This window comes from Anguilla anguilla, chromosome 13 (genome assembly GCF_013347855.1).
Source record: "Anguilla anguilla isolate fAngAng1 chromosome 13, fAngAng1.pri, whole genome shotgun sequence".
Classification (NCBI taxonomy): Eukaryota; Metazoa; Chordata; class Actinopteri; order Anguilliformes; family Anguillidae; genus Anguilla; species Anguilla anguilla.
The window spans coordinates 19,864,236-20,122,141 of record NC_049213.1 but is presented as its reverse complement, the minus strand read 5'-3'; the positions used below and the strand labels follow the sequence as shown (position 1 = coordinate 20,122,141).

The window sequence follows — 257,906 nt, the reverse complement described above, 5'->3', positions numbered from 1 at the left end:
GCAGTCTAACATGTTGGTCCAAAATCTCCCTCTCTAGGTGTTCAATTGGATTGAGATCTGGTGACTGCGAAGGTCATAAGATATGATTCACACCGTTTTCGTACTCACCAAACCATTCAGTGACCCCCTCGTGCCCTGTGGATAGGGGCATTGTCATCCTGGAAAAGACCTCTCCCATCATGATAGAAATGTTATAAATATAAATTAAATAAAGGCGATCATTCAGAATATCTTTGTATTGATTTGCAATGACCCTTCCCTCCAAGGGGACAAGTGGACTCAAACCATGTCAAATGCCCCCCACAGCATAACAGAGCCACCGGACCCCCTCACTGTAGGGGTCAAGCATTCAGGCCTGTACCGTTCTCTTGGTGTACACCACACATGCACTCGCCCACTTGTCAAGAATGTGGTGAATGATGACTCATCTTACCATATCACTCTTTCTCTGTAGACCAGTACCTATGGTTTTTGCACCACTGTACTCTCAAACGTGCATTTGTCTTTGTAATGAGAGGTTTATGCACTGCAACCCTACAATAATATCACTCCGACTCTGTAGTCGTTGACGGACTCTTCTTGCTGACAGTCTGATTGCGTCCTACATTGACATTCTCAGTCATCAGAGTAAGAATTCATTAGCATGAGCATCATGGTCATCAAATGTGCATCACAATTTCTGACCCAAATAGATCTGAATGCACATGTCACTTTAGTCACTGTCCCTATTGAAACACTAGCCAGTTGAGCTGTCTTTGTGACTGAAGCTCCTGGCACCTGTGCCCCAATAATGAACCCTCTTTCAAAGTCACTTAGATCTTTTCCTCTTGCCATCTTCATCCAAAATCAAGGTCGACTGGGCCTGCTCAGCAGTTTTATGCATGCCACAGAGCATGATAGGATGTTAATTGCTTAATTGCATCATGCAGTACACCTGTATGGAAGCATCTGCATTTGTTATGTTTCTCCACTCATTTATTCTGCTTATGTCACCCTTCTGTATGTACCCAAGGAAGCAGTCAACTATCATTTAAATGTAGTAACTTTTACACAGTTACTCAGAAAGCGCCCTGTTATAGGACAGATATAATTTTACATTTGGTACATTGCCCATTCAGGGAGGTTAATTAAGCTTTTACTGAAGAAGTTCTGGGTTGACTCCATGTTCTAGGGTGTGAAAACAGTGCCCAAAGCTGAGATGTGAAATAGTAACCTCCTGACATACGGAAGTTGCTGACATTTTAGACCAACCTGTCACAGAACCCTCTCAAATCAAGAATTAAGTACAAATATACTGCATATTGAAACATCCTTTGTATATTGTGCTCTGGAGAATAACCTAAAATTTGGATTGTTACTGGTCACTATGAGCTGCTTCGCTAATCAAGTTGGTTTGCTAGAGTTAGTTTACGACAGTTAGCAGTTATTTTGCTGGAGTTAGAGCACAAAACAGTTATCTCGACAGTCGCAAATGGAAACACAAATGTCTATATAAGCAAAACAGCCTCTTTTATTCATTCATTTGCCTTGTCAATTAAACAATTTCTGTTCTAGTTATTGCAATAAAAATTATACTTCTAATGCAAAGGAACCAATGTTTAATCTCAGATCCAGAGTTCCTCACCACTTGATTCATCTTGATTAATTTCATTGTTCACTGGCTGTAAAAACTATTTAAAGATAGATGACAATGACTTCTAGCTACTGTGTGACAGTGTGAAAGTCAGAGGTGTTGGAGTGGAAACAGAGATGATCTGTGCCCCGGGATAGGCTCTGCAGAGGCACAGCAGCGGAGGGGATCATCCCTTCCTGTACACACCAAGCTCTCTTTTGGCTCTCATTAAAACAACAGGCTAATAATAAAAAGTGATGTTTGTGAACAGGAGGAAAAGCAGATGAATTTCTCCTTTCTCTCCTCTTCACTGCCCTCTGGCAACCCGCAGTATAAAAAGTACTGTAATTTCTGCAGGGTGAGACCAAAATGTATAAAAATACCCTTTAATAAAAGTGGAAGTTGTGCACTGTTTCCGGTCATGCCAATGAAGCACCTCCATATTTCAAATTGAAGTTGAGAGGAGGGCGAATGAAGCAAATTTATTTGAGAGAGAGAGAGAGAGAGAGAGAGACTGGTGTTCTGGGGTACTTTTCTCATTTCTGTTTTTGAGAGAGAGAGAGAGATGATTTTATTTCTAATGGTAACTGAGTGAGGAAAGGAATAGTCTTTTCCTTGAACTGGTCATGAGTGATTTCAAAGGCAGTGGAATAAAAGCTCAATCAGCCTGTCTGATGATGCAGTAAGATTAAAGGATGGGTTATTAGGACTGATAGGACTCATTAACTGAATATACAACGCACCGTAGGAAACTCAACACACAGAAAAGACATCAGAACTTCAGCACAATTCAGGGCACAAAACAGTGCTTGCAATCATACTTCCCATAACTTTAAGAAAAATGAGCACTAGAGAGGCACGTAGTAGCTTACACATAGTAATTGTTGTATTAGAATGAAACACTAGTTTAGAAATTAATCTCAGGAGTATGTCTTGTTTTCACAAGGTGTAGGGAGTTTAGGGTGATCATAAATGTCTAGCCATTGCACAGCAGATCTGAAGGCAGTTGTGGGTTGTAGCTGTGCTGAGCTCCAGATGTACAATGTTCTGAAAAGTTTGGAGTTTCACCAAGGTAAACACAAATATATAATTCAGTGTAGGTGCTGGACAAAAGAGCATAATTCAAAAAAGGTGTGTGCCAGAACATTGCTGTTTAGGTGACTAAAGTGACCCCCCAAGCAGTGGAAATATTTACGACAATTATGTTTTTAACATGTCATTGATTTTGTGTTCCAGGTATATAATCATCAGTAAGCAGTATTTGTTCATTGGATTAACTTATTCAGCTACGCCACACAATGATTTTTCACCACAGCTGTGAAATACCCAATCACAGTTGTTATTGCAACATCCTCTGTCAAGCCGTGAGTCTGACACTCTAGCACACATCCCCCAAAATGCATTATTTCCTGCTAGGAGGTGCTGCTCATCTGGTGTGGACAGACAACAGGTACCCCACCAGCCAGAGGAGTTGTTAGTGAGCAATAAAACCCCAAATCCCTTCCTTCCTGGGTGAGATTACTGAAGTACAGATTTGAATTGTTGGATAGAAAATGATCTCATGGCTGCTCATTCGATGTGTTGTATAATGCTTTGCTCAGCAATTGGCAACAAGAGTCTATGTTTATGAATCTTAAGTTGAAACCTGTCATCTTCCACCCAGCTTATTATATTCACTAGTATGGTCCTGACAATTTTGGGACTCTAATGTACTCACTCCAGTTTCCATTGTGATGCAGAAGACCAGAGGCTGTATTCACTAAACATCTTAAGGCTAAAAGTAGCTCCAAACTTGCCGATTTAAGAGAAACTCTTAAAAATAATGGGTGCATCATTCCTAACCTAACTTAATGTTTTTGGCGTAAGAGTACTTCACAAAGCATTTCAGCAATAAAATCAGCTCCTAAATCTGTGAAATGTTAATTAGTACCTCCCGCTACAGTATTGTTATAATGCATTCACACATCCCCTATCAACCCATCACTGTCGGCATAGCAAGTAAGCTCATTCATGAAACATGACATCATCCGTAGCAATGAGGTCAGCCCTGCTCTTTCTCTTAGCTTAAGTGTTCTCCCCATTCCTTAGCAAAAGTTGGGATCAGCAGCCTTGTCAATATGTTTTCAGATATAACTCGTTGCTTGTAACTTTTAGTGTCACTTTTAGAAGTGGTAAGATAAAATGTTTTGTGAATACGGCCCCTTTGTATTGGTGGGCAAAGTGTAACACATGACACCTTCTAATTTCATTGGAGAAGTGTGCAGTCCAAGGTCTTCATTGGTTTTTGGTTTGATTTATGCAAAACATGTTTAACAGGCTAAACCCAACCAACCTGGTCTGCACACAGCTCAGATCCCAACACAGAGATTTTTGACCCTCTTGGTTTTTGCAACTATATGCAGACACTAAATGTAGTACCTCACATGCTGCAGGGTGGCTATACTGTAACTTTGCATAATGATATAAAATGAAACCTGTACATTTGTGCTTCCTGGAGGACTAACCAGGCTTGAAATTCTAACTAAAGGGTAAAGGGCCAAGGGAGCACTACATTGTGGGGAGGCAGAATTCTGACACAGAGGTCCTTAGTTTAAAAAACAGGAAGATTTCTTCAGCACAGAACATTGAGCACTAGCAAAGACTCACACAACAGCCCTCTCAGACAACAGCAAGTCACAGCCGATTGTGTTTCAAATAAGAAAATTCACTTGTATTATACCCCCGTGTTGAATTTGAGGAGAGAAAGTGGACGCCGTTGGTTTTGTAACAAGATGTGATTACTGCTCCTGTGGGGTCATGAATATCAATTTGTGGTGTGCACGCTCTGCATTACCAGCCAGCGGACCAGTCAGAGATTTCCCAATTTATCCAGCATTGCAGACACCACTTAAACAACCATTACATGGAAAATGAAAAAAAAGAAAGCCACCACTCAATTGTCTTGGCTCTGTCAAGCAGCCACACGTCCTCTGGGTCTCCTTTTCCTTCATTGTGCTCATATGAATGCCGGGAATTGGAATGAGAACTTTGAATTCTATGCTCTCTCTTCCTCTCTGTCTGTCTCACTGTATGTATGAAAACGTCTATACGTGAATGAATAACAGCACCAGTACTGGTGGATTGATATAAATGAATAGACCTGTTGAGTTTGGGAAAAATGGCTTGAGAGCACATTAGAGCAGTGGTTCTCAAACTCGGTCCTGGGGGACCCCTGTGTATGCTGGTTTTCATTCCAACCTCAACAGCAATCCCAGAATTTTAACAAGCTGTTAATTTTTCTTAATTAGGTGCTTTTTGTGCTTTAGAGCTGGGGTCCCCAGTCTTATCCAGAAAGGGCCAGTGTGGGTGCACACACCTGATCCTGATTCTACTAATCAAGGTTCTTAGCGATGACTCTAGTGATTGTTTAGTAGAATCAGGTGTGTGTACCCACACTGGCCCTTTCTGGAACCCCAGCTCTAAAATATGAAAAGCACCTAATTAAGAAAAATTAACAGCTTGTTAAAATTCTGGGATTGCTGTTGAGATTGGAATGAAAACCAGCATACACAGGGTTTCCCCCAGGACCGAGTTTGAGAACCACTGCATTAGAGAGCTTGTCCTGAGGTAGCTGAAGTAGTTTCGCTCAAACCTGGCTATGGGGACACACTATACTGGCTTTCATTCCTGTAAAACTCTTAATTTGGCCAAATTGAGCTGTAATTAAGCACCAATCCACCAGCACCTGTCAAGCACCTGCACTCAGTCACATGTGAGCTAAGTGTGCTGCTGCAGGCCTGTTTGTGCAAACATACAAGCCAAGCAAGGTATTTTGTTTGTTTGATAGAAAAAGTGAAATGTTCTGGAAAGAGATGCTCTGGCAGGTTTATGCTCGGAGAGAGGGTGATTGTACTAGTATTGCCACTGACCAGCAGCTGTACAGGGCCAAGGTTTCTGCAGTGAGAGAGGGCTCCCGGCAGCGAAATCGTCCAACAGTGTCTCATTTCGTGAAATGCTCTCCTTTGGGGTCTGTAGTTTGGCTGCACCAGTGGAATGGCTGCACAGCTCAGCTGGTGGACTATGGAGTGTGAAGTAAGTGGTTTTCTGTGCTTTCGCAAACTGGCAGGAGGGATTGCAGAGACTAGATGGTCCTAAGGATATGATGGGGTATTCCAAATTAGAAGAAAGAGAAAAAAGTACAAAAAATGATGAAGTTGTTTTATTATGATTATGATTTATTATTAGTAGTAGTAGTAGTATTATTGAAAATACTGAGTGTCTCACCTGTGTCTGCTACACCTCCTCCTGCCTTGGTGTTTTTATCTTTTTGTGATTTTTTTGAGATTTTGTTTTCCCATCAGAGAGCAGTAAGCAGAAGCTGATTCTTCCAGGCAGTTTAATAAACTCTGGAACAATCAGTGCTAAAATGGCTTGTACCGCTGAAGACTGAGGGACTAACACACCTGAAAGAGCAGATGAGGCCGGATTGGAAACTGCTCTCCTTACCTGTGCACACCTGTTTTTTTTTTGTTTTTTTTTTCCATAGTGAACAGAACATTCTGATAGTCTGAAAAAAAAAAAAAAAAAAACACAGGGCAAAGCTGTTGTGATGCTTTAACGGTTGTCAGTAGAGATAAGCCCACGGCTGCAGACATACACATGACTACACATAGGGCCACACTGGGCAATACACAGGCCCACACATAGGGCAACACAGAGGGAAACACAGGAACGGAATGCAGAAAGATCCTCACTAACTGGATTTACAACTGGATTCACACTCTATTAACTGTTGCCGATTCTTTTACAGCTGAAAGTATATTTAATGACTTGTTTGTATATAATTTGACATGGTTCTATTAATCTGACAGCTGAAATCAATTTCTCAGTTGGACAGCTAATTTTTTTATTGAGGGGGCACTGCATGACGTGCACCCTACAATGTTCCATTGTAGTTGTTATGGCAACAGGTTTGCCATTCACAAGTGTATGAAGGGCAGAGGTGGGTAACCCGGCTTCAAAGAGTAAAAATACTGACCATGTATTTGCTCCACCAACATGCACTAAACCAGCTGATTACAGTAATTAGGTCTCCTATCATGCTGAAGAGTTATGCTAGTTAGAGTCAGCTGGTTTAGTGCATGGGGGTGGAGCAAATACATGGTCAGTCTTTTTACTCTTTGAAGCTGAGTTACCCACCTCTGATGAAGGGGAGAGTTAGATCATCTGTATACATTCAGACCACTAGCATATTCTAGAATGTAGCTAGAATCACGTACAGTAACATATACTCCACATAACCAATGTTAAGCACATAAACCCCATATACCTAATGGCACATAGCCTAACTTTAACCAAAAAACAAGTGGCACATATTATCAATTATATGAATTATATGTTGTCACAAACTAACAAAAACCCCACGATTAACATCAGATAAAATTCCCCTCATATAACTAATGCCACCTAGCATGTGCTCTAGATAACTAACATGACATGACCAGTATATACCTCACATATTATTGATTTGGAGAGGTAGGGATGTAAGCAACTATGCAGTATATAAAGTATTAATGAATAAATGAACTTACCAATTCATTTTATATTATTTATTCATGTTTTATCTATCATTTGTTTTTATTTATACATTCTTCTTTAACCCTTCTTCGTGTAGTGAGAGAAAAACAGGCCTGGAGTGAATTCCTCCCTCTCTGGCAAGGCCATGGCAGACACACCACACCATAGAACCTAGCATCTTAGCAGGACAAGCCAGCAGTCCCATCAAAGGGAGAGCTGATGTTTCTCATTTGCAGGCTATACTGCGTCATCAAAGATCGCCCACCGTCAGCCAATTTATTTCCACCTAACTGCATCTAACACAAAAGCATTGCACATATGCAGGCTAATGTTATTAAAACATTACAAATAACAAAGAGTTCGGGTTATATTTCACCTTGATTATTGCAAAGATCTAACTTCCAATGGAAAAAAAAAACCCATTTCCTATTTTCTATGAATAAATAATATGACTTCATTAAAATTAAATATAATGTTAAAAGGACTGTGCTGCAGGTAAGGAATTTATTTAAACCTGAGTGCAATTTAACTATGATGAAATGCAGGTATTCATCAAATTCAAGGTGTGCTTTGACTCCATCCCTCTCCTACAGTCTGAAATGGCCTGAGACGCAAAACACAGCTGTTGAAATGCATCCGCATCTTTGCCATCTGCCAGGGGGCTGGCTTCAGAGAGAAGGTCAAAGAATTTTGTGAAAATTAAATGCCAGCGGTGTGCATGTAACCACAGCAGCCCTTCTATACTGTGTACCATCATCTGAAATGGAAAATGCTGCTTTTATTGTCAATGGTTACCTAGGAGATGAGGTGTTGCCTGGCAACAGATGCATCAGTGAAAGCGATGCTAGACTCATTTGTGATAAAAGCACAGGGAAATACATAGGGTACATATAGGTAAGGGTGTGGGGAAGGGGGCGTGAGTAGTCAAAATGGATCTCCTTTCTCATGTTTCCTGTTTCTGATCATTGTTATATTTTGTCATTACAATGAGCCTTGTACCTCTCTTTTTTCCTCACTTTGGAGAACTGAAAATTTCTGCATAAAACAAGCTAATTCATAATGCAGATGTGTGGTGGTTCATCCAGTTGAGAGGGCAATGAGCAGAAGCAGCAGCTCCCTTTTCCATTGTCAGACCTGTTCCATTGCCATCCACCAGTTCTGCTGTCGATTCAACTCCACTGACACTTCACATCAGACTAGCGTTAGCTGCACCCCTTTTCAGTGTTTCTGACTTTACACATTTTGACCACATGCTGACACTGCCTAGATGCAACGTCAAAACTAAAAACAACCCCAACATTGGCCAAATGCAACCCCAATGAGCCAAAAGCAGCATTACCACCAAGTAAACACAACCACAACATGACCCACAGACAGCTGCAACATTACCTAACACGCCCCTACAGCTAACCAAACATAACCTGATCACTAACAAAAACAACATGACCCAACACAATCCAACTGCATCTTGGGCTTGAAGGCTAAATTAAACACACATTGGTCCACAGTAAAAGAATGATAATCAAAAACAGCAACAGCAGTAAAGACATGTCTGGAAATAAGAGAGGGGAAAAAAGAGCCAAGCCAGGGCTGATGGACTAAAGGTGCAGTTTGAAGAGGTAGATTTTCATCAGCAACTCTGTGGTTATGATTGCTGTATGCACACTGCTAACCTGAAGAATGTACCTCAATCAACAGAGAGACTAATCAACTAATGACAACTTGTTCACCAAACCCCAAAAACATCTGTCATCACTGCAGACGTTCCTGTAAGGCATGGAACCTGCAGAGTTTAATATATTCCATCCATTTTCATGTCAGAACAGAATCCACAACAGATAAAGACTGTGAACAGAGTGGACCATTAACAGTGGAAACTCATGGGAGATATTACAAAGATGATGTTTAGTTTAGCTGCTTTTGTCAGAGATTTCAGTGTAGGTGCATGCAGATGTGGAGGTTGTATTTTGGTGTATGCTTTGCTCTTCCAAAGCAACCCATAAAATCAAGAAAAACTGAGCAACTCACACCACACTCTCAATGCAGGGCCTTTCACAAATCAATCAGGCTTAACATTTTTCAAAACACTGGTCAGATACACAAAGCTCTTTAACACAGAAACACAAACTGCTCACTTCTGAATCCAAAGCCAATGAAATGAATGCCTCTGACTCAATTCTAATAAAACAGTATCATAAAAAAACTATTCATAATTCAGAATGAGGCATTTTGCATGGCAAAATGAATATTCCCAATTGTATGTTTAAAGAAAAACATTTGAACGAACCATGAGGAGAGAGAGATAATTTATGTTCTTTTGGATCATTTCCTGTGTAGAAGCTCTGAATTTAATCAAAAAATCAAACCTTTAAGGACCTGCACCATGTATTTTAATTAATCTCAATATAAAGCACAGCAAATTACGGTATGTCGAGGCTAAAAAGATGTAGATTGCATCTGGTAAATTTATGCTTGAAGTCCCCAACATGTCAGTAAGACTAATCAGTAACAATCAGTTTTAAAAGGAACAGCAGGGTTTTGAAACAAGTAAACAAGGCTATAAATGTATTCAAGATTAGGGTGGTTTTATATCAGGTTAAGCGAAAATAATACTTTTGAGATGGCTTTATGCCTGAAGCAATTTGGAGTTCTATTTACCTTGTTTTGTAATAACCCAGCAGATGACTCAATTTGTTAAACCTTTTTTTTTTTGTAATTTGTGCGTTACAACAACTTGGAGATCAGTTAAAGCAAGAAAAGCTTCCTTGAGTGTATTTTACAGATATTAAAGCCAGTACTTTGTGCTCATTAAGGAATTTGCTGATATATGGAGGAAGTTATAGGGGTGGATGGGTGAATAGGGGCGGAGTCTAAACACATACGGCTCCCAAGGCCCCTTCCCCCTCCACATTACCAATTCCTCCCAGGCTTGCGCTTTTACTTATAAACACCTGAATTCTGGAGACCCTTGGGATATTTAGGACCAGGCTTGATACAGTTGAGGCCAACAGTAGCGGTCCTGTAGAGCCACACAGGTGAGGCTGTGTAATCAGCTAGATGAATCAATCACATCTAGGGAGAAAGAGAATTTTTTTTATAATGGACACTTCTCTCTCTCGGTGTCTCTGTAATTGATTGCAACCTCCCATAATCAGCAGGGTCATGGTGAGTTTTGAAGTTACCTTCTGCATCTCTCTGCTGTCTGAAGACCCCCACCATTCACCCTATTTCTGTTGTTGGCCTCCTGTTTGACTGCTTGTCCATCCTCACACAGCCATTCAGATGCGGACTTGCTTTTGTGTTTTGGATCTTTGTCTTACTGCATAATCCAATGACACTTTAGCTTCAGTTCATGGACAGATGACCTGACATTCTCCTAAAGAAATTTCTGGCACAGAGTGGAATTCATGGTTCCTTCAATACTGGCAAGTTGTCCAGGTCCCGAGGCAGCAAAGCATCCACACACCATCACACTACCACCACCTTGATTGACAGTGTGTATGATGCTCTTACTGTGAAATGCCTTACAGCAGACATAATGAGATCAGTGTCATCAGAAAGTTCCATTTTTGCCTCATTTGTCCATAAAACCTTATTCCAAAAGGCTTGGGGATCATCCAGGTGCTTTTTCTCTTTTGCAAACCTTAGAGCAGCATTGAGGTTTCTCTTGGTTAGCAGCAGATTCCACCTTGCTACTCTCCCCATTAATTCTATTTTAGGATGAATTTCCATTCATGAACACTGACCTCAGCTGAGCCTAGAGAGGCCTGCAGTTCTTTGGAAGTTCTTCTAGGATCTGTTGTGACTTCCCAGGTGTGTTGTTGCTGCACTCTTGAAGAAATTTGGCAGGCGAGCCAATGGTGAATTTGTGAAGATTCACTACTGTTCCAAGTGTTCTCCATTTAGAGATAATGGCTCTCACTGTGGTTTGATTGAGCAACTAACTAACACTTACTTTTTCACATGGGTGTTGGGTAACTTTTTTCATTACATAAAAGAAATAATTTTTTTTAATGTGTTTTGTGTTCACTCAGTTCCCCTTTGTCTAATATTACATCTTTCAACCAGTCTATTCAGTGTGACAAATATGCAGTAGAGGAAATAGTTTTTCACAGCACTGTACACATCATGCGATTTGTTTATTTTTAAAAAAGTAGAAAGTGTATTAGCAGTTTGTTACCGAGTTTAAGAGAGTAAATGCATCCTTCCTTTAGTATCTGGCAAACCAGTGCCCATAGCATATGGCATCCCTTTTCTGTTTTCTAACTGGCACATTTAAGCCTGTGTGGCTCATTAATGACCTCCCTTGTTAAGCCTCTGGCCGTTTGGAGAGTTTTGAGGGGGCGGGCGGGAGCTGCCACAGCTGTCAGGGTGACCATGTTACACGACCAATGAGAAAACACTCAAATTATCCAGCCTGTCACTCAACTAGTCAGTCATCTTAGATGGACCCATTGTGTTCTGTTCCCCTCAGCTCAGGAACCCTACAGTCTGAGCACTCAGCCAGCATACTGCCCCTTCAACCTTACAAAGAATAACAAGAACATACTCATTTTATAGCAAGATTTTACTTATCTTTTTTTTTTTTTTTTTTTTACAGTGTAATTCATAAGATTGTGTAATTCATAAGATTTGACTCACCAACTGGTCCGGAACAGTATGTGACTCAAATGCTTTCCTGCAGCAGAACATCCCACACTCCAGATACATTTACTAATGTATTCCAGTCTCCTCAGCTATATCTGCTTTTATATCATTTGACTGAGGACAGAGGGTTTGAGTCCTCAATTGTGCAGCCCCAGGGCAGGTAAAGAAATCAACCAAGATAGATATGAATATCCAGGAGAGAGAGAGATATATAGAGAGAATATACTTTAGCACAGTAAATATTAAAACCCAAACAGAGATACACCATAAAAATTCATAGACTCAGTGGTCATACTCTGGAAATAGAAAAAGGGCACCATAAGAAAGAGTGGAAGAGCCCAGAGAGGAGAGATTTTGTAAACTATGAATCAGGGGAATTAGAAACTGAATTCTACTTTCTCCTCTCCTGACCTTTATGTTCATTCAACAAGACAAGCTTTCGTAAGTCAAGTCAAAATCAGTGTCACATCATATGACAGCAAATCACATGATGGAAAATTATGCATATGTGTGGGAGAAGTACCAGAAGTCATAGAGTCATCTACACAAAATGTGACAGCTTGCCATGGGCAAGAGAGAGAAAAAATGAACATAGTCCTTAACTGATCAGTTCCAGAGATTTTTTGTTTATTGTAAATTGCATATTGTGTTGCTTTTTTATTCATTTTTTTATGCCATTTATTCTAACAAAGCCATTTTAATGAGAGAGAGAGAGATTAGTTATTTCAAAATGGGCACCTCTCTCTTTGTCAGGGTGTCAGGGACAGAGAACAGAAGGATTGACAGAAAAATTGATTAATTTCATGCATACTTCTTATAAATATAATACTGATTAATTAAAGATAAGCAGCTTTGTTATGGCATTCAAACAGACGGTAAAGCTGAAAAAATGCAAGGTCAATAAAAAAGTACAATATTCAGGCCTGATTTTTGACTGTTCTGGTCATGACTTCCTTTTCAAGCCCACTGATTGAATAGTCAGTCTGTCCTCAAACACAACTCTTGACTTATCCCCAGAGATGAGAATTTCTTGGCTTTAACTTCTAATCATTAAGTAAATAAACATCAGAGACCCGGTTTTATTGTGTGGTTCTGATCAAGTGCCCTCCTTCTCCGAAGCTTCCACTGCCAGCTGCTGCTTCCATTAGCTGTGCAGTCTGCCAGCCAATCGCTGCATCATGAGCAGCCGGTACAGGCAAGCTGCAAAAAGCCAGAGGAGTTGGTCATGGGAGATGAGACAGGGATACCAATACTGACTGGCCTCTTGCATACAGCTGATTACACAGCATGCTGCTGGGCTGTCTGTCATAGCGTTGCTATGGTCAGGATTCAAAACCACCTACACACTAGAACATAAATTAGCAGGATGAGACACCCACTCAACCCTTGTTCTTTGTTTACAAGTTTCGAGCTTTTAATGCATTTTATATCACTTGTTTTTATATACCCGGCAGTTTTGTAAGTTGGTAGTGCTTTTCATAGGTGTTTGTTTCAGTTTGTCCCAATTAAAATGTCATTTGGGCTAGAAACTGCTTTCAGCATCAAGTGTAAACAGACTATTTTTTTTTTTTTTAAAGTAGCTAATTACTTAGACTGAATGCAGCTCAACTGCAGTATAAAGAGATCATGTGTAACTGTATACAGTGCCCAGCAGGAAGAGAGGGTCTGCCAAGCACATTCAAGCAATATCACTGTTATTATCACAAGCTGTTATACTGAATATCACCACTGTGATTCGGTCTTAGATAATCACAACTGGCTGATATACAGTATAGCAGCATGACCTTGAGTGTGATATTGCTTTTGTACAAGTTCTATAAACAAGGCCATTTATCAAGTAATGATGATTTGAGACAATAATTTGACAGAATAGTTAACTGGGCTCCACCAGCAAAAATAATTCCACTGCCACAACTGTCACTGCTGCCATGAACAAATGCAAAGACTGACTAGTTCTAACTAACTCACAAATCTAGCTCCCTTGTTAACGTGACAGCGAGATAGTGTCACTGTTGGTAGATGTGTACATTGAACTGCACGTTTGCATTGATTGTGCAGTTGTTAAAGTAGGAGTCAAGGACAGGGGGGACTGAAACTCCAGATAAGCTTGTTGGGTTTGACTGGTGGTGTCAAAGACTGGCCAGACTCGTTGCAGCTTGTTAGAATGTTGCTGTGTCTCTTCCTAGACCTCAGTGATGGCTCAGAAACAACAGGCATAGGAACAGCAGGCTCAGTAACAATCACTAGACAAATATTCTTCTATTGCCATCCGGTAGAAGAGATCAAATGTGGTGTTATCAAAATGTATCCACCCGCAGTTGACATTTAGCCTGCTAATGAAGTAAGTTTTTCCTCCTTTGGGTGACATGTTAACCCAACGCCAACAATGTGGATTGATCCCAGTCAATGATGTGGTCTGTATATCAGCACTCATGTACTGTAATGTGTCTTGGCCTATCACAATGCACGGTCGGAACCAACTGTGGTATAATTCCAAATGAAAACATACAATGAGTGATAACTCTGCCGGTAAATTTCCAAGCACAAGCACTTTGCCTGTGTTTTGGCTGTGACTGCGGGCGTGCCACATTAAGACATATTGTAGGCTGTCAGCTTAGCAGGTTTTTCTTTTGACAGGGCAAGATTTGTCAATCTCCTGGTGTTTCAGTACTGATTACAGTGCTGTCACATCTGTAGCTGGTGAGAACTTGCAGGCAGGGGGAGGCTAATTGTCACTTCCAATCATGAAGAGTGCGTTTTTTTGGCTGATTGCTGCCTGCAGCTCTATTCTATGCACACAAGAATAAAAAGAGTTTTTTATCTTTTGATCTTTTTTCTTTTTGATGACCCCAGCAGAGCTTCTTAGCAGAGCTTCCTTAATCTATATCAGATTCTACATGAGTACTCAAACTTTCAGACACTTTATGAATATAAGCTGTGATCTGGGATCATTTTTGCACTTTACCTCATGATGGGAAAGGTTAGGATTTGGACAGAGGGAACCTGAACTTAAGCCATTGCTCTGACTCTGTGACACTTTATGAATACAGCCTTGGTATCACTTCCACAGCAGAAGCCAGATATGCTCAGAGTAGGTGGAAACACCAACACATTAGTCCCAGTTTGCATAAAACAGCAAATCACTGCATCAAAGGAGGGAACTTCATTTCCCTTTGAGAATCACGTCATGATAAGGGGGTACACACTGTCAGCTCCTCATCTACAGGAAAACTGAAAATCATCTTTTTTTTTTTATTTTGTGCGATTTCTGTCTTTGTAGTGTTTTAGGGAATAATTTACACTTCCCCATTCCAATTCATATTCGGTTCTGCTGTCCCTGCATCCTTAATAATCACCAGTGGGATCACCTTCCTTCATTTAAATAGTCTCTGATGACACTTTTTTTTTGTCTAATGACAGAAAAAATTGTATCCACATTCATATTCTCTTTCCCCCCTCCTTTTCCATCTTTCTCTCCCTCTCTCCCCATCCCCTCCGCCCATGTAGTAGAGATGTCTGAGATTGCAATAGCTGCTTGTCATTTATTCAGCACCTGCTGTAAAAATCTTGAAAAGAAAAAAAAGAGGAAAGTGTATTTTCCGGGCTGCTTCATGGATGACTGGAAGTGGGGGGTGAAGGACGGGAGAGGGGCATTTTTAGACAGTCATTTGTAGTGGTATGATAAGGAGTCCAGGAGGCTGTTGAAGACCACTTCAGCTCAAATGGCCAAATGGTACAGTGTCAGATTATTTCATATTGCCAAATAATATCTCACTTCCAGGTAATATGCTCATGCCAGCATGTGCAACCAATTCAAAGAATCCTTTCATTTTGAAGGGCGCAGAAGTGGTGATGAAGTGGAGATTTCGTGTTTCGCAGCTTTTTTTCCTCCCTGTCTGTCATCTTATGCAGCCTTGAGCGGGTCCAGTCACATCCTTTATATTTATACAGGTTCTTCTGCTATGGCCTCTTGACTATTGTTCCGCTAATCGCTGTTGTTGATTTGTGAAGCCTGTTGTGAAGAACACGCATCAAGCAAATGAATGGCATGCCGGCACTGGTGCCGACAGACCACTGGCCATTAGCAAGCATTCAGCATGTGCCCCATTTTGTCCTTTAACTTCTGATGAAGCTACCAGAAGAATGGGTCACCTCTGCTTCTTCTGTGACCCATGTCTCAATCATGTGACAGTGATCATCCAATCACATGGCTGTGTTTCTCTGCAGAATTCTGTATCAAGTTACAGCCATAATAAACAGCAAAATTAAAGATACTTGAATATCCTTCTATACCTGCTAATGGAAACACTGAATTGAGTACTCATCTTTAAAAAACTGGGAAAACAATTACAACTCTATAACAATTTTTAAAAATGGGATTTACGTAAAAGAATACTTGAACATTTTAAGTTGCCCTACTCAATAGATTGAAGGGAATAGGCTATTTCAAACCATTTGAGTAAACTGGACTCTTTCATATTACAGTATGTCTGTGTTTTTCAGGTTTGTTTGTATGTTCTTATTTGTGTAATTTTGGTAAGCCAGACTGGTTTAAGGGGCTTGTGGGTGGTAACAACATGATGTAGTTGATGAAGACTCGCTCTCCCACCTCTAATCAGTAAACACTGCCCTATCTTGTTACACACTCTCATATGCATATCCTGTGAACCCTTAGGGCCTCAGGAGAAAAAAATATACATATTAATAATCAAACTAGAAATATCATTTTTGACAGATATAGTGGCAGGCTCGCTCTGTTGATATATCTTTATGTTTTAAGCAGGCCCAGTATGGGCACAAACTCAGACATCTTTGTAAAATGGGAGCAGTAAAGCACAGCTGTCAGAAAGATGTCACCTTGAGAGCCATGTCCTCTTCAGTGGACCCAGAGCTCTTACTGAACGCTGGGGTGAGTGCCCACTGCATTACTGCAGGCCCGCACCCGGTGTTAACCCTGAGCGCTGGGCCTGTCTCCTGGCCTGATTTAATGCTGCTCTCTCACTGTAAATCACCTCCACACTTTCACACATTAACTCCCAAAGTGCTTTCCACAGGCTTTCTGACAGCCTGACCTCTCCTCCCTTTTTGTCCTGCTCAGTCTCCTTGATTCAATGGTACACATTTTTTGCTTTGGTAAAACATGTAAGAAAATGTCTTAAAGTGGAAAGAGACAGCGAAACTACAATTGCATTTTGACTTGTCAAAATGATAATTGATGATATCAATAAATGTATTCCAACTAGTCAGGATGATTCTAGAATATTTTTCCAAAATAGATTGGTCTCCTTTCAAGATATCCATAGCTTTGTAGATATCTTTAAAGGACTTGTGACTAGTAGTAACTAAAATTCGAGATATCTCCACTTTAGTTTTGGCTAGTCATAACTCAAGTTCAAGATATCTGAAATTGTATTTTGACTGGTAACATCTTAGGTTCAGATACCAAAAAAGATCATTTAGATAACTCAAATCACAAGGAATTAAAGATCTTTAATTGAAATTATGACTACTCAGAACCAATGTGGAAGTCTCTAATTTGAGTTACGACTAGTACTCATTTAATTGGAGATATCTGAAATTCACGTTTTGGATAGTCAACCTGAATTGTAGATATCTTTAATTGGAGGTTCCATTCAACTGAATGGCAAAAGTAACTTCAATCTTACTAGCCAAAATGTAATTAAAGATATCTTAGATTAACGTTTTGTCTGGTTAAAATTCTATTAGAGATATCTTAAATTAGCATTTTTACTAGTCATAAATGAATTACAGATGTCTGTAATGTGAATCCGGGCAGCCTATTAATAGTTAAGAGGGCTCACTATATGCGTGCAGCTACTGTCCAGCTATTTTTTCTTATTTTCTTGGTTACACTACCACCCCACAACCCCCTCCTCTCCCCCCTGGTAGATCACATTCTTCTGGCTAGATTGCCAGGCAAAAAAGGTCTGGGCACCCCTGATGTACAGCATAATTGGTTATTAGTTTAATCATTAAGTATTAATCATGTATTAGTATGTTGTAAATGAACTTAACTCAACTTGTTATACAAGAAGTTTTTTTTGGACTTCATTTAGAGCTTCCATAGGTTTTCCAAACTCTTTAATAACCACAAAATGAAATCATCACATCTAAGGTTCACTGCATTCTCCTGCCCCCATAAATGAGAGAATTAATCAGTAAACACTGACTGAAGCTAAGAGTCAGTCTAATCTACTCTCCAGAAGCTTAATTTACATTCTACTTGTAACAAACGTGTTCAACTCAATTATCGTTTAAGATATGGCAAGGTCTATGTATGTTGAGAAATACTGGTGGTTGAAGTGAGCACATTTTGTAATCTATGTCACACACAGGGGGGATCCCTGAATGTCAACCCTGATGATTGCATTTGGTTTATACTGAATAAATGTTCTCAGTTTTCCCATAGGTGAAAATTCCTGCGATGTTGGAACAGGTCAAAGAGACAAATCAGAGGAAGAATGCCAAGAACCTTGCCAAAGATATGAGGGAAACCGGTCTCTGGGGGTGTGGGATGTTGGGGTGGGGGGAGATTATTTTTGTGCTTGAATTCGTGTCCTGAATCCTGAACATCGAATAACTGAGGAGCCCAGCGGAGGACTCCCAGCTCTTCCACACTCTCCCTTACAGGTATATATTTTTATTCTGTCATTTGTCAGTTATCGTTTCATTGTTTTATGTGATTCGTTTAAAATCCTAACCCAAGCATCTCTATACGGAGCAACATGCAAGGCCACAGAACAAAGCTCTGCCTCTCCCTGGACATACTTCTCTTCAGCATTATACGTTTAGGGAAGCCTGTTCTTTCAAAACTGTAGTGTCGTTTCATCATGTCCTAATGGGGACTGATTCAATAAGAGTGGAATTAGTGTGCATTTTAAGAAGACATTTTTTAGGATAATCATTTCAGTGGATAGACTAGAATCAAGATATCAAAAACCAACCCATAGCAAAACACCATAGCCTGTGCTGCACTCATCCCCACAAACATAATGAGCAGAACCAAACCATAAGGATGCCAGGCCTGTGGACACGGTCACATGCATGAGGTGATCTTATAGGACTGATCAGCCTTATGCAACAGCAATCATAATGTGACCTTCACTGCCTCTAAACAATTACAGCTGCAATTGATTGGTCAATACCTGTACCCATGATGTAAGTACTGATGTATTGACTCTATTCCCACTGAATGTACTCGATTAAAATGAGAGAGAGAATAGAGGGGGAGCCACAGCAGTAGAATCCACAGTAGAAAAAGCAATGATGATGCTGAAGTTTATTGAAAACAGGAATCCTAAAACGGCATGCTACTCTTAGGAATATGTAGCGTGAATAATATTCGTGAATAATACTGTAGCGTGAATACCATGAGCCATTCCCTTGTTGTCAGGTACACCAAACAGTCGGTAGAATATAACCTATGGTTCATCTCTCCAAAAGGGAAGAAAATTGGATAAATTGTAGAATAGCTGTGTGGGACTTACCCCGCCCCTCGTGCTCTACTCTGCTGTTCATGGAAATATGAGGTGCTTTCTTATTGCCGTGATTAAATAAACATTTTATCCATTGCTCCAATCCTGCCATTCCCCAGAGCTGCACTTATCAAATTAGTTTGCAGATTATTCACAGATCATTTCGTCATTACATTTTTCTCCAGAAACAGACCAAGAAAATTACACTGTGGGGCTCAAATTTAATCTGAAAGTGAAACTTTCAAAAGCACCTACAACACACAATAATCATGATTATTTCTGTTTGTATCATAGCACAAGGAAAAGTGGGCCAGTATGAATGAAACACTCAAAAAGAAAAAAAACAATTCTTGATTCAATATTATCAACAGTCAGCGATGTAGCCAAAAGGGAGGTGTTTGGATTTTAACCCCCACCCCACCCAGAAATGCTGAAGCTCCAAATAAACAATGTACTTTCAGCTTCAGGGAAACATTAGCCCTGCTGTGGTTTGGATACTGAAGGAGCAGTCTTCATAAACCCTGCCGTGTGTGGTACTCCGAAGCACCAGTCCATAAATTGTGCATTTTGCACAGTGAGGTTACAGTCCATGAGCTGAATGTAATAAAATCTTTCAGTTTTTTCTACTGTATTATGATGAGTTATATCATCTTAAAAACAGATTAGTTATATCATCTTGAAAACAGATAGTGAAATACTGATTTTTTTTTTGTAGTGTGTTACTGCGTTTTTGACCCTATTTTTGTTTGATTCCAATTCTTTCCTTAGCCCTTCTAGTTTGTTCGCCCGCGATTTTGTGTTTCTGACCATTCACTCTCGTATCGATTCCAGTTCTCGTTTTGCCCTCTGCTTGCCTTATAGTGCTCTGGTTAGTTAATGTATTCCCAGCTGGACGACAAATCCTTCCATCGGGACACAAGTTTGTTATTTTGCTTTGTTATTTTTATTTATTCTGGGTGGAGATTTAACACTAAATTGGGGGTACGCTATTCAGACTTTTGGTTTCAGTCTATTGACTAACTGTCCAAAGTTCAGCATTCAAAGCCGCCCTGTGCCCAGTATCCCTCCAAGACTAGCCAGCTTCCAGTTAGATCTGGATAGGCATATAGAGACCAGAGTTACCGGTCTGTTTGCAGCAAGTTTCCCTTACCCATTAATTACCCTTATCATTCACGCAGTTACGGTCTGACTCTAGACCAGATTGTAACAATATGCAGACGGGTGACAAATTAAAGGAAAAACTTGAATAAATGAGCGGAGAAACATGACGAATGCAGATGCTTCCATATAGGTGTACTGCATGATACAATTACGGACTTAACATTCTATAATGCTCTGTGGTATGTATAAAATGCTGAGCAGGCCCTCAATTTTTGATCAAGATGGTAAGAGGAAAAGATCTAAGTGACAACTACATAGACAGGGATATTGTAGTATGGTTTCAGTGCATAAACCCCTCATTACAAAGAAAAAAGCACATTTGAGAGTTCAGTGCAAAAAAACATAGGCATTGGTCTACTCTACAGAGATGTAGAGGAAAAAGTGACAGGGTAAGAGGAGTCATCCTTCACCAGAAAAATCCCCTAACATCTGGCCAGCAGATTAGAAACACTCTTCAGGAGGCAGGTGTGGATCTCTCCATGACTATTGTCCACAGAAGACTTCACAAACAAAAAAACAAAGGCTGCACTGCAAGATTCAATCCACTAGTTTGCCACAAAAACAGGACCTCTAGGTTACAGTTTGCTAAGAAGCACCTAAAAGAGCTCACAGAGTTCTGAAAAAAGGTCTTGTGAATGAATGAGACCAACATTCACTTGTATCAGAGTGATGGCAAGAGAAAAGTATGGAGGCCAAAAGGAACTGCCAAAGATCCAAAAGTACCCCCCTCATCTGTGAAACTTGTTTTTGGTCATCTCAAAAACCGTTTAATGACCTTTTAATGAGACTCATTCTAACTGCCTGGAAACGGTGGACCTGAGACATCAAAAGGAACCCACTGTTACAATCCTTTGACTCTTTATTACCAAGGAGAGTAGGTGGTACCTTTCCCTGCAAAAGTCAATCTCTGGCTGTTTCTATTTCCTCATATTGAGATTCAGGTCATTCTCCAAATACAATTTCACTTGTTCATGGAGATATTTCTCCTGCAATTTGTGAGGGGCTTCGTTTCTACGGGAACTGCATTATAATTGGGTGTTGTGACTCAGCATGTGTCCTTAAGGATTATACAGGTCAATATGTTCGATGCCAGGGCCAAGACTGAGCTGTGTGAATGATAAAACTACACTTATGTACAGGCATCATTGCAGTTTGGAATTACATTCCAACTGAAGGCTGGGGCATTGTGTCAGGGGGAGGATAGGGGGAGGGAGGGGTAGCTTTGAATGAGCGTTGAACAATATCACACCTCATATTGCAGAACCTTTTAAATCAACACCACCACCCCCCCGCCCCATCTGCTTCACTCTCTGATCTATCAGTGTCTTTCCATCTGTGCGTTCAACATATACACACACACACACACACGCACAAGACCGAGATAACCATCTGGAGAAACAAAGAGAGAGAGCGACATACATATTAGTCTGAGATAACTATCTAGAGAGGGAGAGCATCACAGAGAGAAAAAGAGTGTCATATTCCCTTCAGGCTAACCAGGTAATCTGAATAATCACAGCTCCCTAAATGCAGATTGCTGGTGAAGGCATTTGATGTAATTTCCGGTGTATGCTTGAATGTGATTGAAGAGTGCTGATAATTTATTATATTAAGATTTCTCTCTTTGCCAGTGAGGAATAGTGATTTCCTGAAACGCATGGACAGACAGATAAACAACCTGTAATATTGCTTGATTTCCTTCTCAGGTTTGATTGCAGCATTGCAGCAAAAGGAGCATGCCAAAAGAATGTTTCTATTGGTTGATAATTTGGTCAGTTATTCATGCTATCCAATCCAAAGCATTCTCCAGAGAAGTAAGGGGTGCATTTTGTATGCATATTGAAATCACATGTCTTACAACCAGTGCAATCATAGATAACTGCTACATTCATACCAAACAAAAGTGATTTACCGAGTCATTTACCGAGTTGAGTTATCATCCAAAACTGCTGAAAAAACACGTAAAGCACAAAAAAACTGAAGAAATTGCCAAAATGGCAAAAGAAATTGTGAAAAGAATGTGGTACCTGCAACTTCCGTAACAAACACTCTTTACTGATCAGTACTATATCCGAATCACATCATGAAATCCCTGTCTTTGTTGTATGAAATTATTTTTCTCAGTATCATGCTGCAGTATATTATTGGGGGGTTATTTGATAAACCAAGTTACCTTTCTAAAAAGGAATTGGCTGTTTTTGCAGTATGATGAAGTACTGTTAACCAATTTTTAATCAATATTTTAAAAACATTTCTCCCAGTTTGGAATGCCTAATTTTATTCATCCTATCGCATTGCTGCAATGCCAGTTTAGGACAGCATGGGGAAGCACATCTGCTGCTCTTGGCCACCTGAGTTCAATCCACAGTCTATGGCAGTGGTCCTCAAACTCAGTCCCAGGGGCCCCTGTGTATGCTGGTTTTTGTTCCAACCACAATTGCAATCCCAGAATTTTAACAAGATGTTAATATTTTAGAGCAGGGGTCCCCGATCTTATCCAGAAAGGGCCAGTGTGGGCATCTGCTTTTGTTTCAACCAAGCAGTAACACACCCAATTCTACTAATGAAGGTGCTTGGCAAAGAATCTAGTGGTTTATTAGTAGAGACAGGTGTGTTACTGCTTGGTCGAATCAAAAGCCGACATCAGGCGGACTATATATGGATTATGTGCATCTTTTTAAGTGAATCTGAGTCTACAGCTCGAACAGTCTATGTTGTCTGTTGTCTGCAATCTGCTCATCTTGACCACCATCACCATCTTTACTTACAAACTTTTCTGTAACTTGTTAAGTCACTAATAGCAGCCTTCGTGTAATTTTTTGGTTAGTTATTTTAGATAAGAGTGCAAATTGTAAGGATAGTCAGCGATTACCCCAGTTTGTAACTCGTACCATCTGTAAGGAATTGGAGGACGGATTTTAGACAAGAGAACTACTTGCATGGGTTAAATCTACCTGCCTGGTGAGGTCCTGCAACCTGTGCTGAACTGTATGCCATGAACACCTAGACAAATAGATCTAACTCATTGCTCAACTGTATAATAAACGCCTTCTTTAAATATCACTTTGTGCTTAACTGGGTCTTCTTTCAGTTTGTGGTTAATGTTGAAGTGACTTTGTGTTATGTCCGATAGCGTACACCTGGTTATTGTAACGCAGGTGAGTTGTAGGTTGTAACAGGGACATTTATTTAGGCCAAAACTGACTTTTCCATTTGTTGCATTTCTTCACAGACAGCGAGAATTTTTTATTCAACATAAAACTCTCTGTCCTAGATCTGCCCCAACATTCTGTTCCACACCCTCTCAAATCGCTCTGTTCTAGACCCCTCAAATCTTTCTGGCCTGGCCCCCCAAATCTCTACCACACTTAATCCATGAGACATTGAACATGGGTTTAACCTGCATTTGCCCCATTCACACCACACTATGGTCACAGGTAAGTACCGAGGCCTTGCCATTCACACAAGTCCCAGATCAGCAAGTTTACGCCTGTACACATCCCTGCAGTAACCCCTTTTATACCAAAGTGAAGCCTCATCAAACCCACGTAAAACCCTTGTTGCGACCAGGGTCACGGGCCCGGATTGAATAACGCGGGCTGACCCACACACACCCATGGCAATCACGCTTTTCCCTGGATAGTTGCATTGGTGTGAAAAGGGTACTATCAGGCATATCTGCAAGATTTTAAGTTGAAGGGCGAAACAGGGAGAAGGCGGCCATGGGTGGAGGAGGTGTGAAACTCTATCATATGCATATGTTTCAAGGGAGACAGGGAATTCATGTGAACATTTGGGGTGACATATCTCACTGTCTCCCGTCTCCCCAAAATTTGAAATGAAACCTACTCCTATGGTCTCTCCAATGAGAGTAACAGATTAGCATACTTCCAGTGACATTTAACAAAGCCCAGTGGAGGTAAGGGTTCGCCTTGTCACTGGGGCTGTGACAGTACAACAAGCACAAAAGGTACTCTTCAAACCAAGCAAAACCTTTCTCCCCTCATCTCCTCAGAGCAGCCTCATCAGTGCCTGTTCTAGCCTGATATGTATTCTCATTTTTCAAAATGATATTTTTCCATTTTGCAAACAGTGCGTTTACCCATTTGCAACATTGCTATATCTTTTGGACCGTACTTCAGAAGCTGGAATGTATATTATGTGGAATAGCTAAACAGGGCAAATCCATCAGCCAGCATAAATTCCAGTTCAAGTGAATTACTCAATTATTATTTTAGTGAACAACAATGGTCTTACATGTAATGCTAAATACATTTATTAAACTAATGTAATTTTATGGCCATTTAAACATTTGCGTTAAAATGAGTAATATGAAGATAAGGTAATATGACATACCTGATTAAATAAATATAAATGTTAGAACATTTGGTTGCCCATAACTAATGAATAATAAATCCAGTAATGCATCTACCATAAGATATTTTAAATGGACACAGCCACCCTTATGTAGTGTCATTGGTAGTTGCTGATCCAGAGGAACACAGGCTGAATTAAACCTACCCTAGCTGTGGTGGGACAGGACTGGTAATGTCCTAGCACTGTGCACTCCCGATCATAGTCGATTGCCAACAGCACCGACGTCCATGCTGTAGGGCCTAGCCTGTGCTTCTGGCCTTTACCATATCAGCCAAACAGGAACCTTTCCTTTACCATGTCAGTCAGTTGAAAGCCTGGCCTTTACCAAATCAGCCAACTGGGGGCCCTGTGTGCTTATCAGTCACGAACACGGTTGTACGTTCATTGTTAAAGCTTCATGCTGCGAAATGGTTCTGGCAGACATAAATCCCTCGATTTCAACACCAAGACAGCTTGTTCCCCTCTCTATACGGGTCGGTGCTCCCCAGTTGTCACTTTGGCAAGCGGCCAGCACCACTCCTCATTTTATATTACGCTTCATGGTCTATAGCGAAATATTCAGGAGCGTGCTTCGTATTTTTATGCACATCTGCAGCGGGGAGCGGCGGGAGGTGGGACGACTGTTCTGAAAAGGAGACGAGTGTTCCGTGGCCAGGCGGGTCTGGTACTCGCTGCTGAGATACAGAGAGAGCAGGGAGATAAAGCGCCACGCTGCTGTCATTCCACAGTGGGAAAAACACGTGAGAGGCCAAGCAAGCCATACACTCTGTTTAATCTCTGGAGCCAGATGCTGTTTAACATGCAGGAGTCAATACGTTGCGAACAGCAGCCCACCTCGCGCAGGAAGCCCGTCTGAAATCCATTGTGACATGTTTCCCAGGGGGCTTCGGCCTCACTCGCCACATCAATAGATTTGCATATTTTAACAGGGATTTGGAGAATTTCACGTGGTCACTCCCCGGTGTGCTTATGTGTTTTCCTTTTTTAAATTACCTTCTTACAGGTATGCGTCACAGGGATCGGCATGGTTTGAAATTAGATTCAGAATTGTTATATTGTCATTGTTTTACAGTTTGCCTGCTGTGCTTTTTCTGCTGTCGTGGCTGAATATATGAATGGCATAATTATTGGGTTATATGAACCCCATGTTCCAAGTACAGATAAAGGAATTTAGTGCATAGTAAGGGCTGAGACTCTTATACAAATCAGATTCCAGTAAGCTAATCTCACACACTAACTTCTCCTTTTTCCCCCCAAGTACCAGATACCATTAAAGAGCACTAGGATTTAAGACTGGGATAAAATCTTATCTGCTGAGTTTTATAGTACATCTATTATTTTAACAAGGATTGAGTGTGAGCACCAGGTTTCTGCACAGATCCAACGAGGTGAGTCTGAAGGAGAGCAGTACTGCGTGTTGAATGGTGTGCTGGCGATATTACGTTTAATGCCAGTAAATGACTTTTGAAATGGAGAGATTAATGACTGGCTGGCAGAAGCCATGATTGGATAGCAGCTTCTCTTCTCCAGAGATGTGTGTCACTGGTCCTACTTGCACTTCTGCCCACTTTCTGTGTCAACATCATGAAACAAGATCAAATTAATTTCAGATGCAATCATAAATGATTCTTGAGGTAGCAGTATAATATAATGGTTCAGGAACTGTTTTTTTTGTGCTCAGAGTTTGCGGGTTTGATTCCCAGGTGGGGCACTGCCTTTGTACCCTTGAGCACAGTGCTTGACCTGAATTGCTGCAGTAAATATCTAACTGTATAAACACGAATAATGTATGCTGAGCAAGTCACTCTGGATAAACTGCGTCTCCTAAATGTCTTCACGTTTGTAAGTTTGTTTGTTTATGGCCAGAATAATCACATTTCTGTCCAGCCAATACAAAATAAATAAAATGCAATGTTTTTCCTTGCCATGGGTTTATCTGTGAATTGAGAGGAAGAGTCTTTGATGTGATTTCCACGTGTCCCTCTGCACAGGTGACAGATGCTGTAGCCAGCAGTCTCAGATCCTTGTTGTGAGAGGGCAGCTGTGGGGCTCCCTTACAGTACACACCTCTGAGATCTGAGATCCCCTTGGAGACCGCTCCTTTAATGTAATTTCCTCTGATTTTAGACCCTCCTATAATACTTTATCAAAGGCTTTATGAAAATCTTAATGTAAGACATACATCTAGCCTGACTGGAGTACAGCTACAGCACACAACAATCTCTGAGATGTGCAACATGACTTTGATGAAAAAGAATCTACCCGACAATTTACCCGAGTTTAAATTTAAGGACTTAAATGTTCTGTTAAAGGTACGGCCATCGCAAACTTCATTTCAGTGACTGGTGGATAATTGGACCACTCTGCACTGAGTGATCCAGTGAGTGAAACGGAGTGAAAGCTAAGTTCACAAACCATGTAAATCACAAAATCAATATTTTATTTCAATTTACTGAATTATATTTGCATAATTCAGTATTATTTTTTCCCAGGAATTAGATTAACTTCCAACAGAAAACTGGAAATAACAAAGGATTCTGAGCAATTTCACTGCCGAAGTCCGGAATCTTGTCAACAGATTGGATTCTGGATCCTGAAGAGATTCCCACACATGGAAAAGACCAGTGGGTGTATTTTTAAATAGATTAAACTCCTTCCCTGTATCTCCTCCAAGCCTGTAGGGGTGCTGTAGCTCCTCCTTGAGTCTGCCTTTAACTGGTGACATCATCTGGTAGTGGAAATGACTCATTACAACTGGGCTTGCCTTTCCGTGTAACCTGTGAATGTAACTGGCTTATGCATCTGGCTTTGATTTTATGAGGTGCTCTTCGAGCAACATATAACAATTGGTGCAATGTCAAATCAAATTTAATCAGATTATTATTATTATTATTGTTATTATTGTTATTATTATTATTATTATTATTGTTATTATTATTATTTTATACTAGGAAAATTGATTCAGGTTATGAGGAATATGCTTCCTCAGAAAATCCTTTAAGTTTGGGTGTTCAAGGAATGAAATGTGCTGCCTATCACTGCACAGACTGCATTTGAGCCTATCACTGCACAGACTGCATTTGAGGAGATTTTTCAAATGAATGATTAAATCTCCTGTCATGCGATGTTGAAATCATAATCAATATTCACAGCAAGTGCATAGAGCAATAAAACAAGAACATATCCATCAGCTTTTTCCACTTGTTAAACCCACCTGTTGTTGTAAAAACAAATGCATTTTCTTAGGTACAGCCTGCCTCTCTATTGATGGATATATTCCCTGCCTGCTTCTCACCCAATGCACATTGGGATAGGCTCCAGTACCCCCCATGACACTGACCAGAAATAAGCCGGTTAGATAATGGATGGATCGATGGATAGACACATGTACATATATAATGAGTTCCATAGTGTTTGGAACAAAGACATATGGTTCTGTACTCCAAAACTTTTGATTCATAATCAAACAGTCGACATGAAGTTGAAGTGCACACTCCGCTTTTATTTAAAGTGCTGTGATTTCTACACGGTGAACCCAAAATGTATAAAAATACCCTTTAATAAAATCTGAGAACCTGCACATTAAGCACATGTGAATCATTTGATTACAAATATAAAATTGAGGCAAGCAGAGCCAAATCAAGAAGAAAATATTGCTTTGTCCTAAACGTTATGGAGCTCACTATATATTATATAAATTTTTATTTGCTTAAGAATTAGATTTATAATGAACTAATTTTAAAGTAATTGGATGAGTTATGGCTGCATCCTTTTGCAAGGGATTTAGCCAAATTTTGCTTCTTTCCTTCTTTTCTTCATGGAAAGAAAGATGGTAAAAAAAAAAACAGCTTTTGCATTGTTTGTGAATAAACCTGTTTTAACAAATGTTGAATCTAAAAATCTACCTATTGGCTGTAATAGTCATTTCTGCGTCTGATAAGGTAATGCATTTTTTAATCTTCTGCATAATGATGATGGAGTGCTGAAGGCCAGCAGCTAATGTGATCAGTGGCAGGGAAAGCTGCTTCCAAAATGAAGCTAATGAAGGCCATCTCTGCCTCGCCTCACAAACAAATTGGCCTATGAATCTCCCAGCATGCACTTCTGTTTATCTCCTGTTTATATGCAGTCTCTTTTCCAGTGAGATTATCTCCCCTGGAAGGCTGTTGGACATGACAAAGGCTATCAGGTACCACAGATCCATCTCATTCTGTTCCTGAAGTCACATATTTCACCTGAAATAATTTTAACAAGCTCTTCCTTTGGGTTGCATTCAGTGGACAAATGTCTTCCATAAGGGCAGAAAGATGGAGAGAGAAACTATACAGTACTGACATCCCTTAGTGGTGATCCAAAGACTATCCATACGGTCTAACAGAACAGAGTAAATCACTGCCTTAAAACTAACCTTGCAATCACAGTCCAAGAACTCAACAGATCTCAGCATCTATTCACTGTCATGGAATACTAATAGAAATCAGTGTGCAATCAATACTCGAAAGCTCTAACACAATGCAGCACACAATCAGTCCCCAGGAACTCCAACAGACTGCACTACCTACACAGCTTGCACAGTTTAAAACTGCTTTATAGAGAAATGATGCAATGCCTATGAACATGTTGCAATATTATTTCTAGTATTTTTTTTTTTTGTGCAGGAACACTTGAAAGAAAAAATGATAGCATTAAGAGTTAGACTGTCAGACCACCCCATACATTACCATGACAATAAGGACTTGACCAGAGAAAACACCAGACTCTTCAAAGAAATAACAAATATAATAAACAAATATTAATCTGACGCACAATTTTGCAGTAGTCACAGTTAATCTCTACTGCTGTATGTAATGTCTGTCCGTCCAGCAGTGTATTACAAGTCAAATGTCATAACTAAAGGAGAACTAATGCATTCCTGTCTAGACAGACATGGGCAAATAATTTCATCCACCTCTAGCGTTCCACAATAACCACAGCCTTCAACACCCCATTTGCAATTCTCCCTCAGACAGCAAATTCACAGCACCCCAATCCCCAACATAATTTCACAGTCAGCTTGTAATACACAAACTCCAATTGCATTGTGAGAATAACTGAAACTTTCATCATTGCTACAGCAACACTTGGCTTTGTGACGTGCAATTTTTGCAACCCTTCAAAATTACCAGCTTACCATTATGAAAAAAAATCATGCAAAATTTGCCTTTCCACATGTGAAAATCCATATTTCACATGTGAATTAAGATATTCACATGTGAATGAAAATTTCCACATGTGAAAACAAAATACCATAGGTTACCTTTACCCACTGTCATCTTATAAATGAAATTATTTTTATAGTTCACATGTGTGCTCTTCACATGTTGGGTGTTTCTTAACATGTGTGGTTTTTGAATACACAATATTTTTCCACAAGGGTAGCCTGGATGTTTGTCAGTCTACGCATATGCCTTCTTACCCTGGACTACTGAACACCTTTTCTCTGAAGAAAAGTGAAGAGGGGTTTCAATCCATGATAAAAAGCAAAGGAAATCAGTTTCCTTCTCTTAGCAAACAAACAAACAAATAAATAAAAGACCAGGTTCACCCTTGGCTGGGAAAGCATTGATTGCTACTATAGTGTGCAGATTTCTCTACTGTGAGTCTCTGACATTCCCAAAAATGGTGGGATACTTGGACATGGTAAATTGAGATACAGTTTAACCTATGGACTTAAATATTGATTTCGATACATGGAGAAGCATGTGATACAGGTACGCAATTAAATAAAACAAAAAAACTTTGCCAGTCTCCTTCACATGGTCCTGGCTCAATAATAATAGCCATTTTAAGCGCTAAAAGCTAAACTCATGCACTGACAACACCACCTCTATGCACATTAGGTCCAGCACACTGTCTTAGCTCAAGCTGTCTTTATAGCAGACGGGGGGGGGGGGGGTGTAGAACAGTACACTTTGCTGGTGTGAATCAATGAAACACATTAGAAGATAAACCATACATCACCTTTGTCTACATGTATTTTTAAATCAGGGAATGGAGCACATTGCTCTCTTAATTATAGGTATAGTATATCGATTCCCACTGCATAGACATTTACATAACATAAAGGCAAAATATCTTAAGAAACCAAAATATAAATATAAATAGTTATGAAAGAAACAAAGATCAAGAGGGAAAGCAAAGAAAAGAAAAAAGGAAATAAGTGACTAAAATCACCAGGGACTGTTCTGATACAAAAAGTCTCAGCAATGGCAGGTTTGAAGACTGATTAAGTAATCACAATGCTCACCAAGAAAATGAATATTTTTCCACAAAGTGTAATTGAGGAGAATTTACAAAGTAAGCCAGTGTGAATAAGGTGTACAAATGGTGTTAGACAGTAAACATCCTTACATTTATCATATTAGTTTGCATATTTGCAGTCTAAAGTGTTGATTTAAAGATACAGTATGCAGGTCTGGAGAAACAGGCGAGAGAGTAGCACTGTGAACGTGAAACATGACTGACAGGTTGATAGGCAAGCCTCCTTGCAGAGAGCTGTCCTGATAGGTTGTTAAGAATCAGGTGTGATAAAAACTAGAGTGGCGGATTTCAGAGCCAGGAGCAGTCAAAGAGACCAGATTTTTTCTTAGATCTTATTTATCTGTTGGTATTTAAAGGAAATTTGATCAAATATGAACAAAAGTGTTTTAAAAATAAAATACTGCACCTTTAAGTGCTCTACTGTGTACAGTAGCTGTGCCCACTTCCTCAGTATAAATCTGTAACCTCCTTGCACCAGACGGGCCACAGACCTAAAAGTAGAGGACAGAAAAAGATGAGGGAGAGTCAAAGAGGGGACGATGGTAGGAGGAGAGATGGAGGAGGAGAAAAGGAGGCAATAAAGACAAGGAAGAAAGAAAGAAAAAATGATATGGAGACAGATGGAGGAGAGGAGGAGAGAAAATGAAAACTGGAGGGTGGTCATAAACACCTGAGACCAGTAGAGGAGTGGTGGTGTGTGTGTGGGACAGGCAGGTGGATGGATTTGAACAATTATCACACATATTAAATATCATCACTCCTCACGAAAGATACTAGCATGTTCCACTGATACTGCGCAGCTTACCAGCTTTCCTGTGCTTTATTAGTACTATGTCAATAAGAAAACATTCGTACCATTACAGCCATTAAAAAACAGGTATTAAATCAGTAACACCAGTTTACTTAAGCTACACTAACTGCCACCACTCACTTCCTGTGTGTGTTTTTGTGTGTCTTCATTCTTTTGTGTGTGAGTGTGTGTGTGTGTATCCAGCAAAATTTCAGTAAGAACAGAAACATTGAGGATGTTTGTTTCTCATATTTAATATTCAGACGACAAGCCTGTGCAGTGTATGTCGTTCAGTGCCCTCAAATTCAATTTGGCCATTATTGAGGGTTTATTGAACATGGCATTGAACTGTGGCCCTGCACAGGAACAATGAGATGTTGTCTTACATAAAGTGAACGTACAACAGAATTAGTCAAAGAGCGAGAAGGTTTGTCATCTGAAGCGCTGCCACTTGAGTCTAAATGAAGTGTGTGTGTGTCTGAGAGAGAGAGTGGTAGAATATGTATGCGTGTGAGTGAATATATGGGCACGTGTGTGAGTGTGCGCATGTCTTTATAAGTATATGTTTGTAAAAGTGAGAGTGTGTGTATGTATGTGTGTGTGCCTGCATGTTTGTGTGTTCTTGTGTGAGAGTAAGTGTGCATGCATCCATGAGTATTTACAGTATGTGAGAAAGAGAGAGTGTGCGCACACGACTGTGTGTGTGTGGTTATCACGTCTCTCGAGTGTCTCAAAACCTTTCTAACAGAATGACCTCTAGTGCGGTTACTGCTACATTACCTTCCCTACAAACAGTAATACCACACCATCATCTCCCCTACCAACAACACCATCTCCCCTGCTCTTACTACTCATGTCAGTACTGTTACTGCCGTAACACTGAGGGAACATTCTTCCCTGACCTGTGTGGTGCAGAAGAGGGTGGGGCTTCCCCCTAGTGGTGCACAGCCAGGGGCGTGAAAAGGTCATCCTGGCCATGGGGCTCTATTCCTATCATCCAGCAAACAACCCACTAGGGATGTTGCCATGGATACCGCAACAGATAAACCACCCCCACTGTGTAGACTTGGGGATCCTGTTGTTGGGAGGAATCTGCTTAAAATAGGAACAATTTATATCTTTGGACATAGCTAAGTATGTGCATTCATGCGTGTTGTGTGCATGTGCATCAGTACCGTTACTGTAGAGCAGAGACAGCAGCAAGATTGACCAGATCGGGAAGAAGAGGAGAAAGAGGAAGAAGAGTAGGGCTGTGGGAGCAGGCAGGGGCCTGAACACCGCCAGCCCAATACAGGAAGCGCCGTCTGTGTCTGCTGTCTGTTTCTATGGGGATTCCACTCCCACTGTCTCACAGACACGGCCCTTTCGAACAGCACCACCTGAGCTGATTGCACACCCACGCCTCAACCATCCTGACCCCACAGCACACCGAGCCAGTGTCGCACAGACCACAACCCGGTAATATTTTGAAGAGATGCGCAAATGTGCGCACGCATGCACAGCATAGAGATATGCTGCTTCAGTGACACTGCTGAAGACATCAGGGCTCCTGAGGTTAATTAACTGCTGCTGGGAAAACGGGATAAGAAAAACCAGCAGTGGTGGAGCATAGAGTTTTCTGAGTATTGTGACATGCTGGTCTCTCTCCAGTGCTTAAGGCAGCACTAATAGTTCCAATCAACTGAACTGGAGTCAGTTGTAACACAAACACTGGACTGGGATATGATTATTATATTACACGTGCGCATATATTATCATCATATTACACATGTCTGGCTATTATTATTATAATATTACAGATGCACATATATAATTGTTGTTGTTGCATTATCTAGCTTTGTGACGCAAAACAAATCAAATGTAGATATCACTGTTTAACATCAGTCCAAAATCCTCACCAATCAGGTGGCCAGTTGCAAGTGATGAACAGGTCCCTATTGTGGGGCGGGACTCTTTTGACAAGTTCACTGTTTGCCCAATCACTGCCCTTAATACCCAGCCCATGACCTGTAAACAGAGTTTTGAGCGAAGTTCTAAAGTGTTGCATGGAGACCCATGCACCTGCATGTAGGCAGAGGGTGACGTAGCACGCCACAGCACAAATGTCATTCAGACATCAGACATTCACTCTTGTGTCAGGCAGGGGGAGCGGAGGCCCAAATGTCACTCAGCGTGACAGCCTCACAGGCAGAATAAGCACGCTGTGGCTGTTGGTCCCGCCAGCGTCCAGAGCAGCTCTCGTTGTTGGCCGTTGTCAGGGCTGATGGTGAAGATTAGTGCACCGCTAGGCTCTGTCGTGACGGTGGGATGTTTTCAGACCTCGCTCTGAGTCGGCAGCTGGAGGCCCTCGCTTTGTCGTGCAAAACAAAGAGTGAGTGAGCTGGTGAGTCCCAATCGCACTGAATCTGACTCTGTAGCTGAACTGATCTAATCGGAATTATTTTTGCAGTCTGAAGAGTTACGTGTATCAGCAAGTAATTTGGTTAATTGAAACACAAAAACGTCTGAATATGTATGAATATGATCTGGTATGATGTCTGAACCTGTATGAATCAATATGTTATCTGATTCTTAATTAATCTCTTAATCTAAATCTTCATGTATTGAGGAGTTGCGTTCCACTATGACTACGAACCAAGAACTCACCGATTCACCCCCTTTGATTAAACTCAGACAAATTACCAAAAACGAATGGAATTGGTTGTTCACCAGAAATGATTGGAAATGGATTTTCACTCCTTATATTGGAAATGAGCAGTAGCCAGAGCAGTAGCCGAATTGGGAGAGTAACACCAGCACATTAACAATACTGTTCTCGGGTTAGGTGGGAGCTAAGGAATCAAAAGAATCAATTGAGATGGCGTGGTGAACTGAACCTTTCCATATAATTCATTTAAATAATGTTTTAGAAGGGCACACACATACACAGGCACACACACGCACAAAGCTGTCTGGATATGTTACGGCAAGAAGAAACTGTTCTTCAGATTGGTCATTGCATTTATGTCCATGGTGAGTATTGGCATTTTTACTTGCATTATTCATAAGGAATCAATAAAAACTGAGGGGTGCGGTGCACTGCACGGACAGCAAGAATGACACTTATCCAGACGGTTTTTCCTTTTAAGAAAACTCCTACTCATTCGGCAGTGTAACAGCTTCTCCTAGTGGGAAGAAAGAGTAATACTGAAAACGGGAGAAATTATTCAGTAGATACGGTTTCTATGTATAGAGCACTTGGACGATTTCGTTCTGATGGCATGCAATTTCCCTCCTGCGGTTTACATCAGCGCGGAGGTTAATTGTACTATAATGTCATTAGCTAAGTTTCCATTATTATATACCCTGGGGCACCGAAAACAATCTCTTCTAGACTACTTGAGCGCAACAGCAACCAAACAGAGGTTTCCAAATTGCCTCGAGAAAAGCCGTGCCATTTGAACAGACCGTCACACGTTGCTGTCAGTGACAACTTCATTAATTATTCCCGCGTGAAAAACGGGTTATTTATTTCAGTCAAAGTGGGGGGCTACATTTTGAACAATTTCCAGTTTCCATTCGAGCTTCTTGTGAATTTTTAAATATTTTTCCCAGTAGACTTCAGGAAAATGGTAAGGACACCATCCCAACCAAGCCGTCGACCCCGGCATTTAGCTGCCTTGCTGTCGGTCCGTGGATTTCACAGTGAAACTTTGGAGATGAGACTCAAACTTGGGGGCACTTTTGTAAAACACCCCACAACTATTATACAAACATTGATGTACATATACAAAACAAATGAATCAGCACATCAATTATACTCATGCAATTACACCCACCTGCTGCCAGCCCCTACTGACAGCAAATCAAAATGTGTAGGGACATCCTGGCCTAGGACCACTGGATACAGCACCTGAGGTACTATTGTCACTAAGTAAGAAAGTCTGACCATCTACAGTCAGGTAAACATCAGCTGTGGGATACACCTTTTCATCTCCAATAATTCAACACACCTTGACACTGTCCATCACTCCACTCCTCTAGGAACCAAATCCAGCAGCACTAAGGACTGAGTGCTCCCTGTGTCCACAAGTGCTTTTTCCTGCTGGCCATTAATTAAACAGAGACAACCTGACCCTTCTTCTGCAATACTGGTTCTGGACTAATGGGCCTGGGTATAGAACAGTTTTTGCTCACTCTGTCTAGCTGGACAAACAGGCTTAGTGTGCTCCTACTCACCACAGTTGTAACAAATCAGCTCTGGCTTAAAAGGTCAAGCAGGAGTTCTACTAGTATTATGCAGCCAACAGTTAGAGAAGGTTTTACTACTGGCAAGACCATTACCCCCTTCACCCCCATCAGACTCACGCTTGGATGAGTAGCTGTTGTCTCTGTGGAAGACTGTGCTCCCAATTCCCTTCTTGGCCAAGACGAAGACTTGGAAGGTTCCTCTGCTTCACTGGCGTCATCGCTGTCTCCCTGCTGCAGATGCTGCTCTTGCTGTTAGTCTCCAATTTGGGACTGAAGCTGCTGAAACCGGTGCCGCATGCTGCACCACCTCTGGTCCTGACGGGTGGCCTCCTTCTCCACTCGCTTGTCCCTTGCTGCTTTGGACTGAAGAAGAATCTTGACCATCCCCGCCAACTCTGCAATGGTGTCTTTTGGGTCCTCCAGCACAGCCCCTTGGTCTTCTGTTGAGCTAGTGGTCTCAGCTGCCCCATGTGCTCCCTCTGCCTTTCCCTCCTTTCTCTTGGGTGCCATCCTGGTCTCTTTTGCTCATCACTGTGACGTAGACCATCCCACTTCTGACACCACTTGTTACATTGATGGTCGGTCAGTGGATTTTAGTGAAACTTTGGAGATGAGACTCAAATTTGTGTAACTCAAGTGGGGTGTTTTATTTACAAAAGTGCCCCCAAATATTATACAAACATTTGTAGACATATACAAAACAAAAGAATCATAACATCAATTATGCCCATGCAAATACCCCCCACCTACTGACGCCACGCTTCTGCCAGCAAATTACCTGCTTATATACTCTACATATTCAGACTATACCATTTACATACAATATTCAATTATCTCACAGAAGAAATTACGGTATATTTTTAAACATATAAATCATTATAAATATATTATGAGGTGCTACTTTATATCTAATAATCACATATCTAATTGGGTACGCGAAAATATTACCGAATACACTGTATCGTCTCCCCCCCGTCTAAAATAGCCAATTCCTCTTGGCCCCCGCTTCCAATAAAATTGCACAGAATCGTGATTTTCGGATGCGTCATTCCAGTTTGAAAATGGAACAAACAGAGTAAACAACGGTTAGTAACAACTCCTAACATTGCGTTTATTGAACATGGTATGCTTAAATAAATCTATTTAATGTTTGAAGCCAGCTGTGTATGTTTAAGTCTTTTGCAGTAGGCCTACATAATGGTGGTGAACAGATGTAGCGAATGTGTTTGAGTTGACAAACTGGCAAACATAACTGCACACTGCATTTATGAAAGCGGCGTACTCGCGCCAAGGAACCGCTACCATAAGTGGATAGACAGTTAAAACCCGATCGTTAAAAAAAAAAAAAAAAAAAAAAATTGTCCTAGTTCGTTCCATTACATGTCCACTAGGTCTAGAGTAAAGTATTAGTGTTAAAAACAATTCACTGAAATATAGATTGTATTTGAGCAGCAGTTAGGGTGGATTCAGCAAATGTGGGACACTTTTTGGTAAATTCAGTAGGAGACTATCAGACTATTTTTACTTGCACAAGTGATGTTTCTATGAATTGTTTTAAGTCTTAACATCTATGTGGACATTTTTTTGAGATGTGTTTTTGTATAGAAGATAAACACCCTCAAACATAGCATGGCACCCTCTTTTACTCAGTCGGAGTATTCAGGTGAAGTGGGACAGTCATTTCAAGCTTAACCCATTAATGTCCTTAGTGGAAGTTTCAACATTCCTTTGGTACACTTGTCAAACTAGTTGAGTTGATTGCAAATCTGTTAAATTTTTCCACATCTGCCAATGTATAAGGCAGTATTGCTTGTTTTTCTTAACATACAATTTTTAGTATTTAGTCAAAAGGGTTTCAAGTTTTTTGATTATCCATGAAATAATCTCTAGAAACATAAGTTAGGAGTGTCAGATCTTTATCATTTTTGGTACACAGAGAGTTCAGACTCTTACTGTTAAAGTGCAAAAAGAAAAATGATAATATATTACTTATTCATTGTATAGCCAGGAAAATATACAGGCATACACATACTTCAAAACCGTATATAGAATTCCTATGGGATTTGTAACATAAGTGATTTCTTTCCATTTTAAATAAGTTCTTTTTCACTGAAAATTTGTCTCCTCTCTCTCTCTCTCTCTCTCTCTCACACACATACACACACACACACACACACAAACTCCGATGCATGTAATTTTATGTAACCTCAATGTGTTTATTATGATGTTGTCATCATCATATGATACATTTCAAATTAATTTCTGTATAAACTAAAAATAAAGCTTTAAGCACAAAAGTAGTGTATGTAGTGTTAAGTTTCTAAACTACACTGCATTTAGATTGCATTTGAAAAACAAGTTTGAAAAGCTGTACTTGAATTTCAGACAATTTAAGCTGAACTAAAATCACATAAAGGCAAGGAATGCTGAACAGTTAATCATTTGTCTCTTCTCTCCCACTGGCCTTACATGCAACTGTGTTCTATCACTGGGTGGCACAGTTTTCCTGAAATGAGCAAAAAATATCAATAAGATTTATGATTTTATCATACTTTTTGTGTAAAAAAATGTACTTGTTACTATAAAAACAGTAAGATGTCAAGTACTGACAGACACCAAATAATCATCAGTATGGTTTAAACTAGCACGTAAGTGTATAAAACTGTGGTAAATTGTAGGTTTATTACAACAGGACTGATTAAAACGTTGTCCGACTTCACCTGAAAAACACTGTCCCACTTTACCTAACATGTTTAGCAGGTGGACAGTGCAAAACCCCCCCTTAATCATAAAAACTCAATATGACAAAAAAACATTTGTATTTTGACCGGTGTTTTAGCCACTACATTGCAGATAAAAAGAGGACATTTTTGACTATTTTTCTTAACCTAGTAACCTAGTAACTAAGTGTCATTTCACATCCACTTACAGTTCACTCGCAATGATCAGTCTTAGTTTGACGGCTGACCACGCCCACTGTAAAGACGGCAGTCCAATAAAAACAATTGTTGAATGACAGTAACTATTGTAGCAACAATTTAAGAATGTTTTTTTTTGATCGGCTGCTCTTTCATCGCAGAGTAATGCAAAGCTTAAGTGTCCCACTTCTGCTGATGTCCCACATTTGCTGAATCCACCCTATTTGTAAACTGGGACGCAATGACATCTCACAGTAAATCAATACACACGATTAGAGTGATTGCTGCCATTATCAGACTCTGCAGTTTATTATTTTACTTCGTAATTGCTGTACTGAAATAGTAGACACCTTGTGTAGTCAGGGAGTAATACTGTGGCGGGGCGGCGGCGTAGGGCAGACAAGAAACGTGACAAAAGGAGATGAATGTACAGAATTCAATTTGGGGGATGATTAAGTGGCCAGATTAATTAATTTCATTTGATCAGGCAGGATTAAGTTACATACATGTTACATATAGGCATTTAGCAGACACTTATCCCGAGCGACTTTTTTTACATAGCATTTATATTGCATCCATTTCAACACCTGGATATATACTGAAGCAAGGCAGGTTAAGCACCTTGCTCAAGGGTACAATGGCAGTGTTCTACCCAGGAATCGAACCAGTAAGCTTTTGGACCAGTTCCCTAACCATTATGCTAAACTGCCACTAATTTATTTTGAGTGATAACATTATCAAAATGAGATAAGTAGGTGATGGTTAGTTTGAACGATGAAAAAGTCCCTTCTGTCTTTTGTTTTTTTTTTTTTTTGAATACTGTAGTAAGTCTTTTTTTAATGAATTTCTATGTCTATGAATCTTTTTTAAATACCATGGTATAGTGAACTAAAACACTTGCTGATTCGCCTCTGTTCAAAGATGAAAAAGTTACCTGCACTAAACATTTATTCCAGCAGGGAGCAGCTTGGTCATCTATTTTCTTTCCCTGAGTACATACTATTATTCATGACTTCACTGGGTTTCATTGTCGCCTTTCAATGGTATTAACTTTTGATTGGATACTATCACTGTATTTATGGTTATATGAATGCTCAGGAAACATAACAGGTAAGGTCTGGGGTAATAAAATGACATATTTAGTGTTAGCTAAGTATACTGTACTTGTGACTTGTAATTTGCCTATTTACTGACCTTAACACGTGTACACATACTGTATATGTATACTGTAAACGCACTCATACACACAACTGTGTATTTGAGAAAAATGTTTATCCTTATACTGGCTGGATGCTGTTTCAAAAAATAACCAGACCAATGCAAGAGTGTTGAGCTATTTTACATGTTCATCTGAAGAAAAAAAACAATTAGAACATTTGTGCTGTTTTGAGTGAGCCAGTATTTTCCATTTCTTTCATTCAGGTTCAGATATTATGTCATATACAAGGCCCCAATGAGTAGTATAAGTAACCTCTGAGCATTCTGTGTATTCTCTATGTGTGTGCTGGGGTATATTGTGCTTGCAATCTTGGCATAATCTGTTCAAACTGTAGGTGTACTACTACGGCCCCATTATCTATACCCGCTCATCCTGGGCAGGGTCACTCCTGCATTCTACTGCCTGCCCAGAATGTTCTGAAAACACCCACTCGAATCTGATGTGTACACCATACACACATATTTACCGTATTTATACCATATACCACACACATATACCATATTTTTCATGTTGGTAAAGGGGGCATTGCCAGCTTGCAGGCTGTGATACTGAAATATGTTTTTTTAAACCCCAGAAACTGAAACTCTAAATGGTGATAAGTGTTCTCTTTGAGTCATGAATGCCAGGGGCCCCAGCCCAGAGGGGTGCAGGCATTATGCCACATGCACAGGGTCTGCCTCTCACCCCCCCACAGAGCCAAATCGGAAATGGCCCAAAGGAGCACCAAGGGTGCTGGGTCATAGCTGCTGACCTTTGACCTTGTGTTGTGTGATGGAGGATGCACAGAATGCAATGGAACTGAATCGACCTGAGTGAAGTTTGACAACAGAGGACACATTTGCCAGACATACCCACATTTACACTACAGCATATTTTTTGCATTAAACACATGCTCTTATCCAGATTACGTTTTTACATACAATCCATTTGTACGGCCAGATATTTTGTTAAAGCAATTCAGCTAAAGTACAACATCAGTCTCTCAGCTGGGAACTGAACCCATAATCTCCATGTTCCCTCACCATTATGCTGCCACTGTCCTGCTGGCCTTCACCGTTGAGTAATAGGCCCATGACTTATTTTTTTATTTTCATTTCCGCGATGAAAAACTTATTTGGAATAAACCAGTTCATCAAGCCATTGCTAAGTATTGTACTGTTCTGTGGGTAGGAGAAACCCACACAAACGATTACACACCCTTTTCTATACCTTACCTGATTTGCATACAGATGGCGAGCCTGAGTGTGTGGAGGCGTGTGCCTTCTGTAAATCACCACGGAGACCGGAATCCTGAGCCTCACTCCAGGCTTCCACCATCGCCACGGTGATCATGGTGTAAAACTCCAAAAGGACTCCAGGTGGCAGCACAACTGTCACTAATCATCACACGCCCACCCAGCAGTTCATAAGACTGCTGTAGTGTGGGGTTGTACGAGGTACAATACAGGGGTCAGGGGGGTCGGGGGGTCCTATGAACAGAATTGAAGCATTAAATCCATCCTTTATATTGGTTTCCAACAAGTCTGTCTATGTGTGCACATGTAAGAATGTGTGTTTGCATGTGTTTGTATATTTTTGTGTGAGTGTGCCTGTGTGTGTGTGTGCTTTGTTAGTTCATGTGGGATATCAGGTAGTACAGCAGGCCTGTTGTGTTTTATTTTTGTTGGGTTTTATTTGCAACCAGATGTTTTTTAATCACTGTAATGATTTCTTTTATGATGGTGTTCATTTTCATTTTAAACATAATGTCAGCCAAATGTTTATCTCAGTTCAATTTGATTGGTTTAATCCATGACCTGTATTTCCATAAATTTCTGCCAGGTTTACATGGTAATCATAATGTTGTTGTTATCAGAGTGGAAAAAAATTATACCTTCATCATCATCCTCAATATATATTGTATCTTCAGAGAAGAAATAAGAAAACTTTTTCCAGAAAAAAATACTAATCAAATCAATTAAATCTATGAAGTTATCTTCATCTCAGCAGTATATTTAATTGTTGACTGTCTTGTCTTTTACTTTTTCATTTTTTATTACTTTCTACTCACTAGCATGAAGTTCAAGAGAAACTTTGACTGAGTGATATTCTTCCTCTACACTGCCAGCTGGGTCAACAAACAAACAAACAAAGACACACACACACACACACACACACACACAGCCTGAAAAGAATTTCACTGACTCAGTTGACAAATAGGTAAAACTGGCTGGAGCCCCACCCTAAAGTGTGTGGGCCTTTGTGCATGTAATCGGGGCTTGTGTTAGGAGTGCTGTCTACTGTTAGCATAAGCCCCACCCCTCATTCACTCAGACCACAGTCTCAGCAGTAGGGGGAGGGGGAACCAGACTGAGCTGCTGCTAGACGCAACCAATGAGCACACAGGGAGGAAAAGGGATTTAAGGGGGGTGGAGGTGGAGCCAAAGAGTCACACCAGATAGAGGCAGTTGATGTCTGCTTTGAGGTCATGTCTTCATCCTGCCCCTGCTACCACCCTACCCCCCCCTTTCTGTAACAAACAAAGGCAATCTGAGGATCTCTGGGAGGGAGGGATGGAGGGGTAATTTGAGGAGAGTTGGCTCATGCACCTTTATACAGTGATATAACACAATTCACTATAATGTTAGAAGAAAAAACAATAATATTCCTGCTTTTGACACTGCTGAAAATTGTTAATATTATTGTTTCAGCCGTTGTTTATTTATTGATTGCAATATTTCGTGGGGATTGTTGCTTTTAACAAGCAGGGGTCTGCTCATAAGAAAATAATATACATTTTATTCCAGGAAATATTATATATGCATGATATGAAACATTAACATGTAGATAAAACATATTTGAAAAAATAAAGTATGTTTATTTAGTTTTATTGTGAGTATATGTATCTTAAAGTCTTCCTGCCAGACAGGTTTAGAACAGACTGAAGTTCTGTGGACTGGAGGGGGGTGGGTGATGGCTGGTGCAGTTGGGTGCTTGAAGTTAATATGTTAGCGTACATTCATTGCCCACAAAGACTTTAAGAGAAGGAGGCCCAGCTTCTTCTGGGATGAAGCCCATCAGAAGCGACAGAAAAGGCCAGCACTCTCTCGAAGCTGAGACCCCCTTCTTTGTGCACCCGCTCCGCCAACAGCTTTGACAAGCCCTAAACCCATTAGGCATACTGCCCTCCCTCATCACCATGGCAACGACAATATGGGGGGGGTTGGGGGGGGGGGGGGGGCACAGAGGCTCAGCGGTCGCAGCACCCTTTTCCGCCCCAGCCATCTGTCCCTGGGGCTCACAGTCTGCCCATATTTACACAGGAGACCAGCCTGCAGGGCTAAAAGGACATCAGCACACAAAACACAGAGAGCAGGCTGCTACTGCAACGGACTACTGCTGCTCACTGTCTACCTGAAATAAACTGAGAGAGGGGGAAGAGAGAGATGAAGAAAAAGGGTGGAGAGATGCAGAGGCAGAGTGAGAGGATAAAGATAGTAGAGAGGGGATTTACATGCCTGTTTTTGGTGACTGTGTGTGTCAAATTCCCCCAGATGTCCAAGCATTTTATTATGAATTCAGAAACTGAAAAATCTAATCCTCACTCCTTCCCCACTGTAGAGTTCAAACCAGGCTGGGTCATTATACAACTTTCCCACCGTAGAATTCAAACTAAACTGGCTATATATAGATACATCATTAGCATACTTTACACAGAAGGTTGCATGATCAATAATCAATCTCATCAATCACACACACACACAGAGACACATGCGTACACACACACACACACACACACACACAAGAAATGGAAAGCGTAAAAGGATATATCTCATTTATAAGAAGGCCTCTGGTCACTGTCTGTTTGCAGTAATCAATAAGCTGATTGTGATTGATTGGTTGTGTTATTTACTACCTGATTGACTGATGAATGAGGAGGGGGGTCAGGGTGTCACAGGGCAGGGCTGGATCAAAGGCTCCACCTGCCCCTCTTTGCAGGGTACCTTTGTCTGGAGTGTGCCCACACTGAGGCGTGTGCGCATACACAAAGAACCTCAGACTTCCCCGTCTGTGTCCTCAGTGTTGTTTCATATCAACCAATCAAATCATTTCATATTTTTTGACATTTTAGGGAGTAGCAGCATGACTTCCATTTCTGACCCCGGTAATACAAAACTCTCAACTTGATTATCCACAATACATTCAATTCATTTTTCGGAAGCAACATAAACAATATCTTTCATAGGTTACCAATTAAGCTATCGGCTGAGTATTATGCTGTGATAAGTGTGCTGACATCCTCCTATATAAGAAAACAATACGCAGTGTAGTGCCGTTTAATTTGTTCAGGATATTATTTCTGATTCAGAGGACAGTTGTTCAGAAATAGTACGTATCCATTTTTATTATCAGTGGCAATAATTGCATGGGTATATTTCCTGTAAACCTTTTTTAATCTTTCTCCAGTCTATTTCATTTACATGCGGCACACTTTTAGCATTCATTTATCGACCCGAATCGCTTCCGTTAAACCGTCAGCAAAGCTGAGCAAAGCCACAGGAATAAGATTTTCTCAGAAAGCCTCAACTTCTTTGTTTTGTTTTTCAATACCTATTGTTGTCTAACCCTCCGAAAAAGCGAGGCTAAGATTGGATGAGGGTCACCTTCTGGGTTGCTTCTGATTGGTTGACAGCCAGCACCCGGAAATATTGCTCTTTTGATTGATAAAACGAACCCCCTTCGCCTGAAACTTTTTCAGGAATGACAGAAGTTTCGCAGTAGTTGTTTGTGGCGTGCGGGAGGGAAAATAACCCCGCGAAGATGACGCTGTGTGGAACATTTCTAGGTCAGTCTTCAAACTTTTCCACTTCTTCTACTGTTAACTGTTTCAACGGGACACCGCGAAATTGAAATGATGCAACGATTTAAAGATGCCAGGACATCCACACGTTAATAGATATTGTTTTTTTAATTGCAAGGTGTTTAACTTTGAGTAACCGATGCGTTCTCTCTATTCCTTGAATCAGCTGACAATGTTCATGTTTGTTACAGTACGTATCACGAGAAAGGAAAGTGTAGAACACTGATATAAAGAAAATGTCATTTGTTTTACCTCCAGATTTAGTAGACATAAATGTAGTTTACAATTTTATAAATTTGAATTGTAATGTCACAACGTGGTGCAACTCCACTGTCTTTAAATTGCACATAGCGATGAACACAAGTCTTAAAACCACATTTTGCCATTTAACATGTATGTTTGCGGTCAGGTTAATTATAGAACGTAATAAATGCAGATTTCTGTGTTGGTTTATATAATACTTGGAACATACTGTTTCTAAGGTTTGTACAGTAAAAAAAAAGTTGTAAATAGAAACAACAGCTTTTCTCGAAGCATAATCAATTCGTGAAGTGAGTCAGTTCAACAACGTGATCTCTTATATATATATATATATATATATATATATATTTTTTTTTTTTTTTTTTTTTTTTTTTTTTTCTTTAGCGTCAAAAGAAAGTTTTTCCCCTTTGGGATTAGTGGAGTAGACATTGACAGCGCGAATACTAATTCAAACTCTTTTTTTTTTTTTTTTTTTTGGGGTCTTGTTCCATCTGTCAGGAACGTCGCGAGGCGGGGCGGGGCTTCCCGGCCCCGGACTCAGCTGGCGCCTTATGTAATAATTATATACATGAATGCGTGTCACAATATAGCCACGTCGCTAATTGCGGTCTGGAGTGACAAGGCTGCCCATCTGCACCGAAGCTGTAAGAATAGACTGAGTTGAAAAGAAAACCCCAGCTGGCAACCGAAGAAGTTGAGACACATTAAATATGCAGAAATTTCAGAGCTGTTCTTCAAAACTGCTGAGCAGATGTAAAATTTTGAATGGGGCTGCAGAGTTTTTATTAACGTCGAAAAGCATTTAGTATCTGCAGGGACTGCAATTATTTTAACTATTAAAACTTATTATTTGATAAACAGCAGCTATGCGTGATAAGAATAAAGTGGCATAACTTTATGAGGAAAGCACATATGTGCAGTAGGCCTACGTCGATATACACATGTATGCAGCAAAATAAGAAACATCAACTTTGAAAATGTATATTTAACGGCAACTGAGTATATGCGGCCCCTACCAGACTCACATAAACTTTGTTAGAGTTGATTCGAGAGAGAGAGGGTTGTGCCATCAGCACACTGGTTTTAGGCCTACACACTTTATATATCCACACATTTAAAATAAATTAATGCATTATTATGTATTATTATTATTGATACTACTACTACACAGTAAAATTCCCAGTGCAAAATCAACTCTTACAGAGTAGGCCTACATTTATTCTGTTCTGGTCTAGAGTAGGACCAAATGTACTCTGTTAGAGTTGAATTTACACTGGAAATTTTACGGTGTACTACTACTACTACTACTAATAATAATAATAATAATAATAATAATGGTAACAAAACATTATTATTATTTTCATTATTATTACTATTAGTTGTTGTACCAGTAGTAATAGTTGACAAGGAGTATTATCATAATTTTCCTTCTCTGCACTGATTTTTGTGAATGGAATTTGTACAGCACGTTTCAGTTTTTGGGGGGAAATAGCTACACATGTTTACGTCCCCCAGCATAAACGTAAACCTATCCAAAGATTTAAAAATGGAAAAGAAACGATGATTGATCAAACGCGGTTATCTCATGCCGGAAAAAAATAATTGTATATTTCAATTTTATTAAATGCAAGAGGTGTGAATTAAATGACTTCTGCGTGAAATTGAGTGATTCAAGTTTCAGGAAGCGTAGCATTGCTATGAACTTTTTTTTATTGCGTTAGTTCGCGTGTGTCTGCTGTCCATGGTGCTAAAAGCGAACGAGCCAGGCTGGTGTCTCTGTCCTGGGTCCTGAACTTGCAGTGGACTCCAAGCAGCATCTAGTTGTTTGACCAGCGCGAGGCGTCTCTGAGAGTACGGACCTTGCACATCTTGTGCGGTTCTGTTCAGTTATAGCCTTGGTGAGTAGAGCTTCATGTTCAGAGATTAGGTTGTGCACCCAAGTGCAGCCTGACATATCAATACAAGACATTTTAACCAACCAAATACAAGAAAAAACATTCTTCCTTCGCACTTCTGAAGCAATGTTTTTTATGTTTGATTGATTTACTAAAAGAAGAATATCAGTGTGCCGGATCGCTTAAATTCTTCCCCGGGGACGACAATAACTACAACTTCTTATGAAGCTGCATGTTCTGATAATATTTCCTTCCTGGAAGGAAATTTAGATTTGAGGTAGAAATGCTAAGAACTTTCAACTGAATTCTGCCCTCTTTTCGATATATATATATATATATATATATATATATATATATATATATATATATTTATTTATTTATTTATTTATTTATTTATTTATTTTGCACAACTATTTCATCATCTTGCTGGTTAGTAGCAATTTTTTTTTTTAATGAGCGGATTACCACGTGGAGTAGTTTGTATCATTTACTAGAACTGTAAACTAATTGGGGAAGTGTTAATTGTCTGAATTACCGGACATTTGATCATAGTAGTGCGAGTTGAATGATAGTTGCGATTAACACCACCCTTTGTTGCATAGGGTAGCCTATATTAAATATTAATCACCTGGGCGGAAATGAATCACCCTCTGTCGGTCGCTTTGTCAAATGAATGCCATTCCACGCTGCTGTTCAGTGTATTCCTGTATGCAATTCCCCCAAACCTTCTCCAGTTTACAGTAGGCTCCACGCAAATATGAAAGCTAGATGGTTTCTCCGTGTGCAGTTTTGCCTAGAGGAGTTGAGGAGTGTTTCACAGCGAACTTCTCCCATAACCACAGTGTAATCGAGCACTAAGAAGATCCTTCCAGGTAGACCGTGTGTGTGTGTGTGTGTGTGTGTGTGTGTGTTAGCCTATACAGAAATACTCCCGTTATACTACGGCGTGATGTCAGGGCGAGGCGGGGGGTGGTGGGGGGAGTTAGCCTTGATAGCGGCTCGTCAGGGAAAGGTAAGTCAATATTACATGTTCTCGCATTCTCGCTGACAAAAGCAAATGAAGCCGTGTTGTTGCCAGCAAATAAGTCATAGAAACCCCTATCTGGGAGACTAGCAGGTTCTATAAAGCCTAAATATGTCGAAATAGCGACGTCGGCCTTGCACTACAGGCGAGATAATCCTTGTAAATGAAATTGTTTTTGTGAAGCAGCAGCGGACATATTGCCAACGCTCCGCCTGCCTCTCAACAGAAGTTATTTAGCTAAATAAGGTTGAGGAAACGCTGGCATTTTTCATATGATTGGGCTACGATCAGAAATCTTCCTTATAAGGTATGAGTCATTTTCATATTTTTGTTACTTTGCTCATTATAAAGAATTTGCTGCTATTTAAATTTGAATGCCGATCTGCTGGGAACCCCATTTAAGTCATTTAAGCATTTTCTTAAAATTGGCCGGAAATGTATTGATATTCCGAGCGTTTCAAAAATCAGGGCATCATTGTTTATATTGTGGACGCCTGGTCTGTAATATCTTAAAGAAGTACAGTAGTTCACTGCATTTGGCAGCCCTTTAATGTCGGTTTTCCACAGTGGTTATAATTATATTTCTTAAATAATTATGTATTATCCAAAAGACTGGCCTGTGAAACTGGCCTACAAGTATTAAAATAACGGTCCAATATGTCAAATTGCACCAGACTTGCCTCAGCCGTGGAAACATTCAAACCGCAAACATGGCGAGTTTGTTTATTTGGATACGTCGATTCTGTTTCCAGATATTTTGGGTTTTTTCAAATCGAGGTAATCGCGTGTTATTTGTAGGAAAGATTGAAATGCGACTGCGTTTCGCCGCTGAATCTCTGACATTGTCAAAGGAGAAGCAAGTTATGTCCTGTAACTGAATGAATTTACCATTTGCACAATCGTGCCGCAGTGGTTTTACATGGTAGCTGCACTTCTACGAGCGTAGAAAAGTGACAGAGATACAGGAACTATGGCGCCGGAGCGTTGTTGTTTAAAATGCTTGTTCAGGCTCTGAGGTTGTGTGCGCCGCAATAACTCGGTAGACGGAGTAGTTGCCAGTTCACACACCGCACCCAGTGTTTGTGTGTTGTTTGGTCAGGTCTATGTATTCATCAGTTTATTACAAAAGAATATGCTACATTCTATAATGCCATCAGTCGTTTGTTGTGTCCTGTATTCGATATGACACCCTTTGATTTCATCACCAATAAGTAACAAGGCAAGAGACGCGTGAACAAGTTAAAACTGTGATCTGATGCTAATTTAGGCCACGACGTGCACACTGCCCGAAATGAGTTCCATGAAGGTCTTTTATCCATTAATGTTGCAAAACCGGCCTTCAAGCCCGTGGGTAGGAAAACGAAGGGGGTCGGCCATCTGATTTTCTGCATCAGAAAACACGGAGACGCACTCTTTAAATGTCAACCACTCCCAGCGTGATGCACTCAGCTCAGTCATTAAAACGAACTGAAGTGGGTACCATCAAATTGGCACACGGCCGTCACAATTTCTCTAAGTCTCATGCACCCATTCGAGCGTAAATAATAAAGCATTAAAGCTCAGGCAGGCAAATGCAGAGTTCGCAGTTGCTCGAAGTTGAATTGTGAGCGTATTAACGTGTCTGCGTCCTACATTGGGCCTATCGCTACCTACGCCGCATACTGCTATCTCTACTGATATTATGAATTTTACGGAATTTACAGAATCTCAGACATTACTTTTTCAATTGTTTAGTTTAAATTGTTGTTAAGGATGGTATACATTTTAAATTAAATAACATAAACTATATAAAGAGATGGGCGAGGAGGGCCAGTGGAAATATGATTTGAAATCATTTTGATGAGATCCCATCGGCGCATGAAGCTAGAAAGGGTGATAGTTTGTGTTCTGGCCTTTGATTATGGGTACTTATATAAACACATAATAACAAAACCCTCCTCATGTTGTCTACCAGAGTGTAAATATTTGAATTTATTTTGTGACTGTTTCATTTTCACATACATACTATTCTTCTTTTTTTTTTTTTTTTTTTTTCAAATATAGCTTTGTAAATCCATTTTTGAGTCCTGGAACATCACACTGTGTGACATGAATTGTGGACTGTGTGACATCACTCCTCAGTCACTAACTGTGTGACATCATTGCTCAGTCACTGACTGTAATTTATTGACTGTGTGACATCACTCCTCCTAGGCTAATTTCTTATTTTGGAATGTGCAGTAAGAGGAGCAAGGAGTGCATGTCTGAAAGGCTGCTGGGTTGTAATGTAGGACAGGGTGTGTCAGGGCTTGTGTCGTTGTGTCGTGTTCTGGGGAAGATTGTGGGGGTGCAATAAGGTTTGGCAAGGTGTGGTAGGCTGTGGGGGATAATACGTGCTTTCTTTTACAGAGAATGAATTCCGAGGCAAGTTGCTGAATCAGAGGTGGACGAGAGGAGAACGGAACAGCACCTGCCAAACTACGAAGAGGAAACCAGCCAGAGTCAGTGTATGTGTGTGTGTGTGTGTGTGTTTGGCTGTTTGATGTTAATGTGTGTGTGGATTTGTGTGTAGGCATTTTGCAGCTCCTCTTGTATATTTCTCCTGCTTTTAAACCTATTTTAAGGTAAATTATTCTCACAATTTGGAATGCCAGTTGAATTCATCAACCAGTCTCATTGCCATAACATTCTCTGTCAGTTTTGGAGAGTGGAGACGAGTATGTGCTCTCCTCAAAAAGTGTGTTGCTATTGGCTACCATTCATTTTCACTCCAGTCAAACTTGTCCAGTCATTGCAGTACACTCAATGTTCAGCTTGTTATGGCGTATAGCAGGCACTAAACTAACCAGAGGGGGTGCTGTTGTGCAATGAGACCCAGACTTTCTGGGAACTCCCTTCCTCCCTGGGTAAGGGTGTGGCCAATTACATGCTTCCCTGCAGGGCTGCCAGTCACTGCTGGCACCTGCACAACCCAGACTCCAGTCCTGGACCATCAGGTGTATCCACTCACTGGAACCGCAACCTATTAGGATGTACCGCCCAGAAACCTTGTGTTCGAAATGTACTTATTTATGTTGGAGTGTATTTTTGGTTTAGAGTGCACAATGACATTAGGTTTGACAGGGACATTGTTCATCCACTTTTTCTCCTGATCAGCACAAAATTCCCTCTCCTCTTCTTTCTGTTCTCTATGTCTCTTTTCTCTGCACTGGTACTTAGTGATGCTCTATTGTTGTGCTCAGTAGATGGGCTTTGGGGTTGGGGTGTAGACAGAGGAATGAATGGGATGGCTTTCTTTGTATTAAGCCCTTATTTTGCCCTGGGTTTTAGGTTTTTAGAGAGGCCTGCAAATTGCCTGTCGGAGAACAGACAGTCCCGCCTGGCTCTGGGCTCCAGAGAAGTTTGGCGTGTCCCACAGGGCATTCACCGAGGGGAACAGCTTTATTGATCTCATCCCTCTGCCTGTACTGGCTGTGCTGTTTTTAGACAGTTTTAATAGCACTTCTCAGAACACTGTTACTCATTCCAGCCTTCAGAGAAGCACAGACACAGACTGACTTTCAGTTTTACAGTAAAGCGCATCATAAACCATGGCTGAGTTTAAAAAGGCATTGGGCTGTGTGTGCGTATGTGTGTGTGTGTGTGTGTGTGTGTGTGTGTGTGTGTGTGCGTGTGTGTGCGTGTGTGTGCGTGTGTGTGTGCGTGTGTGTGTGTGTGTGTGTGTGTGTGTGTGTGTGTGTGTGTGTGTGTGCGTGTGTGCGTATGTGTATCCTCTCTTTTGTGGCGTATACGTGCATGCTCCTGATGACAGTGCGGTAATTCCGTGTGTATTGTGGTATGTGTGGGTGTTTCAGAGAACAGTGTGGTGATTCTCTCTCTCTCTCTCTCTCTCTCCCTCTCCCTCCCTCTCCCGGTGTGTAGATGAGTCAGGACGCTGATGAGAAGCGAACGCGGACGCGCTCCAGGGGAGGCAGAGGTGAGTGGACTGTCTTTCCCCCTCACTGCACATCAGCGCTCATTCGCATTCTGCCCGTTTTCTGTAAGGGACCTAAACAGCATTAGTCTTCTGAACATCTGCAACTGCCCTCAAACCTCAAAACATACAAATGCACAAACCTTCTTTCGCAATTATGATGATGCTTTTGAGGATGTTGTTGGTCAGACGCAATTGAAATCAGGATGCTGCTAATAGCATTTAGCACTGACAGTATCAGTGGTTTACTGAATCTACATTATACACATTATCTTGATGTGAGAGCTATTGCATCCATTTTAAAATTCTCTCTCTCTCTCTCTCTCTCTCTCTCTTTCTCTATCTTTCGCTTTCTCTCACGCCTGCAGAAACTGTGGGACAAGAATTATGGTGAGACAAGGAATCTTTTGCGTCTATATTGCGCCTGTCTGACTATGATTGGTTATTTTATTGTACATATAAACACAATATATAGAAGGCTGGTGTAATCCTGGGTCTGTCTGTGTGTATTTGTGTGCGCGTGCGTGTCTGTGTGTTTGTGTGTTTGCGTGTTTCCGTGCGTGTCATCCCCAGCTGCCCCACCCCTGGATGCACTGGTGCAGGACACAACACTGGGAGATACCACAGACATCGGAGGTATGGTAGCACCACCCACCCTACGTAGTAATGGCCTTGTTCACAACCGCAGGGACACCCGTACTCAAACCAAACCCCCTGTCATCTGCCTGATTAGGTGTGTTGGCCCTGTATTCATTTCTTATTGTTAATATCTTTTAATCTGAAAATGAAGCCGTGGGTATCCACACATTTATCAGGCCTTCATCAACACCAAGTCAATACCAGTCCATCTTACAGGGATCACATGCCCTACACGTCCAACTGTACTTTCCCTGGATTACAGTTTTTCTAGAACCCCGCTGTGCAATGAATAAATGGGCTATTTCTCACATGTCCTCACAATCCTCCCGGTTCACATCACTCTGCTCCTCCAATCAGCGTGCAGAACTGCCCACTGGCCAAGAAGAGGAAGCAAGAGGAGGCAGAGTCACAACAGGACCACCCCACCCCCAAGAGGAAGCCCCACCCCCTGACTCTCGCCCTGGATGAGGGCTATAGCGTGGACAGCGCCGGTAGTGACGAGGAGGGCAAGGAGGATTCCCCCCTCAAGCAGGAGGCGGGGTCAGAGGAGGAGGAGCACAAAGAGAAGGACGAAGAGGCTGTAGCAAAAGAGGAGGGAGGTGGAGGAAGACTGCCCGCAACTGAGGTCACAGAAGGTAATGCTACTTAGCATCAACATCAACAGCACTGGTAAAGAAATTCATGTGAGCTGAAACTTAAACTGTATTCATTTGTATAGCAGCTCAAAGTGCTTCACAGTAGGTAAATTGTAAAAGCATATATGAATGACATAAGCATAATGAGACATACAAAAATGCCAATATAGTATATTTATATATATATATATGAAAAAAAAGAAGCAACATGGGTGCTCCAAAGGGGGTATATGAAAAACAGTAGCAAGATAATAACATCGATAAGGAAATATGAAATACATAATAAGATAATAGGTCATATAAAAATGATGAGATACTAATCAGATCATAAAGCAGAAATAAAATTAAGTAAAAAATGTTCAATAAAAATAAGAAATAAAAAGATTTACTATAAACAATTTCAACTATTTTTATTCTGAGTGAGTAGAAGTTTGTTGATAGATTTCTTTGGAATGCCAGTATAGTGTGTTACAGTAATCCACGAGACTAGTTAAGAAAGTATGTAAGTAAACTTTTCTGCACCTTGCTGTGTGATAAATAGTCATACTTTGGAAATATCTCCTGAGGTGGAAGAAGGAACTTTTAGTCATGCTCTTAGCTGAGTAAATAATGCTTCCCAGAGATGTCACGTAAGATCGTAGCCGGTCACACAGTGGGAGAAAAAGGCCTAGTTGACCCATCCCAGAGATCAGAGCAGCAGGAGGGTGAAGGCTGACCAGACAACCCTAAACCCGCACGGTCGCGGGCGGCGAACTCAGGGCCCCGCAGGCCTGCGAGGGCGGGACAGGCCCTGCCTGCGCACTGCGGAGTTGGGGGTTGCGCTCTCTAGGTCAGCAGGGGTCCCGACTCAGCCAGGCAGACTGGTAGGCCGTGCTTCCTGCCCTGTCGCTCCAGTATGTCTCATAGCATAGTCCAGCCATCCAGAGGAGGGGGCCGTGAACGGGGTTCTGGTGGAATTTCGCCTGTCAAGGGCTAACTGCACCGGGGTCTCTGTGGGAGTATAATAGTGGGGCGGCAATGATGAGTCTGGGACCTTCGTTTGGTGCAATACTATTTACTATGTTATATGACTTGAGTCCCAGTTTGTACATGACTCTTATACAAGACCCAGTTAACAATGTAGTCTTCTTCCTCTCATTACAGAACAGAGCTTGCTGGTGGAATCCTCAAGTGCTGAAAAGTGTGAAGATGTTGAACCATCACCGGTAGCCACACCCTTGACCACAGCCACATCCTCAACCACGTCCATAATCACACCTTCTATTACACATGAAGTTACACCTACAGTTGTGCCTGAAGCCACGCCCACTGCTAGGACCCATGTTTCCATCTGCCATGAGGTGGTGGCCAGCTCCCTGCTCCATCTCAGCCAGGTGATAGAGGTCACGCCCCTCCAGCAGCAGGTTGCCATAGACACAGAAAGGCCAACGGAAATGGCCAAGGAAGAAGAGGAGGAAGTGGAGGATAAAATAAACGATGAAGACAGTGAGGGTGGAGAGGAGACACAAGGGCATATCCAAACAGTGGAGTCACCAGAGTCACCAGAAGTGGGCAGTGCAGAAGTGCACACACAGGAGGAGGGGGAGGTGGTGAAAGAGCAAGAAGAGGAAGAGGAGGAGGAGAAGAAGGAGGAGGAGGCAAGGCCATGTTCCAGCCAGAGAGACAATCCAGACCACCAGTACTTCAGCGGGGTCTACCCGGAGCTCTGCCCCCAGGGAGCAGGGAAACCTGAGGGGACAGAGGAGCATGAGGAAGATGAAGATTATGACGAAGAGGAAGACGAAGGAGTCCACGCCCCCACCAGTGTTCCAGCTCAGGGATCAGAATCAGCAGCTCAGGACCAGGAGAACTGCCTAGGAAAAGAGGAGGAGGTGGATGATGAGGAAGAAGAGGATGAGGAAGAGGCAGCCTTCACATGTCAGAAAGCCACCCTCCTCACCTTCACCAGGCCGCACACAGAAGAGGCAGAGAGAGGCGATGAGGAGGAGGAGGAGGACGAGGATGAGGAGGAGGGGGAGGATCAGGTGGACCAGGAGGATGAGGCAGAATCGTATGACGCCGCGCGTGGGAACCTTGGCCTTCTGGAGCAGGCCATAGCCCTCAAGGCGGAGCAGGTGCAGGGCCACGCCCCCGAACAGCTCAGGACCTTCACCCTGGAGGAGCAGCCCGGCAGGCTGGGAGACAGCATGCGCACCAAGGCCTACTGCAGCAAAGGTAAGGAGCCTGGTCTGGAGGACTGCTTGGGAGCTCAGAGCCAATCGCACAGAGATGACTGGGGAGAATAAAGCATTTCAAATAAAGACATGAAAGAAATACTGCTAGTCTTTTAGTGACATTGCTAGAGCATACCAGTGTTTTTTTTAGGGCAGTTACTGATCACACGTGGTTCAGAGAGAAAGAAACAATGAGAGAGGTCATGTTGTGAGACTGTCTTGGTCATGCTCTGGTCCTATAGGCTGGCTGTGAGCCCAGACTTCCTCCCACTGTGGGGCAAGGAGAGGTCTTCCTGCCTCATTTCCTGTCCTGTTGTAATTAGAAGGACCGCAGGTCTTGTTAACAGTCAATTAGCAGGGTGTTGGAGCACCACATTCTCTGGGCTTCTCCAGGGAGCAGGCCTCGTCTCACATCGCTAAGCTGTGAATGGATGACTGTGCAGTTCATTTGCCATTCACAGATCAGACCAACATTGCAGAGAAATTATTGTTTGTCATGTAACCTGTTTAATATTTACATTAAAAATATACATTGCAATAGGTTTATTAGAGTTCATTTGAATTGAGTGCATTTCAAAATGTATTATTTGTGTATTAAATTTACTTTACTCATTATTAAATGTAATCTTTTACTTAAAATATTTTTATTTATTAAAATGTCCGTATGTCCATTTGCGCATTTGAAGTAAGACACGTTTTAACATATAAACACACATTATTATTATTCAGAAAGCTCCAGAGCAGACAAAAAAGAAATAAAATGTCCCACCCCTGGATGTGATGGGACGGGTCATGTGACCGGCCTCTACCCTCACCACCGCAGCCTATCTGGCTGCCCACACAAGGACCGGGTCCCACCTGAGAGTGAGTACTGCCCCGCCCACAATCTCATTAAAGAACACTGCCCCGCCCACAATCTCATTAAAGAACACTGCCCCACCCACAATCTAATTAAAGAACACTGCCCCACCCACAATCTCACTAAAGAATACTGCCCCACCCACTCTTACCTGAAAGCACCACCCCATCCACAAAACTGACACTCACTGCCTTGGGTAGTCTCTGTGATGAGAAACAGCGAGTGAAATGTTTTCCCTCCCTCTGCCTAATGCACAGTCCTGGCCATGCACGAGAATGTACTGAAGTGCCCAACACCTGGCTGCACTGGACAGGGCCATGTCAACAGCAACCGAAACACCCACAGGAGGTATGCTCAAATCAACCACCATGCAACTGCAGAACAACCACAACATGACCACAACACGCACAGGAGGTATGCTCAAATCAGCCGCAACGCAAGTGTAGAACAACCACAACATGACCTCAACACTCACAGCGAGGTGTAGACAAATCAGCCAAACCACATCTTCAGCAACCACAGGAAGTAGGCCAACCTAAGTTACAGTCACAGTCAGCACCCTCTCCTACATGCACAGGTTCATATCTATGCAATCATGTGCATAGACTATATCTACACCATGCTCCTAGTTAGCAAAACCCTAATTATAGTTAGAAAAGCACATATGAACACACCTTACTCAGCTTCTCTTTCATTCACAAAACACCATCCATCAACCAATCAGCCGGATGAATCAGTTAATCATTGAAAATGGTTTGATTGGTGCTCGTTAGCCGTAGTCCTCTAGCTAATAAATGAGCCCAGAAAGGGTGACAGAATGATGGCGTCATTTCCTCCTCGGATTGCAGACTCAGAAATCCTGCTTGTCCTTTTTGTGCCACAGTCTGTCAGGATGTCCCATCGCTGCCGCAGAGAAGCAGTCCAGATCCCATGAGAAGCAGCCACAGCCAGCAGCTCAACCAATGAGTGAGCCCACAGCAGGAAGCCCCCACTCCGACAGAGTCCTGAGGTAAGAGTACCCCTTTATTACCATGCACTCTTACTGTTCCCTGATAGCTCCAAACCTGTCAGTGCTCCCCATCTGTTTGCATTCTGTCTGACACCCCAGACTCCCATCAGAATGTATCCCAGACACACCTGCCCTCTCTCTCAGCCATTATAACATTGCTAAATCCTTTTCTTTCTCCTAAATTTCCATCCTCCCCTCCCTCCCTTCCACTCCTGTGCAGGCCCATGTGCTTTGTGAAGCAGCTGGAGATCCCCCAGTACAGCAGCCTTAGACCGGGCGTGGTCCCGGCTACGCCCCGCGCCCACCTGGCCAGGGAGCTGGATAAATACTCCCAGGTGTCGTTTGACTATGGCAACTTTGACGTCCAGGTGTTTGGGAAGCGCATGCTGGCGCCCAAGCTGCAGCCCGGCGACGCCTCACTTAGACCCTTTAAACGTGAGACTGCACCTCACACACGTCCTCTACTCTCTTACACCTCACACACGTCCCGTCCTCAACTCTCTTACACCTCACACACGTCCTCTACTCTCTTACACCTCACACATGTCCTCTACTCTCCTACACCTCACACACATCCTCTACTCTCTTACACCTCACACACATCCTCTACTCTCTTACACCTCACACACATCCTCTACTCTCTTAAACCTCACACACATCCTCTACTCTCTTACACCTCACACACGTCCTCTACTCTCTTACACCTCACACACCTCCTCTACTCTCTTACACCTCACACACGTCCTCTACTCTCTTAAACCTCACACACGTCCTCTACTCTCTTACACCTCACACACTCTGCTCTAGTGTGCTCTTGTGTACTTTGCATGCATTTGTATTTGTGTGTCCTAGAGTCACACTGCACCCACATTAGTCCATGAGTTTCATGTGAATCAAAGTAATGTGCACTCCAAAGACCTAGGATATTTATATCACCATAGTAACAGCAGCAGTGAGATAACTGTTTCTCTGTCCGGCAGCCAAACCATATCCCAAAGCCTCGTCCCCCAAGCACGGCATTCCGGGGGGTTACGTACAGAACGCCACTTCCTCTTCCTGCTCCTCCTCCTCCAGCGGGTACGACTACTCCCAGGATGCTGAGGCAGCACACATGGCTGCTACTGCCATCCTCAACCTGTCCACCCGCTGCTGGGAGAGGCCTGAGAGCCTGAACATCAAGCAGCAGGATGCCGCCAGCAAGGTGAGCCCAGCAGGGCAGCTCTTCCATGGCCTGCTCCCCTACTACTAGTCGCAGGCTTCCCCTTCAGAGTTAGGCCTCAGCGGAGCAGCACATCCCTACCAGAATTAACACCATAACCACAGCTCTATACTGTCCATACATGATACAAGGACATGTAGTATAATGGGTAAGGGAACTGGGTTTGCAACTGAAGAGCTGCTGGTTCAATTCCCAGCTGGGTGCTGTCATTGCCTCCTTGAGCAAGGTGCTTTACACTAAAATATCCAGCTGTATAAGTTGATTGTATTCCAAAGAATGAAATCTGTGCAAGTTGTGACAAGCGTGTCTGATAAATTCAGAAATGTAAAATTTATGTTTATGCTGCCCATTATGACAACCATAACACTGCACTGTTCATGCATGATAACCACAAGACTACACTATCTATATATGGCAATCACAACACTTCACTGTTAATATGTTCTTTAAAAATGACTATACCGTCAATATACACTATTTACAACACTGTACTGTCAGTACATGCTAACCAGAACACTAAACTACCCATATATGTTTGTTACAATAAGTGAATCGACAATGATGTCATAAATGAACACTCTGTACCGCCACACCCCCAGGACACAGATATCGAGGTGGATGAGAATGGAACTCTGGACCTGAGCATGAAGAAGCTGGTCAAACAGGAGAGCTGCAGCCCAGCACAGCGCTCCTCAGATCACTCATCCTCCTCTTCATCACTGGCCCCTGGCGGCAGTGCCAGGAGCAGCGGTGTGACCTCACCCCCCTCTGGCCACGCACACTGCCCTGAGGAGTGGGAGGGGCCTCTGGACTACACCAAACCCAACCGCCAGAGGGAGGAGCTACCGGACGAGGTGAGGACCTCCCTTTTTAAAATGTATTTATGAGTATTGTTATTATTTGTGCATGCTCACAAAAAGCATTGGACAATGGAAAACAAGAAGAGGAGTTAAAAGGAGGATTTAACTCCCCCTGTTCAAACAGGCGGACCAGGTGGAGCAGTTGGAGCAGACATATTCATCCTCTGATAACGAGGAATACGATGGGCCAAATGACAGCCTAGGGGACAGGAAGTACCCCGGTGAAGTCACATCCTCTCCCTTCAAGATGAAATTCCAGCCAAAGGATTGCAAAAAAGAAGTTCTGCTGTGAGTATGCTCTCTGTGCAACCTGATCAGGGACTAAATCATTGGCAATTTAGACTTGAAAATTATAGTGGGGTACACATTCTTTTTTCATTTTAGACATATGCTGGTGCTCTAATCCAGAGTGACTCAAAGTGCCATGAAAACATATTTTCCCCTTCCTGTTTTCCTCTATTATTGCTTATTTGTCACAATGAATGGTTTCAGATCTTTATACAAAATGTAACATTAGACAAAGGGGAACACAAAACACATTTTGAATTCATGAAAAAAGTTATCAAACACCCATATCACCCATGTGAAAAAGTAATTGATTTTGAAAAGTGGATTTTTCCATTAAATCCCTATTTGTTCTCTTTTTGATTAATCTAAGGTTTTTGATTAATGTATCTTGCACTACACCACCATCTGCTGGTGGGGCCCAGTCCTACAGGCCCCTAATGTAAAATCGCCACTGGGCTAAATACACTGCTGAGTGTTCTACATTCTGTTGAGATGTTTCTGGAAAATAATACTTTAAAAAAAATCTATTGTTGGTTTGTATAGATAACTACTCTTCGGCATTTTTAAGCCATCTCTCTCCCTTTCTCTCTAGGTGTCCCACTCCAGGCTGTGATGGGAGTGGTCACATCACCGGAAATTACGCCTCCCATCGCAGGTGTGTTGCAGTTAGACACCCCCTGGTGGTCACAATGTGCTTTACACCTTGGTTTTAACCATGGCACTGCACAGTTGTCACACACAGGCCTTTAAACACACTGACAGTAATTATGAAGCTTACCATAAATAATTAGGCCATTTTATTTGTGCAGAACTATTGTGCTTTTTCTTCAAAAAGTTATATGGACTTCCTTACCTTAATTGGGATTTCTCGTGATGCAGATCAGCTCCTAAAAATGTATTCTTATTTCTGTTCTATTTCTAGCTTTTTCTTCTTTTGCACTAATAAAGAATTATCTCGCTCTGTCTGTCTACTCTGCCCTCTCCTTCTCTGCTTTTGCTCCTCTCTCTTGCTCTTTCTCTCCCTCATTCCCTCCCTCTCTCCCACTCGTTCTTTCTCCTCCAGTCTTTCTGGGTGTCCACTTGCCGATAAAAGCCTGCGGTCCCTCATGGCAGCCCACTCTCCTGAGCTCAAGTATGTGTGTTTCACTGTGCTATTCTCCCCCCTCATCTGCACTGTTACAGTGATCTTTAACACTGTTACTGCTGTCTGTAGTACTGTTACAGTGATCTTTAACGCTGTTACTGCTGTCTGTAGCACTGTTACAGTGATCTTTGACACTGTTACTGCTGTCTGTAGCACTGTTACAGTGATCTTTAACGCTGTTACTCCTGTCTGTAACACTGTTACAGTGATCTTCAACGCTGTTACTCCTGTCTGTAACACTGTTACAGTGATCTTTAGCACTGTTACTGCTGTCTGCAACACTGTTACAATGATCTTTAACTCTGTTACTCCTGTCTGTAGTACTGTTACAGTGATCTTTAACGCTGTTACTCCTGTCTTTAGTACTGTTACAGTGATCTTTAGTACTGTTACAGTGATCTTTAGCACTGTTACTGCTGTCTGTATCACTGTTACAATGACCTTTAACTGTTTCTGCTGTCTGTAGCACTGTTATAGTGATCTTTAACGCTGTTACTCCTGTCTGTAACACTGTTACAGTGATCTTTAACACTGTTACTCCTGTCTGTAACACTGTTACAGTGATCTTCAACACTGTTACTCCTGTCTGTAACACTGTTACAGTAATCTTTAACACTGTTACTGCTGTCTGTAACACTGGTACAGTGATCTATAACACCGTTACTGCTGTCTGTAGCAGTGTTAGAATGACCTTTAACCGTTTCTGCTGTCTGTAACACTGTTACAGCGATCTTTGACACTGTTATTACCGTCTGTAGCACTGTTACAGTGATCTTTAACTATTACTTCTGTCTATAGCACTATTACAGTGATCTTTAACACTGTTACTCCTGTCTGTAACACTGTTATAGCGATCTTTACACTGTTACTGCTGTCTGTAGCACTGTTACAGTGATCTTTAGCACTGTTACTGCTGTCTGTATCACTGTTACAATGACCTTTAACTGTTTCTGCTGTCTGTAGCACTGTTATAGTGATCTTTAACACTGTTACTCCTGTCTGTAGCACTGTTACAGTAATCTTTAACACTGTTACTGCTGTCTGTAGCATTGTTACAATGATCTTTAACACTGTTACTGCTGTCTGTAACACTGGTACAGTGATCTATAACACTGTTACTGCTGTCTGTAGCAGTGTTACAATGATCTTTAACACTGTTACTCCTGTCTGTATCACTGTTTCAATGACCTTTAACCGTTTCTGCTGTCTGTAACACTGTTACAGCGATCTTTGACACTGTTATTACCGTCTGTAGCACTGTTACAGTGATCTTCAACACTGTTATTCCTGTCTGTAACACAGTTACAGTGATCTTTAACTGTTACTGCTGTCTGTAGCACTGTTACAATGATCTTTAACACTGTTACTGCTGTCTGTAACACTGTTACAGCGATCTTTGATACGGTTACTGCTGCCTGTAGCACTGTTACAGTGATCTTCAACACTGTTATTCCTGTCTGTAACACAGTTACAGTGATCTTTAACTGTTACTGCTGTCTGTAGCACTGTTACAATGATCTTTAACACTGTTACTGCTGTCTGTAACACTGTTACAGCGATCTTTGATACGGTTACTGCTGCCTGTAGCACTGTTACAGTGATCTTCAACACTGTTATTCCTGTCTGTAACACAGTTACAGTGATCTTTAACTGTTACTGCTGTCTGTAGCACTGTTACAATGATCTTTAACACTGTTACTGCTGTCTGTAACACTGTTACAGCAATCTTTGACACGGTTACTGCTGCCTGTAGCACTGTTACAGTGATCTTTAACACTGTTACTCCTGTCTGTAACACTGTTACAGTGATCTATAACACTGTTACTCTTGTCTGTCGCACTGGTACAACAAAGCTTTAACACTGTTACTCCCATCTGTAGCACTGTTACAACAATCTTTTACACTGTTACTGCTGTAAAAAAGATCACTATTTTTTACAGACTTCAGTTGTGCACATGAGCAGTTGCACCAACAAGTTTTAATGAAGTGGATGCTAATTAACAAGTAATTATAATAGCATTGGGTGTTAATTATTTTAATTTGATGTGTCCTCAGGTGCCCCACCCCAGGGTGTGATGGTTCAGGGCACATCACAGGAAACTATGTCTCTCATCGCAGGTACACTAGGCCTGGCTTCTCCCTTCTCCTCAACTGTGCTCAGTGCTTCACATGTTGTTAGTGTGTCACTCACATGTCTGTTAATCTACTGTTTTTATTTTATTCTTGTAACATTTGTTTTGGTTTGATTGGTAATGCCTTTTTCTCATGTCGCTGTTTGCTTCATAATAGCACAAAAATTCCTGTATGTGAAGTAATGTAATTTAGTGGAATGTCATTTCATTGCTCCCTGCTTTTGAGATAAGTTTCTGAGGCTCTTCCCTCTTCATCCAGGGGTTAAACAGCAGCACATACACCAAAGTTACATTCAAACTACAGCTGAAATTGGCCCCAATCCGAATTTTTAATTTTTAATTTTTTTAACAGTGTGAACAGCAAAATCGGAAATGTTCAGTCCACACATGCATTTAGTAGACTGGTGTACACCAGCTGGGCATGCTATGCCCTCAGTCACAGGCAGGACTGGTACAGATGTGGTGCACTGGTAAAGTGATCTGTATATTCCAAAAAAACTAAGCAAAAAATCTGAATGTAGCCTCAAGACCAGCCAGATGATGACATTTCCTGATATATTAAGAGCACTTTGCTTTTATCTTTCAGTCTCTCTGGATGCCCACGTGCCAAGAAAGGAGGGATGAAATTGACACCCACCAAGGAGGACAAAGAAGACTCAGAACTCATAAGGTTTGTACCACAGCTAAAAGCACATTTCATCTTTTTTGAGGATAAATGTTCACTTTTAACCCTGGAAGTGCATTCTAGTGTGAATGTGTAGTACAGTGAGACAGTAATGTTGTGGAATAGTGTAAGAGTGTGATATTGTGAAGCAGTGTGATATAGTCGGATAGTGGGACAGTGTGGTACAGGAGTATAGAACATAAGCTGTGCACATTATACTTAAAGTGAAATTTCACTTGAGAGTAGCTCCATCAGCTATGTAATTGCAATAATTATAATGATTACAGTGTGGGATAGTTGCACTATAAAATATTCACTCATAGAACCGCCATATAATGTCCATCCCTAACCTTCAACCACTCAATCCCAAACACCCCGTCCCCCCAGATGTCCGGTGCCAGGGTGCGACAGCCAGGGCCACATCAGCGGGAAGTACGCCACGCACCGCAGTGCGTACGGCTGCCCGCTGGCTGCCCGCAGGCAGAAGGAGGGCGCTCTGAACGGCTCGCCCTTCTCCTGGAAGTCCTTCAAGGCCGAGGGCCCCACCTGCCCCACGCCGGGCTGCGACGGCTCCGGCCACGCCAACGGCAGCTTCCTCACACACCGCAGGTACCGCCTCTCTAAGGGCCCTGCAGGGGGCCCTTACAGAACTGTGAAGGTCTAAGAGGGACGACAGGCCCAACAGTCTATGAGAGAATAGACATCTATAGGTTTCTATATTTGAAATGAATCCTTCCTTTAGGCAATGAACAACATGGTGTGGGTGTGTGTTACTGCTTCTAGGTGAGGTAATGTGTTCAGAATAGGGTTGCACATCTCCAGGGAGTGGTCATTTGATAAGGAAACCACATACTTGGTTGCTAAGGTCCAACATGGCTGCTGGTTGAAAGGAAACCACAACAACTGTGACTGAAGTGCACCCTTCGCTTTACTGATAAATTACAGCATGTACATTTTCATTCATTTACTTTAAGGAGAAAGATCCACTGAGATTGGTATTACTTTTTCAAAGGGGTCAAGTCCAAGGCAGCAGCATACATCATGTTAAGGACACCTAATTCACCATTTGGCCTGTTCTGGGCTTGGCAAGCATGGCCTGGAGATAAGACACTCAGCAGGGGGCGGCGTAGTAAACCCTAATCTGGCATTCGTCATTCTCATAAACTTGCATGCACTCTGCTGGAGATTCTGGGTCATACCAGAATAAAGCGGAAGCCAGAGTGTCATTGGCTGGCTTTGTAACTTTGTTTAATTATTACCTGACTTTGAATACTTTTTGTTTAATCTGGTTCTAAATTGTAGATTTTGATAATGGTTGATCCAACAGGTTGCTCTGCCTATCAATGAATTTTGTGATTTAATTGATAACTGATATCTTTGATTAACAAATTAATCAAATAAATGTATATTATATGTTGGATTAGTGAGGTGATTTAATTGTTGATGCACTTATGTTTGGTATTCAGAGTGCTGAATATTAAGAGAGTGTTAGATGTTAAAACTGCTGGATTCAGAAATTAAGCATATTTTACTTAATCCTCACTTCCCCGACAATCAATACACATCAATTAAAGTACACAAGGTAATATTAAAAATGGCAGTACAGCGAAACAGTGATATTAAAACAAATGACATCATGGGTAGTGCTGTAATGAGGGGTGTAGAGACACTCGGTCCCATTTCAGGATCGGGGAATGTTATCGTTTGTCAGTCCCAGTGCTTTCAGCGTGTCATTGGTACCTTTCTCTCTGTCTGACCTGTGACCCGCCCCCCTGTGTGTCTGCAGTCTGTCTGGCTGTCCCAGAGCATCACTCTCTAAAAAGAAGGCCAGGGTTCCCGGGGAGGAATACCTCAGCACAAAGTTCAGGGCCAGTGATGGTAAGACTCTGCCCCACACAAGTGCCCCAAAATATGAACCTGTGTAACTGTCTTTATGGGTGGTTCTGTAAACCACCCATATGGCGGTCAGTCGGTTATTGGTTAGTTCGTTGTTTCATTGTTTGGTTGCTAACCTGTTCCTGGTGATGATCCTCTCCTTTGTTACAGTCCTGGACAACGATGAGGACATCAGGCAACTGAACAAAGAAATCAGTGAACTGAATGAGTCCAACACTGAGATAGAGGCAGACATGGCCAATCTACACACTCAGGTGCGTCACAAATGCAAACTGTACTCTCACGCATCACACACACACACTAACTAGACACAGTTCTACAGCCACAAATTATATGTCCAGGTGTGTCACACTCAAACTATACACAGGTCTACAGACACAAACTGCACGTTCAGGTGTGTCACAGTCACCAAATTGATGCTAAGGCTGTGTTCCATTATGCATACTTGAACTCTAGTTAGGATGCACAGCAAGTATGGTTGCAATATTCTTTGTCATAAGTGCCTTCCGAACAGCAATACTTATGTAATTCCCAGACATGTGCTTCAGTACTTCACAGGACTCAAGATTTTGAGTGTGCATCGATGCATACTTGTGTTTTCTTCATTCCCAGAGGTGTTGGTGCTGAACATAACATGGATTTTTTTTTACATTTGTAACCCTTTCTGAAGTGAACTTATTGATAGCAAGTTAGTGATCATAATTTTTTTAAATTATATATTCATGATATATATCAAATATTTATATTAAATCATTCCTTCAGTGACAGTGCCTATAACTGCAACAAAATAGCCAAAAATTAGCAAGCCATTATAGCTAACTAGTTTATAGCATTAGCAATTGATATTGATGTGGGTGAAATGTGTCTACTATAATTAGACAAATTAGAAGAAACTAAACTAAACAACTAACCTTACTGGTTAGTGGTAACCTTAATTGCTGGAATGCAATTAAGAACTTATTTATATTGTTAATATTAACAACCAATCAAGAAGTATGCTACTTCTGCTAGTTCTTTTGTGATGACTTTAGCGATGAGGTCACGTGTTCCAGATCGTATTTTGGACAATTAAGGATACTTGTGCCTTCCCATAATAAAGTATGTTCAGGGGTGTCCAAAAAGGGCCAATGCAGATGCTGGTTTTTCTTTTAGTCCAACATTAAGCCATGATGTACATGTACAAGTTGTGTAATTATTAAGTGACGCAGTTGTGTGTGAGTGCTGTATGTGTAGTGTAAAACGGCTGTGTGATGGTTTTGGCCTACCCCAGATCTCCTCCATGGAGAGGAACCTGAAGAGTATGGAGGAGGAGAACAAGCAGATGGAGGAGCAGAATGAGGCTTTGTTCCTTGAGCTATCTGGCCTGAGCCAGGCCCTTATCCGCAGCCTGGCCAACATCCGCCTGCCACACATGGTGCGTCCCGCCACACCCCCATAGTCTACAGGGGGTTAACCCACACAAAACCCACCCACACGACACATACCCACATTACACTATATCCACAAACGGCATATATACCCATACTACACCAAAACCCACCCACACACAACATCTACCCACATTACATTGTATCCACAAACACAACATATACCCACACCACACCAAACCCACCCACACAACACCTACCCACATTACACTATATCCACAAACACCACATATACCCACACTACACCAAAACAGCACCCGGCCACATAAAACCGCCTTTTTTCCCACACCTCACCTACTCCTAACAAATCCACCCAAATCACACCCACCCCAACACATCAACACACATTATACCCCACACCACATCCTCCCTCATCCACCCTCACTACATCCAGCTTAGAACATAGACCACACATAATGTCAGTGGTGCTTATTACCCTTAATGCATTTTTTAAAACTTTTCTTTAAAAAATGTATCAATAACCATAATATTTAACCTCACCACTATTTTATATTAAATGTTCCCATGTACTGCTCCTTTCCTGTTCACCCACCTTATTTTATTGCTTTTTCCCTTGTGAAATGTATGTGAAATCAGATCTTTGAATGTGTCACCATTTTCACTGTTGCAGGAGCCAATCACAGAGCAGAATTTTGACACCTATGTGGACACCCTGACGGACATGTATTCCAACAAAGAGTGTTACCAGAACCCGGAGTGCAAGGCCCTGCTGGAGGTCATTAACCAAGCTGTGAGGGGCATTGAGGTTTGAAGAGAGAGCAGCAGGGAGACTAAAAAACAGATGAATAAATTCAGGGACTTCCCTCTCAGAGAGCAGGCTGCAAATGCCCCCCCTTCCCCCCAACCTTCCCCACCCCATCTGTACCAAAACTCTCACTCGCTGCTGCCTGTACGAGGAACAAAGGGGCCTGATTTGGGGTTTTGACTTCGTTTTTTTTTTTTTTTTTTGGGAGTATGCTTTATTTGTTGTTGTTTTCAGTTTTGAGGAAGTGTTTGGTTCACTCTTAGGAATTTTTCCCAAAATGAAGTTATCAGGATGACAAAGAGAGGCAGCATGAAGCAGGCTAGAGCCTCTCGGTGTGTGCAAATGTAGCCAACACGCTGGCGATCGGCTGAAATTATGTTCACACCTCTTCATTATGGGCCTGATTGACAGTAAGCTTGCAATGCACTGATGTTACACTTGCACCATGTTGTCGTTAGGTTACATGTTGATATTAGAGTCCTCAGGTTTTGTTAATGCAGTGTCTGTGTGCTGATGTCAGACACCTGGTGTGTACATTCCCTGTGTGCTGGCCTGAGATGCCTTGTGAGTCTTTGCTGAAATCAGACCTAAATTCGAGCTAAAGCACATGTGATTAAGTATGTGTACATTGCATGCATATTGGCTTGGTGGCTCTTCCATGTAGGCAACTCAGATCCAGCAGACAATCTTTTGTTCTCCGTCTTGAAAAGCCTTGATTTTCTTTGTTGGACTGATTTCTCCTGGCTACTTTCACATACAGAGTTCTGCCTTAGAACTAAAATATTTAACTTATTGTGTAAAGGTCTAATTCCACCTAAGCATTTGATCACTCTTAGTTTTAATAAATAGGTTGTAGTTAAATTATTGTTACATAATTTATTTATATTGAATGACAAAAAAATTGTACACTGTAAATTATTCATGATATTTATGTATTTGAACATTGCTTATTTATTTATGTTTATTTTATCTCGCCTATTTATTATCTGTATTAATTTGTCTTGCAAAAGGAACTGCTACTCTCAAATGTGCAACTGCAAAATGGTTTGTGTTTCAATGACAATAGGGAAAGGCTGACCCCCTATGTCTATGTTTGGGGGGAACAATCAGGAATTCAACAATTAATTATTTTATAGACGGTATTATTTATTTTAAAGAATGGGATTTTAAAAATCTTTTTTTATGTACAAATATTTTATAGCCGATTAGTTTTGATAATTTTTTAAAGGTTCTCATTTTGTTGATATTTGTGTTATCTGTATTTTCAGATTCCCACGGCACCACTTGAAAAAGATTCATATTATTTATTTAATATCTAAGAAATAATGGTGATATTGTGGACTACTTATTTTGTAATGTGTGTGTGTGTATGTGTGTGTGTGCACACTCACGCACTTGTGTGTGTGCGTGTGTTTGTGACGGCTGCGTACAAACCTATTGATACTTAAATAAATGAAACTCATGATTCAAAAACAAAGCAACAGAATGTTTGATTTGATCGTGCCATTAAATGCCAAAATCCCTTCTTCCAGAGGTAAACCAGTAAACCACACACACATACCAGCAGAGACATTCCGTGGCCCATGAGGGTGATTTCAAAATTCTACCACGAGGCACTCTCCTCTCCTTTCATTGCTGTCCCACCACCACCAAAAGCTTAAAAAGTGAACGCAGAACCTAATTTATGAAAAACTGAAAGCTTTGTGTTTGAATTCACAACTAGAATTTTGAAAAGCTGTGTTTCAAAAAACAAACAACAGCTTTTGGGAAAAGAAGTGACATAAAACCTTTCAAAAACAAGCTTTACGAAATGTAATACACTTCTAGGAGTAAAAACATATACAATGTGGTACAAATGTAATTTAGGAATTAAATTAAAGAATGGCCCATCAAAACATTTTAACCAGGGCTTGACATTAACTTTTTGCCTCACCAGCCACTGTGGCTAGTGGTTTCCTGAAGTTAGTAGTATTTAGTAGTAGTATTTTAAAAAAATTAAATTTAAATCTTACTAGCAACATTTTTTTTTTAAATTCTCATCACATGAAAAAATGTAAATTTAAATCTTACTAGCAACATTTTTTTTCAATTCTCATGGGCGCTTGGGGCCCCTCTGCTCGTCGGGGCCCGTTTCATTTGAAACTTGAAACTGCCACAGCATGCCCCTGCATACCAGTACATCACGCACACACTCAACAATTCATTTTGAACCCATCTTTGATTTAAAAATATGAAAAATGTATTGAATGGCTGACATTTTAGCACTGTGCAACTTTCTCAGTGTCTCAACTGAAACATATTTATGCGTGTAACACATGCCCTGTGATGATTTGTCTTTTCGTATTGATTTCTCAGATTTTATCTACAAAAACCTAACATACAGTTACGGTTGAAATTGAGTGGTCTGGCTGTTAAAAAAGAAATCCCCGGATAGGTTGTCTATTTTATTTTATTTTATTTTTTTAATCAGCGCCTAAACCGACCCCAGGGAAACAGATATTGTCTAAAGTCTCTGCTGACACCTACTGGAAAGACAATGTTTGACAAGTTACAGATTTAAACGTAGGGTGTGGGTAATTTCCAGTCTTCCGAGTAGAATGTTCTAGTAGAATGACTTGTGTGTTCGGTGACTTCTGTCAAATAAATAAAACAAACCGCACAATGAACACTGCGCACTATAAAACAGACAACGTCCGCATGACTGGCATGCTTTAATACTCCGTCTTAAAAGGGAAAAGTTACAGGTTCTGTCCAAGTTCACCCGTCCGTTTTATGCGCCCTCAACAGTTTCACGATGGCAACAGGTACACATAAGCGTGCCGGCATGTGCCCTTTTAAATAGACTCATTCATTCATTGATTTAGATTATTTTTTCCTCGTTCTAAGATTCTTTGTTGGATAGTATAACAGTAGGCCTACTGATTATAGAAGCCTGTGCAGTACATATCTTATTATAGCGTACAATGTTACTGGTTGTTACGTTAGATTTAAAGGGAATTTTAAGGAAATTTGCATTTAATTTTTCCTGGTGATTATGGAGGTATAAGTTAGGCAATTAAATACAGTTTCGCATCGAACATATCGCCACAAAATCCCCCGCTTCCACGAACTGCTTGATTATACTTTTCTTCTACAGTGGGTTACTTTTTCAGTCTTGTTTAATTTACTGGACAAACATTGTAATGTAATGTAGCATTGGACAATCAATCATTTATGAAAGAGCGCGCACCGTGAGGAATGGGAATATCTACCCCGAATCGAGCGTATATCTGGGCATATATCGTGACGACTGTTCGACTGGTTTACGAAGCATCATTACACAATTCCATTGTTCTATAGTGTGATTGATATATTGCAAAAATAGACTGGTAACTATTGGACCATTAATTGTTCACAGATTTATTAAGGTTTTAAAAATTAAATCGTTGTTATAACTACACGTAGAACTGAGCAAAAGTATCAACATTGGAACTAATCTGCATACATTTTGAGAGTATTTATGTTTATATAGTGTTCATCTTTACCATCTCTGGTTGTAGCATTTACAGTTTATAGCCTCGGTCCAGACAGGATTTTTTAAATGGCACTATGTTAACACCAACGACATCAGTTTTCAACAAATGTATTAAACTCTCTTCCAGTCGTCCTAGTCAGGAATTGCATGCTAAAATCAGAAAGACATGCTAAAAGACAAAGATCAGACAGAAATGTTTTTTCCACTTCAAAGGCAAGAGAAAAAAATAAAAATGCATGCTGTGCCATTGATGTCTAAACCCACAGGGGCTGAAAAGCCCATTGAAGCAGCTCTCATTATTAAAATAAGAATTAAAGCATTTATGAAGTCACTGATGTAACATGTAAGCAATCTTCAAAATTTGGGCAAAGCCCCTGTTCCTCAGAAATACTGGGAAAATGTGAACAGCACTGACTACAGCCCTGGTTCCAAAATGAAGGTCCCTTGTATAATTGGTGAAGGGAGTCACTAGTCCACACTGTCACTCAACAATCAGGCTGTGCTGATGCATTATTCTGCACATTCAACAATGCAAATTGAAAACTCTTGTTTCCACAGATGCTGACTGAGTTAAAGGTCAGAAACATCATTGGCCAACACAGAGATGATTGCACAGCAAATTCACCAGGGGCCAATAGTGTCAGCCAGCTCCAGACAGGATGGTATATTAGCCTGAATCAGCATGGCACACAGAAAAAGAGCTTTAGATGCATATTTTGAAGTAGGAGCTTTCACAAGGCATCTGCCAATAAACAGCTGGCTTTCCATTCAGACAATACATTGGGAGCCATGCAACTTCCAGGATGCAACTCATTACAAAAGTAATTCATTTTCAATGATATTTTGAACTTCAGGTTGTTTTTTTGAATACTTTGATGATAGCACACTGTATATTCATGTGGCACCATTTTGCTCCATTCCCAGTGGTAAACCACTTCAGTGTTAAGAGAAATTATTGCAGTTCTCAGTGGGAGACTACTCAGATATCAATTTCATACATACGACACCACAGATGGCATATTCTTGAACTTTGTAAGAAACTTTGCTGGCACATGCAGAGGCCACTGACCTGAAGCTGTACAAGTCTTGATTTTTGATGAGCTTGGCTCAGAGCAATCTTTAACCAGGCGATGAGCCTAAGTAGTTCTGAAGTTGTGCGAGCGACAAAAACAGGGGATCATCCCATCTCAACTCCCGTAAGCGAAGGAAGACACCAGGGCTGCACAGGACTAGGGATCCTCTGGCCTGGCACCAGGTCGCGACTGGAATATGCAGCACATGCAGGATTATATCACCCTGGTGGAGGATGGGTACCTTCTGCAGGGGGTGCACTACAGCCTGGGACATTCAGAGGGCTGGGAATGGGAACTCTCAAACACAGTGTGTGCTAAGAGCTAGGAAAGCAGACCTCACCCGAGTTACTGCTCAGTCTCCTCAACTGCAGCACCCCGCTTTCCCCAGGTCCGGAGGGAGCAAAGCTGGACGAACAGGAGATACGGATGGACTAAGCCCATGAACAGTATCCCCAGGGGAACCTCTTTGGTTACAGCTGCCATGAGGCTAAAAAGGTGACAAACTGGGGGTCGGGTCTCTATGGCCAGTCTGTCCCAATTCTGCCCCTGGGCCAAGGTTTGGTTTGGAGTCAGACGATCTTTCTTTGAGTCCAGGAGTACGGCTAAAAAGCACTCCTTGGGATAGATTAAAGTTGGTCTTAATGTTCCATTGGTGTTTGAGATACTCCAAGACCCTAGTGCCATGCAGGCCAGGCAAGATACTTTCCCAGAGGGACACAGATATCACCCAGACTTCTAGGTAATTTAAGCTGCTTTTCCACCGCATGGTACCGGCTCAACTCGACTCAACTACTCGCTTTTGGTACCAGGTACTTCGTTTTCCACTCCAGACAGTATCCCCCGTCAATGTAGCTGGTCATCCTAGCAACGCCGCATGAAAAGCGCTGCTCTGAGCAATCAGTGGTCTGCAGTGTTTTCACATCACCTTTTGGTATCGCTCCAACTCGCTTGGAACCTCGAAGGAGGTACTGGTATTATCCACAACTTTTGCCCGATGGAAAACCAAAAAAGTAGAGTCGAGTCGAACCGGTACCATGCGGTGGAAAAGCGACTTTAGAAATATCACACCCTGAAGACAGTGGGCCCAAGAACACCCACATGTATATTGTGAATCTGTGAGAGGCGAGAGACAGCTGGAAGAGTAGAAGGCAATTGCCCAAACACCTCACTCTGAAATACAAAGCAGAGAAAGTCTTGGTGTCCTTTTCAAAAGGTGAAATCTTTCAAGTTCAGTGAAGTCAGTACTCTTTGTTGCCAACTTCACCCTGGGAATGCTTTACATTTTGAACCTCAGAGAACGGATAGCCAAACAGCCCCCTGAGGGACATAAGCTGGCATCTCTTTTGGGGACATAGTGGGAATAAAACCTGGTATGCTGGCCAATCGTACCCAGAACCCACACTGTACCCTTTGAAAGGAGGGGAGCAATTTCCTTCCATTACATTTCCAGACGAGTAGAGTTACCGGGCCCCCTGAGTGGGGGCTGCTGCAAAACTGAAGCTAATCCAGTGTCTCCAGACTGTGGACCAAGCTCCGAGGTCCTTCAGGGGCACAAGGACGGACGCTCTTTATGGGAGCTCTTTTCCTTTCTGCCTGTAAGATGACATCACAATGGTTTTATCCACATTGTCCCTGACCAGGACACAGCAATGAGCCCTATTCTAATATACTAGTAGATGCCATTTCATAGAGGTCACGTCATACAAATGAAGATAAACTCTTGCTGTCATTCCATTCCGGGCACTACTCTCTCCAGCCGATGACTCAGATTCCCAATGCGCACTCTTCTCAAAATGGCGGGAAAGAAATAAGAGGGAATAGTAGCAGATGCTGTTTGGTGGACTTGGCAACGCTATACTTCTGGAACCACCTGCAACACAGGCAAGGGAGTCCACAGCCCTTTATTTCCCTGTCCCCACTGAACAAACACTGAAAGAGGTGGCCAAGACACTTCATGGCCTTTTTATGAATAAGCTGCCCTATTGGTCACTGCATGGCAATTACACATGCGCAGTGTCACATTCCTATTGCCAAACCAACAATTACCAAAAATACTGTGATAACCTGTTCTATCAGATCCTGCTACCTTCAAATGGATTAGGGCTGTTTGTGAACCAGGTTCTATTATCTGCTTCAGTAACACTAATGAGGTCTGTGAGATGCATTAAGTGTCAGGATGAATTTACAGACAGATGCGGGGAGAACCGTGCCGAGAAACTGATCTGGAGTCAGCGCAACGTCAGCTTTATTTCAATTGTGTGCTTAACCAGCAAAATACAGACTTGTGGCTTCATAACACTGAAGGAATGAAAGGAAGTGTACTAAACAGAAAAATGTATTTCACTGGTTTAATGATTAAAAAAATATTTCTTTCCAAGACAAAGACACACAGAAACCGGTCTCCTGGCCGTCCGAAGTGCGATGGATCCGACCCGGAGACTAAGACGACTGCAATGGCGACCATAGTGACACTGAACTGCCGATGGTGTCAGAGAACACGAGGTAAATGTTATTTGTGAAAAGAAAAAAACAAAATGAAAAAATAAAATAATACAAGGCACAATTTACAAGCAACCGCGCCCATGTAAATTCACTTAACAATAATACTAATAATAATAATAATAATAATAATAATAATATAACAACAACAACCATAATCATTATAACAGCATTAGAAAAAATATGCAACAAAAATACAGACCAAATTTTTTTTTTCTTCTATACAAGACCACAGCCCCTCCTGCCCTGCCGGACGCCGCGCCCCTGCACCCCCCGTCCTGCCTGCCGTGGCGTCGGGCTCGGGGTTGGGGGGGCGGTACTATCTGACCACCAGACAGGAGACGCAGAGTTTGGAGGGCCCGATGCAGTCGTCGTGGCAGAAGGCGCCGCAACCCTGGCACATGATCATGGCCTTGAGGCGGCAGGAGCACTTGAAGGCCACCTCCTCGGCGGCGCTGTCGGCAAAGGCCTGGATGCTGAGCGCCGCGCTCTGCCTCCCGCCGCCCTGCCGCAGCTGCAGCACGCCGTCCGCAATGTTCCGCGAGAACCCGCTGCTGTCCACCACCGACACGTTAGCCGTGTAGCTGAACCCCGGTGCTCCAGCCCCGCCCCCCGCCCCGGCCACGCCCCCCGCCATGCCCTGCTGCAGCTTGGGAAGCTTCCCGTACAGCTGCTGCTGCACGCTGACCTGGAACGGGAGCGAGGAGGAGTTGGAGGATGAGGACGAGGAGGAAGGGGAGGGGGAGGAGGAAGAGGAGTCTCCCGGCCGTGAGTACGGCTTGCCCTGCTCTTTTTTGGCCATGCGGAGGAGAGACATCTCCATGTTGAGGAGGCCCTCCATGGCCCCGCCCCCTGCTCCGCCCCCTCCTGACAGGAAGCTGTCCCGGGACTCAGTGCAGTTCTGCACCTCCTTTTTGGTGATGGCGCCCAACGGGCCCAGCGGGTTTTTGGTGAGCGCTTGACAGGGGGGGCGGGCAATCTCGCTCTTCACCGCCGGCGGGGCAGGGGACAGCTGGGGGCGGGGCTTGGGCCGCCAGTTTATTTTGACAGTGGGGACAACCTCGGAGGGGCAAAGGTCGCCATGGGGCGGGGAAGGGGCATCAGGTGTGGTCCGGCAGTGCGCCAGAGGCCCCACACCCCCAGTGGCCCGTTCAGGGGCACTGCCCTGGGGGGGCTGGGGTCCGGGGTGCTCTCTGGCGATGGCCGACTGGTAGGCAGCCGTGGCGGCACTGCTGTTCTGGCCGAAGTCGGCCGGGCGGCGGGAGGCGAGGGAGGTTATAACGGGTACCGCGCCCGGGGCCACGCCCCCCTGCTGTGACAGGAAGTGCTGCACGGCCGCCACCCGCGACGAGGCCTCCTCAAACAGACACGCTGGCCGCCCCTCTGAGCCAAAGCCCCGCCCGGCCGTGGGGGAGGACCGCGCCACGGCTGGCGTTTTTGGATGGCCTGGCGCAGAGAAGTCGGCCGGCTCTAGAGGCCCAGAGGCCTCTGAGGGGCTCCTGAAGCGGGGAGGTGGGGCGTGACTGCGGGCAGGGCCCACGGGGTGGGGCCCAGGTTGCTGGGGCGGGAGGCGGTTGATCTCCAGCTTGCTGGCAGAGTGGGGTGGGGGCAGGACCTTCTCCAGCGGCAGGCTGCCCTGCAGCAGCTGGGTGACCAGCGGGTTGTTGGCCTCCACCAAGGACACGGGCCTCGCCATGCTCTGGCTCTTCCTGGGTGGCGTGGAGGATGGCAGCTTCAGCGGCGCACGGCAGTCGTCCACGGCGACCGGCTTGCCGGGGGTTCTGTGCTGTTCCGGCTCGGTTTTGGCCGACGTGTCGCTCTCCTTCGCCACCCTGGGGGCCGCCATGCAGGTCTTCTCCCTCTCCATCTGGAGTGGAGGCAGGGCCACAGGGCCCGGCTGGGCTTGTAACTGGACGGAGGGCTGAGGAGCGCTGGAGTGAGGAGGCTGTATGATTGGTTGGCTCTGGAGGGGCCTTGAGGAAGGCGCCTGTATGATTGGCTGGTTCTGGGGTGCGCTTGAGGGAGGAGGCTGTATGGTTGGATGGTTGTGGGGAGTGCCTGAGGAAGGCGCCTGTATGATTGGCTTGTTCTGGGGAATGCTTGAGGGAGGAGGCTGTATGATTGCCTGGTTCTGGGGAACGCCTGAGGGAGGAGGCTGTATGATTGGCTGGTTGTGAGGAACATTTGAGGAAGGCGCCTGTATGATTGGCTGGTTCTGGGGTGTGCTCGAGGGAGGAGGCTGTATGATTGGATGGTTGTGGGGAGCGCTTGAGGGAGGAGGCTGTATGACTGGCTGGTTGTGAGGAGCACTGGAGGGAGATGCTTGTATGATTGGCTGATTTTGGAGAGCTTGGATGACCGGCTGGCCGTGTACGGCGTTGGTGACGTGGGTGTGGATGACGGACTGGCTCTGGGAGGCGTGGGCGAGCGGCCGGTGGCAGGCCCTGTCAGGCGGGCACACCTGGATGACGCTGGGGGTGCAGAGGCCGACGCTCGCGGAGTCAGACTCCGGCCCCCAGCCACAGGGGCTCTCCCCTGCAGCCTCGTTCTCAAAGTCCGAGGCCGTCTCCGTGGAGTCGCTGTGAGCGCCTGTGTCCTCCTCAGCTCCACCCACTGACCCCGCCCCTGCGCTGGGTTTGCCACACTCCCCCTCGTCGTCGCTCGTCCCATTGCTTGATGGCGTGGGGGTGACTGGAGCCTTGACCACACCGGTCCTGTGGATGTCCATGCCCTGCGCCACGTCCTGACCCCCCTTAGGCGGTTGAGTGGGTGTGGTCGGGGCCCTGATGGTGTCCACATCGCGGGCACCGAACCGAGGAAGGGCGTCAGGAATTGAGGTGAGGGCCAGGCCACCCCCCTCTGCCACACTGCCCCTGTTCGTTGCCGGGGTAACATCCTCGGGTGTGGCTGTCCGATCCTGGGCCGCCGCAGTGTTACGCCAGTCCTCTGAACGCACGGCGGGCTCCGCTTCCCTGGCGCACGGCGGCGGATCTGCAAGGGCGGGGCCAGCCTCAGCCTCCGCTGGGACCTCCTCTGACTGGCCGCCTGCCGGAGGCGGAGGGGAGGGCGGGGACTGCTGCGCACGGTTCTGCGGCTCCTCGCGAGACTGGGGGCGGAGCTGCGAGGGGGGCGGGGTCCGGGTCGCCGGCGATTTTTCAGGCGCCCCCTCGGGCTCTATATGGGGCAGCAGTAGTTGTGCTCCTGGCTGATGAGGCTCCGCAGGAAGTCCCGGCCCCGCCCGGTCTCCGCCCGCTCCTCCCGGCTCGACGGGGCCCGGGTGCTCCCTGGAGCGCCGCCCGCCCCCGCGATCCGGTACTGCAGCACCGCCCCCACCCCCTGGCCCCGCCCCGCCCCCGCCTGGCCCGGCCCCGTCGCCAGTGGCTGCAACAGCAGCAGCGGCCTCACGCTGCGCCCGGGCCTGCTGAGCGCGGGCCTTGATGTCTGCCAGGGTGCGTGCCCCGGTCCCCCCCCTCCGGGAGCCCTCCCCCGGGGGCACGATGCGGGGGCAGATCTGGTAGGTTGGCGGACCCTTAACCCAGGGCGGCTTGATTCTGGAGAGCTGGATCTGGGGAATCAGAGGAAGAGAGAGACTGTTCAACAAAAATATGCAATTACACGACCAACAGCTTGCCTTCAGTTGCTTTTCTGGCTGAATAATTTCAGCTGGATAATTGCAATTGTGTTGGACAAAGGTTTTACAGCTGAGGGGCTATAGAATTACTTAATACTGCAGAAAGCTTTGTTTATAGAGACATTGGGAAACCAAAAGCAGAAGGAACCACACCTACAGACAGGTAACAGTGGGTTCTGCTCAGGCCAGCCCCATTCAGAGGTGTTTATAGTGTCTTCAGAGGGACATTGTGGGTTTAAAAGGGGAGGTGCTACTGCCTTCTGGTGTTTTGCTTTAGCCAGTGTGCACAGACACTGAATCTATGAATATTTTGCATCTAAACAGTTGGAGTTTGAACAGTTTGAGCAATCCGTATGTGCCATGCTCTGAAATGAATTGATTAACACTGGATTATATTTGTACTGCAGTAGCCTACAGACTACATTATCTCAATTATCCCAGTTTAGGCTCCACTTCGCAGAGCTAAAGATTAGGTGTCTAACATTTTAAATCAGGGATGCAATTATCCTTTGGCTATTATGAATGCCTCACTTGAGCTGGTGTGCTGAACAGCTGCTTTTCCACATTGAAGACCCCCCCCTAGCCCCAAACGAAGGGGTCCATACCCGGATAGGTGGGACCTTAAGCTCCTCCGTGGTGGGTTGTGGCTTTTCGGAGTGAACACAGTCAACTGTGTTACGAAAGGACTGACAATCATCCACCCGCGGCCTCTTCTCGGGGAAGCAGGTGAAGGTGTGTGGCTCCTCCCCCTTCCTCTTCTGCTCCTTGGCCTGGGCGGGGCTGGGGGCGGGGCTGGGGCTGGGGGCGGGGCTGAGCGCGGGGCTGGGGGCCAGGCTGCCCTCGCGGCTGCCTGCCGCCGTGGAGACGGACGCCTCCTGGTCGAGCGGGTCGGCAAGGGAGGCAACGGCAGAGGGCGGGTCGGAGCTGGCGACAAAGGCGCCCTGCCTGTCGGAGGAGGAGGAGGGAGAGGAGGAGGGGGAGGAAGAGGAAGAGGAGGAGGAAGCCGCAGGAATGGGCGTCTCGGGGAGCAGCCGGGCAGTCTCCTCCGGCTCGGGGTTGGACGCCGCAGCGATGGGGGAGGGGGCGGGGCTGGAAGCGGGGCCAGGGAGGGTCTCAGAGGCGGAGTCTGGGTGCGGGACGGCCTCTCCCTGGGGCGTGGGCTCGGAGGCGGGGGAAGGGGTGGAGGAGGGCGTGGCCTGGGCGTGGAGGGGCGGCGGCTGCTTCTCGGCGGGCTCGGCCAGCGGGGTCAGCGGCGGCTTGCACAGCGTGCGCCTGGCCCTGCGCCGCAGGTCCGCCTGCGACCGCCGCCGCATGCGCCCATCCCTGCGCCTGCGCCCCACGCTGCGCCGCTTGGGGGCCGCGCCCGGCCCGGCCACACCGGGCACCGCCACGCCCGCCTCCCCGTGCAGGATGCCCTCTCCGGCCTCCGCCACCGTCAGCTTCAGGGACTCCTCGCGAGTCAGACCCGACCTGCAGACGGACGGACAGACAGACAGACAGGACAGACGGGACACGCACACAGAGGTCAGAACACAGCAGTGAGTCCAACACTGTCCTGCAGCCCAGAGGGAAAACAGAACTACAGTCATCTGTCCTTTAATCTGTGAAAATGAATGGATGGAAAACAATATAATTTCGCAAACTTGATGAGGAACACACAAGCTTAATAAAAGTCAAATACTGGCATATGTTTTGGTTAGGATCAACCTTCTTCCTAAAGCACAAGATCCACAGGGATTTCAACTTGCATTACAAGTGATTTCCTTGTGGGGACCAATTAGACACAATCACCTGACTAATTATACAATTAGTAGCTAAGTGTCACCGTCATGAAAGCAATTTGTGTTCCTAACATGGTGAGGAAGGAAAGCAAACATGGACAGAATGTTAAGCAGAAATCCCTCCATACATCAAAACTACTCCTTCAGTTCAGCAACAGCGCTGAATGAGTACAAGGGATGTCGCATTGCGGTGTGTGTGTTGTTCACTTCCCACCACAATACCATACCATCAGGGGACTACTTCTACATAAGCAAGAAGGCTACATACCTTGCCATCACTCTTTTCCATAACTTCATTAACAGCATGAAATATGTCCATAGCATGTGGTTGTGATGCAGCTAGCTAGCTAGCCTGGCACAGAGACATGCCTAACAATATGTAGCTAAGCTAGTGCTCGTGTACATATGAATGAATAACTGAACAAAAAGAGCATGATACACAGAGCAGGGTTGTTATAGAGATGCTCCACTTCGGGGCAAGACAATGGAAGGAAAGCAACATGCGACGGCTATTGGCTCATATGTGAATGACTGGGTTTTTACCTTTGGCCATGGTATTCTTCAAAGAACTTCTCCTTCCACGCCTCCACTTTCTTCTCCTTCTCCATCTCCTGGCGAAAGCGGGCCTGCATCTCGTGAGTGAACTCACCTGCGCGGGAAAAATGCATCACGGTACTGGTACCACAAGACAGGGTGTCCTGTAATACTTCATCATTTTTATTTTAATCAGAAACATACCATTCATCTGTCCATGTGAATGATCATGAACTGTCTCAACATTTGTAAGCCGAAGTAAGGGGACTAAGGGGACTCACTCCCTCAGTAAGGGGACTAAGGGGACTCACTGCCTGAGTAAGGGGACTAAGGGTAGGACGCTTTCCCTCACCTTCTGCCAGTCTCTCCTTCCAGCTCTGAGAGGCGTGTGTAAAGAACTCGTTGTTGAGCGCTGAGCTGCTGAGACGAGCCATACCGTCAGCGCCCACCTGGACAGAGGGACAGAGGGGTTAGAAACGCGCCTGCACCTGCAGACAAGCCCAATGGCAGGGTCATCCGTACTGCAGTATGAATACCTCTGCCATATTATTTTGGAGACATGCAGACAGCCCACTGTGTTAACTAAAAATCTATGTCATCATTACAAGGTTTATGTCCATGACAACTGCACACATCATGATACCCAGCACTGCGCACTCACTCATGTAGAATACGTAAAAGCAGAACTTATCTGATACACCAGGAAGGTTTGTATGATTCATATTTTTTCTAGTTAAAGAAATACTATGCAGGATTTTTTATTTGAAAATATCATAAAATAACTATGCTAAGGCATATCTGTGACACACTGGCAATCTCAGTCATTACACACTTCTGCCGAATTCGTGCAGATTTTACCAGTATTTCTTAATCGTCAAATGTGTTTGGGACGTTTCTGGGCGTGGTGCTCTTTTCTGGGTGGGGAGGGGTGGGGGGGCTTGTGGTTTGGGTCACAAAATCCTACATAGTATACCTTTAATAAACAAGCAAGCTGACTGCCCAAAGCTAGTCAACCAAGGCTAGAAAAGGAACTCTTGTTGCTTAGCAACCAAAGAACTCAAAGCCTGGATAGCCACGATGTCTGCGGGTTTTCGGCGTTTCAGAGCGTAAGTGCTAGTCAAGTGGCGGGAGTCCACATAACTTGTTTCAAAGGAACGAACTGGCTGCTGATTAAAAGAAAACCCACAAAAACCTGCAGACAACTTTGGCCCTCCAGGACGGGCATTCGAGATGCCTGCACTCAAACTAAAGAAAGACAGAGAAGAGAGAGAGAGAAAAAGACAAAGAGAGAGCGAGAGAGTGTGTGAGACAAACAGAGAGAGGCTGACCTGGCGGTCCACCTCAGGGAGCAGGTGGAGGAGTTGTTGCTGGGAGTGAGGGGGGAAGGCGGCGAAGGTGCGCATGTTGATCAGGGCGCGGATGTTGGTGTTGACAAGGATGGAGCCCGGCGTCTCGAAATCCACCTCCACTCCTCGGCTGCGTTTCATGGGTCCTGCGCAGAGGTCAGAGAAACACATAAGGGGAATTCAGGACACTATTATTATTTCTACAGAAACTGAGTTGAGTCGATTTCAATGTAAAGATCAGGAAAAATGACACTAAAAATGCCACAGGGAGTGGACGATATGGCCACAAAATCACATCACAAGGTTTTCAGATGTCTGCATTGTACACAATATGTATCACACTGCACTGTGCGCATATAATTAATAAACACTGACAATTCCTACAACCAGTGTAAGAAGGCATGAGTGACCAAAATTGTACTTGATACAAAATCAACATATTGTCCAAATCCATGCGGCACACACAAACGCAGGGAAGAGGGGCTTACCCGATGGCACGTGCTCGCCATTCACCTTGAGGGGGGTGAGAACCACTCGCGGCATCATTACGGCCTTTTTCCTCTGCCTCCCAGACTGCCACACACAGTGAGAGACCGTTACACACCTGGCAACCCGTGACTGCTACTCAGAGAAGGTTAGATAGCAGACCAGACTGTCACAGAGAGATATAAACATCTGCATCCCCACACTACCACACAGATATAAACACCTGCATCCCCACACTACCACACACATATATAAACATACATCCCCACACTACCACAGATATATACACCTGCATCCCCACACTACCACACAAATATATACGCCTGCATCCCCACACTACCACACAGATATATATGCCTGCATCCCCACACTACCACACGAATATATACGCCTGCATCCCCACACTACCACAGATATATATGCCTGCATCCCCACACTACCACACAGATATATATGCCTGCATCCCCACACTACCACACGAATATATATGCCTGCATCTGCATATTTGCAAATATTTCAATATCAAAAAAAATTTTTTCCCCAATATCATGCAAATTACCAAAATTTATGAACTACTACTACCACTCAGTGTGATTTCATGCCATGGAACCTACCCATACAATGTGCACCGAGCAGCCTATAGGTACAACTTGCAATAAAACGGCAGGAACATTAATAAACATGTTTCGGCAGGACAGCACAAATTTAGTACAAAAGCAAGAGGTCACCAATTTGCCTACCACTGCACCACTGTGTGGATCAATATCCATTCAATTAACCTCTTAGCGCACTGCCCCTAGTGGTGGGCACGCAGGCGTGCCGAGATTACTGAACTCAAACATTCGGTGCTACTGCAACCAAAGTGTGAGATGAAAACTGAAACGCGTTGTTTTAGTTTCATTAGTAGACGATACATGACAACTATGCCGAAAACGGAGTTTCGCAGTCCCACCATTGTCGCTCTGGTCGTTCATTTAACACGCACCCCCTCCCTGCAGTTTCATCTGCAAAACACCCCCCACCCGTGACATAATGGACAATACTGTCTATCTTGGCATTCATAAAAATATTCTTTCACCACTAAAAAAAATCATATTCCGTCATAGCAACAAGATAAACCCGACAATAGCTGTAAGAAATGCCTATACAGCAGTGAAAACGCTGCTCACTGAATAACGAAATAAACGAGAAAAAGTTTTTAAAAATGATACCATCTCATTCTACAGTCAATATCGTGGACTAAATATTGAATAAATATACAATCTTACCGTTGGTTTTACGTGTAGAGATGTCCCTTTTGAGACTGCGTGGTCATATATTGTCTTGGACAATCCGTTTGGGAAATATAAGCGCATTCGTGACGCCTGGGTATCTTCCAAAATAGCTGCGCGTAATACCACACCTGTTGTTTACGTCGTCGTCGCCCTTTCTAGTACAGACTGGCCTGATTAACAATTCATTTATTCAGTAGGTGAGAGTATAAGCTTTCTAACGATGTATAACATGTTTAATTCTGCTTTTGGAATAGCGTTTTATAGGTCAGCGTAACAGAAAATATTCTTAGCATCGCATTCACTTACGCATTCACTCTATGTTAGCAGAAAATATGCTGCACCTAACGAAACGTGGTCAACGATATCTCGTAATTTCTTGGAAAATACTATTATTACTGAAGACTTCTGGACATAGCTAAGCCATATGTTTGCTGATAGACCTAGCTGACATCTGGAGTAAAACAGAAGCGAATAGAACAGTATCATTGATACTGTCTCTGTCTCCATCTACTGAACATAGAGGAGCTTTCATCATTGCTATGCAAGTATTACTGCTCAAAATATTTCGGTTATATACGTTATTTTTTAAATTGAGTATCTTTAAATAGGTTAGTGGTGTTATATAATGTGAATATTTCACACTAATGTAAGCGGTATATGGTAGTGTAATAGTTTTTGTGAAGCATGCAACAGTGATGACGTCAGAGTTGGAACATTGCCAAAACGTGGTGGACGGTTGAAAATTGTTTTCATGTTGTCCCATCCCCATACAAGAAAACATACGAGAGTACAGAGTATAGAAATACAGTATGAGTTAATTATTACACATTTAGGTACTGTACCGCATTGTGTGACAATATTTTTGCATTATTTTTTTAAATCTGATAGCAATGTTTCATCTTAAACCTTCATAAGGGGCTCATTTATATGCTTCATAATGGTCAAAAAGCATTTTATTCAATTTTGGAGAGATTTTGGATATGTTTCTGGACACCTAGCTATTTTAGACCACTGTACTGACAGAAAGCTTGTAATTCCCATTTGAAAATTATGCAACAGTGATCTTCTTGAGTCAAAACAGAAAACTAAACTAAGCCACGCGTGGTAAATCAAACTTTGCTCAAACCCAGTTAGCAAGCCATCGAATCAAATCAGGCTACGTCCCGATTTGACAGCAGCATTGGAAGCAGTGGAATCAAACTCCTCGGAGATGTCCATTTTTGTCTTCTGTATGGAGACACCAGCCAAGTCTCAAAAAAGCAAACAAATTTTCAGAAAGTATGAAATGGGAGCCAGTGCTTACTGAAAGCAGGCTAAAAACAGCACGCAGAATATGTAGTATATAGTATTTATCCCATGTTTCTGAAGAAATTTGATGGCCTGACAAGAAGACTGCACACCTGGCAATTTCATTCAGTGCTCGCTCGCTCACTCGTACACACGTACACACACACACTCCCTCTCATTGTAGGCTGACCTGCGTGGATCGGCTGAGGCGAGTTTGAGGCTCAGTGGAGCAGGAAGCGCTGGAGGACGTCTCATCTACAGATGCTTGAAACAGAGAGACACCCGTCAATCATCGCTATGGAAACACTTCCACACACGTGAGGACAGCAGTGCAGAGCTGGTGTCCAGGTTAACAAAGAGGTGACTGACACAGTTAAATGGAAAAGCTGACTGCTATAACCTAAAAATAACAGCAATTTTTAAGAGTCTCAGGTATCAGAGGATAGAAGCTACAGTGACATGCAGTTTCATTTCCCAAGCCTGCTTTGCTCTGCCTCCGATGCAAAAGCAAAATTCATTCAGAAAATGAGTACATTTATAAACTGAGTACATCTATAACGGGCATTCAGCACACGACTCTAAACGCTTCCGCTGGGGCACAAAACACACACGCACGACTTTCAGGACATTTCTATGCACTGCCGCTTCCAGATGTATCATGCACTGGTGACCATGGCAACAGCCGCTTCCTGGATACGGCATACATTTTTTTCAGGAACATTCCACTGTAGAATATTGCCTGCGCAAATCGATGGGATGTATCCACATTGGCTAAGATGAAGCGAATAGTATAATTCACACATAACAGCAGTACTCAATAGCAAATTATTAATTCTAAAAATTATAATAATTTGGAGGCATCTGAATTTAAAATGTAATACAGCATAAGTGACTGTAAAACCGAAAATGTGCATGACACTGCAATTTTTCAAAAGCCCTGTTCAGAATCAGTAATAATTTGAGTGAGTAAATTTGTGTCCAAGCCTTCAGCTCTGCTCCTCCCTCTGCACCCGCCTACAAATCAGGGGGCAGGAGATTCACTTACCATCATTCTCTCCGCCCGCAGCCACCGTCTCCATGGAGTCACAGCTCTCCTGCTCAGCCCCCTCTCCTGGTCCCGCCCCCGGACCTGTTCCCGCCACAGCATCTACAGGTTCTGGAGTGGCTGCACTCTTTGTCCACTGGAGGGCGTTCTTCTGCAGGTGCAAAAAAGAGTGGCTTTTCAGTCTCCCCCCTAGCTAATGTTATTTGCTGGCAGCACTGCTTAGCTGATGAGAGCCCAACACTGTTCAGATGCTTTTGATTGGTTTAACACAGGGGTCTGCAAACCTGGTCCTGGAGAGCGTCAGGGTCTGCTGATTTCATTCATGCGCAGCATTTAATTGGCCAATTGATTACAAAAGCAGTTGCTTACAAAGTCACCGCATCTAGTTTCTGGGGATCTGAACTGATTGCTGATTTTTATGGTGAAAACAAACCAGCAGCAGATTCTGTAGCGCTCCAGACCCCAGGGCTGCAGACCCACAGGGTGCCACACCCACTGCTGGGGGGATGTCCCATCACCATCTGGTGCTGCTGTGAGGTAAACAGCAGGACTCGGGTGCATTCAGCTGCAAATGGTGGGCGTAATGGAAAAAAGCACCCTCACGTTAAACTGTTAAAGGGCTTATGGCACAAGACACTAATGTAAATGAGGCCAGATTCAAACATCATTGTGCACAGCCTTTGTCCATGAAAAGGTGTTCTACATAAACGGTTGAGCACTTGGGGACGGATCGGCATTATACAGATATGAATAAACAGTTGTGAGTTGGGCATCCACACACCAACTGTCTGTGCAAGCCCAACTACTGAAAATAGATAACAGAGGTTGCATCCACGAGTGCTGATGAATATGACTGGGAACTCCAAACTTGACAGAAAAACGCAAACCACACACACACAGTGGAGTAATGGGAAACACCACAAATTACAGCTCTGCTGATGGCAGGAAAAAACACCATAGATACTGATGTACCTCACAGAAACGCCAGATATCAGTACCTTCAGTGTGAAGAGACTCATTCGGCCAGGCAGCTTGAAGAAGATGCTGTTCTTCACCCGGTCCCCTCGGACCTGTGAGTGGAGCATGGTCACCAGGCAGGCCAAAGGGGCTGTGCCACTGAGGGGAGGGAGGGAAGGCAGAGAGAGGGAGCAATTAGTGAGGGTATTTACAACTACTACTACCACCACTACCACTACCACTAATAATAATAACAACAATAACAACAACAATAATAATAATAATATTTCCTTGCCAAAATCTTCTTATTTTAAGTTGTAAGTTTGGGGTTATTTATCTGTTAAATGCAGACAGGCTGGATAAATTCACTGTCCTCAGGCCTGTACTAACAGACACCGAACACTCCGTGCCCTTCCAGACAAAAGCACTTAAGACTACAAATTGATAAGCGGGTAAAAAGGTTTGACAAAGGCGAGCAGTACTCAGTCTGGCAGTTCTGGAAGCACTAATAAGAGGCGGAGAAAGCCCCGTGGAGGGGACGGAACAGCAGCATCGCTCAGTATGGGACAGTAACACCGTGCGGCATGGTGCCGTTGGCATGGCGATAGCTCAATCTGAATATGTGTCCGAGCCAATCCTGCTGGGATGCACCACAGTGTGGTCCTCACGGGCCCCATCAGGAGGTCTTTATTCAGTTAATCCATTCATTCAATTAAAGTCCCTTACACTGATAAAATGGCACAGAAGGACACAGGGAAAAGGCACATGACACCACCCAAATCGGGACTTGGGTGTCAAGTCTGCTGTATCATCTATATTTCCATTTTTAAATAAACTTGGAACTTTACTTTCAGGTTCATACCACTATTTTACTAACTGTACTTTCCCTGTACCATTTTAAGCTATAAAAAGGAGCCTGTGGCAAGGAACTTTTTTCTACTTTTAGTGTCTAATGGATGGTACAAAAAGTATATAACCAAGGCTAATGTCCACAGATGGCTGATACTGTGATATCTATGAATCAGTGACACTTTATAGTGCCAATTCAAAACAGGTCATGATAGCACTTCCCAATAGACATTTTCCGGAGTAAATAAAGAAGGACAACAAGGCTGGGGAAAACAAAATCCAAGAAACATGGAGTTTACCTTCTAGAGACCAGAAGAGACATCGCAGGAATGCCACGGATGGAGGGAGGGGAGAAATGAAAGAGAGGAAAGTAATTAGAGGCATTCTCCTCTCTGTATAGTCGCACGTGCCGTATGAAATAGGCGGAGTCACAGAGGGACGGGCACACGGTACCTCATCTCCTTCAGCCCCTTGGTCTGTATGACGTGCAGGATCTGCTTGGGCGTCATCGGGGCATCCGAGAAGTTCTCCAGGACCTGGCGCGGGTTCAGAGGGAAAACAACCACAGATTCAGAATATGCACGAGGGCCACAAGGCCAGCATCAAGCCACTCGTTAAGGAAGAGGGGGAAGAAAAAAAAACACTAGGAAAAACAACCTCCAACTATTAACGGCTAACCGCGCTTGCCCCTCTGAAGTATTGCCAGCTTCAAACATATGGCTTCAATTCCCACACACACGCGCGCGCACTCACGCGCACAGACGCACACATGGAAACATGCATGCGTGCAAACAAACAAAAATAAACAGAAACAGTCAGAGAAGTGTACCAGAGCTCAGCATAAGCCACATAATAATAGACATTTATACTGATACACTATACGACCAAAAGTATCTGGACACCCCTTGATCTGTGGCTGTTTTTCATGGTTTGGGCTAGGCCCCTTAGTTCCAGTGAAGGCAAATCTGAATGGTACAGCATACAATCACATTCTAGACGATTCTGTGCTTCCCTAACAGTTTGGGGAAGGCCTTTTCCTGTTTCTGCATGACAATGCCCCCGGGCACACAGTGAGGTCCATACAGAAATGGTTTTGTAGAGAATGGTGTGAAAGTACTTGACTGGCCTGCACAGAGCCCTGACCTCAACCCCATCCAATACCTGTGGGATCAAGTGGAAAACCAACAGTGAGTCAGGCCTAAACGCCCAATCAGTGCCCAACTTCTTCTGGCTAAATGGAAGCAAAACCCTGCAGCGATGCTCCAATATCTAGTATAAAGCCTTCCCAGAAGAGTGGAGGCTTTATAGCAGCAAAGGGAGGACCAACTCCATATTAATGCCCTTAATTTTGAATGAGATGTAGGATGTTAGGTGTCCACATACTTTTGACCATGCAGTATACATGTAGTGCTATATGAAACACAAATATAATACTTAGTGGAAAATACACTGAGTGAAGTCTTTTCCGGAATCAACAAACTTGCAGGTATATACTTCCCAAGAGGGATACAAATAATCCCAACAGGTACCGATCATATGATTTGAGCAGGTGGAATAGAGCACAAAAAGCTAGGGTGTAGCAGGTACCCGAGGTAACAGCACACTTAACTCTGGAGGGTTGCACCAGCAGACACATAGTAATACACATTAAGCAGGGTTCAAATGGCTCGGCCTTGCCCTTAAACAACCAGGCCAGCAGTGGACATACAAACCCCTGTGCAGACAGAAAGCAGGCTTATGTGCAAATATTTCCAACACAATGTAAATGAAGTATTTGTAGGGGGGGGAACAAAGGATAAAACACTCATTTCACAGAGGCAGAGCAATGATAACCATTGCTGATTGGGAAACTGAAATAACACATAAGGAACAGACTACGCTGCCCTTTATCAGCACAGTGGAGTGCGTGCGCAAGTTCCCACAACGGTCGTCCCTCTCTACAGCACAAACTCTCTATTTCCGCATGCAATCACGTGCATAAGGATATACGCTGCATGTGCAGAGAAACCACACATCTCGATGTATAACAGGAAAATCCAAACACATCTAGAGCAACACAGAGAAACCATACACAAGTGCAAGAAAATACCGAAACCAAAGATCCAGAGAAAACACAGGCCACCAAACTCTACCTGTGCTCTTCTCACCTAGCGGGGAGACGCAAGAGCCCCACACTGACAGCACAACGAACACGGCTGAACCGTATAAAATAAACTCAGCAGGAGGATTCGGGTAGCTACAGTGAGCTTCAGTTCCCAACAGAATCCTTGTTGTTTCTTCCATGCAAACTCAGTTACATGTCACTGAGTTTGCGTGACATTGCACGTGTGTTTATAATGATCACATTGGAGTATGCAACACGCGACCCAATTCAAGCAGAGCAGAGTGTAAAAGTGGATTGGGGGGTGAGGGAAGGTCATTAATGACATTTCTGTTCCTTAGAGACTGATGCCTCACCATTGCACGGCACAGGAAAATTTACTGTTGTTAGAGACAACATCCAAAAAAGGGAAGTTACTTTGTACTGCACCAACCACAAGTTGGACAAACTCAGAACAACGACAGAAAGCCTGCCTAGCCACAAACTATCCAGAGAGTGAGGGACTCTCATGTAAACAGATACTTTCAGGTTCAAATGTCAAAAGGCCGTGGAGTCCATGAGCAAAACCCTAAACCTGAACAGTAATGGTGGAATAGCATGATGTGTGACAGCATGGGGACTCAAATAGCCCAGTTAAACATTAATACGCCAATCAGTTTAAACACTGTGTAGTTATAACATCTCCATGACAGCATGACACCAAATAGTAAACCATTCACTGTTACTAATTATTTTCTTATTTTTAGGCTATTAATAACAACAACAAATAAATAAATAAATAAATAAATAATCTCAGAAGCCATTTAAAAAGGACACTGGCAGCAAGGCATTTTTGCTCATAAAATGGGTCCAGCCACCACCCTTTACTTCCTGAAGCACTTCAGTGCACCCAATAATGAAGGTGACTGATTTTGAAAGGAGCTGAACATTTGTAATGAAAGACTTTCAGCAAAGAGCGTCAGTTCCGAATCAGTATTTAAAACTGAAGCCCTGCCTGCCAGAGCTGCACTTCCCTTCAGCCCAAGAACACTGAAACAGGAAATGGAATTAAGAGGAAGAAGGGCACGCCCAGTCACAGCCAACTGTGACATGACATTGGCTTCAACAGAGAGCAAAGGAAATAAGGAAGCTATGTTCCAAACACACACGCGCACACACACACAGGCTCACAGGCATGCACATAATGCAAACACCTCGGCACACACACTCCAAAGGCAGGTACGCACGCGCACGCGCACACACACACACACACACACACACACACACAACAACAAAACAGACTAACGACCGTGTCCCACACGTGCTGCCTCTGCAATAAGACTCAATTCGAAGCCCAGAGGCACAGAAACATACAGATAAGGACACAGAATTGCAGAAGACGTGAAAACAGAAACCATTACAGAAACGTTTGCACACAGGAACATGAACTTGAACACCATGCTACAGAATTTTTTTTTGTAACCGTACAGACAACCATTCCATCTCCACCTCACTCGGTGTCTAGAGATTTTCTCATTTCTGTACCAACACTGCTAAAATCTCTCAAGTTCAAGCTCACAAAATAGTAGGGACTTTTCCTTTCTGAGGTAGGGAGGGGTGCACTAAGTGCTCAGAAAGTCTGACAGTAGTGAAAGTATAAAAATCTTTCCACCAACCTCCCACCCCATATATCAACATCACAGGGCAAAAATATATCAGAGAAATAAAGCACAAGCTGCTCTCACAGCACATCCCTCTCAATAGCCTGAGATCCACAGAGGAAGCAAAGAATAACCATGATAAAAATGCACTTTCACTTAAGACTCAAGCAAGTTGTAGTCATCTGACACAGACATGACTCAGTTACTATGGTTTCATAGTGCTGCGCGCTCAGGAACTCATTTGCATGTGCAAAAACTGGGTGGTGGTTTGACTGATGAGGTCAAAGTGACTGGAAGTATCCTCAGTCCAGACCGGGGAGCAGGACTATTCCACACTGCTACCCTCAGCTCCAGAAACCAGCATTCTGACCCCTACTCCACACTGCTGCCCTCAGGCCCAGAAACCAGCATTCTGACCCCTACTCCACACTACTGCCCTCAGGCCCAGAATCCAGCATTCTGACCCCTACTCCACACTGCTGGAGTAGTGGTCAGATCCAGAGTCCTATGCGCCAACCCCTACTCCACACTGCTGCCCTCAAGTCCAGAGTCCTGTGCTCTGCCCCCTACTCCACACTGCTGCCCTCAGATCCAGAGTCCTGTGCTGTACTCCATACAGTATGTGGAAGACTCCGTACAGCAGGAATAGGAGCTGCAGAGTCTCAGTTAAAGTAAACACGCGGATAAATTTCTAGTTAATGTGCATGCAAAAATGGGGGAAGAGATTATGGGAAAAAGAACCAAAACAAAGAGGGGAGAAAAAATGACATGCCTGTGAAACAAAGAGAGGAAGGTGCATGTCTGTTTTCTGGGAGAAAACAGCTCTGGCTGACTCCATCAAAATGGATCATATTTATACAATTCTAGCGCTCATTTCCAACATCCCACAGAAAATCCACCATTCAAATCCCTCCTGAGACAGAAAAGCCCTGATCAAACCAGCTAAATGCTCTGCCCTGTCATTTCTCAGCACATAGTTCGGGACACTGTGCCGCAGGAGGTGCTGGCTTTCAGCTGTGACATTAAACCAAAAGTCATCATAACCCACTGTGGTCATTTCAGATCCTGCAGTGCTTATGAACAGCATAAAGCCCTTAACCCCAGTGACCACTTGCCACAGTTAGTGCCAACATTAGCCCCACTAGGGAAAAGCCATTATCCACCCAAGCTGAGGGTTCAACTTGTGAGCAACGCAGTAGCAGATGGGACTGAGTTAATTTACACAGCAAATCAGCACCAAAAATTCCCATCTGCAATGCCAACTTCCTTCCCATACTATAGGCTACCAATTACAATTTGATAAACATCCTTATAGGCTATGCATAGTGATTCTCCAATTCATTCCAGTAAACAAGTAATTAATAAACCCATACATGCCATTTCTCCTGCCCAGATATGAAGCTCCTTCTGAACCTGGTTGTCAAGATTGCCTAATCAACTCTGTAATCCAGGAAGACTTGTGGTCAGCATCCTCACCGTGTCTAAGGAGTGCTGTGGCAACAAATCTCTTTTCAAACCAGTGCTGCTTGAACATTGCACGCACTACCATTTCCACTCTATTGTCCTCATACAGCTCATCTCTTTCTTACCACCAAAAGTTACATCCACCATCAGCGATTACCTGATCCAGCTTACTCCGCTGCAGCACAGTACAACGGTTAGGGAACAGGGCCTTTATCTCAGCCGTGACAGGCTTGACTCCCAGGTGGTGTAAAACCTTTGTACCCTTCAGCAAGATACTTAACATGAATTCTGCCTCAAATATCCAGAATGCATGCAAAAAGCATGCTTGTAAGTGACTATGGACTCCTAAATCACCTTAATGTAAATTGAAGATAGAGCGATCAAAACGTGGGTCACTCAGACAACATTAATAAAAAACCAGTCTCCACACACATAGGCATAAACACAAGCCTAACAATTCACACACAGCCAGGAGCAGAACACATGCCTTATACGCATTCATATACAACCATGAGAAAACACAAGCCTTAAGTTGGGGGGCGGGGGGGGGGGGGGGGTATAGCCACATGCTCAGAACATGGTGTGTTTGAAAACATTTGGTTTTCCTCCAGTACAGCTAATTACAGATATTCAGTCTCATTTTGCCTTGGAAAAAGCTTTAATTTAGAGACTAAAAAATGCCAGCCCGGGAAGTTTAAAAACTTCTGTACAATTAATAATCACCCATGCAAAAGGAGAGAGGAAAAAATAAGGTCTTCAATCAACAATCCACCTGACTGAAACAAAGGCAGAAGTGGTGGACTCAAAGCCAGAAAGAGAGGGTTGCAGGTTTGAGCCCAGGTTTTACATGCTAATACTCTTCAGAATAGCGCTTAAATATGACTTTACAGATGCATACAGAAATTCTGGGACCAATATCAATAACTGATATTCGATTGCCCATCTGTTCAATGAAAATTCCACCCCTTTTTATATGATATCACAAATGCAAACTGCATTTCCACATCGATGGGAGTAATAGATGAGTACGTATGTCAACTAATGACAGAAAAATGCAACAAATTATATTACAAAATATTTCAACCTGAATATTAGTAAGCAGAGAGCTTGAGTCTAGAGTGCTATAGAGTCTGTGTATGGCTAATGTAGCTACAATTAATTATAAATAAGGGGTTCAGATGACCATGATTAGGGTACATCTTGAATATGAGAATTTCACTTAATTTACAGCATCAGCATTACATCAAATGCATGTTGTATCATTATAACAGCCCATCAATATTGGCCATAATCCGACTGGCCGATAGCAAGAAGACCATTTTAAGCAATAGGGTGATACCAATACAGCTGCCATATTATCATGGATCCCAATGAGTGCTTTGCTCTGCATGAGTTTGGGCTATACATGCTGCATCAGATAATGATGAAAGACAGGAGTCACGGTCCTGGAAGGGTCCCCTCATTTTTCATTCTACTTAAAAATGAACAAACTGAGCGAGGTGGTTCACTTTAATCAACCGCTATCAATCAGTTAAGAGCAGAATAACAACAAAGCACACACAGGCTTCCCAAAGGACCAGGGTTGTGGGATCTCGAAGCAAGCCAAACTTTTAAAACAACCAGTCTGTTTTTCAACAATTAATTCACAAGAGCAATGGCTGAACTAAGACCTGACCATGTCTTTAATGCTAAAAAAGCAGAGTGGTAACCAATCAGACTGGCCCTTCTAAACCCTGACCAATCAGCCTGCAATACTGCATTTCCATTTTACTGAGCTGAGGTCAGAAGTCAAGAGCCTGAAACTGTACTTCAACAATAGCTGACTGGTTGCTTAATTCTGTGAACAAAATACATGGAGACTGCTAGTTAAAGAAAGAAACATTGAAGGGCCAGTGGCTTCAACAAAGTCTTTAGTATTCATACCTTGCTGACACTTTCAGAGAGAAACCATTGTTAATGTTAAATGCGATGACATTTATTCTTTAAAAACAAAGCCGATGCATGTAAACAGTATTATGTGAACATACACAGGACAGATGATAACACAGTGAGGCCATTTTCACATCATTTTTTGCATAAAATTACTGGACTTTCAGTGACCAACCAGCACTCCTAATCCGCTGCACACAGCCCACAACTGCACTTCCTGTTAGGCTGCAAGTATTACGGAAACCTGTGTTTAAGGTGGGGGTGCATGTAGGGTCCTCGATAATTTCTGTTCCAGTGACATTAAGGAGGCATACAACCCAAGACATGCCAGTCAGGCTACAAAATTACCCCTACCAACAATTCACTTATATTTAATGTAAAGCACACATTTTGGAAAGAGGGATCTGCAAATTTTAAAATCCATAGCCATCTGACATCGGCCTGGACACCAAAGTGGCAGCTCTGCTGGTTACTGACCAGAACCTCTACCTTATAGGTGGGGGCTGGCTCTCATCCAGCTGTCAATCACACTGACAGTGTGACTAGGCATGGTGCACACGAAGCTGTGGCCATTGTGTGCGCCTATTTCCCAATGTTTTATTCAGAGCTAAGTACTCTGGGCTCAGGGCTTGCGGGTTTGAATCCAGAAAAGAACATTGGCTAATGTTCTGATCTCAGTAGGTCGTCTTTTCCTTCAGTTGTGCCCTTTTATATACAAACGAGAAACAGATCACAAGCAGGGAAAGATCCAAGTTTGCACAGCATTGTAGAAGGCCCTCTCAACAAAATGAAGAGTTTAAATGTCACGTTCAAATCCGACCACTTCGCCTATGTGGCTTTAGCTGAACTGCTTAAATATGCGACCCTCTGTCGATATTAAACAGTGAATGGATACTACCAGGCTACTATAAAACAGACGTATCTTAGAGCACTAGCGACCTGGAAACGCTGTGGATAGCAACAACGAAAGCATGAGAGAATCTGAAACCCCGTAGCCCCGTACGCCACACCATGTATGACGACTTTTCCTCAGTTGAGCAAGCCATGTCGCACCTAGTTATCTGAAATAACAGCCAAAATAAGCAGCGAGTCCAACAGCTAAGCTTCTCATTCATTGACTGTATAGCTAGCCAGCTAGCTACTAACGTTGGCTATCTCTGCCCAGTTGGATAAGGTTCGAAAGCTCGGCTAGTTGAATATTGTACGTACAGTACACAGCAAGTCCGGTGATACAGTGAATAGGATAGCTTGTGTGCCATAAGCATTCGTACAATGTAGAGGTAAATGCATTGCATTTTCTAGCAAATATATCACACTAGCTAGCAACATCAATTAGGCCCAGCTCCGAAGATGGGTCATTTGTTGTTCAGTGTTGCTAGCTTGTTAAGCAACATTAGCTACGTTAGGCGAGCAACAAAAAAAGCAAAAATCATTAATATATTACGGAACATATCTCCGGATATCTTTGTCTACGCGCTGTTTAACAAGCAAATGTTTTAGCTAGGTACCTAAAAGCAATACACAGCCAAGTACCGTAGGCAAGCTAGCTAGCTAACAAAGGGTCAAATGGATAGCGGTGGGTAGGGGTGTTTCATGCAACGTATGCCAAATCCGAGTTGGCTATCCATTCATATCATTTCAGTAACAGTGTGGGCATTACGAACTGTTAAAATGGTAGCTTCAATACCATCGCATAGCCGTTTATTTGAAATCGCGCTGCTGCAGTTTCCATCTTTTAAAAGCCCGCCCGAGTAATAGATAAGGAATTGGGCTATGAGCACTCCCTCTAGCTATACTACATTGCTGCTGCTGCGGGTGTACGGCCAGCCGTGGACAAAACAGACAGGGCTATGCCATAGCTTTGTTCAATAGCTCACCTACACGGTCCACGTCGCCCTTAATTTCTGAACTGTTTGCTCTGTAATTGCAATTAATAACATATTACCATGCGTGCTGCCTCTGCCCACGTGCGCTCCTTCTTTCTCTTCTGTTTGTCCTTCATTTCCTCTCCGTCTCTGCCTTTCTCTTGCGGTTATCTTCTGCTTTGTAGCAGTGGATGGAAAACCCGTGTGTGATAGCTAGCTATTATTTCCCGTTTTCGTTTGCTTTCCTTCCCGTTTTACAAAACACACGCGTTTTCTTGTTTGTCGTGACGTGCCCAAATACAAGCGCTTCCGTAGCGCAGATTTTTAATTAAACTATAGATAGCTGTACTGGTTGTTCGGTTCTGGCGCCGTTCTTTGTAACGTTAGCTAGTAAACACACACACAGGGCACAGAGACCAGCCCCAAGCAGCGACCAACGCTTCTGGCATACTGCAGGAAATCCTCACTTTGGAATGCAAGCAGGAGAGAACATAACAACGAGGTCAAAGGTCACACACACACTGCAGGAATGCAACACAAAACAACTCTCTCCCATCCCCCTCTTCGAGCCAACGCTACACTGGAGCTTTCCGTAGCGAGAACACGCCATTGTGGCTCATCGTGACGATGGTGGAGGAAAACTCTCAGAGCCAGAATGGCGTCGGTTTCGTTACCCATCCCCTCTTTTCTTGCAAATGCAACATGGCGCTTCCCATTGTGGCGTTATTCTGATAGGTTTGAAATGACTACTGCAAAGCGCTGTATTGCGTACAGTCGTTCATTGTGCATAGTGAGGACGTATACGGGATACACGAGGCTTTAATTCACGTTTATATTGAGGACAGGACAATAGGGCATACGTGGCAGAAATGGGGTTTTCTCCGTTTAGTTATATTTAGCATCAAGGAAGCCAATACCGAGTATGCGGACAGACATATTACATTTGATCCGAATGACTTCCAAATGACACGCAAATAATTTCCATAAAACTGCTATCGATACAACAAATGTGTCCATCAGGCGGTTGTTTCCAATACCGTTTTCAGTAATATTGCATGTGTAGCTCTTGCTCTATGCAAACCACATTTAAGAAATCCGAGCAGCCCCACCCAGCGGACGACATTCGAACGGACGCTAGTTTAGTGGGTGGGGGAGGTAACGGGTAGGTAGGTTGATCTTCTCTGAAATCGTGTCTTCCCTATACCTTTGACAACCAAAATTTAATTAGTTGTTACATTTTATTTCCCCCAAATCTCACCACCAAAAGACCGCAACATTAATTAGGAAAATCACAAAACTAAGGGCTTATGGGTGGAAATACGATAGCAGACTGCCTGTATCAGTGGGGGTGTGATTCACGTTGAGCATGATGACTGAATGTTACTTTTCCGACACACAGATATCCAAATACACTGTACTGTGTGGAAGTGGGTTGTGGGCAGGGCTTAAACCAGAAGCGGGGCCACCTAATAATGCTGGGCCACTCTACAGTAAAGCACTCACTCCAAATGGCAGTACTTCCTGTCATGTAGAGAAATTAGAATATTAAGAACAATACCAAGTTGGATATAATATAGTAAAATAATGTAACATTTCCCAGCTCCATGACGGACAAAAGGCCCATGTCCTAATCAATACTGTGTCTGCTATGATGGCATAAAACAAAACACACAAACAAATCATAAAACACTTTAGGCCTGATTTACTAAGACCTTTAGCATGTGCAATAATGTGCACACACAAAACCAACATGTCCAATTGGTCATGGTATTTGTTTCTCACTAATCATTGTGCTACAAATTTTTTGAATCAGGCCCTTGTGGTTTTAAGAAAGGAACCAAGGCAAATGGGAATATATAAAAATATAATAATGAAAAATGAAAACAGTGAAGACCAAACTAGTAAGCAAACATACAAAATCAATGAAATAATCAAAAAATGATGTTGCATACTTAATTTTGTTTTTCCAAGTCTGTTCTTAATGTGCTTGTTTAATCTGTTTTGCGTGAATGCTTTGTATGTTATTGCATGTGGCATATGGGGGCCACATAATCTGCACATCTTTGAGAGAATCCATATGATAAAAAACACCAGGTGCTGAAGCGTGGCATAAAAGTGAACTAAAAATGTTTCTAATATAACTGTCGATGACTTGATATCTGCACAGTTCAGACCAATTGAACTTAATGAAAAACACTTTAAATGAGGAGCCCATCATTGACTACACTTCCATTAATGGCAGTAGAGTCAACTGTCCATTGTCAATGTGGAGAAATAATGAGGTAAAAGAACAGTGAGGCTAGCTGAACAGCACCAGATGTAGTTTCACAGCTAGTTGAACAAAGCAAAGAATCAAAGCAATGAATCATAAGCCACATATTGGGTGAAACCACCATTTGCTGTTGATCACTCACTTGATTGATTTGAACAAATTCATTGCACTGCACCAAAACACTATCAAGTTAAGATCAGAGGTTCACAGATGCATGAGTTCCACCTATTTTTGGAGTTGAAGCCCCATTCTCTAACCATGGCAAAACCATACTCACCATGGGTCAGTAAATATCTGCATTTAACAGCTGCTTGCAGTTAACCCAGACCCTAACATAACCAATGGTTCAATGCAAGCACTGCAACAACATTTCAGTATTCTTTAAAAAAACCAACAAAATTAGTGTATGAGTTCCATGTTTTAGAAGAGCACCTGAACAGTGAAGCTTCTCCTGTATAAAACATCCATCCATTATTTAACCCGCTTATGCCTTGTCAGAGTCGTTGTGGGGCTGGAGCCTTACATAAAACATGTTAGCCTCTTCCTCTGTTCTCCTATTCTCATCTGTTTAATCTCAGTAAGAAAAACAATCAAGTTTATTACTGATTGATATTCTTTAATAATCAAAAAATCATAGTAAAAAATAACATGGAAAAGAAATACTGTGGGCATCTTTTGAATTTGACAATATTAAATATATTTTTAAAAATAACTAACTTTACATTTTCACTACATCAGATCATGCTGTGCAAGGTGCAACTCTTAACAAGGGTTTTGGCAAGTCCTGTGGGGTAACCATATAATTTACATCTATTTTAGCCATCCTTATGTTTTCCCCAAAGCCTTATCTGTGTGTAAGGGTAATAAGTATATTTTACTTTTACTCACGTTAGGGTCCCACATAGAAAAAAAAAGAAACATGCCACAAGATGGTCAGTTACCAAGTATAACCACATTTGATTCCTGTCATATAATGTCAAGAATATTTTTCAATCCTGTATTTTGAAAAAAAAATTAGTTCATATATAAAATTTTATCCCAAATAATAAAAAACAATACTGTCAGTTCAGTGAAGAAGTCATAAAGCTGTATCTACAACAGTGTTTATAGAGAAATGGTGAACAAGGAAAAATTAAATAAGCAAACAAATGCAAATAAATAAATAAATTAATAATTTAGTTAGAACCTATTGAATTTACTTATAAGATAATTGCCAGTGTTATTTTTTCTTAAATTTACACAGTAGTAACGGCAGCAGCAGTAAGTCTGTGGAAGTGCGTGTGATGTAGAAAAAAATATAGGTTGCATTGCAAGGTTGGCTGAGTTTGTGCTTCTCTGTCGAGAGACAGTGCAGCCAGTGGAGGTTTGGGGGGTGTTACTTGGGAACAAGTCCACGGCATTGTGGGTAGTGGGGGGGTCCTGAGCTAGACGGACGTTGCAAAGAAGTGGAGCCACTTCCTGTCTTCCCTGTCCGGGGCCTGCTGGGGAATAAACAGAAAGGAAACAGGAAGTAATTATAAGAAGGGGGGTGTCCTGGACATGCCAGCCCAGCATCCCTGAGGGGGAGGAGTCTTACCTGGGCTTGGGGATCCTGCTGCCTCCAGAAATGCTAGGGGTGGGGCTACAGGGGACAGAGGCGGAACCATGTGGGGTGGGGCCACTTGGGGTGGGGCTACCACAGTGGAAATCAGAGGCGTCAACAACAATGTCATCATCTTCCCGCAGGGCACCCTCCAGCACAGCAGCCACACTGGCTGCAATGGCCGGCCCCTGGTACTCATGGGTATTCCTGCAGGGCAGGTCCTGTTGCAGCTGGAGGATATTATCAGCCTGGAGACAGAGACAGGAGAGCCAGAGAGAGAGAGATGCAAAATAAAAACATTTAGAAAAATGACAGAAAGAGAAGGGCGGCAGTCCCAGAGAGACAAATGCAAGAATGGTGAGATATGTTGAAGGCATTTTGAGAATAGTGTATAATAAGAGATGTTGGGGGGAACAGCTGTATACTGTACCCTGTATCTGGCATCTGGCCGCAGCCTCATGGCTGTACGGGCATGCTGAGACAGAGGTCTCTTGTAGCCAACTGCAGAAACTGGACGTGCCATCATCTGCTGGGTCCTGAGACAGAGAGAGACAAAGAGATAAAGAGAGAGAGAGGGAGACAGAGGGAACTACATCAGCACAGAAGTCGCACACAGGTCACGCACACAGGTCACGTACAAACCCCACAGGGTTGGAGTCCTGATCTGTGGTCACTTCTGGCACTACGATCTTTACTTCACTCTAGTGTGTTTCTCTGCACCTCTGCACCTTGAACTAATGCACTTGTTGTACGTCGCTCTGGATAAAAGCGTCTGCTAAATGCCTGTAATGTAAAAAATGTAACAAAGACAGAGTAACGAGAGTGTGGTGAATTTGAGCAGGTACTGCATAATACTCAGGCCAAGGGGCTCTCTGGGTAGCAGTGCTTGGCTATATCACAGACATTCAATTCACCTAGAATACACACATTCATTTATAGCAATACCACAATCACCTCTCTCACCATGTAGATAAAATACCTGAAATAATCAAACTATCACTACCCACGCTTTGAGTCAATGCACAAGCAGACCTAGACCAAGAGTGTAGAACACTAGTACTGGGACAGACCACCACTCAGGCCTCCAATATAAACTAACAGGACTGACAGATTCAGACATTTTATAACAAATCATTTGTCCTCTGACCTACAATAATATCTGTACATTCAGACCTTACACCTTCTAATACACAAGCACATCTGAAAAATTGAAATCATATGTTTTATTTAATTTTAAAAGGCTTAATTAAATTTACAGGGACTCTTTTGTCAAGTAAGGTAATTACAAAACAGACTTATACAGAGAATAAGTACCGTCTACGCAAGTGCCTTTTTTCTACTTGATCAGCCGAATACAGGCTACACATTAATTTATTTTATATTACATTACAATCATTTAGCAGATGTCTTCATCCAGCAACCAGCAGCTCCTGCTGGTCAATCAGGCACCTGCAATTTGAGCTGCACATGAAGTGTCTTCCTCTGTCTTACGTCTGTGTGTGCCAAAGAGGTGGGTAATACCACATGCTGTCTATAGCTCATGGCCCCAGCCATAACCTCCACCCCAGCTGTACACCTGACAACCCTAGCCTCAACACCACACACCCCCAGCACACCACAAAACATCCTCGCACCTACATCCCCCCAACCCCCCTGCTTCCATCCCCCCCCACAGTTGCACCCAGACAGAGACAGAGGAGGTGGCCGGTAGGATACGGCCCAGTCTTACTCTTTGATCCGGGCAATGGGCCTCAGTTTCCATCTATCATCCTCATCATCGAAGAACGCCCTGTTGGCAATTTTATTCTTTACTTCCATGGGCATGAAGTTCTCAATGATCAGCTGCCTGAAAGAGGAAAGGCAGTGACATCAACTACCCATTCACACCCACACGTACCCAGGCACCCACCTACACAGGCACGTACAGAGATCATAGCAGGCATAACCATAGCAGGCAGAGAAAAGAGCATATTCAAAATTATGATGTCAGGATCAGAGCGCAGAGAAAAAAAACACCATGTTCTACTAAGTTCTAAACAATGTGGTCAGAGGGAGGGAGGTTATACACTAAATGATGGTTATATTAGAGGTCAGATACTATATTATGAGTATATTATTAAATCTCTGTGGAGCACTGTTGGTATCTGAGCCTGTACTGAAAAAGGGGATAGAGCAAGGGGAAGAGAGGACAGGTTAAGGGCTCTGAGTTCATACTTGAGCTTCAATTCCCGGGTCACCTCGTTCTGCGTCTGCTCCAGGTCCTGCCTCTGTTTGATATGCTCCTCCTGGACATCACAGATATCGCCCTTAACAGCCTGCAGTTTTGCAAACAGCTGAGGGGCAGAGACCGAGAGGGGGGTGGGGCATGAGCAGAGGGGGAGGTACAGGGACAGGGGGGTGGGGAAAGAGACAGGGGGGTGGGGACAGGCAGGGGTGGGGGCAGGGACATAGACACATTATACATTAAGCATACTTATGCCTCCTCTCTACATCAGGAGAGAGACTTTCATCTGTTTCTGAGTTTGCAAAGTCCATTAGACTATTATCCAGCTGGGCTGCAGCAAACAAGGGTGTCCTCAACCACACACTGATGTACGCACCTTTTTCAGCTTCTTGGTCTTGATGTCCACCTCCTGCTGCAAAGAACTGTATGTCTCCTTTAGCTCCAGTGTCTCCTCGTCCCAGCTCTCCACCTGCTGCTGCATCTCCCTCTCCCTGCGTTTCTGTGCAGATATGTGCACACACGCACAGATGCCACACACCACCGGCAGCACAGAGAGCGCATGAGGTCAGCAAAGGGACCTCTACAGCAGAAAGATCATCAGCTGAACTGAGGACTGCATGATAAGATGTCCACACTTGGTAACTTGACCCTACCTGCTCAGCGATTTCCTGTCGCTTCTGTTCCAATATCTTCTGCTGCTCGTTGGTGTGGTCTACAATATTCTTACCCCCAACAAGCAGCTTGCTCTCCATAGCCTGAGAGAAGAAGAGGGCAGAATCATAAAACAGTATGGACATACTACTACTAATACTCCTGTAAATACTACAATTTTTCTGTCAACAGTAAAATTGTTACATTTACAAAGAGAAATAAACCAAAAAAGGTATGCAAAGACAGAAAACAAAGTACTATGTGATAAAAGGAGACTCAAATCTGGTAGAGATTTGCAGAGGTCCTGTTTGGAGCATGAGAGGCACTGGCTCACCCTGACTTTGGCTGCCAGCATCTCCCCAGCCTCCTGCTCCATCTGCAGCTCTTCCATCCTCCTCTCCTTCTCTCCCAGCAGCCTCAGCCTCTCCTCCACCACCAGGCTGCGGTCCTCCATGATGGCCTTACGTTCCCTCTCCAGCTGCTCCTGCTGCTCCTGCCAGTAGTGCGCATCTCTTCCTGCGACGCTGTCTTCCACAACCTCTTCGTTGTCCTCCTCATCATCCGGCTCCTCATGTTCCTCAAACTCTTCCCCTCCATCCCCCAGGCTCTGCCAATCACTCTTCCACCTCCTACTCCTTCTCCCCCTGCCCCCAGACCTCCTCTCCAGCTGCTCCTTCAGCCGGGCAATCTCCTCCTGGAACTCGCGCAGAAGCGCATCCTTGGGGTCCTCGTTGATGTGAGGCCTGTTCCGGATGTTCTTGGCCCGGTTGGAGTAGCGGAGCGTGGTGAGGGTCTCCTCCACATTGTAAGAGGCGGGGCCAATGTTGGCCACCATCACTGTCCTGGCATTGCCGCCCAGCGAGTCCTGCAGAAGGCGGGTGAGTTTGGAGTCACGGTACGGCACGTGTGAGCTCCTGCCGTCCACCAAGGCAGAGATGACATTGCCCAAGGCAGAGAGGGACAGGTTGATCTTAGTGGCCTCCTTCAGGCGTTCTCCCTGGACGCCCGTCTTGCTCTGCCGCTCGCTGCCCGCCAGGTCCACCAGGTTGAGCTTGCCAACCCGGATGTGGTTCTGCCTGTCGGGGCCTAGCTCGCTACACTCCACTGTGATGACAAAGATGGCGTGCGATCGCGAGCTATGTTCATTCATGTTGGTAGCGCCGACTGAGCGGTTCTGATTTCCCACATTCATGACATGCTCAATCTCAGCCACACTCTTGGTGACAAAGGAGGACAGGTCCTTGACATACACACCGGTGTCTGGCCGTTCCCTCAGCTCCAGGCGGCGGGACTGGTCTTTGAACAGCAGGTCCCTGATCTCCTCCTGATAGATCTCCAGGTAGGAGGCCCTGACCAGATACTGTTGGTTCTGCGAGCGCGATATGTGGGTGAAGATGTGTTCGAAGGAGTTGGGAATAACGCCCCTCCTCTCCGGGTCATGGCGCACTCCCTCCATGGTGTAGGTCTTCCCTGTTCCCGTCTGGCCGTAGGCAAAGATGGTGCCGTTGAAACCCAGCAGCACCGAGTCCACCAGGGGCCGGAAGGTCTCGTCATACAGGTCCAGCTGCTTGGAGTCCCAGTCGTAGACTGAGTCGAAGGTGAACACCTTGGGGTGGTCATGAGCGGAGCCCACCCTGGGGTTCCTCACTGTCACCTGCCCCAGCTTCACATCCACGGACACCACCCTCTGGAAATTTGCCGCCTTCTCCTTTTCGTTCATGGGCCGACAGCGGACCACCACCTTCACCGCCTCCAAGGACCTGCCCTTAGACATGATGAGGCGGCCACAGCGCTGCCTACTTACTTATTCACTTTTCAATTTTACCTTTAAGTTTTTTTCTATTTTATTTTATTAGGTTAGTTGCTTTTCCAACATCAGGACCTACACATAGGAGAAAAACAAAAACAAATGTTTGTCAACATTATCATCAACGGACAGAGTACGAGAGCAAAGACCTCTGTGCGCTCCAATGCATTGTAAAGCTACATTATATTACATAAAGAGTTGGACACCATCTGATTTTAAATTCAGAAGACAACAATGTGACTGGTCGTGTATTTAAATTAGCAGCAACAACAGATATTAAGTCTCCCCCCCCCCCCCCCCCCTAATTTGGCTTGATGTATGCAACGTGTAGCCTACTGATAAAGAGAACCGGCTTGGTATGCAGGCGTGCATGTGAACGGGGATGTACGCTAGGTGTGTGAATTATTAAACAGAATGAAAATATTAGACGAGATACAATGCATCATCGATGTAATACGAAATAAACCAGAAAAATAAACAAAATCTCAGCAGTTAATGGACAATTGACAGTGTCCCTTAGGCTTATTCAGCACAAATCACTGCATATTGCTCAAAATCGCCGCTACTATTTGCGAGTCTTTTCACTGCAGTCAGATGAAATCGAATCGCACATAAAATACTCGGCTTTCAAGGTCATATCATATGGTTTGCCCCTAATAAAAAGTCAGTCATACGTTTTCTAATTAACTTTGGGTGTCACTGGCATGCAAACCTTATGGCTAGCTAACATGACGTAGATGGTCGGAAGATTATAACCTTGCCTTTTAACACTGAACTGGAGAAATGTCAGTCATCTGGCAAGCAAAACTACCCATAGCCTGTCTAATGCCTGGTTAAAATCTCTAAAATTCTGTCAATCTAAAAACTGAGCCACGAACCCTGTCGGCTAATGCAGAGTCAGGTTCTCGAGCCATTGTGATTTCGGATTTTCGGTTAATTTTGACTGTTAGTTGGCTAACGTTAATGCTAGCCTTAGCGAGTGATTTTTATTCATTGTAACGTAAATGCAGCTGGGCTAACATTAGCGGTTGTGGGTATGTTGGCTGACCGAGGAGACAACGGACACCAGGGTACTCTGGAAAGACACTGCAGTTTTATGTCAATAACTAACGCTGGAAGTGAGTGAGATTTTCTGCAGGAAGAATAGCTAGAATAAGCAAACTGTGTAACGTTAGCCAGCTAGCTAAATAAAAGCAACAGACGGATACATTTCACGGTAAACAGATTGTTCTAATCGGAACATTGCGGACAAACCAAAGACGACATAAAATGTTTTATTTGAATATAATTAGGCCAACGTTGAAATAAAGAAAACGCAACAAAAGCATAGACTAATGTAAACTGACCAGCAAACAGTGATGCCTACCTAACGTTGCAATTAACGTTACTTGGGTACTAACGTCACTTCGATAAAATCAATCGGGACGGTCCCAAACCGCAACCAAGCATAATGACAGCCTAGCAACAGCAAAATAAATTTCAACCGAAAAACATCAGGCAAAATCTTCAATCAGCGAAAAATCACACTCTGCGAAAAAAATAATCGCCAATCATTTCACATAAGTGTGATCTTACCTCATGTTTTGCTCCCCGGCTTCGTCAGCCATTATAGCTGGCTAGCTTCAGTCTTGCATTCAGCATCCCGCGTTGTCCCGGATGCAGCGGCTGCTGGACCACTGGGAGATACTAACCGAAAGGTTAGTGATGGGAACCGATCCTACCCTCCCCGGAAGATTATTCAAGCACAGAGAGCGCAATGGGAGGCACTCCGTCTGTTAAACGCTATATTAAGCATTGTCCTTTCTGTTATAAATATATAGCCATAGCGAGGTAGTCTAATGATGTCTTGCGGTTTTTCGAAGTGTAGCAAACCGTTACCTTACTCGAGTAACGAATTTAACTGGACGTCTTCGGAAGGCAGAGTTAAACTACACAAGTGGAACGCGTAGAATTGCGGTTAGTAGCCTAGGGATGATTGAATAGGGACTAGGGCATTTGCACGCCTCCGCCCAAACTAGGCCTATATCTAAAAATCATACATGCCTTTAGCCGGCTGCTCAGTGGTTAGAGATAGGCTATTAAACATTTCCAACGTTGAGTCTGAATTTACGGTTGGGTGGGGGGGTTAACCCTCTCTAGACAGGGTAAACGCTCTGCTGGTTTTTTCATTTTAGCTCTCCAGGACCAGGGCTGCAGACCCTTGCTTAAAGCAGGTCAAATCTAGTTTAAAAAAAAAAAGAATTCCCAGGAGTAGGCTACCATACCTTTTATTCCTGGTATGAGAAAAGCTTTTCCACAGTTTAATAAATTAGGATTTTCTCTTGTTAATTTTGTCAAAATAAAGATGTAATAATCCTTGATTTCTGCTTTGTTCCTGAAAGCAGTTAATCCAAGAAAACCAAAGAGGTTGGTTTGATTCCCTACTACTATAGGTAGGTACTACCCCTCAATAAGGTCCCTAAACCTGTACAGCCTCAGTACATGTCAGCTGTATACATGTGTAATGTGAGATGAGAAAAGACTGAAGAGGGATTACATTAGTCTACGACTGCCCCCTAGCACTGAAATAAACTTAATGCAAGAGCTGCTCCAATCAGCAATGAGCATCGAATGAGTGAGGGTGAGGCGGAACAGAGGGAGTGAATGAGTAGGCTAAGGGTAGGAAGGAGTAGTATTTCTGTGGCAATTGACGGGTTTAATATGTAAGCTTTGTCAGTCCCCAGTAGGCTATAGGCTATTCGCATCTGCTAAGACCGTAATAAACACAATAACTCAGGAAAAACGCTGATCAAATACAGAAGGACTGAATGGATACTGCTTTGAGTTTAATTTACAGTTGGTGTGTGAATAATATAGGCTATGTACCTACAAGGATTGTAAGATTTAAGATAATGAGAAACATGCTCACAAAAACACGCACACGCACATATGCATGCAAACGCAGATTTAAAAATATATCGTAATATTATCGTGATTTTTTTCATATTCTAATCCTAGAATACATACGTAGGCTACTTTACATATATTGTAAAGTAAAACACACCGAGGTTGTTATTGGTGAACACGGGAAACAAAAATGTCAGCTGCGAGACTGGACCGTGTGCGTAAGAGGTAATGGGGCGGGGCGGACAAGTTCGCTTTCATCTGATCATTGGTCTCAAATTTCAATAATTTCCCCTGATTATGAAGTGTGTCAACGATTTGAATAGTCCATTGGCTAAACATACTGTTCATTTCTCCACATTATGTTAGGGAGATTGAACGAAAAATACAACGAAGTTTTAATCATGTACACTTAACGAAAGAAGAGAGGCTACATCAGCTATATCGCATTAGCCTTCAGAAAAACTGACAATAAAGGCTAACATAATTTGCGCTTCAAGATTGTTTACATCACAGAATCTGTGCGTTGCTTTTTTTGCCTTGAATATTCCTAGAGTGTGGTTGCGGAGGACGAAGAGTAGCTTTATTTACATAGCCTATAGCCTATCCACAATTTTAAATGCAATAAAATGTGCAAAACAATTTTGTGATGCCAGTTAGACTATTTAGGCGAGTAAAATATTTATTTTACAATCAAAATAGATGGGTAAAAACACATAGCGTGCCATTATTTTACACACCTCAATATAGCTAAAAAAAACAGCCCGTGTTTCCGACTGTAAAAAGTATCCGACTGTAACTGTAATTGTGTAAGCCTATTTGGAACACAAAAGTAACATTGTAGGATTGTATCCTAACACAAACAAGTGTGTTGGGTATTAATACATCATTTTTTGAGAGTGTAAACGATTACCATAAACGATTAGAACTGGCTACATGTGATGCTATTGAGTAGGCCCTATTTGGTTAATTAATAACTGTATTGCCAATCAAGGAAAATGAACGAGAACCGTTCGGGTGGGGACCAATGATAAATTTAAAGGCAAGTTTCCGCCCCGTCTATTTTCAGCTCTACAACCACCGTTTGAGGGAGAGGGGGAGATAGAGAGTGTGTTTGTTAAATTAATTTGCATAGCCATGGTAACAAGAAACTGTTACGTTGCTTTGGGTTTTGATGGGGACCAAGCTATGAAATGAGTCACTGGCAGGCAGACACATAAACCACGATAAATTGCCTTCCACCAGACCCTGGGAAGAACCATGTCAAGATCAGAGTTTCAGAGGCTCTTCAGCTGCTCCCTGTGATCAGTCATCTCAGAAATAAGAGATAGGCCTATCTGAGTGTCATTCCCTGCACTGAGGAGGTTCTTAATACAGGACAATGAGAAGGAAGCAATCCCCTCTCTACACATTGCTCATGTGTAAGCATAGAAAGAAGATACATTTTGGTGTTTTAGTCAGGTGAAAGAAGCATGTTTTTGCTTGCTTCCATTTTTGTACATTTTTCGGAACATGGCAGAACAAATACATGGTCACAATGAACAGGAGGTTAGAGAAAAGCTTCCAGCGAGCCAAAATGTCAGATACAGACATGTTCGTTTTGAGAAAAGTATGAAACTATATAACCATTCTTTTGTATTATAAAGCTGCTTTGCTCCCTGTGTTTTTCATCATTGGTTGCAGGGCTAAATACTGCCACCTACTGGGAGCTATGGGTCAGTATCCTAGCTGGGGTACACTATTGGTGGCCCTGAGCATGGCTGTTCAACAGAACTCCTGAACTCTAACTGCTGCACTATACTGTCAATGAACTAGTCCTGGACATGGTTATCTAGTCACTTAATGACATGATCAGTCCCTCACCTTATGCCCTGCAGGACAAAGCAGCTGCATATGAACTGAACAGCACATTCACACAATTCTTTGCAAAATAAATCATGTTATTTATGGATGTATTTTAGCACAGACCTTTAAAACAAAGTTTCCATTCTCGTTCACCTCCTTCATTAATTTTACATGCCTCCTCCAACCCCCAAAGTTAATCAGACATAATGGCAGAACCACAGTCTTTGAAGGGGTGGTTGTGCTTGTTAGTGTGCTGTATAAGCAGGTTAATGATGAAGGTGAGTAAGAGCACTTTAAAACCAATCTGAAACAGGCCCCAGTGAAATCAGCCCCCACCTGAAATCAGACCCCAGGAGCCTTTTAATATTAGAGCATAAAAAATAAACAATCGCATCAGAAGAGGGCTAAGATAAAATTTCTTTCTCTCCCACTCTTACTTTTCTGCCGCATTTCTTGTAGTTTGACAGTCTTGCTCAAAAGAAGATTCCTTTGGATTGGAGGCACCAATTAATGTTGCATTAGGATCAAGAGAGAGAGAGTGGGGGGGGGGGGGGGGTCAAGTCAAGGGAAATTAGTTTTACGATATAGCAATAATGCTTCATTGGTGCTGACAAAATATACCTGTAACAGCATCTCCCTTCAGTTCCTTTCATTTCAGCATGTCATGTGACTGCCAAGCTAAAGATACAAACTCCTTTCTCTAAGCTCTGATACACAAACTCATAAACATTTTTATGCTGTGGAGAAGGTTGGAGTCAAGTAGAAGGAAGAAAGGGGAAGAGAAGGAAAGCTAATCAGTGTGAAGGAGTACATGTGTCCACGTATATGACACCTCATGTGACCTGCTCAAAGCAGGAAGAGGAAAGACAAATGTAGACTCAGTCCTTCTGCGAGGGTACTTCCAAAGCACACAGTGAGACTGCAGTAAGAAAGCAGGTAATTACAGACCATGTCTGCAGCACATCAGGGCATTCAGTAGGGCAGCATTAGTAAACAATGCATTTCCATAGCATTTAGAAAAACAGCTGTTAAATTTTAATCCAGAATAATTCAGAAGTCCTTTTCTTCCGTTGACACAGCAAGAAACTGTCTGCTAGCACAACTTCTAGGCGGATTCATTTTAGAATTATAATTTTTCAGTTACTGAGTTATGCTTTGGCTCTTGGGTGATAAAGTAGGACATTAACACATCAAAAAATAAAATAGAATTCTATTTAAATCTGTTTCCAGTTGTAAAAAAATAAAAAATGAAGAAAGCTGATAAAATCCCTGATATTAAATGCATGTGTTTAAAAGGACAATTTGCAATAAATATAATTTATTAGTTACAAGAGAGTAATCTTTTACTCAGAAAGATATGTACATTTCTTACTTTCTGAATATCAATAGTTTTCACCTTTACAGTTTAAAAATTATCAAAATCGTTTTAGAAATGTGAACAGTGCTATACCTGAAATACCAGCCATTGTTATATTGATATTTGGTCTTTGTTTTTTTCTGAACAATTACGAATAGGCCTACATTTTGGTGTGCATATTTTTTATTTTAACCTATTTGAATTCAAATGAATAGTAGTTGGTGTGCTAGCAATAACTTTCGTTCATTTTCGTTCTGTTGGTTGGTTTTATTTGCACTTTCCGGTTTATACAAGCTGCTGAAGCAAATCTAAAATATTAAAACTGTTTCTCTTCAATAATTATGCATGTTCAGAATACGTTTATGTAGTACTAATACAACATATACTAATAATCATATTCTTAATTCAAAACGATAAACCAAGTAATTGTTTTGAACAACAAACTTTAAATAGAGGATCACATTTTCTTACTTCATTTGGAGTTCTACCCTTTATTTCCAACAAAAGTAAACGGGGTCCAAACTAAGGCTTCACTCCTGGTATCTACCTATCATCACGCATTCCACAACCACAGTCAAAGTCTGCACATTTAAACAAACAAACAAACGAACACACACGCACACACACACATACACACACAACCTAAAGGGAGAAAAACGAAATATTAAACATAAATAATTTTGATACAGTGGGTGAGAAACGTGTTCATGCCTTACTTAAGCAGATAATTTCCAGCGGAAAACAAACAGAATTATTGCTTTCCTTTCACCTCCACAGGCCAAGCGGAGATGCCAATGGAAGACCCTATCTGTTCCTATCCACCCCCCACTCATTGCTTCACACCAGCGACGAGAGTGACTGTGGAGAGTGGGTGAGGAAATGAGTTGATGTGACCTGGAAGTAATTCTTTCTCCCCAAAACATAAGATGAAACTATCCCAGCAGGGCGCACCGCACGCGGGACCCTTTGCTGACATCCCTCAGAAACAACGCACTCTCCCATCTCATGCAGGGCTTAATGTTTTAGAACATTTGTGGTGAAACAGAATACTTCATTTCCAGCGTTCTTGAATTTCAATATTTAAAAGAAAAAAGGAGGTTTAAATGTCAACAAATTGTATTAGTTATCGTTTAGTTTATTTTTGTCAGCTTTTAAATTTATGGATAGAATGTCAATTTTATTTAAACAAATTATGTCAATAAATAGTGAACAAAAATATAACGAATAGCGCATGGGCTTCTTATTACCATTTTATTTCTAATACAATATTTGGAAATTGTTTTTTTAATGTTAGCTTAAACACACGTGTACTTAGGTAATAGAGATGGTAAAATGTTCTAACAACATATACTATTAAAAATAAAAATTTTAAAACAGCTGCATATGATCGTAGAATATATTGTATTAAAGTTTAAAATGTATGAATCAGATGATATGTATTATGAAAATTATTATCAACAAACAAACATAAAACAATTGGAAAGTATTTTTAAAGACCGCCCAAACGAATGAAAAATAGCCTAATTAATTTCTTTAAACGAATTAAGACATGGTATGTTGTTTACTAAACAGACAGCCTTCCATTTGGACGATATATTGTATATAGCCTAGCCTAAAACATTTATTCAAACAAACAAAAAGCAGAAGAAAGAACGAAGTATAGGCTATATATCGCCAATAAACTATTGGATCAGTTAGGCCTATGTAAATGTAAAGACAACCCTAGCCAATATCCATCATATTTCTTTATCAAACATATTATTAAAATGTATATATAATATTAAATAACTGTTTTTTTTTTCAAACATTTTTCTTAACACGAACACCATTTTTGTTTAGAGAACTAAGCATGGGTATTAGGCGAAACAGTTGAAAATAGGTCCTATAAAATATATTGATCAATGGTTAGGTTTTAGGATTATAATATAAAAAATAATTCTTTATGCATATTATCTCCCTTCTCATATTTATTTACATTTCTGTATGACCATTACTTTCCTTCTTTTCACCGCAACCAGAGAGTGACTTTACTTTATTCAAACATAATATATTTTCATTAAAAATATGCGAATTGGCAGGCATTTAAAAAAATTGCAACCCCTGTAGCTTAAAAAGTTTGTGAAAGTGGTCTGACGTCACACTCCCACAATGCACGCGCACCATAACTCTAGCGCTGCTGTCTGAGGAGAGAGAAACACTCAGGCCCCAAAATTATAAATATTATTTTAAAAATTAATAAAAAATATAATACAACAACAGAATCGCGCAAGAAATACCGGAAAAGGTGCAGTGGGGACTGCTACGGTAGGTTTGCATGGGATCGATCATGGAATGTTACCCGGTTCTTCGGAAATTGACCAGTGCGGTGCTGGAAAGTTTTTTTGGTGGGCTCAGTTCCTTTTTTCGCCAGTTCCTTCAACGTAGCAGAGCTTTCTGGTGTGTGCATGTTTTTAAACTGTGAGATATCAACTATCTAGTTGATATATCCGCGTATAATCCGTAGCCTTATCTGTTGTTGATATCTCTGAACATGCGATGAGCATTTATTTTATTGTGGTCGGATGTTTAGTTTTACGTAAGCAGTCGAGGTATTTAAAAACATTGAAGCATTTAATTTTATTTACGTGGTCGTCTAGCCTATTCGATCAGAGCTTTTTGATACTCTTCTTGAGGTTTTAAATTAGGCTATATTCGAGACCATTTTTTGTTTAATTTCTTAATGTGTAAAGATTTAGAATTTAATCTGGCTGAATTTAGTTAGAAGTTAATGTGTAGTTAATGTGTTAACCTGTGTTGGTTGCGTGAAAACATTTATCACATTTAGTCATTTACCAGAAAAAACTGAATTTTTCTTGCACAGGTTTTGTACATGGTCGGCAAGATTGAGAAAAATAAACTGTCGCTTATTGCGGTGTAACCATTATGCCCCGGAATGCTTTGCTCCAAAGCTGCCTTTCGATGGTTTATCAATTCTTCAGTGATTAGATTTCCACGTGTTGTTTGTACCACAGTTTCTACTTCTCGTTTGGTTTGTCTTTGATCTGGAAAGACCAAAATGCCTCCCTGGATATTATGTGCTTTTTCGATTGCTAATAAAGCTTTAAAATAATGTAAAATTACACACTAATCTGAATTAAAACCGTACTTACTGTTTTGTTTTGAAACTTTGATAAACTTTCTGTTAATTTGCGCTCAATTCCCGTAGTTGGAATACAGGCAGTGTATTATTTTGATGGCTTGAGTTGGTTCAGTTATTCAGCTAAAATGCACTCGATTCAGTTCCTATATTCATTAGCATGCATCGAATAAAATATAGTATACATCCCACATATTGAACTGGTAGGCTAATCTGAAGACAAAAAACAGCGATTCACCACTTAGACGCAGATGTTAAAATAACCGTACCAATGAACTTTTAGAATGCATCCCTTATCGTTATTACCTATCTTGTAGTAATGTAATGTTGTCAGGAAACAAATCTGACTGCAACACCTGCAGTTTATCTGAGTGCGTAAACTCACAGAAAAATGCACAACGAATGCAATTAGTAATGGTTTATTTTGATTATCAGGTGAGGGTTTGATTAGTAAGGTCTATTGTGGAAATATGCACACGTATTCTTCACCTTTGCACAACAGATGGGATCGTCATGTTAATTAAACTACTCGGTCTTAGTCGTAAAGGATAAATAGGACGTATTGAAAAGATTTTAACTGAGATGGGCAGGGCGTAGAACAATAACTATTCGTTGGAGCAAACTTACAAATACTACTAAGTGTTCTAAAATGTCTCCCCCTCAGTAGCGCGCAGCCCACTTCCACAGCCTCGAGGTGTTGAAGAAGGAAATGGAAGTCGCATCTTTGCGAGACCGCGTGTTTCTGCTATTAATAGTAGTTGCTGTACACGTTTAAGACAATTATTGCATTTTTTGTCATGGCATCACTGTCGTTAACCTTAAATGTAAAGAACTGCTTTGGCGTATCACTGCAACATTTAACACCCGGTTGTACTCTTCACTTTCCCATTGGTGTGGTCTGTTCATTAAGTGAAGATATATTTCTGGGATTGAATCTGTAGCGAGGTTTTGGATTCTGTTCATTAGTAACGGACAACGATACTATTGTTTACTCAAGAAAGTACACGTTTTACAGAAAGTACAGAGTTCACTGTGCACTAAACATGCTAGTTTATTTCTGCTGCTTGGAGGTGGGCAATTTGTATAAATTAGACTACACTAAAGGCACACCTCAGTGTGTTGTGACATATTTTCTAAAATGTTTTGGTGAAGTTGCTCTCAATTTGTTATATTTTTATTTTGAATATGCTAACAACATTCTGATGTAACTAACAAACATATCGGCAAATTTCAAATTCAACTGACAATATGCAACCTCGAGAAAACATTTTTCAGATGTTATAGTGTTGCAGAAAGAGAACAGGTCTTAAAATTTGGTTGTTTGAGAATATAGATGTGTTTTTGTTACTATTGCCATGTTGGACATGACGTGATACTTTTATATGAGGAACTTTACATGAGATTGGATCTGTCAGCCTGACCAAATTTGATCATATGGAGCAATCAATCTATAAAACAGGGTGTTTTGTATTTTGGATCTCTATCAGATGTATATTTTGCCCAGTTGCAATGATAAGGGTATTATGCGGGTAATGTCACCTTGGCATGGTTTGTTTTTGTGTAAGGGCTGTAAAATATATTCTTTAAAAACTGAAAAATAAAAACGTATTCATGCAAGATAAGTTGTATTATTGCGGACCCCCTGTGACTCAGGGAAACCTTGACCAAAAAATCTCCTAATTTCAGCCTCGCTGAGCACCTCAGGGTTATTCTCATCAGAGTGATGCAGATTGGATAAACAAAGCTCTCCACACCAGCCCATAATTACTGTGCTTTTGGTTTTTGGGAATGTGAAATCATCCCATCACTGTGATGTCCTCCTTCAGTTTAGGAGAGCGCAGGCTATCGGCATGCCCTGTGGAGCATGTGCTTCCAGCAGTCACCTCCCGCTCTGCAGTCTCCCAGCTCAGCCGTGCGTAGCATTGCATCAGAGACCGCGCTTTGGGTCCAGCTTAGGGTTGGCCTGTCTGCTCATAATAAGCCACTTAGGGTTTGTTTGTTCACAAATCACTAGAAGCAAATCGTGTCACAGTTTGCAGTATTTGGGGCTTGCTCTAAAAATGTACTTGTCAGGGGCGGAAGTGTCAGCCACTTCACTCTCTGAGCCCTGTACTTGTATGAGATTGAGGCAAATGGATAGCAGCATTTGATTTTTTTTGATTAAATATACATTTATAATTATATTTTGTCCTTACAAAGATTGCGATAATGGCAAAAATATGCTGTGTTGTGGGCTGTATCTGTCAACAATTGGTAAAAAAAAAAAACTGGTGTTCACCTTTAAGCTCCCAGAATGCATCACAGAGCATGACAGAAGGACTTCATGGCTTCATGGGCAGAATTCTGATGGCAATCTGTACTGGGTGTGGTGTGGTGTGGTGCAATAGATTTCCATGTTTTAGTAATATCCTGTTAAAAGTGTCCATGTGTACATTTAGACTGTGTGTGCCTGTTTGTGTAGCATGTATACACGAGTAGTCCTGCCAAAACTCAAACACTCTCCATATCTCAGCATGCTGTCACCATGGCAATGCTTTAATCAGTCAGCTCTCTCCCCTCACTTCTTGTTTTAGTTTCACTCAGCAAATTAGGGACACCCCGTCATGATTGAAGGCAACTCTCTTCATCTCGAGTGTCCTTTGCTTATTTGGGAGACTGCCGTGTAGCACACGTCTCCAAAACACGGTTAGCCAGCATGGGCAGTAGCTACTTCTTTCACTCTGCAGATGCCAGACTGACCAGAGGGGACACTGTTTCTCATAGTACCCTGCTGACCGGAGCCCTTCCTTCGCCCTGTGGCACTACAGCCAGGAATATGCTCCATTGTTGGACTCCTGGTCCCAGTCAGCACCACGACACGGTCTGAACTGTGTGGTGTGTCGCTACCGATACACTACCCAGCAGCTCACTGAAAGGCCTCTGGGCCACAAGGCTGGGTTTGGGTTGACTGTAAGAGCTCCAGCCTGTCCCAGAGGCCAGAAAGACGTGACAGCTCATGCTCATATTCTCCTCCCTGACCTGTGGCCTTCGTTTCCAGAGTGCAATGTGAGGGCCTTCCAGAGAAAATACAGGCCTTTCATTTTTCGACCAGAATAACAGGAAGCTGTGCATACACTGGATGTGTAAGGGTTTAATTGTATCACACAGTGCACAGGTTCCATTTAAACAAATGCCTGTCACAATCTAGAAAAATCCGAATAAAAATAAACTTTTACGAGGGGTTCAAAAGAGATGCCGCAAGTTGGTGATTTAGTTTTTGATTAACCGGATACTCTCTGAAAGACTTCAGAGTAATGTGGGACAGGGAAGCTATTTTTGAAAGAGCTTGCAGGTGAAAAAAACCAATTAATTCTATCTGCAATGGGGCTGTGGCCTTTAAGTGACCACCTATAATAAATATCAAATTCATTGGAAATCCAACACAATGTTTATATTTTGCCTTGGTGACAGTCTGATTAGTGACATTTTAGTACCAAAAAGTGAAACGGTCAGTTAAAACTGTCTGAGAAATTGAAACACAAGACACCCTTCTTTCACCCTTTTTTGTAAGAGAGATGTGTTTTTTATGATTCAGATAGTCACTACAGGAAATAAGGAGGTGAACAGGAAACTGAAGTGTGTTAAAAATATAAAACAATCACAGGGGATGGTGGAGGTGAGGGAGTCATAAGATTCAGATCTCAAATGTGAGAGAGAGGCTCTCATCTCCAGCACTAAGGGGAAGCCAGACGCATGAAACCCTACCCACAGTGGCTCTTGCATTTTCTGAGCTAAGTGTACCCAGTGCACTTTACATTTTAATGTTTTGGTATTTAGGATATCCTCTTATCCAAAGAGACTTGCACATATTTTATTCACAAGCCATTCATACAGTTGGCTATATACTGAAGCGCAATTCAGGTTAGGCACTTTGCTCAGGGGTGGTAGTGCCCCACCAGAGAATTGAACATACAACCTCAGAGTTCGAAGCCCAGTTCCCTAATACATTGTGGGAAGGAGAATGTGACTGGGCTGCTCTGGGATCTGTGAAAAGGGAGAATGTGACTGGGCTGCTCTGGGATCTGTGAAAAGGGAGAATGTGACTGAGTCTCCCTGTGCTTCTCCACAGAGCAGTCAAGATGGACTGTAGGCCTCCGACCCCACTCTCAACTGTCACTGTGGGGGTGACAAACATCTCCCTTCAGCACTGCAGACACACAGAAGGTAGGACCCCCCTGCCCTGCCCTGCTGTACCCTCATCTGTGGAGATTTAGCATTCTTCACCCATTCTGCCATCTGTCAATTCTGGCCCTAAAAAAGAGTATTCCCTCCTAACGCTCTGATTGGATGGATCCCCCGATGTAACAACAGTACCATCATTTAACCACTAGATGACAAATATGCCCTAATAAGTATGTTTTGCGGTCTCAATGGCACTGGAGGCAGACTACTCAAACACTTGTTTGTGCAAAGCCTGTGTTCTACCTCATACTGCTCTCATGGTTTTGTTTTGACTTTGCAGATTTGGACACTGGCAACTGTAACTGAACCCCTCCATCCCCTATCCCTCCCATACTCTCAGGCCTGTCCCCACCAGATTTGAGCCTCAAAGGCAGGGGAGTCACACCGACACCCTCATGGCCCTGGCACCCTAGGGTTGTCATGACAGCTGTTGTCAACAGTGTCCCATGCCAGTGTACCACAGTGATACCAGAGAGCAACCAACAGGGAGCTGTAGCCAGGCAGTGCCAATTGGTTGGAGCAGTAGAGAGGGGTTTGGAAAGAGAGAGAGAGGGAGATTGGGAGAGAGAGATAGAGAGGAATTGGGACGGGGAGAAAGGGATAGACAGGGATTTAGAGCGGGAGAGGATCAGCAGTGAGTGTGAGGGCTGTGGTAGTCTGTGCAGTCTCAGTTCTGGGCAGGATAAGCTCCGCCTCCCTGCCTGCAGACCCCTGCTTTGCTCTCACCCATTCTGCGAGAAGGCCTTCACCTCCAAGTACAAACTGCTGAGGTAAACAACACAAACTGCTCAGGTAAACAACATACACTGCTCAGGCAAACAACAAACACACTGCTGAGGTAAACAACATACACTGCACAGGTAAACAACAAACACACTGCTCACGTAAACAACACACGCTGCTCAGGTAAACAGCACACACACTGCTGAGGTAAACACAGACACAGTTCAGGCATACACACAGCTTATACCTATATGGGTGTTGAGCGTTGGAGCATGACCCCACCATGCTTTCTCTCCAGGCACATGGCCACACATTCCCTGCAGAAGACACACCAGTGCTCCGTCTGTGCGAAGATGTTCCACCGTAAAGACCACCTGAAGAACCACCTGCAGACACACGACCCCAACAAGGAGGCCTTCAGGTGTGGAGAGTGCGGCAAGAGCTACAGCACCAAGCTGGGCTACAAGCGCCACGCGGCCATGCATGCCGCGGCTAACGGGGACCTTACCTGTAAGGTGTGCCTGCTGCGCCTGGAGACCACACCCGCCCTGCTGGAGCACCTGAGGGGCCACTCAGGTGGGGTGGCGGGCGGGGTCAAGGAGAAGAAGCACCCGTGCGCCCACTGCGAACGCCGTTTCTACACCCGCAAGGACGTGCGCCGCCACATGGTGGTGCACACGGGGCGCAAGGACTTCCTGTGCCAGTTCTGTACTCAGCGCTTTGGCCGCAAGGACCATCTCACCCGCCACGCCAAGAAGAGCCACTCCCAAGAGCTGCTGAAGGGTGGGGCCGAGTCGCAGGGCGTGGATCCGGGCGGGGCCCTGGGCCTGGCCATAAAGGAGGAGCTGAGCCCAGTGATGTGCAGCTACAGCCCCATGGGCCTCTACGGCCCCCATCTGCAGGCCACGCCCACTTCAGGCGGGGCTTACCACCCCCTGATGGCTGGCTCTTTGGGGATGGGCTGCCACATGGAGCCCTCGAACCCACTCCACCACTCCCACCCGCACCTGCACCCCCGACACCCCCATCACCTGCACCCTACACACTCTCCTCCACCCCGCCCGCCCCCCCAGACCCTACCGGGATCTACCTCATACCTGAAACTAGAAATGGAGAGCTTCCTGATGGACCTGCAGAGTGGGCTTCCAGCCCCGCCATTGGCTGAGGCTCCGGGCTCTGCCCCCACCTCAGACCTCCCCCACAGCCTGCAGGCAGAGAGCCCTGCCCCCATCGCAGAGTCGCTGTGCATGGCCAACATGGACGTGACCCACCTTCTGAGCTTCCTTCCCCTCAGCCTACCTCCCTACAGTGCCCCCCTGAGCGCAGGAGGCCCTACTGCAGGCTACAGCACCTCCTCAAATTCTTCCTCTGCCTCCTCTTCCTCCTCCTCAACCTCACATGGCACAGAGCCCCTCTCAACACCTCTTACCTCTCTGCGAACCAGACCTCAGGAGCCTTCGGGCCACGCCTTTAGCAGCCACACTCTTCCACGCTTCCACCAGGCCTTCCAGTGAGAGCCAGGCCCCTCCCCTAGGGAGAGCCAGGCCCCTCCCCTAGGGGATTCAAGCTTCAAAAAGGCTCAGATTCTTAAAAACTTGTAATGTAGTTGCAAAAGAGAAGAAAAACAGACTCATGTTCTGTTTTCTTTGATTTTGTTATTCCTCTCCCCCACACCAGGAGTCAGTATCAGAGTTCACTGGGAAATTAGGCTGCCCTTGTTTATTATTGATGATGATAATAATAATAATAATAATAATAATAATAATAAAATAGTATCATGGTGGACAGTGTAGATCAGCACAGAGATTATTCCCTTCACATAGTCTAGTTTGGGGTAGATTATGTGGGAGCTGCTTTTCCCCTCCTGACATGTTATTGTCTGTTTTGTGCCCCAGAGGATCGCAGACAAGAGAGAGAGAACGTGTGTGTGTGTGTGAATAGAGTAATGAAAGGCAGAGATGGAACCTGCTTTGCCACTCCCTTTTTTCACACGTCATTCTCTCGTACACTCAAGTGTTCTGACCCAGTTCCAGAGGCTTTGGTCTGACTGCCGCTGGCAGTTGGTCCGCAACTTTGAGAATGTGCTTTAGCAGATGTGCCATTCTTTTTTTATTTTTCACGTACATTGTTTTTCATTCATTCTAGCTAGGCCAGAATGAGTGATGAATTAGTTTTGAAAATCTGGCCATGAGTTTGTAGTTTGAAGAATGAGCCACGAGATTGGAAAAAAAAAAAAGATTTTAACTGTGCTTCATCCAGCTAATAAAACTGGACAAAACGGGTTTTTCAGTCAGGACAGTCCAAGATGAACAAAGCAACACTGCAAAAAAAAAGTGTTTTAACAAGTCTTTTAGTCTTGTAATGAGACTTAAAATCGCATTTCTTTCTCTCAAATATTAGCTTGTTTTAAGTTAAGTGAAAGACAAGTGAAATTTTCTCACCCTATTGGCAAATCCTGAAGTGAATCAAACTATTTCACCCCATTGGCAATCTTTTTGTCTTATTCAGCCAAAAAGTAATAGAAATAAGACTAAATTGCTTGTTAAGATTGATTTTTTTTAGTTTTGCTGTGAGGATCCTTACCCAGATTAGTTGACAGGGACTAACCTGCAATAAGGAGAGCTGGAGCACTCAAAGCTTAGAAAAAACACCTTCAAAACAGGGTCACTGACATTGAGAGACATCGTTTTGAGCCATTCGATGGATTCATCCTTAGTCACACCTCTAGAGAGGGTGTAAATGTGTATGGGATTCAGTTATAGGATAGTGTCTGTTGTGTGTGTGTGTGTGTGTGCGTGTGCTTTTGAGTTTTTAAACCAAATTATAAAAAGTGATTGCTGCATTTTATGTATCTGATGCACCACAATATCCAGCATTTAACAAAAAAAAGAATGCAAGGGCAATAGACATGTGCCACTGCATTGACAGCAGTGAGGCTCGGTTTAGCTATAGGGACCGATGGAGGCACCGGGCTCATGCTGGTTAAAGCTAAGATCAGCATTCTTATGGCCACAGTGATGGCAGAGCAGTGCTTCATGATCCCAGTAATGGGCGGTACCACCGCACTGCTAGTCACAGACATGCTTGAACAACGACCAAGTGAGTCCCTGTGATGGTGTACAATGGCTCTGTGAATTTAAAGATTCAGGAAGCCTTACTTTCCCATCACCCCAGATTTACCAGTGGCACATCATAAGTTAACTAAGCCAAGAAAAAAAAACTTAATTGAAACAAAAGTGCTACCCACCCCTTGATGTTTATAATGTAGATTTTGTTTGACAAGTAGAAGTAAATCTATATTTTAGGCTATTTTTGTATTTAAAAAACTAAGCCGATAACACAGACATGCATGAGTAGAGACCAAGGGGAAAAATAAATATATAAAAAATTATATATTGAATTTGAGAATAATTTTGCAGTGTAAAAAAAATGCCAAAACAAAATATTTTCTCCTTTTAAAAATATTGTGTAGATAGTTTAATTAAAATAGATTTTATCATTTCCCATCTCTGCAGGGGAACAGTTGTAAGGACCAAGCAGAGATGATGTATCTATTTTTTGTTAAGTCAGCTACCCTAAGGCGAAGCCTGCAGTCTGAAGCCACAGATGCACACGTCATAGACTGAAGGAACATCCCAAGCTTCACACAAAACAAAATATGGCATATATTGGCCCGGAACTCTCTTCCTGGGTCAGTGCATGCCATGAGACACACATGCCATTATGCGTCCTTTATTATATTTCTAACAAGACTACAATTTTAGGGCAGTTTCCCTTTAAGGTGAAGGCTGACCCCCCTGGTGAGGTGGCCCATTCTGACAGAAACCCACTCAGTATCATCAGTTGATCTGACCTACCATGGCCCAGGCTGCTGTGACCAAGTTTGAGCTTATTTCGGTCAGGCCAAGACAGTGACCAAAGGTCTGTTTAGACTATGTATTAGTAAGTAGCAGTGTGTGTGTGTGGGTGTTGTGGTAACATTAGACACAAAACTGATTGGGCAGATTGTATCCAATCACACAAACCCCAGTCCATCAGTGTATATGTTATTTTCCTGCTGCTGCCCCATCCCCCCATTTTAAGGGCTTATTTATGCTGGTAGATTATCATAAATAGCTTTACTACTAAATGAAACTAAGATTAGGGTGCCCTGTGAAATAACTTATTACTTTTAATGGTACAATAAAGGTGTGGATTATTTAAACCTAGACACCACAGGAGGCTGAGACTGAACTGTGAGGTGACTTAGGGTTTTCACCTCTTCCACACCCTCTCCCCAGAGTGAAGGAGCAGTTTTTACTTTCAGATGATGAAGGCACAAGGAACAGCGAGTCAAAACATACAAAAAGTATAATTTCACAACATCTCAGAATAATACTGAAACCTGCTTTTCTGAATCACCAGTCCTGTCGTGATTGCAGCGGGAAAACCTGGAACACGGGGTTGAAAGGAGCGCAGTTTGTGATGTATTTGGTCTACTCTGTGTACAGTTGTTGGCTACAGCCAAGCTGGCGTAGAGTTGAAAGGCCTTTCATATGCGGCTTTGCCATGCCGTCCATGGGCACCTGATTGGCCAGCGAGGGGTCGCTGGAGAGCGATGAAAGGCGGACCGCTAACCGACTGAACTTTCCCGTACCCTGGGCAATCACCAATGCAATCACCAATTGCGTATCACCGTATGGAGCCACTGGCCACAGCTGGCACTGGCACGGTGGGGCTCATCCGTGTACCAGAGTGCAGTGACTGAACTGAACCATTCGCCTGCTCGCTTGTGTGCACAGGGCTCTGGAGTGAAACCCGGTTATAAGACCTGGGACAGGGAGCACAGAAGTCTGCTCTTTGACATTCAAAGCACATGAAACCTGGCAGGGATCACGGTTCATTCTCTCGTCGTATGATTTATGAATTGCATATCTGTTTGTTTTAAACAGGACCTTGAAACGACACATCACCTCATTTATTTTATTAATGAAAACCTGGGGGGAAACAAGTAGAGAGATTAGTAGCATAGTGGCTATGTTACATAGCCCCACAAAAATTAGATTATTTATAGCGTTACTGTACAAAGATGTATTAATTTGACATGGCTGCTTCTACCTTGTGTTTGCTAAGACAGGAAAGTTTATTAAAACATTAACAAGAATAGACCTGTCTGACCTAGGTAATGAAACTCATATGTCATTGTTGTGACTGCGTTTTTTCTACTGAGAAGGAAAACATTTTAAAGAAAATAACAGGTTTTTTTTTTTTTTAAAGAAAAAATATAAAGGAAATTATTTTTAAAAGAAGACTGGAAATGAATAGTTATAAAAGAAATTAAGAAAAAAAATATTTGAAAGGAATGGAAAATGCTTTAAAGAAAGGAAGGATATTAGGCCATCATTGGCTTTCTTGTTCTCCTCCCTGGGTCTCATTCAGCACTTTGAGCTCTAGCTCAGTCCATTTTCTGTGAAACATGGAGTCCTGCTTCTAAGTGCGGAGTATTCTGCACTATTGTGTTGGTACCAGCAGGACATACTGTGTTGCACTTGGTCTGTTTGAGTTTCAGAACTTGTGAACCTCAGTGGCATTTTCTGTCATTTTGTTTCAGTTTCATTTGTCTTTGTGAATTTTTATTATTTATTTTTTTTTTTTTAGCCAGGACAATTTTCTTTATCTTGCTTCCTGGAGAAAAACGCTGCATTTCTTTGCGTTTCCTGCAGTGTTTAAAAAAAAAAAAAGTTTTTCAAGCTCTTATTTTCCCAAATGAAAGCACTTGTTGGTTTTGCTTTGAGACGGAAATTATGAAAAGCCTTACCTGTTAGTGGGGTCTTGCAAGGAACAAAGGACTTGTTCTGGGGGGCATTCACTCACATCTCCATTTAATGTTTGACCTGTGGGAAAGGTTCCCCTGTTCTAGGCTCAGTTCTCATTGCAGGGCCTGTATGCATAAAGCATCTGTGAGCAGCAGGGTTCCAGGATGAGTTTAAGCTAAAAGGCTTCACTGGTCCTGGATCAGCACTCCTACTCAGAGGTGTTTTATAACTACTGGCCAAGACCTGTTTTGACGTGGCTGCTTTGTGGTTATCCTGTGTGACTGGCACTTATTTTTTCTCTCTGTCTCTCTCAAACACACAGGTACGCACACGCACACGCATGCACGCACACAAGGTTGAAGGGACTCTGAATATGTTCTTTAACCTGTACACGTATGACACAGGTATGATATTGATGGGAGCCATGCTGCAAAAACTCGGGCCGATGCCCATGCTTCCTCCCCCATGCCACTCACTGAATCTAAAACAGTTGTGTGGTTGATGTGTGTCAGCGGGGCATTGGTGTACATTTTCTAAAAGTATCAGATGTTCACTGTGCGTCCCAACTATACGCTCAGACATATTGGTTTTAAGTTTTAAGTTTTTAAAGTTCTCGCAAAAGACAACAGCTCTCTCCCTTTGCTTTGCAATTGCACCTGTCTCATACTGATGTGAGAGCGAGACTTCCATCACTGTCTCAAACAAACAATACAATGTGACTGCTTAATATAAATGCTAGATTTGGATCTCAGTGCCTCTTTAATGGACTAATTTAGAAATGAATGAAGGAAATGCCATAGTGACGAAAAGGAGGAGCAACCATTTGGAAGGCCTGAGGGCATTTCATTTTTTTTACAGGACAGACACATTTTGACCCACAACAGAAACCTGCATGCTGTCATGCCAGGAGAAGGTTTTTGTGTTCCGTTGGTTTGTTTCGTTGCATATTGTGAGTCTTGCATTCCAGATTCTTGTTTTATGTTTAGTTGTTTTGTTCTCTCAAGTATTGTCAAATTGTGGCCACTCTTGTGAGGGAAAAATGAATAAAAATAGCTTATTTTAATTCATGCTACAGTTGAATACTGTACAGATTTGAAGTTTGTTGTTACTGTACAGATACAGATTTGGAGTTTTTATATCAGTGAAAACTACTATAATACCTCTGGGACATTGTCTGCTTTCCTGCAACATGCCAGCTGAGCTTCTGCAATGTAAGGGGATTTATATATTGATCAAAACAGACATATTTCTCACATTGTATAGTACATTGTACATTTGATATGTAATGTGTTTAAATGATTAAAATGAAAGCTACCGTTAAGAGTTTTTGTTGCTGCCTTTATAAAAGCTCATTCCTAAAACTCCAGCCCAAAACTCCTCATCTAGGAAAACACCAATAACCAGGTAATTACAACACACAAACCTGCTATAAAACTCTAAATCGGAAGCATTGTTAGTTAATTGAAACTGGCCTTCTCTCTGATTTTTCCAAGGATGATAACTCATCCAGTTATGTTTAAAAAACTAAAACAGCATCCTGTCTCTGATGGATAGTGGTATGACAATTGCGATATACTGTACATTCAGATGTGAAACACCAATGACAAAATAATTTTAAAAAACGTTTAATTTGATTTTAGTACAACATTGATGACCAAAGGCTGCAGACTCACATGCAAACTTGAATTTGGCACTTTAAAATGACGTACAGTCTCTACACTGTCACGTGGCTCTAATTTTAAGGATAAGTGCAGTTTTTAAAGAAGTAATTTTTTATAAATAAAACGCAAGGTGCATTGGCTTATTTATGGCTTATGACAGATAGAGACAGACCCTCAAGTTACAAACTAGTCACAGTATCTAGAGGAGGTAATCAAAAAGACAGTAGCAGTGAATTTTGTGTCATTTTTACATTTTAAATTCTGATGAATACTGGCTGTTTTCCATGTGGCAGCACAGCTAAGGCGACACTTAGAATGAATTAAATAAAAACAAATGCCAAGAAAGTATTGCAGACTTCATCTCAACTGCCCAATTACAGACAGGATGTAAAAGACAAATAGAAAAATTAAATAGAAAATGTCAAAATAAAAGTAAACTATCTAATGTCTAACAAGGCACTGTTCGTTAGCTAAAGCTTTGCTAAATGTGTTGGTGGTACAGCAGTGTACCCAGCAAATAAATTAACCTTTACCATTAAAAACCTTTTTCCATCATGATAAATACTATTTACTAAGTGAATAATGAGGTTGATCCCATCAGATAAATAGCAATCGAAACCCCTCACACCTCCTTTCTGTCAGATGAATGGATTCATTTATATTTTAAAGGAGAGAGGTGGAAATGAAAGCCATTTTCCTTCATATGCAAATTGCAAACTGTACATTCACAACAGCACCCTCCTCTGTAAGACCGTGTACCCTACAGCTGAATCCAAAGATGCACCCACTGTAAACAGCATCCACCCAGAGTAAAAAGACTGCATGTAATGTCCATCATATCATGACATGACAGGGCTAGAAGATTAGTTTGCACAGCTGTGAGGCCTCATATTAAATGAAGGAGATAGTCATTTTATAAAACATATACCTGAGTTATTAGAGTGTGAAAGACAGTGTGCCTCTGCAGCAGACAGACAGACAGACAGGGGGCAAGGAGATGGAACTACAGGTGCTTCACCTGAGAGGAAGTATCAGTGCATCAGAGAGAGAACAAGGCTGTGTCAAGGTAAGCTCACCTTTCAACACCAGGAACTACAGTATGTGTGTGTGTGTGTGAGAGAGAGAGAGAGAGTGTGTGTGTGTTATCAGGGCTGCTGTTGGAACTGGCTCTCAGTAGCAGTGTGTGTGTGTGAGAGAGAGAGAGTGTATGTGAGTGTGTGTGTGTGTGTGTTATCAGGGCTGCTGTTGGTACTGGCTCTCAGTGGCAGTGTAGAAGTCCTCCAGCACACTCTGCAGGTACTCGAAAGTGGGCCGGTCCTCAGGCCTGTTCTTCCAGCAGGTCAGCATGATGTCATACAGCTCTGCTGGACAGCTGTCTGGCCGTTGCATGCGGTAGCCCTTCTCCAGGCTGCGGATCACCTCCGGGTTCGTCATACCTGAGGGGAGCAAGAAAGACATACACATGTACACACACATATGCACACGTATGCAAACCGCACCCACAGGTGCACACAGACATGCAGACTCAATGAGGGCTGCAGGTGAAGGGAAAAAGCAGGATGGCGCCTAGCGATGTGCATGCAGTTACTGAGGTAACCAAGAACACCACGGCGACCCCAGTCGCTGACCTGGATACGGAGTGCGGCCGTAGGTGATGATCTCCATCAGTAGGATGCCGAAGGACCAGACGTCAGACTTGATGGTGAAGGAGCCGTAGTTTATGGCCTCGGGAGCAGTCCACTTGATGGGGAACTTGGCACCTATTGGAGGGGGAGAGGGGCGGGTCAGTAGCCAGGCCTGATCCAAGTGGACTCATTAGGGCCGAGGGTGGCAGAGGTTAATCTACCTCAAACACCTTTAGCCAGGATCTTAATTCAGTTTTCAGAACCCTCTCAGTGAGGCGGGATCCCCTTATCCAGAGTGACAAGCTTACTTTTTGTATGAATTCAGCGCATTTATACCGCTGTACATGTCACAGAAGTAATTCAGTTTAAGTACATTCCTCAGGGGAATAACAGCAGAAGTGCCCTCCCTCCTGGGAATCAAACCTGCAACCTCTACGTTACAACCCCAGTTCCCAACCAACTGGACCACACTGCCACTTGCAATCAGACGTTCCACACAGAGGGTAATGAGGTGCACCTTCTGTAGCGGCCTGGCTCTTGCACTCACCTTCCCTGGCGGTGTACTCGTTGTCCTCGATGACACGGGCCAGGCCAAAGTCAGCGATCTTGCACACCAGAGCCTTGTTGACCAGGATGTTGGCGGTGCGCAGATCCCTGTGGATGTAGTTCTTGCGCTCGATGAAGGCCATGCCCTCTGCAATCTGACACACAGAGCCAAAGCGCTGATTTCAGATCAGTTTCCCCCGTCCGTATCCTAACCTCATCCATTATGAGCTAAAAGGGCAAGACTAATCCTAGATCAGTACTTCAATGAGCCAGCCACAGAAAGATGGGCTCCCCCTACTGAGTCTGGTTTCTCCAAATGTTTCTGTCTGTATGCCATTCAGGGAGTTTTCCCTTGCCACTGTAGTCTCTGGCTTTGCTTCTGTGGGGGTTCAGGCCAGGGTGTGCCATGAAGCATGTTTGCTGATCTAGAATCAGCGCTCTCCTGTCCATATCCTAACCTAAACTAGTATGAGCTGAAAGGCCAAGTTCATCTCAGATCAGGAAACTTATAATAATGGGTTGTTCACATTTCCTCTGCCCAACTGTCCCTATGTTCTCATTTGCTCCTCTGCTCTAGTGAAGCGTTCAGATGGAGGAATAATGCATGTGACTCATTTTGCAGCTGAATAAAAAGTGACAACACTAGTGTGTTTCCCTTTTGAAGCTCACACACACTCATGCAGATAAATATAAACACTCTCACACACTCGCCGCTCCCCCGAGCAATGTGTGATGACAGAAAAGGCTCATTTGAATATTGAGCTTCGGTTACTAAAGGAACAAAGCTGCACGTTGTTAAAAACACAAGCTCGAGTGTGCACATGCAGGAGAGCTCTGATAATTTACACAGCCATTTTACCACAGGCCACAGCTCCAGCCCCCTGCCTCACACGCGACTGATAGCATCTCTGAGCATGCTCAGTGCTTCTGTTTCTGTGAGCATAGTTAGTGCGGTTTTATGTGTGTTACAGTCCGCTGACGTGTGTGGGGCAGAAGCACAAATGCATACTCATATTCACATTTCAAACAGATGAAAACCAGCTGAACACTGTGTCCACAACCCAGATATCTGCAAATTTCTCTATCAACAATAATTAACTGCGTCATAAACTCACAAATCATAAACTGTCTGTAAAGAACGTTTTAATTATTTACACATTCCCCTCAGTAAAACTGCAACAAAACTATGTTTTTTTTTAAAAGTCATTAACTGCATGAATAACTAGTAAGGTTAAAACAACACTGAGGATTGCTGTGACTAAAGTGGGCTGAAATCACAAAAGCAAATAAGTCTGATGACAGTTGGATTTAAGTCTGATGACAGTTGAGATTAAGTATAATGACAGTTGAGATTCTCCTGTGATACTAAGTTGATTCATGTGGTGAATTCTGAAACTCACCTGTGCGGAAAAGTCTATAAGTTTTGGCAGTTGGAGACGGTTTCCTTCATCGGTCTTCAGGAAGTCCAGTAAACTCCCTGCAGACCCACACAACACACACCATCAGCAGGAAATACACACACACACACACACATACACGCGCGCACACACACACACACACTGCCAGCTTCAGATGCAGGGAAATGCAAATGCACACAAACACAGACCAATAAAAACACACCTTCTTTACACAGCATTGCATTGAATTAAAATTACACAATGAGAAAATTATTTAAATTGAATTACGCCAAATTTTATATGACATATCATTCTCATACACGTAGAAATGTAAGTACTTTCAAGTGAGAGCAGAGGGAGGTAGAGAATACTGAAAGGAGTGTGAGAGAGGAAAAGTAATAGAGAGAAGAGAGAAGCTGAAGCAATGAGGCAAGCAAGTTTGCTCTATGCTTGCCTTTCTCCATGAACTCCGTGATGATGTAAATGGGCTCCTCTTTGGTTACCACGGCGTTGAGGCGCACCAGCTTGTCGTGCTGGAGGCTCTTCATCAGGTTGGCTTCCTCCAGAAAGGCCTCCACCGACATGGTGCCCGGCTTCATCGTCTTCACCGCCACCTTGGTGTGCTTGTTGTACGTGGCTGACAGGGGGAGAGCTATGTTACCCACATATCACTGCAGGAGGCCAGGGCTAGCTCTCAGCCTAGCCTCGCTCAGCCAATGGGATGGAAAGGTTGAGTGACGCGTGGCTCACCCATCCAGACCTCGCCGAACTGGCCCGCCCCCAGTTTCTTATCCAGCTTCAGGGACTCCCTGGGGATCTCCCAGGCATCCTTCTCCCAGGGCTTCTGTGGCTTTGGACTCAAACACGGTGCCTTCAGGCACTGACACAGACCATCACTCTGCTCTGTACACACATTGTATACACCAAAGTATGTGCACCACACACACACACACACACACACACACACACACACACATACATCACACACACACACACACACACACACGCAAACACACACAGAAATAGGTTACTGTCAGAAGCGCTGTAGGAAGAGTAGTTCAGGGCACTTGCACATGCTAACAGGGGACACTCCCTCTTATAGTGCTAGCTAACAGGGGACACTCCCTCTTATAGTGATAGCTAACAGAGGACACTCCCTCTTATAGTGCTAGCTAACAGAGGACACTCCCTCTTATAGTGCTAGCTAACAGAGGACACTCACTCTTGTAGTGCCTGCTAACAGAGGACACTCACTCTTGTAGTGCTAGTTAACAGAGGACACTCACTCTTGTAGAGCTAGCTAACAGGGGACACTCACTCTTGTAGTCATAGCTAACAGAGGAAACTCACTCTTATAGTGGCTGATCAGCTCCAGCAGAGTGCTGAAGGTGATACGGGGGGAGATGTAGAAACCTCCGTTGTCCAGAGTGCGGATCTTGTAATGCTTGACAGTATCAGTGCTGCAGCCGTCACTGTCTCTCACCGAAAGGGAGTAACTGCCTGCGGGGACATCACAGAAGAGTCAACAACTGTGCGGAACAGAAGCATAGAGTAGCAGCAGCAGTGTGGAGCAGCAGCAGTGTAAAGTAGCCATAGTGTGGAGCAGCATCAGTGTGGAGCAGCAGTCAGACCTTTGCTGGTCTCGCTGTCGCGGATCATGTAGGCTCCCACTCGATTCCCTGGTGCCAGAAGCTGCCGCTCTGCATCTTTACGGCTCACGCCTTTGAAGAACCACCTGAAAAACAGAGCAGTATAATGTCATATGTACCAACATGCTAATGGGATGTACCGCCATGCCAACGACATACATACTGCCATATTAATGACATATTAATACGGCCTGTTAATGACATATATAGCGCAGTGTTAATAAATTATGCATACCACTATGTTGACGGCTTGCATACTGCTGTGCACATTTCCATTGTTTTATTTATGAAGCAGGTTTGACAGCTGGTTGAGAAGGTACCTGGTCTGACTGAATAACTTAATGAGCTTGTTCTTGCTGTCACATTCTCGTACAATACAGACAAATAGCCAGGGTAGTAGCTAGTCAGCTTTGTTTAAAAGCAAGATCTTAAGAACATTGTTTCACATAATAACCACAATCTGCTTGAATATTCATGTAAATGTCCATACATGAAGATTGTCCATTGTCTCTCATTCGAACAGATGCATTGTGTTAGGTCATCTACCATTTTTGTCTATACATGCAAGTGAATTATTGATTTGTACATACAGGTGAGTTTTGTGCACATAGGTGAATGATTCATCTGCGCAAGCTGATTTGGTTTTATTATCATACACTGTGTATGAATGATTAACCCCCAATGATTTCCCCATCTATGCTCATACACACCCAGAAGTATGCACATGCATAGACACACACACACACAAATACATACTCTATCACACATATATAGACACACAGTGTCTGCCAGTCACATGCACACACACTCTGTCGCAGTCATATATGCACAGAAGCACTCTTTTACACATGCACACACGCACACACACACACACACACAGTTTCTCAGTCACGCGCATACACATACATACACACATGCACGAGTACACAAACACACATACTCACTCTTCTGTTTCCAGGCTATCTTTTGCAACATAGTTACTGGGAATGAATCCTTCCTGGCCTGTGCTAATGGACATGGCCTTCCACCACTCTCCTGACCTGCAGGGAGGAAGGGAGGGAGGGAGAGAACGATGGAAGAAGGAAAGGGGGAGAGAGAAAGAGGGAGGGAGAGAATGACAGACAGACAGAGCAATATGGGGGAGAGAAAGAGGGTGGGAAGGGAATGAAAGCAAAAAGGGGAGAGATGGGAGGAAAAAACAGAAAGATGGAAGAGTACAAAGAGAGGGAGGGGATGATGAAAGGCAGAAGGAGAGGAAAACAGGATGGGAGAAAGGATAGAGGGGGATGTGGAATTAGAAAGAGCAAGCTTTGGAAGTCCCATCTTACTACAGAGCGCTCAGAGAAAATATCAGTTACAAATCCACACAACAAAAAGATTACATACAAATCTAGACCGTGACCCCCTATTCCCCATAAAGCAAAACCAGTACATGTGAAGCACTCAAAATCTATGTTTATATTTCTCTTGGACATGGGTTCCCATCCCTGTTCCGGGGGAACCCCTGTGTATGTGGTTTTCTTCTTTTGAAATAGAAAGACCTGTTGGGACTTGTTGGTAATGAGAAATTAATGTCAAACAAGGGATGGTTTACTCTCTAAATATTCTACCTGATATCAGAAACAGATATAGAATTAATATTCCAATTAACTTATGGACGTTTAATCAGTCAAATCAGTTCTCAGACAATGAGTGATTTTCTGTGGCAAATGGCTTTTTGAAAGATGTCACATTTGTAACATTATGTATTGGTTAAATAGTGGATCTACAGTTGAAATCAGTGAACATCTAAATGCTGTAAACCGGCCATTGAAGCCAAACCATTAAGGGATTGGCTGAAATGAAAACCAGCATACACAGGGGCTCTCCAGTACCTGGTTGGGGAACCCCAGCTCGAGGAAGCAGTGCTGCCATTAACGTTCTCTGACACTAGGGGGCGGCGCAGGCTCTGACTCACTCCTGTAATATCTTCAGGCGATCGCCCTTCTTGAAGCCCAGGTCTCCTTCGTGTAAGCCCTCATAATCAAACAGCGCGATGGCTACGCTTTCCGGACCTGCAGCAGAGAGCCGGGTGAGAGGGACACCGCTCACAGGACCATCTCAGACACGTGTGCTTTTGCGCTACCCCGCTGACCGACTAAACCGCTAAAACACTTACATAGCATCCTTGCATAACACTGGCTCTCAGCCACATACACAAATAGACCTGTTCGCCAGGATGGGGGGCTCCTCATTCTGAGGTCCCAACTCACACAGCTGTATCCCGCAGAGCCCATGCTGATTCTCTCGTGTGTCTATGCCTGCAAAGGGAGGTGATTCGAGCCCAGCGTAGCTCTAAAATGGCTGAGGCTAACCAAAGGGCTGCTGGGTATTTCCTCAGAGTGCCACTCCCCAGTCAGGCTGAGAGCACTTCCTCTCTACAGAACAGAATTATGCTTCCAGTTCTGTAGTCAGGGCCTCTGCCGATTTTAAAATAACCTTTCAGTGACCGACTCATTTACACCTGGAACATCAGGTGAGATTCTGTAAAATACTTCTGTAAATACTGGCTTTAATTAAGCTAATAACTAACAGACAATCGAAGGAGTGTGGAGATGTTAGCAGAAATTATAGTGGAGGTTGTGGGGTGGGTGTTTGGGTTGAATTCGTAGGGGGATGAGTGCCATATAGGATGGCTCTATTAGCACTGCTCTGGGTCAGTCCAGGAGAGGAGCGGACGCGTGGTTGGACTAGCCATTGCACTCACATCACTACAGAGAAACATGACAGCAATGTAGTGAAAACGCTATGGTGCAGGTTAACTGTGTGGAGATCTGGAGAGATCCTACCCCTGTCCCCCTGTGCCCCCGTCCCTCCCCCCCCCCCTCCCCCCCTCCCTCCCTCCCCCCCTCCCCCCCCGGAAAATAACACAGCTGACACCAGAGCACTGGGCAGGCAGGAAGCCGATGGGAGTACATCAGGACTGAGATGTGGGAGTGGTCCTCAGACTGATGCAAAGTCAAGAACAGCACTGTGAGAATAACAGACAGTGACTGTGGGAAGGGGAGGAATTATACACACACTGTACACACACTCACCAGCAGCTGCAGGAAGACTGGGTTTGGTCTGAAGAGGGAGAGATAGAACGAGAAAAAGGAAATGGGTTAAAACGGTTTCATTTCCACAGGCTTTTCTAACTAAAAGACTTCATTACATACGACAGCAATGGATTAAGTCTTGACAACTGGCCCACACATCAATAGGAGTGTTCAGTACTTATTGAGGTTTGGACTGATCTCACCGAATTAGCACTATAACTACTCCTCAGTGATGCAATGCGCCCATTTTTCACAACTGCCCCACACTTCTGACACAGTGACCCTGCACCACACATAGAAACACACACTCGCACACACAAAAACACACATGCACACAAACACGCACACACACAAACATTCACACTGCATTCTTCCTGTAAGGGGTGTAGTCCACTGTTTGCTTCATTTCATTTTTAAAACATTTTGGGAGATGTTTAGAAAAAATGAAACGCTCATTACTTTCTTGGTGACCATCATAGCTTCTCGTCGCCCCCCCACCCTTTGGCCGTAACTTACTGCAGTATTCTTGGATGTGGATGTGGGGTCCTGAACATAGTGCCCAGGTGGGGTTTTGCTGGAGGAGTTCTGGTCGTCCAGAGCCTTGTTTGTAGAGTCCTCATCAGGCTTGGACTTGGCACAGCCCATCCTGGGATCAGACAGAGTCATGTTCTCAAGCAGCTGAACAACACGGCAAGAAACCAGCATCGTACACAAAGCCACAGTGCACACATTACAGTAGATGGGCAGTCTGAGAGGTTTTGATTGCAGACCAGGGGCAAATTACTGCGCTAAAGTAATGAATGAGCTCACTCAGGCAATCTACAGATGACACACAGTTGGAATGCTTGAAATTGCAGCACAATATCACTTCAGACAGGATTGGGGAAACACAGTTTAATGTTCACTGTTTAGTTCATTTTTGTGGAAATTTTAGAACCTCCCTAACCTTAGCAGCCCTACCATAATTGTATTTTACTGGCACTGCATTCGGATTAGCCAAGGAAGCAGCTAGAATTCCCCCAGCAGTTACCGTAGTACAGTATTTTGCTGTAAGCTGAGGGTTTCCCCAATGCTAAGTCAGTGGCGATCATTTTTAAAAGCGATATATTTTTAAAAGTATAAATTGTATCTCTTAAAAAAGAGGAAGCAACTTAATAAGTGTGCAGAAGTTTGATTGCCATGTTTGGTACATTATGCTTAAAAACTGAATGTAAGTAAATAATACATTCAATGAATAAAAAATTAATTCATATATTGTTAATTAAAGATGAATATATATTGTTTTTACAATAAAAGTGAGTTTTACAATAAAAGACATTTCATGATGACCCTTTAAAAAAATAGCAGGGGGCCGATTTGAATCCTGGGTCAAACACTGTGGGTGTCACCCACAGGCAGTTTAACGCATTACCTCCTCCCCCAACCCTTCTCCATTTCTGACGGTCTGTGCCTGTCTTTTGCCAAGAAACGTCACTTTTGGTAAGTGTTAAAAAGTTTAAGCAGTGGAAAAAAGTTTTAAATAGACACTTCCTCTCAACTACCTTGTTTCCCCTTTTCAATGCAGTCTAAATAGAACTGAACTGGACCCACATGTGAACTGGACACTGAATATAAGGACATTTGCTTCATAGCAAGGAGAAGGGGAGCTTAGAGGACTTGGTAAAAAGGAGCCTGCAGGTTTGAATCCTGTGCATGCAAGAAGGTGCATGCAATGAGAGATCCATGAGAATATACAGCCAATCAGACCAATGGTTTCAGTCACTCTAAAATACAAATGATTTCCCGTTTCTATCGTTCCCACGCAGGCCTGCCGTAGTTGTCTTAGGCCCGTAGTAGTACTCGTACCCTATTACAGTTCTCTACAGATGAAAAGTGCAATATGGGAAGAGTGCAGTTATGTTATGTATGTCTGTATGTGAATATGTAGAGTATGTAAGATTAAAGTAAATATATGAGTGACCACCACTTTTAGGTGGACAAAATTTTACTCTATCTAGGATTGATTAAATGACGTGGTCGTGGCTAAGTTTGATTCTTTAAAAGTTTAAAAAACAACAGCCAAGTGTCCAAGATTATGGCACAGACACCAGCCGCCAAACATAACAGACCTAAAACAGAACAAGGCGGATCCCCATTGTTAGCAGATTTGGGCAAAGTTTTGAATGAACCAAAAGCCCTTTGGTAGGTTTGGAGCCCTGACATACTGAAAATATGGCAAGTGCCTGAAACCTATCAGTGCTGCTATAAGCCTCTTCTACATTTTAAGTCTCTGATGCTAACAGTTTCCTCTAGGCCCCAGTCTGTTCTGGTTTCAGTGTTGAGGTTCCGCTACTTTTTTTCTGGCTCAACAAACTAGTTGCGATGCTGTTACAAAACAGGGATGTCTAAAATCCAAAAACTAAAATTTCAGATTTAACCACCCAGTCAGTAACAATCCCGATATTATTATTAACATTGCAGTAATTCCTAACATCGTCTTGTTTTTCTATGAGGTCATCAGACAGAATTTAATACATGTCAGTAATAAAACCTAAAGGGCCCACTGTTTGTTCAAACAGAAAGCCCTCTGAGGAAGGCTGGCCTGGCTCATTTACATAAGCCACATATGACACCATTCGATGGGTTCTAAATCAATCATGTGCCCAATAATAAAGCAGACAGTGCTAAAGAATTACTTGTTACTAAGTTTTACTTTTTGTGGTGTCTGCAAAAGCAAGTCACTTGACATGCAGAACACACTTGCTGACTAAAGTACAAAATGGCAGTACCTGTACTATAGATTGTGGTGATTTATGAGATGCCTGTAGCATTAACGTTAGCAGCATAATGTTAGCTAGCTAACAGCCAAGGCTGCTGTAGGCCATGGCCAATAAAAGAACAGTACGGACCTGCAGAGTTTTTTGAGGTCATCATTAAAAAGAGATCATCACAGGAAAGAACAATGGTCCAATTTGTTTGGTTATTGGGAATATGCTGCATTGCACAATGCCAAAGCTTACTAACTAGTGTTCCAGTCTCAAATTCAATGATCTAACTTGTATATTTCATGTTGAAACATTCAGCGATCAGCAAATGCAGTGATTAAACTGAGCCTGTTATTTTCATAAAAGAGTACTGTCATTTCTGAATTTTTAATTCTTGCATCCAGCAAACTGTTATGTACTGATCGTTACACACACTCTGCCTGGACCTGGCTTCACCCAGGCTGTGGAAAATGTAAAGGAGGTTCGGCCATGAAGTATAAAATGAGAGACATGCCTGATTCAATCATGTGATTATACGTAAATATCATCAAGTGATGGAAGCAAGATAGTTGCTTCTGATCCAATCACGTGTGCAATTCTTAACAGTGCAAGAGGATCGAGACCATCTTTGCTGCGGCCTGGATCTTGAGAGATCTGACAAAGACACGCACACACAAATTATTTAGGAAGCAAATTGCAAGTTACTTTTAGGCAAAAGTGATTGATGTTTTTATGTACAGGTTATTATGTAACTATTTTCATTTCTCAGCAATGCTGTCACAAGTGCTCATTTTATTTACAAATTTATGGTTGAGAAATCATTTCTTGCAACATTTGCCACTTATTAAAAAGATGTTTTGTGGTTCATTAAAATGTAGGCCTATATTTTGTTCTCTGGTAAGCTATTCCTCAAAACGTTTTGTATAAAAAGTATAAGAACACGGAGCCTAAATCATAACATGAATGACTGCAGGTTTGTTTTTGCACCGTACTATGGCGTGGTACATTCACCCAGGTCGTTGTCATCGAGGCAGCAGGTAACGTGCTCTCATTGTGTTTTAGGTGTCACTGCTAAAATCAGTGCGCATCATACTAAATATTTTATTTCTGGTCCAGATTAATATAGCCAATGCTTACTCTGGCAGACGGGTTGCACAATATACTAGGCTTCACCATAAGATCAAAAAGAAAAGGCTACTTAGAAATTACACTTTTTATGAGAATATACCCCCCTCCCCCCCCCAAATAAAATTGGGCTAGAACGGGGCCGCATCACATTGTCACATCACTTTTTTTTCATCTCACATAAAAATTTGTTATTACCAAGCAGTGAAAGTTCACAACCCACCTCAGTGATATGAGAGTGATTAAAATGGGGTTCAATCCCACAACATTCCAGTGTTTGATCCACCAACCCACACCAACACCTATCAGCATTTTTCAAAGTTTTGGGACAGGCTGACACCCTGAAGGTAGACTGCAGTTAAACCTACATCAGCTGACGTCCAAAAAGAGCGCCAGTTTGAATCGGACATTTAGGCCCAAAACAGACAGCCAATCTTGAAAGAGTTATGTGGTTTAGAAGGGGTTAAATCTGCCACCTTTAATGACATGTTGTTGACAGTTAATTTTTCTGCTCTTTTTTCAACCAACTCACACGGGCACTAGAGGACTACACAACCGCACAACGACTGGCTTCCTCCAGCTGAAACCCAAATACCAGAAGTGATCACGTGTCTGACACCATACTTTCGGTCATTTTTCAGCAACTTCTCATGCATTTAACATAGAAGACAGAGCCATAGTCTTTGGACTTGGGGATCACGGTCTTTGAAAAAGGGATCAGAACAGAGAGAGTGAATGAAAACACAGTCAAACTGGAAATCTTTTTTAAAAAAGCATTCCAATAACTCCACCTATTGTACATACAGGACATCCAGTTTATAATTTATTTATCAAAGTCTAAACCGACTCACAAGGAACCAGATAAAACATTTTTTTAAATTGGCTGCCCTCATGATTTAGGCTACTGGGGCCAGATACCATGGACACTCACAGTATGATGCCTAAGTAGGCTAGGTAAAGCTTTTCCCAGCGATTCAATACTTCCTTTCTTGTGTAAGTGAACACTTTTGCCAATAATTGAGTGAGAAAGATCTGTTATGTGTTTTGCGAGGTTATGAATGTTTAAGCATTACCGGAATAACGGCACGTAGTGTGACAGTGCGTTCAGTTATCCAAGCTCACCTGAGCGGTTGATTCAGTGTCCATACTGTTAAGTTTAGTTTAAAAGACCATAACATTTTATTTGTACGATATACATGTTTCATCAATTGCGGAAGCTATTTTGCATGGAAACAAACGCAAGAATCGAGATTATCGGCTATTTGACTACAAAAAGCAATAAATTATAAATAACATACACTGACTTAAATAGTTGAATTCGGAGAGGACAATCACTGAAAACAGTGAAAACAATCACTTGCACAGCACAGTTTCATTTAAAACGAGACAGATCATCTTTCGTTTTTCAGCATCAGTATAGTGTAGTCTCTAAAAGTTCACAGACGCTCGTGTGATAGTCTACACTGTAACATGAATGATTCCGCAGGACAACATTTAGACCAACCTTTTATCGCGGTGATAAATCCAGTTATTTTCTTCAGAGGAATATTCCAGTGAAAGTCTTGCTGGAAACCGCTTTATTCATTTGAAGTGCGGCCCTCCATTCCGCAGCAGTATTAGCGGCACTGAGAGAGACTATGAACACAAGGAAGTTAACTTTCTCGCTTTTGCACGTTTGACCATGAACTGGGCAGTCCCAGTACGCACAGTGATACTTCCGGATAATAAACTGTTCACAGAAGAATATGTACACGTACTGTAGCTAAGAATGTCAATTTGAACTTTTTATGTAGATTATTTGTTTGATTAGCCGACACTTGTGTCTAGGTTAACTTCCAAAGCTGTAACTTTAACGAAGTTCCACAAAAATTACAGCTAAACATTATATATGAAAAAGTTAGGTACATTTCCAAGCACACTGTAGGCCAACAGTAACTACTGACTCAGCACCCAAACTTAAAACTCTCCCATAGTGGTCTTGTTCCTAAGTTAAATGACTGTTACGGATACAGTTGCAGTATGTCTCAGCATTTTTCCTAAAAATATTTCTCCCCACCAAGGAAGTAAATTATCAGTATACCAAATTTCCAGTTTAATTCAGTTTTATTTGTATAGCACTTTTGACAGAGACACTGGCAGACACAGACACACTCTCTCATTTACATTTTAGGCATTTAGTAGTCTTTACATGTACATTTCACTCATTTATGAACTATAATATATAGTTCATAAACGCTGGATATTTACTCAAGCAATTTAGGTTACGTAACTTGCTCAAAGATACAGCAGTGCTCCACCTGGGAATCAAACCTATGACCATATTGTTCCAAGCCCAGTTCCCTAACTGCTGTGGTGCACTACCATGCAGTTAAAATCTCATCTTTTTCATGCTATGTCTCTCTTTTGCTCTGAATACGGATACAAATGCAATCAAGCAGCTTTGTTTCAGACGTCATGTTCTTTTCTGTGTTGAGTATGAGTGCAACAGCTTATACTGCTGGAAACTTTACTCTTACTGAAATGTTTCCTTCCTCTAACAAAAAAAGGAACAAGGCTACTGTAATTTTAATCTTGTCATTTCTTTCCGTTCAAGGGTGGGGGCGGGGTGGTGGGGGGCGGTTGCAGATAATTATTTTCTGATTACATAAATAGATTACTGGAAATCATTACTTTAACAGAGAAGAGAGAAAATAAGTTTTAACACTGCAATGGGGGGTGGGTGTGGGGTGGTGGCTTGAGGTCGGGGTTGAGGACAAACTTAAGCATAAAGGGTCAGAGAGACCAGTGTGAGTAATTCACAAATTGACAGGCAGGGGGCATCAAAGATGATATACTGAACAACAGACTAACAGATTGTGTTCGATTAACACTACTGATCAGGACTAACTCAGTTCTAACTTAGTTTTATCTATGATAGAACTATATGTATGATTATATAACTATTATATAAAGATGTACTATACATATAATCAAGTAGGGCAATTACTTTTTAAAAATAGCAAATCGATAGTGGGTAGGATAAGCAAGATTAGTTAAACTAGAGGTTTGGGGGCAGGGAGGTTCGAGAGAGGGGTGTTAGAGAGAGGTTATATCTTTTGATAGATGTAAAAACATAGTTTGCTCAATATGCTCCACAGGACACAGCACCCTTCTGTGGCACAAAACCCATAAATATCTATGCATTTTAACTTGATAAATACTGAAAAGCCTAGAATTGTAAAATACTATTGTTGCCATTACTGTTGTGTACTTTACCATACTCAACTGTATTTTTCCCACACTACACCATACGGAACTGCAGTGTACACCACAAGTGTACTGGCAGACACTCAAGGATAAACCATCTATAGCTGGGGTTCCATGGAAATAAATCAGAGTCTCTGTAGACAGTGTTCTCTGCGGTCCACTAAATTTGCGGCAATTTGACAATGAATGAATCCACATTCATTTTATCTGCAGTCTTGTTACTGTAGCCCAACCACAAAAACATGTGAGTACAATATGTGTAGCTGTGGGGCCTCTAGTGGTCCAGCCCGTAGAGCGCTAACTACATGCTCAATGCGAGCCGCGACGTCGGCGGTCCGAATCCGACCGCCGACCTTTGTTGCACGTCTCTCCCTTTCTCTCCTCCTAATCCTTCTTGTCTCTCTACACTGTCCTATCAAATAAAGGAAAAAAAACCCCAAAAAACATTTTTTAAAAATAAAAAAATATGTGTAGCTGTGTAGTAAGTGAACACAGCCATACAGAATGAGTAGAATATGAGTAGCTGTGTAGTACATGAACACAGACTTACAGAATGAGTAGTATATGTAGCTGTGCAGTAAGAAAACACAGACCGACAGAAGCTGTAGAAGTGCAGCAAGTTGTACTCACAGCAAGGGCTGGGCGATGTCTATCAAAGTAATATCACGATACTTAATGTGAAAAGTTGTGATATATAAAATACCCACATCACCCATGTGAAAAAGTCATTAGTTTCTCAATCAAACAATTAACCTAATTTAATTGATAACTAGATTTATCTGATTAAACACAGCCAGGCTTGCTTGGAGCCAGCCCCGTTGAATCTAAACCCCACTCATATTGAACCTTACCATCAAGAATGAAGTAGTCACCACAAAGTTTATGCAAGCACATTATGCCACAATCAAAGGAAATTCCAGAAAAGGAGAGAAAAAAAGTTGTTGAAATATATGTCTGGAAAGGGTTACAAAGCCATTTATAAGGTTGTGGGACTCCACTGATCCACAGTGAGACCCATTATCTTCAAACGGTGAACACTTGGAACAGTGGAAACTCTTCCCAGGAATGGCCAGGCTGCCAAATTGTCTCCAAGGGTACAGCGATAACTCATCCAGGAAGTCACAAAAGATCCCAGCAGAACATCCAAAGAAGTGCAAGCCTCTCTAGCCTCAGCTCAGTGTCCATGACGCCACAATAAGAAAGAGAATATTATGTTTTGTTGAAAGATTTGAAACCATTCAGTGTGATACATATGCAATAATAGAGGAATCAGGTACTTTTCATGACACTGTAAGCCAACAACGTTGTAAATAAAAATTCACATGCAACACTACAACACTGTTACCATCATTCGTTCATTTTTATAAATATTCTGTTTTATAAATTTTGTTTTTATATTTTTATTGATGGAACCATGTTATGATATAACATTATAATATTTAGTTTATAGCTTATTACGCCTATGCAGGACTGTGCCCTTTCAAGGTGCAGTGCTTGCAAGTGGAAGCAAACTTAGCGAAGCAGACGTCGTCTTCTAAATTATGTTATCCTGCTCCCATCATGATAACTGTCAATCACTGTGAATGTGTGAATATGTATATTTCGTCCTGGTGCTGCTAAAACAAAACAAAACCTTGCTCCCAAAGCAAGCGAGCAAGTGAGTGAGAGAGAGAGACATAAAGAGAGAGAGAGAGAGAGTGAGAAAGAGAGAGAATGCCCCCTTTGCCATTGCAAGGTCCAAGTCCACTACAGTGTTTAATGGATGGACCTAATTAAACTGCTACCAGTCCATTTACAAATCGGCTACACGGCACAAGGTGAATGTGTGTGTGTGTGTGTGCTATAGAGAAAACTGAAGTGTTATAGATATATTTAGAACACTAAACAGTTTCGCAACAGGCTTGCAACATAGTCTCGGCAATTAAACACCCATAATCACTTGCATGCACCTATGCTGTGAGAGACCTAGAGAGCAGATGTGTGGTTGTCATTCTCACTCTCCAGAATCATCACTGCTGTAGACATATCTACACACCCAGACCTGCGTGTTGCTTCCTATGCTAAAGTTCCAAAAGCCCAGCTGGGCTCCTGTAGACGTGGATCAAACTGGGCCCTTGGAGCCCGATTAAAGCTGGAACAGCATCTTGTGTTTCCAGACATGGGACCCCGTGGACCTGGGGATTCCTGTGGTCTCAGGCCTGGATGCACCCCCAGATTGTAGAGCTGCAGAGTGTTCCCTGATTTGGTGGCCTCATGGGTGCATTGTGTGTAAACATGCGGGTGCCTGATCACCCGGATATCACCGCTGTTGTACCCTGTTCACCGCAGACCTTAGACTAGGATTTCCAGGGCTGCAGGAAGGCTCATCTTTTTATTGCACTGTTTTAGTGCGTGGATGGGCCACACACTTCATTTAATAAAGAACAGTGAAGGCTCTACAATTACAAGGAGACTATTGGGATCATTTGTGAGCAGGTTACATCACTATAGTTATCAATTTACCATATATATGCAATACTCTCGTTTCAGTATCAATGTTGAGGGAGAAAAATACATTTCTCACTCTGAGCTCAATCAATAAGCTAACACATTTTCTTTGACCAGTCCCTCATTAAAACCCAGTCTGACATATGTTGAATATGAAAGCTTGTTTAAAAAACATGTCAAAACGGCTGTATGTACCCTTATTGCTGCAGTGAATCAAGCAAGTGTGATGTTAAACTAGAATAGTAGGAATGTAAACAGAAAGTGCATTATATACAGAAAGCTATCTTTGCCATGCATGTCTCCTATATTATGAGTCACTCTGGATAAGAGCATCTGCTAAATAAATGTAATGAAAGGTAATGTATCTTATGACACAGCTCCTCAGATGACACAGAACCCCTGCCTTAGATGATCTTTAGTGTCCTATGGATGAGTGATGGCTGATTTAAATCCATTTCAGTGTTTGGTTGTACTAGCAGTGAGTGACTTGCTACAGCCAATTAATTAAATTAAATTAAAAATTAAACACCTGTTTGCAAGTGACACTACAATCAATAAGCTCACACATTCTTTCTACACAGTCTCTCATAAGTCTCAACACCACAGAAGTGTATATACATATGCATAAACCATGTAGACACACAAACATACAGATAAATGGGCATAAATGTGGCGAAAAGGTGCGGTGGTTATGAACTAATTGGATAGGCTTAAACCAAAGCATGGATTGAGCAAACTTGCCAAGCAGTCAATATCACTGACCATGGGTCAGGCTTGAAACGCAGGTACATCTCATCAATACAAATATTATGCTCAAAACAGGTATACACACAAAAGTATTTTTTCCATTCAATGAAATTTAAATAACTAACACTAAAAATAAATCGTGTTTACGGAACCACTTCAATATATACACCGCAGCAGATTGTTTTGAGAGCAAAAGGTGCTGGTTGTACAAGCCGGCAAATGAAAACGCGCACAATGTGATTCTTTGATTGAGCCTGCGTCAGTGCGCAAGGACACGCGCCTCCCCTGGAAGGTATAAAGGCAGACTGATTTCTTCTCAAAGATAAAGTGGACGCGTGAGTGCACTTTGACTCGTTCTTTCTGGGCTCTCCATAAACCGCTTTTTTGCGCCCAGAATGTTCTCCTCCGTAGGTCTAAAAAATGTAGGCAATAAGCGACACGCATTATGATGCGTTCTAGTGATTCCACTAGAAAACTGATGTAGAGTATTCCACGAGAAAACTTCAAAAGACATGGATGTGAATGAAACGCTGTCTCCTGCGCTCAATAACTTATTTGACTTAACAGTTTTATCGCATAAACTCCTGGCTCCGTTGAATCGCTCTCAACTTCCTGCGGACAATGACACGCTCCCTGAGTTAGAGGACAGTTTAGACGTCAACACGGATATCTACTCCAAAGTCCTGGTCACGGCGATCTACATTGCGTTGTTTGTGGTCGGCTGCTTGGGGAACTCAGTCACGCTGTACACTTTGTTCAGAAAGAAATCTCTCCAGAACCTGCAGAGCACCGTGCACTACCACCTAGCTAGCCTCGCGGTGTCCGACCTCCTCATCCTCGTGCTCTGTATGCCCATCGAGCTCTACAACTTTATCTGGATCCACCATCCGTGGGCGTTCGGTGGCGCCGTCTGCAAAGGCTACTACTTTTTGCGGGATGGCTGCTCCTACGCCACGGCGCTCAACATCGCCAGCCTAAGCGCCGAACGCTACATGGCTATCTGCCACCCGTTCAAGGCGAAGAGCATCATGTCCCGCAGTCGGACCAAGAAGCTGATCAGCGCTATCTGGGCGGCGTCCTTCCTCCTCGCCACGCCGATGCTGTTTACGATGGGGCTACATCACGTGGGAAAGGAGATGATCTGCACCACGACCGCAAGCACCATGACCGCCAAGACCGTAATTCAGGTGAGAGGCACCGTCCTCGGCTCGCAAAACAAGACATCCACTTGTTCTTTTTAATGTTACGCTTCGTGTAATTCATACGCGCAAACACAATCACTGCGCGGCAAGCAAACGGACATTGGAAAGTGTCTTTCGTTTAAAAAATGACAGCAAATCAGGCTGGGGAGGTACTTGTGGCGGATGCGCAAAATGGTGCTGAAGTAAATGGCGCTGAAGTAAATGTTCGGCTTCCATGGTTCTGTATTTGTTTCAGCCTAGTTCTACTGGACTTGTTTGAGTGGGAAATCTCATTCTTACGTCAGCACTTTAATACACCTAAAACATGTGTTGGTTCTTTGCAACATGGAAATACACGTACAGGTTGCAAATAAAAAAGGAAACAAAATAGGTTTCCCAAAGCGAAGGGTTCTGGTGTTTCCATAGTGGTGTGGGGCAGATTTGGCTGGCATAGTTTACCTGGGTTCATACCTTTAGAAGGCAAGGCCAATCATTACTTAGTGGTACCGAGTGGTTATCTTCACCACATGTTAAACCAGCTCCATTCTGCAGGGATGTCTTTCAAATTCACACTTCCCGTGTCCAAAGAGCACAAGTAGTCACCCAATAGTTTGACAATAATGGCACGGACATTAAACATGTCACATCATGTAAGCCATCTCCATCACCGGATCATGTGCAAATTCTGTCTGAGACAGTGTTTTCCATACATGAAACATGAATTCAGACTCCCATGGAAAAGTGTTGTCATATTATTCCTGCACCTCTGCGGTTCGACTTACTAGCCTTCATCAGGGTAGCTGACAATACCCTGACGAAGGTGAGTAAGGCTAAATGTGTAGGTAGGTACAACATGCTTTTTACATAACTTCCTTTGTGAACATGCCGTAACAATAAAGTCCCTTTTAATATGTATACTGAAGAAGAGTGCCTTGATTTTTTCTGTCAGCAACTAACTGAATAGACCATTTTCAATGAGCACCTCCTTTACCAAAATATTACATTTTAGCATGCTGGCAGCGCTTTATTTCATCCATTTAGTGACTTTACATTGGAGTTTCCATTTATATGTTAGCTACATGCATATTGTAAGTGGTATAATATGGTAAACTGAGTAAACTGGTGAGTAAAGCATCATAAAATTATGAAGCATCAACATCCATTATCACACAAGCCTGGCATCTGTATTCATTTTCTACCTCCACCCCCTCAGTCCTCCCCAAAGTGCATGCACCTACAAACACTGTACACTTGCATGTATTTAATCACAGATACACAGAGGCATACGCAGATGGCCACACGTACACAGACATGCATCTGTGTGAGTGCACGCAATCACAATCACAAAAACACACGTACGCGCACGCGCATGCACGCACCAATTAAGCTTCAATTGACAATAAAATCATAATGGAAAAGACGCAGGAGCTGTGTCTGTAAGTACAGCTGTCACCATGTTCATCATCATCATTATCAACATCAATATTACAAGTACAGAATATAACAGAATATTACAAGATCATACCTCATGCAGTACCTCAACCCTCAATTCCCCACACTAAAACCAAGAACAACCTAAACTTATGAACCTCTACAAAAATGCACTCTTATACCAAGACCCACAACCTAAACTTCTGAACCTCTACAAAAATACACACTTCAACCAATGTCCACAATCAACCCCCCCCCCCCCACACACACACACACACACACATACACACATACGCACTATTCAGTCAAAATCCACATCAAAATCCCTGTATGTTGCCGATCATGTTAATACCAGCACTAAGAGCTCCATGATAAGTCCACTGGCCGACGGTCACGTCTCCATTCCTTTCGATCATAGTTAGTGCTTCAGTGTCAGACTCCTTAAGCTGTCATTTCCTCTCCCCGCATGAAAACACACTGAGCACGAAGCTGTTGAAGCACTTCAAAGCGAGCGTAAACGTGATGCATGGAGGACAGGAAAGAACAACAGCAGCAGAGCTGCGCAGGGGAAAAGAAAGAGATTCTGAAAACAAGAGTGTTGGAGGAGAGCAGGATGAGGGCTTTTTATTGGGCCATCGAGGCTCTCAGGAAGGAGAAACAAAAGGTCACCGTGTTGAGTGCCATTGAGGAGTGACAGAAGCATCACACCCAGCCTCCTTTCCCAGGTTAAGGGTCATTAACGTGCAGGCACGACGAGCGTCGAAAAACAATACCACAGCTGCCCGTGCCCAGAACAAAACCCTCTCCACAATCCCTTCAGTCTCCTCGAGCGCATTATCGACTTCACTGGCAGGCTCACTCACACGGTCATCAGAATCTAAATGAGGAACAGTTCAGGTGCAAACAACGCTGAGAGCGTAACAGCCAGGAGGAGGTGACTACACTCCCTCTGCACACGCACCTGCAGTGTTTCTCTACATCACGACGGAGGCTCTCGCCGGCACATTCTCCTTTATTTAATAAATTAGCACGACCGGGTTATGTTAAACTTGACCATCTTTATCGTCTTGCATGAGACAGCAACACACGTGTGAATTTTCATATTCATATTCTCACGTTTGGGAGCCCATCTGGATGGACGGATTGAAAGCTGAAGAATTAACAACGGTAAATAAGAGAAGAAAAAAGCCACTTATGATGAGAACAACTAACGTTATTCAAAATATTCCGGTACATTCTAAGGAAGAGACAGACAGCAGAAACCAGGTACCACTGTGCAGGGGAACAGGCCATACAGAAAGGCTGTGCAGAGCCCATGGTCCCAGGACCAACTTGTGTACAGAGATGCTGAAGCTGCTTCAGTCTTTAACTTTTCATCATATCTGACTCCAAGCGACAAGGAAAGAACCAGCTGTCACTCACCTGTGAGGTCTGGGTCTCAGGAGACCTACCTGTCTCAAATTAATGTCCCTGCCTCTCATTTACATTATAAAAGTTGCCAAGCAACCTTATCTCTAATCTTTAGTCACACTTTAGTCACTGAAACCTTCATTTGGAAGTAAGGGGGTGCACCTCAAACTTTATGGTTATGTGCTACTCACCGTACCAAATTTAATCAACCAGCTACAGTCCCATTACAAATTAAATTTTCCATCTACACAAAACAGCCCAGCCCACCACTTCACAACATAGGATAGTTACAGAAGGAACAGCACAGCATAGCTGTTACAGCACAGTATAGTTACAGCATAGCTACGACGCAGCAAAGCTACAGCATAGCTACCAGACAGCATAGCTACAGCACAGCAACCACATGGCATAGCTAGAGTAGGCTACAGTATAACAGGCCTAACAGCATAGCAACCACACGGCATAGATTAACTCAGAGAGGATTAATTCAGTGTGTGTGTGTCTTTACAGGTGGGTGTGTTCACGTAGCCGATAGGAGGAAAGAGTAGTCTGTAGCGCAGCGACAGGATTTGATTAATAATTAAACCCTAAAATGTCGCATGGCCGGAGACCTCTGGATATTCCTCCCTACCGCTGCCGGTGGAATACCCTCCTCCTTTAGATCTAAAAGCAAAGCTTTCTGTAATTTATGTTTGAACATAAATAATTAAGCACAGAGATCACAGCGGTCAGTGGGGGGGCAGAGGCTGCGGGCCTCGTTAGTTCAGCTTTTCCCTCATTAGGAAAGCACTCGAAAGAATCCTCTGTCAGGGTGATAACAATTTCAGTTACCTCTGCCAAGTTCACTGTCCTTCACATTTTATTTTATATTAAGAGAAAGGCACAGCAGTTCTGAGATGTTCACACTGAGTAGCTTGATCCACTGATAGCTGTTCTGTATTGACATTCACGTCACATTATAGTACATTCACTGATGAGGCACTCTTACCCAGAGCGACTTGCAGTGCCAGATAACCAAAGTCCATCCACATGAGATATCAGAGCAACAGTGTTATAGACCAGATGCTGCAAAATCATTAAAGCACTAATGTACCATGACAACCTTGAACTAAGCCAAAATCAGGGCTTGGCATTAACCTTTTGCCTCACCATCCACTGTGGCTAGTGGTTTCCCAAAGTCCTAGTGACTTTCAACTCAGCATTTTCACCCTATGAAAACCCCCCTTCCCCCCCTGGTAATTGGAGAATTTAACAGCATTTTGTGGACATAGCATATTTGAACAGAAACCCTTACAGCCATCCAACCTGATAAAAATCTATCAAAAAAAATCTAAAAACCTATCTTTAACAAAACATGCACTTCAAGATAGTTTAAATTACAAAATCTGTGCATTGCAGATTTTTGCCATGGATATTCTCGAACTGTCAATCCGGATCTCTCCTTCTCTGACTGTGCTACAGATGTGACCCTTTAACCTGACTGTATTATAACAAGGAAACTAATAGGTGGGCGGGGCTGACATTGTGGGTTGGGCTAGCTATCACCAACTGCACAGTCAAGACCGGTTGCATGTTTCAGTGAGCTCTCTACAGCAATACACTATGATTTTTTCATATTCACTCACTTGCTAGCAGCACGCAATAGCTCCCCCCTGTGTGATTATCATCTATGGCAGTGATCTTTATTCCTGGTCCTGTCAGACCACAGGGTCTGCTGCTTTTTGTCTTTGCCTTAATATCAATATCCACGTCAGACCCAAGACACCAGGTGAGGTGAATTGTGTAATTGACTGCTTTAATCGATCAATTAAGTGCCAATCAATTAAGAGTAACAACAAAAACCAGAGAATTAGTATGCAGTCATAACTTTCCTGGAGTTTTTAATTTTCCAAATATTGAATAGCTGTGCTGGGGCAAGGTGGAGGGGTTTGAAATGATGTTTCATACTGTTTCATTTCTCTTTTAAACACGGCTCCCAAAGTGACCTGAAAAAAATCTTCTTCTACTGATTATTGTTCTGCTCTCTCGCTTTGTGTTTGTGGGCATTTGAGTATAACTGAGGCTTCTCTGCCTGTTTCCATGACTGCAGGTAAACGCCCTCCTGTCGTTCGTGGTGCCCATGGCGATAATCACCGCACTCAACAGCATCATCAGCCGCCAGCTGCTGCGCATGTTCCACCAGGCTGCGCAGGACTGCCGCCTCGGTGTCGTCGGGGGCAATGTCGCCACACTCAGTATCGCCGTGGAGACCAACCGGGTGCGATCGCTGCGCCACGGGGTCAACGTCCTGCGTGAGTACGGCAGCGCCCCCTAGGGGAGACGCCACAGATATGAACACAAACACAGTCGGAGGCTGGAGACCAAGCGACCGGTGTGAGAAATCAGCGAGTCTGAGTAAATACAAACGTTCAGAGTTATTCTGCGAGTGGAACTGCGACTCTGCAGCACACTACAGGGCTGACAGACCCCTGCTGCTGAAATCACAGCCCTTGAGGTCCAGGAATAGCTGGTTCTCCACTCTCCCTTTACCTGAGAGTCAGGGGTGAATACAGACTGGCCAATCAGTAGCGCTAACTGTTCAGTTAATTACCGAGGAGAAAAGAAAACAAGAGCCAGATTTGGATTTGAAGTCCACATTTGAGTATCCATGTGACAGACAGTACCAGGACAGGGATGCACAGGTGGAGTTACATGGGAGGGGTGGAGGCAGGAGAAATTTGAACATTGGAAAGACTATAACGTAGTCTTCAGATGTCAGAAATCAGAAATGTAGACAGAAAGTCTCAATACCATAGTGTGAACCCCACAGCCAAGATTTGCAGGGGTTTTGAACCCATTAGCCGATTGTGAGTAGGAGCCCCCATTGGCAGGACCAAGTTGGCTTTGTTTCTTCAGAGGTTTGTAAAATTCATTAGTATCGAACTATGGCTCCCATTACTCAGATGCACCGCCAGAGTGACACAGTGCAACTCCTGTAGTCAATTAACTCAATGAAACCAGATGATTTTAGTCTGGTTGGAAAAGCCCTCCCGCTTCACTTCAACTGATGTATGGGTGAGTGTCCTCACAAAAAAAGCCATGCATCACTCAGGTGGGTGCGACACAGTGAGGTGAGGTGAGTTTCCAGCTGTTAATGAAAGACACTGCACATATGCCATCCATTATTAGACTGACACCTTCTGTATCGATGAAGTATGTCACTGATGAACAAGCCTATGGTTGTGATTTAGCCTTCTAAAAAGTAATAAAAAGATAATGACAGATTTGTGTTCTACCCGGCCAATAAAAGACCTGAAATCAGAGACCAAATCGACATCTCTCTGCAGTACCTAAAAATGCACCCTCATTCCTCAAAGCCCCCCAGACATGTCTCCCTCCTGCACTTATTTTTGTCGGAGGAGATGTGTTTGTTTTCCCCCTGCAGTTTATCACCTTCACAGCGTGGAACTAATCTGCCCCAGCAGCTCTTGCGTGAGGATTCAAACGGGGGAGATAATGGCCGTGGCACGGAGGACCGTGTCGTAGCAATATTTTCCATTAAAATTTTGCTCGGGTCATTTGCCACGAATGCTCCCCAAAGTGTTGCAGGTTGAAAGCGGAGCAGATTTAAATCACCCCTTTGAGTGGCGGAGAGCTTTCTGCCACAGCAGCTCCATCCAGCAAGCCTGCCGGCCTGAGGGAGAGACAGACAGGCCCCTGGGGGCAGGGCGAGGGAGTAATGAGGAGCCTGTTTCTCGCTTATTGTAGAGCAGGACACTGGCAGGCTGTTGAGGCTTTGCCTCCTACCGTTTCCCCTCTGCCGCGCTCCATTAATTAATTTGTTACGTTTTTAATGAAGACAAACGTCCCCTCGGTGCCGGCGGTGAAGACTCGTTTCTCCCGTGGTCTCGCGCCGGCACTGTGGAGACGCAGGCGCTTTGTGACAATTTGGATGATAGTCCAGAAAACTCCGCCTCTCAGATGCTGGAAAATAATGATGACTGAGGTTCAAGCCAAATGCCTTCCTCTGGGGACAAAAATGCAAGTGGCTGCATGAATTTTGTTCAGATCATAAACCTGGGGGGTATTACAAAAAGCAAGCTTGCCATGTTAGCTAGATAACTGCAGAACTGCACTGAGTAGAACCTGGACGGGCTCTCTTGACTTGTCAGATTTGGGAGGGTTCCGGATTTTAGTCAGTGCAGTTATCAGCTAACCTGGCAATCCTGCTTCGTTAGACAGTCCCACAGTACCCCCATTCCTGGGCACCATAATGTTTGGGATAAGGATCAAGTCCAAGATTAAGGTCCAAAAACCAAAAGACAGCTGAATACTCCAAAAATCCAGGGATGAATATTTTAAAATGGCAGGTGAGCTGTAAGACAGAACCGTCAGATCCTGCACGCACCGGACCCCACACTACACCAGGCCCCGATACAAAGTTCAGATTCCTCAGATGGCAACAGTACATATCTACCTAAGAATGTCCATCATAACAGATGTTACTGGCTGATGTCAAGCACCCAAGATGGCAAAAGCACATAGCAACCTAAGAATGTCCATCATAACAGATGTTACTGGCTGATGTCAAGCACCCAAGAACTGTTTTTCCCACGGCACGCAGGAACTGCCGCCGTGGGCTATGCATGGCAAATTGTGGTCACTCACTCACTCACTCACGGATGACCTGTGAGGGATGTTTAGTGGGACGCGTGCGCAGGTGCATCTCCCAAAATCACCACTTCGAACGGCACAAGATTTTTAAGCACAGCTTTATCGCCTAACGTTACTTTAGCTAACCCTAACATGTTAGCGCTTCGCCTACTTTAGTTAACCTAGATAGCGCATACCACCGATACAGATGTATGGACACACGGAAGACAACAAATAACGTTACAGAGGTGAGGACATACCATAGCTAGCTAGCTATATATTTAGCTAAGTTTTACTCATGAGACTTTGTACAGGTGTGCCGTGGGTCTGGACAGTTTCGAGCTTGTCTGATTAACTCTGATTAACTAGCTAAAGAAAAGTCTACAATTTTTAAGTGGTTCTACGAGGGAGGGGAATGGGTGAGGGAAAGGGGGGCCACATGGCTGCGCTGATTTGGCGAGATGTAAAGTGTGGAGGTTAGACTGGGACTGTCCCATCTGAAAACAAGCATATTTACATATTAAAGTGGCCTTATGTTGTTGGAAGCAAGGCTAAGCATTATGATATTATTATCAAAAGATTCCTGGTTTTAAGCCCTTTAAGAGTGGGGAGAGGGGACAGAGAAGGAAAACAGATACATTCCTATGGCCATACAAATGATATTGTCTGTTTCTCAAAGATGATAATCTAAAGACTAAATATCCAACGGGTAGTTAAGGTATTATGGTAATATACGCAATGCAAACCATGTGACTGAATGCAGAGTATAGGCTCTATTTTCTGGATGGATATGTAGCATTGACCTGATCTGTAATGAATGACACTCAAAACTAATCCATTTAAAACTGAAATTGGATGTGGAGCTGGACGGCAGTAAGAATCGACCGGTTTGTGGCATCAGCCGTAGAATCAGCCCCCTGGGAGGGTGGGAGGATGCAATCACAGCACGCCTGTTTCCTCCCCACCCTCTCGCTCTCTCTTCCACTCACTCTTGGGAAGCTTGTTCTGCACAGCTGTCATTGGACATGTTATTTCACTTGACAAACAGAAATAAAATATTTATTTTTATTTGCATTAGTCATCTGCTTTATCTGTGTAGTTAGTCTTGTTCTCCTGTCATGACTGAACACACACACACACACACACACACTTCCATTTCCAGAGAAATAGGATTCCAGCTGGCATATGAAACCAGCTCATATCCTCAGACCAGGGAGGATATTAAGGCCCAGAAGCAACTGAGCCTTTCAGTCCATGGGAAGTGACATCACAGTTTCAAATAATGCAATGCAGGAACAAGCATCAAATCCTCTAATAGATCTTATTTGGAATGATATCATACAGAAAGCCCAGCCAAGAATCAGAGTCTTACCAAAATGCGCCTGTAGTACCAGGCAGAGCAAAGCAGAAGCCTGGATCTCATTGTTTCCTTGGGGCCAAAGTGCATGCACCATAGGGCTTCAGGATTGAATCTCAATGGTGCTGGACCACATGCTGGACTGGTACCTAGATTATAGAAGAGGCTGTAGTGACTAGACCAGAAAAATAACTATCTGAAACACTTCTTTTAGTCACATCAAGTAAAATTCCTGCAGATTACTGACTATTTTTAAATAAACATGCATTTCTACCAATATTCAGAACACAATTCATCAGTTCAGGAATGCACATTCTGGTTGGGAATGCCTTTATTTAAAAATGCTCAGGGATATTGCTTTTAAATTTTACCAGCATTTAAAGAATTAAAGTATTTGAAATATGTATTCGATGTAGGTGTGGCAGGGGCCTGTTAAAGCTCAGTGCCCAATTTCTAGATTGAAGTCATTAACAACCAATCTCGATTTTTATTATAAATAAATGTGTCATTTTCTTATTTGTGCTTTCCTTTTTTCAATGTAATTTGCCTTGTCCTTTTGATGGTTCCTTTCACTGATTGTATAGTGCATTGAGCTCATTGGAAAGCAAAACAACACCGAGGATGATTATCACTACACTGTATTTTCCCTTCTGTACCATTTCTGGCCAGAGAGAGAGAGAGTGGAGGCAAATATACCACTAGCTATTCCACAGCAACATCAGTGAACCACAACATGACAAACTCAACAGTGTCTAAAGGAAGCAGTGATAGCATGATGCCACTGATTGTTTTCTTTGTTTCCCCCTTTAAATGATCCATCCGTGTTCCTGTTTGGACAGACGCCGATGTGACATGTCTGAAATGAAGCATGATTTGGTGTTCGCTCCCAATCAGGCAGGTGACAATCTAACCAGGAAGAGGGAGGGGGTTCATTTGAAGAAAAACTAAATTCACATTGAAAAAAAAGAAACAGAGAAGAAGGCCGTCACGGTTTCTGAGCACTCAGAAATTGGATCCATTACGCATCTGTGAAACGTAAGATACGCTGGCACGGAGTTTCCAAGGAGATGCCAGCGGTGATGATTTAAATGAAAATAAAGACTAATATGGAAAAATCGTCACCGGAAAATCCATTAGCAGAATGAGTTTCTGCACTTCCTTCTATAGGTAACGACAGACTGATGCCAACAACAGCAGAACCAATGGCTGCTTCCTCCAGCCAGATAGCCTGAGTGACAGGTCACATGCTCATTGCCCCTCACTGACCAGAATTACAACTAAGGCACCGGATTACCTGCCATCACTTCTATGGCTGGATATTTACTGGAGCACTTAAAGGGACGTATATCGCTGCAGGATATCATCCTGGGAATAAAACCTTCAGCCAGCAGCTTACGGTCCCTGCACCTTAACAGCCCAAAGCAGCCTGACTGCATAGCATGATGCATGTTTTAATAAAGTGAGGCGGTGATTGTTCCATATTTTATTGCATGAGAGGGACGGTTGCCTTTTGTGCCAGTGCTGGGTAATTCCCACGGTGGAAATCAAGGTAGTTTGAGAATTCTGGGCGTGAGCTTTCACTGCAGAAGGCTCCGTGATTCTGTCTGTGAACTTGTCGTCAATTCTTCTGTTCTTCTGCCTGTATTTCGCTCGGTGTTTTAGAAGCCTCTCACTGCCACCTCCCCCCCCCCTTCTTGATATCTCCCCCCTTCTCTTTTCCTATATCTCTCCCTGTCCCCTTGCTCCCCCCTCCCTCCTCCCTGCAGGTGCTGTGGTCCTGGCTTTTGTGGTGTGCTGGTTGCCATACCACGCACGTCGGCTAATGTACTGCTTTGTGACAGAGTGGACAGAGTGAGTAACAGAGCGTCTCCTCTCTTGCACAAAGTCCCTGCCCCAATGCCTACCCTTATGTTCCTCTCTAACCTCCCTCTTCGACCTGTTACTCTTCTCTCCAATTCCTCTCTTTTCCCTAATCCCACTCTTCTTCTCCTTACTCTATTTCTTAATCCCTTACTTCCTCCCCTCACTCTGTCCTGGTTTCATAGGAACAAAATGCCAGAGAGAGTGATTGGGTGGACCGTGCATTTATCTCTGTGCTTTAAGAGAACCACCTGCAATCTTGTTTAGTGTGTCCAATGGTCATGTACACATGATTAGCCCTTCCTACTAAATGCATGCATTGTATTTTTAAACCACTAAAGACCTCGGATTTGCTGCAATATGGTCATTAGGCACATGGGTCACCAATTTGGACAAAGTTGTCATTCTTGAAAACATTCAAAATGGCAACCAACATTTTAGAAAGTTGATTAAAAAAAATCAATTTTGGGGCCCAGTAGATTTTATTATTTATTTATTTATTTATTATTATGCATTAAATTCATGCAAGCATTTTTCATTTCATGATCATGAAGTTGATGGGGAATTCATCTCTGCCAGTGTGTAGCACCCACTGATTCAGGACAGGCTCACCCGCACATCAGCTGAAATAGAGAGGGAGGGAATTATTGAGCCAATTAAACTGGAAAATGATTAATGGCGTTTTTTAAATGTCAGCAGATTAGGTCATTAAATGAACACCATTTTTTGTGAGATCTCCTTGGTAACCCTGAATTGAGTTGTTCCGTGAGATCCCTGGTGGGGTGTTCTACGGGAACGGTCTCCTCATGGACTAATTTCTTTAGAGTAGGGAAATGGATGAATACCCGGTTCTATATGGGACCCCGTTCGAAAGAGCTCAAAACCCGAGAATCGACAGGCGCAGACATTATCGATTCTCTTATCGATCCTATATGGGTGGCTCGTTCAAATATTCGTTTCTGCTAAATAGCCTACATACAACTCAATCAACCAAACAGCAATAGCCTACGGCACGTGTTGCTAGGCAAGTGTAGAAGAGTACCATTTTACAGCCCACAGGTGCAATCGGCTACTGCTTTTTATAAAACGGCTACAACATACAGAAACAATTCGTTGATGACACAATATTATTTTCTTGTCTAAATCGTTATTTTTATTCAGCAAATTCATTTAAATTAGCTGGAAAATATCTGGTCTCGGTTAACAGTCTGTAAACAATCACTGTAGAATGCGGTCTCAGCCTATCAGCATCCATGTTTTATATATTTAAAAAAATTTTTAAAAAACCTCTCTCGAATAGAACTAATAAGTACTGTGCATGTGATCATCATGACTGAATCGCCTGCATAGTTGTCCTATGCAAACGAAGACGTGCAGATCACATCACGCAACATGCTCTATGTTCGCTCATCTCAGTCATAATCGACATGGCCAAGCGGGTTAAGCGCTCGAAAGCTTGCCTTCATTTTACGAAAGTACAAGATAAGGAATAGGCCAAATCTAATTTATGTTCTACGGTGTTCGCCTGCAATGGGCTGCACACTTCAACTCAGTGAAAAAACACATCCCGATCGCACGCAATTTCAAGCAGAAATGTGCTGTGTTCGATCGTCTTTGCGTTAACCAAACTCCCGCTGCAGATGGATCATCATCTTCCTCCACCACAGCTATTGTGTTGTGTACCTTGTTCCATTTCGTCTAATTTCATTAATTTTAGACACTCAGGCTACGGCCAACCTGCTGTCTACCCCTTACCCTTTTCAATCCTCCGCTGGCGCACGCCGTAACTCATTCACCCTGGCCAAAAGAAGGATGACCCAAGAAAGAATTGACCAGTGTCACAGGATTGTGACCCAGTTTATTGACCATTGCTATTGTTTACATTTTATTCGACAAGAGAGAGCTATTATAGTGATGAAATAGAAAGTATTATTTAAACATTGCTTCTGTAAAAATAATATTTTTGTTGAGAAATAAAATGCAAGTTCTGTAAAATTATTCTTTCCTCCAAATAATCAAAAAGAATCAATAAGGAATCAAATCATTAAGCAGAATCAATAATGACATCAGTAAACATTGGGTTAAGAATTTAAACCAAAAGGCAGGGAGTCTTTCGAGATGAATGATTTATGAAAAATACTGTAATTTTATATGTGAATTGCTGATTATAGCCTATTTTGGGGTTAATTGTGCCCACTTAAAGGGGCCTTGTATTCTGTTCATTTAAACTGGTAGTCAGCTCTGCCTTTTAAGGACCAAGGTGAAACTCAGGTCATAGGTTTCACAGAACTGAAATGAGTTTATGAGAATGAGGACATCATCCTGGCTGTAGAATCTGGTCTGAAGTGTGCGTGCAGAGTAGCAGAAAATGGGATGGGAAGGAAAGGGTTAATGAACCTCAAAATAGGTGGAGTTATCCCACCTCATCAGTGACTCACTGACTTGCACCAGTCATATTCTTGAGCCCACTGTGAGTTTGTGGCAATCACCCTGCTCCAAACCAAATTTCACTCCTTGCGGAAAGGAGCACTACAATTTACGAGGGACACAAAATGGTGGAGGGGGCAATGCACGTTCACAAGCCTTCACCAGCTCAATTTACCACTGGTTTAAGTGTGTTCAGTCAATAATGGAACAATGAATGTGATACACTGTGTCTGACTTCCCCACAGCGGCCTCTATGACTTCTACCACTACTTCTACATGGTGACCAATGTGCTGTTCTATGTCAGTTCTGCCATAAACCCTGTCCTCTACAATCTGGTCTCTGCCAACTACCGACAGATCTTTTTCTCTACATTCCACTACTGCTGCCTCCCATGTTGCTGGGGGACCCATCACCAGGAGCATCTGCAGCAGCAGCAGCAGCTCCACCCACTGGCCAGGCAGTGTAACAGTACCTCCAGTAGCCACACCCTCTCCACCAACAATGTCAAGGAGACAATGTACTGACATGCTTGCTCCCTCTTTCTTTCTTTCTGTCCCTCAGCAATCCATCCCCACTTGCTTGCTCATCTGCCCAAGCTTGGCCCAGCATCACGCATCTGGCACTCAGGCCCAAAATGTTTCAGTAAACAATGTAAACAAGTCAACGGATCCAGAATGCAAAGCAGCTAACAGAATCCATTTATTTTCCATTCTGGACCAGAATTCAAACCAGCTAATGGAATCCATTCATTTTCCAGTCTGGACCAGAATGCAAACCAGCTAATGGAATCCATTCATTTTCCATTCTGGACCAGAATGCAAAGCAGCCAACAGAATCCATCTCAATCAGAAGCAGGCCAAGCCCTGAACTTTCACAGCTACAGGTCAAACAGTTCATATATACTCATTTGTAAACCTAGAGAAACGGCTGCAAGTGAGCAAACGCAATTCGCAGGCAGCTCATGCATCACACTCTGCACCTGTTACGCTCAACACATCTGTCTCAATAAAGCAGATGGTCTCACAAATACGAAGTTTTCCAAGCATGTGTAAATACTGTAACATTTATTTGTGCGTATGTAGGGATAATGACGCTGTTGGTGTGTGGACGAACAAGTTGAACGCAGACTGTGTGAGATTGGGAGAGCTCGTTTTCAAAGGGCAGCTCTCCGTGGGAGATCAGCGGCTCTGCTCAGTCAGCTGCAGTAATGATGCGAGTCAGAGCGTCGCTCCACGGTGCCCTTACAAACCCAACAGGGACCCTGGGACTGAATGGAAGCACTCCAGCTAATGTGCGTCATCCTGAGCTCCAACTCATGAAGGAACACTGGCATTACAATGACAGCGTCTCTGAGGAAGCAACGATAAAAAGATGACCAGGCAGAAGGGACAATTTGGATGGGAATGGGGGAGAGAGAGGGGGGAGGGGAGAAGAAATTGTATTATTTTTTCATGAAAGCTTATGCTATTGTGTTTGATTACTACTTTTTAAATGCTAGCAATGGCTCTTGGTCTTGTGATGCAAAAAATGGCTAAACGAAAGCGCTACTCATACCTGGTCCTGGAAGAAGAGGAAACAGCATCATATGCTGGCCGGTGAGCTTCAGGCCTCCACCTGAAGCAATTAAACCACACCTGTCCCAATCAGTCCCTCTGAGCCCTCAGTCAAAGCGCTGTCAATATTTATTATGTTTATTTATTGACTTATTAATCTGGCAAACACCCTTACTGGGGAGGCCCAGCGGTGCAGACACAGGAGTGCAGATCATAACTGGCCTGTGTTCTCAGTCCAGTTACCCATCTCAGGTCCCACTGACTAGCGAGTGCTCTTCCCTCCCAAACATGGCTGCCACTGCCTCAACCTCTGCAGCCCACCAGCGCAGCTGCACAGCCGCCGTGCATCTCAGGCAGCTGGAGCGGGCACAGCGCAGAGGAGTCGTCATTGACAACTGGGGCGACATAGCTCAGGAGGTAAGAGCGGTTGTCTGGCAGTTGGAGGGTTGCCGGTTCGATCCCCACACCTGGGCATGTTGAAGTGTCCCTGAGCAAGACACCTAACCCCCCTAACTGCTCTGGTGAATGAGAGGCATCAATTGTAAAGCGCTTTGGATAAAAGCGCTATATAAATGCAGTCCATTTACCATTTACAACTGTGGGGGCAGGTACCTGCTCCTCCCGCGGCCATGTTAAGGCACCACAGGGCTGACACAGTGACAGCTGGGTTCCAGACTGTAGGGACCCCCTGTTTGTAAACCCCTGATGTGGAGTCTGTGTACTGCATCTGGTTTAGCTGGTAGATCAGGTGCAGTCTCACTGTTTTGGTATGATAGTAACTGCTGCTGTCTTGTTTTGTGTCTGTGTGTGTGTGTGTGTATGTGAGTGTGCATGTAAACTTTCTATTCAAAATAATTATTTCATTACTGATGCATGTATGTTTTTAGACAAATAAATTGCTAGGATTTAGACAGCGATTCTGGTGTCTAATATGTTGAACTGATGATTCATGCTTGACTAATGAAATGACACACAATGAAATTGATTCCATAGCACTAGTGTGCATACATTGGTCAGAGAGATGGCTGGGACAGGTGGTGAGGCTTGTTTGTTTTTTTTTAAAGAAGAACAATAATGTACCATCACAGAAATCGATTCTTTTGCACCAGTTAAACCTTTGCGAGTACCAGGGTAAATTGTGTATGATCCACAAAACATCAGTGTGCCATGGGCAGAAACGACCACAAAAACACGACCAGGGAGAGAGTAAGACGGACCTGCGGCACGCATATTTAACTTGTGCTGCCTACATAATTGTCAACACCAGAAGTGCAGTACAAGACATGTCCTGTTTACTAAGAACACCGCAAATTACCCCTTGCAACAGGCATGGATTTATTGAGACAACAGAACCTGGAAGCCATGTCCATTAAGAAACCATCCAATGTGTAAACTTGTGTCAATGATCATGGTAGGTGTCAGGTGTGAACAGAAGACACCATAAGCATGTTAGGCGTGCAGTGTTAGAACTGCTTGATGACAAAGATGCCAATGAACCCGCCCCCAGCAATTTACTATAATTTAACTTCAATAATGGCCATTATTATTCCTGCATCATTATTTGTGAACAAAACCAGCCTTTATTTGTGCATTCAATAAGTTCACAAAAATATCTGTTCTGAGTTGTGCTCCGACAACTGAGGAAAGCCTCAAGCTGAAACTTGGAGACCCCTGCCCAAAAATATCTCATGAAAGCTGATGTTATAGCTGAAACTTCATGTTTTTTTTTTTCATTTTACTGTGCTTGTGAATTGCATTCACTAACTATGTTGCCATGGTTGCGCAGACACTTCCTTTTCCACCATTAGTGAGTCAGTCTTTAGCATGACCTGGACAGTGTTTGCAGCTGTTGCACAATAAGCAACCGCAACTTACAAATTTTTCTTTGTGCATTACCCTGTACCTTAGGGGTAGATACTTCTTAATGGGTGTAGAAAACAGAGCGGGCCAGATCCATGTAATCTTACACCAGTTCTGTTCACCACAAGTAGGCCACAGTGGAATTCTGGTAAGTGAGCCCTTTGACCCATTTATTGTCATCACCAACAGCATTACTTTGTCTGCTTTTAGTAATGTGTGCGAGAACGCCTGCACGACAGGCAAAGGCGCTAATCCAGCTAATCAGTCAACACGCATGGCGGTTAGGTTGATTGCCGTGGTGATGGGCAGGACGGGACTGGCAGCGTTGAAATTGCTTTCATTAGGACAGGGGGAACATCCCTTTCCAACGGCAGAGGAATCTAGGGTGAGGGAGCTGCATAATTAGGCCGAATGACCCATCCACACACGGCAGGTTTCTCCACACTGCACACCCATCTGCACTGACACTATTTCTGGAGATGCCTGGCATCCAATTACATTATGCAAATGCTTGTATTGTGATTGCCAGTTCCCTGATGCAACTGCTAAAGACCTGAAGCACGAGTTAAAAGTTAACCTTTTTGAAACAGATGCCTGTTCTTGCTTGGGTAAGCCATCAAAATGTATCAGTAACCTTTAACAGTACATTTTCATGTTTGGTAGTTTTTTAAATTTTTTTAAAAAAAGGGTTCACTATATATAACCTATATAGAATATGAGTACAGTCAAATAAGTGTTAGACATTGATAAAATGATAGTGGAACAAACAGCATTTTATATCTATCCTTTTTATGGAAGAAGGATCTGCTAATCGCTGCTATTTAATAGTGCTGGCTACTATGTCATTACTTCAGAACTCACCATATCAACCATTATTTTCTGCTTTCAGCAAAAAAACTCAACAGTTCAGAGGACTTCTTTGTTAGCAAACCATGGACTGTGCTATGGCCAATACCTGACACACCTCATCACCCTCCAATAAAGAGTGTGATTATACTGGGAGAGCACGTCAGTCACTTATCACATTTCAACTGAAGGCATTTCAAAGGGTTTTATATCTTTATGGATATAGGTCATAGTGCACATACTGCACAGCATCCAATTGGCCATTATCCCTATTAACTGCATTTGTATTTGGAATTTTCAATATTTTACAAATTTATGTAATTTTGTAGCACAGTCTCCATTGGCTTGCATTCATTTCAGGCTGAAAATTAGGTGTTGGCATGAGCTATCACTTCAATGGTCTGGGATCCAGGCCCCTGAGAGCTGTCAACAGCAGTCCCTACAGCTCAGACATTATAAATGAAGACACCCATGTTACAAACTTGCAAGTAGCGCTTTGCCAGTAACCTTTTCCTTTATGTGCATATATCACACTGTAATCCATCTTGTTTAATACAAGTGGGACAGACCATCCGACGAGGGCCATCTGGATGCTGTTCCTTCACTGCTGCTATGGCATGATGTTTCACCTTTCATTCATACTTACAGACAGCTGGGAAGCAACTGGGGAGAGCTATCTAATATACATACAGACAGCTTCCCATTTACGATGCGTTTCCACTCTTAAAGGACCATACCAGTGTTACTACATGACAGTGTCCATTGTCACCATCGGCCACATAGTTTACATAAACCTCGCCCATTTTTCCCAAAATTGCTTTATTTTTGAGATATCGTGTTTGTTTACGTTTTGTCCATACAGACATCATTCACTGCCATTCATGTTGAAACGGTGTGGAAAAACACTCTACGAGACTTGAAGGTTGCTAGGTATAGGTAATTCACCTTTTTGATAATCAATACGCCGTTTATTTTATCTAAAATAACTGTATTACTCTAATACAAGCCATTCAAATTTGCGCATAATTTCAAGTTCAAGGGTGTCTCATTTAGGCGTGCGCTGGCCTCAATAACAAGCACCCCATGTTTCCTTGGCTGCATCCCATTGGCCAAAACGTCTCTGGCTGGCTCTGATTGGACTTTGTAACCAGGAAGCGGTAAAGACACAAGTCTGAGGTGTAACTTTCAGTCAATCGTTGACCTCGATGCTTGTTATTGATACATGTCCTGAAACCGAAGCAATTGTGTTGGGTCCCACGTGATCCTGGTGCTGCTGCAGAACTCCATACTAGTCCTCATGAGCCATACTTCATCCAATAAAGGCTTGGCTAATTAGCTTTTGTAAGAGACAATCAGTAATTCTCCAGAAGTTTGGAATTTACTCTGAGGTCAATCGCTTTATCAGATAATATTTGCACAGTATTGTGAATTGTATTGAAAGCATATAGCTACACATTTCCAGACTAAAAAGTAACTAAAGATGCAACATCACTCAAGCCATTAGCACAAGTTAACTATGCTAACCAAATGACAAATTCTAAAATATTTACAGACCATGTCCATAATAAGGCATAAGAAGAGAAGAATAGCGCATGAGATGAGAGTGTGATTTAAAGACCCCAAGTACTCTGTCCCAATTTTTGCATAAAGAATGCATCTCTGGACAGAATGTTTGATCATTGAAAGAGGAATGGGTGGCAAGAGCTGGGGGAGTTCCTTAATGACTTGAAACAGGGTGGTGGGGGGTGATCGGGTATGAAAGCCATTGATAGAGATGAATAAATCTGTGCAGACTGACTTCAAAGACAGGAGGAAAAATTATGGAGATGAAGTGTCATTAACATGACTTTCCTAAGTGTCCGTGTGTGTTTACAGGGTGCAGTACTGAAGTTAAATTACACACGGTCTGGACTGCTTTATTCATATTCCATTCAGCGCAAGCCAAAGTTGCACTCCTTAAAGGAAAAGTAATGTATAGAGTTATTATACGAAAACAGTCCTCATCCTGTTGCTTCCTCTGTCAATTCAGGAGAGCACTGTGTCCTCCTCCAGAGCAGCTGCTATTTCCAGGGGGTAGCTCAGCAATGAGACACAGTCATCCCAGCAGACTGCAGACAGAACCCCTCCCTCCCCGGGTGATACTACAGGTAATTATGCTTCACCCTGTGGGGCTGCTGGCTGCAGTCACCACTGGCATAGTCCAAACTGAATTCCAGACCATTGAGCCCATCGGGAGAGCATGCAACCTAATAGAATTTATAAACAAGGTAGCCTATGATTTACCGTTGGAATTGTAATGAACTGCCCAAGCTGTAGACTGAATTAGATTCATTTAGCAGACACTCTCATCCAGAAGGACTTGCAATGAAATGGAACATAAATGTCTTCATTCATCAGAGTTATGCCAGCAGCAGTGCCAGACAAATAAGTGTAAGAGCAACATCCAAAAAGCACTAAGTTAACTAATGCCAACTTACACTCAAAATGCAAATCATGGATTAATACAGCTACCATTCATTGAAAATGTAGAAGCAGTCATTTTTAACAGTTTTATAAGCTGTTTAAAAAGTGCTTCCTTGGCCCTTTATAAATTTTTATTCAAGGACTAATTTGGTACTTTTTATACATTTTGACAGATTTTACTCCCTAAAATGCCATTCAGTGACACAATGTTTTTGTTGAAACTTATTTTAAATACTTTTATTGTAAATATAGGCTACAACTCAACACAAATCCATCATCAAACAAACAAGAAATTATTATAATAGACAGATTTCCACATAAGGAATTAATACCAAATATTTATAGTTTTATAGGAAACGTCTCTACGTTTGTAAAGTCAATTCCCCATCTTTGTAGTAGAAAAGTGAAAAAAAGAAGTATAAATTCATTTAAAATCGATGTTGTTCACTTGTGATTATATGTCCATGATACCTCATAGGCATGATTATAAGTGTCTACTGTGCGTCAAACCCAAACAGAAGTCTAGATAAAGTGGTGAGAAATATCCACAGTTAGGTGCCTATATCCTTGAATACACTTGAACCACAAAACTGGACATTAAACCGTCCGGTAGGCTAACTTTTATCAAGGAACTCCACATGGCGGCGGCTTTACCTGGCTGAGGCCGGTTGGGGAAGTGTGCCTTGTTGAAACGGCGGGTAGCGCGAGCTCAAGGGTGTCCGCGCTCATCCTCTCCACTCGAGCGCCAAACCAACTAGCTACACTGCTAAATAAGAAAGTGACCCATTAAGAGGGTAAAGTGAATGATTGTTTTTCCAGTATTTGTGGATTTTTACTATTAATATATTCTTCAAAACATATTGATTCACTCTGTTTTAAAATATACATAAAGTGGGCCTGTATGAAAACTACTGAATATATAGTCTAGCTAGTTCAAAAAAGGCAAATAAAACTATTTGTTGCTAAGCTAGCTAATTTACTTGCGAATTAGCCGGAAAGTTAACTTCTTAAACCGATACTCTCACCTGAGTCCCAATGCTGTTGACACTGTCGGGAATGTGTTTTTATTGTTGTTGTCTTTCCGTTTTTTTTTTTTTTTTTAAGGTACAAACAACAACAGATAGTTGCGTGTTTCCAGCAAAGTGCATTTCATGTAAGACATGTCTAGTTAGGTGCTTAGTAAGCAACAGCTGAGTGTGAATGATTCGTTTCCTGTGTAGCTAGCTAGCAAGTAGCAACTATATCCAGGACGACGCAATTTGACAGCTTGCTAACTGCTAGTTTTCTACAGGCAGTTTTACTGCCAGGCTAGTGTGCTTGGTCAGGGCTGTCATATATTATCCGAAAGGAGCTGGTGTGGGTGCATGCTTTTGTTTAGCTCAACACTGAGACGCCTGAGTCTACTTATCAATGTCTTGACAAGCCCGTGAGTCGTTGATTAGTTGAGTGAGGTGTCAATGATGCGCCAAAACAAAAACAATCAAAGCAATGTATGTAAGCAAGGAGGTTTGGCTAACGTAATAACTACCCTTAGCTACCTAAATCAATGGCTATTTGTAAATTTTGGAAATGAGTTAGTATTTACTGCTGTTTAATCCAATGTATTTATGTTTTCGTCTTTGTTGTTGCTGTGGACCACAGGTATAAGTGGAGAAGTTTGTCAAGAAATTAAAAGAGAAAATCATTTCCAAGGTCAGCATGTTTTACACCAAGCTTTTCACGTCAAAGCGTGGGCCGCTCGCTAAGATTTGGCTTGCGGCTCACTGGGAGAAAAAGATAACGAAAGCGCATGTATTCGAGTGCAACCTGGAGAACACTATCAAAGAACTAATATCGCCACAGGTAAGCGCACCACACAGCGTTTTTTATGCAACATGGTATACGTTATTATATGTTTTATACTGTAGAGTTAATGGGAAGAATTGACACGGTTATATCATATGTTAAGCTCCCATCCAGTAATATGGGGTCTGTAGCCATTTTCCAGACTCAAGAAATAGGGTGAGGTAAATTAACTGTGTAATGATCTGATGTAATTGCACAAACAGGTGGACTTTGCAACATTCCAGGGCAAGGGTTGGGGACATTTAGAGTGGTTGTTCTGAACCTTTTTTCTAAGGGACTCTAATTTTACCATTGAATACATTTACTTGTAATTTGTTTCAATCACAGAAATAATGACGTGGTTCTTGTCGTGACAAAATGCACGGCCGATTTCTGATGGATTCCAATTTCATTCTAAATTTCAGGTCACGTCTTAATTTTTTCTTATGGATTTTTATCAAGAATAATAATCCATGCTTCGTTAAATTATGAGCTCTTGTGAATTTGAGGAGTATGTAGTGTCCATAAAACATGTCATTTTGGCGTTGTCTGTGATTTGCAGATTAAAATTGGACTGCGGACCTCTGGTCACCTGTTGCTGGGCGTGGTGCGGATCTACTCCCGAAAAGCCAAATACCTCTTGGCCGACTGCAACGATGCAGTCATCAAAATCAAAGTGGCCTTTCGTCCAGGTTATATTTATAATTATTTATGATTGTTGTTATTTAAATTGGAGGCATGTTTCATTGTGGTAGCACAGCGGTTCCTGTGGCAACAAATGGTCTATGAAAAGCATTTAATGTGTGATTCGTACCGCATAATATGATCACCATATTATTGGTACATATTGTGTTATATGGCCTTCTGCCCTCAACTCTGATACTTTCTGTATGCAGTGAACATGACTCTAGAATGAGTTGAATTAATGACTAGTTCATAATTTAAAAAAACGACCTTGTTTGCAGGTCTGGTCTGTTCTGGTATCTTTTATTCTCAGTACAGGCTTTGTTCTGATGATCTGAATCCTATTCAGTACTTTATGAATAGTGTTTATTGCTGGATGAGACATTCTGTGGCAGGAGTCCTGTACCTGGGTGGCCTCTTTGTGCAACTGCCTTAGATTCACCCTGCCGTCCTGCATGGTGTGCTTTGAATGCCTTCTCCAGCCCCTGCACTGGCTCTGGCTGCCCTGCAGGTGGAGCCCTGCTCCTCTTACGCTCCTTATGTTCCTTCCAGGCCAGACGGATCTTCCCAGTGAGAATCTGGAGGCCACCTTCAAGGTTATCACCCTGCCCGAGGACTTCGCTGATTTCAGCTCCCAACTCCCGGACATCAAGTACAGTGCTAGCCTATCCCTTGGCACACTTCTCTTTCAGTGGCTGTGCACGAATGCACCTGTAGCACTGATGATCGGGGTTTCCTATTGCTCCACATTCAGTTTACACCAGCAGTCCTGCTGTGCAGGGAGAGGTAGCCTTCATCATGGAGTGTGACATCAGCTTATAACTTAAGGATACCACACCAATGGGCAAGAAATGGGAACCATAATGGGAATGTGTGTGTGACCGTGTCCGTATGCGGTTTTGGGTGTGTTATGAAGATCTCGGGATCTCCTTCTCATCTGTCATTTATTCACCTTATATTTGTTTGAAGCAGGGCTATTTATAAACCTAGTCAAAGTTCTGCCCTGTTCCACATACCACACGCCACCCACCCACTAACCAAAATTGTGATGCCAGGTTTTGGCTTTGATTTTTAATATTTCCGTATTTATTATTTTATAACCTGGACCCCTTCTATATATCAATTGCTTAATCATGCTCAAATCAGCCATCAGAGGCAATGAGCGTTGCCGTTAAAAAACTCAGGCCATTTTTAATAGCCAATTAAATCTGTAATGTTCAGGAGAAACACTTTCTGCTTCACAGCTGTAAATAAGACCCACACTGTAACCTTGGCTGCGTTTTTCATTAGATTAAAGGAAGACTGCAGCCCCCACAGAATTACACCAACCTGCACATTTTTTATGGTTACATTCTTCATATGGTTGAAAAGTGACAAAGAAGCCATGAAAACTCACAAAATACAAAATCCTTTAATGCATAAATGCATTCAACAAGATTAATTATAAAATGAATCAGAAATGAAGAGTGCTTAATTTATCTTTTTTGAACAGTAGAATCTGTTGAACCACACCATACAGTAGGGAGAGAAGAGCAGATGGATTGACTCTTTGATAAAACATCTGTATTATAGTCCTTCTTATGTGAGACTCATTGAGGAGTCCTAGAAGGGTGACTAATTTAGCTGATCGGGCACAAGAACATAACTGACCTTGCCAAAAGGGATGAAGTTAACTGCAGTGATTTCTTTCAGAAGTATGTAATGTTAATTTAATTTAATTAATGAAAGCTAGTCTTCACATTTTCAGTCTGGTAACTTTTCTACTCACTTGCTATAGAAAAAGATTTTATTATGTTATCCGTATAGAGGAACACCAAATGTATTTTCCTATTTTTAAACACTGCATTTCGCTGTTATTTATTTATCCAAATTCTAGCTATTTCCTGGATTAGCCATATCCCTCCCAAAATATTGGGGGCTATCTTCAGTTTAAAGTATGTTGGTCCAGCAGACTGATAGTGAAGAGCTAGAAAGGAGAGTTTACTGTCAGCTTCCTGCAGGCAGGGATGATACGTGAGCGTGTGACTGATGGATTGCTGCATTGGCTGCATCGCTGTCCTGCTTTCAGTGCCATCGAAGTGGCCGACCACTTCTCCCTGAACCAGTGCAGGACGGAGGACATCACTCTCAAAGAGGACTTGGGAAACAGCTTCCTCCTGCTGCAGTCAGACTTCGGTACCTGTCAGTTCACCCGCTGGAGAATTAGTGTTGAGTGCTGTAATTACAGCTCCTGCGCTGCCCTCTTGTTGTAAATGTGCACTGTGAAACTGGTGCTTTAAACCTACTTCTATTAAGCCGCTTAAATAAAAACTTGATTGAGAGAAAAATAAAACATTGGTGACTACTGACCTGACAAACCGTGTTTTTTAAACACACACAGCCTCTTTATCCCCCTCCCTCTCTCTGGCCCTTCCAGTGCCTCCATCTCTTCACTTTCTTCCTCCCTCTCTCTCATTATCTCAGTCTGAAATTCAAACTGCTTCATTAGCATGACAAGACTAATCTTGTATTTCCACAGCAGAGATACATTTACGGACATTTCACACAATCTAATATGGAGAATAAAAGTAATGATCTTTGATTCAGTAAAATAACAGTGCATAAGTAAACTCCATCTCTCCCTGTAGGGGAGGAGTCTCACCAGCAGGGTGGGTTGTTTGATGTGAGTTTCCCCAGTCTGGCTGCTCCCGGCGATGGCTTTGGGGACGAGGAGCTCGGTGTGGACTTCTTGGGTAGGAATCCTTCCCGTACCCTCGCATCCATACATACACAAACTCATGTGCCCTCGTGCACACAGGTACACACTCACTCACATGCACTCGTGCACACACACACACTCGCACAAAATCACAAGCTCATTCACATGCACTCGTGCACACACACACACTCGCACAAAATCACAAACTCATTCACATGCACTCGCACAAACACTCAAACAATTCCAGTGGCCCTTTCTATCCTGACACATTAGGACCCTGTTAAACTCTTTTCTGATAAAGCTGGCAAATCAAATTTACATATATCCAATATATGCAATGATTCATTTACTCTTCCCATCTGATTCTGTGCAATTAGACTAAGATGGCTGTTGTCCTGGTGTTGCATTCACTGCTCCATCTGACCCAATGACCAGCTCTACAACAGGATGTTTTGCAACTTCCTACAAGCTTTGTGTAGGATGTTACGCGTCAGTAGAATATTGGTGACCGGAGAATGCAGAACTGTAGCGTGTAAACTGGGATCTGACGCCAGTGGAATCTGAGCCACACTACCACCAGATGCGATTCTGATCAGAGGTGGACAAATTTGACCCATATCTGATTTCTTGTTTTTAACCGACCTTTATCTAATGTGACATGTATTGGATTTTTCTAGAAACATAATGTACTGAGTCGCTGAGAGCTGAGTATAACAGTTTAACCCTCTCTGTCCACATCAGCACAAACTCAGTGTCACACTTTGACAGCACATAAAGCTGCTCTTTTGCAGCACAGAGGGTGAGGAATACTTTATTTAAATAGATCTTTGCACCTTGGTCCACCAGATTTTATGGCGCATTCTACTGAAGATGTGATGCCAATCAACTTTTCTTCTGACGATGCGGAGAGGGAGATGCCAGAAACTCCGCCTCCGACAGCCGCAGCCTGGGTAATCTTCTGTGTGTGTGCGTGCGTGCGTGCCTGCATGTGTGTGTGTGCAAGTGCATATATTATATACAAACAATGGCTGATAAATAAATATAGCAGTGTATTAAATGTATATTTACAGATATACGTTCAAACTGGTAACTACCATCATTCAACCAGGCAACAATGAAAGTATTCCAGACTTTTGTGTTGGGACTAGGCTGCCATCTGCTGGCAGTAAAATGCAGGTGCACAAGTATCGTGCATTTGTACATGTACTGTGAGCTCCATGATGTCTGGGATCAAAGACTTTTTTTTGACTTGGTCCTGTACGGCACAATTTTAGATTTGTAATAAAACAAGTGCACATTCTCCACTTTTATTTAAAGGTATTTTTTATACATTTGGGTTTCACCATGTAGAAATTACAGCACTTTTTACACATAGCCCCCCCATTTCATAGCCCCCCATTTTTTAATTTGGAGTCATTGGTGTTTCTGATTAGTCAGGTGTGTTCTATTGCTTCCTTAGTGCAGGTATGAGAGTGCTTTCAGTATCTAGTTTTGAATCTAGCCTTTTGATTGCCTTTGGAGTGTGTTATTGACATTTGTCAACATGAGAACCAGAGTTGTTGCCATGAAAGTCGATGAAGCCATTATGAGGCTGAGAAATAAGAAACACGTTTGAAGTTGTCTGTTCTGGACTACCCATTATGTTATGGTTTTCTATGAATTCGCTCTTGTATGTACAACAGTATTTACTTTTGAAGTCTGCTCTGTGGCTACTTTTGCAACTTTGATGTTAGAACTAGCTCATCTTGGGTATAGTTTAGGTAGTGTGTCAGTTTAAATTGAAATGCACCAAATTTAGAACCCCCAACCTTGTTGTTTAAACTTGTAAATGTATTTTTTGCATGGTGTAACCATTTTGCGATTTCTCAAGTTTTGCCCATCCCCACTGCAGACAGGGGCGTAGTCACAATTTTGACACTCCTAAAGAACGCATATTAAAGATCCCTGAATGATCAGAGGGCCAAGAGTGTGTTTGTGGCAAGCCGTGCCTAGCCCCCCAGGCCACCCATTTATTAGCCCTGGTTTAAAGTCGTGGATGAAGTCATTTGTTCTGCCTGTTGGGTTTTGATGTGTCCCTGGTTGAACCCCGTAACTGGGTGTGTTGAACCCATCCCCTGCAGCTCATCCCGACACCCCCAGCCCCACCCTTCGGCCCCAGTCCAAGGCCTCCTCGCCGGACCAGACCACCCTGCTGGCGAACGAGGAGGAAGGCTTCGCCCTAGAGCCCGTCTCTGAAACGCGTAAGCCCCGCCCCCCCTCGCGCCTCTCCAGATGTGTGCACACCTGAGCATCATGCAGGCAAGAGCACGCTCACAAACACCTACAGCACACCTTTCCTCAGTCTCCTCAGACAGGAAGAGGGTGAAGAGGAAGAGGACGCTGCTGGTGGACAGAGTGAAGGAGCTGTCAAACGAGGAGATCCGAGACCAGCTCACGGACACATCCGACCTGCTGTGTCCCATGGATATGGCTCCGCCCACTCGCAAGCTCATGGAGTGGAAGGAGATGGGGAGCGTGCACAAGCTCTTCCACAGCTACTGTGTGCCAGCCATGCACCCGCACCTGAAACAGGTAATACACCTGCACCTGGTAATATACACCCAGACCTCCATCAGGTACCGTACACCCACACCTGCAACAGGTTCTACACACCCACGTCTGCAACGGGTACTACACACCCACGTCTGAAACAGGTACTACACACCCACACCTGCAACATGTACTATACATCTACACCTGCAACATGTACTATACATCTACACCTGCAACAGGTACTACACACCTACACCTGCAACAGGTACTACACACCCACACCTGCAACAAGTACTATACATCTACACCTGCAACAGGTACTACACACCCACATCTGCAACAGGTGATTCACTCAAACACACCTGCATCAGCTAATCTATACTGCATTATGATTATTTGGGTTGAGCAGTTTGGGAACAATTTTGAATGTACAGGCTAAGCAGCCCTTTTTGTTTCCACAGCTGTTCCCCAGGGACTTGTTGCCAGAGCGATTGGAGGCGGACCAGGATGCAGATGGGGGTGGCCCAGAGCAGATGAGAAGCCGACAAAGACAGAGTGTGTTTACGTTGTCATCACCATGACAGATCCCTTCACACGAGCCATCTGAAATGCCAGTAACGTATACATGAACATAAATGTAAAGCAGTAATAATTGGACAGTAGATTACTTGCCGTACAGTACATTAAGCAGATGCAGAACAAAGTGCGTCGCGCTCCCTCCACTGTCCTCAGCAGGCCACACTGCCACCTGCTGGCCTGCTCCACATGTGTGCCCTGTGTCTTCCTGTCTCTGGCCCATACAGCTGCAGAGGGGAGCAGTCTGGGGTTTGAGTTTGGGGGGGACTCGAGCCTCCTGCAGGAATCTCAGGACCGGAGCTCCACAGGGCACAGCCTCCACGGGACCCCGCTCCGAACCACGGCCAGCAGCCGGCACTCCGCCCCCGCCCCCGCCAGGGAACATGTAAATAACAGAAAATAACTGAAAAAAATGAATATGGTTTTTCTTTTTTGTCTGCCACCACCCACCACGTAGGAGGTCAGCTTTAATATGGTAGTCATTTTGCCTTTGAGCATTTATGTTGGTGACCCCTCCTGACCTAGGTTGCAGTCTTGCTTCCCCCCTACCACACAACCCCCCCCCCCACCCCCACCCCGCAATGAGCTCACCTCACAATTAACATTGAAAAGCAGAATAGTGATAATAGCAAAAATGATTATGATGTGGCACTTTCTGGTTTCAGTGTAAGGTTACTGTGCTTCCATATTCTCTGCATGCGAAAAGTGCAGCCTGACAGAAACACTGAACAGAAGCTGTACAGCCCAGGCACATGCATTTATACGCAGAGTCGAGCACTGCTCTCTGGTTCTCACCACCTTCTCCACGTCTTCCCTCTCCTTTCCTCCTTCCCCCTACCCCCTTACCTTACTGTCTCCCCCTCTCTCCCTGTTTCCCTCTCCATCCTCCATGTCTCCCCCTCTCCCAGCAAGCTGAACTGAAGGAGGTCTCCCTCCCAGACCTGTCCTTTGAGGACTCCATGCGTGTTCATCCTCCTGAGCTGGAGAGGGAACCTCCACAGACCCAAACCCAGACTCAGGTACACACACACCTGCCCTTATGAGCCTGTGTAGCACTGTCCCACACACATTTTGTCACAAGTACACAGGTATACTTCAGCATACCATTTTTTATACTGTATGCAATATTACTAATAGAATCATGCTGGGATGTTGTGTAAGAATGATGAGTTAATGCTGGATTTTTGCTGTGTGCTATAAATGTGGAAGCAGTCTGCGCTGGCCAGTCAGGATTTTGAAGAGAAGAGGATGAGCAGCCGGGCACAGGGCCTCCTGCACTTCCTTAGAGTAAGAGTAACACTAACACTCCCAGAGTAAGAGTCACACTAACACTCCCAGAGTAAGAGTCACACTAACACTACCAGAGTAAGAGCAACACTAACACTCTAACACTAACATACAGAGTAAGACTGTGTTGTAGATATTGTGTATGTGTGTTTGAGAGAGAGAGAGAGAGAGATAAAGACTCAGAGCACCGGTTGTGTGTTGTAATGTATGTATTGTATACTGTATGTGTGTTGTAGAGCCAGAGCTGCAGTGGGGGCGCTGCAGTGTTCAGCCTGCTAGAGCTGAACAGGGAGTGTAGCCGCATGCAGGCCTCTGCCACCTTCTTCAGCTTCCTGCTGCTGAAGAAGCAGAAAGCCCTGGAGCTGCACCAGGACCTGCCCTATGACGACATTGTTGCCTCTCCTGGGCCCACATTCCACCAGCTTTAGACTTTAGAGCGCCTTTATTAAAAACAATATGATGTATATATATGTTTATTTATTTATTATGTCTGCTTTCACCTGGGAGCAGTGTTCTGTTTTTGAACATTTTTAACATGTTGAGGTTTCAGTCGGTGTTGAGGGCTTGCAGGTTTGCTTCCTGTACGGGCTTTGGTGCCCCTCCCCCTTTCCTTGTTTTGCATTGCGTGGAAAGGCATGTGGCCTCCAGGCAAACGCCGAAGCGTTCATGTGACGTTGCTGTGACCTGGAAGAAACGTTAGATTGGCTGCTTTCACCTGGATCAATAAGCCTAAAACCTGTTCTGTCAGTCTGAAACATGGGCACTAACACGTTACACGTAAAAAGCACTTTCTGTCCCACTTTCCAATATCCAGTGTGTTGAGCTTGAGGGAACTTTTTTGCTAAATTATAGTAATTCTGTGAATAACTGGGGGGGGGGGGGGGGGGGGGGGGGGGATCTTGTTTGAAAAACATTTTTGTACCCAATTAACTTTTATGTAAAACATGTACATTTATTGTTGGGATGGTTAATGTTCAGTTGAGGTTTGAAGTTTGAATTTACCATTCTTTGTACAGGGTATTTTTGCCCTTTATTTCTTGTATTTCATGCCCCAGTTTTTGTGTCTGTGTGTGATGTCATCCAGCAGCCATACCACCATGTCCCCTGGTCCTGCCAAATGACTGACACTAAGCAGGTTTAGGGCTTGGTTAGTATACTTGCTTTTTAAAAAGGAAGATTTGGGAGAGAAATTTTCTCATAATCCCTCAGGTTGTTTCCTTAAACCTGCTAAACTGGTCTTCCCTACATGTGTAAAATGCCAACCACCTTTACGCCTTCTGTGTTAACTGTTTCCAGCATCCCTCTACGTCCAGCTCATGTTTTATTTAGTTTTTTATTTGGCTCCTTTCCTCGTGTCATTAATGTTCAGGGAGGTCAATAACCTCATCTTATGGCCAGGTGCGACTCCAAGCCCCGGATCACATGTTCCTATTCACAATGTACAGCATACCTCAATAAATCTCCTTACCTTGCATATGATTTGTGTGAAAAATGTATTTGAATAATTTTCCTCATTTAGTAAAGATCTGTGGGAAATTGGTCCTATTTTTTAGTCCAATCAGTCATTCCCTCTCAGTACAGGTACCGTGGCAATCAACCCACGCCTTGTGTTTCGCAACGATAAATCTTTTTGATTTGACTGTTCTCCTTGGTCGAATAAGTGATATTCTGGTATAGGCTGCCTTAATATTACCGCTTTTGCTGACCCTGTTTTTACATTTCAGCATTGGCTTAACTGCAAGTCAAGTGAAATTGTTGTTGGAGTCCAAGTCTAGTATCTGGTCAAAAATGGTGATTGGAGTCCAATGCTAATTTATTACCAATTAGTACTGAGTAGGACCCTCTTTTTCCTCCAGAACTATATGAATTCTTCACAGCATGGATTCAGCAAAGTGCTGGAAACATTAACAAATTATTATATTATTAACATATTTACCCCAAAATCTGTGAATCAGTGAAACTTTGCGTGTGCTCAGGCAGCACTGACCCATTTGACCCACCAGGGAAGCGCTACAGGTCCATCAAAGCACGCACCACAAGATTAACGAACAGTTTCTACCCCAAAGCCATCACCACACTGAACTCTGCACTGAAAGATCGCCCCCCATAGACAATATTTATACTGTACAATACCTCTGTGCAATACTGATATTTATTTATCCATGCAATACTAATATTCTGTGCAACACTGATATTTATTCTGTGCATTCAGGTATTCTGTGCTTATCCGATGCATACGTAGGCATAATGGGTATGCGTGTGTGAATTTGTGTGTCAGAGTGTGTGCACTTGATTGCACGCATGTGAGCTGTATGTAGAGTTTTTATTATTCCTTTTTTTTTTAAATCTTTATATTTTTATTACCTTGTTTTGTCTTGTATATTTGAGCTCCGCTCAGGCAGTGCACCGTTGTATGCACCAGTACAATGACAATAAAGAAATTCTAATTCTAATTTTGGCATATAACCTTGATTGTCAAGATTTTCCAAGATTGGCAAGAATCTGTAAAACTTAAACTATTACTGTGTGCATGATTTATTATGTAAATTATGTTATTGGGTTTTGAAAATGTATTTGATAGCATTCTTTTAAATATCAGTGGGAAAAAAAATGTACAAATGAACATCATAATAGCGGGAAATGGAATCAAAATCATTAGGTTTGTATTTCCAAATAAGGAGAAGGCGTCTTTACATTCTGATCCTGGTCCATTGACCTACTGCAGGGGCTCAAGGACCTGCACTCTGGGAATGTTCTGGGCGTAAAATCGGGTGCTGTTTTTTGGGTCTGATCACAACATCAATCAGTAGAACCATTCTGATGAGATCAGCTGTCAAAAAACGAGACGAAAACACTGACACACCAATTTCTATGGTGCCCCGCTCGCGGCGCAAAAACACTGCCCCCTTGCGAATTTATTGACACGGATGCAATCTGCAAGCGCTTTGCCTTCATCGACACAAGCTCATCTTTTGCAGCCTGTGCACGAACGAGCCTATCGGTCCTGTGACCGCACTGCGGAGCATCGGCGGACTCACTCCACAAAACGGGAGTCTGCTAAACCATGGAACAGTGGGGGGTGCCGGTAAAATCTGGCTTTAATTTTATATTGTCTCTCTAGGCAGCTACTCCATCTTGTTGTTTCATCCCACCTCTACAAATATTGAGGAAATTCCGATATGACAAGGAACGTATGTTCCTTTTTCTCCTGCTATGGCTATTTAGGGTACCTATACGGAGCTTCTGCTCAATCTCCAAGAGATTCGGGTACTAATGGAAATTTTTTTTGCAAAGGCGGAAAGATAGAGTACGCCGCTCAACAGTAGCACACGGGCACAACAGTATAAATACATATGGTTACTTGTGCATTTGCTTTCCAATTAGAATGTAGCCTACGTTTACTGCTTGCTGTGTTGCATCCCGTCCCTTCCGTTGTGGTTTCTGCAGCGATGACTGAGGATGCTGCGCTGTCGCCACTAGCAAACGCACCCTGTTTGGTGATATCTCGCGGTTGAGGTGAGCCTGACATACGACCACTCATATACGTGCACAAACGTTTTTTAGTGTTACGGAAAGGTCACAGGAACACATTATTTTCAGTATGATGTAGATAAGTCGTTTACAAAATCAGGGCACTGTCTATCGGTTGCCAGCGCCGTATGGCTTGTAGTTAACCCGTTATGAACATTGAGTATGATCGGCGCACAGAATTTACCGCAGATGAAGTGTAGCTACGTGTTGATATTAAGCTACGTTCGGCTACTTCTTGTAAGGTGCGATAGGATAATTGTTTGCGAACTCTTAAATGTGGTCAACATGCCACAACAGCGTAATCAAATCGACTGCACAATGTCAGACAAACCAATGCATGAAAATGTTCGAATTCTGAATATCTGTTTAGAAATTTGCCTTGGATTTCCAGCTACTGTAGCAAAGATTTCCCCCCGCTATGTGCGCTACCGATCTAATCACATCAAGGGACATGTGGTCTTGTGTTTCATCGTTTTCAATCACATGCCGTTTGCACATACGTTCTACAGTGCTAATCATGATTTAAAGAAAAAATACACCTGTGGCTCAGCTATTCTGGTGATAGACTGCCCGTGTTTCCATGGAGACTTAACCATCACCCTCACAGCATGTTGTCTTTCTCTGTCAGTCTCCTTCATCATCCTTCAGTTTCTCCTCCTGGGATTCTTCTACATTAGTCTTTTCACATTTGTCTGTATTATTGCAAATCATGATCATGTTAGGAATACACAGATATAATAATAATAATAATAATAATAATAATAATAATATTTTTTTTGTTGTTGCTGCTTATTTTATTATTATTATTATTATTAGTAGTAGTAGTAGTAGTAGTAGTAACCGTAGTTTTTGATGTCATGTTGTTGTGTAGTTCTTGGTGATAATTGTATGGTACAAGAGATGATGTATTCTACTCTCTGGGGAGTGGGTTAGGTTTGGGTGAAGGTAAGGTGAAGTGATGGATGATTCTTTGGACAAGAGGTGGGGGTTTTCACTGGGATTGCACCAGTACACTCTGAGCTCTGTGAACATTCTGTATGAGTAGGGTGGCTTGGGTGTGCTTGCATTTTGAGGAGGAGAGTGGTTTGTAGACTGCTGGTTTCAGTGCTTAAGAGTGTGAGTTGGGCTTGTGTCTCACCTGTTGAGACACACACCATCACATTCTACCCACATATTACATTACAGTGCATTACATTTATCCAAGTGCACCTCTCCATTTATTTGGCAGATGCTTTTATCCAAAGCAAAGTACAATAACTGCATATCGAAGGTCATTGGAACAACTACGAAACACAAGTTTGATAAGGTACAATACTCATTATGTAACATAGCCATGAACATCAAGTCCAGTTCACGCAGTAAGCATAGGCTGGGTCAGAAAGTTATGGTAAGTCAAACTAGGAGGCATGACGATGAACTACAACATCAAGATAACAATACAAGTGCAGTATAAGTGCTGGATGGAGATGTGTAACATGAAAGTGCAAGAGGAACACGATTGGAGGACACAAGTATCCTTCTATCTTGAACAAAGATACACCTCCGGCCTTCTAACCCACCAGCACCTTCACACCCATGCCTGAGTGGCAGTGTGGTGTAGTGGTTAATGAACATTACTCATAGCCATACAACTGGATTTGATTCCCTGGTGGGATGTTGCTTTATTCCCATGAATGAGTATTAAATTTAACCATGCCAGGTGGACTCAGTAGAGGGAGTGCCACACCTCTAACCGCCTGCAGGAGCTCAGGTGGTTAGTTTCCCTGTTCTTCTGCCTTTGTTTGTCCCTCTGCTTTATGCCCCGTTCCCCTGGGATTGAATCCCCCTGCAGGCATTATCTGCAGTTCTTTGTTTGAGTCCCCCTGCAGGCATTATCTGCAGTTCTTGGTTTGAGTCCCTTCTGCAGTTATTTGTTCTGGAAGGCATCTGGCTCTTGATCCATTCTTGCTGTCAGAAGTTGTTGGTGTAAGAAATCTGTGATTTAATCCTGACCATGCCAGAGCCATTGCAGCCAGTGGCCCCGCAAGATGATGCATAATTGGCGGCAGCACCTCCCTGGGTTCAGTTGGTACGGATCCACATCTCATTGTTGTGCATGTCTCATGTCCACGTCTCATAGTCTGGTCAATTGGATGTCTCCAAGTCCTCCTGTTGAGCTGCACATGAAGTGTCTTCCTTTGACTCATACTCACACTTTGGGTAAGGTGATTATTCTGTTGAATTCTTTCTGTCTGTTTGTCTGTGGCCATCCTGCTCATTGCTGTAAGTGTGAGATCTCTTTCACACACCCATAGACTACCTTCATTAACTATCCATTAATCATCTTCTGTGACATATTGCTGTAAGCAAAACAATTTGTATTGCTATACTTTATCAATCCTGCTCACATATCAGACAATCAGTCAAGTAAATAGTTTGTGTGTGTGTGTGTGTGTGAGAGAGAGAGAGAGAGAGACTGTGCAGTTGTACTTTTCCTACACTGTGTTTGGCTGTAACCGGGCTATACTCTAGCTTTGCTGTGCTTTTCTGTGGTGTTGTCCTGGGTTGAACTCACAAAGATATTTCCCCTGACTGTGCAGCATACTGTAAACGAGTCCTCTGTCATCAGGGACAGGGTGGTGCATGATGGAAAATCTCTTATTCAGCTCCATGTAATTACAGTTGTTGGCCATGAGTCAGTTGGGGGGGTGGTACACAGTCCAATGTTAAAGCGTGCATCTTGGGTTCAATGGCAGGTCTTTCTGTGCATCTGCCTATTGTCAGATCTCTGCAGCTAACATGCGGGGCTTTTACCTGTTCTTGTGTATGCTTTCATAGAGGTTTCTATAGCTATCTCAGCCTATATGAAGTCAATTTTATCAAGGTTATGACGTATATCTGGTCAATTTTATGAAGGTTGCTACTGTATGTTTCTGACATATGTTTATATTTTGTAAATTTACATATTCATGAGTCTGTGTTTGTGAGAGAGATTGCATGTGTGTTTTCCTTGTTCTGTGTTTGCTGATTGTTCTCTGTGCGGGCCTGTTTTTTGTACTTACAGTACAGGCCTTTTTCTCACAGTACTGAGTGATGGGCTGACGTTGGCATGTGCTGCTTGCACAAAAACCTCTCTTTCGGGGCTTTCATTGTTTTTGTTTTGTCGTGTTCTGCTTCTTATACAGTTTGGTGAGTTGCGGTCTTTACTTTTTTCTCTTAAGAAATGGAACAGGGAGCAAGGATGCCTAGTGAAAGGAAATGAGCTGATGGAGTCTGGACTGGAATCACATGTGCAAGCACATGCACTCTGTTATCTGTCATGATGATGAGGATGACATTGGTAATAGTGCTGCTGAGCACTGGACTACAGACCTGAGGGCAGCAGTGTGGAGTAGGGGTCAGAGCACAGGACTCTGGATCTGAGGGCAGCAGTGTGGAATAGGGGTCAGAGCACAGGACTCTGGACCTGAGGGCAGCAGTGTGGAGTAGGGGTTAGAGCACAGGACTCTGGGCCTGAGGGCAGCAGTGTGGAGTAGGGGTCAGAGCACAGGACTCTGGATCTGAGGGCAGCAGTGTGGAGTAGGGGTCAGAGCACAGGACTCTGGGCCTGAGGGCAGCAGTGTGGAGTAGGGGTCAGAGCACAGGACTCTGGATCTGAGGGCAGCAGTGTGGAGTAGGGGTTAGAGCACAGGACTCTGGACCTGAGGGCAGCAGTGTGGAGTAGGGGTCAGAGCACAGGACTCTGGATCTGAGGGCAGCAGTGTGGAGTAGGGGTCAGAGCACAGGACTCTGTACCTGAGGGCAGCAGTGTGGAGTAGGGGTTAGAGCACAGGACTCTGGAGCTGAGGGCCATGGGTAGGAGTATATTGAGGGAGGAAAGGAGATGCAAAATCGATTGTGGCTTTTTACAAACAAACATTAGATTTAGCTTAAAAACAGTTGTGAATCACTGTATTAACTTTTCAATGTGTAAGATTACAAATATCTGATTAGAATGTTTGTAACTGGACATTGTAATGCTGATGTAACAATCACTACTGGTAATTGAAAGCAATGGAGTTCTAGATCACTGATTAATTTTGAAAAACATTCCAAAAACCTACTCTTCAAAGGGGTAATAAGCATGTTACATGCTGGGAAGTAGAGCCACATTATTGAACCTGGGGAAGGCTCAGTGTGTAGGAACATGGGGGGACGGGGCTGTTCTAGTCTGGTGATGTTGGGGGGGGGGGGGTTATGAACTGTCTGATGCTGGTGCTAAACAGACCTTTGTCATACTCAGAGAGAGAGAGAGAGAGAGAGTGTGTGTGAGAGAGAGAGAGCAAGAGCTTGAGAGAGAGAGAGAGTGTGTGTGTGTGAGAAAGAGAGAGCGAGAGCGTGAGTGTGTGTGTGTGAGAGAGAGAGAGCGATAGAGAGCGTGAGAGAGAGAGTGAGTGTGTGTGTGTGTGAGAGAGAGCGAGAGCGTGAGAGAGTGTGTGTGAGAGAGAGAGAGAGAGAGCGAGAGCGTGAGTGTGTGTGTGTGAGAGAGAGAGCGAGAGAGAGCGTGAGTGAGAGTGTGAGAGAGAGTGTGTGTGAGAGAGGGAGAGCGTGAGAGAGAGAGTGAGAGTGTGAGAGAGAGTGTGTGTGTGTGAGAGAGAGCGAGAGCGTGAGAGAGTGTGTGTGAGAGAGAGATAGCGAAGCACATTGACTGATTACAGCTTGGCCTGGTTGCTGTTGCATAAGAGTTCATGTGGGAATGATGACTCATAACTGCAGCAATGTCTTTAGGATGTCCTCCTGTTATTCCTTTACCTCCATTGCTCACACAGCTCTGTCACACACCTCCATCACTCACACCTCTACCACTCACACATTTGGATATTTCACACACCTCTATCGCACACCTCTACCACTCACAGACCTCTATCACTCACTAGAGATGTGAACAATTTGTCGATTTTCAGTCATCAGAACCCATGTGGGCTGTTAAATCAAAAATCTTTTTTTAAAATTTTTATCTTCAAAATATTTTGAACAGGTTGAGAATTTTAAAAAGAAAAGCAATCCTTAAAGAAATAAAAATGAACACACAGTAACTGAATGTGGACTAGTGTAGAGATGCCTAGGCTGATGTAGACTACTGGTTCTGTGTTCTTTCAGGGTTCTAGGGAGCACATTTGTTTTCTATTATTCCACTATAGTGCAGAAAATGGTATTGGTTATATGTCTTTGCAACTTTAGCCATGAAAAATGGTGTGTGTGTGTTTGTTTGTGTGTGTGTGTGTGTGATGTTTAGGCTGGCTCCTGTTGAACTCCTCACAGTGAAGAGAAAAGGAGAGCGACAGTCTGCCCTCATGTCTGCTCCTGTTACCCAGAAGGCCTCTTCAGGATCCCACAGGTGTGCCTTCATACCCCACTCTTCTTTCTCTCTCTCATTATTTCTGTTCTCTCTCATTAATCACTTCACCCTCTCACTTCTATTTCTCTTTTACTTTTTTTTGGTAATGTCTTTTCAGGGGTTTTTCTTTCAGAACTCACTCAGTCTGTCTGATCTACTAGCAGTACTCTGTGAGTTCTACTTCCTGTCAGTTCATATTTCCGACTCCCACTTCCTGTGAATTCTTGTGAATCTCCCACATCCTGTGAGCTAAATTTCCTATGAGCCCTTCTTTTTCCGGCCTGTCCCTGAAGAACGGATGCTGGAGATTACCCCATTCTTTGCAATCCTCAGCTCAAGTACAAGTTTAATCACAAGTTAACCATGAGTTTAATCACTGTTTCCACTGTCCTAAGGAGGCTTAAATTATCATCCCAATTAATGATGGCTGGTTTGGTGCAGACCAAAGTACAGTGGGAGGGGGAGATTTGCACTGATTCTGTAGTAAGTACTTGAGTACTTTACTGATGATTGAAGTACAGTTGTGACATGGCGTACAGTAATTCCTGCAGCACACACAGCTTTTGAGCTTTTAACACATTCAATGAACAGAATATTCAGAATGATGAAACACCAGTCTGGTCCTGTTCATATAAGATGAGCTAAAAGATCAAAAGCGCTCCTCAGTCTTGGGTTTTGGGTCATTCTGTGAGTTACCAGGATAAGTCTCCATCGCTAAGCCTTACTCTTGTGTTCACTGTGTTTCATGGTTTCCTGTGTCTGGTCAGTTTTGACTACTGCAGGTTTATAGAGCTAGACTGCGTTCCCATGGAGACAGGCTACATGGTCTCGATGCGCCCAAGTCATGGACACATGCCTCACCAATCGCCGGAGAGACATAGGAGGTTAGCATCACTCCGTCTCTCTTTCTGTCTCCCCCTTCCCCTTATATCACTCTGTCTCTCAAACTACTATCTATATATCTGTCTCTCCCCCTTTCTTTCCCTCCCTTCATTGTCCTGTCTCTTATATGTATCTCACTTTCTCTCCCTGCTTCCCTCATTCCACTCTAAATCCACCTAATTCCACAAACATTGTTGCCCTCTTATAGTGGCCATGTTGTCTTGCAATTTATAATTACAATTTAGTCATTTGGCAGATTGTTTTAGTCAAAGCAACTTGGTGGGTGGGCATTCAGCTGCCCATGTTAGCAAGCAATGCTGACATACGTGCCTGATCTTAGGTTTCGGATGGAGAAAATGAGAAAAAATAGCAGTGTCATCAGCCTAGCAATGATATGACATGCCATGAGCAGAGATAACTAGACAAAGTGATTAAGTGCAAAGAGAGAAGAGGAGAGGACCAAACACAGAACCCTGTGGGACACCAGTCAAGAGGGGTAGGGAAGGAGACAGGAGAATATGGAAAACAGGTTGCATGGGTTAGAAGTAGCAGACTGGATTCTTGGGAGAAGGGCAGGCATACTAGAGGCCCTGTTAGTGACACTGATACCCGGTCGTAGTAACAGCACTGCCCTGTTGAAGTGGCAGTGTTGCCCTGTAACAGTGACAGCATTGCCCTGTGATCATGAGAGTGTTCCCCTGCTGTCTCTGCTCTAGACGGACAGCTCCCCCATGCAGCAGCAGGGATCCCTATGGCAGTGCGTCTATCTGCAGCAGCACCTCTGGCTCCTGCAAAGGCAGCGATGGCAGCCCTACAGCCAGGTCATACCCAACCACACCCAGGTTAGACATGTCTCTTTAACCAGACCACATTCACAGGGAGCCTCCCACTTCACACACAGGTAAGACAAACATCCAGACATACAGAAACATACAGAAATGACTCATTGAGCGCAGATACATAATACCATATATCTGAATATAGCAGAGACCAACACCACCCACTCAGAAATAGCTGATCTGGTGTGCTTTCTCTGGTTTGCTGCTCTGGCTTGGCTCCTCTGGTGTGCACTGATGAAGGTGTATCCACCTCCCCCCCAGGCGTAACGTGAAGTACACCTCCTGCGGTGATAACCACGGGATCCGGCCGCCCCCCCCGGAGCAGTACCTGACCCCCCTGCAGCAGAAGGAGGTGTGTATCCGCCACCTGCGCGCCCGGCTCAAGGAGAACATGGAGAGGCTGCAGGACAGGTGAGGTGCTGACCACGCCCATCCTTTGCTTAGGCTTGCACTGTGATCTCTGTGTGCTATGGCAACCATTATATTTTAATGCTACTATAAATACTGCAAAAATTACCTTTACAATACATGCAGACTTTTGGTGGCATATTGAAAAATTTAAACTTACTGTTGATTGTTAAGAATTTTAATAGACCAATATTAATAGTAATAGTAATTTTTTAATATATATTTTCTAAAGTAGCAGTTCATGCATTATACGGTTAATGCACTGAATGTAATACAGTACATTCAGAAGTGAATATAATAGTGAACACAGTGATTTAACTGAGCTCTGGCTGTGGGAGGCAGTAGCTCCATGACGGGAAAATGAGGTGCGTAACCCCACCCCCTACCCCGCCCCTGGCAGGGACTCTGAGATTGAGGAGCTGCGCACACAGCTGTCCCGCATGCAGGAGGACTGGATCGAGGAGGAGTGCCACCGCGTGGAGGCGCAGCTCGCCCTGAAGGATGCCCGGAGGGAGATCCAGCAGCTGAAGCAGGTGGTGGACGTGGTGCGGACCAACCTGGGCGGTAGGGAGGCGGGACTGGGCCTGGCCCAGCAGCACCTGCAGGACGCTGACGCCCAGAGCTGCAGGCTGGACTGCCTGCTGCGCGGGCTGGAGGACCAGCAGGGGGGCGGAGCCCCGCCGGGGCCCGGGGGGTCCCGGTCCTGGGGGGGCTCCCCGGCCCGCTCGCTCACCCGCAGCTCCACCTACACCAAGCTGAGCCACGAGGCGCTGCTGGACCCGGCCGGCACCGGGCTGGAGCCGGGCCTGAGCGGGGAGGAGACCCAGGACAGCGGCTTTGCCTGCGGGGACAGCCGGGCCGACCTGCTGCTGGAGGCGCTGCTGTACGAGGGCCCGCCGTCGCCCTCATCCCTGGACCCCTACGCGCCCCTGCCCCGCTCCTTCACCTACGAGAAGCTGTGCACCTGCGAGCAGGCGGCGCTGCGGGCGGAGCAGGTGGGCCAGGCCAGCAGCAGCAGCCAGCCCTGCCTCTCCCGCCAGCAGCTGTACCTGCACCACCTGTGCGAGCGCGCCATCCAGACGGACCACGCCCTGCCGCCGCCCTGCCACGCCCACACCAAATCCCAGTCCTGCAGCCCGTCCTCCACCTGGATCTCTGAGGAGGGCGAAGACCTGGACACCGTCACCACAGCGACCGCCGCTATCGAAGGGGTTGCCCCACCGACCACACCTCCAGACTCCTGCACAGTGGACCTACCCCCTGTGGCTCAGGACCCGCCCCAAACCTGCCAGCCCAAAGGAGGGGGACCCCCCGAGGAGCACTGCAGGGTGACGGTGGCGGAGGCAGCGGAGGAGGAGGAAGGGGTGCAGGAAGGGGCAGGGGCGGGGGCAGAGTCAGGGGCGGAGGGTGGACTGGAGGCTTCGCCCCCGCAGAAGAGCTACTGGAGCCGCCACTTCCTGATGGACCTGCTGGCGGTGGCAGTGCCGGTGGTGCCGGCCGTGGCCTGGCTGTGCCGTGGGCCAAGGAGGCAGGGCCAGCCCGTGTACAACATTGGCTCCCTCTTGCGCGGCTGCTGCGCCCTCGCCCTGCACTCCCTGCGCCGTGTGGGCGCGGCCGGGTGTGGCCCCGTCAGTGGGAGGGGCGGGACTGAGATCTGAGACACCTTCCACCCTAAGGCCAAAACTCTCCTCCCTCCACATTACACATGCACATTTGCAGACATATACTGAGCACATGCACAGACACATGTACATAATCACACCGTGACACACACATATGTATAAATACACGCACATACACACACACACACACACAGAGGGATAACTCCCATATGAACTGGCCCCTCTCTCCCATTCTCTGAACCCTGACCCTTCAGCTTCAGCCCTCAGTGGGACTGACGGACACCTCTATGGTTGTTGTTTTTCTCACACTGATTGTAACTCCCTCCGATCACATACACGGGAGGAGTCTGTCTGTAACTACCTTCGTTCTGTCAGAGATAGCTGCCAAAGCGAGCAAAGTGAGAGGGCATGGCGCCAGATGAACATTTTCCTCCACAATCTCACTGCTGTACAGAGCACACGAATAGAGAAAGCCAACAGTTCAGTGTCAGGTTTGTGCAATGGCACAGCTGCCTGTTGTCTGTGACTGAAAGCCAGGGTCATGTGCTGCCGTAGCTTCTCCCTCACAACACCTCACGTTTACGCGTATCCCCATCACAAAGCCCTCCGTGAGCTTAGTAACTCCAGCGTGTGTTTGTTGACTCAGCTTTGGGGGCAAGATGCATGTTTCTGGTGCCTAATGTTAATGATCTTTGTGTTTCATTGATCAGAAAACTAAAGGGATGCTCCAAAAGGAGGATTATAGGTATAATTATGATTATGAGAATGGTGACGTTTTGAAAGTTTATGAGTGTTTATGACAAAGCTTTTGCTGTTGTAGTTTTTTGTAATAATTATTTGATTGTAGTTATGGGAACATTCATTGTCTGATTTGTTTTTTAAGTTAATCAGTTCAACAGCCCTGTTGTTTCTTGAAACATAATATTAAGTTTCTCATTTCAAAAACTGATGTCATTGCAGGATGTTGAAACAATCCCAGGAAGTTGTCAGATGCACAATGACCCAGTGTTCCTGTTTGCTTGCTTTTTTTGTTTTTGCCAAAAAGGTCCAATTGGATTGGACGTTTATGTGACAACTAAGATGGTCATATAAAATATTATGAACCTAAATTAAGAAAAGGCTTCTTGATTTTGTGTATATGTTGGTCTTTGATTGCACTAGAATTCACTTTACAAAGCAGGGCTACTACTTGAAGTTCAGATTGATTTTCATGTCTGTAGATTCACACAGAGGCATATATTTTTACTTGTAATGGTATTTCAGAAAAATATCTATTTCAGTTCATATTTGTGTAAAACCGTATAAACAGCAATGCTAATAGAATTAGATTTCTTGTGGCTGTAATGGTGCAAATTTAGTCTGTAGTCGGCTATACAGTACTATCTGGGTGAATTGTGGGTAAATAGCTTAAAATGTTGTTCACATTTAACTCTAAAATGGCTGTTTTTCTGTCACATTAACCGTTTCCTTGAATGTCTGCAGGTTGACTTCAGTTTAGATTTTATTGTGCTTGGACAATCTGTTCAGTGAGCCATGTGTTGTGGAAGTATGACTATCAGTGGTGTGCCCTTCCTTGTTTTTGTAAAAGAAAAAAGACATGGGTGAATGATTAACAATGTAAAAAAGACAAAGGTGGATTGAGTGGAGTAAAGAAGACAATAAATTACTGAATAAAGAATACAAATAAATACCATGTATGGACGAATTAATCTTGTTTAGCGTTTTTTTTTTTTTTTTTTTACATCAACTTTTTCTAATTGCAAATATTCCTCAAAACTGCCATGTGACATTAAAATTGATTTTAACACTGATTTTCAGACATGGCTGTAATCACCAGTTAAAGGAAGCAAAATGGTTGCAAAGCTGTCTTCTGGTTATAGCCAGCCCTACTGTTTGCTTCACATGCCGATGCAAAGCAAGTGTGAGCTTGTTAGTACTTGATTGAGAGACCATCTGTGAAAATAAAGTAGGTGCTGGAAGAGGTGTTGGTGAGCCAGTAGGGGACACTCTTCCCTCTGGACCAACTAAAATTCAATGCCCCATTGAAGTGATGGGGGCACTATGCTGTAGAGCATGCTGTCCTTTCCAATGACTGTTCAAAATCAAGGTCCTGACTTACTGTGGTCATTAAAGGTCCAACAAACCTGGTTTTCAGAGCCTGTGGTTGTCATTATTCATTTAATGCTTTATGTTTTTGCACAACTTACTCAAATGTTCAACATGGTAGCTGACGTGTCAATTTAGCACTCGCAGTACCTCCTGTGAATGTAATTTCCCCTTCTAGGGAATTACTACACTTTGATCCCTGGTCTGTGCACTTGTGTTTGGCTTGTAATTCGTTCTGAACAGTGCATGCTAAAAGCCAACAAAGGAAAAAATACAGTATATTCAGTGCCACGTTTATAAGGACACAAAAAAATGTAACGTGGACGTTTTAAAACAGGACCGGCCTGAATGACAGGCTGCATAATGTTGCACGTATGGCAAATAAGATGGCAGTAAAATCACGAGCTCCACCCTTTATACTGCAGCCCGTAATACCTCAAACTAGTTGAATGTCACCTCACCAACAACACAATGGAGTCAACATTCCTGGGCCGTCAACACACCCCGGAAACGTCTAATGTAATGTGTAATAAAGACATCAACAGCCACTCGGCTGCAAAAGTACTAATGTGTACAATCTACATCTCAGCTCAGTGAACAGGCCAGGCCATCTGGGAGATTTTAAAGTGAGTGAATCTGCACATATTAGACCTGGCAGCACACGACCACTTAGTCCTATAGCACTGAGCTGCAATGATGCATGCTAGTATGAGGTTCTCCCATTGAGCGGTGCTCTGGTAATATTCCATTGTGCTCATCTCACCCACGGGCTCTCGTACACTGGCAATGCAGCCAGACCCACGTTTCCAGTGGCAGCAAGCAAGATCACAACAGTCGAGTGCAGTTTGTAAAAATTTACTGAAGTTACAAAGTTGGCATCTGAAAAATATACATCACAGCAAATTCAGGTGATATATAGAGGGGGTGGGAAATTCATCAGGCCCTTGGGTAACAGGATTCCTATTCTGCAGAAACACCAATTTATTACGTGTGCATGTACACACTTAATGTGTGCTGGGAAAATGATGCAACAGGACAGAAAATATGATGCCAGTGAGGTGCATTTAGGCAGTAATGTATTCGGCTGAATAGGGTGAGAGACCAGGCAGAGGAGGGGGGTTGTAGCCTCACTTGAAATGGACGGCATTAGGTTGCCTAATTACACGAGTGGACATACAGATTCTAATCAACTTAAAGTAGTCAAGTGCCATTTAAATGATATTTAGATACAAAAAGAAGAGTTTAGCATGTCTGTGGTATTTCATGGGATTAAGGCAAAGAAAAACAAAGAAAGTAGGAATAAGAAAAAAAACGTTCCAATTAAAATAATCGTAAGGTTGTGGCCCACACTTTTAGGAAATATGTTGGGCGTCACTGACAGTTTTCTATTTTTTTTTTATCCAGCAGGTAAGTGATGAAAATGCAGAAAAAGACTCGAGCCCCACTCAGCATCAGTTGCATCTCTCCCCCAGAATCAACCCAGTGTCTTCACATGGTAGGAGCCAACCTATGAGAGGAGAGGGGGAGAAATATGGATTCGGTGGCAATTCAGACCTGAAATAAGCAGACTGAGCTGAATGTAGCAGCCCCGGCTCACACCGGAGACAACCTGTGCGGCCTCATCGTCATATTAATAAGGTGGGCTGGTCCACATCATTCATGACACTTCTTCTGGCCATTTCCTTTTTGTTCTACCCATATTTATATATGTCCGAGTGATAATACTGTGCATGACATAGGAAATCTACAGAGACTGATTGAGGGGGGATCTAATCTGATCTGATCTGGACCAGAATACAAAAGGTAATAGGTTTGAATCCCCAGCAGGATACAAATAAATACAGTTAACAGTTTAACATTGGGAGGACTGAATTATCCTAAAACCTATCAACATCCAGTTGTACCAATTAATATTATTACCATACAGCATTTGGATTCTGTAAGGTAATACAAGACTGCTAGGAACCTACCAAAAAAGCAATACGTGGTGGTGGGACGGGGTGGCAGGACGGGATTCACTCAATCCTCAGGAGCTCCACGTCGAAGACGAGGGTGGCGTTGCCCGGGATGATGGGAGCGTACCCCTCACTCCCGTAGGCGTAATCGGGAGAGCAGGTCAGCTTGGCCCTCTGCCCCACGCTCATCTGTAGAAGGGATGGCCGAGCCGTGGAGGGGGAGCACAGTGTTTAATGCGCAGGTCTGTTAGAGGTGACGCTATTCAAAGCCTGCTGAACCTGCACTGCAAACCCAAACCCCGGTCCTCAACCCCGTTCCCCTCAGGTTTAAAGCCCAAACCCAAAACACCAGCGTGTCTGCATTCCAGTTTCATATTCTCATGGCTCACTGGGGAAACTAGCTCAGCACATGGGAGGAACATTCATTCCACCATTATGTTCTGTTTATTTTTGAGGAGTGGCTGTGTATTAGCAACCCTAGCAGCTCTTTCATGCAGCGCTAGAGCACCAAACTCCAACTGTGGAAAGACCACGCCCAGTTTTAATAGTGCGTGATATTCCACTGTGGAACTGGCTTAATGCATGGAACCCAATACGGTTTCCTTATTTATGAATGAGAGGATCGTTTATCTGAGCATCCTTGTTCGCATCATCCTATGCAAACAAAGACCGAGGCACATATAAAACAAATCTTTTCCCAAAACACACCCAAGTGGGATTTCTGAGCCATCCCATAAGCCCTCAGTCAGCAATCACTATGACTACACACACCACAGCCGGTCTCCTGGAGGAGGGAAAAGCCGCTGCTCTGAGAGGTGCCCGCAGAGCCTCGTCCGTTAGTCATTAATGCGCACCTGAAGTGTCTAATGCTTTCTGCCACACGCTGGACTGCTCTAGCTTCGCTAATGGCGATCCATGGTTATGTCCACATTGATCGTCAGAGCACCGAAGTGATTCGCAGAACCACCTCGGCCCCTCCACCATACCTGCTGAACGCCTTCATCCCAGCCCCGGATCACATCCCCTTTCCCAATCTTAAACGAGAACGGCTTGTTTCGTTCCCGGGAGGAGTCGAACGTTTTTCCGTTTGTCAGGCATCCTGGGTGGGGAGAACAGAATAGACATTCATCATACCACTGACAAGGGTTTAATCTCAGTTTCTTTTTCACTTTAAGGTCAGGAAGCAGACACTCAAATTTGGAAGGAGGGAGGCTGGGAAGCGTGTTTAAAAATGCTTATCAAAATGTACCAAACCACTTCCAATTCTCTGGTTGCGTTTATATTGGGAAATAATATGATGAGATTCCATGAAGTGCTGGGATAGCTGGGCCCAACTGTCTTTCATGCAGGGACATTTATCAAACAACCCATGGGCAGAAGCTGGCCTAGGGAACTGGCTTCAGCCTCAGGAAAAATGATGTAATCTTCCGATCATGTGCTCAAAAAAGGGATATGCAATTACTGCACTTTATTCAGGTGGTGGGGCAGTATACTTGAGCCTATGCACACCAAAAAAAAAAAAAAAAAAGGTTACCTAGGAAGTCATTTTGTGCATTTCTACACCCCTAACAACACTCCAATCTAAATACTTCGAAAGGCCAGTTTACTTGTGAGGATATAACCATATCTAGCACCATGCCACGCAGGCATTTGCAGATCCAAGTTAAGCTGCAGCAACGCTTGGACGAAACAGGAAATGGCACAGGAGAGGGACTTTCTGGCACTGTTGTCAACTCGGCAACTTTGTTGCTAGATTTAGCAACATCTCAGACCCTTTTAGCGACTTTATTTTTAAAAACCTAGCGACAAATCTAGCTATTTTTTTTGGAGCAGACATTAGCTACTTTCCAACACCGTTTGGTGGGTCTGCAGTCTTTCCTGCGCTCGCCATCGCTCTACAGCTAACATGACAGCAGCTGATCAGTGAGTGCAGAGAGAAGAGTTGGCCATCTATCAGTGAGACAGTAAGGATGAGGGCGTTCACACTTATTGTCCAGGGCTTCCAGCCGCATACCTACAGACCACAGACAGAATGAACCTGCGTCAGTTTGATTCCATTTCATAGGAGGAGTCACTCAAAAGGAACTACACGGTGCCAGACTTGTCATGTTTGTTTGACGGGCATGCCTTGTCCATGTACATTAAACATAATAATATGCAGGTAAGACAATATCCTGGGCTTACTTTGTTTCAATAGTGAGAGAAAAATGGCTTGTGACACCAGGTTCTAAAAGTTATGTCTCTTAATTTATAAGTGTACTAAATTAAACATGGAGCATAAAATGTGAGAATCAGCGACTGATACGACCAAATGTTTTGCAAAACAAGCTAAACAACTGGTTACTGAAAATGATATTTTGGCTATTATTTGGAAAAGTGAAATGAGAAATGCTCCATTGAGCTCTTGCTTTCCCCTTTTGATTATTGGTTCAATACAGACTTTATTTTAACACCACTACACCACTTCCCAAGTTGCCAGTATTTCAGTTTCAAATAACCGACATTTCCAAACTGTTCATATATCTCAGAGGTTCTATATATAAAGAAATCAGACAGATGTATGCGTTTCCATGAGGTTTGTAGATGAACCAGTCATCTTGCAATAAGTGATATTCACCATGACTAAATCACGCTGAACCATCAGCGTTATGAAAAACCGCACACTTAAGTGTATATATCATTACACCGTGCCTCATCCTGCATTTTCCCAATTAGCCTATTCATTTCCAGACACCACGCTCTTCTAAACACATCCTCTCATCTCCCTGAAGCAGTTTCCTCTAAATAAAAGTAATTACTTATTAATGAGCCATCTGCTGATAACACCATGCTGTGATAACACCATATCATTGTGTGGACGTAGTTTAAAGGCCATCTTATAAATGTGTAAACAGGATGGATAAAATAAGCGATCGGGATGGATCAATTATTTAAAGCAGATGGTTTCTTTTTGATACAGTATAATATCCCAGTAACACCTGGAGATTATACAAAGGTCTTTGGTGCAATACCTTCTGGAATCTGTATGTTATTTAGAAATTTACCAAGGATCTTTAGCAAACAGCTGCCCTCAAATATGTTCTCCCATAGATGAAAGCTGTTGTTCTTTCCAATCCCGTAACAACGTTAGCACTATTATAGTTCTGCACCAGAAAGATATTGTTACATTACCATATGTATTTTTTTAAGGGAATCAGTTTGTGGATGGTGTGATATGGAAAAGGGTCTGGCCTATTCCTAATCTACATTTGATTACAAACAAGATTAAGGAAGTTTCATTTAAACGTATTCATAGAATATACCAAACTAAAACTTCTTAAAAATTATTATTAAGAAAGACATTGACCTGAATTGTACCTTTTGTTATAGTTTCCCAGAGTTTGGGAAACTTGTTTGGGCTTTTGCAAAATCATAGAGATATTTTCAGTCGTGCATATATGATAAATCTTGTAATATTAATAGATAAATATCATATTCATAAATGATCTTTTTCTGCCAAGAAACGTTGCTTTATTTTTTCATAAACGAGATGGAGCATTGATTCAATACCGCCCTCTTTAAAACAAAAAGTGATTGAAACACTCCCATTTTGTTAGAAAATCTTATATAGAATTGTATTTCCCCCTAGTGTTGATGTGTGTATTTCTTTGTACGTATCCCCTCTGTTTTGTATTTGTTTTTGTTTAATAAAAATACAAAATAAACAAGCGATCGGAATGAGACCTAGGAATATCATTGAAAATGGCGGACTTCGATCGATTTCCGGGTCAGACAAGTACCGAAGATACCAGGACAGAATTTTTTTTTTTTTTTTTTTTTTTAAGCCAATGGAATGATCCCCGTGAGATGGCTCCATCATTATGCAACCGTCTTATAAATTAGATATAGTTTACCAAAATATTTTAATTAAGAAAACCCGATACGCCAAAACAGAGTTGCTAAGATCAGACAAAACGAATCTTTCTAGAATTGTGCGTAAGTAACATTATGCGATCGTGGATATCTCAAGTTTGCCATTCAGCCCGTCTAACGTTACCAAATAATTCGAATTTACGGGGTAGAATCCTACAACTCCTATACGATAAAAATTAAAAATAAAAAAAAACTTAAGTCAGGAATGCTGTTTGCGATCCCCAGGTTTACAAATAAAATTAATTTGCTAAAAGGTCCATTCAAATAATTGCTACAAAAGGTAGATAGACGAATAAAAACTCCCCTTTTGTTTTACCAAACAAACACGGTAATGCTCAGGAGGTTCAGACTTCAAACGGCTGATCCAGCAAAGGGAGGAGACCAGGCGAACGTGCAAGATCGACGTTTAGCCAAGTTCATTCAATTCCGCAGGAACACCAACGCTGTCTGGTGTCGGTTTGTGTGCACACGCGTAAACGGCCGCGAATCAATCATTTGCATTGCAGTTTAGCACGCAAACCAGAGAGCTAGTTAGCCAACTATCGGTTAGCTAGATCGTTAACATGCTTACTCACCAACATAATGCACCACGCACTTCTGTCCTGGTTTGGGAAAAGTTTTTCCTGTAAAAGGCACAAAGAAACTAGAGGTAGCCACTTGTCAAGGTTAGAAAAAAGCCTGGTGTTAAAGGGATACAATATATCGTGTAAACGACCGGGAATGTATACATAAAATGATGCCTACCGTCTCCCGGATGAATCGTCTCAACCTCGACTCCCATTTTGTTCTTTGATATTTTTCTCCAATTCGGTTCCTCTAACAAGCTACCAGCGGAAGCTGCGCCTTCGATGCCGGAAAATAAAGACTTGAATGGGAGCGATGGATGGGTGGGGTGGGATCATGCGGTTCTGTGAGTGGTCTATGGTGGGTGCCATAGAGCGAGGAACTGAAGAGGGTGGGCGGAGCTAGACAGTAATGTATCCCCTTTTCCTCCACTACCACCTCATCTCCTCCGTGCCCCGGAAACCGACCTTTGTGACCTCCCTCCCTCGAGTGTCCCAATCGGGTCCCAATCATTTTATATACCACTGAACTTCTTTAAATGGTTCATTGTTATATACCAATAAAGAACTAGAAGGGAAATGTGGTTTTATTCTATTTTATTCAATACGATACTTCCGCATGTGGCACCATCGCAAGATGGCTGCCACGGCCCGGAAATAGTGATGTAGTATGCCATGTTTGTCCTATGAGTGTTGTAGAAATCCATCGAACTCGCTCCAGCGCGAAGTAGGAGCCAAAAGCTCACATTGTGGTAATCAACAGAAGCAGGAAATTACATTTGACATTTTTCCGGGATCAGATAATTTTATAGGCAGAACAGAATAGAGAAAATTATGACCAAAAATCACAATTATGAATGCGATGCCTAGGCGAACTGATCTCTGATTGGTTAAGAACAAAACCGATGAAATTTGTAACAGGCTCTTGAGACAACCATAGTAGCTTCACAGCTTCATCACATGACGGGACCTAGTCCATTGCTACTTCAATTTCTCTCAGAACTTCAGAGATACAGCCATGGGGAAGACACCATTAATACAGTGTTCTCATTAGAAGAGATGAGAAGAGCAATTAAGAAATCTGGGTTAACATCTCCTGTTAGAGAAGTTTGTTACATAATGTTAAATAATCTAAGTAATATAGCTTTAGAAGTGTTTATAGAACTTTTAAATAGAATATGGCAGGAGGGTAGATTGCCCAGAAGAACATGATGTCTTATTTCATCAGGGAACGGATAGCTACATCAGAGTGCACAATACATGCAATGTTAATTTAATGCTGTATTAAAATAATTTACCTGGACTTGGTTAACTGTAGCAATAATTTGGAATCTAAGACAATCTAGGGTGGTTCTCCACAGGTGAGTTGCATACCTTGTTGCGAGTTGTTATATTTTAGGATTTGGCTATAGCCAGCAGGTTCATTTATTAAGAGTAATTGCAGTACAGCGTCATCCCCCGCTCGTCTGATTGACTGGAAGAACAGGCATTGACCCTCCTCTGCAGAGCATTAGCTTTAGCACAGTTACTAATCCCATTTTACAATTTTTGCTAATTGGTATACTGAAAAATTTGGTGCAAAAATCAAGAGGTTGTACAAAGCTGATTTCAGAGGTTGTAAGTTGCCCTAGTTGATTTGAGAGGTTGTAGTTGTCTTTTGCAATTCTGAAACTGTAATTGCATGTATTCTCACATAATTTACAGATTTGTGAACCCATTCTACAGATTTGGGAAACCATGTACTGATTTGTGAATGTATTCTCCAGATTTGGGAAACCACTTACAGATTTGTTAATCCCTTCTACAGCCTTGTGACTTTTGCCTGAAAAAATACATCCTTATGTGTCCATGCACTGGGCTGCCAATCAGAACTGAACTTGCCGTGCCAGAACTGGCAAGCTGTGTAAAACTACCAGCTCTCTTGTTTCCAAATGGAATACTTTACACAAGCTTTACACAAGCTAAATTAGATTCTTTTTTTGGGAGAAGTATACATCTTTTTCACGTGTCTTAATGGACATTTTAAATGCAAGAAAAAACGAACAGGGTTTTCAGTTGGCTATACAAAGTAGATAATAATATACATAAATTTATGTGATTGATTATGCAGTAGCAGAATCTCTTACTACATAATGAATCACAGAACCTTTAATATGAGTATAGGACAAGAGTGGAGGACATTTGATTTCTTCATTAAGGCCTTTGTGTCTTCATTTTACAAGTAATGTTAGTTTGAGTCCATGCAGGACAAAGTCAAAAGGAAAGACAAGACAAAATTATGCCTGTTAAATATTCACATTCAGAAACCAAACTCAATAGACAAAAAACTCAAATATGAAGTACAATACAAAGTAGTATTGTAAATGTAATCATTTTGAACATTTTCCCTTAGCTTAGACAAAAAGTTGCATATACTATGCCCACCATAATTATATTTTCCTACAAATTTTCATAAATGGTTCAGCTGACATGGTACCTTCTTCCTGACATACAGTAACACCCACACAACGTCTGCATGGCTGTTGACCTGAGCACTAGATTTCTGTAAAATTTAAAACAGGTAAATTTATTTTGTTTGTGTGCATGTGCGTGTGAATGCATTCAGTGTAGACCTGCTTCACAGTTTGTTGTGCTGTGTTCCTGAGCTGTGATACAGAGCTGTGTTGACCCAGCACTGCAGGACTCACTCCAGCATTAAAATCTCATCACTGGGGCCTGGCTGTGATTTGGAATCTGATTTCAGACTACACCCAGGTGAGCTGAGAGCCATGGTCTGTCCTGAGGCTGGACCCGAGTGACTGATGACTGGGCTCCAGTGGTGTTCTGAGGCATGCAGAGCTGGTGGCCTCCTTCCTATCCAGACAGAAGGATATGAAAAAAGTAGCTACAGACACACTGCCGCTGAGAGACTATGGTGTTAAAAACGCAACAGCTACTGTTTATGGATGTGATTTTCCCTGTGGTGAAAGTTTAAATTTGTACACAACGTGTGATTGTGTTTTCTGATACAAATAAGCAATTATTTCTATACAATGTGTTGATATGCATGTGCACTCACTTAACCTGTATAACTAATACATGGAGTGTTGTGTAACCAACATACAGTATATGAGCCATTCGTTGTGTTGCAGACAATTAATGTATCATTTATCTGTGTCTCATGGAACAGTGTATCCCAGAGGCAATAGCGCTCTGCTTTTAGTCTGTGTCTTGCTGCACATCCTTGGGCCTGAGCCATAGGCCCTTGAAGAGATAGTAGTACTAGGGAAAATAGTCAGAACATTCCTTCACCAATGCACATAGAGAGAGAGCCATGAGCTTAAAAACCACAAAAATTTAGTTCTGATGTGTTGATATGGTATTTTTATGTTTTATACTGTATATTTTTATATTTTGTATTGCAATTGTTTTCTTAGGCATGGAAATGGAAAAGAAATTAATTTCCATAAAATGGTAAAATGAAGTATTGCTTGACTGTTGTTAATGGTGAAGCAGTATACATAATGTGTCAGAGAGAGGTGGGAGCTGAGGGGGAAGCCAACTCACACTGCTGTCTCCAGCTGTGTGGCCACCTGCTGGCGCCGAGCCTCATTGATGGGGTACCGGTAGAAGAACAGCAGACTCACAAGCAGTAGAGACAGGGGCACTGGGCCCAGCAGGATCCGCAGGGTGGTGACCACATCAGGACTGGGGCTGCACAGGCCAGGTTTATACCCTGCAAAGCTGGGGCAAAGGGCAGATAGTGTCACACTGGGGCAAAAGCAACAGCACACTGGTTCAAAAGAAATATCACACTGGAGCATTAGACATGTGTTGGCAGTGGGTATGGGTAGTATGGATGGGGCATATGGAGGTGGGATGGTTTAGAATTTGGGGGAAGGAGCCTTTTAACCAAAAGGTTTTAGGTTTGAAGCTCAGGAGGAAGAATTGCGTTGCCCAACCAGGGCCAATCAGCAGTGCCAGGTCAGGAGGGACAGACAGAAAAGCAGAAGGACTCACTGCAGGGTCAGTGTGGAGATGCCCACAGACAGACCCGCTCCAAATTTGTTGCAGAGGGCATAACAGGAGAAGAACATGGGCTCCAGGTCTGTGCAGCTTGGGTTCTTCACTTTGAAGTCATCCACCACGTCTGGCAGCATGGACCTGCTCGGGGCACACGGTTAGGTCACCAGTAAGAGCACTTCAGGATGACCTGGTGACTACTCGGGGCCAATAAAATGACTGAAGTGAACCATAGGGCTGAATGCTGTTGCAGAAATGCAATAGTGGGTGGGGCTTGTTGGCCCTGCACTCACTGGGGATATGTCTCACCAGGGCAGCAGGAAGAGTGTGGCCAGACTGGAGCCACTCAGAACTGACATGGCCATGTAGACTGGCAAGTTACTGGGCACAGAGGGAATGAGAACCAGAGGCGGAATATAGACCTACAGCAACACAGAATCATATTTGCAGATAAAATCAATATGTAGACCTACGGAATCATAATCAAAATAACATTAATACACTGAACTACAGAATCACAGTCACACCTAATATTAATATGTAGACATCATATGCACAGATAACTAACATTATTATGCAGGCTTACAGGAACACACATAATCACACAGAGCATTAATATGTAGACAGCAACTTAGAGTCGTAAGGCACCATGGCGCATGGATAAGCCTCACGGCCTTCGATGGAATCCAGACCATGCTAGCACCGATTGTGGTTGGTAGCTCTCTTGGGCGACGCACAATTGGCGCCTGCATCACCCAGGGTACAGGAGGGTTCAGTTAGATAGGATCTGTGATTCTTTGCTCTTGAGTGACCCCCCCCAATCGAAAAGGGCACTCATAAGACCGCAAGTCAAAGCTGCGTATGAGAGGTCTTCCTCCGACCCCTGTCTGTGCGTGCATAGCTGTGGTCTGCCATGTGAAAAAAGAAGCAGATGTTGGACAAGACATGTTTCGAAGTGGAACCTGTGATCTGAATTGGTTTGCAAATGGGACGCAGCTGCATTTGGAAAAAGTTGCACATTCCAGATTGGGATGGCAATTGGATATTTCCAGCCCCGGGTTGGCTGGCAAGTAAAAAAACAAACATTGCACTAATATTGCAACATAATCTCATAGTACTCATCCCTCTTCCTGTGTGAACACTCATTTATTCCACCGGGTTGTACACTCACCATCATGCCAATGAACATGGTGGTCTTCTTGCCGATCCGCACCAGAAGCATTTGCCACACTGGAACAGAGATGGTGGCTGTCACCTGTGCAAAGCAATATAGAGGGGGGTTTGAGGTCAGAGGTTAGAGAGTCCTACTCATCTGTCTCACAGCCATAGACTGTAGAAAAAGGACAAAGTGACTGACGTCATCCATTGACTTTCAATGGGCTTGCAGAAAGCGCTGCGAAACTGAGGAAGTGCAGTTTTTGTCCCGCCGCCTAGACTGCACAGTAGGGAAAAGGGGGCAGCCTTATATGGTCATGAAGTTTGAGCCAGGTCCGGGCCATCCACTAAGCCCTATACTGAATATATTGAAAGCCCTATACAGAAGAAAACCGCACTGGCACTCAACAAGACCAGAAAGTGAGCTTCAAAAATGAAGCCTGTTTTTGGATGCCTGGGCACAGCACAGACTCATTTAGCACATTCAGAAAAATGCTGATGAGAAAAATTCCAGTGCATAGCCTGGTGAACAGCTGTGGAAAGAGGTGTGGCTTACCAGCAGGATGAGTATGTAGTACTGGAAATAGCCACCCAGCTCCGCATCAAGGGTAAAGAAGAGGGCCAGATTCCCCAGGGACATCTGTCGCAGGGGAGAAGTCAAAGTGAGACTGGCCTCAGTATTTTTAATCAAAGGACACGTAGTCACCGAAGCACAACCTGCTTCAGGCAATGCAGAAAAATCATTTTTTTCAGACAAATATACATGTGTGTCTAATAGTTTTACCTGTCCTCTGAATTCATATCATGCATATTAAGCTTGCCTTTATGTTGTTTGAGCACAAATAGCTTAACATATAGCTTAACATTGAAAAAAGTTTTAATGAGCACATTTTCAAATGCAATGTTCCTCATTTAGTTTGGTCCACCCACCCCCTGAACACATGCAGGTGTATGCAAATGAACCAAGACTAAAACTCTCACTGAATTAAGCATTAAGGGCAATGTCTAGTTGCTGTTAACAGAATGAGCCCCCTTAGTAGCAGGTGCCTGCTGCCTGTTCACCTGGAGGCGGTGAGTGTGTTAGCAGATCACCTGGAGGAGCTGAGTTTACCTGGAAGGCCAGAGAGGCGAAGAGGAAGCCAAGGACGAGGCGCAGGTAAGGGGTGTGTCTTAGCAGCATCTTTGCGCCAGACGGGTTGTGTTCCGGTGCCTCGGAGGAGGTGGGAGCTGTGCGGAACATGTTTAAAGCAAAAACTCACCTATAACCATGCGCATCACAAGAGAATGTTATTATATAATTAATATCATATAATAATAGACTCATATCACTACAAACGAAAGCTGTGCCTTTACCTTGCTAAGCACCTCCCCCCAAGACTCACCCATCTGCTCCCTCACCCCCAGGAACAGCAGCATGCAGCACAAGAAGTGCAGACCCCCCAGCACCACAGCAGAGATCACAAAGGCCTTTCTCTGTACACACACGCATACATACACACACATGCACACACACACACACACAGACATACACACACACGCGCGCGCACACACATACACACGCACACACACAACACACACGTGTGTACACACACACAGAAACACAAGAACATTTAAAAAAATTCCTGTTGACTGAATAAAGAGCAGCAATTACAGGGAAACTGGAGATGCCTGAGACAGAGAAATGCTACTCTGACTCCCACAATGAAGGTTTTGCAAGTATGTTCATAACCTGCTGGACTGAAAACAGGTTAGGTGCCATGCAGGGGTAAGAAGAGTGTGCCCTCTTATGTAGGGAGTTTCGGTGTGGGGGGTGTTTTTATTGTTGGAATGTGTGTGGGGGGTGGGGGGTGGGGGGTGGTGTTTTGGGGGAATCAGAGTGAGGGGTGTTTTTAGGGGATATACCGTCTCCCGCAGCGTGTCAGTGGCTTGGGTATTTTGGGGCAGGTGGTTGTATTGTCTGCACGCCTGGTCCTTCTCAGCATTATAAACCCTTACAACCTGACCCTGAATCACTGCCCCCACCAGCATGGCAAACACCTCTGCTCCCATTCCTGAAAGCCAGAGATGAAGAGAGAGAGGAGGCAGAAGGAGAAAGGTTGAGACAGAGGGAGAGCAAAAACAGGTGAGGAAACATCACAAGCCAACCATGCAAAGACATGAACCTGAGATCTTAACAGTTCTGTCCATGCCTGACCTATGACATCTGACCTCTGACTCCAGATTCTGGCCCAGTCATAACAGTCCAACAGAGTTGGAATTTCCCAGGAAAGGTTATGAGGAGGTATATTGATTAATTCTGTCTGCATGGCTAAGCAATTGACTTCTAACCTTCATATTACATCATAGCACACACTCCTGACCTTCATATTATACGAAACCGCACACTGCCAACCATTAGACTGCTTTATAGCACAGCTGTCTCATTGTCTGATAATGTGTAAATCTGAGATACATTAATAATATTTTAATGAAAGACAGCCTGAAAGGAAGGTAGAGGGAAGGCGTCTCACTGTAGGCTGTAGCAGAGTCTCTCTCCCTCTGGCTGCCTCCTAAGAACATGTTGAGGGAAGTGTAGGGGACATGGTAACACTGCAAAGCACAGAGACTCAAGAATCAGAAACAGGACTCAGCAAGCACAGCAATTCTGAATGGAATGAAGCGCAGTTCACATAGTTTACACTGCTGAGCAAGGAATAGGCAGATACATTCGGCATGGTGACACCACTGAGTGAATAGTAGAGGACACGGCAACCACGGCAACACTGTCTACTGAAGGTAGCAGACACAGTATCCAAGGTAACCGAGGATGGTGAGAATTGCATGGGATATGGTAACCATGGTGACAAAGGATGCACAGGGCAACTGGGTAACCACAACAGAGGAAAGGGTCAGGAGCATGCAGAACATTTTGAGAAATTATTGTGAACCAATGGCAAAGGGGTGAAGAGGGGCTCTTACACTCATGAAGACCTCGAACAGACAGCTCATGCTGAGTTGCCAGAAGAAACTCAACACTGGATATTTGGAGCCCTGCAGTGTGAACCACATCATGATGTAGAAGAACACACTCAAAGGCATGGAGAACAGGATCCTGAGGACAGCGACCACAGCAATTAAAACAGTACTATAACAACCACAGTGACTGTAACAGCCCTTATAACAACCACAGAAATTTCAACAGCACAATAATTACAACAGTCCAATAACAACCACAGTGACTGTAACAGCCCTTATAACAACAGCAATATTACAAAAGCAAAACAACAGCAATAGTATTAAAAGATCCACAGTGATTATAACAGCCTTTATAAAAACCACAGTAACCACAACAAAGCACAAAACAAGTAGATTATTTATAAAAGACCAAATAACAGCCCAAGCAATTACAACAACAAAAAAAGATTAGCAAATGAGCTCCACAGCTGAACACCATATGTGTTCCCAAAGTCACCCATAGTACTTTGGCCACATCCACTACCGAGGCCCCTCCTTTCTCGCCACCTACCAGGGAAGGAGCTTTCCAATGCTCGTCCTGGTGCTCCTGCTGACCAGATACCCCACCAGGGGGTCAGTGACAGCGTCCCAGACCCGCACCAGGAAGAGGACCAGGGAAGCATAGAGGGCATCCAGCTGTAAGGCACGAGCAACACAACACAAGTGCATTCAGCACTGAGAGCTAACAAACGTGATGACTTAACAAAGCTTGGTTAGACCAACAGAAGTCTGTTTGAGGATATGAACGAGGCTGAATTTCAAATGCATGATCTCGATGAGAGGGGAGAATGGGAGGGGTAAAACACAGAGTCGTGCTCAAAATTCTGATGGTTGAGAGTTCAAAGTCCAGGTGTAGCTATTCTGAGGAACATGGTGAAGTGTGCATGTTCACATTAACTAGGACGCAAACAGTAATTATACAGATAAAAGCATATTTGAAAGCAAACCTGTAAATAAATAGAAATCAGCCTCTGCTCCATGCTCAGTCTCCAGCACTGTGCAGAGACAGGTGTGCTGACTGACAGACAGGTGAGCAGGGACAGGTAAGGCGGCTCAGGTGAGCGCTCACCTGTACCACATCCAGGAGAAAGATCTGTAAGCTGAGGCCCAGGGCAATGCCGGTCATCTGACAGGGCATTCCCCCGACCGCATAGCACAGCTTCGTGACCAAGGGGATGTGCGCTGGTTTCTACACACAGAGAATGGCTGCCGTCATCCCGACAAACTACTACAAACGCATCAGCAAAAACCGAGCAATTGACAATACAAGAAAATTTTAATACAGTATAAATAATATTGCTAATTTAGCAGAATATGATGAAAGTGTCTACTGTAATACATAGTAACGCGGAGTCCAGAAAGAATCCGATAAACTTCAGTGGCTCACGGGCATTATGGCCACATGGCTGTCCTCTGTACTGCCTGCATCCTGGCGGCTGGGAGCCCGCTCTTCCGAAAGGCTCCCCAGGGTGGCACTCCCACCTCCTCCCTCGGCCCCCTGTGCCCTTGCACCCGTCCTGTCCAGGTACGACCGTGGCCACTGTCTCATTCCGGAGGATTCCGCAGTTGCAGTCACAACCTCCGTCTCTCTTCACTGGGGCCGAAATGATCAGAAGCAGGGGGTCATGTGAAACTCCATATTCATCCCTGGTAATCCGGGCCCTCCAGAGACCGGTTCTACTGAAATGCAGAGAGGCGGGGCAAGCGTGCGGGACACACCCACAGCGCGATTCTGGTGCTATCGCCTGAGCAGTGGTGTGGCCTCCAGTACGAGAGAACAGAACGCAGTGTACAGGTGTAATGCAGGGCTGTAATTACCCCCAGCACTAACAAAGGGAGGAGCGCACACACCTGCAGCAGCCACAGAGACACGCCTTCGGTCCTGCTCAAGTGCTCCTGCACCAGCAGGGTCATACGCTTTGTGAAAAAAGTAATGGTGTGATAAATTTGAACTGTCATATTTCATATTTTTGCTAATCACTAATAACAGTCTTGTTGTGGCTAAGTGTTCTCTATGATAGACAGTGAAAATGAGTGCAGTCAAAACCCCGGACTTGAGAGGAGAGAGACAGGGAAGCTTCATCTACTTCTGAAGTAAACCTTTAAACATTACTAAGAGTATTACTGTGTTACAGTGATGGGACAAAAACAAACAATTTACCAGAGGTAAAAAAAAGCTTTATTATTTCTATTCACAATCAGCCAAGTCAACCAAGTATTCACTCAACTTCTCCTCGGCAACAAGATGAAACCCAAATTCACCCCCTCCTCTTGGAAGACAACTATGCTGTTTCACAAACCTATGAGGGGGGACACACAGTACTGTACAGGAAGTTACAAAACAGGAATGTATATCCTGTGGTGCTTGTGTCTTCAGTGGCAACCGGGTGCTGTGGGTCAGCCGAGCCAGCAGGGGGCTGACATCCTGCAGGAATCAGGTGCACCTGGTCAGCAGAGCCAGCGGGGGCCAATATTCCTGCGGGGATCAGCCCCGTGATTCAGTCCCGCCAGCGGGGGGCTGGGGCAACCTCACTTCAACCGCTGCACGATGACGGCGTTCAGGAGGCCGGCGTCCTTCAGCGTCTGGCTCTCGTCTGTCAGTTCCTTGTTGGGAAACGTAGTCATCAGCACAAACTCCACAGCGGCCATGGCAGGTCGAGCACTTGCCACAAACTCCCTCACGTCTGACACTCTGGTGGGCAGGACACGGGACATAAAGAAAGGAAGAGAAAAATAAAGAAACAAAACATGAGGCGGATGATATTCCAGGTTCTCTCTTGAAAGTATTACAGCTTAAATGCTGAATGCTGGTGGATTGTGTGTGTGTGTGTGTATGCGTGTACATGCACACGCATGTGCGTATGTTAGTTTATTCATGTGGGAGGGACATGCAGAGACAGGCAAGGCTCACCTGTGGCTGTGGTTAAATTTTTGCACCAGTCGGCCTCCATCAGCCAGCCGTATCTGGATGCTGGTCACTGGTTGAGTGTTGTCAAGGGCAACAGAGGCGCTGGCCTGCGATTCGATGGCTGCCTGGTCCTGCTGGCCACCCAATAATCCAGCAGGTGGAATCAGAGGAGGGGCTGAACTGTGTGTATATGAGGGGGGAAGAGCATGTTCACTTACAATAAGACGTGTTCAAGGGCTAAAGCTAATACTGACAGCTACCACAGCTGTTTCTCTACTGCTACACCAAATTATCCACGAAACAATAACAATACATGTTATTGGTTATCAATTAGTGTGTACAGAAATTTTAGAAAACCTTAACCTTACATTAAAAAAAATAATTATCCTTTTTTTTTTTTTAAAGCACTTCTCTGAAAAGTAACTGTAAAGAAGTGGCTGTTTGTTCCCTAGGGCCACCACCTACACTTACAAATTACTGCCCTCGTGTGGCCATACAGCACTACTACAGTGTTTTACAGAGACCGCAAACGCTGACTTCACCGAGGGACAAGCCGTATGATTGAGTTTCTTGTGTCAGACTGAAGAGATTCTACTGGGGAGAAGACACTTCGTCTTCACCTCAAAGCACTCCTCCCCCTGGTCCCACCCAGTCAGGTCCCTGGCCCCACCCTCACCTGCCCAGTTTCTGCCCCTCCCCACCAAACGCCCTGAAGGCAGATTTGGGCTTGGAGAACTCCACGTCACGGTGATCCTCCATGTCCAGATTCACCTTCCCTCCATGAGATAGCTGCCTCAACTCCTGAGGAATCTCTCTGGGAGATGGGGGAGACACAGAGGGAGGAAGGGAGAGAGAGGGTAAAAGTGAGAGAGGGACAGGAGCATAGGAAGAGAGAAGGATGTTTCTTTTAAACCACAGTGAATCAACTTCCCTGTCACATTATATTTAAACCAAAAGAGAATCACCTTCTCCATCACTTTACATTGAAACCACAGTGGAACAGGCCCTGTCCTCTCCTTCCAGCTCACACTTACCCCCGGCGCACAGACTCCAGGAAGTGGGCGTTGCCGGGGTCAGAGTAGTTCCTGAGTTCGCCGTCATCAAGGCTGAACCCCGTCTTCCACAGCTTCAGGACCACATGCACCTGCCGAAACGAATAAGCAATTTGAAACGAGAAGAGTGATGGGTAAATCGGAGGGAAGCGAGAGCGGGGGAGTAAAGGAGAAGATGGACAGATGGAGGGGAAGTGGGAGGCACTCACGTCCTGAGCAGGGTCACCACGTCGTCTGTCTCCCGCCACGTAGGCAGACTCCTCCTCAGGGGCGGCACCCAAACGATAGCCTCCGCCCACAAACGGCTGCAAACACAGAACGAGAGATCAGGACTGCGCACAAAAACGGCTACACACACTGCTGTCAGTAAAGAGGTGTGTGTGTGTGTACATGGCGCCTGTAAGGGGAGGTGAGGGTGTACATGGTGCCTGTAAGTGGAGATGTGTGTGTACATGGTGCCTGTAAGTGGAGATGTGTGTGTACATGGTGCCTGTAAGGGAAGGTGAGGGTGTACATGGTGCCTGTAAGTGGAGGTGAGGGTGTACATGGTGCCTGTAAGGGAATGTGAGGGTGTACATGGTGCCTGTAAGTGGAGGTGAGGGTGTACATGGTGCCTGTAAGTGGAGGTGAGGGTGTACATGGTGCCTGTAAGTGGAGGTGAGGGTGTACATGGTGCCTGTAAGGGAAGGTGAGGGTGTACATGGTGCCTGTAAGTGGAGGTGTGTGTGCACATGGTGCCTGTAAGGGGAGGTGTGTGTGTACATGCTGCCTGTAAGTGGAGGTGTGTGTGCACATGGTGCCTGTAAGTGGAGGTGAGGGTGTACATGGTGCCTGTAAGTGGAGGTGAGGGTGTACATGGTGCCTGTAAGGGAATGTGAGGGTGTACATGGTGCCTGTAAGTGGAGGTGAGGGTGTACATGGTGCCTGTAAGCGGAGGTGAGGGTGTACATGGTGCCTGTAAGTGGAGGTGAGGGTGTACATGGTGCCTGTAAGTGGAGGTGAGGGTGTACATGGTGCCTGTAAGGGAAGATGTGTGTGTACATGGTGCCTGTAAGTGGAGATGTGTGTGTACATGGTGCCTGTAAGTGGAGATGTGTGTGTACATGGTGCCTGTAAGGGAAGATGTGTGTGTACATGGTGCCTGTAAGTGGAGATGTGTGTGTACATGGTGCCTGTAAGGGAAGGTGAGGGTGTACATGGTGCCTGTAAGTGGAGGTGAGGGTGTACATGGTGCCTGTAAGTGGAGGTGAGGGTGTACATGGTGCCCGTAAGGGAAGGTGAGGGTGTACATGGTGCCTGTAAGTGGAGGTGAGGGTGTACATGGTGCCTGTAAGGGAAGGTGAGGGTGTACATGGTGCCTGTAAGTGGAGGTGTGGGTGTACATGGTGCCTGTAAGGGAAGGTGTGGGTGTACATGGTGCCTGTAAGGGAAGGTGTGGGTGTGTGTACATAGTGCCTGTACGTGGAGGTGTGTGTGTACATGGTGCCTGTAAGGGGAGGTGTGGCTGTAAATGAATACTCCCTCCCACGTACCCGTGACCCACTGGGCTCTCCAGGGCCCCGCCCTGCCCTCTCCACAGGTGTGGCCCCGTGCTCCTTGGCTCCCTTAAACAGTTCCTCCACCACCTCGTTGGGGCTCTTCTTCTTGGGAGGGCCAACAATTTCCTGGCCGCTGCGCTCCGACCCCCCAGCGTAAAACCTGCACGACGGGTATCATCAGGTCAAATCCAACAGAGAACAATTCAGCCAATACCGCACAGTTTAAAACCAGAGATCTTGCATAAATGAAACAGTTACTGAGCCTCAGAAGGGAGTGCGTTTTCCTGGTCATACTCACCAGCACATACACTTGCAGAGATATAGCAGGGGCACCAGACCCTGATAAAAGGACCCCGCACATTCAAAGAGAGTGAAAAGAATGCATTGTGGGAGAGAATATTCCAGAGCTGCGGAATAATCTATTGACTCAAACTACAGTCCAACAACACAGCCACCAAGGGGCAGCAGAGTGTACACTGAGCACTGCACACAGAAGAAGAGGGAATGGGGCAGTTTAGGCAAGAGAGGTGAGGGAAAGAGAGAGAAAATACTGGCAGGAGAGATGGCCCATTCCAACCTTTATAAAATGAATAGGAATGATCCTGACCTTTGCCCTTCCTCATCACCACCCTCCTGATCTTGGACCAGATCCCTGAAGGAAGTCACTCTGGGCTGGCTCCTGTACAAAATAGGAAGAGCAGCACAATTATATTAACACTTAAGGGGACAAACAGTACAGTGGACCAACTTTTCTGATGCATGGTGTTTTTTATGTAGGAGCTGCTTATGTGTTTAAAATACAAGCACAGATAGTGACATCATGATCTTCCTGAGACTTCGACAAACATTTTCTGTGAGAATACTGTATGTCATCTATAATGTAAATCTAAATTAAATCCAAACGCACGGTTCCTTTGTAGAAATACTCATCAGGGCAGTATGGTGAGGTACTGTGTATGATGTTGGCATTAGTGATTCTAAAACACACATACAGGAACAGTACCAGACATACAAGAACAGCACCGCTAGCACTATGACTAATATTAGGCCCGGGGGATAATGATAACAGTATTATATTTTCAGGTGAATACCATGAAAGGTTTATAGGATAAGAACTGAGTAAAAGTTGAAAATGTTCTCGGAAGGATTAAACTGGAATTTTCCACATATATTCATTTTAATTTTTACGGTAGAAGGAATTATGAAAATGCATGCACAGAGTACCTTGGACCAACAGGGTGCAACAGTGAAGATCCTTCTGGTTGAGGAAGGGTCACAATGTCATCATCGGCACCGTCTTCAAAGAAACTAGCCAAGGCGAGCTAAACACAAGCAGAGTTCTGTGAATTTCCCAAATGCTAAGCAAGAAGAGATAGGCCTACGGTGACACTAGCATTCTACAAAGAAACTAGTGACGAGTGTTTTATTTATCCAAGACAGTAGCCGTATCGGTAAAAATCCACTTTCTTCAACTGCCTTTCCATGAAACTGCATGACCGTATAAACCATATTTTCAACCAAGTGTTTGTGTGTCTTCTATTAGTCTATCACGTTTCATTTTTTGCAATGTAATGTTAGGGATGGCCAATTTAAACGCTTCCCCTACATTTGCCCTGGTTTTCTCACTGGATTCATGTACAGCTAGTTATCTGCTTTTAAACTACTGTGTGCCAAGAACGCCACAATAACAATTGTGAATCTCAAACAAAGTAGAACTAAGAAATAATATTTAATCAGATAAACAAGCTAACACAACCCAATAACCTTATCAACACTTCGCTGTTATTTAGGCAACTAGCCAACTGTAACCGGTGCAGCACTTCCATTGTACTATATTTGCTATGATAAAAAGAATGTATCGCATTACATCAGATAAGCTGATCCTAACGTAAAAATATTCGAGTAATATCAAATAGGCAGTGTGATGATGTGACGAAGGCCAGGCGTGTCAGCCAATTATAAAGCTAACACAGCTACTAGTTAGCTAGCTAGCTAGCTAGCTAACGTAGCGTACCAACCTAGCCGCTACATGGGACCACTGACACGCTTGTGTAGAACCGTCTAACGTCCCTCTGTTTACAATATGAAGCCTTTATCACCTACCTGTAAATCCCATCCAGCTGACTCAAGGAAAAAGCGCGCTCTCTCCTCATCAACATCAGTTACAGCTACAAACTCCCTCACGGCCTCCTCCTGGTCCGCCATTGTGAAATGACACAGCAAGTGTATTCCTTCTTTTCTGAGGGAAACCAACTAATTCAGCTACTTGACTACCTTAGTTCCGCTCAAATCTCAAATTATTTAATGCAAAGAAAACACTAACGTAGCCAATAAAATACAAATTAAATAGCGTTTAAAAATCAGTATTCGTGTCAACTTTACGATTTTATGATCCCTCAACCTTGCAGTAGTGGTAAGAAGTGCGAATATACTGAACTCGCACCACTCAGCTGACATAAAAGAGAACTGCACCAACTACAGTGATGCTTATCGGGAATTGTAGTTTAATATTCACAGGATAACTGATACTTCTGATTTAAGCTTTTTTACGAAGTTGCTTTAGGCATATTCTGCACCAGGGTTAGGGAACCATGGTCATGGAGAGCCAGAGATGTTCCTGGTTTTTACTACATCCAAACATATAACGACATACTGTTATTTTGTTAATTATCTGGCTTAATTATTACAGATAACCATGTGCTGGAGGTACATGGTGGTTCACCATTCTGGCTCAGGCTCTTAAAAATCAGCCCAGTTGCTGCAATTCAGCTTGGATGGAACAAAAACCAGAAACATCACTGGCACACCAGAACCAGGGTTGCCGACTCTGTACAGATATTCTGTTTTTAAAACAAGGCACAGATAAGGCAGGATGGCCACCATTCTTCAGCAAACATACTTTAGCAGCTTTAAATTTATCCTCAGGAATTCTGCTTCTGGTGTCCAATTTCTATTTTATTACATCACATATCTAGTCTAGTAAAGAATGCCTTCATTGCTTAATTTTGCAACATGAAACTCCTCAGATGTTCAAACAAGGAATTTAGAGACGTAATCTGCTGCCGCTGGGTGACAGCAGCTTAATGTAGAGGTGTGGACTGAAGCAGTACAACATGGTGTCACCACACAACAGTCACAGGTGAACCCACTGCTGTAGAGCATATTTCACACAGCATTCTTGATACAGTCACATTAATCGTCTGAAAAGCACACACCTGGAATTGTTCCGAAACTCATAAAAGGGGACATTCCTTAGTCTGTGTTAAGTGAAGCATCATACTGATAAGCAATTCAAAATGTTTGGAGACAAATCCCCAGGAAAAGTAATGTTTGGGTATTCTCTTCGCCTTGCAACCCTAAATCATGACAGCAGTTCATGATTTCTCAAAAAATTTGGCAGAAAAAATCTTTTAAACTCTTGCAACTATTGTATTGTCCATCTTGTGTATGGTGAATGCACAATGTGTTTGTCACTACTTCCCTTCCGTTACTCACACTAACCTCTAAATCTTGTATGAATTCTCAATATACAACTAATCACTAATATGTGAATCATACCTCAAAATAATAAAATAAATATTTAACTGACCAAAATATTACTGTTTTCCAATGGCCATTGCAGTTTCCAGAACTGAACAGGTTTCAAATCTGTGATTTGAATTGAAGAGGGCAGTTCACTAGTGCAGACCAAAGAAACAGCAAGAGCTTGACATTTTCTGTATGGGGGAATATTCAAAGATCCCTTCAAAATGTTTACCAAACCTAAAGAAAAACTATTGGAGATGGCTCAGTATTTTTATCCTTTGTGAAGAAAGCGTGTACAAAACAAGTGTGCCAGTAATTATGAAATCTTTTTGTTTTATACAGCCTTTTTTGCACTCCCAAGGGCGGCAGTAATTTTTGAGGGCTCTATATGTACACAAATTGGTTCAGCCACACATGCTGCCTCCCACCTCCCCAAGAAAAGTCAGAAAGGAAAATATCAGTCTTGGATAGCTCCTCTTTATTAAGTTTTAAATTATTTCAAACATTAAAGCAGGCTTCTAAGACATCAAATCTGCTTATTCAATGGTGTTCTTTCTAATACTTAAATGTACAGTTTATTCTATAAAGGAAAAAAAAACTTTAAAAAAATATTTTATTTTCTGTTTCATATGGGCTAAAACAAACACAAGGAACATTTACAGTTCAAAGCAGTGACTGTCTAATGGAGTATAAGGCAACAGGAAAGAACACGAAACGCTTTACCCTCAATATTTTACTTGTTTTTTGTTGAGTTTCAAATGTTGCTAAATAAAGCTATTCTAACTGTCATTTAAGTCAACTAGTATACATGATGTGGTGACAATTATGGTTTGGTTAGTTCTCAAGCAACAACCATGTTTTTCACAAGTTTAACACACGTGAACACATACAAAAGCATGCACATATGCACATGTGCACACACACATACACACACACACACACACACAGACACACATAAATGGATAAGTATTGGGGCGGTATGGATTTCTGTGGTCAGAGCAATACAAGCATCTGAGTTCGACAAGAAGGTCTGTTTGCTACATATCAAAAGTGACAGAAAAATGAATGGTATAGCCTGAGGCAGCTGCGTGTTCTGTATTGCAGTGGTTGACGGTCAGATGGAATCCATTTTAACCAACAGAACAAGACCATTGTTACATGAAGCTTCTGTAGTTCTCTGTCTGCAAAATGATTCAAAAAGCGCGAGAATATCACACAGACCAAGGAAAGAGGAGAGGCTGCAACAGGAATGTCATCCAAGAGCAGCAGACAATAATATGTTCAGTTGGGGTTGGGTTCAAAGGTCAAGGGTAAAAGATTTCACCGCTAACTCTGGCAGGAGGCCAGAGTTCTTATCTGGAGGTCAGCGGATTTGTGCACCTGTGCAGCAGTAGTGACCGAAACCAAGGGGCGTGATCAAAGCCACAGCCTGGCACCTGCAGCCCCGCCCCCCCAGAATGGCACAGCCACACCTGCAGCTGTGTTGATCAATCCATTCTTGAAAAAGGCTTTACTTTATGCAAGGCCTGGTTTCAGTAAATCTTTTTTAAAAATTACTTTTATTACAAAGAAAATTATACGCAATAGTATTATCAAACGCAATGATAAACCAAACAAAAACAAAGATGAAAAACCAAACAGACGGAAAAACACTGATATACTGCAATGAGGCGGCAAATAAGAGGGTAAAAAGCGCGTACAGCACCCATGCATGAAAAACAAACAAACAAAAATGGAAAAGAAAAATTTATGTCACCTTATAGTCCAGACAACACAGAGCAATGGAGGAAAATTGACACTGAACATCAAACATATTCACAATGCAATAAGAGTGCTGGGCAAACACTCAATACACAGATCGCAGGCCTGGGGTCCTGCGTGCGGTTAACAGCCCAGGGCAGCTTTTGCGTGCAAACAGCCGATCTCCAATCAGCTTCCTCTCCCCTGCACCGCACCCCACCAACTCTACATGAGGGACAGAAACTGACCTGGGATCTGTCCCAGGGGCTAGAATCCACGCTCTCACACTCAGTTTCCAAAGCTGTGCTTAATGGTGGGAAAGGACTGCTGAGCCAGGAGCTGAAAGGCAGAGAGGTGGTTTGTGGCTACAGCACGCACTAAATGCAGGGCCGTGCTTTTAATCTACCCTGGAAACCGGACATGGAAATGAGCAAAAAAAAAAGAACCGCTGATGCTAGCTTGACAGGGTTTAACCCCCCAACAAGGGGGGGGGGAGAAAAAAAAAAGAAGAAGCTGGGTGACCTCAAAATTATACATGAAATGGCAGCATTTTGGCAGAAATTGGGTCTGGACTGGGCAGAACCTCCCAGTTCTGCAGCATGATCCAAGGTTGGCGCTGCTTGCTCCCACTGAGCCTCATGCCCCCTTTCACAGGAAATCCCACTGCCAGGGAGGAGGGGGTCAGTACCCATGAAACAAAGACAGCCTGCTCACAGCAAACAAGAAAACACTTGTCTGGAAACTAAAACATTTTTAAAAGTTACTAATTTTGTCTTTTTCCCCAGCCAAAGTGAGGCATTGCTAAGATCTTCTAGAACCACGGCAGTAAGTCAAGGCAAGAAAAGTAGAGAAAAACAAAACAAATGGGAAAACAACTCCAGGAATAAGACTTTAAAAGTTTAGTGCATGTAGGGACCTTAAGCAAGTCACATACAAACAAACGCCCGCGGACCTGGGAAACAGGGCAAAGTGTCACAGATAACTGGACGGAAAACAATCCAACGCATAAAAACAGAAGATAAAACATGACAGCTGGAATATACTCTGATGCAAGCAGTGTTCGTGTGTCAACTAAAACTGGGACAACCTGGGAACTGTCCTAGGGAACAAAAGGTTTTTGGTTTCCCTGGACAAGGATAACTCTTTCAAACTGCAAAATTTTGCACATTAAGTTTCTTCATGAACAACAGTCTTTGATTGGTCCCTGCTCATCAGCAATGCCTTTGATTGGTCCTTGAAGGAAATCTCAGTGGATGAGGCATGTGGCCCATTATCATAAAGATTTTGAATTCTTGGGTACTCTTTTAGTGTGTCAACATACCTACACACCAACTTCTTCTTAAATAGGACTACAATACTCAACTCTCTGCTAGAAAAAAAACCAAACAAACTGAAATTCCTGTGACTCCAGTGACTCTGTGCTTCCCCTACTGATTCAGAGGGCCCTCTACAGCCTGGTTGTTCTCAAGGAAAGTCCAGTAAGCTCCTGTTCATGTGTCACCCCTCCCTTTTCTCCATCCATCCATCCATCAACCTCTCTCTCATTCAGCCTGAAAGAGCGTTACTCATTTACATAGCCTCCCCACCCCATCGCGCCACCCCCCCTAATAAATAAAATGTATGCAATTTATATACAGTCAGCAATAATAATCATCACAGCATGTGAGGGCAGAGAGGGGAAAGGAAAAGTGACACATGTGATCCCCGCCCCCTGCCCCCTCCCTCAAAAAAAGTCGCTCTTGGTGTTCGGTTTTCTGTGGGGGGTAGTGTGTTGTGTGACATTGGCCTCTTGTTGCATTCTGGGATTGGGAGCAGGAGGACTGGTGATGCAGATGGCGGGAACAGCAGCTGGGTCTGTCAGTCGGCCATTTTTCTCTTTCTCAGTGCTTTAGGATGCAGGATGCAAGTAAACATGAAAACACTTGGCAATATTTGTTTTTTTTTTTGTTTTTTTCCTTCTTTCTCTCTCATCTTCCTTCATGTTTTGCTGGAGGGCGGCCAGAAGGTAGCGCTGTTTGTGGCACTCTACCTCAGTGGCGTTTGCTGGTGATGAGCGAGACAAGCAGCACGCCCGTGGCAAGCGTGATGCCGGCAATCAGCCATCTTTTAAAGTTCTCCTGAGAGCGCCGTGATTCCGCTGCTGCGTCATGCCCAAAGATCTCAGCGAAGCGGTCCTGCAGAGAGAGAGAGAGAGAGAGAGATACAGAAACAGAGAGAGACAGAGAGAGAGATACAGCCAGAAAGAGAGAGACATAGAGAGAGATACAGAAACAGAGTCATGCATCAGTTCACAAACACATACAGTACACATGTAGCTATAAATACTTTAGACAGGATAATACAAACAAGTCCAGCAGACTTATTTTCATTGTGGTCCTCCTCCGTTACCTCCCCACCACTGTCCCGCCTTGCCTCCACTCTCCCACCTCCCCTAGCTGGTACAGGGACAGAGAACCCAGGAATCTGCTTATAAAAGGCCTCATTCAGATTCCACTGCCCAGGAAACACATGGACCCTTGTGCCTGTGGGAAGTGAGCTCATAATAATCTGGCACTGGCTGAACCCTCTGCTAGAATCAGAATAACACCGTCTTTCTGCCAGCTGCAAACATCCCAGAAATGCTGGCTACCTCTTCAGCCGGGTCACTTCCGCATTAGGCAGAATGTCTGGGTGAAATAAAAGGCCGAACAGGAAGCATACCTGCACGCAAGTGAGCACCGACAGTGTAAGAAATGCAGTTAGACACGTTTGTAAAAACAGACTTGTTGGGACATGTTTCCTGGAGAATGAGTGAACGTTTTGGGGATTTAGCTTTACTAAACCAGCACTGAATCAGCGAGCTGGTCACTGGGGTGCAAACTTCACTTTGTAATCTCTCTCCAAGAGCGACCATGTGGAAGCGTGCTAAATAGTGAGCAGGTGGGGCCGACGGGGAAGATATTTATCACAGAAGGTCCAAAACAATCCAACACCAGAGATAAAACAGGCAAACAAACAACTTTACAAACTGTGTCACTAGAACCCAAGAACCTCAAAACATGCTGTGACAACACTACTGCTATGTCCCAGAGAATGGCCATACAGTGCATCTCAGCTGAGCAAGCGCACAGTCTCTACCACCGTGATGATGTCACAATAAGGACAGTAGCTGGTAGAACCATGAATGGCTTTAACCCAGGTTTTCTTGAAATTTTTTTTTTTTTTTTTTTCAAAACTCTAAGTCAAGTGTTCTAGAATTCCACTGCTTACAATTACCCGGAGTGATTGTTACATCAGCATTAGAATGTTCAATGAAGAACACCCTTAACACATATTTGTAATCTTACACTTTAAAGGGTTAAATGACCAATCAGAGCACTCCCATTTCTAACAGGGCAGAGGCACAGAGACTCTGGCAAACCTGGTTTCAGAGAACACCATGGTTGCCCATCTGTAACACTGAGCACATACTCTTCAGTAGAAATCATTTGTGGACTGCAGTGCTGATTCACTGCAAAATGATAGTGCATGTTTTTAAGAGGTAAATTGTGGTCCTGTCAGCCATGCAGATGCAGTTTTCCAGTCTCTTCTGTGGCTGGCATGTGGCTACAAAGTGCAGTTCTTTCCCTGTTGCCATCTGAAACAACGGATGGTTATTGTTTTCAATGGGCCTTTCTGAGCTCATTAAAAGTGATTTATAGCAGCCTGGGCAGGGCTTCTCCCTGCTCCAGTCTCAAGGGACTCATGGGACCAAGCTATCTGATGTTAGTACACTTGATTTTAAAGGAAGCCGATTGGCTAAATTCTGCCTTCCCTCTTCACACTTCTGTTCAGGGACAGCCCACATGCCCAGGCACGCCTGTTGTGCACACGTACGCACTCATGCACGCACGCACGCACGCACGCACAGCCCAGAGAGACAAAGAGTGAAAAAATGGTGTAGCTTACAGAACAAAGACCAAGACGGAGGGAGGAGTACACGCGCCCATACTTCTCAGATTGTATCCAAATACAGAACACTGGGACAGTCAGCACATTAACAAACAAACCTCAGTAAATGATTCTCTTACAAAAGTGACCTAATTTAGAAAGGCAGTCAATACCCTATCTCCCTTCCCAAAAAGACTGCCGGTCAGAACAGGTTATATATTACACAGGAACCAGGGACACAGAGAGAGCACTGCTAGCACCACCCACCAGCAACCGCTTGGGTCGCATATGTCACTTCCTGTTTCCCACAGAAACAGCTGCAGCAGGAACACAGATATCCAAATACCGATCGCGAGAGGGAGATACGATCTCTGATATCAGACCTCCGGGATGCTAATGACTGGAGGCGGCTGTGAGGGGTGGGGCAGGTTCAGATTCAAATTCCCAGGTGAGTGGAGGCTGCTGTGGCCCCTGGGCAGGCTGCTTTACCTGCAGCATGCCGGTAGCCTGGCACCCAGCAGCACAAATTAATAACATGGAAAATATGTAATCTATGCAAGCACCCTGGACGGGGGGTGGAGGGCTGGGAGTGTCTGTGACTCATGGTAAGCGGTGTCTGTGCACTTCTACACTGAGCCACACCAAAGAGTTCATTAACTCGTTCAGCAGCATTGCTGCATTTAACACTATATCCTCAAACTTGTCTGTCCTTAAAAGCACTACGTTCTCAAGCTCCCTGCTGCACCTACAATGGGCACCGTGATGTTATGAACATTACACAGAAGCTAACCACAGCTATCCTGCAACTATAAGATGTACCGGCCACTAGAAAGCAATCAACCCGACAAACAAAATGACCTTCTCAGCCAGTATAATATTTTTATGTAATCTGATAAAAAATTCAGTCAAAAGTATTTTATTTGAAAAGGCCACCAGCTGGTACTGAAAATGTCACAACTGTCAGTTAGGAAGCTAAGTGGTCAATTAAGGCTAAAGATGCTGCGATGTGACCCCCCCATACATTTATTTTGGGGGCACCACTGCTGGTTTTGGGGGTGCCACTGCTGGTTTCCTTCAGGGCAGTTGGATTTCTCTCATCTCTAGGGGTCCTCTTCCCTTTAGTGTCAAATAACATACGTCAGCATTTTAGATGAATTCATGATCCCTGTACACAGATCACATGGTTTTTAATAAATATTTTTTCATCAAAGCTATGCTTGTTCTGTGCAGTTTCCCCCAAACTTTATACTTCTCATCATCAGGATAGATCATACTGGGTCCATGGTACACGCTGATCCATATAGTGTAGAGATCAATGAAACTACGTAGCATTTAACCAGATAAAAAAAGGTCATCACAGTCATCCTGCTATGATGACCTCAGATACCAGAGTTCAGGTCCAGCACAGCAAACAAACAAACAATCCAGATGAGGTCAGGGTAGGTTGGGGGGAGGGGGGGGGAGTCACATGTCACTGAAATGCTTTCAGTAAGATGGTGAAATATAGTGGCAGTGGAGAGCCTCACCGTTGGGTGACAAAGAAGTGTGTAAATGGACTGCTTCAGAATGACCTTACTCCAATGAGCACTGAGATTTGGGTCTCAATTGAAGAGAGAAGAGGACCACCCCTCAATGAGGCCAGAACGCCCATTCAGTGAGAGAAGGCCGCCCAATCAACTAGACAGGACCGCCCCCTCACCCAGCGCTCTCATTCATTCATTCACACACACACACACACACGCATTTATTAGGCACTCTCACGGCAGCGGGCTAACACACTCACCCATCCTCCCTGCAGCTGGATCCAGGGCTGAATGTGGTTGTCCAGGTAGACGGTCATCCAGTCTGCGATGCGGACCACCAGGGGATTCATCTCCTTCTCCACGCACTCCACGCACAGCGCGCCGCCAAAGGCGAACAGCCCCACCACGCGGCCCCAGTTGACGCCGTCGCGGAACACCTCGTTCATGACGCTCTCGAAGCTCTGGTAGGCGGTGGCGGGCGTGATGTGCAGCTGGGAGGACAGGTCACTGAAGGCACGGCTGTAGCGCAGCTCGAACTCGTTGGCGGAGTCCCGCAGCGCCTCCTTCACCGCCTCAAGCCTGCGGGGCGACGGGGGGCGTGGCACCTCGGGGCTGCGCCCGTTCACCGAGCCGTTGGCGTGCCCCGCTCCGGACGCCGCGCCCTCCGCCTGCTCCTCCCCCTCCCCCTCCACCTCTGCAGGTCCCTCCGTCCCCCCGCTGGGCTCCGTCAGTCCGCTGGGATAGTTCCTCTGGGAGAGCTTGTAGTTTATATAGAACACCACCAGATCCCTGTTACTGTAAGACATGTTTCTTTCCCTCAATTTCTTCCCTGCGGATTCGCCCGAGTTTCCAGACCACAGCCTCTGTCTGTCCAGTCTGTCTCTATCTAGTGCTCTCTGTCTTCATGCACTAGGTTCCATTACCTCCCCCCTCCTTTCCGGATGTTTCCGTGGCTCCGGCTCGTGCCCCTCAGCACCACGGCGACCTCCTGGGGTAAAAGAGAATGGACAGGGGAAACAAAGACCAAGATGTGCATTAATCTGCCTCTGAGAGGGACCCTGTGCACACCTCCAGCCATTCAGAACTGCACATTTGGAACACGAAGACTTTAAATTAGACAGGCAAATTGTAATAGCCGATTCTGAATGCGTAACTGATGACACAGTGACTGAAGCATGCTTCTGCTTTTAACCCTGCTCTTACACAACTGTCTCCTCCCTGTACATTAGTGTCATTCGGACTGATTGTCTTTACCTTTGGAACGTTGTGCATTACATCAGGTCCCCCTTGCCAAAAAGATTTAGATCACAACTGGATCTTTCCAGTTAAAGAAAGAATAAATAAATAAACACATAAATAAAAAAAATGGGGAGGGCAGAGTTAAGAGCTTCGGGAAAAAGATAAACCAAGTTAATCATGTCACATTGCAGCAAGCACCATCTGGAATGATGCTGAGCAAAAGACAAGGCTTAAGGGGGGAATAACTTAGAAATGTTTAGCTTCAGCAACTTCAGTATGTAGAGAAAAATATGTGAGCCTTGAATTTACTTAAACTTTATTTTATGTTACAGGGCCAATTAACAGCTACTTGCCTGCCTCAGAATTAGCTCTAAAGTGTAATTTCATCTGTTGTCCTAGGGCAGATAACAATAAAAAACAAAATACATGAAAAATAATGTTACACATTCCATTAAGAGCTTCACTGCCCCATTGTAACACCCACAGGAGGACACCAGATTATAACACTGTGCTGGCAGACATGTTAATCCTGGACTGGCAGTTAAAGTTTAACACATTGTCACTCCCACACAAAAACTCAAATCCATAATCGCAGATACACTTTCATACTCATAAATATGCTATAACTCACCAGAATACAATGTGCACAGATACAACACTCACTATAATCCAAACTGCAGATACAACTCACTATAATCCCATATGAACAATTTGCTATTACTCACAATATTCCACGAGCAGCAAAATCTATGCTAAACCTCTCATATGCAGATACACTATAACTCACTAAAATCCCATATGCAGATACACTTTTAATGTTTTTAATTAAATATTGTAAAATGCGTTCTTTTAAAGGCATGAAATTGTTCATGCAATCCCTACATATCTCTCTCTTCACCCCACTGCACGAGCCCAGGTTCAGAAAATGTTCTTTGCATGTGAATTTAAATGAGGACATATATTAATCAATTAACACATAAAGGTGCGAAAATAAATTAGGAAACAGTCACGGTTCCTCGGAATTCATCCCAGGCAGCTGTTTTTTTATTAGACACAGCTGATATTGCGTAGAAGACATGACAAATGATAATATAAATAGCAATAGTCATCATCGTCATTATCATCATCTAGAAAGTGTAAGTGTCGTATCATGAGAATTGTCTCAAAACTGACAAACTGAACTAGCTAACTTTAAACATAATGAAGTTTCGATTTCAAAGAACAGGAAAATGCTGACGAGAAACATGCAACTATTCTTCTGCAACTGCTACTGTGACATACAATTGATCTCCACCAAAAAACGGTCAAAACATTAAGGACATGCTGGACATCAATGATCTTAATTGTAATTCCTTCTGGTGACTAAGACCGTTTTCCACAGCATGATCGAGGAAGGGGGATTTAACGTTAGTTACCTGCATGGAGAACCGGAGAGGGGGCGGTTGCACTTTCGTTTTGTTTTGTTTTTCGGCCATCGTGCCTGTGATTCATGACTCGGTTCATAATACCAAGGTAACCTTTAGTATGGTGATCGTGGCATTTGGTGTGGCATTTGGGATTGGAGTTAAAATGAATTATCACGTATTAGGTACCGATAATAGAGACTTCCTGAAGCGATAATAAACAACGTCTAGAGAAAGGCAAAGCAGCTATTATATGATGCTAGCATTAGCTAACAAGGGAAACTTAAAGGGACAAAATTCAAGGAGCTAACGTTAGTCTACTGTTTATGTCCATATGCCTACTGTGTACGAATTTTGTATGTTAGATTATCAATTCCTGCTACTAGGACTATATAGCTAACCAATATAAAATGCTAACTCGCGTCATGTGTTTGCTGGCTACAAGATAGCTGTGGTACTAAGTAAGAATGGCACGCTGTTAACTGGATAAATTACCAGCTGGTTACACGTATCATAAAATAAGAAAAAATAAATAAAGGGCAGAGTCAACAAACTCCATGTCATGCTTCATTTAACAAACGAGCACATCACCAAAACCATGAAACAGCGAAGCTAGCAAAAGCTAAGTAGCATACTCTTTGCTTGCCAATTACCTACGTTAGCCAACGTAGCCATTGTTCAATCGCCAAGTGAGATATCTACAAAAATAAATCCAACAAATAATAGCAAGAATGTGCTACCATTAGCCATCCATCTTTCACAATCGAACTTGATACTTAAGGTAAACAAGATCACTTACCTTGACCTGCGAACACTTTCAAACGTGGTGTCTTCACACTCTTGGTTGATATAGTTAGCTAGAGAGCTAGCTAGCTACTTGGTGAATGCAAGTTGTTAGATTACCAGTGACAGAGACCAAAAGCTGTCAAAACCTGGGGAAAGAGAGCAGAAAGGACCTTCGCTCACATCGCGCAGTGCAGTGTTTTCGCCCTGCCTTCCCCACTTATGATAGGATGGACCCCCACTTTCTACCGTACATTACGTAACAGTTGCGCACCAACTGGGCTCATTATGTAGGTTAGCATCCCGAGGTATCAAGCTGGCACTCAGCAAACAGTTACCACTGCTACAGTAGCTATCCGTCATAACAAACACATAATAGACATAGATGCCAATCGACAGCTAGCTAATTTAGCTAACATTAATATACAGAGCTTTAGGTATACTATCGAACAAATGCTGAACATTAATACCAGAGTTAACATACACACCAACCAACGTTGGCTAGTGGTCAGAATTTCAGTCTTGCACTTAACATTATTTTAGCAAGCCATCTTCTAAGGATAAGCATGATGCATCTTATCTACCGTAGTTAATGTTTTACTGTAACTGGTGCATACTGTGAATTTAATGACAGTCAAACATAGGAGCAAATGGAAAATCAAACCCGTTCGACCAACAAGGTATTCAAATGGACTTGACGGTGGTCTTGTATTGATTACATTGTTGTAACGTAAATTCTAAGTAGACGACATCGAGCGAGAATTAAAGACACGGTATTTCCCGAAGGGAATGTCGCTCTTAGTCTTAGCTAGTTCTTGTGTCATCCAGCTGCATGAACAATTGCCCACGTAAGCTAGCTAGTTAGCTATCAAGGATAGCTAGCAAGGCACCTCCAGAAAAGAAGGCAGCCACGAAATTGCGATAGCGAACTATGCAATTAATATTATTCTCAGCCTGCGTCTGACATCAGTAACGCACAGTAACGTTATAAACTTACATCTGCGATTCTATACACATCCTTAATCACCAACATGCCCGTGTTTACCAACGCGCAGCGCGAGTAGCTAAGTAGCTGGCCAGCTACATATCCGACATTCCTGCTGCTGGAACAAGCTGGCTCTGTAGCTCCCGTATTGGCCAGTTTCGATGTCATTAAATTCTGATGTTCCGCCTATAGTGTCACTGAAGGTGACCAATACTAGAATGGTCTTAAAACGGAAATATTGTAGCTTCCGTTTGCATCAAACTAAACATCCCATTGTTGATTGCAAGAAGAAAAGGAATTGAGTCATATATTACTAGCGGTTTTCGAAATAGATGAATAATGTAGGCTACCATTTCGATTTCTACAGTGCCTAATACTCAGATTATTTATGCCTAGTCTATTGACTTCACGTTATACTCCGATAGATCATCTGTAAACAAAATATGAGAAATAAAGGTTGATCACTATGGTAACAACAAGATTCTAAAATACAGAAGTACACCATTAACATTTTAATGTTTAAATTAATCAACCTACTCGCCGTCTTAGTGTTTTCTTTTATCCACCACAGTATTCTGTCGATGTCGTCGTCACGTGGATCAAATCACCGATAAACACACAGTATCCGCTGTGTAAACGTCCATTACCACTGGCTGGTATTTTGAAAATGAGCGTTGGTGTGCTGTTTTTAAGTATCGTAGACGAAGCTGGCGAAACGTTGCAGTGAATTGCAAGAACAATTTGGAGGCGACTACTCGTGCTGCTTCCGCAAAGTCGCACAAGGTCCTCTGGACACGAAGATTTTGACATGAGTCACAATCAACTAACATGGAATGAAATGGAACTACATATGTCTTTGCTCAGAAAACGATGGCACCTAGAGCTTGTAATCGATAGTAAAATAATGGAGCCAGAAAACAAATGTGGCTATAATAATATTTCTTAGGCATGTGCTTTTATTCATTTTAATTTAAAGAAACATACTATCCTATAACATAATTAGCTTTATATTCATGACAGGAATCATGTGAAAATACGCACAAAGACAGCGGCGATTTTGAAGTTAACCTTACGATAGCAGCGTCAACAATCAGGCCGAGGATATCAGCCTGTTAGTTATGTAGCCTATTATTTTTAATAGGTAGGCCTACGTGTATTCATTTAACATAAACTGGGACGAAATTTTTATCTATGCTAATTAGGCATATGCAGAACCAGTTTAATACCCGATACAATTCCCATCTTGATTTGGCTTATGCAACTCTCTATGCAAAATGGTTTAAACTTAAGATTTCAGGACTGGGGTGTATTAGACAGGAAGCAGGGCAATCCGGTTTCTGAATAAGATTTAAATATCCAATTAAATGAGATCATTTTAGCATTATAGTTATTGACACAGAAGGCAGGTTTTTGTGTCGTATTGACACAGAAGCCAGCCACAGTGCAGCACCCAGCGACCAACTCCAGTTCCGAGGCCAGTGCTTTGGCCAAGGCAGGAGTAGACCTAATCTGACATCGTTTGGTGTAGGAGGAAACTGAAGTACCCAGAGGAAACCCACGTGAACATGGGGAGAACATGCAAACTGCACACAGAGAGGATCCGACTAGCTAGGGCTCAAACCCAGTAACTTGCAAGACAGCAGTGCTAACCACTGCACATCTGCCTCTGTAATTCTGGTTTTGATTTTTTTTTTTTTTACCAAAAACTTCCATGTCCAGCATCAAATGAGCTGCTATCTGAGTAGTAGTGCATAAAGGGGACTACATTCGACACATCTGATTGTTTGTCAGGCATGTTATGTTTTCCATGATGAATAAATATTGTGCATTCAGCAAATGAGTGAAACATGCATTAAGTTGAATATGTGAAAGTACAAAAATAGTTTTCAACAACGTTTAATGATTAAGATATTGGCTGTGAGAAAAAACAGCATAGTAATTCCAAGTCAAATCACACCCCGTGACACCCACCATCTCAGATTGTTCTGAAATACTTTGTATTGTTAGAAATGGATACAGTTAGCAGACCTGTAACATTTTGTCAAAATATAATCTCAGATAAAGTTAATTGGCTGCAACCAAATTGTACATTTTGACTGGGTAGTATTCATATAATATTCATTAACAGGAATGACTTTGGTCCAAATCGGATGTTGGGTACAATATTTAAAGAATACTCCGCAAACATTACCCAATTAAAATGTCCAGTTTAAGTGCAGTCAATTCGCTTGTTTACTCTTAAATAAAATTACGAGATAATTTTATAGACCGTTACGCTAACCATATCTTTTTCTAACAATAGAAAGCATTTCAGAACAATCTGAGACAGTGTGTGTTGAATTCCACCTTTCTGTATGTTTTGACATGGAATGAGCCTATACACAGTTGGACAGTTTGTGAACTGTTGCATATTTCCAATTTATAAGGGTCGTTTTATATCATGGCCACATGGTGGTGTATAAGGCACAATACCACATTAGCCTGTTCTTATTTTTTGAGACTATAAAAGGCCAGTATTGACTGATAAGTGCTGTTGTGAATGTTTGTCTGGGCGTGTGTGTGAGTGTGATTGCATCTGAGAGAAAGGAACATTACCTGTGTGAGTTTTAGTGTGTCTGAGTGTGAGTGTGTGAGCTCTTATTCTTTTCAGTGAGATATAAAGTAACGATGTCAGATAAGGTACATGCAGATGTAAAGTGGTGTAATGTGAGATTTGAGAAAGTAAATTAACTTTCTGCTGTTTTCAGTGTTTCCAAGAAGCACTACTTTGTGGAATAAAATCTTCAGGGACTATATGGATGACAATCTTGTGTTTTCCGAGCTGACATTAAAACTGATGGAGAAAAACTGGTGAACAGTCAAAGCTAGGAATGTAGAGAAAATGTTTGCTGTCAGACTGAGAGTTTGAGCGCTGATCAGCTCCAGACTACTGCTCAGATCTCTCCAGGCTGCAGAAAATACATTCCAATGGCCGTGTACACTGCAAGCACGGGAATTGATTGGGACAGAGGAGGAGGACTTCAACACATAATTTTGGATTGGCTGTCTGTCAGGACGAGACCATGCCGTTTCCTCTGAATAGGAACCTGATGTTCTGGTTCTGCATGGTCCTTATGCTTGAGGAACATTTCCCATAATGCTCCAGAAAAGAACATGCAAACCTGTCTGGGGGTGAAATGCCTCTGCAGTTTCTAGCAGCACCTTAATAATGCAGGAACAGATCCACCCCACCCCAGAGCACTCAGAACACAAGACAGTGTGTGTGTAGGTGTACGTGTGTGTATGTGTGTGTGTATGTGTGCGTGTGTATATGTGTGTGCATGCGTGCATGAGCATGTAAAGCCACATCTACACTACATGTGTAGCTGCCACAGTGCATAAGTGGTATGAGGCAGTGCAGCCTGTAGATTGTGTCAACTAGAGCTGTCAAATAATGGTTTGATATTCAAATGCTATTCAAATTGTTTTTAAAAAATGACATTCGAGCGTGAAAATAAACACTTGAACGTGAACGAAAAAAATGCAGCATGTGTTGCAGCTCGGGTTGTGTTAAGCCAAAAATAAGTCTTGCATTTTAACGCCTGCTCTGCTGAAAATGGAAGTGGCTGGGTCATGTGGGTCCTTGCTGTGCTGTTATGTGACAGACATCGCGTTTTCATTTTATCCCTGGTTCCTTGATCTTATAAACCATCTCCAATGTTCTTGTTAACATCTTGTTTTTCAACTTGACTGCGTTCATGATTATGTTCAAATAAAATGTACCTACGCTAGTTATGTCTCTCGCTGTATTGGTTCACCGTCTTGTGGACATAACATGCAAGTAACAGTCCGAAAGATGGTCAATTACTGGCATGTAATTCAACATTTAAAACTGTAATGTATATTCAAATATATTCTAACTTGTTTTCCAGAAGGAATAGTCAAACGTCATTTTGACCAATGTCGACAGCCCTAGTGTCAACAGCCATTCATGCCTTTGGTGCTCTTTCTCTCGTGGGTTTTCCAGTAGGCCACATTTGTTATGCAGCTGTATTTTGCTTCAATCATGAGTAAGACATCATTTCTGTACATAAATGATGAAATAAGGAGCAATTTTGTTATTGATATTGCTTATATTTTATAACAAAACGACTTACAAGATGCAAGGCTACCATAAAAAAATGTTTTTATCACATAGCTTTGTTCATGTTCTAGCTTCTCCCATCCCCCATAAAATTTGATAGAGTTGGCACAATGAACATAAGCCGCGTTTCCACCAGAATTACCCGGAACTTTCAGTCCCAGGAACTACTTTACCAGGAACTAAAAGGTTCCTTCAGCCAATGGTTGTCTGCGTTTCCACCGGGGTCTAAAGTCCCGCGAAGATTAGGCAAATTAGCCCACTGACGTATGAAAAAGCGACGTTGTCGTCGGTCCATCTGTCATATGATTTCTTCTGTAACCCCATACTACCACCGAAGTAGCCTACATTATTTTCTAATAACCGGGACAGCCCGGAGGGGTTTATTCCACTTATATACAACGGGTTACCAACAATGACTATATATGGTTACTTTTGTATTTATTGATTTTTATCGATTTAATCACATGGAATTTAAATATTCTTCTGCAGCCGTTTGGGCATATTTTACCGTTGTCAAGCAAAACTGTCGTTGGTAGTTGAACTTGGACCGTTATGCAACAAATAGGATATAACAGACCAATAGTCAGATTGTAACTGTTTTATATATCCTCTCAAACACATTCATTATGTTTTTATGCGAACATTCGCTTTCATGTCTTGACACCCGAAGCGACAGAATGCATTCACATTTCCAATATAACTGGCAACAACAGCAGAAAACATGCACACGTTGTAAACAATTTGCTGTTTGATTACTTTCTCATCGTCAATTCTATATAGGCTAATCGCAAAATGACAAGAATAGAACGAAAACTCGGACTTGCGTGAAAATTTAAATTAGTAGTGGTACAGCCACCGTTTGTTTTCCTTCGAAGTTACTGCTAGCCGAGCAGCGAAGTGTGCCCTCCAGATGCGAACCATGCACCATAAATTAGTCCATAGTCTTCCTGGTCTTTTTGTGGAATTGAAGAATGGAAGAGTAAAATTACGGCAGTCTGAAAAAGCTAAAGGTACGATTACTAGAATTAACCTGTTATTTTACCCTGACAAAAAGTGCGGAAGGTGATTTCCAGTTTGCTTTTACTGTATCACCAATGTGAATTACGCAGAACTACCGCATACCTCACATAACTGTATCAAACGTTTTGAGTCAATTACAACGGGCTAACAAAGAAAATCCGGAAGAAAATATTCAGCAACCGAATTAATCCGTTTGAATGTTTTAGTACGTAATATGCTGTCCCAGCACGAATGCTTAGCATTTTATAAAACGAATACTAAAGCAAGAAAAGAACAGAAGAGCACACGTTATTATTCCAAGACGTTGGCAGGCTATAACCAAAAGTAGGCTACTGCGCCGCATAACATACAAGTTTGATTTGTTGTTATTATGAAAATAAATTGGTTTGCGCCTGCATATTTTCAAACATGGCGCCTGAAAATAGACACAAAAAAATGCTGCGAGTACTCGACCAATCAGAAATGTTCAGCGCTGCAAGCTCCACCCAAAAGGTTCCTGTACTTTCGGAAAGTACTACCCCCCGAGCAGGAACCTTTTGGGGGGTAAAACAAAGCCCCCGGAACTAAATTTAGTTCCTGCGGTGGAAACGCACTGAGTTCCTCAAAAGGTTCCTAGTTCCGGGGTATAGTTCCTGCGGTGGAAACGCAGCTATAGATGGACACAGCCATACTGGATATAATGGACGCAGTGCATGCGGCTTTGCACCGCAGCAACTACGCATGGAGCGTAGATGAGCCTTGAGTCTGTCTGCATGTGTGAGACTACAGCTTTGTGACAAACCCCTCTTCACTTTCAAGAGTACTCAGTGAGTCTGTGTTGCTGTTAGACCTCAGGTCCAGGTGTGAGCTGTAGCTGGGCAATGTGGGAGTAACCTCGGCTCCCAGCTCCTTCACTAGGTCATCCTCATCCTCCCACTCCTCCGCTGAGTCTGAGCCCAGCTCCTCCAACAGGAAGTTCTGGATGGCGTAGGCGGTGGGTGTGGCCTGAGTGGCCGTGGCCCGCGCAGACGCAGGGCAGCTGGGTTGCTGAACTGCGCTGACCCAGCCCTGACACGGCGTGCCGGCGAGCTTCACCGTGAGGACCAGGCTGTGGCTGTTGGCCACCATCATGTCCGTCACCTGATCCAGGGTCTTCCCCGACACCTGGATTCCGTTCACCTCCAGCACCTCGTCATCCACGGCCAGTAGCCCCGTGCCCTGGGCCAGCCCGCCGGGCACCATGCGCGAGATGAAGATGCCCGGGACCTTGCGCGGGCCACGCGGCGTGAAGCGCACGCTGGAGCCGTCGCGGATGTAGAAGCCCAGCGGGCGGTCGCGGCCCTGCTGATACAGCCGAACCCGGCGCAGGCCGTGCGGCAGCACGTCCGCGTCGATGATGGAGGACACCGGCCGGAAGTCCCGCGGCAGGCTGATGGCCACCGCTGGCTGCTTGCGCTGCCCGTCGGGCCGAAGCAGGGCCGCTTTCTTCTTCAAGCGCCCTGGAGAGCCAAAGGAGGACTCATCTGCTTCCTCTGCCGGGGGAAATAACACCAACAGTAACTGCACCCAATGCGGGATTAATACACACACACACACACACACACACACCCAGCTCTCTCGCACACGCTGCTGACCCTCTGAACTACGGCAACCAGACCCCTAACAGTCTTCCTGCCCAACTCGCTGTGAAAAGAGTGTGTAATCACCAACAAACATGCACTAACAATCTAAATGTTCATGATTATTTATGTATCCGAGGCAACAGCACCTCATGGAAATGGAATATACTAGGAATATACTGAAATAAAATATAACATCAAAATATAACATCATACTACACTTTGCAGTATAGAGGAAAACATACAGTTATAATTATACTTTCAAAAAAGTATAAATTTATGGAACATTCCATTGTGGTGTGGGTGAGTAAGGAATGGGCAGGGCAGTGGAGTTGCACTGACACTGACAGGGTGAGTAAGGGGACAGCAGGTAATCACAGCAGGTGCTTTCTGGGTGGAGGCTACCCTCTGCCAACTGAGAGCTGCTCTATGCTCGCTCTCTTTTCTTTATTTCAGGTGTGTTCACATTCACAGCTAAAACTCAAAGGGAACTCCCATTGCTCTCCAATGAACATCAAACCCCGGCTCACACCAAAGGGAAATGAAGAAAGCTCCTAAACAGGAAGAGCCCTTCCCCGAGCACTTCTCCTCCAATCAGGTAGAGTGAAACTTACTATGATGTCAAATAAGGACATCCTGCAGTAAACCGACAATTAACAGGATACATTCACTCCTGTCTGGATGGCCTTTAAAAGACATTAAACTTGAGCTCCAGAGATGCTTCCTCCATTACTTTGACCTGGGATCAATCAACATTTATACTTGAATCTGACCCAACAGCAAACGCATCTTTTTCCTGACATGTATAGGATATGGTGAAATTTGATTTGTCACAACCATATCACATCTGAGTAAACAAGATGAACAACTGAAACTCTAATGGACAGCTCTCTTCCCTTTCCTTCCCTGTCCTTGTCATCTCTTTTTTCTCTCCCAGCCGTTGTTTTCATCGTAGAAACTCCCCTGTTCCGCCAACACCTTGCCCCTCCCACCCTCTCCATTCATCTGTTCCTCCTAGCTCTGCCCCCCATCAGCCTCAGAGCAGTCCTGCCCACCCCAGATGCACCCTCACCTCTTCTCTGCAGGAAAACCCTCAGCAGTGGGCCGGCGGTGGAGAGGGCCTTGTGGTAGTTGTCGTCGTTGTTGATGGGCAGCAGGTCTCCGTGGATGTCGGCGTAGCCCACCAGCAGCTCCACATTGGGAATGCGGTGCACGTGCTGGAGGAGACCATAGAACTCTTCAAATCGACCCGGCTTTGACCACTCCAGCGAGAACCGCCGGTATTCTGCTCCAAACTGGAGGGGCGAGACAAGAGAACATGCTTTGTGCTTATCAATACAGTTCCCAATTCAAGCATGTCATTTTGCTAAAAACATATTTTTCAGGTATTGCTTCAACCAATACGTTTCCCCATTTAATTTGTCAAAATGCATATGCTAAAATGTTCATTGAATCTGGCCATAGCTGCTGAAGTCAGCAGAGATTTGTCATGGGATTCCCCAGAGTGCTTTTCAGAGGCACTCCATGTATTTACAAATGAAATGTAAAATGCAAGTTATGCAAGTCACCATAAATAAGGGCACCTGCAAAGGGAAATTAACTAAGGAAATAGTTCAGGCCAACGCTGGAAATTGACATATTTTCTGAATATAGTTCTCCCAACATGCAGTATGCTCTTTATTGACTCGTTATAAGATATTTCTGGCATGCATGTTGTGAATCAGTGCGGACGTATGAATATCAACATCACTTTAATAAGGCTAGTTTAAAATTTTTAGTAAACATGGCATTACTTTAACTGGTTTTTAAAAATCGTGCGTCTACGCACAACATAAGATCCGGTAACGATAAACACACCCAATTGTCAAACGACATAAGCCGGACCGGGGCCAAGGAGCAAACATGAAGCTGTAGGACAGGCTACTGCACACACAAACACCATAAGGAATGAACGTGTCATTCACCGTTTTCCAAAGCATACCACGCATGTCAGGACACGTACTTATAACTATATGCATGATTATGTAAGAACACAACAATAACGTATTGATTGCTCTGCATCAACGAATTTAAGCCTATCCTTATATTCATCGCTATCACGACATTTTTTCCTTTTCACAGAATGGTAGTTTTGACGACTTGTTTAAGCTTTTGCATAAAGTGCTAAAATCAGTTACTAAACGTTATTTTGATTCTTAAAACAATATTTTTCTTAAAAGTCTTAGAGAATAAAAGATGCACTTTGACATTCTCACTCTAGTTAGTGTTACCTGCTTACAAGAGTTAAGCTCCATGTTAATTGCCACTTTTTTTTGTTTCAGCGCCGAGGGTCAAATGTTGAAAAATATTGATTTAAGCACCCTGGGATGTAGGCCCTATAATAATAATTATTATTATTATAGCCAACATATTCGATCTTGAGGTTTCTTCCATTTAAACAAAAATAATGATATGATACAAGCGTAGGCCAACATAATTTTTAATTTAACTTATTGACATTTCAGCAGAAACCGATCAGTTTCCGCCATACAGAAAAAATACAAGCCAACGTAACGCTCGAATGTACATGCAGCAATGTCTTTAATGTAATCACGCACGACATTAAAAATGAGATGACTTGACCGTCGTTTATCAAAGGGGTGATAAATAGACCAAAGTGACGAATAATTCAGTTTTACAGTCACGCGGGATGAGCCTTCACTCCTCGCTTCACTTTATTGCTGACCGGCGCCTGTTAACAATTTCAGTCGGAGCAGGATAAATGATTTCAATTTGAAAATGACCAATTTGAAAACACAATACCATTAGCATCTATTATTCACAGAACGAATAACGTCTTCAATTTCCAAATATATATATTTTAAAAATCCGTTAGGCTGAGTATCATGTTCAGTGTTTGATGTTGTACTTGTCCGCACCTTGCTCTTCACCTCCATGGCGCTCGGAGTTTCGGTGTTTAGCCCTCGGTGGTTTTTGTTCATCTTTCACTTGCAGGACCACAATATTTCCCAGAACTTGTCCTCGCTGATCCGCCCCCACACAGCGACTGTATTAAATCTCAGAAACAGTCCGGTTTTTATGTCTTCAGCCCCTTGCTTTGCGCTCGTTGCGCGTCTTCGAGGATGCCTTCGCTCGACAGTTACCTGCTTTCAAATTATCATACATAAAAATCTAATTAGCTCAGAGCTCATGATGCCAGTGACCGCACCTGGTAACCTGATCATAACCGTAGACTTGTTTCCAAGAAGCGCGCACCCGACAGGTTAGAACGCGACAGTAGCCAGAGCGCCACTTTATACCCTCACCATACACTGCAGTGCTTGCTTTTCCCACAGTATAAACGGAGACATTTGTGCAATGATGCTAAGTTTTGTGAAAAAGGTCCTTCTACATTTCCATGTTTACTTTGAGACAAATTTACGCACAGTAAGCAATGTCTGCACACACAGCTCAGACTGCTGTCTGGATTGCATCCCGCTGCCTACAACCTATCGTACACGGTCCCCCGGAATAACAGCAGAAATCCTGTCTGTAGCGCTTTTGTTTCATTTGTTGAAGAAGTGCAATACCTTTGGCCTACATCTGTATATTTTGTATGCACTTTTCCATGCTTGCAAACCTTCTAACAATTGATTAATTTATTTTATTAATTTCTTAACATGTATGAAAACAGATTTAGCATTTATAACAGCACTACATTCTAATATATTTCATTTTATAAGAGCAAATAGGTCAAATTTAAGGAAATTCAGGATATACATCCTAAATAAAAATTTTGCATTAAGTATTTTTATGAACGCCAATAACTTTCACGCCATCTTGTGGTGGGTAGTGTAGTCGGCATGTTAAGAGGATCGTCATAAACTTTGCTAAATGAACTACATGGCCATGCCCATGCTTGATAAAATCCAGCATACAGCCATGCAATCCCCATAAGCAAACATTGGCAATAGAATGGGTCGTACTGAAGAGCTCAGTGACTTCCGATATGGCACTGTCATAGAAAGCCACCTTTCCAACAAGTCAGTTCATCATATTTCTGTCCTGCTAGAGCTGCCATGGCCAACAAAGTGCTGTCATTGTGAAGTGAAAACATCTAGGAGGTACAACAGCTTAGCCGCAGAGCGGTGGGCCACACAAGCTCACAGAGCAGGGCCGCCAGTGCGTAAAAGTAATCTGTACTCGCTTGCAATATTCACTACCATGTTCCAGACTGCCTCTGGAAGAAACGTTAGCAAGAACTGTTTGTCGGGAACTTGAAGTGGGTTTCCATGGCTGAACAGCCACACACAAGCCTAAGATCACCACACACAATTCCAAGCATAGGCTGGAGGGGTGCAAAGCACACTGCCATTGGACTCTGGAGCAGTGGAAGCTCATTGTCTGTAGTGATGAATCATGCTTCACTATCTGGCAGTGTGACGGACAAATCTGGGTTTGGCGAATGCCAAGAGAACACTACCTACCCAAAATCTGGGGCTGTTTTTCATGGTTTGGGCAAGGCACCTTAGTTCCAGTGAAGGAAAATCTTAATGCTAAAGCATACAATGACATTCTAGAGAATTGTGTGCTTCCAACTTTGTGGCAGAAGTTTGGGGAAGGCCCTTTCCTGTTTCAGCATGACAACGTCCCTGTGCACAAAGTGAGGTCCATAAAGAAATGGTTTGTCGAGTTTGGTGAGGAAGAACTTGACTGGCCTGCACAGAGCCCTGACCCCAAACACATCGAACACCTCTGGGATGAACTGGAATGCCGACTACAAGCCAGGCCTTATCGCCTAACATCAGTCCCCTTTCTCACTAATGCTCTTGCGGCTGAATGTCAGCGAATCCCCAAGTCATGTTCCAAAATCTAGTGGAAAGCACTGAAGAGTGGAAGCTGTTATTGCACCAAAGGAAGGTCCATGGTTTTGGAAAGAGATGTTCAACAAGAACATGTGTGTGTGATGTTCGGGTGTCCACATACTTTTGACCATGTAGTGTACAATACCTTTTATGACACGAAAACTGTCTGGGCAAAAAAAAAAAATTTCAGTTGTGTATGTTTTAAGTAAAAAGTGAACCGTCCCTTAAAACCTTGGCTTGAGAGTTACGGGTAAATTGTGAAGAACGATCAGGACTTCAACCCAAAGACAAAAAAATTTTTAAAAGAACACAAATTCAAAATATTTTTTTTTGTAAATGTACATTTCTTCAAACAACTTTCAATTAAGGGCTAAAAATTCTGCCTATACGAATATTTTTTACATATAAACAATTCTCTACACTTGAAGCCTTTGATTATGGAGTCACGTGGATAGAGCTTTCCCACCATGCACAGCAGTTAAATTGATGTGAAACACACATCACTGCATGGTGCTGGAGGTATTCTCTATCTGCTGGTCTCTTTTCCAGACACGGGTTAAAAACACGTTAGAACTATTTTAAACTCTAGAGACTAAAAGAAGCTTAAAACACTCCTGCAGTTTCGTTCCTAAAAAAAACAAAACAAGAAGTTTGTTTTGACTACAGGCGAAAAAGATCCATCCATCCATCCCTTTTCAAACCACTTGGTCCATTTCAGGGTCGCAGAGGCAACAGGGCAAGCAGAGCAGCCCAGACGTGCCTCTCCACAACGACTTCCTACAGATCATCCCCGGGGGATCCCTAGGCGATCCCAGTCCATCTATATTCAGGAAGTTGACTGTGATTCAGTGTAAATGGTGTGCTTTTGTTTCTGTTCAACACTAAATATATCTGATGGGAGGAACTAGGCAGTGCATAACACCTTTTATTGTTCAGAAGTGCTTAGATGGAGAAAGGAAAATTAGGATAAAAATATCGCAAATTAACACGTACATACATATTACGGTGCCACATTATTGATCGATGTTTAAAACGTTAAGCACAGGTCTTAAATATATATATATTTTTAAGTTTCAATATTTGGTAAGTTGCAGCACTCTGATAGGATCATGTCAAACCTGGTTTTGACTCTTAAGTACTACAGACCTCTGGAATAACCGTCTTAGACCCACATGGTCAAAACAGTCCTGAATCAAGCACATCACACATGCTGTAGAAAAGTGGTTCTCAATCTTAGTCCAGGGGACCCACTGTGTACGCTGGTAATGGAACATGAGCAAATGATTGTCCTGGAAAGAGATGCCATTTTTAATTGATTCCGTTAGACTGATTTGAAATCAACTGGATCCAAACTGCTTAAAAAGTAGACATGTGGTCACAGAAATTAAATAGAGTCAAAAGAGTTCCATTTACTATAATTTGCTCTTCAAACAAATTGAAGGGAAACAAATTTTTAAACAAATTTAAAGGGAAAAGCATAGTGTAATTTAAACACATCTAACAGCCTTAATCAGTCAATTTCAGCCAAAGCCAGCATACGCAGTGGGTTGGGAACAAATTCGGGAACCACTGCTACAGAAAACGTCCAGACAACCATTTTCCAAGAACAGCAAAAATAACAAACCAAAACGAAAATAAAGGCCTTATGGTTGTTTAAACTGCACTTTATGCAAGTTAACCAATCATTTTGTAACATACTGTAGTTGTTTTTTTAAAAAAAAGAATCAAATAAAATAAGACAAGACACTACAGCACTGTTTACTCATAAGAACCAATGAGTGCACAGAAGCCCAAACATGGAGAACACAGCCATGTCTCCTCAAATTTCTGAAAGACTACAAATATATATATATACATCATTATGTAAGACTATATGAAAAATGTAGAGGCTTAAATCTTTCTTTTTTTCAAAAACATAACCTTTAAGCCAGTACCCTTGCAACAATCTGGTGGTAGAATAAACACTTTAATCAAGTAAAACAAAACTGAAGGCACAGCTTTCTGTACCATTGTTGCATCTTCAGCATAGTTTCAGAAATATTTTGATTTCCTTTACCATGTTAGCTCCAGTACGACCACTGGAAGGCAGTATAACACAGCCACAGCTGCCACTTCCAGGATCACCCCATGGGCCAGCCAATCAGGGAATGCCATCATCTCCCTCCTCCTCCTCCTCCTGCCCGCCATGTCGGCCATCAGCCCTGGTGATGCGGGCTGGTTCTGGGTTCGAGGTCTGTCGCACGCCAACGCGTGTCTCACGTGTGTTGGCCACTCAAGCCCACTGGTGCACTGAGCGGGGTGGTTTCTGGCTCTGCAGCCCCATCCACGGACTTCCGCACTCCTAAATCCAGCCCGTCTGGCAGGGCCGGCAACCCGGCACAGCCCTCGGGCCCCTCCGGTCCGTACCCGTTCTCAGCTCCCCGCCAGGGGGTCTCCTCCGAACCCAGGCCGGCAGCCTCTCCTCCCTCACTAGCTCCACCCACAGTCCTGGAGGCCTTCGTCTGCTCTGCCTCCTGCCCGCCTGCCTCTGTCAGGTCCCCTACAGGAGTCCTGCTGTCTGTGGAGCAACCCACTGCACTCCTCCCCCTCTCCTCCCCCTCCCTCTCCCCCTCCCCCTCTGACTCACTCTCTGTGTCCAGGGAAATGGGCTCAGGGCAGTTCCCAGAATTCACTGCGGGGCCGCCTCTGACGGGGTCTCTGGGCCTGGGCTCCCCCTGCTGGCTGGGGCCGGGCGCGCGGGGCCGGGGCTCGCCCTCGTCGCGGTCGCGGTCGCGGTAGAGGTAGACGGGGTTGAAGCTCATGCTGTGGCGCAGGCGGCTGAGCTGGCGCATGTTGAAGCCCAGCAGCACGGCGGGCTTCCGGGCGCGGCAGTCCTGCGTGCAGGCGCGCTGGCGGTTGGCGAAGTGGCTCGCCACGTCCGACTTCCACAGCCAGAGCGTGGAGGCCAGCCTCTCCACCTCCCGCAGCGACGGGTACGGCTGCCGGTGGAAGTAGCTGGAGAGGAAGGCCTTGCCCTGCTCGTACGATTCCCCCTCCCGCGCGCGGGGGTCCAGCGGCAGGGAGGCGGGGTCCTCCGCTTCGCCGGCTCCGTGCTCCTCGGTCCTGCGCCTCTTGGCGGGGGCCGGGTCGGGGGGCTCGGCGGCAGACGCGAGCGGGGCGTCGGGGCCGTTGGAAGCCCGGCCCACCCCCCGGCAGTGCACCAGGTGCAGGGTGATGGTGGAGGCCGTCATGTTGCTGGTGTACACGCCCAGGCAGTGGATGCACTTGTAGGTCAGCTTCTTCTCCACGGGGTGCACGGTCTGGATCACCTGGTGCCGCACCCGCAGGTGCTGGGCCAGCGAGTCCGAGATGGGCCCCTTGAGGATGGAGAAGCAGAGCGGGCACAGCGTCTTGCCCGCGTCCTTTTTGTGGGGCGCGGCGGCCCGCTTGGCCGCGCCCCCGCCGTCCTGGCCCTCCGCCCCTTTAGGGGGCGCCCTCCTGTCCAGCGTGGCGCTGTTCTGGGCGTGGAAGGCGGCCAGGTCCTGGGGGGCGTCGCGCACGCTGTTGCAGTACGTGGTGACCACCAGCTGCACGTTCTTGGGCTCGCCGTGCTGCAGCGTGAGGTCGAAGGTCAGCGGGGAGTCGGTGCGGTTGCCCACGGCCTCGCCTGGGTGGAGCTGGCGGACGTGCGCCACCAGCCGCTCCACGTCGTTGAAGGTGGCGAGGCAGTGCGGGCAGGCCAGGCCGTGGATCAGCATGTGGTTGAGCAGCGTGTCGCTGGGCAGGTAGCGGTTGCAGTACAGACACTTGCTGGTGAAGTTGTGGATCTTCATGATGTAGCTGGCCACCGCGCGCACCTTCTGGGCCTTGTGCTCCTTCTCGAAGTGGGCGCTGTACACGTTCTCCGGGAACAGCTCGTTGCAGATGGTGCAGATCTTCCACTTCTGCGTGTACGAGGTGTTGACCGACGGGCTCCCCGCCTTTTTGGGCTGCAGCCGGGACGTGAGCGAGAGCAAGGAGGAAGAGGAGGAGGACGAAGAGGAGGCCCCCAGGCCGAGCCGCGCGCCGATGCCCCCGTCGGTCTGAAAGAGCTGCTTGGCGGCGAGGGACTGGAGCGGGGCGGACACCTGCGCGGCGCCGGGCAACGTGATGCGTACCTGCGGGGGGGCGGAGGAGAGGGGCTGCAGCCCCCCACCCTTCAGAGCAAAAAGGCCGGGCTTGAGCCCCGCCCCTACCGGCACCAAGCGGCTCAGCTGCTGCGGTGTCAGAGTGCGTATGGCCGCCGCCACGCCCTTCTGCCCCGCCCCTCCCGCCACCACGCCCTTCAGCCCAGCCCCGCCTACCACCACGCCCTTCTGCCCCGCCCCTCCTGCCATCACACCCTTCTGCCCCACCCCCCCTGCCGCTAAAACCGAGGTTTTGGGCGAGACGAGCGATAAGGGCGCGGCGCGGGCCACGTTGACATGTCCGATCATGGCGGTGACCTGGTAGCCGATGCGCTCGTGGTCCTCGATCACGTGCTGCACCAGCGCCTCCAGCGTTCGCGGGACGAAGAGACAGCGCTTGCAGTGCAGGGCGTCGGCCCGCCCCGAGCCCCCCGTTGGCCCCGCCCCTCCGTTGACGGACCTGTCGGCGGGGCCCCTGGCGACGTAGGGCGTGGCCACGTGCTGGAAGTGCTCGCGGTAGATGTGCTTGCGCACGACGTTGTACAGCGGGTCGCGGTACGTGCACTTCTTGCAGTAGTACACGGCTTGCTCCGTCCCTTCCAGAGGACGGGGCTTGCGACTGACACCCATGTCCTTCAGGGCGCCGGCCACGCCCTGCCTGGCCAGGCCCTGCCTCACCACGTTGTTGGCCGCGTGGAACAGCTTCATGTGCATCTCCAGGGCCTGCTTGTTGCCGTTGTAGGTGCAGTACGAGCAGTTGAGCAGGATGTGGCTCTCATAGTCACTGCTGTGCACATTGCGGAAGTGACTGTGATAGGCCGAGAAGAACCTGGAGGAGAAGGAGCAGCCGGAGCAGCAGAAGGGCTTGGAGCGATAGTCCTGAAACACACAGGAACAAAAATAAGCACAGAGTCCTGAAAGTCAGCAGAACACAGAGTCCTAAAACGGAGAACCGGGCGATAAGACACAGTTTCTGTCTCACCTGCGGCTTCGTGGACGACGGTTCCCACATGCACACATCTTCCCAACTGGTGTTCTTCACATAGAATTCATTGGGGCCAAACTCTTTGAAATCCTGCAAGAGTACGAGTATCAAACAGATTCTAATCAGACACAGAAACCAGGACAGATAACAGACACAGGAATTCATAGCACATTAAAACAGTCCACATCCACATTTATTGACCTGCTATAACAACTTTTTAAATTATTCACTAAGCTAGGCTAGTGAATAGCCAAATAGGCTAGCCAAGAAGCTAACAACTTCGCACCTCTGTGAACCCTACAGGTTATATGGACTACAGCTTGATGAACATGGTCCAGTTATGTTTCCCCCAGGATTGGAACCTATGACCAGCTGCACAGGCTCAGTGAGGCAGACTCTTACCTGGATGTGATCCTTGCAGTACTCCAAACCAATATCCCCCAGCACTTTCTTCACATTCTTCCTGGCTTTGCGCAAGCTGGTCAGGTTATTCACCGGGAGCTGAAACATGCTCTCTGCCCCCAAACAGGAAGAGAAATAGAGAAACATTAAACCACCACACCACACACCAACAACCAAACCCCAATATACACCTAAACAATCCTATTTCACCCCACAGACAAACCAAATACCCCATCACACCCAAACAGCCATAAACAACCCTACACCCACACCTCACAACCAAACAAATACAACCACCTCAGACACAACATCACATAACTACCCCACACCAAAGAACCGAACACCAATCCCACCGCCAAACAACTCAACACCACTACCTCATAACCGAATCTTACCTGCACACCAAAAGATCACACCCTGACCCCACACAAAAACCCCCTTCTTCTCTCCATCTGCCCCAGTATCTATGCCTGCATCAGAGGTTGCCCCCTGACACAGTCACATCTTTATTAAGAGCTGGGAGAAATAAATCACACTCCTACTCTGCACACATCCACTGGGATTCACAGTGAGTGAAGCCTTACACTATACACCAGCAGCATCACATTATTCAAAGTGAACGCAGCCCTACATCCTATACCATCCACAGCTGCACTTACAAGCAACAGCAAGCGTAGATCCTATACAATCGGCAACACTCTGAGTGAGTGCAGACTTACACCCTCTGCAATTAACAGCACAGATACACAGCTGGATTATTCATTGACACACTGAGGGCAGGAAATGTATAATGGGGATGGGGGGGTGCCCCCAAGTATAGAACACAACCTCCCTGCTTTGAGGGCCAAACCCCAACACTGTGATCCATAGCTGTGGACTCGCAACACTTTCATTGGCTGACAAGGATTCTCTTTGGAGCACCATTGTGCATGTGGTAGAGTACAGCATGGTACAGGCACTCACTGCACGGCTGGCTTGCTCCTATAATTGGTAGATGGCGCTACAGAGGGCTATACAAGACTTAGTTTCACATCCCCATGTGGTCACGGAATGGCGCCTCCTACTGAATCAGCGAAGCCAGATAATGTCCGCAGCCAGCGGGGATGCTTTAGCTGCTTCTGCGCCAAGCAACGCGCAGACTCGCAGGTGGAGTCGTGTAGGAAATGGCTGTTGGTCGTGACATTTTAATGGTTCAGTTGCTTTCTGCTGTACGATGAGAAAAACAGTCGTCCTGGTTTACAAACTGGGAAGCACGTCAAATTACGTTGTCTGATGGATGACACAGATTTGGCGTTACCAAGCTATTTAAACCCAATCCAGGCAAAGTCAATGAGCCTGTCTGAAGTGCCCAGTCTACTGATATGCGTCCCTAAATAATTATTGCTCAGTATTTGCTGATTGTATAGATTTGGTTGGACGGGTTAGACTGTCCGACAATGTTTTGCCTCATGTTTCTCTCGCTAAGGACGGTTAGTTTTATCAAAGGCAGTGATGTGAGAACTTAAGTTACTGTTTATAACGAAACTAATGGCTGACATCCATCTGCGGTCTGTATGCTAGCCAGCTAGCTTGCAGTTACTAGGGAACAGTTCGATTGTCCCTAGCTCGCGAGCTAGCTCGCTAACAGTTACTTCAGGGTTCTAGCTATAGTTAGCTATAGGCTATTCTAGCTATCTGTGTTCCAGTGTGATAGGCTATTCTAGCAAATCTAACGTTTGCTAGTGTTACAGTGACAACTGAAGAACCCGTAGTTAACTACCAAGGTAATTAGAGCGCAAAACAACGATACAAATAAATCATAGTCTAACGTTAACGATTACAGAAGCAATACGTGTTTTGTGCTAACGTTAGCCAGATAACGTGAAGCTTAGAAACTGCAGAGTGCAGATTTACGGGCAGAGTCTAAGCTGCAGCGGCGACCCCAGTTTACCCATAATGTACTGCCCGAACGGAATAAATGCAAGTGTGATCATATGCTACTGATCGCAACGCTGGGCATATTTACCTGGCAGAGGGAGCTTGGGCGTTTAGACACTCCGTAAGAAGCCAACCGTAGCAGATGGCTGTTTTCAGTCCCCTTGCTCAGTGGACTACCAGGATGACAAGATGACACACCGGCCCGAAGGAGCAACTCAGTCTCCGCTCACTGTTTGCTCTCTTTTTGGCTGCCGGCGATGAAGTAAAGCAGCAGCAACTCATTCGCTCACTATCTTTCATATAATTAGCTAATGGGGGAAATCATATTCCTTGTTGCTGGCAGGCCATTGCAAATGATCTCTAACGGGGTCAGAAACAACGAGCTGAATAATATACCCACAATGTAATTATTTCAAAATGACCAATATTTTATCTTTTTCCACGGACAATACACCCTGTCCCAGCATCAGATCTGTCCAAAATGGCGCAGGAAAAAGAGCGGAAGTGACATATGCAATTTGCATAAAACAACTTATTGTGCAGACAGAGAGCAGTTGAGCCATCAAATCGTTTAGGCGAGAATGTAAGCGATTCACACACTCTCGGCTGAATATACGACCCGTAATGGCTTCGAACTCAGACTTCTTCAGTTTGTCTAATTCCTGTGCAGTTTATTTTTTTGAGATGCGAAACGGTGTAACACGCCTAAAACTGTTCGTGTCAAAAAGGCCAGTAGGGGGCGCCTTGACTGAGCTCGAACTTGTCTATGTAACAGAAAATAGTGGTGAAACGCAGCTGGCGCCTGCCTGTGACAGAATCTCGGATGTGTACCGTGCCTCATAACATCCCCTGCATGCAGTACTTATCATGGTGCCATACTCTCCTGGACTTCTTTCCTTAGAAGGGGGATCACGTGTCATTCTTACCCCGGGCCACAACTTGGGTCACCATTGATCTGTGTGGTTCAGACCAAGACAGCTGCTATCAGTGAGGTTGTTTCAACAGTCAGAAGACAGATATTTTTGACCCATACAGTTTGGTTAAAGTTACACCCCAGCAGATATCATCTTTTGTCATCTTTTTGTCCAAGATATATGTGGGCTGTCTTTAAGGAAATAACACCTTTTTTTTATTTATTAACACCTTTATTATTGTGGGGAAGTATATGGCTTGTTGAACTGTATTTTCCACATTTAGGATGTGAGGCTCAGTTTCCATCTTTTGTGAGCACAGTGAGCACAACCTGCTATGTCTGTGGTGACAGGTGTGCTGGTGTCTGTCAGTCTCCACAGCCAGCCTATGCTCCCGAAGTCTGTACTCTCTCACCGTTCTTCTGTGTTTACAATTTTGCAAGATGGCTATCCTTCAGTGGATTTTCCAGGCTAGAGAGAGTGCCCTTTTGATTTGGGTTTTTGTAAGGTCCAATAAGTGATGTAATCATATTTGTGCTGTTTTATAATCTGTTGAATCTCTCTCTGTAACATGGAAATATGCATGCAAGCTTACAGATTTATACTTCCCTATTGAAGCGGTGGGGAGGGCCACATCCCTGAGCCACAGCCAGGTGCAGTGCATGTCCCTCTCCTTGCCCCTCCCCCTCACTGCTGATGAGAGATGTGGGTACCCGCAGAAGACAACACAGGGCCGGGGACTTTTATTTTCACCCCAAACAACAAACACATACCACGCCTCATTATGCCCCTAGCTCAACTAAGAATGGCAACTACCCTACAGCAGCCTCTGTTCTGTCTGCCTATCTAGTTAGGCTGTATTCAAGATGAGAAATCCCTTGAAAACTATTATGATCTGAGATAATGCTGCATTAAATATCCAGTTGCAGAGCATTATGGCTGCTGATAGGGCAATTCTGTGTGGCGTGTGACACTGTTCCACTAATACGTCATTTACTGCTTTAGGTTAAACCAGTGGTCACATCATACATCCCCAGCATGCCTGCCAAAATGGAGCCAAACATTTGTCAAAGATCGCTGCCAAGCGTTGCAAACCATTTAGAGTGAATGTAAGGTTCAGGTGAACCATGGAAAAATGTAGCAATGCATTTTGCATCTTGAACACACTCCTATTTTCTCTGTTACTTACCAGTATTAGGTAATCAATCAGCTAATTGATTACTCAACATGTCTGGGTGGTTGTGTGGTGAAGTAGGTGTGACACTCAGCTCATTATTACAGTGTTGTAGGTTTGAGTCTCAGATGGGACAGTGCTGCAGGTGAATGAGGCACAGGTGAAATAACACACAGTATAACTATGAATTATTTAAATTTAAAAAGATATAAATGGTAAGGGAGAGTGCTATCTGCTTAAAGAATGACATTAGTCGGTCCAGTCAATTGATCTTTACTGAAATGAGAGCAGTCCAGTTTGGACCAGTGGTACACAGCAACAGAGGACATAGAGATTCTACAGTGCTTTTGCCTTTTGAAAGAAAGCATATAAACATCAAGGGATATCAGTTAATAACCTTTTATGGACTATAAAAAATATTCATATTTGTATTTATATTATATTTGTACAGCAGTTGTTGGTGAGCTGACAACAGGTGCAACCGAAATCTTCCCCTTAAACTGATTATTGGTCTCAACATGTTGGCAGTCATTTTCCTTGATTATCAATGCAGAGATTAATTCACAAAATACTCAATTTGATCAGATCAGTTCTCTTCAATGACTGTACTTTGTGATCAAACCGGATTTTTCTAAATTTTATTTATCATTTAATCTGCCTAACGCAATGTGAAAAAGCTATGTATTACAAATTAAGGAAAAGCAAGGAAAATGAATGAAAATAGTTTGAGACTAATCAGTTTAAAGGAAAGTTTTCGGCCCCATAAATTTTCAGCTCACCAACTGCCCTTTTATTTATATTATATTTATATTTAATAGCTGTTAATGAATCAGAAACCCATTATAAGTGACAATATGAACATTGTGAATTACTGCAGTACATAAATATGTGGATGCTTTATAAAAAATAATGATGAATATATTTCAAACCACTGTTTTTTATACTTTAAGTTCTGAAAGCTGCAAGTCTTTGTATATTTGCCCACATATTCTGAAGAGTTCATATATTCTACAAGATGAGAAAAAATATTGTAAGAATATATGAACAAATACAGAAACTATTGCTGCTGTGAAATTGTATTCAATACAGATATAGGCAGTATATTCCATTTCTGTGAGGGTGATCACAGACAGGTGTTAGATCTCCATAGGAAAATGTACTGGTGCAACTGTGAGGTCATAGTCCATGGCCTGGATGTAAAACAAAAAATTGTTAAATACAGTTAAATGTATTTTCTCATAAAAAAGAAGTGACTCATAAGCAGAGATATAGTTAAAAGTAGGAAGTGCAAAACTGAAAAAGTGTGTCTGTCACACCTGAGGCAGGTTGGGTATCATCACCTCAGTCAAGTGGCTCCATCATCTCCAGCACAACCGTACGCGGTCCAGTCATGACCAGTTTGGTGACCGCGCGATAATCCAGGTGAAGGACACATAGCCCGTTCACCTGGTAAACAAACTGACGCACCTGAGGGAGGAGAGCTCTGTTTCTAAATGTCTTTCACTGCCATGCCTTTTACTTTGTGTGTGTGTGTATTTGAGTGAGTCAGTGTGTGCATGTGTTTGTTTATATTTTACCTTTACTCCTGCTGCAGCAGCAGGTCCCCCTGGATCCACAGCTTGGATATAACAAGGTGAAGACCCACGAACAACGAACCCCCAGCCCACAGCATCCCCCACTACCTGCAGAGGAACACAGAGACACTAATGGTCTGTTCTTCTGACACACTGACCCTCTGTTGCTCCGTCACACTGACACACCAATACTCACACACCACACAGAGACTCTTAACAGTGAGCTTGCTTACCGTCAGAACCCTTTTGATGAAAGGCCCCCCAGGAGACAGTAGCTCTCGGCAGGTCACTCTCCTCCTCAGCACTGTCAATCAGAGCCAGATAATCAGAATCAGCCAATCAGTCAGCAAGCGGTACTCTGTGTTAGGGTACCTCAGACAGTGGGTGCTGTACCAGGGTAAGTGGCCCCTGACCTGATTTAGGGTTGCACTTTGCCAGAGAGGCGGAGCAGAGAGGCACAGGGGGAAGGTATCCGCCGGGGCTGTTCTGCTGAGAGGGCCAACTCCCCCTGCGCACTGCCGACATCACCCTAATCTCCTTAGTGGGCTGTACTGCACACATACACACACACACATACACACACATGCATATGCACACATGCATATGCACACACAAACATGCACGTGCAGACATTCACAAACACGGAAGTATGCATGTGCATACACATACGCACAAATATACACACAAATATGCATACATTCACATATAAATATGCTCATGCACATACACACACACACACACACAAATATGCACACATACACGTACACACATATATGCACAGATGCGCACACACAAACACATACAGAAACAGGAAAAACATGGAAGTGTCATTAGAGCATTGTGTATTTAGTCGGTGTATTGTGTATTCTATGTGTCAATGTGTAAATGTGTGTGTGTATGAGAGAGAGGGTGTGCATGTAGTATTTGTGCATGTGAGAGAGGAAATGAATGAGAAAGTTTGTTTGTGAGCGTCCATATATAACGCGTGCCTAATGTGTGAGCCGTGTGTGTGTCTCTCTGTGTGAATGAGAGAGAGAGAGAGAATCGTTGTCTTTGTGTGTATGTACCAGACAGGAAGTTGCTGTTTCCCTGAGGGAGGTTTTTCCTCAGGGTGAAAGGGCTGTCAGTGAAATTCTCCTGTGTGTGAGCTCCCGCCCCCTCAGCTCCTCCAGCCCCGCCCACTGCATCTCCATCGCTCTCGGTCAGCAGCTCAGCCAGGCGGCGCCGTCGGCGGAAGTTAATGCAGAACTGATATAGCAGCGCGCCGTCAAAGAAGTGATGCTTCAGGGACACTGTGGAGAGAGGAAACCCAACTAAGAACTCATCCCCTTTAAGTATAGACACAACCTGGGCACACACACTTATACACACAAGTACACAAGTACACTAGGGATGTGAACCTCAGGCTTCACCATGATAGGATACAATTTAAATTCATGGGGCTACGGTTCAATATTTTGGCACACAGATTATGCTACAATATGATCCATATTGTATATGATCCAGTGAACACAATCCAGTTACAACGTACACATACAACCAAAATAAGGGTGAGAGTACCAAAACATATTGAAGTCATGTCTACCAGAAGGAAAAACCGTACTAACACAAGTGTTGATAAGGTCAAGTCAGAAATGTAAACATTGGTGTTGGCAGTGTTACTAGAGAGCAAACCACCATAAGATTATGGACATTTAAATAAATATTTTGATATTATTCATAATGATACAAATACGTTTTTGCACGTTATATCAAATGAATCAGATCGATGCCCTTCGGACCTCTGCTGATTTTATTCATACACATTTATAAACACATTTATGTACACAGGGCTAACATACGCACATACTCGTCATACGCACATTTAAAACCTGTGTACACACAAATACATTTTACATGTACACGCACATAAACCTATGTACACATATACACTGGCACAGATTCACAAATATAATCACACACGCTCATCTTTATTTTATAATCTTTGTATGTGCTTATACATACTAATAAAAAAACTCCCACAGACATACACTTATATATGCTGATACAGACCCATAAACAATAGACCTGAAACCTGTTTTCCTCAAACTTGTTCTCAGAGGAGAAGCTTATTGTAGCAGTGCCACTGGATTCTGTCACTGCAAAGTCAGGAGCCAGATGGTATTTACAGTCAGCAGTCAGTGTTTGAGTCAGTAAATGTCTTAAAATCCCATCAAACACATAGTTAAACAGACTGTTTGACAATGCCCTGACATTAGCCGCATACAGTAAGTGCATAATTATTGTTTGTTTGATAATGCTCATTATTTTAGGTTTGCTTGTTTGCAAACCACCATGGAAAATGGACATAACGTTTTTTTATTTTGACGTAACGAACTATACATCATCGAAAGCTAACTCATCGTTGATAATGATTCTCTTAGCTAACATATGTTTAACTAATTAACATTTTACCGAAGCTACCATAGCCAAACACAGCAGGCGCTATAATAGTATATTTTACTATGAGGTTCATATTTGGCAGTTCAGGTATAACTCATATTTGATGGAACCCTGCATATACATTCTTTTGTGTAGTGTGTGCATGTGCTGGGGGTGTGAGGGTACAGGTAGCCTGTTGGACAGTGTCTAAATGTGTCCCCGCCTTATTAAAATCAGAGCTACGCCGTTGGGTGGTGGCAGTGATGAAAGATGATAGGGACTGAGGGGCGGAGGGGGCGGTCCCTCACCATGCTGGATGATTCCATGCTCCAGCAGAGCGCGACACAGCTCCAGCCCCTGCCGCCTGCTCTCTGCCTCGCCATTCTGCAGCAGCCAATCAATCATCTGACAGCCGGGGAACGAGCGCTGATAAGCCACGCCCAGCTCCTCCCTCACCTGCAGGACAGAGCTCCTCCCCGAAATCAACCTGAGGTTACAAGCACACACACCGGTCCCTGCCCATATAAATACAAGTGCGAGTTTTCCTTTCGCGGCTTAAAACGGATACATTCACCCGACATGGTTGTGTGAGGCATTAACAACAGTACTGGAAGCTGGAAAAGTTTATTAACTCTTGATGCCATGCAAATGAACACAGGTTTACGGGCATATTCAAGAGCACCAAACATAAACCATGAACATTTTTGAATGTCAAGAGGCCTGGGAGGTAAAATTAAAGTAACAACAGCCTTTATATTGCAGCCAATGGCATACTTGAATTCACTGCAGTACATTACCCCACCAGCAATCAAGGAAAGCCAACATTCCAGCTCCCAAGAGGGGCCCATTACACATCTACTGAGTGTTGCAAAATATAGCAAACCATTCAGAGTGAACTTTGTGTTCAGTAGGCAGAACATTCAGAAACATAACAATGTTCTGGAGGAATTTTGTCCTTTGTAAATTCATACTTGTAGTTCCAAAGTTTGGATCAATAACAATTTATTAACAAAGTAAAAATAGTATAAGCCAATTACAATGCATTGTTGTTAAAGCAACAGCTTTATAACTCTTTCCCAGAACAAAATGTACCAATAAGGTTACAGGTAAGAAAATGGCCATTGTTACCTCTGTATGCATGTGTGCTCCCTTTCTGACTGACTATCAAAACACTCCCTTTGTACATCCATGCCTGCAGCAGGTCTATCCCAGTTGAATTCAACATGCTGAGACATTCAACAGACATGCTGAGGCACCCAAATTTCCTTACAGTTGTACCCTATGAATAAGCCCTAGGTGTGCAGCCACTTAAAATGCAAGATCTCCTTGTGGATATAACCTTATTTCAAATACACAGTATGCCGGAGGTTGTGTTGCAGGCCCAGCGTTGTCTTACTGTTCGTAGAGCCTCTGGCCACGAATGAACACCTTCACCTCCGAATTGAAGGGGAAAGTTCCGTCATCCTTACGGAAGCGGTACAGCAGTTTGGCATCTTTGAACACCGAGCACTTGTCACACACTGAAAGACACAGTGCACACAGTTACACACACACACACACACTCACACGCACACACACATACATACAATGCCCATATGTGTACACGCAGTACCTTGGTGTACGATGTCGTGCTCCATCAGATGCTGCATGAGACGAACGGCAGTGGCTCGGTCTGGCGCCTCCTTGTGGCTGATCAGCCAGTCTATCAGCTCCTGTGCCACAAAGCAGTTGGGGTAGGTGCGCAGGTGATACCTCCTGTCCTTGATCAGCTTGCTGTCGTGCAGTCGCAGCCTTCAGAAGGAGATGTGTGACTTTCACATTTATTTCCCTATGGGCCACAGTGTGGCCTGATGGGAAATCTACTGCACCTACGGGCTTAAATCGTTTTGATGAAATACGGTTGTAATGTTACAGAGGGAAGGTATTAACCTGAATTAAATACAAATTTAATACAAATTTAAACAGAATTTAAACTGAACTGAAACTGAGTGGCATTCGATTTGAATCAGTTTGTCTATATATTTCATGGAAGGTAGTCAGTGACACCTTCTGCAAAAAAAAACAAACACTTTCAGCAATGTAAACATTATATCATTCCTAACACCATTCCTCCAGTGTCACAAGCAGATTTGATTATGCTGATCATCTCTATGACAGAAAGCAGCTTTGTAATCATGCTGCTCCACACAAGAACATTCACAGGCAGGTACCATAGAGCTGATATGGCTCTCTCTCCCCTTCTTTACCTGAGCTGCTCACCCGCGATCATCACCTCCGCCTTGTGCTGCCTTGCAGTGGCTTTCCTCTTCATGCTGCTACCGATTTTCTCCATCTGTTTCTGAAAAACTCACGCTGACACACCAACACACTGACGCTGATACACTGACACATTCACACTGATACCCTGACACACTCACGCTGATACACTGGCACACTCAAACTGACACACTCACTGGGAAACTGATATCTCATATAGGAGTGAACCGACCAGCCTGAAGACCTCTATAACACCCTTAGTATTTACCAAACACCAAACACACAGCACGCACCCCCACCCATACACCCTTAGGGGACAATGTTGTGTACACACTCACACACACACAGACACACATACACACTTTCTCTCACTCACACACAAATACACTCACACACATTAGCGCACACAGAAGTAGGTTATAAGCATTTGTTTTTGATAATACGTAGACTGTTATCTAGACTGTTTTTGTGTGAATTTACAGTTGCAATAATATACTTTATAGTTTCAATGCACATTATAAAACCCCGCAATTGCATCTGTAGATACTTATTTTACTGTTCACTTTTAAAATATTGTTTCCTTTTTTGTAGGAAATTCTTTCAATGTCATTTCTCCACCAAAATTAATGTGAAAATATGATGAGATGTATTTATCTTTACATACACACACACACACACTCACACACACACACACACAGAGTGTGTAAAAATAAAAATTGTTGCAACACAACAGGTATTTAGGCTTTTTAATTGTCTAAAATACTGCATCTATACGTCTCTCTCTCTCTCCCTCTATATATATATATATATATATATATACGCACACACACACACACACAGACAGGTGGCAAAGTCCTGAGTCCAACTGTACATGCATTCCACTTGCTGAAGAGAAGATTGTTGGCAACAAAAAGCCCCCAAAACAGGAAGATGACAACAACTGAAGATTGTGTTAATTTGTCTGATTACTTTTGGTCCCCTAAAATGCAGGGGCTATGTATTAAAAGGGCTTTAATTCAATTCAATGTTTCATTTCAAATGTAATATGACTGAGTACCAACCCAAAACAACAAAAATTTTGTTACTGTCCATACATACAAAATATTTGATTAAATTCAAGCCATTACATACATACTGAAACTGTCTTGTTTGTCTCCCAAACAGCATGACCCACCAGACCATATTTGAGGAGAACTTCCTGGAACCGTTCATGATATCACAGTCATTTCTTGGTTCACAGACTGACACTGCAGAACATTTCACCAAGAAATCCTCCCTGCACTGCATACCTACAGCCCATTTCCACTGTCCATTTCTAACCAATAAAGAAATTCACTCCATGGCTTGGTGACAATACAACTAAAAAACTAAAAGATTGCCTTAGACCTGTCCTGGCATGAAATTAGGATCAAAATTTCCCTTAGGCCTTTTCTCACCATGTAAAATACTTCAATCTCTGAAAGATTTCTTGTAGGTGTCAGATCATCATGATTGTTCTTTTGACTGGTGTAAGTGCACCTTCCACTTATGTCCATCCTGTACTGTTATGTAATGTGCGTAGCATTTAAATTGTGTACAAGTTCATTTTCTTGGTCCAGTGCATTTTTTTTCAAGTTTTTATTTCATTGTATGCCCCTTGTGCCATAAATAATATTATACTGTAATATATGCACATTTCCAACCCTCTGTAATATTATACTGTAATATATACTGTAATATATATAGGGGTGACATAGCTCAGGAGGTAAGACCGATTGGCTGGCAGTCGGAGGGTTGCCGGTTCAAACCCCGCCCTGGGCATGTCGAAGTGTCCTTGAGCAAGACACCTAACCCCTAACCCCCAACTGCTCTGGCGAATGAGAGGCATAAATTGTAAAGCGCTTTGGATAAAAGCGCTATATAAATGCAGTCCATTTACCATTTACCATTTACCATATGCACATTCCCAACCCTCTGTAATATTATACTGTAATATATGCACATTCCCAACCCTCTGGAACAGAGAGGTGGCTTTGAACCAAAAAACAATTAGGTGGCTTTGAACCAAGAAAAAAAAAGTGTAGAAAAGGGAAAAAAGTTATTTCATTAATATTCCTTTATCAATATACAGACTAATGAAATTCTAGACCCACCAAACAGAAGCCAGATGTTTTTTTTAGCCATTTGTTTATTACACCTTTACAAGTGTTCATGTGCAGTTTCCATGGCGACTTGGTGTTAACTAGGAAGTATAAAAGTCTAACTGCTGATCTAGATGACATACTGCTAGGGGGAGTGGAGGGAGCCACTGGCTGTTGTTGTTGTGTCTTGGGATCGTAAGGTGTGCTCCCCTACAGCAGAGAGTGGAACTGCATTCCTTCCCAGCATAAGGATTTAGACCATGATGACAATGCAGTGGTCAGTCCTGGATGTGGCTTCATGCTGGTGAGAGAGAAGCAGGCAAAAAGCCACTTGACAGGAGTCAGAGTCTGTGGGCTCATTCTAATCACTTATTTTATCCATTCTTGTCTCCTTGGTCCTCGCCTGACCCAGAAATCGATTGAGGTCCGCCATGTTTAAAGACAGTCCAACGTATTCAATGCTCCTTGAAGGAGCTATGAGTGAGGAGCTAGGACGCTCCCAAAGGATGCTTGAGCAAGGAAACATGGGAGCATCCTTCACAGAGGTTTTCTTCCAGAACGTGTGATGTACTCATGATCGGCCTGTGGATCCACCTCTCTTAATCTTTCACATCTGTGATTGACATGGCTTAAAACTGATGTGTGACTGAACAAGGATTTTCCATTTGCCTAATACACGTTTCCTATATAGGATGCAAGGAGGTAAAAATAAGCGATTGGAATGAGCCCTGTCTGTCAAAAAAGGCTGAGGTCTGTAAAGACAGGGGGGAGGTGGAGCTTGTAGAGGGTGAAAGGAGGAGGGGCCAGAAGGGGTCGGAGGTCATGGGGAGGAGGAATGTCCTTGAGTCCCTGCTTTACTGCACATTTTCCATCATCTTAAGGAATTCTATAAAACAGCAACAAAAAAATGTAATTAACTTAGGCAAACAAAGATCACAACACAGCCACTCAAATCCAGTGACCCTAAACAGCCCCAAACATAAACTGGCAATTTCAAATGCCTTAAACTGCAATCCCTGTGGAATCATCAAAGCCCAGCAACACCAATCAAAGCAAACCAGTAACCAGAAACAGCAAACTCAAATACCCAAAATCGCAAACTGGTAGCCCCAAACACCCCCAAATGTGAACCAGAAACCTAAAACGCCCCAAATCACAGACCAGTGACTCCAAACACCCACCGTCAAAGTCCAGCATGCCATCTGCATTCTTGTCGCCGTCCTTCAGGAGCTCGTCGATCTCGTCCTCTGTGATGCTCTCTCCGGTGCTGCGGATGATCAGAGCAAACTCCTCTCTGTCGATGTAGCCATCGGCGTTCCTGCAGGACACAGACACGCACGCACGCGCGTGAGGCACAGTCCAGACACACGGCTCCCCAACACAGAACCGAGGATGAGACTGGCTTGTCCAGGTTCTTTTTGCAGTGTGACATAGTGAGGACTACACAGGGTTTCCCACACCTAGGCTTTACTTGGGCAGGCCACCCAAATAAATTAATGCCTGCCCAAATACACTTGGAGAACCATTTTCACAATTTTTTTTTATCCGTACGAGAAAACACCGCTATCCTTGATCAATTAACTAGCAATCTCCCTTTGTTTTACCCCTCACATTCCAGTTTGTTCTGCTTGCGCAAGAAGTGGGATATAGGCAACAGAATCTCACATGCTCTGTAGAGATGTCCATTTGTAATAAACAAATCTCTGCTTGTTTTTTTCTAAAGTCACTTGAACTGCTATAATATAATGCAATGTTGAACT

At 43.6% G+C, this 257,906-nt stretch overlaps 16 protein-coding genes and 2 long non-coding RNA genes across 31 annotated transcripts in view; 5 read left to right on the top strand and 13 right to left on the bottom strand.

The window, feature by feature from the left end:
* The first annotated feature begins 47,993 nt into the window (after positions 1-47,993).
* On the top strand, positions 47,994-69,506 carry LOC118210520 (myelin transcription factor 1-like). Of its 4 annotated transcripts, none has more exons than XM_035386752.1 (23): positions 47,994-48,174; positions 50,715-50,806; positions 52,227-52,281; positions 52,647-52,668; positions 52,852-52,914; positions 53,275-53,552; positions 54,696-55,766; positions 56,495-56,629; positions 56,882-57,038; positions 57,508-57,633; positions 57,854-58,068; positions 58,614-58,834; positions 59,452-59,706; positions 59,837-60,000; positions 60,593-60,655; positions 61,064-61,132; positions 63,200-63,262; positions 63,863-63,946; positions 64,328-64,549; positions 65,727-65,818; positions 65,987-66,090; positions 67,107-67,250; positions 67,895-69,506. In XM_035386752.1, exons 3-23 carry the CDS (start codon positions 52,227-52,229, stop codon positions 68,033-68,035), a joined length of 3,744 nt encoding a protein of 1,247 aa, XP_035242643.1. In that variant the 5' UTR covers positions 47,994-48,174; positions 50,715-50,806; the 3' UTR covers positions 68,036-69,506. The 4 variants fall into 4 exon arrangements, with proteins under 4 accessions (XP_035242643.1, XP_035242644.1, XP_035242641.1 ...); XM_035386753.1 differs by lacking the exon at positions 47,994-48,174 and adding an exon at positions 48,214-48,314 and having other exon boundaries at positions 56,882-56,972; XM_035386750.1 differs by lacking the exon at positions 47,994-48,174 and adding an exon at positions 48,214-48,314.
* Positions 69,507-74,839: 5,333 nt separating this feature from the next.
* On the bottom strand, positions 74,840-97,958 carry asxl1 (ASXL transcriptional regulator 1). Of its 2 annotated transcripts, XM_035387620.1 has the most exons (12): positions 97,385-97,957; positions 88,759-88,841; positions 88,605-88,607; positions 87,498-87,615; positions 86,500-86,650; positions 85,645-85,718; positions 82,896-82,980; positions 82,390-82,553; positions 81,414-81,510; positions 81,071-81,176; positions 79,352-80,216; positions 74,840-78,680 (listed from the first exon to the last, which is right to left on the bottom strand). In XM_035387620.1, the coding sequence occupies exons 1-12, from the start codon at positions 97,439-97,441 to the stop codon at positions 75,435-75,437; spliced, it is 5,049 nt and encodes a 1,682-aa protein (XP_035243511.1). In that variant the 5' UTR covers positions 97,442-97,957; the 3' UTR covers positions 74,840-75,434. The 2 variants fall into 2 exon arrangements, with proteins under 2 accessions (XP_035243511.1, XP_035243513.1); XM_035387622.1 differs by lacking the exons at positions 74,840-78,680; positions 79,352-80,216; positions 81,071-81,176; ... (1 more) ...; positions 82,390-82,553; positions 82,896-82,980 and adding an exon at positions 85,134-85,549 and having other exon boundaries at positions 85,589-85,718; positions 97,385-97,958.
* Positions 97,959-100,181: 2,223 nt separating this feature from the next.
* Positions 100,182-108,028, bottom strand: LOC118210635 (kinesin-like protein KIF3B). 3 transcript variants are annotated; one of them, XM_035386967.1, is made up of 9 exons: positions 107,416-108,027; positions 104,368-105,915; positions 104,036-104,137; positions 103,759-103,881; positions 103,373-103,491; positions 102,888-103,004; positions 101,589-101,694; positions 101,153-101,406; positions 100,182-101,057 (listed from the first exon to the last, which is right to left on the bottom strand). In XM_035386967.1, exons 2-9 carry the CDS (start codon positions 105,805-105,807, stop codon positions 100,952-100,954), a joined length of 2,367 nt encoding a protein of 788 aa, XP_035242858.1. In that variant the 5' UTR covers positions 105,808-105,915; positions 107,416-108,027; the 3' UTR covers positions 100,182-100,951. The 3 variants fall into 3 exon arrangements, 2 of the variants coding, with proteins under 2 accessions (XP_035242858.1, XP_035242859.1); XM_035386968.1 differs by having other exon boundaries at positions 100,182-101,054; positions 107,416-108,026; XR_004761889.1 differs by lacking the exons at positions 100,182-101,057; positions 101,153-101,406 and having other exon boundaries at positions 103,396-103,491; positions 107,416-108,028.
* Positions 108,029-112,709: 4,681 nt separating this feature from the next.
* On the top strand, positions 112,710-121,807 carry LOC118210636 (zinc finger protein PLAGL2-like). 3 transcript variants are annotated; one of them, XM_035386970.1, is made up of 4 exons: positions 112,710-112,796; positions 119,170-119,264; positions 119,563-120,052; positions 120,304-121,807. In XM_035386970.1, exons 3-4 carry the CDS (start codon positions 119,703-119,705, stop codon positions 121,517-121,519), a joined length of 1,566 nt encoding a protein of 521 aa, XP_035242861.1. In that variant the 5' UTR covers positions 112,710-112,796; positions 119,170-119,264; positions 119,563-119,702; the 3' UTR covers positions 121,520-121,807. The 3 variants fall into 3 exon arrangements, with proteins under 3 accessions (XP_035242861.1, XP_035242860.1, XP_035242862.1); XM_035386969.1 differs by lacking the exon at positions 112,710-112,796 and adding an exon at positions 114,092-114,229; XM_035386971.1 differs by lacking the exons at positions 112,710-112,796; positions 119,170-119,264 and having other exon boundaries at positions 119,959-120,074.
* Positions 121,808-127,409: 5,602 nt separating this feature from the next.
* On the bottom strand, positions 127,410-141,279 carry LOC118211520 (tyrosine-protein kinase HCK-like). Its single transcript, XM_035388790.1, has 13 exons — positions 141,129-141,279; positions 136,272-136,401; positions 135,756-135,783; positions 134,636-134,732; positions 133,623-133,718; positions 132,661-132,764; positions 132,380-132,529; positions 131,780-131,932; positions 131,484-131,666; positions 131,033-131,109; positions 129,634-129,787; positions 129,090-129,221; positions 127,410-128,897 (listed from the first exon to the last, which is right to left on the bottom strand). The coding sequence occupies exons 2-13, from the start codon at positions 136,398-136,400 to the stop codon at positions 128,695-128,697; spliced, it is 1,506 nt and encodes a 501-aa protein (XP_035244681.1). The 5' UTR covers position 136,401; positions 141,129-141,279; the 3' UTR covers positions 127,410-128,694.
* A 5,337-nt stretch (positions 141,280-146,616) lies between these two features.
* On the top strand, positions 146,617-162,873 carry LOC118211910 (neurotensin receptor type 1-like). The gene is made up of 4 exons (XM_035389491.1): positions 146,617-147,291; positions 152,216-152,417; positions 157,882-157,966; positions 160,648-162,873. Exons 1-4 carry the CDS (start codon positions 146,617-146,619, stop codon positions 160,925-160,927), a joined length of 1,242 nt encoding a protein of 413 aa, XP_035245382.1. The 3' UTR covers positions 160,928-162,873.
* LOC118211912 lies at positions 158,455-168,351 on the bottom strand. Its single transcript, XR_004762120.1, has 3 exons — positions 168,151-168,351; positions 167,780-167,891; positions 158,455-158,598 (listed from the first exon to the last, which is right to left on the bottom strand). It is a non-coding gene; the product is annotated as an uncharacterized LOC118211912 (long non-coding RNA).
* A 63-nt stretch (positions 168,352-168,414) lies between these two features.
* Positions 168,415-177,604, top strand: rad21l1 (RAD21 cohesin complex component like 1). Its single transcript, XM_035389492.1, has 14 exons — positions 168,415-168,615; positions 168,767-168,967; positions 169,512-169,641; positions 170,186-170,285; positions 171,702-171,808; positions 172,261-172,365; positions 173,178-173,291; positions 174,452-174,571; positions 174,673-174,902; positions 175,325-175,418; positions 175,667-175,824; positions 176,348-176,458; positions 176,652-176,726; positions 176,963-177,604. Exons 2-14 carry the CDS (start codon positions 168,824-168,826, stop codon positions 177,152-177,154), a joined length of 1,680 nt encoding a protein of 559 aa, XP_035245383.1. The 5' UTR covers positions 168,415-168,615; positions 168,767-168,823; the 3' UTR covers positions 177,155-177,604.
* Positions 171,725-172,361, bottom strand: LOC118211913. The gene is made up of 3 exons (XR_004762121.1): positions 172,275-172,361; positions 171,983-172,097; positions 171,725-171,812 (listed from the first exon to the last, which is right to left on the bottom strand). It is a non-coding gene; the product is annotated as an uncharacterized LOC118211913 (long non-coding RNA).
* Positions 177,605-179,638: 2,034 nt separating the features above from the next.
* On the top strand, positions 179,639-191,073 carry LOC118211258 (syntaphilin-like). 4 transcript variants are annotated; one of them, XM_035388334.1, is made up of 7 exons: positions 179,670-179,811; positions 180,174-180,242; positions 185,512-185,613; positions 186,381-186,497; positions 187,212-187,337; positions 187,596-187,745; positions 188,143-191,073. In XM_035388334.1, exons 3-7 carry the CDS (start codon positions 185,570-185,572, stop codon positions 189,398-189,400), a joined length of 1,695 nt encoding a protein of 564 aa, XP_035244225.1. In that variant the 5' UTR covers positions 179,670-179,811; positions 180,174-180,242; positions 185,512-185,569; the 3' UTR covers positions 189,401-191,073. The 4 variants fall into 4 exon arrangements, with proteins under 4 accessions (XP_035244224.1, XP_035244225.1, XP_035244226.1 ...); XM_035388335.1 differs by having other exon boundaries at positions 179,679-179,811; positions 180,111-180,242; XM_035388337.1 differs by lacking the exon at positions 180,174-180,242 and adding an exon at positions 185,732-185,783 and having other exon boundaries at positions 179,789-179,811.
* A 1,236-nt stretch (positions 191,074-192,309) lies between these two features.
* On the bottom strand, positions 192,310-198,266 carry LOC118211260 (peptidyl-prolyl cis-trans isomerase FKBP1A-like). Its single transcript, XM_035388340.1, has 5 exons — positions 198,082-198,266; positions 197,913-197,960; positions 194,412-194,524; positions 193,441-193,614; positions 192,310-192,977 (listed from the first exon to the last, which is right to left on the bottom strand). The coding sequence occupies exons 1-4, from the start codon at positions 198,116-198,118 to the stop codon at positions 193,486-193,488; spliced, it is 327 nt and encodes a 108-aa protein (XP_035244231.1). The 5' UTR covers positions 198,119-198,266; the 3' UTR covers positions 192,310-192,977; positions 193,441-193,485.
* On the bottom strand, positions 198,081-207,920 carry LOC118211259 (sodium-dependent lysophosphatidylcholine symporter 1-like). 2 transcript variants are annotated; one of them, XM_035388338.1, is made up of 14 exons: positions 207,439-207,920; positions 207,121-207,240; positions 206,563-206,687; positions 206,016-206,148; positions 205,568-205,646; positions 204,960-205,108; positions 204,440-204,530; positions 204,169-204,284; positions 203,614-203,697; positions 203,074-203,157; positions 202,212-202,324; positions 201,900-202,043; positions 201,447-201,623; positions 198,081-200,753 (listed from the first exon to the last, which is right to left on the bottom strand). In XM_035388338.1, the coding sequence occupies exons 1-14, from the start codon at positions 207,598-207,600 to the stop codon at positions 200,645-200,647; spliced, it is 1,686 nt and encodes a 561-aa protein (XP_035244229.1). In that variant the 5' UTR covers positions 207,601-207,920; the 3' UTR covers positions 198,081-200,644. The 2 variants fall into 2 exon arrangements, with proteins under 2 accessions (XP_035244229.1, XP_035244230.1); XM_035388339.1 differs by having other exon boundaries at positions 207,391-207,472.
* A 287-nt stretch (positions 207,921-208,207) lies between these two features.
* On the bottom strand, positions 208,208-213,997 carry LOC118210505 (NSFL1 cofactor p47-like). Its single transcript, XM_035386721.1, has 9 exons — positions 213,653-213,997; positions 212,774-212,871; positions 212,157-212,228; positions 211,544-211,709; positions 210,221-210,316; positions 209,994-210,103; positions 209,636-209,773; positions 208,963-209,139; positions 208,208-208,743 (listed from the first exon to the last, which is right to left on the bottom strand). Exons 1-9 carry the CDS (start codon positions 213,752-213,754, stop codon positions 208,581-208,583), a joined length of 1,122 nt encoding a protein of 373 aa, XP_035242612.1. The 5' UTR covers positions 213,755-213,997; the 3' UTR covers positions 208,208-208,580.
* A 1,532-nt stretch (positions 213,998-215,529) lies between these two features.
* bcl2l1 (BCL2 like 1) lies at positions 215,530-227,494 on the bottom strand. Of its 2 annotated transcripts, none has more exons than XM_035388381.1 (4): positions 227,194-227,494; positions 225,688-225,820; positions 222,507-223,234; positions 215,530-218,988 (listed from the first exon to the last, which is right to left on the bottom strand). In XM_035388381.1, the coding sequence occupies exons 3-4, from the start codon at positions 223,050-223,052 to the stop codon at positions 218,845-218,847; spliced, it is 690 nt and encodes a 229-aa protein (XP_035244272.1). In that variant the 5' UTR covers positions 223,053-223,234; positions 225,688-225,820; positions 227,194-227,494; the 3' UTR covers positions 215,530-218,844. The 2 variants fall into 2 exon arrangements, with proteins under 2 accessions (XP_035244272.1, XP_035244271.1); XM_035388380.1 differs by lacking the exon at positions 227,194-227,494 and adding an exon at positions 226,669-226,821.
* A 4,913-nt stretch (positions 227,495-232,407) lies between these two features.
* LOC118210886 (partitioning defective 6 homolog beta-like) lies at positions 232,408-237,957 on the bottom strand. Its single transcript, XM_035387375.1, has 3 exons — positions 236,316-237,957; positions 234,470-234,692; positions 232,408-233,310 (listed from the first exon to the last, which is right to left on the bottom strand). The coding sequence occupies exons 1-3, from the start codon at positions 236,376-236,378 to the stop codon at positions 232,562-232,564; spliced, it is 1,035 nt and encodes a 344-aa protein (XP_035243266.1). The 5' UTR covers positions 236,379-237,957; the 3' UTR covers positions 232,408-232,561.
* A 1,189-nt stretch (positions 237,958-239,146) lies between these two features.
* On the bottom strand, positions 239,147-246,341 carry LOC118211901 (activity-dependent neuroprotector homeobox protein-like). The gene is made up of 4 exons (XM_035389477.1): positions 245,779-246,341; positions 243,774-243,886; positions 243,369-243,461; positions 239,147-243,265 (listed from the first exon to the last, which is right to left on the bottom strand). The coding sequence occupies exons 2-4, from the start codon at positions 243,879-243,881 to the stop codon at positions 240,497-240,499; spliced, it is 2,970 nt and encodes a 989-aa protein (XP_035245368.1). The 5' UTR covers positions 243,882-243,886; positions 245,779-246,341; the 3' UTR covers positions 239,147-240,496.
* A 2,509-nt stretch (positions 246,342-248,850) lies between these two features.
* Positions 248,851-254,176, bottom strand: si:dkeyp-97e7.9 (DEP domain-containing mTOR-interacting protein). The gene is made up of 10 exons (XM_035389359.1): positions 254,017-254,176; positions 253,383-253,561; positions 253,167-253,290; positions 252,079-252,257; positions 250,532-250,641; positions 250,417-250,486; positions 249,763-249,900; positions 249,583-249,653; positions 249,353-249,457; positions 248,851-249,242 (listed from the first exon to the last, which is right to left on the bottom strand). Exons 1-10 carry the CDS (start codon positions 254,100-254,102, stop codon positions 249,117-249,119), a joined length of 1,188 nt encoding a protein of 395 aa, XP_035245250.1. The 5' UTR covers positions 254,103-254,176; the 3' UTR covers positions 248,851-249,116.
* Positions 254,177-256,173: 1,997 nt separating this feature from the next.
* The window catches only part of LOC118210832 (troponin C, skeletal muscle-like), a 5,897-nt gene continuing 4,164 nt past the window's right edge, over positions 256,174-257,906 (bottom strand). The window contains exons 5-6 of the mRNA XM_035387289.1: positions 257,328-257,464; positions 256,174-257,032 (exon numbers count right to left, since the gene is read on the bottom strand). Of these exons, the coding sequence (XP_035243180.1) occupies positions 257,001-257,032; positions 257,328-257,464 (169 nt within the window). The 3' untranslated portion in view covers positions 256,174-257,000. The remainder of the gene's footprint in view (positions 257,033-257,327; positions 257,465-257,906) is intronic.

Coding starts and splice junctions, on each gene's coding strand:
- rad21l1 (XM_035389492.1), top strand. CDS start 168,824: ATGTTTTACACCAAGCTTTTCACGTCAAAGCGTGGGCCGCTCGCTAAG. Junction 169,642..170,185: donor CAAAGTGGCCTTTCGTCCAG/GTTATATTTATA, acceptor TGTTCCTTCCAG/GCCAGACGGATCTTCCCAGT. Junction 170,286..171,701: donor TCCCAACTCCCGGACATCAA/GTACAGTGCTAG, acceptor TCCTGCTTTCAG/TGCCATCGAAGTGGCCGACC.
- LOC118211260 (XM_035388340.1), bottom strand. CDS start 198,118: ATGGGAGTCGAGGTTGAGACGATTCATCCGGGAGACG. Junction 197,961..198,081: donor GACGATTCATCCGGGAGACG/GTAGGCATCATT, acceptor TGCCTTTTACAG/GAAAAACTTTTCCCAAACCA. Junction 193,615..194,411: donor GGGATGAAGGCGTTCAGCAG/GTATGGTGGAGG, acceptor TCCCTTCTACAG/ATGAGCGTGGGGCAGAGGGC.
- LOC118210635 (XM_035386967.1), bottom strand. CDS start 105,807: ATGTCTAAGGGCAGGTCCTTGGAGGCGGTGAAGGTGGTGGTCCGCTGT. Junction 104,138..104,367: donor TGCTGGCAGCCAAAGTCAGG/GTGAGCCAGTGC, acceptor TTCTTCTCTCAG/GCTATGGAGAGCAAGCTGCT. Junction 103,492..103,758: donor AGACCAAGAAGCTGAAAAAG/GTGCGTACATCA, acceptor TCTGCCCCTCAG/CTGTTTGCAAAACTGCAGGC.
- LOC118210505 (XM_035386721.1), bottom strand. CDS start 213,754: ATGGCGGACCAGGAGGAGGCCGTGAGGGAGTTTGTAGCTGTAACTGAT. Junction 211,710..212,156: donor GGTGATGAGGAAGGGCAAAG/GTCAGGATCATT, acceptor CCCGTCGTGCAG/GTTTTACGCTGGGGGGTCGG. Junction 210,317..211,543: donor GAGAGCCCAGTGGGTCACGG/GTACGTGGGAGG, acceptor CTGTGTTTGCAG/CCGTTTGTGGGCGGAGGCTA.
- LOC118210636 (XM_035386970.1), top strand. CDS start 119,703: ATGACAGCTGTTGTCAACAGTGTCCCATGCCAGTGTACCACAGTGATA. Junction 120,053..120,303: donor TCCAAGTACAAACTGCTGAG/GTAAACAACACA, acceptor CTTTCTCTCCAG/GCACATGGCCACACATTCCC.
- LOC118211520 (XM_035388790.1), bottom strand. CDS start 136,400: ATGGGCTGTGCCAAGTCCAAGCCTGATGAGGACTCTACAAACAAGGCT. Junction 135,784..136,271: donor CCACATCCAAGAATACTGCA/GTAAGTTACGGC, acceptor CTCCCTCTTCAG/ACCAAACCCAGTCTTCCTGC. Junction 134,733..135,755: donor CAGTCTTCCTGCAGCTGCTG/GTGAGTGTGTGT, acceptor TCTCTGCTGCAG/GTCCGGAAAGCGTAGCCATC.
- LOC118210886 (XM_035387375.1), bottom strand. CDS start 236,378: ATGAACAAAAACCACCGAGGGCTAAACACCGAAACTCCGAGCGCCATG. Junction 234,693..236,315: donor CCATGGAGGTGAAGAGCAAG/GTGCGGACAAGT, acceptor TCGCCCCTCCAG/TTTGGAGCAGAATACCGGCG. Junction 233,311..234,469: donor GGTTTTCCTGCAGAGAAGAG/GTGAGGGTGCAT, acceptor TTCCCCCGGCAG/AGGAAGCAGATGAGTCCTCC.
- LOC118211901 (XM_035389477.1), bottom strand. CDS start 243,881: ATGTTTCAGCTCCCGGTGAATAACCTGACCAGCTTGCGCAAAGCCAGG. Junction 243,462..243,773: donor ACTGCAAGGATCACATCCAG/GTAAGAGTCTGC, acceptor GTACTCTTGCAG/GATTTCAAAGAGTTTGGCCC. Junction 243,266..243,368: donor CGTCGTCCACGAAGCCGCAG/GTGAGACAGAAA, acceptor TGTGTGTTTCAG/GACTATCGCTCCAAGCCCTT.
- LOC118211259 (XM_035388338.1), bottom strand. CDS start 207,600: ATGAGACAGTGGCCACGGTCGTACCTGGACAGGACGGGTGCAAGGGCA. Junction 205,647..206,015: donor TGTTCGAGGTCTTCATGAGT/GTAAGAGCCCCT, acceptor TGTGCTTTGCAG/TGTTACCATGTCCCCTACAC. Junction 202,325..203,073: donor CCATGTTCATTGGCATGATG/GTGAGTGTACAA, acceptor GTGTTGCTGTAG/GTCTATATTCCGCCTCTGGT.
- LOC118211258 (XM_035388333.1), top strand. CDS start 179,654: ATGCAATCTGCAAGCGCTTTGCCTTCATCGACACAAGCTCATCTTTTG. Junction 179,812..185,511: donor TGGAACAGTGGGGGGTGCCG/GTAAAATCTGGC, acceptor TGTGATGTTTAG/GCTGGCTCCTGTTGAACTCC. Junction 187,746..188,142: donor ATGGAGAGGCTGCAGGACAG/GTGAGGTGCTGA, acceptor CGCCCCTGGCAG/GGACTCTGAGATTGAGGAGC.
- LOC118211910 (XM_035389491.1), top strand. CDS start 146,617: ATGGATGTGAATGAAACGCTGTCTCCTGCGCTCAATAACTTATTTGAC. Junction 147,292..152,215: donor CCGCCAAGACCGTAATTCAG/GTGAGAGGCACC, acceptor CCATGACTGCAG/GTAAACGCCCTCCTGTCGTT. Junction 157,967..160,647: donor TTTGTGACAGAGTGGACAGA/GTGAGTAACAGA, acceptor ACTTCCCCACAG/CGGCCTCTATGACTTCTACC.
- asxl1 (XM_035387620.1), bottom strand. CDS start 97,441: ATGAAGGACAAACAGAAGAGAAAGAAGGAGCGCACGTGGGCAGAGGCA. Junction 81,177..81,413: donor GAAGGAGAGACTGGCAGAAG/GTGAGGGAAAGC, acceptor TTTCCCGCGCAG/GTGAGTTCACTCACGAGATG. Junction 78,681..79,351: donor TTAAGGTCCCACCTATCCGG/GTATGGACCCCT, acceptor CTGATTCCCCAG/ATCCAGCTCTCCAGAATCAA.
- LOC118210520 (XM_035386752.1), top strand. CDS start 52,227: ATGAGTCAGGACGCTGATGAGAAGCGAACGCGGACGCGCTCCAGGGGA. Junction 59,707..59,836: donor GGGAGGAGCTACCGGACGAG/GTGAGGACCTCC, acceptor CTGTTCAAACAG/GCGGACCAGGTGGAGCAGTT. Junction 61,133..63,199: donor GCCCACTCTCCTGAGCTCAA/GTATGTGTGTTT, acceptor ATGTGTCCTCAG/GTGCCCCACCCCAGGGTGTG.
- bcl2l1 (XM_035388381.1), bottom strand. CDS start 223,052: ATGTCTTACAGTAACAGGGATCTGGTGGTGTTCTATATAAACTACAAG. Junction 218,989..222,506: donor TCCAGCTGCAGGGAGGATGG/GTGAGTGTGTTA, acceptor CTCTCTCTGCAG/GACCGCTTCGCTGAGATCTT.
- si:dkeyp-97e7.9 (XM_035389359.1), bottom strand. CDS start 254,102: ATGGAGAAAATCGGTAGCAGCATGAAGAGGAAAGCCACTGCAAGGCAG. Junction 250,642..252,078: donor GCATGGAATCATCCAGCATG/GTGAGGGACCGC, acceptor CTCTCTCCACAG/TGTCCCTGAAGCATCACTTC. Junction 249,458..249,582: donor TCATCAAAAGGGTTCTGACG/GTAAGCAAGCTC, acceptor GTTCCTCTGCAG/GTAGTGGGGGATGCTGTGGG.